This window comes from Eulemur rufifrons, chromosome 6 (assembly GCF_041146395.1).
Source record: "Eulemur rufifrons isolate Redbay chromosome 6, OSU_ERuf_1, whole genome shotgun sequence".
In the NCBI taxonomy this organism is placed as follows: Eukaryota; Metazoa; Chordata; class Mammalia; order Primates; family Lemuridae; genus Eulemur; species Eulemur rufifrons.
In genome coordinates, this window is record NC_090988.1 from 49,497,444 (window position 1) to 49,722,500 (window position 225,057).

Genomic DNA, 225,057 nt, shown 5'->3' on the forward strand with positions numbered 1-225,057 from the left:
TTTAGCAGCCACAGACTGGGAGGAAACCCAATTAGGTCTTTAACTACACCCCAAGCCCACTGCCAGATCTCATCCTCATCCAGATGCTAAGAGTTAACTTGAGTAAGTCAGGGTAATATGATGGAGGGAACCAAGTGGGCTTAAAGCAACCCGGGTTAAAGAGGTACACACCTCAGTGTTCCTGAGATATGAGTGTCCTGAAAGTCACTAGCTGAGTTGGCTCAGCTGGTCACTCTGACCTTGGCAGGCAGCACTCGGCTCTGAAATTAACCTGTCAACTGAAGGGGAGAAAAGGCAGAAGGGCTAGGACACAAACATCCATCCCCACCTCCAGTCCAATCACTGACGTCAGGCCTGGCATGCGTGGTATTAATCACGCCAGCCTGGTGTGCACTTGAGGACAGCTCTCCTTCCAGCCCTTCGACCCGTTTCTGGGAGCATTCCACCAGCCATGCACCTGCCACTGGCCACAAAACCTCAACTCCCAGACAGGCACGGATGCAGGCTGTCACTGACGACAGTCAAAGCCACAGCGTACCCTTTAGAACCCCAGCCTTTGTGGGGAGTGGGGAGATGGGAGCAGGGATAAAAGTGGTACCCATGCTTTTCTCCCAGTATACATCTCTCTAATCTCTGCAATGCTCCCTCCCCATAAGATGGTCATTTCCTGGGACTTTAATGAGAATATAGAATTAATGGTCCAAAGCGCTCTTGGAGCCAGTCATTAATTCCCTCAGGAAATACCAGTGGTCTTTAAACAAAATTGGCTAAATTAAAGGCTAGTGATGCATGTCCTCACAGGGCTGAGGGAGGGGCTGTCACTCCAACTGGTTCCAATAGATGGCGCCTATCTTCGTTTAAATAAATCATTCAAATAATTTGTTTTCCGTTTTTCCCCAGTGAAAACCAGGGAGCATAAAAAAAAAAAAAAAAAGGCCAGCAGGGATTGGAGAGGATTTAGTAAAGGCCCCGACGGGAACGTTTTGTCCCAAGGCTGTTTCCAGACCTGGCACGCCTCTCAGGCTCAGGAGACTGATCCCCTCCCGGGTCCAGAGCAGTCCCATTTCCTATGTGCAGCCTAGCAAGAGAAAGGTAGGGTGGGAGTAGGGCTGAAAAACAGAGAAGAGCCGCCATCTCTAACCTTCGTGGAAGGTTGGTGTGTTGCTACTTCTGAAAGCCGATACTCTGTGACCGTCCTATTGCAAGGCCCCTCCTGCTTGGCCACAAAACATCAAACTTTTCTGTTTCCACGTGGAATTTTAAATAACAACACAGAGTCTTTTGCTAAACAAAATAAGACTCTAAAGAGTTTCTGACAGAATGTGACCTAACCCCCAATTATTGTTGAACAGTCTCCCAGTCTGCGTCTTGAATCATATCAAAAGATACACAAAAGAAAACTACTCTTCTAGGGAAAGATGGGGCACATGTCTGCCTGATTTGCATCACAAACCTCAGCTGCAGCCAAACCGTGCAGATTTCTACGACTCTGCAATCCCTGAGACTTGGCATCATGACTCAGAGGTGAATGAAGTCAGAGGACTGCTTTATTTTGGTTGGGAGTCACCGCCTCCTGATTGATTTGGCATACTTTTAAGTATTTTGATATTTATGTCTCACAGGGATTTAAAGTACTTAAAGCCAGAAGTTAAAATGGCCATAATTTTGGTGGTGGCCCTTTGTATGTGACTTAAAGATCCCTAAATGAGACCGTTCAGGGGGCTCTGGTCCCAGCTGCAGCCTGACAGTCTGGCTTTACTTTCCAACCAGCAACACAATGGATACTGAAGAAAGTCAGTGACACGTTGGGTACAGGGGATTGATCTCTAAACCTCCCAGGATGCCTAGAAGAACTAAGCACTTGGTAGGGGAGTAGCTTTTACAAACCGATTGAAATGGGTGATCTTTCCCAACCCAGCCAAATCTGTTGGACCAAAGGATGTCCAACTGCTTGAAACAATTACCTTAACGGCACTGAGACAGGGAAATGAACAAAATAGCCTTAGTCTAAGATTGTATAGAGCAGTGCAAGATGCTGCTTCTCCAAGTCATGCTGGAGTTGTGTGCTTCCACATACTTTATCTGTTAAACATCCCCACAGTGAGAGGCTATCATTTTATTCCACTTTACATATCAGAGGTCTCATAGCCTATGTCACTGTGTTGGAACTCAGGGGGAATTGTGTCCCCCATTTCTTGTTTTTCTACATCACCTTGCCTTCCAATTCACTATGAAATACACTAATTTTTGCTTCCTCCACTCTGCAAATCATAGGACTTTTCTTCTGAATTCTGATTTCCCAGAGGCAGTGTGGGAGGCAGCCAGCTGGACTTTGTTTTCTGGCAATAAAAGGCCCCCACGTTGATCTGCACACGTTAAAACAATTCCCTCATTTTGAATAGCGGAGGAACAGGGCTCTCCCTCCCCCCACACACACCTGAATTAGAAACTTTGCTCTGTATTGTGCTAGCTCTGGGACCTTAGGTTATCTGTAAAATGGGAATAATACTGCCCACCCAGTTTGTAGATCTGTGAAGACAATCCTGTAAACAAGGAACGCAAAGGGGCACGTAGTAGGTCTGTTTCCTTCTTTCCTACTGCCGCCAAGAGGGTGCGAGAGTTCAAGAAACTTGCTGAGAAGCGGGTCACTTATTTCAGCCGGGACCTGATCCGCTGAAACCTGAAACTCTGGGAACGGATAGGAAGCGCGAGCAGTCCTCGGATCCCTTTCCTGCCCACCCTCGGAGAAAAATCGATCCGCGATCCCGGGCGCGCAGTCCCTTCCCTTCACACACACCCCCTACCACCACCAGGGGCGCGGCTGCCTGCCCCGCCCTCCCGCGCCTGCCGCTCGGGGCTTCGCGGGGAAAAGCGGGACCCCGGGGCGGGGCCGGCTGCCGCTCTCTGCGTGCTCACGGGCCGGGGCCTCTCGGGTTCAAAGCCCCGCGGCCGCGTTCGCGTCCGTGCGGGCGCTCCCGGGGGCGTGGCGAGCGCGCCGGCCTTCCTGCTGGGGCGCCCCCGCCGCGGCCGGACTGGGAGTGCGCGTGTGCGCGCGCGGGCGAGAGCGGGCGCGCGCAGGGCCGCCTCGTCCTCGCCCTGCCGCGGCCGCCCGGCCCCTCCCCTCCCCCGCGAGCTGCGCACCGCGGCCGGCTGACCCAGCGGCCCGCGCCCTTGTCCGCGCGACCGGCGGCGGGCTCCAGTCGGCCGGCAGCATGAGCGGCGGCGGCGACGTGGTGTGCACCGGCTGGCTGAGGAAATCGCCCCCCGAGAAGAAGTTGAGGCGCTACGTGAGTGCAAACGGCGGGCGGGCGCGGCCGCCGAGGGGCGGGCGGGGGACGCCCAGAGGCCTGCCCAGGGGCTGGGGGCTCTGGGAGGGGGCCCCGGTGGGGAGCGCGGGTCCCGGGGCCTCCGGGGGCGAGGCGCGGCCGGCACGCCCCGCTGCTCTGGGGTGTGTGGGGCACCTGCACACCTGTCACAGGTGCGCCGCCGAGGGGCGGGGCGGACGGGCAGCAGGTTGGGGCTGCGGCTGCTACTCCTCGAGGCGGGCGCGCCGGCGGCGCCTCCCCAGCTAGCCTGCCTATAAACTAAATATAGTATGGAAGTTTCTATTGATTGTTTTCGGAGACCGAGAGAGTTGATTCCCTGGGCTGGGGGCCCATAGTAACCCTGAGCGGCTTCAACCTGCAGCGTTGGGGGAGTGGGCGGGAAAGGGGGGCGTAGGCTGTAGGGCCGCGCCGCCCGGCCCCACAAAGGGCGAGGCGCCTCACACCCTCTTCCCTTCCCTTTCTCTGCCCGGCCCTCCCGGGTAGCCGCCTGCCTCCTTCCAGTCCACGGCCGCTGCATCACGGCCAGCGTCAGCGGCATGTGCAGCCCTTGTATTAAGTGACTCATTTGTTTGTCCCCCGTCTTTCCCTTTATTCCGTATGTCTCTCACACACGCCTCCCCCACCCCCCACGATGGTGACACTGCAGTTTGGTCCGCTGTAACTGGCTCGGGTTTTGTATCGTGCAGCTAGCTCCTTGGTGTTTTGGGGTCGGGAGAGATCAAGGTTTTCAGTTACCAGGTGTTGCTAACCGACAGTGTTTACTGAAATTGCTGGTGCAGCCTCTTCCCTCTGGGTGAGAAACTGGCAGTATGGGGGAAGGTGGTACAGTCTGGCGCTGAGCGATGGAGTTCTGGCTTTTTTTTTTTTTTTTTTTTTTTTTTTCCCTTCCCTCTTACCAGAGGATGCCCTGCCTGATGAGGTCAAAGTACAATATGGTGCCAGTTACCGAGATCTGGATGAAATGGCCCTGGGGTAGTCGCAGGAGTTTGGAAATGGAAGTAAAGATTGCAAAAAGATGTGTCGGCCTCCCATCTTCTCCCACTTCACTTCCTAAGAAATGCCCTTGTTAAACTGACTTGTGCCGGACTCCCTGGGAGCACTCCCACAGCCTGGAAAGGAGCGTTGCCCTCCAGCTGCAGTGCATCAAGGGAGCTGGGAATAGACCCTGCCCTCTGTCAGCTGCACCAGTGGCTGTCCATGGGGGGAGAGGCAGAAGCTTACCAGAATTTCCTGTCTTGGCTCCCCAGATCAGAATCAAGGGACTTCTGGCCTCTGGACTGAGGAAGTGACATTCTGTTTTTCAAAGGAAGTGTTGTTGTTGGGGAGTGCAAGTGTGTGTGTCAGTGAAATCAGGCTCTTACTTATATCATTGGCTGGGAAAAATCTAAGGATTTAGCACATGACTTTTGAAAGTGGACATAGATTCATAGTAGGGATGAGGCAGGGAATTGTTCATCTCAGTTTTAAAGGTCATTTTTAGGGGTGTCTATGTAACCAAAGTATAATTACTAAGAAAGAAACTTTTTCCTCTTCAGGGTTGTATCAGTGCATTGGGAAGGTTGAATTTTTTTTTAAAATTAGAGTTAAATACTCTGGTTTCTCTTCAGATCATATAAATCTTTCGCCTTTTAAAAATTAGAGTTACGGAAGAGTAATTTGCTATTAACATTTTCATAAGTATTTAAAAAAACACTTTTTCTCAAAGAACTTCCAAAAACTGTATATAAAAGTAGATACCATACCAGCTAATGGGATAGACTGTCCAGTAAAAAATGTGACCCTTAATTTTCAAATTAGAACACTACCCTAAACAACCTTGAAATTTTGTTTTTGAAACAATTTGCAAACAATTTCATACTGTATCAACATTTGACATATCACTACTTCAATTCTATCACACAGAGTCTCTTTAGGACCCATTTCTTGGGTATTTTTGTTCACAAACAACTTTAGTTCAAAATAACTAAGTTTGGAGGCTTTGGGGGTCAAGCACCTTTTTCACCCATTTGAATGACTGACAACTTAGAGCCACATGATGACCTCAGCCTCTCTTTCCTATCATCCATGCAGCTCCAGCCCACAGGGTGCCTGAACAGACTGGCAATAGCTTTTCTTAGGCTAGGATGTGATGTGTTCTACTGGTATCACTGGAAGCCTCTGTGAATGTGGAAGTTCAGTTCACCTGGTTGAAACTGAGCTGATCTATATAATCCTAAACTTCTGGGAAACAGCCTACCTTTACATCTTTTCTTTTTGAATATTGAGAATTTCCGCACCCTGTTGTAAGTTAGAACTCTTCAAGGTTGCTCAGTTTGTTAGAGGCCCAAGTTCATTACAGCCAAACTTGGAAAGAAGTATTTCCCAGCCTCATTGCTATACATTTACCCCCAAATAGCTGCTGCTTCTGGTATACATCATAGGCATGTGGTATTATAGACTGATAAATCTTATAAAAGAATGCAGCAAACATCTGAGATAAGGGGAAGAAATAGTTTATGAAATAGATTATAGCTATTTAAAACTACTTTTAGAAACCTCTCATTTAATTTTGGGTGAGGGGTAGGTATAGGAGGGAAAAGCAACTTGTAAGAGTCAATGGCAGTATCAGCAATTAGTTTTTAGGGATTTTTTTCATCGGCCTTTTCTAATTAATTATAAGAAGGTGTAAAAGATTTATTTGTTATTTGCTGTGTTTCCTGGAGAAATTACGAAAAAATGACTGTGGCAAATGCTGAGTATTGCCCCTAAGGCATCATGATATGGTCACAGTGGGAGGGAGTCAGGAAGGACAACCCTCCCATCATGCTTAAGTATGTATGTCATGTGTGCGCATGCATGCATATAAAGCTCAAACAGAATTTTCTTGGGGGGAAAAAAAACATTTTATGACATACACCACATTGTAGATTTCTATTAATTTCACTGGGTTAAAATATTTAGGGAAAAAGAAGATTGGCAGCAACACTGCCCCCTGGTGGCTAACTTTAAGAAACTTGGGTATTGATTATAATGAACAACAGCATTAAGGAAACAGTAATTGTTTATTTTCACTTTATTAAATAAATATAATGATTAAATATCTGTGTCCTGGGAAGTGGATTAGGTACGGAGAATAAAAATTAATCCAACCCTTCAGTTTTAGCACATGACCTTGCTTTCTCCTTCATGAAAGTTGAAATAATCAGGGAGTAGCTGTCTGCGTGTACTGTGACCACACTTCCAAATTTACCTGTATCTGCATGGTTCCTTTCCTTTTTCCCTCTTCTTAGAGTAGATGAAGTGCCCCTTCTATATACACTAATCCTGCTACTTGTACTTTGGGTCATACCTTCTCCTGCCTACTCAGAATTCTTACTCTTTCTGTCACAAATCTTCAACTTCTTCCCCTCTATCGATTTCCTTTCTACTATCATTTAAACATATTCCTTTTAACAAAATTCTCCCTCGGTATCACACCCTCTCCTACTCACTGTGCTTTCTCCTTTTCTTCAGGGCTAAACTTGATGGTCATTTATACTGCCTTCATTTCTCTCACCTTCTCCTCAGTCTGCTCTAATCGAAGCCTACTTTGTCATTTTACCAAAGCTATTCTCACAAAGGCACCAGTGACACCCAGGCCACTAAATTCAGAAGATGATTTTTTTTACTCATTTTAATTAATCTCTTCACTGCTTGGTTATAGTTGACCACTCACACCCTTTTGAAACACTTTTCTCTTGTCTTAGCTGACACCATAAATGCCTGTTTTTTCTCCTTTTTGCCACTCTAAATCTGCTTTGCTAAACTGACTTCCTTTACCCAGTCCTTAAAAGGTTGAAGCTCCTTTATAGTCACAGCAGCTGTGTGGTTTCTCCCCATCGGCGATCTTGTCCATTCTCCTGGCTTCAATTATCATTTGCATGCTGGTCATGATCAAGTTAAATTTCCATCCAAGAGTTGTGTTCTGAACTCTAGACTTGTATATCCGACTGTTAATTGGGCATCTTTATTTGAATGTTTCCTAATCAACACAAACTCACCACACCCAAAACTAAACAGTTCTTCATTCCTTTCTTCTCCACCCCACATCTGCTCAGTACATAATGCCACTAACCACCCACTTGCTCAAATGAGAAACGTGGGAATCATTTTTGACCCCATCATCCACTATCCCACATCCAGTCTTTCACTAAAATCTGCTAGTGCTATTATCTAAATATTTAATATCTTTGCTATATACTTCCTCAATCCCACTGCCATGACTCATAAGATTAATTATCATTTTATTGATTTAGATATTTGGAGGGGTCTCATTCTCTCACCCAGGCTAGGGTGCAGTGGCACGATCATTGTCCACTGTAGTCTTGAACTCTTGGGCTCAAGTGATCCTCCTGCCTTAGCCTCCCAAGTAGCTGAGACTACAGGCTCCAACCACCAAGGCCAGCTAATTATCATTTTAATAGCCATCTGCTGAGCACTTACTCTGTGCCAGGCACTATGCTTAGACCATTGATCTCCTAATCCTTTTAGCCCTATGAGAAAGGAAGTGACTTGCCCAAAGTCATTTAGCTTTGTCCCAAAGCCTGAGCTTTTTTTTTAATTAAACATTTTATTTTGAAGTAATTGTAGATGCACATCTAGGTATAAGAAATAGTAAGGGGAGATCTATGTACCCTTTATTCAGTTTTCCTTAATGATAGTATCTTACAAAACTGTAGTACAGTATCACAACCAGGGTATTAACAATGATACAGTCAAGATACAGAACATTTCTATCACTACAGAATCATTTATGTTGCCCTTTTATAGTCATACCCACCAGCATCTCACCCCCACCACGTCCTTAACCCATGACAGCCACTAATCTGTTTTCTACTTTTATAATTTTGTCATTTCTTAAGTGTTATATAAATGGATTCATGCTGTACTTTTTGGAATTTTTTTATTGAGCATAATAAACTGGAGATTCATCCAAGTTGTTGTATGTATCAATAGTTCATACTTTCTTATTACTAGTAGTAGTTCATGGCATGGATGTACCACAGTTTAACCACTCACCCATTAATTGTAATTTACATTTCCCTAATGATGTAATCTTTTATATGATTATTTGCCATCTGTATATCCTGTTTGGTCAAATGTTTCTTCAAGACTTTTGAGCATTTTCTATATAGGGTTTTTTTTTATTGCTGTTGAATTTTGAGAGTTCCTTATATGCTCAATATACTAGTCCCCTGTTGGATATGTGGTTTGCAAATGTTTTCCTCTAGTCTGTAGCTCGTCTTTCCACCTACCTAATAGCCTATTTAGTTCACTTATATTTTTGTTTACAGTGTACTTTCTTCCTTGCTGATGTTTTAAGGTTCCTCTTTTTCTCGTTTCCCTTCTGTTTAAAGAATTTCCTGTAGCCATTCTTTCAGGGTAGGTCTGCTGGTGAAAAGTTCTCTTTTTTCCCCCTTCACCTGAGAATGTCTCAATTTCCCCCTTTATTATGGAGGTAGTTTTCCACTGAATGTAGAATTCTGGGTTGACAGTTCTTTAAGCACCTGGAAAACATTGTTTCTTTTCCTTCTGGCCTCAAGTGTTTCTGATGAAAAATCCACTGTCATTCAAATTATTTTTCCCTAGGAGGTAAGGTGCCATTTTCCTCTAGATGCTTTCATGATTTTTTTCTCTTTGTTTTTAGACATTTGTGATGTATCTTGGTGTGGATTACTTTGGGTTTATCCTGTTTGAGGTTCACTAAAGTTATGGAACCTGTAGGTTTATCTGCCTTGCCACATTTGAGAAGTTTTCAGCTTTTATTTCTTCAAGTACTTTTTCAGTCCTGCCCTCTTTCCTCCTCTCCTTCCAGGAATCCAAGGACATAAATGTTAGGTTTTTTGTTATAGTCCCATAGGTTCCCTGGGTTCTAATCATTTCTTTTCCCATCTGTTTTTTTCTGTGTTGTTCATATTGAGTCATTGCTACTGTTATGTGTTCCGGTTCACTGACCCTTTTCCTCTGTCCTCTTTATTCTGCTGTTGAGCCCACTGCTGAACTTTTAATTTTGTTGTATTTTTCAGTTCTAAAATTTCCATTTGGTTTTTCTTTACATCTTCTGTTTCTTTGCTGAGACTTTTTGTTTCTTTGTGAGGCTTTCCGTATTTCCATTTGTTTCAAGCATCTTCGTAACTGCTCATTGAAGCATTTTTATGATGGCTGTATTAACATCGTTATCAGATAATTCTGACATCTGTTAGAATTGGCATCTGTTGATTATTTGAAATCTTCCTTATTCTTGGTATAATGAGTGTGGTTTTTCTGTTAAAACCTGGACATTTTTGTATTTTGATACCCTGGATCTTACTTAAACCTTATGCTGTATTCATATTACTCTGACACTGCTCCAGCAGGGGAAGGGAGTGCCCAGCCTTAATAGTTCCAGGTAGAGGTAGAAGTCCAGATTCTCCTCTCAACCTCTGTTGACACTCACAATAGGAAGGTACCCCTCATTACTCCCAGGAGGGGACAGGGGTTCCAGCTTCCCATGTGGTTCCACTTACTCTGCAGAAGTAGGATACCTTGTTAATAGTCATTGGGTATGAATGCATCAGCTTTCTACTTGGCTTTCTTTGACACCTCCCTAACAGGTGTCACCTGGCCTTATGACAGCCTATCAAGGGTGGAAGTCTAGATTCCCACTCAGCCTTTGCTGCTTTGAGTCAGCGTTGGACTACAGTTTTTTCTGTGGCGTTTGGCTAGAGTAGAGCAGTTATTGTTTAGGGGTTTCATGTCTTACTGGGCTGTCCCTTTCTTGATCCTTTGGCTAGAGAGAGAGGAGACTTTTGGGGGGAATTTTTTCTGCACATGTTGGTGTTTCTGCCTTGCTAACTTCTTTAGCTCCAAGTCTAAGATACATGAGGCACCTCAGGTGCCAGGGTCCCTAGCAAGTCTGCCTTCTTCCCTTCATCTTTTGGATTATTCTTAGGTTTTTTTGGTGGTGGTTGTTGTTGTTTTGGGTTTTTTTGTTTGTTTTGTTTTGTTTTTTTTTTGAGACAGAGTCTCACTCTGTTGCCCGGGCTAGAGTGCCGTGGTGTCAGCCTAGCTTATAGCAACCTCAAACTCCTGGGCTCAAGCAATCCTATTGCCTCAGCTTCCCAAGTAGCTGGGACTACAGGCATGCGCCACCATGCCTGGCTAATTTTTTCTATATATTTTAAGTTGTCCAGCTAATTTCTTTCTATTTTTTTAATAGAGACAGGATCTCGCTTTTGATCAGGCTGGTCTCGAACTCCTGAGCTCAAATGATCCGCCCGCCTCGGCCTCCCAGAGTGCTAGGATTATAGGCATGAGCCACCGTGCCCAGCCCCTGTGTTTGTTTTATATATAATATCTAAGGTTTTTAGTTGTAATTAGTGGTAGGAATAGGGAAAAGTATGTCTACTTCATTTACCCACTGTGTGTGGTATTGAGTATTGTGTATACAAAAGTACTCAGTACCAATAAACATTCAATGTAGTCATTTCAATTATTAGGTATTTTCTTCCCGTTTTACCAGAGAAGAAACTGAGCACGAGGTTAAATGGGAGACTTAAGCGCCACATTTATAGTAAGTAGCAGATCCAGGACTACAAACCAAGTCTTTTTGTTAAAATCCATATTCTTCCCACCACATGGCAATGATTTTCTGTGGTTTAGGATTCTGCCTTACTTTATTTTTAAAAATTTTTATGGATACATAATAGTTGTACATATTTAGGGGGTGCATGTGAAGTTTTGGTTTTTTTTGTTTGCTTGTTTTTTGAGACATGAGACAAGGTCTCACTCTGTCGCCCTGGCTAAAGTGTAGTGGCATCATCATAGCTCACAGCAACCTCAGACTCCTGGGCTCAAGCAATCCTCTTACCTCAGCCTCCTGAGTAGCTGGGACTATAGGCGTGTACCACCATGCCTAGCTCATTTTTTCTATTTTTAGTAGAGATGGGGTCTCTCTCTTGCTCAGGCTGGTCTCGAACTCCTGACCTCAAACGATCCTCCCACCGTGGCCTCCCAGAGTGCTAGGATTACAGATGTAAGCCACCGGACCTAGCCTGGCATGTGAAATTTTTGTACAGGCATATAATGTGTAATAATCAAATCAAGGTAATTGGGATATCTGTCACCTCAAACATTTATCATTTCTTTGTTTTAGGAACATTCCAATTCCACTCTTCTAGTTATTTTGAGGTATATAATAAACTGTTGTTAACTATAGTTGTCCTATTGTGCTACCAAACATTAGATCTTATTCCTTCCATCTAACTGTATTTTTGTACCATTAACCATCCCCTCTTTATTCCCCCTCCTCACTACCCTTTCCAGCCTCTAGTAGCCATCATTCTAGTCTCTACCTCCATGGAATCGATTTTTTTTTTTTTTTTTAGCTCCCACATATGAGTGAGAAAATGCAATGTTTGTCTTTTCTGTGCCTGGCTTATTTCACTTAACATAATGTCCTCCAGTTCCATCCATGTTGTTACAAATGACAAGATTTCATTCTTTGTATGGCTGAATAATGTTCTATTATGTATATGTACCACATTTTCTTCATTCGTTGATGGACACTTAGGTTGATTCTGTATCTTGGCTATTGTGTATAGTGCTGCAATAAACATGGGAATGCAGATACCTCTTTGATATACTGATTTCCTTTCTTCTGGATATATACCCAGCAGCAGGATTGCTGGATCCTATGGTAGTTCTATTTTTAGCTTTTTGAGAAACCTTCATACTGTTGTCCATAGTGGCTGCACTAATTTACATTCCCACCAACAGTATATGAGTGTTCCCCTTGCCTACAGCCTCGCCAGCATTCCTTATTGCCTGTATTTTTTCCCTGTATATTCTTAATATATTTTACAAAAGAAAATAAAAGAGAACTGTAGATAACCAGCATATATGACTCTCATGTATATAATTTTGAGCAAAAAGCTGCCATTTACAAAAGAATGTACATAGATTAGACTGTGGTTATATATGTACAGTTTAAAACATGCATAACAGTAACATATTGCTTGGAGTTACAAACATAACTGAAGAATGCAGAAATGCAAGGAGTAATGAATACTACATTCAGAATAGGGTTACCTCTGAGGTGAGGAATGGGTTAGAAATCAAGCAAGACAATACAGGGGAGTTTAACAGAGTGACGTCTTGGTATTGTGCGGTGCGTTAGGTGGTGGATACAAAGGTGGTTGATGTGTGTTCTTTTCGTATATCCTAAAAAATGAAGAATATGTATAAAGGAGTCTTATTCTTTCTCCTCTACGAAGGATTAGAAGAATCCTACAGAACTTGCTCACTTCTCCATTCTAAAGATAAATAACTCAAGGCCCAGAGAAGTGAAGTAATTGACCTAAGGGCACACAGTCAGATGGTGAAAGAGCTGAGATTAGAATCCAGATTTTCCAGGTCCTGGGCCAAAGGTTTTTACACTGCTTTTTTTAATTGCATTTGGTCCAGTTCCTTTTTCCTTATGATAGGAAGGAAACTGAATGTAGATGTGAGCAGGAGCAACAGAAGGGTTTAGATGCCTCTCAGGTGAATCATACAGGAGGTGCAGAGAAAGGACTTAGTGAAGCCAGGCAGATAGAACATTCTTTTTTTTAAAAAAAAAAAGTTTTATTTGGGGGGTGGAGGGAGGGGATGGGGGTATATAACTACATGATGAGTGCAATGCGCACTGTCTGGGGAATGGACATGCTTGAAGTTCTGACTCAGGGAGGGCGGGGGATGGGCGGGACATGGGCAGTATATGTGGCCTGAACTTTTGTACCCCCATGATGATAAGCTGAAATAAAAAAAAAAAGTTTTATGTTTTTAAATTGACAAATAATAATTGTACTTATTTGTGGGGTACATAGTGATATTTTGATATATATAATGTATAGTGATCAGATCAGGGTAATTAGCATGTCCATCATCTCAGACATCATTTCTTTGTGTTGGGGACATTCAATATCTTCCTTCTAGCTATTTGAAACTGTTTTTATTAGCTATAGTCATCCTACAGTGGTATAGAACACTAGAACTTACTCCTTCTATCTAGCTGTGATTTTGTATCCTTTAACAAATGTCTCCTGATGCCTCCCTTCTCCCTACCCTTCCCAGCCTCTAGTATCCTCTGTTCTACTTTTTACTTCTATGAGATCAACTGTTTTTTAAGCTTCCACGTATGAGTGAGAACATGTGGTGTTTAACTTTCTGGCTTATTTCACTTAACATAATGCCCTCCAGTTCCATCTATGTTGCCATGAATGACAGGATTTCATTCTTCTTTATGGCTGAATAGTATTCCATTGTGTATATATGCCACATTTTCCTTATCCATTCATCTGTTGTCAGACACCAGCGTTGATTCCATATCTTGGCTATTGTGAATAGTGCTGCAATAAACATGGGAGTGCAGATATCTCTTCGATATACTGATTTCCTTTCTTTTGGATGTGTATCCAGCAGCAAGATTGTTGGATCATATGGTAGTTCTATTTTTAGTTTTTTGAGGAACCTCCATACCATTCTCCATAGTGGCTGTCCTCGTTTATAATACATTCCCACTAACAGTGTATGAACATTCATTCCCCTTTCTCCGCATCCTTGCCAGCCTCCATTATTGTCTATCTTTTTGATAAAAGCCATCTTATCTGTGGTGAGATGATATCTCATTGTAGTTTTGATTTGCATTTTTCTGACGATTAGTGATATTGCATTTTTTCATACACTTGTTGGCCATTTGTGTGTCTTCTTTTAAGAAGTGTGTCTATTCAGATCTTTTGCCTATTTTTTAATTCAGGTTATTTGGGATCTTTTTGGCTATCAAGTTGTTTGAGTTCTTTATATATTCTGGTTATTAATCCTTTGTCAAACAGGTAATTTGCAGATATTTTCTCCCATTCTGTCAATTGTCTATTCCTTGTTAATTGTTTCCTTTGTTGTGCTGAAGCTTTTTAGCTTAATGTCATGCCATTTGTTCATTTTTGCTTTGGTTGCCTGTGCTTTTGAGGTTTTACTCAAGCAATCTTTGTCCAGGCCAATTCTTAGAGCAGTTCCTCAATGTTTTCTTCTAGTAGTGTCATAGTTTCAGGCCTTAGACTTAACTCTTTAATCCATTTGATTTGATTTTTTTTATATGGCAAGCAATAGGGTTCTAGTTTCATTCTTCTGCATATGGGTATCCGGTTTCCCGACACCATTTATTGAGGGAACTATCCTTCCCTCAATGTATATTCTTGGTGTCTTTGTTGAAAGTGGGTTTTGCCTTACTTTAGCATATCTACATCTAATCTTCTATTTACTATAGTCCATTTGCAAAAGGGCAACCATTTACAAATGCTTAAACGAGAGGTGCTGATTTGAACTTACGCAGTATTGTCATAATTGTTCTACAATTCTTTAAAACTCAAGCATTTATTAATTTTATTGTTTTTTTTAAGCTGTCAGGTAACCTAGCAGTTTATAAAATTAGAACTCAGTAGATAAGTGATTTATTATCCTTGATTGGTGTCTTAGTCCATTCAGGCTATTATAACATCCTTAACTGGGTGGTTTATAAATTAAAAACATTTACTTCTGACAGCTCTGGAAGCTGGGAGGTCGAAGCTCAAGGCACCGGCACATTCAGTGTCTGGTGAGGGCCCACTTCCTCATAGGTGAGGCCTTCTCGCCTGCCCTCACATGGTGGGAGAGGGGAACGAACTCTCTGGGGCTTCTAGTATAAGGACACACTAATCCCATTCGTGAGTACTCCTCCCTCATGACCTAGTCACCTCCCAGAGATCCCCACCTCCTAATACTATCAACTTAGGGGTTCGGATTCCAACATGTGAATTGGGGGTAAGGGACATAAACATTCGGTCTATTGGAATCCGATAATTCTTTAAATTTTCTAAAAAATAAATTTTAAGCCTGCTCATCATTAGAAAATTTGGATAATATTAATGTATACGTAAAAATTACCTGTGATCTTTTTGTTGTTGTTGGTGGTGGTGAAGGGTGATTTATTAGGGAAACTTACGAACAGAAATGTGGTCTTGGGCAGCCGCAAAACAGGTAGATCTCCACACCATGACCACACAGACCCAGGGCATATATCTTGGGGAAAAAGTACACGTGCTCTGTAAGGAACGTGTAGGTGGCTAAGAGACTACCACAGGCATCACAGCCTATGATGTATGAGGAAAGGCAAAACTTACAGTAAATAGGCATTTCTACATAGGAGTAATACATCAACTAGACATCTTGGAAGCATTTTTGGACTTGGGGTTAGTCAGGAGTCACGTGGAGAATTATCGTCTAAAATAGAGTCACTCTTGTCCCCACAACATATATATGTGCACATATTATTTATGTACATATTTGCATTAGTACGTGAGAATATATTCTATGTCCTCTCAATAGATGATGATTTTCTTAAAAACAGATTTTATGCATCTTGTTTATCTCTGTACCGCTAGCTCTTGCCTGCCAAATAGTAAATGATCAATAAGTATTTCTTTTTTTTTTTCTTTTTGCAATTTTTTTTTCATCTTATTATTATGGGGGATACAGAATTTCAGGTTACGTACATTGCGAATGTACCGCCTGTCCCCCCAAGTCAAAGCTCCAGGCGTGTCCATTCCCCAGACAGTGCGTGTTGTACCCATCATGTAGGTATATATCCCTCTCCTCCCCACCCCCCCTTCCCGAGTCAGCACCTTCCAGCGAGACCATTCCCCCAAACGGTGCGCAATGCACTCATTATGTAGGCATACACCCATCCCCTCCCCCTACCCCCCACCTCAGTCTGATATCCGATTGGTATCATTCCCAGATGTGTATTTAGATGATGATAAGGGAAACCAATTTTCTGGTGAGTACATGTGATGCTTGTTTTTCCATTCTTGGGATGCTTCACTTAATATAATGGGCTCCAACTCTCTCCAGGAGAACCATAGAGATGTCGTATCTTCATTATTTCTTATAGCTGAGTAATATTCCATGGTATACATATACCACAGCTTACTAATCCAATCATGTATTGATGGGCATTTGGGTTGTTTCCACATCTTTGCTATTGTGAATTGTGCTGCTATAAACATTCGGGTACATGTGTCTTTGTTATAGAATGACCTTTTTTCCTTTGGGTATATGCCCAATAATGGGATTGCTGGATCGAATGGCAGGTCTACTTGAATCTGTTTAAAATACCTCCATAATGCTTTCCACAGGGGTTGCACTAGTTTGCAGTCCCACCAGCAGTGTATGAGTGTTCCTGTCTCTCCACATCCACGCCAATATGTGTTGTTTTGGGATTTTTTGATAAAGGCCATTCTCACTGGGGTTAAGTGATATCTCATTGTGGTTTTGATTTGCATTTCCCTGATGATTAGGGATGTTGAGCATTTTTTCATATGTTTGTTAGCCATTCTTATATCTTCTTTTGAGAAATTTCTATTCATGTCATTTGCTCACTTTTTGATAAGGTTGTTTGATTTTTTTCTTGCTGACTTTCTTGAGTTCTAAATAGATTCTTGTTATCAGTCCTTTATCTGATGTGTAGTATGCAAAAATTTTTTCCCATTCTGTAGGTGGTCTGTTTATTCTCATGACTGTTTCTTTGGCTGTGCAGAAGCTTTTTAATTTAATCATGTCCCATTCATTTGTTGTTGTTGCTGTGATTGCCTTAGGGGTCAATACCCTTCAAAATAGCAACAAAGAAAATAAAATATCTAGGAATATACCTAACTAAAGAGGTAAAGGACCTCTATAAGGAAAACTATGAAACACTGAGAAAAGAAATAGCAGAACTTGCAAATAGATGGAAAACTATACCATGCTCGTGGATCAGAAGAATCAACATTGTTAAAATGTCTATACTACCCAAAGTGATTTACAGATTCAATGCAATCCCTATTGAACTACCAACATCATTCTTCACAGACATAGAGAAAATAATTATACACTTTGTATGGAATCAGAGAAGACCCCGTATAGCAAAAGCAATTTTAAGCAATAAAAACAAATTGGGAGGTATTAATTTGCCAGACTTCAAACTATACTACAAGGCTGTGGTTCTTAAAACAGCCTGGTACTGGCACAAGTGCAGGGACACAGACCAGTGGAACACAACAGAAAATCCAAATATAAAACCATCCTTATATAGACACCTAATTTTTGACAAAGCAGGAAAGAACATATTCTGGGGACATTCTTGTCCCCTATTCAATAAATGGTGCTGGGAGAATTGGTTAGCCACATGTAGAAGACTGAAACAGGACCCACAGCTTTCACCTCTCACAAAAATCAAATCACGGTGGATAACAGACTTAAACCTTAGGCGTGAAATGATTAGAATTCTAGAAGAAAATGTAGGAAAGACTCTTACAGACATTGGCCTAGGCAAAGAATTTATGAAGATACCTGTGATCTTAGTAACCTTGAATTTTTCTTTAAATTTGTCTTCTGAACAGAGAGTGTGAATTTAACACATATAATTTAGTTCAATAATTTACCAAACAATCATTATGTGTCAAGAGCCTAAGTTCTGGGACTACAAAGCATAAAAAGAAAAGGCTTCCTAGAGAGGTGACCCTGACTAGAAGTAAGCCAAGAAAAAAAGGCCTTTTCAAGCAGAGAGACCACCACGAGTGGAAGCAAGGAGGCAAGGACCTACTAAAAACAGATTGATGTTGCTAGACCATCAGCGGATGGTGGGAATGGTCGGCTCTGAAGCTGGAGAGGTAGGCAAATGAGAATACCTGGGCTGGGAGAGAGGAGGAGAGATGTTCAGAAACTAGTGTGAACTCAAGCTTTGTCTCTAGACCATCCTAAGCAGCCCGGGCATTATTCCAACAGATTATTTGAGTATTTAAATAAATGTTCTATCTGGTACCAACTCCTGTTACAGGTAACCAGATGGAAATTCCTTTTAGCAACTTTCTGTTGTGGTTATGATCACTGGATTGATTCTTTGATTGTGTTCACATTAAAGAGACTGCTCTAACCCAGGGCTAGCCTCCTGAGCTTCTTGTCACTTACATGGGATCAAAGCTCCTCATTGGAAGCAACCTAAGTAAATGGGTAAAGAAATGAATGAGTTTAAACAGATATATACAATGGAATATTGTTCAGCCTTAAAAAGGAAGAAAACTTTGATACCTGGACATGCTACAACATAGGTGAACCTTGATGGCATTATGCTAAGTAAAATAAGCCAGTTACAAAAGGACAAATACTATAAGATAACACTTATGTGAGGTACCTAGAGTAGTCAAATTCATAGAGACAGAAGGTAGAATGGTGGATGTAGGGAGCAATGGGGAGCTATTGTTTAATGGGGACAGAGTTTTAGTTTTGCAAGATAAAGGATTCTGGACACTGCTGGTCATGGTGGCACAACCATGTGAATATACTTAATGCCACTGAACTGTTCACTTATAAATGGTTAAATGGCAAATTTTATATTCTGTGTACTTCACCACAATTTTTAAAAATACTTCATTTGGTAAATGTTGGTAAATGGCCTTGCTAATATTTCCCAAGAAAAAAGACAGGATAGAATTTCCACAGCTCTGAATGATTGTGGAATATTTTGTCAGCAGTGTCTAAAGACCAGAGGCAGTGAAGTTGCCCAAAGCAGGAAAACATGCTGCTTCACTTCATGAAACAACTGTTATGTTGCTTTCTATCTCTAGCTAGCCGCTCTCTAGCTAGAAGGGAATTGTGGGGTATGGTAACCTCAACCTTATGAGAAATGCTGAGAAATATAGGTTCCTGAGAAGGCTGTTGCCTGTATCCAAATTAATTTTGACAGGTGTTTATAGAGAATGTCTTGTATCATTTCCCTTCCCAAGGTAATAAATCAGTAGTCGACATTGTCTTCAAGGAGTTCTCAGACTAGGGAGACCAGAAGTATACACGTGAAACAAAATGATGCCCTTATATGGATTTATATGATCCAGGCAGCAAGTTGTATGAAGGCAAGTTTTCTGGGTATGGAAGAAGATTGAGGGACATCCTGGAACAGAAGGTGGGAACGTGAGTTGCACCCAAAGGATTAGGGCATAGGAAGGAGTATGGCATTTAAAGTGGGAAAGAGGTAGTGCACTTGGGGTGTGGGGTCAGTAAAAATCCACCCAGAGTGGAAGAGTTTATAGTGAAAAGCAGAAAGGGGTTTGAAAAGGAAGTGGAAGGCTGAGGCAAGTAGTCCATAAAAGGCCTTAGGTGGTAAGGGGACATTTATTGATGAAGCATCACTCTTAGTTAGTCTATCCTTCTCAGATAGCCATTCCTTCAATGTGAAATGTCAGTGGTGTGTGGACAATGTTTATCTTCAGAAGACCTCTCTCCTAGTGTTTCAAGGGCCTTTGGGTCACTGAGCAAATGACTTCATTTGCCGGGCCTAGTTTGTTATCTACATAATTGGAATAATGCTTCTTACTTCACTGGGTTTGAGAATTTACTAGGATGACGTCAGAAAAAAAAAAATCTTAGCACAGTGTCTAGCCAGAGTAGGCATGGGGTATTGGGGGAAGTGGCAGTAGGGATTATGTTGATTTGTACTTATTAACCCTTTCATAAGAACTCTGAACGTGAGCATGGATGTCTTCACATCTCTTTTCAAATTTGGGCCATACCTTGAGTTTACAATGTCAGAATGTAAGTGAAATTCCCAGGCTGGATAGCACATCAAGTTCTAGGGAGTTAACTTTTCCTGAAAGAAACGTCTCAAGGGTCCCCCAATTTCATGGAAGGGAAATTAAACCACACAGGGATTTGTCCAAAGCTATGACTTCGGCCAGTCCTTGGGAAATATCTGTGTGCTAGGGGGTGTAAAGATCAATGTGTGAGATTTTGGAGCCTACCTTTGAGAAAGGTTTAAAATGCAAACTTCCCGGTGAGTAGTAACCCTTCAAAGCTCAGCTCAGATCTCTTTCCCTCCAGGTTCCTTCAAGGTGAGCCCTCTTTGGACTTGGTTCCATGGCACTTTTTTCTCTAGTTTGGCATATTCACATCACACTCTCAGTCTCTCTTTGCTAGATTATGAGCACTTTATGTGAGAGTGTAAGAATCTCACTTAGAGCTTTGGGCAGGCTTGGTGCTACTTGTCAGGCACCAGCTATAAGCCAAGTACTCTAAGTAATTATCATTTATTCTTTATAAACCGCCCCCCCCCCCCCGAGTTTTACGCTTGTTTCTTTTTATTTATTTACCAGTTGTCAAAATAGTGAGTGGGTTCATTAGTATCCTTCAAAGTGATCAGTTAGGGTACTTTTTAGTATCATGACCTCACTCACTTAAACATATTCAGTGTGTTTGACTCTGTTAGAGTTGTGGTCTGTACTGAAGTTCAGATTGACCTATCTTTAGCCAGTGGGAGCCTGTTCAAGTTGGTTTCTGGCTCCTTTTGACATGACTCTGCTGTCTTTGATAGTTTCTACCTAATATGACAGGATATTCCAAGTTCTTGTACATTTTCTGATCCAGACCTGGAATTATTCATTTCCTCAAAGAGTCCTGGTTTCTTCTAGTAAAAACAATACGTAGAAACCCGTTATGAGCACTAAAGGCCACTTAACTGCTATTGCTATTAGGTTGGTCACACACTTATTTTTCTCATAGTTATAATCAACATGAAGTATCATTTTGTATTCTGCTTTTGTTCATAAACCATCGTGAATATTTTCATTTACTTCTACATAGTATTTTTCATAATTTTTAATTATGAAAAATTTCAAACACAGAAATAAAGAAAATGGTGTAATGAATACTGATTTACACAGTTTTCAAATCTTATCAAGATCTCATCATAGTTGTTTCATCTATCCCTTTTACTGTTTCATTGCTGGAATATTTTAAAGCAAATCTTAGACATGTACGTAAGTCTCTTACAAATACCACATGAGTGAATTTATCATACCTTATATGCACATTCCCCTGGTTAGACATTTATGTTACTTCCGATTATTTACTGCCACATACCGTACAGGCTTTTGTGTCGTACAGGTGGCACATCTTATGAGAGTTTCATCCAAGCTGATGAGCTATCTCATTAGGTGTCATCAGCTGTTACCATAGTTCACTTGGAAGATTTTCCCGGGGAGATGATCAGCGTGTCTTTCCTTAGCCTGCCTTGGAAGAATGTGACAATTTGAGTTCTGGGAAAGTCCTGAGTTTTATATCTAGTGGAGAGGCTAATTTTCTTGTGAGGATTATTGAAATGAGTCTGTTATTTTGATCTTTTGATACAATTTCCTAGAGGAAAAAATTGGGTATAGAGTAGATAGATAGATACACACTTTTTATTTTTATTTTTTTTAGAAACAGGATCTTGCTTTATTGCCCAGGCTGGAGTGCAGTGGCTACTCATAGGCATGATCATAGTCACTACAGCCTCAAATCCTGGGCTCAAGCAATCCTCCCACTTTAGTCTCCTGAGTAGCTGGGGCTATAAGCATGAACCACCATACTTGGCTTCACTTTTTTAGATACCAACAGAGGCTACAGTGTGTTGAGGTTAAGGCTATTAGAAGTCCATCTGAAGACACTGTCATTAGCAAATATTAACAGTCTACAGTATACATAATATTTCCCTCACAGTTTATAGTCTTGTTGGGGAAGCAGCTTGAATTATAATGCCAGGCAGTATATACCCCACAAATAGCCAAGACAGTGCCATAGGAGCCCAGAAGAAATTGGTCTAGTGTGTTCAGTGTCGTAAGACCTAAGTGTGGATTTTACTTGCTGGGTAATCTGCCATTTCACCTTTCTGCACTGGTTCCCTCATATGTTCTTAGGACTCAGTTCACATGTCACCTTGTGGCAGCCTTTTCTGCCCCACTTTTCCCATCAGAATGAGTTATAGAACTCCTACAGCTCTTCTGTGTCACTGTTACGCCTTAGTACCACTCAGTAACCGTTGGTTTACACTCTGCTTCCCCACAGACTAGTAATTTCTAGAGTATACCATGTCCCTTGTTCATGTCCTTGTAGCCTTGATACCTAAAGCACAGTAAATTATTGTTGGCTAGTACTTTATATGCTTTTAAGTTTTGAACAAATACTACTTTAGAATTGGTTACATTTCCTTGGAGAAGAAAGAGCTTGAACTAGAATTGAAATCATTTTTTTTTTAACAACAAGTATTGGGAACTTTCATAGGATGGGTTATTAAAAATTGAATTTTTTTTGTAATACTTAAGTATCACTCATAATAAAGATATTGTAAACACAAATCACAAAAAACAAACACCCGTATTAATAAAGAGCACTTGTAATATTCCTGTCAAGGCATAAACATTAAAATTTTAGGATATTTCCTAGTCTCTCTCTTTTTTTTTTTTTTTTTTTTTTTGAGAGGCAGTGTCTCACTCTGTCACCCAGGCTGGAGTACAGTGATATGATCATAGCTCACTATAACCTCAAACTCTTGGGCTGAAGAGATCCTCCTGCCTCAGCCTCCCAAGTAACTAGGACTAGAGGTGTGACCTGCCATGCCTGACTATTTTCTAAATTTTTTTGTGGAGACAAATTCAAGAACAGGCCTAGGCTGGTCTTAAACTCCTGGCCTCAAGCAATCCTCCTACTTCAGCCTCCCAAAGTGCTGGGAGTACAGGTGTGAGCCACCATACCCAGCCCTAGTCTCTTTTTTCTATGTGTAGATATGCTTTGTATATTACAAAATGTGAGTGAGACTCTATCACCCTTGTATGCTTCAAGTTAATATATTGAAAATACTTCCCTGTGTCACAAAATAGTCTTTCATGATAAGGCTTTTAATGGCCACGTAAGCAGAATGACATAACACAGAGCTTCTCAAGCATATGTAATATAAGGACACGTGAAGCAAACATTTTTATAGGTTCTTGATGTTGAATTAAATTACTGTAATTATTTTACCAAAATGTGTATAAATAAAAACTATGAAGGGTAAACATGATTTATAGCTCTTCCACAATTGTAGACCAAAACAAATTTACAAATTAAATACAAAACTTCAGAACCAATATAATTCACATTAATAACAGTTGATATTTTGCTAACTAAATTGGTGCTTAAAATGTGAATATGGCACTTATTTCTTTGGTGCGTGTCTGTTCTGTGTCACATTCTTTGCATCCACTACATGTCTGTGTTTGAACTACAGTGAAACTTTGCTTTTTGTAGCAAGCCATATGGCTTTTAATTAGTATGACCACATTATTTATACACTGTCATTTCTGTCCTTTCTCATTACTCATTAGCATATGAAAATTAAAGACCTTGTTATTTGATATCAGTAGGTTTTAAGTGCAAATGCTGGCAATCAAGGTATAACATTTGATCCATAAGATGGATCCACCTGACAGATGATCGTTCAGATAATTGAGACTGTGCTTATGCAGTTTAAGAGCCCGCTTGAGATGAAAACTCACAATTGAAAAAAAAATTATACTGGATTTTCAGATCCCTGAAGATATATCTTTGGGTCCTATTTTGAAAAATCCCCATGTACCATAAAAAGCTTAGGCTCTAAAACCACGTGCAGTGGCTCACGTCTATAATCCCAGCACTTTAGGAGGCTGAGGTTGGGAGGATCACTTGAGGCCAGGGATTTGAGGTTTGATCATGTCCACTGCACTCCAACCTGGGTGACAAGAGTGAGAGCCTTTCTCTAAAAAACAAACAAAAAAAGGAGCATAGGCTCTGAGCTGAGGTTAGCCCCCTGGGTTGGAATCCAAACCAAACCTCCCACAGGCTTTGTGGGCTCAGGCAAGTTTCTTAATCTTTCTGAGCTTTAATTTCCTGGTCTGTAAAATGGAGATACTAATAACCATAATGAGTTAATTGAATAGTTTTATTAATAATTCATATACCATAAATGTCACCTTTTAAAGTGTGCATACTCAGTGTTTTCAATATAGTCACAAAGTTGTGCAACCGTCACCACTGTCTCATTCCAGAACATTCTCACCCCAAAAGGAAACCTCATATCCATTAAGCAGTCACTCCCTAGTCCCTCCTCCCCCAGTGCTGGCAACTACTAATCTTTCTGCCTCTATAGATTTGCCTGTTCTGAACATTAAATGGAATCATACAATATATGGCTTTTTATGTCTGACTTCTTTAACTTAGCAAAATGTTGTCAAGGGTCACTCATGTTGTAGCATGTATCAGAACTTCATTCCTTTTTATAACTGAATAATATCCTATTGTATGGGTATATCACATTTTGCTTAACCATTCATCAATTGATAGACATTGGGTTGTTTTCACTTTTTGACTATTATGAATAATGTTGCTGTGAACATTCATATACAAGTTTTTGCATGGATGTATGTTTTTGGTTCTCTTGGGAATGGAATTTCTGGGTCATATGATAACTGTGTTTAACTTTTTGAGGAACTGCCAAACTTTCTTTTTTTAATAAGAATATATTTATGTATTATTTTTGTACTTATGGATCAGTTTTTAAAATGCTTTGAAATTGGCACAGAAAGTATCACATGGGATGCTAACAAGAATGTATACCCAGTTTTGATTGTATTCTCTGGGACTTGACAAGTTCTGTTTGCCTCTTAATTGATGAAGTCAAAGAATCAAAACAATGTTTGAGTTGCTTCTCTTCTGTGAGTCTCTAAAAGAAAAGGTGAAAAAGAAGATGGACTTGCTCTTCATGTCCATCTCAGATGTAAAATGTCATCTTCTCTGTTCTGACTCCAGAGCAGCATGTTAATTGGAACTCTATCCTGGTACTTAGCACATTCTGCCAGGGAGCTAGTAGTGTGCATACCTTTCTCCTGCTATGTTAGGACCTTGAGAGCAAAGACTAGGTCTTGTGCTCATATTTGTACCACCTATAAAGTATATGCTTAATATGTACTCATTAAATACCAGTTTGAATTTTATTGTCATTCTTAGACTTTTCAAGTTCATTTCAAGAAGAAAATATCTTTTCTGACCAAGACACCCCTAGTTCACTTCTCTGTTAGGTAGAGTTTCTCATCCTTCTGTTTCTACCCAAAGAAGTATGCTTTAAAGGTAAGGCAAGAGTTAACTTATTTTTTCTCTTTCTTTAACAGAACAAAAGCAAGCAGTACTAGTGGTGGGAATAGGATCATTGCATTACTTATTTTAAAGTTATGTTCTCTAAGAATATTCATGGCTCTGGGGGCAGAACATTGGTAGAGAGCATTTGGGTAAAGATAAGAGAAATTATGTTCTGAGAATATATTGTGAGCGTCCATCTATAAACAATGTGAAGTCAACAATAGAGCACTTATTACATATGAGGTACTGTTGTGTGCACTTCTGCATTATCTCATTTAATCTTCATAGCAGCCCCAAGAGAGACAGCATGTGGATAAGAAACTAGGCAGCAGGGAATTTAGAAAATTGCAAAGATTTCTCCATTAGAAAGTAAAAGAACCAGTTTTTGACCCCAGGTAGTCTTCCTCCAGTGTCTGGTTGGCCTCTTTATATGTACTGGCCTTGGTCAAGGTTTTAAGATACACACTTTCTGAAATACGAAATTTGTTTGAGTCAGACAGATCTGAATTTGAATCCTGGCTCTACTGTTTAACAGGAGTATGACCTTGGATAAGTTATCTAATCTCTCTGAGCCTCAGTTTCCACATGGAGTAGTTGGCAGATTGTGAATAAAGTTCCTCATTCCATTTTAATTCCCTTCTGCCATTTCTTGGTGGATTTTTCTTTTTTCTTTTTCTTTTTTTTTTTTTTTTTGAGACAGAGTCTCACTCTGTTGCCCAGGCTAGAGTGAGTGCCGTGGCGTCAGCTTAGCTCACAGCAACCTCGCAACCTCAGACTCCTGGGCTTAAGCAATCCTACTGCCTCAGCCTCCCGAGTAGCTGGGACTACAGGCATGCGCCACCATGCCCGGCTAATTTTTTTTTTCTACATATATTTTTAGCTGTCCATATAATTTCTTTCTATTTTTAGTAGAGATGGGGTCTCGCTCTTGCTCAGGCTGGTCTTGAACTCCTGAGCTCAAACGATCCGCCCACCTCGGCCTCCCAGAGTGCTAGGATTACAGGCGTGAGCCACCACGCCCGGCCTCTTGGTGGATTTTTCTTTGCTAACATTGTACAACCTGACAGTGACAGGCCATGAGAGTGATGGCAAATTCCAACTATTTAGTATATTTTGGAGCTTGGTTATGTAATAATTAAGCTATTCAACACATTCTTTTTTTAGCTATGTTGGCAACTTTGCTTTCTCAACCCACTGAGAGACCACTGTTACTGTGGACTTAATTCTGACCCAGTGGGAACAATCTTGGTAATATGAGCTTGATGAGAACTTGGGAATGTCATGGTCAGCTTAGTTTGTAGGCAGTGAAGAGAGAGAATATCACACCCTAGACTGTAGGAATGCATATTTCAGAAAGTCTGTATCTTAAAACCTTGACCAAGGCCAGTACATGTAGAGAAGACAACATCCTGACGGCTCACGTGGGAACCATGCCAAATGAGTTGGAGCCCAAGAGAAAAGAAAAGATTTTTTTCTAGCTATGCTATTTCTCGTGCTTCAGTGTTTGAATTAATGAATTCTTTATCTTATGCCTCCTTTTCATCAAAATGATAGTGTTCCCTACTTGTCAGGCATGACTTACTGCCTTTTCTGGAAGACTATTTCTAAAGTCAGACCAAGGGTATACTAAATGTATTTTCTAGGAAACATTAGTCTAGAGGATCTGAGAGGCCAGAAACTTTCACTATAAGTAAAAGAATCATGGCTCATAACCACTAGTTTTGATCTCATACTGTTGATCCTATGGGAATTCTTTATTATTAGTAACAAATAAAACCAAATCTACAGAGGCTTTTTTAAAATTGAAGGAAAAGTATTTTATAGTACTTTGAGCTTTTAGAAAAATAGACTTTCTTATGGCTAAGTCTAAAGGGGCTCATGATTACAATTGACTTTGAAAAGGAAGGAATGAGTCACTTTCCATGCATAGTGACTTGACTTTGTGTAGGGGACTATGCAGTACACAGAGACTTACATGTTCTTGGAAGGTCCATTAAACATAAAAATGTAAGTACCCCTATTGTTAATTGCACTAGGTAAAAAAGCATAACTCAGATCTTCTCTTTTGAGAATCCAGGAAAACTTACTTTTGGGATACTGTGGCCCCAGCAGAAGAGGGCCAAGGAAGTATAGGCTTTTACTGAGTACCTAAGGATGCCTCTCACTGGGGTTGTAAATGATACAGCACTTGCCCTTCAGGAGCTCAGTATAGAAGGAAATCAGTCAATTAGTAGGTAAGTGAGAGCCACTGAGAAAAGTGCTGCCGTTCTGACGTAAACAAAGTGCCCTGACAGCCCAGAAGAGGGTATAGCCAGTTGACTGGGAATGATCAGAGAAGGCTACAGGAAGGTGTTCTATGAACCAGGTCTAGAAGGACCAGTAGTAACAGTTGGACTAGGAGGAGAGAAGAAAGGTATTTCAGCCAGAGAGAACACCTTGTAAAACTGACCCCTGATACACTTGAATGATCAGAATGGAGCTGACATGTGGGAGGAGTGGTGGGATGAGCAAGATAGATGGGGCCAGGTTATAAAGACTTGTGTGTTATGTTAAGGAGTTAGAGCCCTTATTCTTCAGGAAGCAGGGAACTGTGAAGTTATGTGTGTAGGTTTTAGTGGCCTGCCTGCACACATGTGGTACAACCTCTGGTTCTATGATTAAATAATTTGGGAGACATTCCATACTGTTTCTTTTTCTTGGTGGTTCTATATGTACACAACTACATTGAAGCCCCTGAAATTATAAACTTACTTAAGTTGTTTAACACATGGTCAAATGTGTTCAAACAATGGAACCCTTGTTATCTGTTTTACCTTTTAGTATCATGTTTAGGGCATCTGATGTAGGGAAAATAGGTAAAGAGAGAAAATAAAAGAAGTTTCCAGAAAAATAAAAGAAGAACCTCGTTTACCAGTCTCTCAATATTTGGAGGTAGGAGAGGAGGAGTCATTTCTTAAACCTAAAGATGGCCCAGTACTAGGTATGAGGAAGTCTGGGTTCTTCTGTCTTTGTTGTTAAATAAGCTATGCGGCCTTGGCCAATCCACTGCTTTTTTTTTTTTTTTTTTTTTTTTGAGAGAGGGTCTCACTCTGTCACCTTGGCTAGAGTGCAATGTTGTCATCATAGCTCACTGCAACCTCAAGCTCCTGGGCTCAAGTGATCCTCCTGCCTCAGCCTCCCAAGTAGCTCAGACTACAGGCATGCACCACCATACATGGCTAATTTAAAAAAAAAAAAAAAAATTGTAGAAACAGGGTCTTGCTGTGTTGCTCAGGCTGGTCTTGAACTTCTGGCCTCAGGTGATCTTCTCGCGTCAGCTTCCCAAAGTACTAGGATTACAAGTGTGAGCCACTGCACACACCTGGCTCAATTCACTACTTTTTTGAGATTCATCCTCAAGACACAGATAATACTGCGGGACCACAGTTAGTTGGAGTCTATGTTAAGCACTTTAAATGCATTATAAAGTTAGATTCCCTTAGAGGTAAGACAGCTGAGGAACTGAGAGATTGAAGAAACTATTCAAGGTTACCCTCTGGTAAATGAAGGTGCTTAAATGGATGAGGGACTAGGTGTTTTTGATGGAAGAAACAGTTTAAAAGCACAGAAGTGAAAAGGGGCAGGTAATCTTCAAGGAACCATGTATATAATCTGGTATTGTCAACCTTAAATAATGAGATTCAGAAAATATGATTAAGTATAGAGTTTATGTGACCACAGAACTTGAGGATGACCACCTGGGAGACACCAACTCCAAACAAAGGGGGTCAGCATATTGAAGTGGAGAAGTTAAGGTTTACAGGCAGAGACAGAAATTTTAGCAGGATTACAACATTTTCCATAGGAGACCAGTGCATATGTTACAGCAATTTGATTGTTGACAGATGCCTACATTCCAAGGAAAATTACTTTATTACTCCATGAGGAGGGCCAGTGATCTGAGGGAATCTTTTCTCTGGTACCATTTGGTCTTAATTATTTGCAGGGGAACAAAGGCATAAGTTGTAGCTGCATGCTACGTGACTCAGGCTGCATAGCCACATTCCTCTCAAGGCTCAGAATAATTTAAGGTCCCAAAAGCCTAAATTTGAATTATTTAATTTTGCAGTAAGTGATGTACTTAGAAGGGTGGCAGGAGACAAGAATAAAAAATGCAGGTTTAGACCAGGTTATAGAGGGCCTTTGAATGCTGTGTTTTATTTGCACTTTATTCTGCGGCCATCAGGGAGTCATTATCATCCTAGTTTTCAAATGAGGCCTCAGAAATCTTCTTATTCAATGTCATACATCATTATTTTATGTACAAATAAGCAGGAAAAACATACCTCATTGAAAGAGTGCTTTTAGACTTACCTGGATATGGATATAATTGTCACTCTCTTGCATGCACAAAAAAATTAATTTTAAGAAAAAGAAGAGGAAGGAAAAAAAAACTAATTCTGGACCATAAAACATGCAAGTGATAGAGCCAGGAGCTGGAGCTCAGTTCACTTGTCTCCAAAACTTATTGGGGCCGGGTGCGGTGGCTCACGACTGTAATCCTAACACTCTGGGAGGCTAAGGCAGGTGGATCGCTCGAGGTCAGGAGTTTGAGACCAGCCTGAGCAAGAGCGAGACCCCCGTCTCTACTAAAAATAGAAAGAAATTATATGGACAACTCAAAATATATAGAAAAAATTAGCTGGGCATGGTGGCGCATGCTTGTAGTCCCAGCTACTCGGGAGGCTGAGGCAGTAGGATCACTTGAGCCCAGGAGTTTGAGGTTGCTGTGAGCTAGGCTGATGCCACGGCACTCTAGCTTGGGCAACAGAGTGAGACTCTGTCTCAGGAAAAAAAAACAAACAAACAAAGCTTATTGGGCTTTTCTACTGTACCATGTTCTTCAAAATAAAAAGAGTTAAACTTACCTGGTCAACATGCCAGTTCTGCGTACTCCCTGCTATGGACTAAATGTTTATGGCCCTCAAATTCATATGTTGAAATCCTAATCCCCAATATGATGGTATTTAGAGATGGGGCCTTTGGGAAGTAATTAGGCCATGGTGGTGGAGCACTCATGACAGGATTAGTGTCTTTATAAGAAGAGACACAAGAGAGCCTGCTTCCTCTCACACACACTCTTTGCCATGTGAGGACACAGCGAGAAGGCACTCATCTGTAAACCAGAAAGAGGGCCCTCACCAGACATGGGATCTGCTGGCTCCTTAATCCTGGACTTCCCATTTTCTAGAACTGTGGGAAATAAATATCTGTTGTTAAAGCCACCCAGTCAACAGTAATTTGTTGTATCAGCCCAAGTGGACTAAGATACTTCCCTAGTCACATCCCCTCCCCCATCTCTCCCCAATCATGAGAATGGATTAGAACTTGAAACCTAGGGCTTCCTGACTTATACAGAAGTCATTCTTACCTCATCCCACAGTAAAGAAAGCATGTGTTCCCATCTTTTAAACAGAAGTACTTGTGGTTGATCTAAAACTTAAGAACACATTTCTGAACAAAACCTTTTACTTAAAAGATGAAAATGTAGCAAGAGCTGGATGGTCTGTATTTGAATTCTGCTGCTTACTAACTAGGAAACTTTTTCTGTGTCTCAGTTTATTTATCCTTAAAATGAGGCTAATGATACAGCCTAGCTCATAGGATTTGTTGTGAGGACTGAATGAGTTAATATATAAAGTGCTTAGAACAGTATCTAGTACACAGCAAATACTGTATCAGTATTAGCTCTGTTTATTAGAAGTATTATTGTTACTCATTAATGGACCCTCTGGTTAATGCCAAAAACAGGCAGACTTTTTGCTTAAGGAATCTTCATTTCACCGCTTGGGTCCATGTCTGGGATATATGTACTTGGCTCTCAAAGGAACAAATCCACCTTACTATAATCTAAAGCAGAAATAAACTACTTATGGTCCAGGGAGCACAGCTGTCTCCCTGCCTATCTGGTTCTGTTCGCACACATACGTACGATTAACATTTCCCCCATATTTTCCCTTATACCTGTGAACTTTTAAACACGAGTTTAAATAAACTTCCCTGTCAGACTATGGGAAACAGATGAGTCTAGAGTGCACGGAGTTACTGTCTCCAAGGGACTGAAGAAGATTTGTCAGAGGGGTGATACGAGGAGTAGGAGGGTCTAAGCACATGTGGCAGAAGCCCGTGGAGAGCCTGTGTGTTGCTTCTCACCTTTACACTTCTGTAGAACCATGTGTATCCTTCCATTATAGTACTTACCACATTGCATTTTAGTTGCATATGATCTCTCTCCAACTCTAGTAAAATATCAAAACCTTGAGGATAGAGATATTCTCATTCTTTGTATTTTTAGCCTTCAACATAATGCCCAGCACATAATAGGTATTCAGCAAATATTTGAGTGAATCATCACTTCATACATTAAGAAATGGATGATCAGTGAAGTATAACGACTTGACTAACATATCTAGTCAGTCGCAGAACTGGGAGTCAGACCAGGACTTCAGCTCTCTGTGACCCCCAAGTTTTCCCGTTATAGTGTGTGTTTGTTGATATGGACAGTAAGGTCCTACACAGACATAATTTTATAATGACTTCAAAATGGCACAATAAATGGCACAGTGAAAGTTGTGATAAACACAAGATTATTTGTATTGTAAACCCCGGGCTTTATAATTCGGGGGTTTTTGAGGGTTGATGACAGGGTCATGAGATTGGAAAGACACAGACAGTAAGTAGTCAACCGTATGGAAAATAGTTATTAAGGAAGTGGTATTTTTGGATTACAAAACTAAATTGGGATCAACTTGGCTTTTTGAGTCAACTTGTTGGAATGTATGACTGAAGTTGGTCTGCTTATCATGTTTTATAATATGATATTGGGGCACTCAAATCTTCTGTTTTATCAAATCCTTGCTAAAAATGAGTCTCATTAAAGGTAAACTGGGGCTGCCCTGTTTTTAAAAGTCTCAGGTTTCCAGGATAGACCATCTACACTTAACAAAACTACATTTTCAACAAAATTGTTGAAAAACAATTTTTCAACAAGCATGTGTTGATACAAACTGTGTGTCAAGCACCATGCTAGGCTGGAACAACAAAGAAAGATAAAAGGAACCTTGTCTCAGAGGAGCTATTAAGTTGGCTTCTCTCCCCAAACTGAACAATTACACAAAGAGGTAAATTCTGTTAGAGGGGTTTGTAAATCATCTAACAACAAAGGCGCTGGGGACAAAGAGGGTCTGGACAATAACAATAACAACTACATTGAGTATCATGCCAGCTACTATTCTAAGCAATTTACATGTGTTACTTAAGTATCTGTGTATGTTTTAGGAAGTTTTCTTCATCCTGGGCCCACAATATATTAAAGGATTTTTATCTCTACATTTAGAACCTTTGACCTTTTTTGTTTCCTGGCTGGACCCTTATTTGATTAGAGTCATTATAATCACTTGGCAGCTTTAGAGCTGGCTCTTTATATTATATATGTAACAGAGAAGTTGTTTGCTCCATAAATACATACAATTACTGTTTGTCAATAAATAACAGTTATTCTCATCAGTATTAAAACAGTCTCCCCCTACTTTCTCCCGGCTTCTAAGGTGGGAGGATTCTTGCTTCCTGGGTCTTCTCCCAGAACTCCACTTCTTTCTAATAGGCTAAATGGACTGAGAATGTAAAAATCAGGAAGCACACTGACTCTTCATAATAAAGAGTTAAAAGATACAAGGGAAATGGGAGGATGCAAATCTAAAACTGGGTTTTGAAGGTTGGAGGGTGGGGTAGGTCAGTGAGTGAGAGACCCTTGAGGAACCGTAATATATTAAAGAATTGGTGAAGAGTAGATAAAAAGTGTGAGTTGTGACTTTGATTCCTTTTCATATCCATTGAGAAATGTAAGTAAAGACTGGAATTACTCTTTTTTCATTGTTGATTGTCAGAATGTCTTTCTGCCCAGGAGTGAGCCACTTAGAATTGCTGGGGTTTATTCAGGTTACACATATCTTGTCTCTCCATTTTATCTGGCTTTTATTCCGTTTCCTTGCTTAACAGTTTTTCTCTTTAGGCCAGTAGCTGATACATGAAGAATACTTAAATTCTTTTTAAGGGTTTTTGCTGAAAGAAAAGTGTTTTATTTAGAGGAGTAGAATGGGCCTAGGGAATAACGCAAACCTTAGTTATCTACTGTTGGACCTTAAGGGCTAGTCACATGTATTTGAAACACTTGTTCTTTACTATCATCAACTAAGACTTGGATATCTTTCTCTCACTGCCTTTGTTGTTGCGACTACAGTTCACAGCTATCCCAGGGGTCAGGGAAAGCTCTTCATCTCTCGGCACCTCTAGTATCCCTGGCAGATCTAAAGCAGAGACAGCAGGAGGGCAAGAGCTGAGAGAGGCTAAGGTGATAGCACTTTGTAAACTTACAGGGGACGATATTCTGTACAATGCCTGGCACAGAGCTGACATCCGGTAAAAGAGGAGGAAAAGAGCAGACACTTTTTACTCATATCAGAAATCTCTTGGGGGACGGGGGAGCAAGGGCAATATATGTAACCTAAACTTTTGTACCCCCATAATATGCTGAAAAAATAAATAAATAAAAGTAAATGAATCACAAAAAATGGCAAAGAAAAAAGAAATCTCTTTTCTGCTTCTCCCACCTTGGTCAGCCTTGGTCAGGATAGAGGATAGGACTGGATAAGATCCTTGTGACATAGATTAACACTATGCCAGGCAAAGTTTATATTGTTTAATTTCAGTCCTTAAAATAGCCCTATAAAATACAGTATGATCCCCACTTTATGTTTAAGGGAACTAAAGTTTTAGAGGGTTTATGTCACTTGCCCAAATGTTACCCTTGTAATAAGAGATGGAACTGGGATTGGAATGCAAATCTGTCTAGCTTCAAAACCTTTGATTTTTTTTTTTTTTCTTCCCCTACCTTTCAGGCCAGAACAGCTGTCAGATTATGTTTAGGAAGTCTCCTGGGTCCTTGAAGTGACTTTGCTAATAGTGTTATGAAAAGCTGCCTCCCTTGAGAACTGGTGTTTGAAGTTCGTGGTTTATTCGGCAAACATGTGCTCAGCCCCAGCTACGAGCATAAGCTGTGCTAGACACGAAGGTAGACTCCAAAGAATCAAATAATAATCCCCTCCTCATGGAGCTCCCAGTGTAGTGAGTGACCATAAATACAAATAATGCTAGGCAGAATGATGTCAGTAATCTGAGGTCATCCTAGAGGAGCACAGGGGAGGAAGCAGATGAGGGAAGGAAAAGAATCAACCTCTTTTACATAAGAGGCAGAGCCTACATCTCTTTTGGCCACTTTAGCTCACTAAGCTTCCCAGTAACCATATGGTATCCTGATAATATGTATGAGCAACCTACTCAACATTTCACAACAAGGAACAGGTGGATAGGACTCTCAAACTCAGAACACTATGGCTCCAAGTCCCTGCCCTTTTCATTAGACTATTGAGTATAGACTAAGTACAGGTTTTTTCTAACATTAAAAAAAAAAAATACTGCATCCTTGGTGGTAAAAGTTTTGTTCTATGTACAAGTGAATGTGTTGTATGGTACTCAATATATTTGCTGAGATTCCCTTGGTTCTCCCTGCCCCTAAGACCCTAGTCGCTTGCTCAGTAGTGAGTCTTCAGCTGTTGCTACTTTTGTTGTATTTTCTAACACTGATGACTGTCTCATCCTCCCTCTGGGCAAGGGCTGGATTCTGGTGTGGTCTCTGTTGTGTCCACTCTGGAAAGAACTACAGCAGCTCATATGCCCGAGCCCCATCCGGTCAGACCCTGGCCTCTCCCACCACTTTAAGGTTCAAGTGTAGGGTGTGTTCTGCCCCAGTGATGGTCCAGAGCGGCTGGGTAAACACAGCCTGGAAGTGGGAGGTGAGGGCAGGTAATGCCTCTGACCAATGCAGTTGGAGGCTGGAGAAGGGAAGGAGCCAGCAGATGAATTGCTTCCTGTCTGCCTCTCTCCCCTCTTACCTGTTACACACATACACACAATTCTGAGGTGCAGTATTCTGTATGGCCCATCCTGAAACATCCTGAATGATCTGGCAATTTTCTGCATCTTGATGTTCAGCTGTGGCCAGTTTGTTGATGCATAGCCTTGTGTTTGCCTTCCCTTCCACCCTTCCTCACTAATCTTTTTTCCTTCTCTCTGCTCAGAGATTGCAACACTTGTTAAACAGGTAAGCTTTGCCTCGGGCTCTGTTTTCTAGGTTGCCGAGGCACAGTGGTATTCAATGACAAGTAGTATCTTTCCCACCACAGTCCCTTGCCCTGTTTATCCTGTTTTACACCTTGTTATTTTTCACTTAACAGCATAATAATAGGTAATATTTGAATGCTTATGTGTCAGACACTGTTCTACATCTTTATGATTAATGTGTCCCAAAACCCTGTGAGATAAAATAAACCGTGGATGTAGTTCCGCATTAGCACAATACAGATCAATCGTATGTTTTCTCTTTTAAAGGAATGATTATTGCTTTTGTTAAATGGTATATGTTTATTATAAATCAAGAAATGCTAAAAAATCCAAAGAAAGCAAAAACTCACCACAGATCACGTCCTCTGGGAATAATCATTAAGTGAACAATGTCCTAGGCAGCTCTCATGAATCTCAACTTTCCTTAATATTTCTATGGTGGTGTCTGAGTATACTGGTCTTTAGTTGATAAGCATTTACAATGTTTTCTTTATTTAAAAAATGCTGAAATGACCGTCCTTATAAATGCCTTTGTGTTTTTGTAATTCGCTGGCATATAAGATATGTTTCTCCCCCTGAAAATTTTTATTCAGATATTACCATGTGTCAAATGTACCTGTTTTGCAGATGAAAGGCTCTGAGCCAAAGCAAAACTATCAGCAAGATTATCTGCCCTGGAGTAACTCCTCTAAAGGAGGAGAATGAGAAAGCAAAATACTGTATAACAGAGATGCAAGTTTCTCATCCTAGAGTTTTAGTAACCAAAAGAAGCCATAAGCCACACAGATGATGAGAAGTACATTTGAGCTATTCTATTACGTTTCAGATTTACATTTCGCTATAATAGGTCATGGCTGAAATATAGTAGCGGCACTGATTTATCATTAAGTTCATATACACTGCAGACTAACCCAGTTAAAAGGGAACAACACCAAATTTTGAAGACAGGGTGAATAAGTTTGCAACACAGTGAGTACCAGTGATTAACAGAATCAGCTGGAGATCAGCAGGAATGATGAATTTTCCTGGCATCGAGAATGATTTGCTGGATTATTAAGGTGATTTTCCAGGGTCTGAGGTTGAAGATTTAAACCTATACAATTTACTTTTGTCTTCTTTTCTTTTCTTTTTTTTTCCCCCCAGTTTGTTATCATGCTGTGTAGTTCTGTTATAAAGGTATGTAGTCATATTTACTGAAAGACTAGCTTTTATTAGAGTTTGTTGTTTCTTCTCTCATTTGGTATGTACTAATACTTAGTGAAATGTTTGCTTTTTAGAGTATGCTTTGTTCCTATTTTTAATTTTTTTTTTGTATTGTGGCTGTATAGCAGTTTGTATACATTTATCTAAATAATCATCATCAGTACCATATTTTTGTGACTTCTGGGCAAACATGATTTAGCTGTAGGAAAGTTTTTTGCCCGGAATAATTTGCATAAAGTCCCTGCCTTGAGAATTTGAGGTGACAGAACTTTGCTGTCTTTCCAGATAGCAAGCCTATTATAGAGCCAATGGGAATTAATCATTTTAATGAACAGTATTAATCTGTTGACTAACCAGACAAACCAGCAAGGCAGCTACTTTAGTAGTGTTGCTGTTTATGGACTTTCTGGTTGAACAAAGCGATCTTACCATTCTTAGCAAAGAATTACTTAAGCAAGTAACAACACTCTGATGTAACCAGTAAGTGCTATGAGAAATGAAAAAAAAATAGAGAATTAAGAACTCTATTCTTAGAGGCTCAGGCTAAATGCCCTCACCTCTTTGATACTGCCCAGACACTTTAGCTGGAACTGGTGCCTCTCCAAGTCCAGTAGCACTTAGTTTATAACCTGGAGTGACTGTGTCTCCAAACCAAAAATCTTGATACTTGTTCTTAGATCATAAACTGGTATCTTAGGCCCGAGTTTCATCTACAAAATGTTTTGTTTGGCCTGCGATGTTTTAAACAGTTTTAATTAGTTGTAGATTATTAAAACCTGAGCTATTTTACATAAAATCAATAAAATTTCTGGCTTCCAGATCTGAAACACTGGGCCCAAATTTCTGCTTAGCAGCAACTAGCTGGAACTGGGTGGTAGCTATCCGCTTAGCCAGAGCATAAACTTTCCGGTTTGTTGTATTACACAAACGTGTGCACACACACATGCAAACACAACACACATGCACACACACTAGTCACTTATGAATGAACATATGCCCTTTGAAGGCAGGAGTTTTGTCTATTTTGTTCATTGCTTTTTCCTTATGACCAAAATGTTGTCTGGCACATATCACATTAAAGAATATTGTTTAATGGAAAGAATGAATTTGTGACTCTTGGTCTAAGTTTATGGTGGGGGAAATGGGACAGAATTTTTCAACTTTGATCTCTTCTAGAAATGGGAAATGTGTTCCCTTTGCCCTTGAGGCACTATATTAATATGTCTTAGCATCATAGTTTTCATATATGACTTATCTCCTCTGTTGAATGGTAAAGTCACTGGGTTCAGAGACCTGCCTTGTAGTGTTTTGCATCCTTAAGAATACCTTGTATATATTATAATAGGTGCTTAGGTACTCCTTGGATGATTGGCAGAATTTTAGAATTTCTCATGAAGAAAGAACTTTGTGAATGAAGTCAGGAAAATACTGGTGAATATGTTGTGGTGGGGACATCATGAGGTGGCCCATTTGAGTTGCTTCTTCAGCTGTTTTCTCCACCCCCCACTCCCAAGTATACTCTGTTCACCATCGTGACTGTAGAAGGTTTTTGGCAATCCTTGGCCGGGCGCGGTGGCTCACGCCTGTAATCCTAGCACTCTGGGAGGCCGAGGCGGGTGGATGGCTCAAGGTCAGGAGTTCGAGACCAGCCTGAGCAAGAGCGAGACCCCCATCTCTACTAAAAATAGAAAGAAATTATATGGACAGCTAAAAATATATATAGAAAAAATTAGCCGGGCATGGTGGTGCATGCCTGTAGTCCCAGCTACTCGGGAGGCTGAGGCAGTAGGATCGCTTGAGCCCAGGAGTTTGAGGTTGCTGTGAGCTAGGCTGACGCCACGGCACTCACTCTAGCCCGGGCAACAGAGCGAGACTCTGTCTCAAAAAAAAAAAAAAAAGGTTTTTGGCAATCCTTATCCCTGCTCTTCAGTGGCAGGGTAAATTAACCTCTTTCCTCACTTTGTGCATACTCTATTTTAGTGCTCATCATATTATGTTAAAGATCTTATTTCCTACCCTAGACTGTGATTTCCATATCAGTAAAAACTCTGTATGGTTTGTTTTTGTTTATCTAACAGCTAATACTTATAACATTTGTGTGCCAACTCTGTATGAGCACTGTTTTAGGGACTCAGTGAATGTTTGGATTTAATGAACTTGTGTTAGGAGTTGTATTAAAGCTTATGCCACCTTATAGTTTATAAAACATTTGTATATTCATTGCCTCGTTTGATCTTGAAATCAACTTAGAGCTGCACATGAGAAAATTAAAACCCAGGGAAACTGTAACTGGTCCAGAGTTACATGGCAGTTAATGGCTGAACATCCAGGCTGAACTCTGCCATTTAGTGGCTGAATATTGACTAAATACTGATGCCTACATAGAGAGGGATAGAGTTATGGAGGACTTGTCATTCTTGGCTGAGGAATTTGGTCCTGTGTATTGAAACGAGATGAGAAGGGGAAATGTTTCTTTATGAGTTATTTTTGGATGAGGGCTTTTTGCAATCCAAGGCAATCTCAACAATAGCATTCCTTAGGGGAGTGAGGAAGATGATGAATAGTTATTAGGTTGCTTGCCTCACCCAGATTCCATTCCTACCTCCCAGAATTTTCCCTGTTTCCCCCCAGCTCTGCAGTAACAATCAATCCGGATCAGTGGCCGTACTTCACTTTTTGGATCAAGGAGTACCCCTCCCTTTTCTGTCTTCCGTCTTCAGACTTTGGATAGGAGCCCTTTAATTGCTGTTGACTAAAGAGCTGGAGGCCAGCCCCTGCATACCGGGAATGCCAGTGGCTTTGTTAGTTGAGGAGGGCTCTGCATTAGCACTGCCCTCTAAATCCCAGAGCAGGTGGAGGAAATCTAATTAGCATTTAGTAAGCCAAGGTCCCTTGGGGAATTTCTGATAAAGAAAAGGTCAGTGCAAAAGGAGAAGGAACTGAGGATGGAGACTTCATTTTCCTAGTGGGAACTTTCTGAAATGGACTGGGAATCAGATAAACTGGATTCTAATCCCTGCCCTAGCAGTGGCTTTTTAACCTCAGGCAAGTCGCTCTACTTATCTGAGGTTTCATTTTTCTTGTCTGTGTCTAGTCCTTTGCTAAACCCCCTTTTCTAAACAAATACTTGTTTCATAAAAGTAAAAGGGACCCCAGATCATAAAGTTGCTATCACCTGGGAAGCTTTTCCCGATATTCACATGTCCAAATCTCACTCTGTATCTACTGAAGATTCAGTAGATTCAGTAGATACGTAGTAAATATGTATAGTTTGGGAAAATGTTTCCCAGGGAAATTTGATGAAATCCTTGGGTTATGCTTTCCAAAGAACTTAACCACTTATAGCAAACTCTAGACCTAGCACAGTGTTTGCTCTCCACGCAGTCGTTGCTCAGTAATATGTTTGGACGGGGCTTTACCTGGGCTGAGTGAGAAGCTAGAGGTGGAATAACCATCACCAAACAATAACTAGTTTACAAAATGGAGGTTGAGAGTTCTTAGTGAGTTGGAAGTCAATGGTGATGAGTTGCTATCAGCATTTTAAAAATGAAATAGAATAAAAAGTAGCATGCGTTGTATCCAGTAAGGGTATTTCTTGAAACTTTTGACTTCATTGTTTTTAAAGATACAGTGCTGCAGTTCAGAAAGCATTTCTTGTTGGATTGTGGTCAAAAGCCATTGATCTAGACCGGGATCTGTATTGGAGTAAAGATGGTTCTAGAGTGAAGGAGTTTTGAGAAGCAATGTGGTAAAGACACTAGGGAATGTAGGTTCTAGGCTTTATCTAAGCTGGATTTTTTTCCTTTGGTTTTTTGTTTTTGTTTTGTTCGTTGTTTTGTTTTTTGAGACAAGATCTTGATCTGCTGCCCAGGCTAGAGTGCACAGCAGTGTCATCATAGCTCACTACAACCTCAAACTCCTAGACTCAAAGCAGTCCTCCCATGTAGCTGGGACTACGGGCACGTGCCACCATGCCTGGCTAATTTTTGTTGTTGAGATGGAGTCTCGCTGTGCTGCTCAGGCTGGTCTCAAACTCCTGGCCTCAAGTGATCCTCCTGCCTTGGCCTCCCAAAGTACTGAGATTACAGGAGTGAGCCACCGGGTCTGGCTTACCCAAACTGTTTTATTTTGAGCAAATCACATTTTCTCCCGAATCTCATATTTTTCTTCTTTCTCATTGCCCTGACTAGCCTCTACCTGACTTCACCCTCATATCTGCTTGGCAAGACTTAACTCAGATGTCCCTTTTCTAACACCTGCCTGATCCTGGCATATAGTGGGTGCTTATAAATATATGTTAAATCGTTGAGAACCTTTTCCTTAAATCCACAGGTACTTTCTCTGGGCTTTTATACCTACCATCCCATTCAAACATCTGTTGGTAGCTTTTTTTAAAAAAAAAAAAAAATGCATTTCTATTTCCCTTCTAGGTTGTGGGCCCTAGAATACAGATACTTTTATTCATCTGTGTATTCTCAGAACTTAACACAGTGCCTGGTATATAATAGGTGCTTCATAAATGTTGGAGTGAATAAATATTTTTAATGGACTGTGTAATAGGTGATTCATTAAAACATTTATTGAGCACTTACTATAGACCAGGCATTGTGGTAGGTACAGGGATAGATACAAATATGTGGAAGACAGCAATATCTTCCCCTGAGGAGTTGAGAGATTAAGAAATTGAAGTATAAGCACATAGAGTTGCTGACAAAGCCATTAGTGTTAACGTCTAGCTATGTGGTTGCTTATGCAGCTAATGTGTAACTTCCCATTTCTGTGTTTGAATATTGGTCACCAGAACCGTGCAGGAAGCATGTCTCTCCATCCTGATTAATTTTCTCAGGAATTAAGTAAGAAATCTTATTTCTGATATGGTGATCTAGTTCCAAGGAAGCTTAATTTGAGGAGGCAAAAAGAGCCTCATCTTTTTTATATCAGTTATAAGAGGTAGTTTAAAAATCTCCCATTATAATAATGGACTTGTCAATTTCTACTTGCAATGATAGCAGTTCTTGCTTTATATATTTTGAGCCCATATTATCAAGTGCACATACTTTCAGAATTATGTCTTCCTGGAAATGTTGAACTTATCTTTGTAAGGTGACCCTCTTTACCTTTTTCTCTTAGTATCATTTTTGTTTGTTAGTCGTATAGCTACAATAGCATTCTTTTTTTTTTTTTTTTGAGACAGAGTCTCACTCTGTTGCCCGGGCTAGAGTGAGTGCCGTGGCGTCAGTCTAGCTCACAGCAACCTCAAACTCCTGGGCTTAAGCGATCCTACTGCCTCAGCCTCCCGAGTAGCTGGGACTACAGGCATGCGCCACCATGCCCGGCTAATTTTTTGTATATATATATTTTAGTTGTCCATATAATTTCTTTCTATTTTTAGTAGAGACGGGGTCTCACTCTTGCTCAAGCTGTTCTCAAACTCCTGACCTCGAGCCATCCACCCGCCTCGGCCTCCCAGAGTGCTAGGATTACAGGCGTGAGCCACCTCGCCTGGCCTCATTAAGCATTGTTAAAGTATACTATGAGGAGTCTCCCTTCTATCCCTCTGCCTCAATCTGCTCAGTTCTAATCCCCCTGTATATCTATCTCCATGTTATATGTTAGCCTCTATATCCTAATACAGATTATAAATATAGATACAAATATATATTCTGTTTAACTCTTCCACTTATACAAATGGTAGCAGAAAGCACAACTTTCTATTTTTTTTTCACCTCATAGTATATCTTAATACTCTTTCCATATTAATAGAGAAAGAGTTTTCTTCCCCATGCCTTTTCTAAAAACAGCTGAGTGGTATTATATCAGTTGGTGGAGTTGTAACTGAATGTCTTTATTGATGGATATTTACATTGTTTTTAAGCTCTTTTAAATAGATCGCAGCATGTACATATGTCATTGTGTGCACATGTTAGTTTATCTCTAGGATAAATTTCTATTATAGAAAGGAATTGCCTAAAGGATATATACTCTTAAAATATTGATAAATTATGTGTAATTTTGCCACATGGCCCTCCAGAGAGTTTGTATTAATAACTATTTACACTCTTACCTGCAATATATGAAAGCACCTATTTTCCCAGTCTTGCCAATATAGCTATCAAACTTCTGGATTTTTGCCAATCTGATGAATGAAAAGTATATTTTCAATTGCATTCCTTTTGTAAGTCAACATTAATCATCTTCACATGTTTAATAATCATTTGTAGTTCTTTTTCTGTGAACAATCTGTTCATATCCTTTGCTTATTTTTCTACAGGGTTGATAGTCTTACTGATTCGTAGGATCTCTTTATGTAAGAGATTAGCCCTTTGTAATAGAAATTGAAGATTTTAACAAAATATTTGTGATTTCAAACCCAGGTTATGTGTTTCCTTGCCTTGCTTATAGGGGTGGGTGTGTGGGTGTGGGTGTGGGTGTGTCTCTCAGCATGCAGGATTTGTAGATTTTTGTGAAGTCACTCTAACAATTGTTTTTATGGCTTCTGGTCTTCAGATCATAGACTTTCCCATTCAAAGGTTATAAAAGAAATGTGCTATGTTTTATTCTATTACTTTTATAGTTTTGATTATATTACATTTAAATCTCTGATTCATTTGGAGTTTATCCTGATCTATGCTTAGAGATACAGGTTCAACTTTGTTTCAACTTTATTTGTAATGATGTCATTTAAATTTCAAATCTCAAATACCATCTCAAATCTTTTCCCCATGGATTTGTGATGCTGCTTCTATCATAATCTAAGAGTTTTATGCATTAGTAACCATTTGTGGACTCACCAAACATTAAATTCCATTGGTTGGTCTGTCTATGTATATGGCAATACACTTTGTTTTGATTAATGAGGCTTTATAGTATGTTTTATTATATGGTTACAATAGCGACCCCTTATTGCTATTCTTGTTTATTTTTCTATACGTACCTTATAGTCATCTTCTCTTATTAAAAAAAAAAAAAACCTATGGTATTTTTACTGAGTTCATGTTAAATTAATTCACTTAGGGAGAATTGAGCTCTTTTATTAGCACATAGATTTTAATATGCCCTAAAGTACAGTAATATATTTACTCTCTGCTTTCGTTTCCTGTAGTTGCTGTAACAAAATGACCACAAATTTGTTGGCTTAAGAAAACAGAAATTTACTCTCTCACAGTTCTGGAGGCCAGAAGTCCAAAATCAAGGCTATGGTTCCTTTTGAAGGGTCCAGGGGAGAATCTTTTGCCTCTCCCAGCTTTTGGTGGCTCTAGATGTTCCTTGGTTCATGACTGCATCACTCCAGTCTCTGCCCATGGTCACATTGTGTCCTTCTCCTCTGTCTTCTCTGAGTATCTGTGTCTGTTCTCCCTCTAACTCTCTCATATAAGCATACATGTCATGCATTTTAAAGACTACCTGGATTATCCAAGTGCCTCCTGTCAAGATCCTTAATTTGATCACATATTATGCCATATAATGTAATGTTCACAGGTCCCAGGGATTAGGATGTGGACATATCTTTTGGGGAGCCACCATTCAACTCATTACACCCTCCTTCTGAATCAGATAAGAATCTTCAAATACACGCTGATCACTCCTCCTAATTTATGTTGTTTTGCAGTATTTTACTTCTATCTTGTTTCTTTATAACCATATAAATTAAGTAATATTGTTGTTATACACAGACAGCATTCAGATTTCCTACTTATTTATCAATATCTATGCTCATCTTTGTTTTCTTTTATGTCAGACCTTCTATCAGGTATTATTTTTCTTCTTCCTGAAATACATCCTTTAGAATTGCCTTTAGTGAAGGTCTGTCTGTAGCAGTCTTTCTGTTTTTTTGTATGAAAATATCTTTGTTTTGCTTTTATTATTTAGTTTTATTGGCTATAGACTTCTGCATTGAAAGTTATTTTTTCTTAGCACATTGAAAATATTATTCTGTGATCTTCTGGATTTTACTGTTGCTATTAATGAGTCAGCTGATAGTCTAATTACCGTTCTTTTGTAGGTAATCTCTTGTTTCTTTTTTTTGTCTTTGGTGTTCTTTCTTTACAATATGTGGTTTCATTTCTATTTATCCTGCTTGACATTTGTTGAGATTCATGGATCTGAGGTTTTATACTCTTTCAGTTATTCTGAAAAGTCCTCAGCCAAAGGCATGGAATGATACCTTTCTCCATCTTCTCTTATTTAATTCTTGAACTTTAGTTACAAAATTAGATATATTAGAGCTTTTTACTCTATTATCCATGTCCCTTAAATTCTCATATTATTTATATCTTTATTTCTTGGTCATATTCTTTGGAATTTCTTTGGATCACTCTTCCAGTTGACTGTTTCTTTAGCTGTATCTAATCTGTGTAACCTGACCATTGGCTTTTTCATTTTAATTATAATTTTCATTTCTGGAAGTTCTGTTTGGTTTGTTTTCAAATGCACTTGACCCTTTTTTTTTTTTTTTTTTTGTTGAGACAGAGTCTCACTTTGTTGCCCAGGCTAGAGTGAGTGCCGTGGCGTCAGCTTAGCTCACAGCAACCTCAGACTCCTCGGCTTAAGCGATCCTACTGCCTCAGCCTCCCGAGTAGCTGGGACTACAGGCATGCGCCACTATGCCCGGCTAATTTTTTCTATATAGATTTTTAGTTGTCCATATAATGTCTTTCCATTTTTAGTAGAGACGGGGTCTCGCTCAGGCTGGTCTCGAACTCCTGACCTTGAGCAATCCACCCGCCTCGGCCTCCCAGAGTGCTAGGATTACAGGCGTGAGCCACCGCGCCCGGCCTTGACCCTTTTTTTATACTGTCTTGTTCTTTGCTAATTTTTTCAAGCCCCTCTTTTAAATCTTAAGACATAATAATCATAACATTTTATAATCTGTCTCAAATTCCAATATCTGAAGTCTGTGAGGATCTGATTCTGCTGTTTTTCCTGGCTGTCTCTCTCATTGTGACGTTGTGGCTTCCATGTGTGTCTTTTTTTCCTTTGGTGGTCATTTCAGTGCTGCAGATTTGTTGCCCACACCCCAAATAATCATCACAGTTGTAACTGGTGTTTGTTACATAGCTTCAGGGCAAAAGATGGTTTTGGTGCTCTCTTTCTTTCCAGGATTTCAGCTCTTATTTACATTTTTTATTGTGGTAAAATATATATAACATTTACCATCTTGACCATTTTTTTTTTATTTCAGCTTATCATGGGAGTACAAAAGTTCAGGTTACATACGTTGCCCATGTACCACCTATCCCCCTGAGTCAGAGCTCCAGGCGTGTCCATTCCTCAGACAGTGCGCATTGCACTCATCATGTAGGTATACACCCATCCCCTCCTCGCACCCCCCCCCCCCTCGAGTCAGCACCTTCAAGCGTGACCATTCCCCAGACGGTGTGCAATGCACTCATCATGTAGGCATACACCCATCCCCTCCCCCCACCCCCCACCTCAGTCTGATATCCGATTGGTATCATTCCCAAATGTGCATTTAGGTGATGATCAGGGAAACCAATTTTCTGGTGACTACATGTGATGCTTGTTTTTCCATTCTTGGGATACTTCACTTAATGTAATGGGTTCCAACTCTCTCCAGGAGAACCAAAGAGATGTCGTATCAATGTTATTTCTTATAGCTGAGTAATACTCCATGGTATACATATACCATAATTTACTAATCCAATCATGTATTGATGGGCATTTGGGTTGTTTCCACGTCTTTGCGATTGTGAATTGTGCTGCTATAAACATTCGGGTAAAGGTGTCTTTGTCATAGAATGACTTATGTTCCTTTGGGTATATGCCCAGTAACGGGATTGCTGGATCAAATGGTAGGTCTATTTGAATCTGTTTAAGGTATCTCCATAATGCTTTCCACAGGGGTTGCACTAGTTTGCAGTCCCACCAGCAGTGTATGAGTGTTCCTGTCTCTCCACATCCACGCCAACATGTGTTGTTTTGGGACTTTTGGATAAAGGCCATTCTCACTGGGGTTAAGTGATATCTCATTGTGGTTTTGATTTGCATTTCTCTGATGATTAGGGATGTTGAGCATTTTTTCATATGTTTGTTAGCCATTCTTATATCTTCTTTTGAAAAATTTCTATTCATGTTGTTTGCCCACTTTTTGATAGGGTTGTTTGATTTTTTCTTTCTGATTTTCCTGAGTTCTAAATAGATTCTTGTTATCAGTCCTTTATCTGATGTGTAGTATGCGAAAATTTTTTCCCATTCTGTAGGTGGTCTGTTTATTCTTGTGACTATTTCTTTGGCTGTGCAGAAGTGTAACAGAACAGAAAATCCAAATATAAAAACCATCCTTATATAGACATCTAATCTTTGACAAAGCAGACAAAAACATACTCTGGGGACAAGAATCCCTATTCAATAAATGGTGCTGGGAAAATTGGATAGCCACATGTAGAAGACTGAAACAGGACCCACAGCTTTCACCTCTCACAAAAATCAAATCACGGTTGATAACAGACTTGAACCTTAGGTGTGAAACGATTAGAATTCTAGAAGAAAATGTAGGAAAGACTCTTATAGACATTGGCCTAGGCAAAGATTTTATGAAGAAGACCACTAAGGCAACCACAGCAACAACAAAAATTAATGAATGGGACCTGATTAAATTAAAAGCATCTTGACCATTTTTAAGTGAACAGTTCAGTGGCATTAAGTACATTTACATTGTTGTACAACCATAACCACCATCGATCTCCAGAACTTTTCATCTTACAAAACTGAAACTCTGTATACAGTAAACAATAACTCCTCATTGCCCACCATCCCCCAACCATTGTCTCTGTGAATTTGACCACGCTAGGTACCTTAGATAAATGGAATCATACTATATTTGTCCTTTTGTGACCGGGTTATTTCACTTAACATAAGTCTTCAAAGTTCGTTTATATTGTAAAGTGTTAGAATTCCATTCCTTTTTAAGGGTGAATAATATTGCATTGTGTGACACACAGACACACACACACACACACACACACACACGACGTTTTATTTATCCATTCATTATCAGTGGACATTTGGGTTGTTTCTACCTGCTTTCATTTAATTTTTGTTCTCTGCATATTCCTTTCTTTACAGCTCAGCTTGATGCATTTAAAAATTTTTTAAAAATATTTCTTTAGCTTTTTAAATTGTTTTCTTTGGGAGAGTATCTAGGTATTAGGGTATCTAGGCTGTCTAATTGTTGGAAACCAAAGATGCCTTCAATGTGTGGACCAGAAGACAATTGGGAAGAGCACATTTTGACATTCTTCCTTTTAGGGCACTAGAAAGGGAAGATTCTGAAATATGGAATAATTAAATATGTAGTTTTGTATGTTTTAATGGTTTCCTTGAGGTCTGTTAGGTAATATTTTTTTCCTTATGTATGAGAAAACCTTTAAAATACCATAAAAAAACACATCTCTGTCTTGTAAGATTTGGCATTGTTAGCATGCTGTTTGTGCTAACCTCTCGCCTACCCTCAAATGCCCCAATGTCTAGTAGTGTCATTTGAAACTTGTACAGAAATATCAAAATCATAAACTGCTTGAGCTGCAGAAGTCTGATTTCTAAACACTACCCCCTCCACCACTGTGTCTTAAAGATGAGTTGGCTAAGTGACTGACTCAGAGTCACAAAAGGAGTCTGTAACAGCTAGAACCTTGGTTGCCTCACTTCCATTCCAGTATACCTTGTGTTTCTGTGTGCTTTCTCTCTTTGAGGAGACTATCTATGATCATTTAATGAGTTCTGAGCTTGGCCTTTTGAAGAGTTGCTGTGGATATTGATGATCAGACGCTGATATATGGGTCAGAGTAGCGGCATGAATCCTCACCTAATTAACTGGTGAAGGCCAAGTAGAGTTGACCTTCCATATTGTACTTCAATTCTGTCCCTGCTATTCATGGAGACTTTTTAGATAATAGAATGTCAGAGCTGGGCGGGGGAGCTCTTGTGATCATTGGGCCAGTCCCAGATTGCCCACAGGGGCATTTTTTGATCCTCTACCCAGAAGCTTTGATGTTCTTTATAGATGAGGAAACTGAAACCTAAAAGATGCAAATATGATTTCCCTAAGGTTACATGAAGTGTTCATAGCAAAGGCAGGGCCGAACCCAGGTCTCCTAATTCTTGTTCCAGTGGAGGATTTCTGTTACACTAATGCATTAAGTTCAGTTCTGGTCTTCGACTGAGCTCTGCCTCTGTGGTCTCTGTTTCAAGATTGTGAAATGTCGTAAAGGTGGTTTGCCTTTGAAAAGAAGCCAGAACCTGGAGGGTTAATAGAAATTGAACAATGAAGGGGGAGCCCTTTTATCCTCTCCTCAACTGGGGAGCTGCTGGGCTGTTTCCCTTACACCACATGTGTTCCATTATGGTATATGATGTAATTACCAGTAATGCTGCTGCTGCTGCTGCTGCTGCTGCTTGAGTAGTGGTGGAGAAGCAGCATTAAGGAAAAGACTAGCCCCAGCTCTCTCCTAGGAGCCATTTCAGCCCACTTCAGTCTATTAGATTGAAGATGCTGGAAGGCGAATGGCTTCAGCAGAGGAAAAGGTCAGATTTAAAAGCTTTTCTGGGCTTGGTATTTATTGTTTTGACCTTCAGAAAAATCCCCTGTGTATTTGCCCTTGATTCTTGCCTTTCCCATTACTGCTTGAAAGCTGTGTTGCTGGCCAGACCAGGTCTTTGGCATAGATGGTTTTCTATGTGGTGTTATTTGAGAAGGCATTGCCCTCTGTCCAGAGGACCCGTCCTGTTGCCTTTTTTATTTTTATTTTTTGTGATACAGGGTTCCACTTCGTTGCCTGGGCTAAGTGCAGTGGCCTGATCACAGCTCATTGCAAATTCCAATTCCTGGGCTCCAGTGATCCTCCTGCCTCAGCCTCCCAAGTGGCTGGGACTATAAGTGTGTGCCACCACACCCAGATAATTTTTAAATATTTTTTTGAGATAGGAATTCACTCTGTTGCCCAGGCTGGTCTTGAACTCCTGGCCTGAAATAATCCTCCTGCCTCAGCCTCCCAAAGTGCTGGGATTATAGTCATGAGCCACTGAGCCTGGCCCCCTATTGCCTTTTATACCACCATTGTAGTGTCAGTAGTCTTTTTGACTCTTGAATGTTTTAGTTTTCAGCAATTCAGTACTTTTTATACATGTATATAATGTCATATGTTATATATAATGTTATATAACATTTGTTATATATATATGTTATACATAAAATATATTAGACCTAAACAATTTATGAGTTAAAACTTTAAAATACAGAAAAGTAAGCAATAGGACCAAGTGCCTTGGGCAAATCACTTAACCTTTCTGTGAATCTCTTCTAAAACATACACCTTGCCACCTGATGATTATAAGGAGGTAATCATGGTCTGTGGAATACAGTACACCCTTCCAAAAGTTTTCCTTTATCAGGGGATAGCCATCATTCTAATATTAATATTAGAACATAATATTAAGCACCTGCTGGGCCCAAGGCACAGGTTATAGGAAGGTATGGCAGGTTTTGCTTATTTCAGTGGTTCTCAAAATGCCATTCCTGGACCACAGCAGCATCAACATCACATAACAACCTATTAGAAATGCCAGTTCTCAGGCCCCAAGCCAGACCTACTGAGTCATAACTTCCAGGGATGGGAGCTTTCTGTCTATGTTTTACCAAGCCCTCTAGTGATTCTGATGCACACTGAAGTTTTAGAACCACTGGCTTATTTTATAGTTTAGTGCCAGAAGGTATTTGATAGTATAAAACCCCTTGTGTTTATCTAGCCACTAGCCACTGGCAATTATTTAAATTTTAATAAATTGAAACTAAGTAAAATTAAAAATTCAGTTTCTCATTTGCACTAGCTACATTGTAATTGCTCAGTAGACAAATGCGGCTAGTGGAAACTGTACTGGACAGTACAGATATAAACATTTCTATTATACACAGAAAGTTCTGTTGAATAATGCCAGGCTCACAGCAGTGGTCCTCAAACTTTAGCATGAATCAGATCACCTAGAGCAGTGGTCTCCAACCTTTTTGGCACCAGGGACTGGTTTCATGGAAGACAGTTTTTCCATGGGTGGTGGGTAGGGGGAAACAGAGCTCAGGGATGATTCATGGCCATTTTTCTAACAGGCCACGGACAGGTACCCTGCGGCCTGGGGATTGGGGACCGCAGACCTAGAGGACTTGGTAGAATACAGATTGCTGGGCCCCATCCCCAGAGTTTGATTCAGTTGATCCGGGGCAGGGCCAGAGAATCTACTCTTCTGACAAGCTCCCAGGTGATGCTCATGCTGCTGGTCCAGGGACCACTTTTTGAGAACTACTGGTCTATAATAAGGATTTTTGATCTGAAATCTGTGGGCTTCCAAAAATTATAGGCAAAATGTTATATAAACCCATTTGATAGAGGTTACAGGATATAGGGCTCATAGTTTTAATCTGATTCTCAAGCAGTTCAGGAAAACCTGTAGCTGCGGTTAGAAAATCTGAATGACAAGGACTTAAGTCACAAGGATATTGATGTTCATTTAGCAAAGTGAGAGACAAGAAGTTTCAGGATTCTTTCAGTGGCTCAAGCATGTCACCAGGAAAATCAGGCACTTTCTCTCCCCAGAAAATCCCTTATGTTTGTTGGCCACATCTAGGTCACATGCCCACCTCCAGACCAGTCCCAGCAGTGCGGAATGAGATTTGTATCCTTGCTTTTGATTCAACCCCTGGGGCGGAGGGAGGGGGTCTACCTTCCCTGAGACCATGGGATCTCTACCAGCTATCTGAACAAAATATTAGTTCTGTAGCAGAGATGAAGGGAGAAAGGACTATTGAGTCTCTCAGCAAGTGACCCAAAAATTAGAAGCGTCTAGTCTGTATGTTTTCAGCTCATCACATGCTTTCAACTTGCTAGGCAAGCAGGGCCCAGACATACTGAGCTGTTAAAGCCCTGCTGGGCTCTGTCCTCTCTAAGCCTTATGACAGGTTCTGTGAAGCCATTCTGTATATAACAGGGGTGAAATGGGGTGGAATTTAAGAATCTGATCCTTATCCAAGCATGGTGGCATATACCTGTAGTCCCAGCTACTTGGGATGCTAAGATGGGAGGCTTGAGTCCAGAGGTTCAAGACCAGCCTGGGCATCATAGCAAGACCCCATCTCTTAAACAAACAAACAAACAAAACAACCAGTCCCTGGGAGTCAGCATCAAATCAGGCTAGGCACAGGAGTTTGAGACCAGCGTAGGCAACATAGTGAGATCCTGTCTCTACAAAAAATAAGAAAAGTTAGCCAGGCATGGTGGTATATGTCTGTAGTCCCAGCTACTCCAAAGGCTGAGATGGGAGAATGCCGGGCCTAGACGTTGGAGGTTGTGCAGTGAGCTCTAATTGTGCCACTGCACTGAACTCCAGCCTGGGCAACAGAGTGAGACTCCATCTCTTAAAACCACACAAAAACACCCCACTAGCCTCTCTCTGATTTTGGCCCACAATTCTTAGAATTGACTCAAGGTCGCTGCCAAAGTACTAATCTTTGTACTTTGATTCTTTAGGGACCCCCATTATTCTATTCTTTCACTGATCCTCTTGGAACTCGAGTCCTGGTCCTGGATTTTGGGACCAAACACTTGGATTCTGCTACCAGACTTCCAGGTCCCTGTGTACTTGCTGAGATCCCTGCTTGTCTCCCCCAATCAGTATGCTTTAGATGATCTGCTTTGCTAAATAGAGATATCATGTCTAAAAATGCACAATGTGAGAATTTTCCATGTAGAAAGGGTAAATGAAGTGCTGGGAGTGAATGAGATCATTGAAGGAGAAGATGTGAGAAAAAACATTTAAAGGACCCACTACAACCTACTGAATCAGAATTAAGGCGTAGTCATCTATGTTTTCATCTGTAAGCTTCATGGGTACTGTGAATCCCAGGCTGAGAATCAACAAAGTCAACGGACCTAATAGTGGCCCTGGGAATCCAGAGAGGTGCCATCTGATGAAAGGGATGATGGCAGCTGAGCTGGCAGAGCTTTCTGCCTGTGTCCCCTACCCCCCGAGCAGTTCTGCTTTTACTTCCATATTATCGTTCTACACAAAATTTTGTATACAGAAATAAAGGATTTCACTTCTTTAAAGAAAAAGGAGGAGGGCTACTGGCTAAATGATGCTGAAGTCCCCTTCTGACATTGGCATTCGGCTCAAGGGCTAGAATACAGGTACTAGGCTATGACATGTGAAACAGAAATGTAGTACTTTCCTGTTTTAGGGGAAGGAACTCTGACCCCCTTGTTCTCCACATGGTTTTGAGCTGACAGTTGCCCCCTCAGTCAACAGCTGGATATAGTACCCAATTGTTTGCAGCAAAAGTCCTGTAGGTCTGTTTCCTCTAAAAGCTACTTCCACAACTTCCCTCCCCCCATCCTCCCAGGACAGAAGTGGACACAAGGGAGGAACGTTTCAGTTCCCCTGCCCGGTTGTGTGTCTTCCTCTCATACCCTTGTTCAGAATGTCTAGGGAATTTTTATTTTCTGAACTTGCTTACCAGAAACAGTTTGGCAGAGCATAGTTTGGGGAGGAGGCGTTAGTTAAATGAGCACAAAAGCACATGTCCCTATGGTGAATTCTCAATGCGTATGAAGGGGGAGCAAAGGAGCTTTAGCAACATTGCAGTTTAGGCTAAATCAGGAATGGAAATGAGGAACAACCAAAAACACCACAATTTGTTTCAGATGATTTAGTCCCTGACTCTCCGTAACACATACTCAGGATTACAACAGAATTTCAGTGTATGCTTTGTATATACTTTTTAGAAGTTTTTATTTGGTACTATAATTTATAGTGAGACAATAAAAAGTCGCCTGTTTTTATAATACAGATTTCAGAAAGTGAAGCTTGGCTGCTGAGGAATAAACAGGCAGCAGAGCAATTCTCAAAGAGGGAAGTCATGAGACTCTTAAGGGTTTAGGGAAAAGATCACTGTTGGTTAGAAACGTTGAGCCTTTGTTAAAAGTTGAAAAACACAGTCAAACCAATCTTTGGAGGTTCTGAGAGGGAGAGTGACTTGCCAGTCTCACAGATGGTTAGACAAGTTAATCCCAAGACCCAGTTCCCTCTACTCTCCATCCGCAGTGTTGTGCCCCCTTCTGATTTTCCCCGCCAGAGCGTGGCCCCCAGGGTTTCTCTCTCTGGTCTAGTTTCCGCAGCTCAAGCAGTGTTCTCCTTGATCTGCTGGCCCGGCTTCAGGGGAGATGGACTACAGCTGGTCTGGAGTAGGAAGAGGGTAAATTTACTTAAACTTTCAGCATGACCCATTTGCCTAACTTTTTCCACTGTGATGAATGAAAATATAGACAACAGAATGTTTCACAAGACAGACAACTCAAAGAGAATAAGAACAAGGAAGTGTGCAATTTGTTTTTGCTTTTAAAAAGAAGCATATTATAGAACTTCTTGATTTTTCTTTTCTTTTTTTTTTTTTTTTTTAACCTCTGTCATCTGTGATCCATTCGCCTGTCCTGCCAAGATATTTTGGCTTTTTTACTCTGGGAAACCAGTGGGTGGGTAAATACGAGGAGCCAGGAGTTAACAAAATACCAGCAGATGCTGAAGCCAAATGAGAGGATTCTCCCCAGCCCCACAAGGAGAGGTGTACCCCACCTCCCACCCTCTCAGGCTCCTTTGAAAAAGACACTAACACTCCCCTATGTGAGAGTTTCTCAGTCCTGATGAAAGAAATCGGCCTTTAGGGGCTTTGCCTTTCTGAGCATGCCCTAAGCACTTAAGATACAATAGCACTGTCTTTGAAGCCAAGCTTACCCGGGCTGATTCCAGATCTGTCACTGAATCCAAATCTACCATCTGGGTGACTTTTGATGAGTTCCTTAAACTTTTTGAGCCTATTTCCTCATCTGTAATACAGATAATAGTGCCTACCTCATCAAATTTGATAGAATTAAATAAGATAATGTATATTAACTCCCTAGCACATTGCCAAACACCTAATCAACAATTAATGAAATTTTTTTTTCAATACCACTCATTTTCTCAGCAACTTAAATGCATCTTTCTGTTTTCTCAGTGACCATAGATGGGAGATAGCAGCTTGCTAACTTGATTCCAGGGGCAGAAGGAGTGGCAAAGGGAATTACTTTTTCTCCTTATCAACTTTAAGGGATAATTTACACAAAATACATGACATCTTTTAAATTTAGTGAGTCTGACAGATGTCTATACTCATGAAACAACCACTACGATAAAGATGTAGAACATTGTTACCATCCCCAAAAGATTCTTCTTGCCCCTTTGTGTCTGTCCTGTCCTCTGCTCCAGCCCCAGGCAAGCACTCATCTGTTTGTCACTGTACGTTAGTTTGCATTGTATGTGAATAGAATCATGTAGTGTGCATACTTTTTTGTCTGGCTTCTTTGACTCAGCATAATGATTTTTGGAAGTATCTAACGTTGTTGTATGTATCCTTTTTATTGCTGAACAGTATTCCATTGTGTGGATATGACACCTATTGGTGGACATTTAGGTTGTTTCTTATTTCTGGCTATTTTAAATAAAGCTGGTACGAACATTCACTTGCACATCTTTGTGTGGGCATATGTTTTCATTTCTCCTGGGTATATGCAGAAGTTGAATGGCTAGGTTATATGGTAGGCGTTTGTTAAACTTTTTAAGAAACTGCCAAACTGTTTCCCAAACTGACTGTACTATTTTACTTTCCCATCAGCAATGTATATGATTTTCAGGTGCTCTGCATGCTCACCAATACTTAGTGTGGTCAGCTTTTTAAATTTTACTCATTCTGATGGATTTGCAGGTAATGGTATTCATTGTAGTTTTAATGTGCATTTTCCTGATGTCTAATGATGCAGAGCATCTTTTCATTTGCTAACTGGCCTTTTATATACTATCTTCTTTTGTGTTGTATCTGTTCAAATTTTTTGCCCATTTTAAAAATTATGTTGTTTATCTTCTTGTAATTGAGTTGTAAGAGTTTTTTTTATGGTCTAGATACCAGTTCTATGTAAGATAGAAATAGGTGAAAATTTTCTTTCAGTCTGTAACAACATGTGAATACAGTTGACCCGTGAACAGCATGGGTTTGAACTGCATGGATCCACTTTTATGCAGATTTTTTTCAATGAAAGTGACACCAAATGTGCCTGCCTCTCCTGGCTTCCTTCCACCTCCTCCTCTTCCTCAGCCTACTCAATGTGAGGATGACAAAGATGAAGACCTTGATGATGACCCACTTCCACTTAATGAATAGTAAATATATTTTCTCTTCCTTATGATTTTCTTAATGAACGTTTTCTTTTCTCTAGCTTATTTTATCATAAGAACACAATATGTAATATATAAAATATGTGCTAATTGACTGTTTTGTTATCAGTAAAGGATTCTGGTCAACTATAGATGAGTAGTTAAGTGTAGGGGAGTCCAAAGTTACATGCACATTTTCCACTGTGTCCCTCACCCCCACACTGTTCAAGGATCAACGGTATTTTCTCCCAGTCAATGGCATACCCTTTCATTTTCTCAATGGTACCATTTGAGGAACAAAAACTTTGACTTTTGGTGAAGTTTATTTTTTCAATTTTTCTTTTATGGTTGGTGCTTTTTGTTACTTAAAGGTCACAAAGATTTTTCTCCTATGTTTTCTTTTAGTAGTTTTTAGTTTTAGCTCTTATATTTAGGTCTGTAATCCAGTTCAACTTAATGTTGTATGTAATGTAAGGCAAGGGTTAACATGGAAATTATCTTTTCAATGGCAGTTGTGTATTAGGAATTTTTTTTAATTCTCAAGAAATAAGTGTTCTAAGATAGGTGGTTATCTCTAATGATGAGGAAAATAAGTCTCAGAAAGATTAACTTGCTCAAATCGTACAACTGAGATTCAAGCCTGTGATTGCCCAACTCCAAAGCCCATATTCTTTCTACCCTACTGTGCTGGCACTGTTTCCAACATTCAGTTCAGATCTCTGTGAAAATGCCCAGCTTTAGCCTGTGAGGATGATATAAAACTATGAGATAGCACTAATGTTCTAAAGACGTTCACATCCCCAAACCCAGCCTTATGACATTAGCCACAGCAGGGATGTTGGGAACTAGGTTCCGTGTCAGGCCGTATGCTTAGGTCTGTATCTCAGAAGCTATAAATATAACTGTCTTGGTGCTCTCTCGATAAGGAGCCTTATTCTGAGGATTTTTGTCCATTTTATAATTGGTCCCTCAGAAATATGAAGTTAAGCGTCTGGCCACACAGAGAGTTAATCCTTAGAGGACTCAGTTGGATGGGTAAGTCCAACTGTGTTTGGTTTGAGTTTTTATTTTTGGAAAACAAAAAGTGAGTCAGTTTCCTTCATTCCCTCTCTCTTTCTCACCACTCCTTCTAGATTCTCTTAGATGCTGTGGTCATGCTAGGTAAATAGTATTTTCCCTAAAACTTTCCTGGAGCCGTGACAGAATCATGTAAGAGACATCCCCTGTGTCTGATACTTCATGCCCCTCTTAAAAGAAAGGTCTTTGTAAAGCTAGTCACTTCTGTCACCTGGAAAGAGTCTCTGGGTCTTACTTAGGAATATTTTGTTTCTTTTTAAAGAAAATGTGGAGGAGGGTATGAAGAGTCTGTTTTTGCTTCTCAACAATGCAGATTTGGTAAATTCACTCCTTTCTATGAGGCAGAATATAGTATAGGGGGAAGTATGGAGCTTGGGAGTGAGAAGTATTTAGGTTTGAATCTCAGCTCCAGTGTTTACATTGCTAGCAAATTACTCAACGTCTATGAAGTTCAGCCTCCTCATCTGTAAAATGGGAATAACAAGTGCTGTCTGGGTTTGTTATAGAATGTCTGTGCAGCATCTGGCACATGTGTATGCATATATTATTCTTAGATCTCTTTCTGAGGAGAAAAATCTGAATTGAGGGGGTTTTGAGACTTATAAGGAAGTTTTTTTAGTACAAAGTCCTATTTAAGGCCGGACGCGGTGGCTCACGCCTGTAATCCTAGCACTCTGGGAGGCCGAGGCGGGAGGATCACTCAAGGTCAGGAGTTCGAGACCAGCCTGAGCAAGAGCGAGACCCCGTCTCTACTAAAAATAGAAAGAAATTATCTGGCCAACTAAAAACATATGTAGAAAAAATCAGCCGGACATGGTGGCACATGCCTGTAGTCCCAGCTACTTGGGAGGCTGAGGCAGTAGGATCGCTTAAGCCCAGGAGTTTGAGGTTGCTGTGAGCTAGGCTGATGCCACAGCTCGCACTCTAGCCTGGGCAACAAAGCGAGACTCTGTCTCAAAAAAAAGAAAAACAAAGCCCTATTTAAGATGCCTTAACACATATATTGCTTTCTCTTTGGCTGATCTGGGCAGTTTAATTTCAAAGCCCAGCAGCCATGGAGGGTGAAGCTTTGTAGTCATTCTGCTTGTTATTTTCCTTACAGCTGCCAAGTAGATTGTCCTGGGTCTCTGGAAGCAAACTCTACTATCTGTGATGCAGTTATTTGCTAGTGAAAAGCTTATCTTGTGGGCAAAAGTGTGAGTTGGGAAAGGGGTGGAAGAGAAAAGGCAGTCTATCTGTCGTATACAGAGAGGATCAAATATAGGTTGGTAGGAGAGAGTGGGGAACTCAGATAACACATTTGGGAGAGAGATACCTCCATCTTCTGAAATACATCCCTGAGAAACATCAGTCTGTGTGTCAGCTGGTAGGATGAGAGCAAGTCAGCATCTCTCAGTATCTTCTGGTTACCATGCCATCCAACTGGCCTTGTTTTCTTCTCTCCCACGAGAGGCTCCTTTGCATTTCAATCTGGGAGCAGGCCTCTGTTGCCCTTTTGCCTACTGAAGGTTCTGTTGACTCCCCAGTTACCATTTTCAAACTTGTACAACCTTCGAGATACAGGGCTTAACTCTTCCAAGAGGGCTCTCTTGGCCCAGTTTGATGGTTCCTAGGCCACCCTAAAATATTTAAGTAGCCTTGAGAATCTGAATCTGTGACTATTTAATGAGCTATAAATCATGTGTGTTCAGGAATTGGGGTTTGTTACAGAGACACAGATCAGAGTTAGTACCAGCAATAAGTGCTTATACTTGACTCTTCTTTGTACCACTTTTATCTCCTCAAGTACATTCCTGAACCTCTTCAGGATTGCCTTTCAGAAGCCAGGTGATTATTTTAACTCTAACCTAAATATCTCCATTTGCCCAGTGTTCATATTGCCTCTACAACTTTGGATACAGTTTATTTCAGTTAACATTACGAGCTTACAAATACTTCCCATAAACTTTGAGGGTGGTTTAATGGCTGCAGTGTGACTCACTTATTAAAGCATTTTGTACCACCAGGACATTGGAGGCTTAGTGTTCCTAGGTAAGAAAGTGGGTGTCGTTGAAGCCCTTTGGCAGACTTGTCTTTTGCAGTTTGCCACTTGCATCAAAAAATCTTTTTTTCCCTCTATCTGTATGTAGAATATTTTGACTCTCCAACAGGATGAGATAATCACTTCCTGTGTTAAGTTACGTATTGTGTGGATGAATAACATTTGCATTCAGATCTATAAAATAAATGTCTTAAATTTTACCTGTGATTCATTCTAAGAATTAAAAAAACAAATATTCTTTGGATACTGTAGTCATGTTAATATTCACAGAAAAGCTGGGTTGCATCATTTGTCCCATAGGAAGAAAACAATTTGCTGATACTAAAACTATGATATTTATTAATAAAAGAGGATGTTCCAAACATTAAGATCTCTCAAGTAGATTCTCATTCTACATTTCATCAACTGCCACATTTTATTTCCTTTGTATTTATGCCTTGTCTTTGCTTTTTGTTTACCTTGGAATTTCTAATTGCCTTTTTTTTTTCCCTGATTGAAAAAAGAAGTATCCACCTTTACCTTATGACTTAGATCATTTAGCTTTTTAGTCATTCTGTTTGTTATAGGGAAATGACTTTAATCTTGACACATTTTCCTCTAATTCCTCAGAGCTCCTGTTCTAATTTCAAGGGCTGCTGCCATTCCTAGGTTAAATCTTTCTTGCATCCCATGTCATCCTCTTTCTTAAAGACCTTTTTAATTTTGCTATAAAGCATCCTTGGTAATGTTTTCAGAAAGATTGCATAAAAGTTAAATTTTCTCAGTCCTCACATATCTAAAATGTTTTGCCCAGCTGTTTTTTAGACAGTCCTTCAAGTGCTTACCTTGATTTCTGCTCCTCTTCCTACCCGTGCTCTCCTTGTTCTTAACCTCATGCTATCCAGCATGGTAGCCACTCGCCGTACATGTCTGTTAAGCACTTGAAATCTGGCTCATCCAAATTGTCATGTGCTGTGCCTATAAAACACACACCAGATTTTAAAGACTTAGTACAAAAGAAAAGAAAATACATCTCATTTTTATATTGATTATATGTTGAAATGATATTTTAGATATTAAATATCTTATTAAAATTAATTTCACTTGTTTCCTTTTACTTTTTAAATGTGGCTACTAGAGATTTTAAGAACACATACGTGCCTCACGCTATGTTTCTGTTGGACAGTGCTGCTATTATCCTCAACCTGGCGCCTTCCCAGGCCTCAGCAAGGAGCAGCATTGGCTACTGCACACAGCCTTCCCCACGTTCCGCAATCCTGCTTCCTATAGTTGCGTTATCTGTAGATACACCAATATTTTGGTACATCCACAATATAGTACATCTACCAATATAAGCCCATCTATCTTCCATCTTTTGAAAAGTGTTAAAAATTTCTAGTCTTCTTTTCTTACTCTTCTCTCTCCACCCTAAATACAGTTATTACTTTATTCTTTCTTGTACTACTTTGCGAGTTCTTTGGGATTTGGAAGGAAGGGGAGGTAAACATTATTTTCAGTCTGTCAACTAGAAACAGAAGATTTAGCTCATTTTATCACTGTTTTGAACAACAGTATGATGGTCATCTTCATGCATAAGTCCATCTGCATCTCTGGATATTTTCCTATGATGGCTTTCTAGAGATAGACACACTGGCCCAGATTATATGAATTTCTTAAGGCTCTTGATATACATATTGACAAAGTGATTCCCCCCAGAAGTACTAATTTATGTTTTCAGTGGGTTATTCAATAAAAGATGGGAACAGTTACCCAAGTGGTACCCACATTCACATCCAGACCCATTTATATGGATCTTTTATCTCAGCTTCTGTGGAAAGTGTGGCCTCTTTTCTGAATCACTTAGCTTTTCTGAGCCTTCATTTTTTTTATTTGTAAAATTGTGATCATGCCCTAAAATAATGTGTAGGAAAGCTGTGTTTTCATTAATTCATTTCAGCGTTTGAGAGCCCCCTACTTGTACTAAGTATATGTGCTATATTAGAAATTATGGGGGATGTCTGAATAATATGGACCCTGGACTCAAAACTAATTTCTTTTGAAAGGCACAGAGCGGGAAGATGAGACACATTCATAAGACACTGCCACACAAGTCTTTTTGTGATATGTAACAAAAGGAACAGACAGTGCTGAAGTTCAGATGAGGGATGGTTTGCATTCCATTCAAAAGGTCAAGGATAACAGACTGGAGGAGGTGGCATTTACAGGGGCCTTGAAGAAGGAGTATAATTCCAACATAGTCGGGGAATAAGGTAGGAGGTGATGACGTGTGAGGATGATCTTGAGAAAAGGCACAGGGGGTGATTTCAGGGTAGATCAGTTGATAGAATTCACTAGAGTATAAGCAAAAGGCAAGGAAAACTGAAATTGTAGGTTGAAATTTTTTTTTTCTCTGAGCATCCTTATTTGCATGTGGCACAGGAAGAGGTCCTCCATGTATTTGTTTCTGCTGTGCTTCAGTAGGGAAAGTGGAGAGAAATCATTTCACTCAGTTTTGGCTCTGGCAGCAATTTGTTAGGCAAAATTTGTCCTGTCTGTAGGAATAAGAACACAATATACATTTTCTCTCCCTTCCACAGAGGCTGCAGATTCCAAGGCATTTTTAAACAGTTCTAAGGCTGTTTCACATTGCACTTATGCATTCAGGCAATAACTTGGATCAGAAGTTTTGAGGAGTGGTGGGAGGAAGAAGATCCTTGAAGAGAATAACTGAGGCCAGGGACAGGCTGGCAGTAAGGAGGGAGCAGTGAGACCGTTGGTGTCGTCACACACAGGCGAGTTTTGTGAAGCAAAGACAGGGATTCTGCTTTCCACCCTCTTTCTGTTCTCCCTTCTGGGAGTTCTCTGCCTTCTCAGTAGTTGTTTGGTAACTTCATGTTGTTTTCTGACAGTGTAGAACCATTTTGGGTAGCACCCTCCCCACTACTATGTCCCAAATTTTTTAAATTATATTTTTTTACTTTAATAGGTTAAAGGGATACAAGTTGAATTCCGTTACACGTATATATTATATAGTGGTATACTTTGGTGCACCCATCATGCAAGTAGTGTACATTGTATCCCAAAAGTAATTCTTCATCCCTCACCCCCTTCCAACCTACCCCTTGTCCTGTGTGCCCTTGTGTAGCCATAGTTTAGCTCCCACTTATAAGTGAGAACATGCGGCATTTATTTTTCTATTCCTGAGGTACTTCACTTAGGATAATGACCTCTAGTTCCATATAGGTTGCTGCAAAAGACATCATTTCTTTCTTATTGCTGAGTAGTAGTCTATGGTGTGTATATATATATATATATATATGTATATACTGCCAAGATTTTTTCATCCTCAGCAACATTCAAGGATTCTCTTTCTTGTTGCCTGTAAAGTGAAATCAAATTCCTACGCCTAGCAGTCAAGGTGGCCCCAGCTCAGCTAGAGGGTCCAACTTATATTTATACCATTTTACTTTATGTTGTACCCCATTACTTTAACCTTGAGTCTACGGCTTAACATCTCTCATCCACTTCTTCTAACAGAAGCATCCGCTTCATATATTCATTCAACAAGCATTTACTGAAAGCCTATTATGTGTCATTTCTTCAATAAACTTTTATTGAGTAATTGCTGTGTTTCAGGCCTTATTTTAGAGTCTGTGAATAGAGAAATAAGAAAGAGGATAATGGTGGTAAATGGAGAATGACCATGAGATATATTTGGGGAATCAGTATAGCATACTGAATATAGGTGTGACAGGAGGTACCCATGCATTCCCCTTGAATAATCATTGCCTTTGAATATGCTAAGGAGACACTGGGATCAAGGCATTTAAGTTCAATTTGAATATGTTGTCAAATGGAGATGATGAAAAAAGCAACCATATGGTCCTGCACTAGGATCATCAACTCCAGGACTGCTGATGGTTTCTTAAAAGGTACAGCTTAATTTGCCAGGCACGGTGGCATATGCCCTGGTCCCTGATTTCTACTGTGCTGTTGCTCACCAGTGTGATGGGAAAAGAAATGATTTGGAGCCAGATCTGAGTGTGAAACCTAGATTCACCGTTTATTCACTCTGTAACCTTGGGCAGATTTCTTAAACTGGTCAAAGGCTTTGAGAGATACAGCCTTTCTTAGGGTCATTTGTTGTGGGGTGTGGATGAGAATTTTTGTGGAAGTACTTAGCATAGTAGCTGTCACATGGTGAGTAGTACCCTTTATTTCTCCCTCCTGGAGGAGCTTTCTTTTACGCCTCCTCCCATCTTTTAAAATCTTGCCAATCCTTTTTTTTAGCTCTTTTTGTTTGTTTTGAGACAGGGTCTTGCTCTGTTACCCAGGCTGAAGTGCAGTAGCACAATCATAGCTCACTGCAGCCTTGAACTCCTGGGCTTAAGCAACCCTCCTGCCTCAGTCTCCTGAGTAGCTGAGACTGCAGGTGCACGCCACCACACCTGGCTTTATTAAATTTTTTTTTTTTTTGGTAGAGACAAAGTCTCGCCTAGGCTGGTCTTAAACTCCTGGCCTCAAGTGATCTTCCCACCTTAGCCTCCCAAAGTGCTGGGATCACAGGCGCAAGCCACTGCACTGAGCCTTTTTGGTTCTTTTACCACATCTCCAGTGAAGCTTTTCAGCATTCCATATGTGAGAGATATATAGGCTTTCCCTTTTGTCCATGCTTTGAGTAGTAGGGGGAATGGCACAGGAAAGGGTAGAAATATGAACAAAATAGCACTGTATTTGGAAGCAGGAGAATAAGGGTCAGTGAGAGACAATGTGTAGATGGTGTAAATAAAGGTGTCTTGTCCTTCGATAAAAAGTGATTGATTCTCAGCCCATCTTAGTTTATCCCAGTAGGCCAAAGATAAAAATTGTCTCTAGTTCCTAGTATTAACCACAAAAAAGGGGCCACTCACTGTTCTTTTTCAGTGAAAGTTAGCTGCCAGTCTTCCAGATAGCCCTGAACTTTTAAGATACAATGCTATGTTTTCATTAAAATTGGACCATCATTCTACAAATTTTTTTTTTTTTTTTGGAAGATCTAGCTTGGTCAACAGAATAGAAAAACATCCAGAATGACATCATTCTGGTGAGCTTTGAAGGGAACCAAAGATGGTCAACACAACTGCTTGTTCTTTTATTTATCATTTCACACCTGGTGCAGTCAGGAAGCTACATTTAAAAAACAATTTTCTCTTTAAAAAGAAAAACAACGCGTAGTCAAAAAAGCACTCATTCACTGTATAGCCGGAAGGATTCATTCATTGGAGCTGATTGTTCACATTTGTAGAATTTAGAATTTTGTAGATGGAAGAGGCCTTACAGTTGAATTGGATCTTCAAAAAGAAACAAAAGGCTCTTGCTTCTGTATGAACAGAGTTCATTCACAAGACAGTTTTACTTGATCTATGAGGAGTGATTTCAGACAATTAGCTAATTGGTTGAGGCAGGTGACCTGTCAGCTTTGCAGAGGGGACGTCTGCTCTCTGGGATCCACATAAAGAACACATCTTAAGCTTTCCATGACAGCCAAAAAGCAGCCCCATTAATCCTCCTATGTAATGGGCAGTCATAACCACAGATGAGGAGTGCATTTCACTTGAGAGTAAAACCACGAAAACACTAGCAGCTGCCAACAGCTGATCTCTGCCACCGTCAGCTCAGTGTTGTTCTGGGCTTTGAAATATTTTTAAATGATCTTCCAATTTGCTTTATTGTAGGGGATAAGTGACCCTCCGGAAATAGCCTGTTGTTTATTTTTTAAGTGTTATCAGATGTTTCATCTGTTGAACTGACACTTGTCTGTTGTATAAAAATCAAGGGCAGGGCTTATTTGTGACCATCTTCAAACCCCAAATGGGTGTGAAAAAAGAAAAGGGAAAGATTCTGTAGGAAAGTGCTAAATTTTTCTGGATTTCAAATGTGAAAGAAATTTAGAGTGGAAGGAGGAGGGTCATAGACTTGTCAAGAAGGGAATCTGGAGAAGATAACTGATATGAGTCAATAAGTTGATCTCTTAGCCCCCAGTCTGAGAGCCAATGAAATTGGAGTCATTGTTTTTGGAACATATTATTAAGATGTACCCAGAATGTAGAGTTTTGTGATGAGAATGTCTATAACCACAGTAAGATGGCTGATCCCTCCAACCAAAACAGCCACAAGGCTGGTCATTCAGAGACCTGGTTTTTGTACCACTGTGTATATCCTTGATAGTGTAATAGTTAAGAGTCGGGGCTTTGGATCTGTCACACATGGACTCGAATTCTGTTTCTGTCACCTACCTACTTTATAACCTTGGCTAAGCCCATGGTAAGAATTTATCTCAGGAATATTTTCAGTTTATTTTTCTTTCAGTAAGAGAAAAGCAGATTGATAGTGGCTTAAACAAATAGTTCATTTTTCTCACATTACAAGAAGTCTAGAATAAGCAGTTGCCAGCTTTGGTTTAGAGACTTGGTGTTGCAGTCAAGGATGCTTATTCTGTCTTCCCACCCAGCCGCCCAGTGTGTTGCCTTTCAACCTCATGGTAGCAGGAAAATCAAAAGCTTTCTCAAGAGCCCCACAAGGTTTCTACTTAGGTCTTACTGTCCAGAACTGTGACATGTGCATACCTCCACTTACTAGGAAAGTAAACATTCTGCTCTTTTAGACTCTATAATGAAGGCAAACCAGAAAGATGGGGATTGTGAATAGGTATTATGTTATCCAGCCAACAGTGCAGTGTCTGGCACAACAATTAATGTTAAATGCCATTATGATGATGCTGGTGATGGTGATAGATAACTCACCTCATTGTGCTCCTCTAAAGATTCAGTGATGTGATATTTAACATTTTATACTTTATGAAGTACTTTTATTTACCTGTATAAAGAGTTCATTGGTAGTTATTGTTATTGCATGTTTAGAAGTTCCTTGATGATTGATCCAAAGAAGAAAGGTCAACAAGGAATGAAGACATAATAGGTCTTCACAGTGACCTGGCCCAACCCTAGGTCTGTTGCGTACAGAGCCTTCTCAGACCACCTAGACCCATAGCAATTGCTTACCATTCTGTATTCCTAATACACTGTTTATGTGCTGCTTTATATTTTAAAAATACACATGGATTCTTAGCTAGGTTTGGTACTCCTTAATTACAGGATCTACATAGAATGTGCCTTATGGAGTGTAGGAAGGAACTCAATTGCTATTCATTTATTTAGTTATTATTTTTTGGAGATAGGGTCTTACTCTGTTACACAAGCTGGAGTGCAGTGGCCCATTCATAGCTCACTGCAGCCTTGAACTCCTGGGCTCAAGCGGTCCTCCCATCTCAGCCTCCTGAGTACCTGGGACTACAGGTACCCCCACATCTGGCTATTTTAAAAACTTTTTTGTAGAAATGTGGCCTCGCTATGTTGCCCAGGCTAGTCCTGAATTCCTACCTCAAGGAATCCTCCCGTGTTGGTCTCCCAAAGTGCTGGGATTACAAGTGTGAGCCACCACACCTACCCACTATTCATTTATTGACAGAATGCCTTCTACTTCTCACCGTTAACTGAACATGAGGCAAAGTAGGGCACGGGGAATGATTAGAATGATGCGCTCTTCCTCTATGGGAGAGGAATTTTATTTTCTTTTGCCCAATACTACTTGTTCTTTCTCCAACTTCCACCTTGTTCTTTTCCTCCTAAAAGAGTGGTATGGATTGTCAGAGGATGAAGTATATCATTCCATTTTTTATTACTTTCCAGCCTTCTTAACTAAGTCTTGACTCTGACTTAGCTGTGGGGCATTTTGCCCTACTTTCTCCCATCCAAGTACTAACCAGGCCCGACCCTGCTTAGCTTCCGAGATCAGACGAGATCAGGCGTGTTCAGGGTGGTATGGCCATAGACATTGCCCTACTTTCTAGCAGGACAAAAATTCCTGATCCCTCACTGCCGTCTCTGAGACTGCAACAAAAAGGAAACCTTTACAAAGTTGCTTCTCTAGTGCCTTTTGCACACTCTGCCACTGTCCTTGTTTCTTTTTGGAGACTTAAGAGACAAGCCGTATAGAGTGAGGAAATCAAACCCATTGACTTAAATCTGCACTGAGATGTAAACGATTATTGATCTTTTGCTGAGACCAAATGCTAAGGATGTGTAGAGATCTTGGAATGCGAAGGTAATAGATGGATGTCTAGCATTTGGAGCATTTAGTAGCAAGGCTAGTTGCCCAGTCCAAGGTTCTTTCAACATTTCCCTGCTGTGCTATAGTCGTCAGAAGTCCATAGAGAAAGGTAGACACCAGAGTAATCACAGCCAGATTTCTGAGTGGTTGAATCCAGTGGGTTTCTTCCCTTTACCATGACCCTGAGATTTTAAAAATAGGAATGAGTGGTTGCTAACATGTTTTAGTTCAATTTATATCACCTCTTAAGCTATTAATCCAATTATTCTGTTTATTTATTTCTAATAGTACAAATACCAAGAATTTTCTAATACCATGTTTCTCATACCCTTTGGCCACTTAATTTTCCCATACTTTTTATTCCTGTCTATTTTTCACTGTTTGATGATCATTGTTTAAATAGAGCAAATAAAATGCCAAATGTGGTACCTGTTATTTCTAAGCTCTAAAATAAACTTAATGTGCAGGCATCCATATTTTCTTATTATCTATTTGCACTATAAAGTGCTTTACCAAGGTTTTGGAGATTTAAGGTGCCAGTTAATTATCTTTCCCCTCTTCTGTTGTAAAGAACAGGAGGAAGGAGCCAAATGGAGGTGAAGTTATCAGCTTTGCTCATGACAGCCCAGTAGGTCCTAAATTGTATTCCGGAGATGCAAGTCTAGGGGTACTCCCTGTAGTGAGAGAAATCTAAATCACCAAGCAGTGTGTAGAGTAGGACAAGAGAAAACTGAGGATGAACTTTCGGGGACCATAGACCTTAAATGGATCCCTGTGAAGACTGAAAAGCAACACAGAGAGAATCCTAAATCAGGTGCATGCAGGAAATGATGGTAGCAGATAATCTAAAGGATTTAGAAGAAGCATTTAGGAAAGCAGGAGTGCTCAACTGCCTCTAATGCTGCCAAGAAATCAGCAAAGAGAAGAGCAGCAACAACAAAAGCACCTATGGGATTTTATAAGAAAAGAAGGCTTTAGATCACCCGTGGTGAAAAACTTACTGTTCTCCCTGCCCAGGCCCCCTGGACTCTACTTGCATAGAACCACCTCATTTTGTTTTCCAGTTTCACATCAGGCTCCCATTGGGTATAAAAATATGCCACTCAAAGATTTTCCGCCTCAAATTATGCATTGTAATCCTGGAAGAAGGACTTATCAGTATGTGTCTATGTATTTGGAGGATGGTTATTTAGAAGATTTTCCTTTGTAATTGGAGCCCAAAATTTCCTGGTGAGAGAACCCTAAATCACTAGATCAGGAGTGTATTAATGGGGTAGCACAAGGTATGCCAGGGTCCTGGGCAGGCTCTGAAACAACCCAGCATAACCCAACTCCCTTCTGTCATTTATAGGACATGTCTGTCCTCTTAAACTGAGATTCTTGATCTGTTGTCATTCAGTGCTGCAGGGGGTGCACTGATGTTGGGACTCAACAAATGTTTGGTAAAATTAGTCTTCTGCAGGTGTAAGAAAAGGGAAGGCTCAGAAAACAAATTTCATCTTCAAATTTCTGCTCAGAACCTAGGATATGAGGAAACTCCCTGTGCCTGCTTCTGCCTGTAAGCAACTTCAGAAAGGTTCTTTCTCAAAATCAACAAACAATATTCCCTAATAGCTACTTTTTATTCTCCTCCTGTTGCATTTAGTTTCCCTACTGTTCTAGCCAGGGCTGTGACTTGTCATGACTCACATGTGCCTTCAAGTGCAAATAAATTTCCTGCATTCCATTGCCACCCCCATGCAGGTTTTCCAATCCTTTAAATCTTCCTAGACTCTTAAATTGTGAGGTTTATTCCTTGATAACCAAAGTTCACTTAACCATAGGATGTCATTTGTACTATTGTTGCATTTCTCTCATCATTTGAGTCAAGCAATGTGTGTAGGGCACTCTAAGGCTTTTACCTTTTTCCTGTGCTATAATGACTTGTATGAATAGAGAGTCCAGAACACAGTGAGGACTTGATAAGTGTTGAGTTGAAATTTAAATCACACCAGCTACCCAATGAGCTTTTCCCCGGGGCAAATAAAGCCAGTGTTAAGCTGATCTCACTTGGTTGTTGGGCAGGAAGAGTCCCAAGCCTGGTGGTTTCCTCAGGCACTTCTTGAAAAACCAGGGGCCCTCAGGACTGGCTCCCAATAGCATGTGTATTTTTAGTCCTGCTTTTCATGTAAGTTTCCCGTTAACTGCTTGCAGGAAATCTTTTCTTGGACATAATTTGCCTATTTCCTGAAGTCTTCCTCTCCGTATTGTGTCAGTTTGGGGATGAATCAAGTCAGCAGTTTTGGAGAGGGTTTGTTCTCTTCCCTGCCACAGTCTCCCCCCTTTGTGGAATATCAGAAAGCTGCCTTTCTTGTCTTTTTCTAGGGGTGAAGGGAGGAGGGGCAAGCCCTTGGTGTGTGTCAGCCTTTTAGGCCGCCTGACACAAATGTCCTTTTGTGTGTGGAGGGGGCATGTGTGTGTTTTTCCCCTTCCCAGTGGACACTTTCATTTATTAGGTCCGCATGGTGTCTTCTGAGCTATAAACAATGGTATAGGAGATAAAGAGCTTCCTTAGTGAGTAAGCTGTGGTGGCAGCCACTGGTTTTCCTTCTCTGCCTCTGTCCCCCATCCCCTTTGTCTGTTGTGAATTTGGTCTAGTTTAAGCCAGCCTAGAACCTCTCTGATCCCTCTCTAGGCCTGGGCCAGCATGGGTACTGTTCTCTTACCTGGAGAACTTCAAACTTGGAGAAAGGTTTTCTGTGATAAGGATAACAATTCCTCGTGTTGGTACAATGTTAGTTTTTAAACATGTTATGTCTTTTGAAGAACTGGAATTCTGGCTTTGTTATCCCTTTAAGAATGGAGGATTTGGATCAAAAGATGTGTGTTGGGTGCTGGCCCTGCTATTTAATAACTGTGAGACCTCAGACAAGTCATGGGGCTATTAGCAGTTTCCACTTCAGAGGGCATTCCAAAGTTTAAATAAAAAATACATGTAACATGCCTGCCATATAGGAAGCACCCACGTGTTAACCAAAAAGGAGGGGGATGGTAAATGAGACAATATCAATGAATATGCTAGGCATAAAATCCTGAACATACAGTACTGTTTGGTTAGAGGATTAAAAATAACCCTTTCTCTCCCCCTAAATCTACCCCTTCACCTGGATTCTCATTCTGACCATTCCTTTTCTCAGTCATCCATCGCTATGGGCTCTCCTATCTCAAAGTAAACCACTCTCTCTTGAAGCCAGCCCCTAGCCCAGTGGTTGGCACAAAGTAGGGTTCAACATGTACTTGAATAGTTACTTATGAGAAAATCCAAAGTGCAAACCCTCATATTCTCCTTCTTTCCCATCACTCAAACTTATTTCTTGATTTTTATACCTAGGGATCAGTGTGAGAAATGGATCAGTGTGAGAACCACTTTAAACAGGAAGGAATTTAATACAGGGAATTAGATGCTTACCAAATGGTACGAGGAAGAGATGTACTCAACAAACATTTGAATGAGTGCCTACTGTATATGTCAGTTACTGTGCTAGGCAAAGGGAACACAGAGTCAGAAAAGAAGACGAGGCGTGGGTTTGTTCGTGCTAGTCTAGTAGGCGGATACAGAGATGAAAACAGTTGCAAGATATTATAAATTCTAAAAGGAAGGTAGTCAAAGGAACAGAAATGAGAGGTACATAAATCAGGTTGAGGGATAAAATGAGGATGAACATGAAAGGGCTGTCTGTACTCATGTAAAAAGTTAAGTGTAAGGGATTTGTATTACTATAAAGAGCATACAAGGCTGTCCTTAAAACTGTAATCTCTTCCTCCCAATCACCTAACCCATCTACACACAAGACCCCAAAATGTTCTTTATTTTTCCTAAATGTTTTAATGAAAATCTTCAAATATACAGAAAGACTGAAAGAATTCTACAATAAACGCCTGTATTTTGACCATTTAGAGTCTGCCATGAATACTTTACTATGCTTGCTGTATCATATACCTATCCATCTAACTATTCCTTTGTCCATCCATTATCTATTTTTTTAAAGCTTTTTAAGTAAATTGCAGACATTAGTACATGTCTCCCTAGATACTTCAGCATGCATATCATTCACTAGAGTTCTGTATTTGTTTAGTATTTTTCTTTGATGTAGAATTTACATGGAATGAAATTTTCAGATCTTAAGTGAGTGTTGTTTCAGATTTAACAAAAGTGTAACTCAAGTGCCTATCATACTATAAAACATTACCATCATTCCAGAAAGTTTCCTCTTACCCCCTCCCAAACAGTTCCCAACACCGTGCCACCCTCCAGAAGGAGCCATCATTCTGATTTTTTTCCACCATACATTAGTTTTGCCTATTTTAGAATGTCAAATAAACAGAATCTGGTAGCATTTACTCTTTTATGTAAGGCTTCTTTCATTCGATATAATACTTTTGAGATCCATCCATGCTGTTGAATGTATTTATAGACCATTTTTATTGCTGAGTAGTATTCCATTTCATGGACATACCAAAGTTTGTTTATCCATTCTCCTTTGGATGGATGCCTGTGCTGTTTCCGGCTTTTGGCTATTATGAATAAATCCACTCTGAACCTGTAATATTATTTTTAAGTAGACTTTTATTTTGTTCAAAAAATGTTAGAGCTGTAGAAAAATTAGGAAGATAATGGAGAGTCCCATATGCCCCACACCCAGTTTTCCCCTTTATTAACATCTTACACGTAATGTCCTTTTTAATGCCTCCTTTGGCTTAGTGTTTTTGGCTGGCTGCTTACCGGATTGCTCTTTGGGAAGACTACAAATGCAGTGCTATTAGTAAATACTCTGTAACGAGAAATCATTTTTGTCATCCCATTGAGATTATTGACTCAGGATTTATCTTATCAAATAAGTTGGACTCAAGAAAGCCTAGTGGTTGATGTTTATATCCATTTCTCAGAGTCTTGCTCAGGGAAGGGGGGTCCCAGGTGAGGTCCTGGGTTTCAGGTGAGGGTGATAGGGCTTAGTCCTCGTCAGCACAAGCAAATGATCACCCCACCACCACTTTCTGGCTTTTCCATTTCTAGGCCTTCTCTCACCTCCAGCAAATTCCTAACAGGGTTGTAAGATACTTTCCTAAAGCACAGCTTATGATTATAACAATGATTAATATTTATGCCATACTTGTCAGTTTATAAAGCTCGTTTCTTCATTTCAGTCAGTAAGGTATATATTATACCCATCCTATAAAGGAAAAACTAAGTTCAAAGAAATTAAATTACTTATCCAAAATCATATTGCTAGTTTTTGTTTTAAGAGTTTAGGGTATACACCCAGCTCTTTCTTGCCCTTAAATCCTGATCTATATCTGTCTATCTATCTCTATATATATATGTATCTTTCTATTCAAATTTTGGGACTCACCATTGTTTTTCAAGGCAAAATTCAAACCATTCAGTACATCATTTAAGGACCATTGTGATTGGGGTTCAACCTGCCTTTCCATTCTCATGTTTTCCTGGGCCCCTGTAGGCTCTAGAAACATTCAGTTGTATACAATTTCCCAAACACTTCATGAATATTGCTACCTCCATGCATTTTAATGATGGCTTCCCTTTATGTTGAGAATATTTTTTCTTTCTTCCATCCTTCATATCTTGTCCTCTGACTTTGCTTCTGGGAATATTCTGCATCCTTTAAGACTCATCTCAGATTTTATTACTTTTACATGAAACATCTCTTGATCGCTTCCCCCTCCCCATCCCCCGACCCATTCCCAGCTTGAGGTGCTTGGGGCCCTAGTCTGTTCTGTTCATATATTAGAATTTGAGTCTTCAGCAGACCCATTACATATGAAGATACAAAAATAATTAAGATATGATCCCTTGAAATTACAAATTGTCTATTAGGGAATCAGACACGTACAGAAGTGATGATAATATAGCATAGGGATAAAAGTGACCCAGATATAGTTTATTGAGTTCCACTGTGTACCCAACACAGATGCTCAATACATATTTGTCAAATTGCATTGAATAATAGAAATGATGCATTTGGGCTAAGTAGGAAAGATCTTGAGCATGTACAAAGATGGTGGCTTACCTACTGTGGTTAAAGAGCATAGAAAGTGTTTTTGCTCAAATAAATCTCCATATGATTTCTTCTTAACCTTCATCCCATCACTCCACCACCACTTGCTGGCTTTTCAATTTCTAGGCCTTCCTCTTACCTCCAACAAATCCTCAACAAGGTTATAAGACTTTGTTCCCAAAGCATAGCTCATGGGAAAATCTTACTGGGTCAGAATTGTGTCTTCTTTGGACATGTTTGAGGGTAGCAAACTGCAAAACTGAGTTAGTTCTCAGATGATTTAAACATTCTCTATAATACCATTTCATCTATTCAACAAAAGTTACCTGGCATCCTATTCTGTGTTTGTGTCTATGTCTGAAAATAACAAGATGAACAAACTATTACCCTTGACCTTAAGAAACTCATAACAAAATGCAGACACCTTCACACACACATTCGTATAAGTAACATGAATCGTTTTTGGAAAAAGATAGGACAGTAATAGTTTAACAATTTCTTATTCCTATAGGAAAGGCCTTCAGAGTACTTTCACGGCCATAATATCAATTATTTGTTCTTCATTTAGGAGAAACGAAACAGAGTTGATTCAGTAGAGTTTACTATTATCTTATTACCTGTGACCACTATACATCATTTCCTATTATAAGGAAATCCAAATAAATACAAAATGAAGTCCTCTTAAAAGTTTATTAATGTGAACTTAAATAATTTTCTCTTTTGAATGGTGTTTGTGTTTTATAGCCCTCCTCTGGCATCAAGTTGTGATATGATTTTAAATGAGACATTTATGTAAAAATGAGATTATAGCACTTGCTCTATCTCACAAGGTTGGAAGCATCTTCCATAAAAAATAATGAAGAAGTGCTTTAGATATGGTTATAGAATAAGCTCTAAGATAGAATTTCAGTGGAAAAAAGCAAGGTGCATATAATATATACTGTGGTAGTATGCTACTATTTATATTAAAAGGGGGAAATATTATACCTATTTACTGTTCTGTGCATGAAATATCTCTGAAAATAAAGCACAAGAAACTGGTAACAATGATTGTCTCTACAAAGCAGAGCAGGATGGCCTGGGTTAGGGCAGGAGAGCCTTATTATTTGGCATTTTATACCTCTTGATTCTTTTTTCTTTTGAGGCAGAGTCTTGCTCTGTTGCCCGGGCTAGAGTGCCATTGTGTCAGCCTGGCTCACAGCAACCTCAAACTCCTGGGCTCAAGCAATCCTTCTGCCTCAGCCTCCCAAGTAGCTGGGACTACAGGCGTGCACCACCATGCCCAGCTAATTTTTTTTATATTTATATTTTTAGTTGTCCAGATAATTTCTTTCTATTTTTTAGTAGAGATGGGGTCTCACTCTTGCTCAGGCTGATCTCAAACTCCTTACCTTGAGCGATCCTGCCGCCTCAGCCTCCCAGAGTGCTAGAATTACAGGCGTGAGCGACTGCGCCCGGCCTATACCTCTTGATTCTTGAACCACATTGTTTCTTCAAAAACATGTGTTTAAAAAGAAATGAATAAAAAATGGTTTGGGGATGGTTTACTAGTAAAAGTTCATAGGACTAGATTATTGTGAATTGTCTTTTTTATTAGTGATATTATTAATGTCTTGTTTTCTGGTGAAATCACCTTTGAAGCATAATCTCTATATCTTGTGATTTGACTACTGACGGTGTAGTGGTTGTCAGGGTGTTGCTAAGTTATGTAAGATTCTTAGAAATCTCACACTTTAGGTTGATAGTAGTTTCTGTGGTCAGAGGAAGGCACATCAGAGCACAGATAAGAGTTCTTAGAAACTTAGCATCAAAAACTCTCAGGCCTGAGAGAACCAGAAGTTAATTCATCTACCCCTCATTGTATATTACTATGTCCTCTGAAACATTCTTGCTTAGTAGTCATTGTCACTCTGGTGTTGCTTGATATGAACAGAGCCTCAGCAACATAATTGCTTTGCTGTCCAGAAAGATCACAGGACTAGGAGTCAGATTACTTAGCTGCTAGTCTCAGCTGTGCCGCTGATTAGCTCTGGCTTCAGGGAAATCACTTTCCCTCCCTGGGTCTCTGTTTCTTCACCTCTAAAATCAGAGCATTGGACTGCGTCATGGAAGGCAAGTACATAGCATGGCTGCTGCCAGTTCTCCCTCCCACCTATGGTAGACATCACTTCTTAGTTATGATGGAAAGCCACAGATGAAGCCTCAGAATCCTTCTCAACACAGTCTTCCAGGCACTTGGAACCAATAGGTGGGCCTTGACTAATAAGATAAAAGTCATTCCCTTCCATCTCTAAGGTTCTCAAGCAGCAGTGTGCTGGTAAATATTTAATGACAAGTTCTCAAGGGAGAAAAAAAGGAGAAGATGCCCTGGTTTGCAGCATTTGCCAATTTCCATGGTGTAAATATTCCCTCCATGACTGATTTCAGACGACCAGTGTGAAGTCAACTGGGTTGCAAAATTCCCGAAAAGTTAACAATCCTCTTTCATGAGTTGATAGAAGCTGACTCTGCCTCATCATTATAAAATTAATGGCTTTGGAGTAATTGGCCATAGTCATAGTGAAAATGACAATGACCATACTCCCTAGGGAATTTTATTCAGAGGCATAATTCTTACCTTGCACAAGCTTTTGGACTTTGGAAATATTTGGTTGTCAGGAGACATTGGTGAAATTATTCTATATCCGTGAGCCTCAGTTACGCTATCTGGAAAATGGAAATACGGATTCCTATCCCATCAGATGATAGTGAATAATGAGAGACTGCTCATAAAGCACTTAGCATGGTGCCTAGCATATCATTTGACCTCTAGAATGTTCCCCTTCCCTCACCAGTGTAGGAGGCCATTATGTTAGATTGTATCTTTATCCTTCCCACCCGTCTGAAGGGCCAGTGCTTTCTCTCCAGCCCCTTTCCTTTTCTACTATACTCCCTTGACATTCCCTTTTCCTCTGTCTCTCCTCTGCTCTAATGTACTTAATCTGTCTAGGTGGAATATAAATATTTAATCTTCCCTATTCCTAATGTTTTATCATCTATCCAGTCCTCTTTTAATAGTCTGTTCTGTCTGAGATGATAGACACACTTATGGGCAGAGATCAGCCCTATGTAAGTCTCTTACATTGTCCACCACCACCACACCATGAACAAATAAGCGCTAATAGGTTCCTCATTCTTGTGATCAAACTTACATCAAGGTTGATGTCAAAAGGAGCTTCTCTTATGTGAGTACCAGAGGAGGCAGCTAAAGATCAGTCCAGAGTATGGTTTGATACTTGTATAATCATAACTACCAGTATATACTCATGACCAAAGACCCAACAGCAGGTAGAAATAATTTCATATTTTAAGATGCGTCATGTTTTATACAAGTGGTGTGCTTCTCAAAAGATGTCCACAAACTAAATTTAGGTTAAAACACACTGTCTTCTCCCTCCTCCAGTATAATGTTTATAACATTGCAAGTGTGAGAGGAAACGTGTTGTAATCTGGGCTGCATCTCCTAAATACAGGCATCAATTCTCCACTTACTAAGCACATATACTGTGCTTCAGACACAGCAGTGGGCTAGGAGTAAAAAGACATGAGACAGTTCCTGCCTGCAAGGAACTTACGATCTCTAGACAAGAGATAAGTCAGCCAATAGTTATAGCACAGAATGATAAGTGCAAGGAGTAATAGAGGTAAGCGAGAGCTGTTGCAGAACATAGAGGGGGTGTTTCCATCAGCCGGGGACAGGTGGAGAGCATCCTGGAAGGAGTGTGTGAGAAAATTCTGTTCTTCTTTGCTCTCTCTCAGCACCTGGTACTGTGCTAAGGTTAGTAAGTCCTTGATACAGGGGTGATCATGTCCACTCTCTTTGCTTCAGTTACCATTTGCTAATGGTATTTGCTGATGACTTCCAAATTTATATCTCCAGATGAACTTAGTGTCATCTACACTGTACTAAATCTCCTTGTGCTCCAGGAGATGTCATAGCTTGCTCAAGCTAGAAACCTACAAGTCATTCTTTCACTCTGTCTCACCCCCCACATGCCAGCAATCACTCAGAAGTTGATTCTCCCTACTAAGTATCGCTTTTGCATTACCTCCTCTCTCTCTCCATTGTGCCACCATCCTTTCTCACTGGAACTATGACAGTCTCCCAGTAGACATACCTCACCCTAGTCTTGCTCTTCTCCAGTTTTCCACATAGCAACCAGAGAGATCTTTCCAGAACACAAATCCAGCCGTAGATCTCCCCCTTCCTATTGTCCTTAGGATAAAGTCCAAATTCCTTAACTTCTTCCCACTAGCTTTTTCTAACGATTGAACCAAGGACAAGACCCTCTTGCTTGCCATTCAGTCTTGTAGCACACCACATTTCCGTTTATTGTAACATTGGTCATGCTTTATCATAATTATCTCTTTGTTGTTGGCATCTCTGCTAGATGCTAGATTGTGGACCATGTCTGTTTTGTTTACTGCTATATCCTCAGCCTCTAGCACAGTGCCTGGTATACAGTAGAATACTGAATGTGTAAATGAGTTCCTTAGGTAAAATGCATTTTTAAATAACAATTTTCTATCCTATAAAATGAATAAAAGGCCTCTAATGTAGCTTTTTGGTAAATGTGGTTAGTCATTTGGTAAATTATTTTTATAGCAGATCTTGTTTAGATTGTATACAAGGGCTGGTGAGAGATTCCAATTTCTGTCATTATATCTGGTTCTCACAAGAGCCATAGAGAGCAACATTACAAAGCCCAGGGGTAAGTTACAGGGGGAAACCTGGGAGAAGAAAACACCTAAAGAATAGAAACTTAACCACTTTTTTCCCTACTAGTGCTGCAATATGTATTTTCATGCATATATCTTTTTCTTTCCTTTGAATTAGTATCTTAAAGTGAGTTGCCAAAAGTGAGAATTATTATGTAAAAGGCAGTGAATATGGCTCTTGAAATGTTGCCAAATTGTTTTCCACATGCATTGTACCAACAAATAGCCCACAAATACCCCTGAGCAATGTATAAGGTATCTGTTTTATCACATTCTTACCACCACTGAGAAGTGTCATTAAAATGTTTTTGCTGGTTTAATGAGAAAAAAAAAATGGTTCTTCCCCATTCCTTTTTGATAATGTTTGGTCTTTTTAATCTGATTCTTCATGCAGCTCCTCCTCAAGGAGCATCCCGGCCCTCAAAGACTTGTCCAGAGGCTGGGGGCTCACAACTGCAGCAGCCTCCAGAGCACAGCATCTCTGTTGTGCAGCGGTAGGGAGGGGCAGTGGTGAGGGAAAACATAACACAAACCACACCATTGTTAGAGGATGAGGTCGCTGGGATAATGCTGTGAGAAGGGATGAAAAGAACGATTCTCCATTCTTGATTGTTGTGATTTCCAAGGATGAGCCAACAGCCCCAGCACGGGAAGGGATGGGTCTTTACTGCCTCCAGATGCTCCCTTTTCCAGCGCTGCCTCCCACTATTTCTGCTGAGAAAGGGTGGGGGATAGCATAGCAGCTGAAACAGATTAACTTTTATGCCAGTTTCCTCCCTTTAGGGGATTGGCCTGGACCCGGAGATATTCAGAATTAGTCAGAAACTGTTTAGGAATAAGAACATGGTTCGGGTCCATAGTGTGTAAGGGCCAGCCTTCTGGAGTCCGTACACTATTCCTACCTTTATCTACAGGAGTTGCTTGAGGCAAAAAGAGCTTTCTTTCTCCTTCTCTACTGCCACTGCCTTCGTTCAGGCCATCATCCTGTTATGTCTGGGCTATGGCAGTGGCTTCCTATTTCCCTTAATCTGTCCTCATCTGCACTGTTGCCAAGTGATATTTCTACTGTGCACATTGGATCTTATCACTCCCCAGTTTAAACTGTCAGTGATCCTCCACTGCCTTCAGGATGAAATCCAAGAGCCTTTTCCCAGCTTTTGGGGGCACTTAGCAATCAGATCCCAAACTGCCTTTGCAGTGTGGCTCACACCTCTCTTCTGAACTGTTCAGGACCCTAATTAGTGAGCGCATTCTCCGTAAGGTGCTTGTGCTGGTCCCACTGCCCCGATCGCCCGAATCCCTCACATCCCTCCTCAGAGGGCAGGCCCCTTCAGTTATTGCCCCTTTGGTGAATTGTTCCTGAATCTCCCCTGGTAGTTAATCACTCGTGTTCCTATAACCCTATAGTACCACCTGCACACAAAATTGTGATTTCTATGGTTGTTTCTCCCCAAACCAAGAATTATCACCTTTCTTTGTATATTTCTGTTTGTGAATCCCCAGCCCTTAGTACAATATTTTGCACATAATAAATGCTCTAAAACTGCGGTCCCCCACCCCTCGGGGGTCTGTAGCCTGTTAGGACCCAGGCAGCACAGCAGGTGGTGAGCAGCCAATGAGCAAGTGAAACTTCATCTGCATTTACAGCTGCTCCCCATGTTCACATCACCGCATAAGTTCTGCCTCCTGTCAGATCAGCAGCAGCATTAGATTCTCATAGGAGTTCAAACCCTACTGTAAACTGTGTGTGCGAGGGATCTAGGTTGCTCTCCTTATGAGAATCCAATGCCTGATGATCTGAGGTGGAGCTGAGGCAGTGATGCTAGTGCTGGGGAGCAGCTGCAAATACAGATTATCATTAGCAGAGAGGTTTGACTGCACAATAAATGGAATGTGCTTGAATCATCCCAAAACCATCTCCTCCATCCCCCAGTCCATGGAAAAATTGTTTTCCATGAAAACCGGTCCCTGGTGCCAAAAAGATTGGGAACCGCTGCTCTAAAATGTCTGCTTTTCTGCCTTTCTGCTAGCCTTTCTGCTATTCTTAAGCTCTTTACCCTTGAATGCATTCATATTTTTAGAACTAACAGGGAATGTAGTGAAGTTTAATCCTGTTATTTTTTGTAGAGACACAGGGTCTTGCTCTGTTACCCACGCTGGTCTCAAACTCCTGGCCTCCAGTGATCCTCCAGCCTTGGCCTTCCAAAATGCTGGGATTACAGACATGAGCCACTGTGCCCAGCTGCTGCTGCTTTTTTAACAGTTGACAAAACCAAAGCTGAGTGAGGAAAGGAATTCACCCTGGGATGTGTAGCCTGGCTTAGGCAGCTTGAAAAAAAACCTTGAAATAAAGGATTGCATCAGAAGGAAAGAAAGGAACAAAGATTTATTGCCAGGTTGTTTGCTGAAAGCTTTATATTAATATGTTACCTTTTAAAAAAAAAATTTTTTTTTTTTTTTTAGATTGTGGTAAAATACACATAACAAAATTTACCATCTTAACCATTTTTAAGGGTCTATAGTTCACTGGCATTAAGTACATTCACGTTGTTATGCAACCGTCAGCACCATCCATCTCCAAAACTCTTTTCATCTTCCCAAACTGAAATTCTATACCCGTTAGACTATAACTCCCTATTCCCCCCAGCCCCCGGCAACCACTGTTCTATTTTGTCTCTGTGAATTTGACTCCTCTAAGTACGTCATATGAGTGGACTCATACAGTATTTGTCTTTTGTGACTGCTTATTTCACTTAGCATAATGCCCTCAAGGTTCATGTTGTAAATGTGCCAGAATTTCTTTCCTTTTTAAGGGTGAATAATATCCCATTGTATGTATGTACTGTGTTTATTTCTCCATTCATCCATCAGTGGACACTTGGGTTGTTTCTGCGTTTTGGCTATTGTGAATAATGCTGTGATGCACACAGGTGTACAAATATCTGTTCAAGTCCCTGCTTTCAATTCTTTTGAGTCTATACACAGAAGTAGAATTTCTGAGTCATATGGTAATTCTATTTTAATTTTTTGAGGAATTGCCATACTGTTTTCCGCAGCCGCTATACTATTTTACATCCTCACCAGCAGTGTACAAGGGTTCCGGTTTCTCCACGTTCTCACCAACACCTATTTTTTTTTAAATATATAGTAGCCATCTTAATGGGTGTGAGGTAGTATCTCGTTGATTTGATTTGCATTTCCTAATGATTAATGATGTGAGCATCTTTTCGTGTACTTGTTGGCCATTTTTTTCCCTTTTGAAACAAAGTCTCTCTCTGTTGCCCAGGCTAGAGTGCAGTGGCATGATCATAGCTCACTGCAATCCCAAACTACTGGGCTTAAGCAATCCTCCTGCCCGAACCTCCCAAGTAGCTAAGACTGTGGGTGCACGCCAACACGTCTAGTTTTTGTGGGTTTTGTTTGTTTGTTTTTGCTTTTGTTGGGTTTTCTTTTGTTTGTCTTGTTTTTTTTGTATAACTAGGGTCTCACCGTGTTGCTCAGGCAGGTCTCAAACTGCTGGCCTCAAGTGATACTCCGCCTGGGTCTCCCAAAGTGCTGGGATTATGGACATGAGCTACCACGCCTGGCCTCTTTTGGTCATTTTTTATATCTTCTTTGGAGAAATGTCTGTTCAAGTCCTTTGTCCAGTTTTTAGTCAGTTTGTTTTTGTTATTAAGTTGTAGTTCTTTTATATATTCTGGATATTAACCCCTTATAAGAGATATGATTTGTAAATATTTTTCCCATTCTGTGGATTGTCTTTTTACTCTGTAGATCGTGTCCTTTGATTCACAAAAGTTTTTAATTTTGATGTACTCCAGTTTATTTTTTCTATTGTTGCCTGTACCTTTGGTGTCATATCGAAGAAATCATTGTCAAATCCAATGTCAAGAAGACTTTCTTCTATGTTTTCTTCTAAGAAGTTTACAGTTTTTGCTTTTACATTTTGGTCTTTGGTCTATTTTGAGTTTTGTTTTTTTTGTTTTTCTTTTTTTTTTTGAGACCGGGTCTCACTCTGTTGCCCGGGCTAGAGTGAGTGCCGTGGCATCAGCCTAGCTCACAGCAACCTCAAACTCCTGAGCTCAAGCAATCCTCCTGTCTCAGTCTCCCGAGTAGCTGGGACTACAGGCATGCACCACCATGCCCGGCTAATTTTTTCTATATATATTTTTAGCTGTCCATATAATTTCTTTCTATTTTTAGTAGAGATGGGGTCTTGCTCTTGCTCAGGTTTTTATGTGGTATAAGATAAGAGTCCAGCTTATCTTTTTTGCATGTGGACATCCAGTTTTCTGAGCACCGTTTGTTGAAAAGTTATGTTACTTTATTTTATATGGATGAAAATCCTGAGATGTTTTATAACTATCTGATAGATGAGAAAACAGAAGTTAAAATATCCCTGAGGATATCCTAAAAGCAGGCCCCTTGGTAACCTTGGCAGGCCAAAGACATAAAAAAAGAGAGAAAAAGGCCATTTATGATATAAGGCAAGGAGAAGAAGAGAATGGACAGAGAGGAAAAGCAGAGCAAAACAATACAAGACTTGATAGGTGTCAGTCTGAGCAGAACTTTGCAGAGCATTTAGTGTTCCCTGCAGAGGCCTTTTTTTTTTTCTTTTTTTTTATTTCAGCTTATTATGGGGGTACAAAAGTTCAGCTTATATATATTGCCCATGTCCCCCGTCCTTCTTCTACTCTTTACTCTCCCTCTTCCTTCTCAGACTCTCTCAAGTAGCTCCTTCAGTTTGCTGTCCCTTTTGAAACTCTTTGAAAGCTTTTCCACAGTCTGTCCCCAGCCTGTTTGCTCAGCCTTGTCTGCTGTCTCCCGTCCTGCCACTGTGAACCCGTGGTGGAGCTGTGTTAGTTCTCACTGCTCCTGTAGCAAACCCTGCCTTTACACACATGGTCATTCGACTGACTTTACCTTTAGTGCTTGACTGTCTTTCTCCAAGGCCTGTGGAGAGCGGGGCACATAATCACCTCTGTTTCCCAGTAGCATTGTAACACGGTGCGTGCTCAGTAAATGTGTCAAAAATATGACTAAACAGACTGTTTTTGTTCGTCTGCATAATCATTCAGCATATGCATTATAGGTTTACTTTCAGGGATTTAAAAAAATCATGTGACATAGTCTCTGCCTACCAGTGATTGTGGTCTAGTTGGGAGAAGACCAGATACTTTCATGTACACTTATAGTTTAATATTCTATATAACATGTAATCTTTATAATATTCAGTGAATGACAAGGAGGACTGATTTTCATCTCCATTTTTCATTAAGATACTTTTTTTTTTTTTTTTTTTTTTTTGAGGCAGAGTCCTGCTCTGTCACCCTAGAGTGCCGTGGCATCAGCCTAGCTCACAGCAACCTCAAACTCCTGGGCTCAAGCGATCCTTCTGCCTCAGCCTCCCAAGTAGCTGGGACTACAGGCACGTGCCACTATGCCCAGCTAATTCTTTCTATATATTTTTAGTTGTCCAGCTAATTTCTTTCTTATTTTTTTTTTTAGTAGAGACAGGGTCTCGCTCTTGCTCAGGCTGGTCTCGAATCCTGACCTTGAGCGATCCACCCGCCTCGGCCTCCCAGAGCTCTAGGATTACAGGCGTGAGCCACCACGCCTGGCCCATTAAGATACTTTAGCACAGAAAAGTTAAAGGATTAGGCTGAGGTCACATAGCTCCAGGTCGAGATGGGACTTAAACCTAGGTGACTGACTTCAGGCAAGATGTTTAACCACTTTAAGCAACTCGGTTTGTTCACCCTTAAGATGAGATGGTTGTATTAAAAACCAGCCAGTGTATGTGGGTGAAGAGTTTAGCACAGTACTGGCACATCATATAGATGTTCAAATGCAAGCTACTATTATTTATCTTTGTATCTGATGTTTTTGACACTAACACACTTTCTGTGTATTACTTTGGAAAAGAGGCTTGCAAGTACCATCACAAATGTTTTTGCCCCAGACTGTTAGGAACATTAATAATCACTCTTGCTTTACATGTTAGTCCTATGTAAAGCACCTCACGTGATGCCTGCCTGACTCAAGGCTGAATGAATGGTTCCTCTGTTTCCCCTCCTGGCTTTGTGCTTTTATAGGTAAATTACTTGGAGCCTGATACTCCTAAATTCAGAGGCCAAGGAATAAACCAGCTAGGAATAGAGCTTAGGTTTCTACCATATTTTTTAGGCCATGGGTTCTTTTCAGTTACTCTTTCTGCATTCTCTTTCCTGTGTTCTCTTCACATTTTTTTTGGTAGTTGGATTTAAGTTGGTAGGATCACTGAGGCATAGTAGAAACTGATCTGTACTAATGTCTTATTTTCAATTTGTAGAGGCCCCAGGGCACTTGTGTGATAAATGGTGCTGTGTAAATTGAAATGCAACTAAGGGTCTCTTCAGTGTTTCTTAAATTAAGTTTATTATGTGTGGTAATTTGTACCTAGAGGCTTTTGTTGTTATTTGTTGTAGTGACTGTGGCACTAATGAGCCTGCTCCCAGAACAGCTTGGCACATGCCCCGTAGACAGTTTATTTGCATTTGGCAGGACTCCATGGTGTACCCTGAACAAAGGAATCAGCCTACTTGGGGGATGGGGAAACTGAATCATAGGGAGGCTGTGGATCTTACTCATGATCCCCCGTGATCCTGAGATGCGGGAATATCAGAGAGTTCTGCGTCCTGTTCCTAGCTGGATTATTCCTTAGCCTCTGGATCTAGGAATATCAAGTCCCATGTAATTCACCCATAAAAGCACAAAGCCAGGAGGGGAAGTAAAGGGACCATTCATTGAGCCCCGAGTCAGGCAGGCATCACATGAGGTGCTTGACATAGGACTTGCATGTAAAGCAGGAATGGCTATTACTGTTCCCAACAATCCAAGATTCTAATTCAGTCTAAGGTCTGTTTGCTTTATTATAGTAGGTAACAGTGTTTATTTGGGAGCTGTATCCACCCAAAACATGCGAGGAACTCAAAAAAAAAAAGTGCTAAAAAAAATCTTTAGAGTGATCCCAGAGAACATACACTAAAGCTTGTACACATCTGATTCTTATGACAACTTATAAACAGAGCAGGTGACACTTTCCTCGTGAGTCTTAGAGAGGCCAAGGAGCTTGCCTGGGGAGAGGTTGGGCAGGTCATGCAGACCAAGGACTGAACTCAGGATTTCTGATAGATCACCACTCAGAGAGTCTCTAAGTCTAAGGTTTAATATGAAACAGTATATCATGTAATAATTTTTCATTTTTAGTTCCTGCTTCTACCACCCTCATCAGGAGTTGGGAACTTCAGACTTGGAAAGTTGCAGTAATTTCTATCTGAGAGATGTGAGACTGGTCTGAGGCAGGTCTTAGCGAAAGACCACAGAAGACAGTCAGGAGTCCTTGCTTTGCTGCTTTATAACTTTATATTCCTGTGGTTAAGTGACTTAGCCACTTCATGCCCCTAATTTCTTCATCTCTAAAATGGGATAATAATACTACTCATGGGATAGTTATAAGGTTGAAATGAACTAAAATATGTAAATTGCTTAGTATATAGTGCCTGACACAGAGTAAATACATGTTTTTGTTGTTGACCTTGGAGAAACCCCAAAATCTCCCTGTTGTTTCCCTCATGCTTTCTTATTGAAGAACTATTGGGAAATAACCTACCCTTCTTTCTCTCCCTCTCTCCCTCCCTCTCTCCCTCCCTCTCAACTCCACAGGTCAGCCTGGCTCAGAGTTTACAGTAAACAACAGGGGACATTCAGTTAGTTGTGGCCTCAGTTCAGGGCATCTTATGTAATGTTCTGCCCTGTGACATAGATCCAAAAAAAGAATTGTTTCTAAGCCTAGACTTGGAAGGGAGATTGGTATTAGTCATTTGCAGCAGGGCACGAAGCTGATTTCTGTCGGTAGAGCCAACACTGTTCATTAGGTAACATTGTCTTTGCTTGTGCCTTCTACCCCGTTTCAAGGCCTCAGGGGTCTGGCCTCCATGTGACGTGGCCTGACTGAGCTTCAGCAGGTACCTCTTCTTGGGGCCCACGACTTCCTCTCTGACTGCCACCTCCCTCCAAGTCCAGCTGCCACAGGCTTTCTGGGTGTCTGGGTACTCTCGTAAACTAATTGCACCTTAGGTATTTGTGGACAGAATTAACATATAGATAAATGTATTCAGACAGTGTAAAAGCAATATAATAAGCAGTACCAACACCACTGCCCTGGCCCAAGGCCTGGCAGAAAGCAGTGCCTCAGTGAAAACTTGTTGAGGAATTTATTACTTTCAGTGTAACACATTTACTGTCCTAAACATGTGTATGAAGCCCAGTTCAAATGCTGCCTCTTTTGTTGAACTGTTGTCATGTCAAATATAAACTCTCCCTCTTCTATAATAGAACTTTAGAGGAAAGTTTATATAGGTAAAGTTTACATGATAATATTTATTTAGGATAAGGAAAAAAACCTTTTACTTTTATTGCCTCATTTGGTTCTCATAACAACGCTGTCAGGATTATCCAGGATTATCATCTTCGTTTTGTAACTGAAGAATCTGAGGCTTAGGTATATGGAAGAGCCCAAGTTTATGCCATTCTTAAGTAGCAGAGCTGATCCCAAAACTTACCTTCAAGTATATAAAAAGTGCCTAATAAATGTTCAATAAATATGAAGGAAAGAAAAAGAACTTACTTCTATATATTAAATTACTTCTGTTTCAATATGTCACTACAGGCAGATATATGCTTTAGTTGTGTCTGTGTTTTAATGTCCCCGCTAGAACAGAAGCCCTTTTCATTTACGGACTGTCTCATACTGCTGCTTTTGCTTCACAGAACTTCGTTTACAGAAATGTCTGAAAGTGAATTGCCAGTTTTATACCAGGGTTCTTCAATGCCAGAATCAAAGGGGTGACCAATGGCAGAATTTTATACAAAAATCACTGCAGAGAGAGAAAAAGTTTTCAGTGGGGAGACAAATCAGACTATTTTCCTTGTATAGAGAGCTTCCTAATGAGCCTTCTTAATTTTGTTAAGGTGGGAGGACATACCCCCGAGGGTCCTCTTCCTAAAGGTTTATACCAGGCTCATGGTTTGTAGCACTGGGCTTTACCCTTTCCCGTACCTGAAGCTGCAGCTCTAACACAAAGCACAGTCAAGGACAGTGATGCTGGAACACCCCAAGTCCTGGGCCACGGTCCTCCTTGGCTAAATGAGATTCATCTCTATTAATATCTGGGTTTCTATTAATACTCCCTTTTCACTGTGAGCTAATTTAAATCTTCTGTTCTCTAAGCTATTCTCAACCGCACATTCTTGGGCCTGGGCCTGGTTCCCATTTTTAGATCATAACTTCCATTTTGTTTTTTGTACTTGCAGAAATAATAGGAACTCTGCCTTCATTGTTTCTCAGAGGAGGGGTGGGGCTCTATTGGAATTGTAGGTGAGGCAATTGTTTGTTAGGTAAGACTGTCCCTTGCAGGGTTTAAGGTTGTACACCTGTCCCCTGACCTCTAATGCCTGTAAGGCTCCCTAGTCATTGTGACAACTCACCCCCCACCACCACCACTGCACACTCTCACTCACACACACACACGCATTTCCAACCCCCCGCCCCAGGTGGTTGAAAGCCACTGTAACCACATGCCTATCGCTGCCACCCTTGATCTCTGTTGACGTAAGTCCCTAAACTATCCAAGGTGGAACTAGGAATGGGAATGTTCCCCTCTACGTTTTGAGAAAAGAAGCTTTTCAGCTCCCCAGAGCTCCCACCTCTTTAAAGTAGAGGCAAACTAGGGCTCTGAAATAAGAGCTCCTTAGGGATTGGGCTGCTGAGACCAGTTGAATGTCATTGTTGCTCTGTCAAGACCACATTTAACCACAAGATTTTATTCTCTTAAAATTACATGAGAGCTGAGGTTGGGAAGGCTGGGACTGGGGAATGACTGTTGATGAGTGTGGGGTCTCTTTTTGGGTGATGAAAATATTCTGGAATTACATGGTAGTGATGGTTGTACCACCTTGTGAATATACTAAAAGCCACTGAATTGTACACTTTAAAGGGTAGATCTTGTGAAACATATCTCAATTTTTTTAAATCACATGGGTCTGCTACTCTTAGTATTTTTCCACCTATCACCTAGTTTCCCAAGCTTAAAAGTTAAAAAATCTTGCAGTTACTTTCACCTCTTCTCTTTCCCTCAGTTTCCATTTCTAATGGGTCACTAAGACCTAACTCATAAGTAATCCCCAGATTCCCCCCTTTTTTCTGTCCCTACTGACAGTGACCTCACTGAAGCTCTCCTCCCTTGCCTGTACTATTGTGATCAGCTCTTAATTTCTCTTCCTGTCTTTAGACTTCTCCCACATTCATCATCTTTCCAGGATGCCTCCAATTATGTCTTCAACTTTTTCTTGTGAGATACAGTACACATACAAAAATTCTATAAAACATACAATACTATAAAGGAAACACCCATATAACTAGCATGCAGGATATGGTGACTCACACCCGTAATCCCAGCACTTTGAGAGGCCGAGGCCAGAGGATCACTTGAGGCCAGGAATTTAAGACCAGCCAGCGCAACAGTGTGAGACCCTGTCTCTACAAAAAAATTAATTACCCAGGCATAGTGGTGCATACCTGTAGTTTTAACTACTCGGGAGCCTGAGGCAGGAGGACCATTTGAGCCCAGGAGTTCGAGGTTGCAGTGAGCTGTGATCATGCCACTGCACTCCAGCCTGGGCCACAGAGTGAGACCCTGTCTCCTCCCCCTAAAATTGCTAGCATCCCAGAAACCCCTGAATGTCTTTTTCCAATCATAGTCATCTTACTCCACCCTATCCCCCTCTTCCAAATATCATGACTTTTGTGGTAATCATGTCCTTGCTTTTGTTTATAGTTTTACCATAAGTATGTGTATTCTCAAGAAATATTGTTAGTTTTGTCTATTTTTAAACTTGGTATAAATGAAATCACATTTTAACTCATGCTGCTTCTTTCAACTTTATGTTTGTAAGATTTCCTCATGTTGTTGTGTATAGCTCAGTTATATTTTCTTTAAACCTAAGATCTGATCCTGTTTCTTCCAGTCACATAGATGCCAAGTTCAAACTCATTGATGTGGCAGCATTCAAGGTCCCCCATGATCTTATCTTAACCTGCCTCTCCAGCCTCATTTGCTGTGACCTTTCCCTCAACATCCTTTCCTGTGATCACATTGAAGAACTCGCTGTCTCCAGAAGATGCCGTGTCTTTCTCTGCCTCCAGTGCTTAAAATCTAGACTATCTTTCTACTCTTTCATCCTGGCATATTCTTTGACTCCCTTCTCAAAGTAGAATAGTCTCTTTTCTGCATTACATAATTCTTCATACTCTCTTTCCCCTTGTTAACACTTATAATATGTCTCATATTAGGATAACAGTTAATTGAGCATGTACAGTGAGCAGGTGCTGAGATTAGACTGGTACAAAGTAGATGCTCAAAAAATGTTACTTTTTTCCCCGCTTTGCATAGATGTTCAGTTGAATTCTTTGGGCCAGCATTCCACCTTTAAATCAGCAGCATAAGGGATTGTAAATTACTTTAGCTACTTAGGAGCATCTTTCTGAAACCCTTCCTCCTGGCTACATTTCTGGCTAATGTTAACAATCTCTCAGGTATTTGGAATCTCTAAGGGGCTTTTGTGCCTCACAAGGAACGCCATCATCTATTTATACTTTGTTTAATGTTTAATTTCAAAACTTTGAAAATAATTTTTATTGTACCTTTAAACATTATTTACAAATTTGGTTAAATTTGCTTAATATAATTGCAATTACAAGTTTAGTTTGGCCGATTCTCTTGAATACTTCAAAAATCTTAGTAGATAAAACATATACAAATACAATGATTACAAATCTTACTTGTTTACTTAGGCTTAATCTTGTTCTAAAACATCAACACCTTCTTTGTCTTCTTGCTTGTTTATGTGCTCTCCTAGAATTCTGTTATGCTTATTTTGATATCTTCCCAAGATTTAAGTTATATAATTTGACTTTCCCAGGGAAATAACCCAACCAGAATGAAAAGTGAAAAAACAACTTCCCAAATTGGCGAAGTCATGAGAACCGGATTATAAACTAATTGATCCTTGGATTGGGGCACATGGCTAGGTTGCTTTCTCAGGGCGATTCAGACCCTGCCACTGGTTAGGAGGCTAAGCTTCCTTTTTCTAAAAGAATTTTAGTTGTTTTATCAATATGACTTTACTTCATGCCTTTCACAAAGGTTTTCCTTTTTTATAATTTAGTTTCTTACCTTCAAATGAAGAGTTTTTTTTAGTCTGTCACAGCCAGAGTTATAAAACAATGTCCAGTTATTATGATATAGTGACCTGAACGTTAGTATTGTCCAGAACTTACTTATACCTCGGTAGTATCACGTTACAACTAGTGATGCATGTGGGGCAGTGGTTCCCAAAGTATGGTTCCAAAACCAGCAGCATCAGCATCTTCTGAAAACTTGTTAGAAAATGCAAATTCTCAGACTCTTCTGACCTTCTAAATCAGAAACTCTGGGGATGGGACCCAAAAATCTGCATTTTAACAAGCACGCATGCATGCTAATGGTTGAGAACTACTTCTAGAAGATGAAGGAATAGTTCATGGAATTATTTGTCCTCTACAAGCTGAAATGTTACCTTGGAACATACTGTTGTACCCTTATTCTGCTTGGTCAGTGTACGTGACCCCCAGTGCTTTTTCAACTGTTTGAGTACCTTTTTGGTTGGCTACTGTATATGATCACTAGTGCTAATCAGTCCTTCCTGTTCTTTGTACAATTTCTTTTTTTTTTTTCCTGTACTTCTTACTTACTCATAGTTCCATGTGTAGATTCTGTCTTTGCTCATACAGACAGAAACAGATACACATCTATGCTTTGTATCAGCTATATTGCTTAATAGAAAAAAGGAAATGCCCAGTGTCTTGACCCTCCTGCTTATCAAAAATCAATAAAAATGCCAAATGCTAAACAAATCCCATTTGTATTAGGCAGCGTTCTATAGATTAGCAGAACCAATAGAATACACATACAGATGTATGAGGGGATTTATCGTGGGAATTGGCTCACGTGATTATGGAGGCTGAAAAGTCCCGCAATATGCCATCCGCAAGCTGGAGAACCAGGGAAGCTGGGGGTGTAGTTTAGCTCAAGTTCTAAGGCCTGAGAACCAGGCAAGCCACTGGGACAAGTCCTGGAGTTTGAAGGCCTAAGAACCTGGAGTTCCAACGTCCAGGGGCAGAAAAAGATGGGTGTCCCAGCTCCAGAAGAGAAGGCAAATTAGACTTTCCTCTGCCTTTTTGCTCTTTCGCGGCCCTCAACAGGTTGGATGGTGCCCACGCACATTGGGTGAGGGCGGATCTTCCTTACTCAGTCCACTCATTCAAGTGCCAGTCTCTCTTGGAAACACCTTCACAGACGCACCCAAAAATAATGCTTTACCAGCTATCTCAGTGTTCCTTAACCCAGTTGACACCTAAAATTAACCATCACACTAATACAGTCACCTTTTTTTTGTATTAAAAAAAGACTGTCGTATACTTTATTTCTTTGAATATCATGAACTCATATTTTCACAGGTTCAAATTACTTATAAACTTAAAATGTTACAGCTTGGCAATGGGAGCCACTTTAAATTGAGTCCTTTTGACTTTCAACAGTCTTTAACATTTTTTTCTGTGATATATTTTAAAGCACCCCTGCTTTTATTATTGACTAAGAAGACTGTTCGGGCCTACCTTAATTATTATTTTTTAATCCATAGCATAGAATCAACCCCTCCTCCAAGGAGTTCTGATTCCTTTGGTAGAAAATAATACAAAGGATCCACATTCAGGACTGTGGGTACACATGAGAGCTTGCAGTGTTCACAAGAACTGTTGTTGTCATGAGCCACTCTTAGTGACTAAGTTGGAAAGTTAATTTTTTTCAAGTTTATGAGTTCATGTAAGAGTGCTTAAACTCATACTTTTCTTAGAATGTGTGGTTTTATTGACCTAAATTAAGACCCCTCCATATTGGAGATATTGGAAAGGAGGTATTTTTAATTACCTGCTGTGGTCTCTTCCACTGAATTATGCCCAAATACAGGGGTGGTAAGGGCACACATTCAAAAGAATTAGAAGGTAGACATTTATATTTATATAGAATACTTTTTAAAAACATAAATACCTTTTTTTTTTTTCCCTTTTTATAACTACATGAGGTGGGTGGAATTTGGTCCATATTACAGATGAGGAAACTAAGGTTCACGGAGGTTAAGTGACTCCTTAGGGTCACACAGCCAGTAAGTAAAGGCTGGAATTTGAACCTATATCTTCAGATTCCAAATCCTGTTTATTTTCCACTGTACTGTGCATCCTTTCCGTCTCTGCCTTCAGGAAGCTTACAGAAACCCTATGCGCCTGAAATAACATAAATAACATTCATGATGAAACTTGCAGCTGTAAACTATGTGAAATCTCATAATACAGCCAAAGAAGGGTGCCTAGAAGTAAAAACACCAGGTAACTTTTACTTCTTAAGATGAAAAGGTCCTGGTGCTCTATTTTCTGAAGAGTTCAGTACCTACCTCCACACAAAAAGACAACTCTGAATCTGCTAAGTGGCCAACCCTAGATTATAAAGTTATAAAGAAGGCTTCGGGGCATCCAGAGCCCTCCTGTGCCACCTCCTCTCTTTTGTGGAGCTCTCTCTTGCCCTGCCGCAACATTCGAGATTCACTCCTGTCTAAAATCCTGATCTCTAATCTGGCATCAGTCTTACGCCTTAAAGTAAATCTAAGTTGTGTAAACCATTAGTGGGAAATTTTTGCAATTTTAGAGACAGAGCTTATTTTAGAATAAAAGGCTTTGAGTCCCATCTTTAAAAAAAAGGCTAGATACTGACCCATGGTGAAAAGGAGACTTGGCTTCTTGTCCCAGCTCTGCCCACAGATTTCGATGTATCTTTTTAGTAAGTTATTGCCATTTTCTGGACCATTGTTTCTCAATCTGTAAGATGATGATGATTACCCCTTTCTTGCCCTATTCATAAGGCAATCTTAAAAATATAAAAAGGGATTTGTAGTCTGAGATCCCACTGGTCTGGTCCTCAGTTGACATTCAGCCGGACTCTTGTTTAATGAAGCGAAAGAGAAGCATGGTCTCTCCCTTCCAGGGAGAGTAAGAAGGGCTTCTGTGCACTGAGTAGAATCTTGAAGGATTAATAGGATTTTCACAGGAAACATCACAAAGGCACAAATTGTGGGCTTTTTATATTAATGCAGTTTTCTCTGTCTTGAGTCTGGGATGTTTTGGGGCTGAGAATAAGAATGGAAGGGGAGGGAAGGTTGAAAACGATTTCAGGGAGCAGTTTTGAGCCAAATAAAACAAGGCGCTTGGATGCTATCGTAAGTAGTTTAGACTTAGCACTGTAGGACAGTGCTTTACAAAACCCTTTCATATTACACCAGCAGTCCCCAACCTTTTTGGTGCCAGGGACTGGTTTCACGGAAGATAATTTTTCCATGGACAGGTCAGGGGGATGGTTTTGGGATGATTCAAGCACATCTATTGTGCAGGCAAACCTCTCTGCTAATGATAATCTGTATTTGCAGCCACTCCCCAGTGCTAGCATCACCACCTCAGCTCCACCTCAGATCATCAGGCATTAGATTCTCATAAAGAGTGAGCAACCTAGATCCCTCGCATGCGCAGTTTACAGTAGGGTTTGCACTTCTGTGAGAATCTAATGCCGCCACTGGTCTGACAGGAGGCAGAACTCATGTGGTGATATGAGCAATGGGGAACAGCTGTAAATACAGATGAAGCTTCACTCACTCACCTCCTGCTGTGTGGCCCAGTTCCTAACAGGCCATGGGCCAGTACCGGTCCTTGGCCCAGGGGTTAGGGACCACAGTATTATACCACACAAAGAAAATAATATATTAATGTCAGGCTACAGGTAGCTGGTAGCCAGAGCTGACTAGCCCCAGGACTACAGCTTCTCTGAGGCCTGAAGGAATAAAAAACTTTTAATAATTTGGCACATTCTCACTGGTTGAAAAGCACTGCTAGGCAACAAGAACTCTGGTTAACAAACTTTAGGAATAATATGTCTTTTCCCATCTTTCCAGAGTCCCAGATTGTGATGTGACTTCAACTCTTTAGATTCTTGCCTTGGGAGCTGGGTCTTTGCTTACAATAGAGTACACCAAAAATGAGTCAAGCCCATAGATCCTAAAGACATTAAAAGGATAATAGATTATAGTATAATTGCCAGGCTAGAAGAAGAGGAAAATAGGGATTGACTACTAATAAGTATAGGATTGCTATTTGAGGTGATGAAAATGTTCTGGAATTAGATAATAATGATGTTTGCATAACCTTATGGATATACTAAAAACCACTAAGTCATAAACTTTAAAGGAGTGAATTTAATGTAAATGAAATATATCTCATTTTTTTAAATAAAAGCATAATGGAATATTATGAACAACTTTACCTGAATAAATTTGATAACTTATATGAAATTCTATAAAAGACACACATCAAAACTAACATAAAAAGAAAGTAAAAATCTAGAGTCCTGTATCTATTAAAAGAATTTAATTTAATTCTAATTTTAAATCTTCTCCAATGAAAACTCCAGGCTTGAATGGCTTCACTGATGAATTCTATCAAACATTTAAGGAAAAAAATAATCCCCAAATTGGTATCTAGATTCAATCCAATCAAAATCCCAGCACCTTTTTTTTTTTTTTTGGTAAAAATTGACAAGCCAAATCTAAAATTTGTGTGGAGATGCAAAGCACCTAGAATAACCAAAACAACCTTGAAAAAGAAGAACAAAGTTGGAGGACTCATACTACCTCATTTTAAGACTTATCATAAAACTGCAATAATTGAGACAGTTTGGTATTGACGTAAGTATATATAGAGAAAGAAATCAACTGAACATAACAGAAAGTTCAGAAATAGACCTACATATATTTGGTCAATTGGTTTTCAACAAAAATGCAAAGGTACTTTGATAAGGAAAGGATATTTCTTTTCAACAAATGTTGCTAGAATAGCTGGATATCCATATGGGAAAAAAATGAACCCTGATCCCTACCTCACACTCTACACAAACATGGATCATAGACAAACATCAAAACTAAAACTATGAATATCTAGAAGAAAGCAGGAAATCTTTTCAACCTTCAAGTAGGCTAAGATTTCCTAGATAAGGTAGATATGACACAAAAAAAGCCTCAACTTTTTAAAAAATTCATAAATTGGACTTTATCAAAATGAAAAACATTTGTTCTTTAAAAGATACCATTAAGAAAATGAATATATATAATTATTGTTAATTAAAAATAAACATTTAGATTTTTTTTTAAAAAGGCAGGCCACAATCCGGGAAAAAATATCCTTCCCCTCCTTCTTCTCCCATTATATATATTTGAATTACAATGGACTATATACAGAATACATAAATGACCCTTATAACTCAATAATAAAACAAATTTTAATTTAAAAATGGGTAAAAGATTGGAACAGACACATCACAAAAGAAGATAAGTGACTACTAAGCACATGGAAAGTTGCTCACCATCATTAGTCATCAGAGAAATACAAATTTAAACCACAATGAAATACCACTACTCACCCCCTAGAATGGCTATAGTCTTGTGAAGGAATTAGAATTCTCATACATTGTTGGTGGGAATGCAGAAATAGTACAACCACTTTGGACAACAATGTGGCGGTTCCTTATAAAATTCTGGAAAACAACGGGGCAGTTTCTTATAAAATTAAACATATACTCACTATGTGACCTAGGCATTCCACTCTTGGGTATATAGCCAAGAGAAATGAAAACATATGCTCACAAAAAAAGACTGGTATGATAATGTTCGTAGCTACTTTATTGATAGCTACTTTATTCACAGTAGCTCCAAGCTGGAAACAGCCTTATTGTCCCTCAATAAGTGAATGAATAAACAAGTAATGGTACCCCCATAAATTTGTAACTACTCAGCAATTTAAAAAATTACTGATACATGCAACAATGTGGATAAATCATAAAAACTTCATGTTGTGCATAAAAAGCCAGGTACAAAAGAAGACATACTGTATGATTCCATTTTTGAGACTCTAGAAAAGACAGATTTAATCTATAATGATAGAAAGCAGGTCAGTGGTTGCCTGGGGTCAGGGTGGAAAGTGAGGACTAACTGGAAAGGGGTGATGAAAATGTTCTGTCTTAATTGTGGTGGTGGTCATATGGAATATACATTTGTCAGAATTCATCCCTCCGAACTCTTAAGATGGATGGATTTTCTTGTGTATAAATTATAGCTTTATAATACTGATTTTTTAATTAAATAAGGAGAACAAAAAAGGAGGGATCTGCTCAGGGGTCCTTCTTTTAATGCTTATATTGACTTCTCCTTATAAATAAAACAAAATCTTTTTCAGTAGCTCATAGAGAGGGCATGGAGTCTCTGTATGGGAATGTTTTTCCCCTATACATATAATACTCCAAGAAGCTGGACTGATACAGACTGGGGCTCCCAGGAGCAAAACAGGGCATTTACTTGATCACCTGAGTTAATCCTTGGAATTAGGTTCAGTCTCCTGGCATCTTTGAGTGACTTCCTGCCTTTTTTCTTTTCTTTTTCTTTTTTTTTTTTTTTTTTTTTTTTTTTTGAGTTATGTGACCAGAGAAAAGAAGCCAGGTTCCTTAAGGCCCCCATACCCAGTTTATACTGTACCTTGGAAGCAGCTTTTCATGATACTGTATTAGTTTGTGACCAGCAAATTCCACTATGTACTGCACTCCAGGTGGGTAGTGAAACGCTCTCCAGGAAGCACTGGATGTTGTGCTCATGTTGGTGTATATTCATAGGCTGGGTACCTCTGGGAGGGTCAGTCTAGCATAGTCCAGAAGCCCTACCTGACATTTCCAACCCTCTGTCTTTTCCTCTGGTCTTAAAATGTCACACATTGAAGTGAAGGTAGAGAACAACAAAGTTAACACTTTTGTACATAGATGAGGAAACATGGCCTAGAACAGGAAAGTTTTTCTCCCCCTAGGTTCACATTTCGAAGACAGAGCTGGAAGTTCAAACCAGGTCTCCAAACTCCTGATCCACTTATTCCTCTAGTGCAGCTCACAAGGTCAAGACCACATCATATCAACCATTAATGATTTAATGCAATGTTTCTCAAAATGGGGTCCTTGGACATTTGTAGTGGAGTCATTCGAGATTTGTATCCTTAGGCCTACTAAGTCTGAATCTCTGTTGAGACTGGGACCTAGGAATCTGCATTTGAACAGGTATCTCAGTCTGATGCACACTGAAGTTTGAATACCACTGTTGAAGACAGTGGTGAGCTAATGAAAGATTTAAAGCAAAGAAGTAAAATAATCAAATCTGTTTAAGAAAATATGGAACCAGGTCTTGGGGGTGGGGAGAACTGAAGAGAGAAAGCTTTATCCTAGAGGAAAGGAAACAGTTTAACGATATTCATGGGCATTATTTATCTATCCTTCCCCCGACTTTGCCCCTGTTTTCCCTGGTAACCTTTGCTTAATTCAGTGGTTTAAATGTGACTTAGATCAGACCATTTCAAGGACATGAAAGTGAGGTCCCTCAATGGAATGACCTTTTTGTCTCCAAAATGCAAAGGGTTGGCAACAGCATATTTGTTGCTTTGTCAATGGAGAGAGGTAATTCTGCTAATGGATTCCAAGTCTTCTGCAAAAAGGTTGCCCCCGGTCTTTGGGGAATCAATCTCATAGAATTCAGTCAATGTAATTACTGATACAGGGCTCTTTGGTTTCCCAGATGTGACCCTGTCCCCCTCACATATGTCAAGTTCATCTTGCGCCTTTGTGTTTCACGTGGTAGAGGCCAAGAAGGGATAGAATGCACCATAAGAGGCTTGTCAGAGAGATGTGGCTGCGAGTCCCTTCCCTACTACAGTAAGTCATAACACAGCTCACCCACTTGCTCAAACTGGAAATCCTGGAGTCTTTCTTTATTCCTCCTCCTCCTCCTGTATCCTGCATATTCAGTTTGTCACGAAAGTTAATCATTTCAGCCTCTGAAATATATCTGAAATGTATATGGCCTTTGCCACTGTCCTGGTCCAAATCACCATGTTTTCCTGGGCAGTGACCTTTCTGGGCTCCCTACTCATGCTTTTCCCCTACATCACGATAGACCAGAATGATCATTTAGAATGTCAACTATGAAAAAATGTAAAACCTCATGTTCTATTTATTTAAATGAAAATACAGAATTATATGGATTAAAATATGAAAATTCCTTATATCCCTTCTCTTACCCATTCCCCTTGACAGGTAATTGGTAACAGTTTGGAATGCTTTTCTAAGCATTGGTAAAACACATATGTGTATACTACATGTACACATATATATGTGGTTGTGGGCATATTTGTGTTCATAAACATGTAAGATATTTAATACAGTGTCATATCAATTATATAAATAGTATCATACTACATTAGTCTCAAGCTTATTTCTTCATTTGCCACTGTATCAATTTATTAATTACTCCCCTATTGAGGGAACTTGTTCTGTTTAAAATAAATCTAAACTTCATAAAATGGCCCATAAGGCCCCACACAATCTGCCCCTGCCTTTCCCCCATACTACTTTCCCCTTTGCTCGCTATGGTACAGCCATGACCTCCCATCAAGTCCTCCCTTGAGCCAAGCTCACTTCCGCCTCAAGGCCTTTGCACGCCTGAGTCGCTCCCCGGGGTGCATGACAACAGTTCTCACGTGGCACACCACGATGTCCTGGCTCCTTCAAGATACACACCCACCCTCACATCGAGTGTTGCTTATGGACTGAATAAGTGTGCTCCATGAATTTGTAGTTTTTTAAACAAAAGTATGTGGATATAGTGATTAACAGAATTATTGAGTTAATGAATTCATAGTAGCTTTTCTTTATTGGTTAACAAATACTAAAAATATGTTACTGTTCTGTGGAGGAATTCTCATATTTTTTGTTTTATAGTAATATTTGATATTGAGAATGACTGACCTGTGGAAAAAAAAAGTAAAATCGAGCATGTCAGGCCCTACTTTAAATAGCCCCAAACTACCTTTCCAACCTTACCTTCAGTAATCTCCTTCCCACACTGTTTTTCACCCTCCCCCCGTCAGCTTTACCAAACTTAGCTTTATTATCTGAGCTTACCAAACTTTTTCATATACAGTCAATCCTCATATTCACACAATCCAGATTCTGTATTTGTGAATTTGCCTACTCGCTAAAATTTATTTGTAACCCCAAATCAATACTCACTGTATGCTATGGTCTGAATGTTTGTGACCCTCCAAAATTTGTACGTTGAAATCTAATCCCCTTATCAGACTGAGGTGGGGGGTGGGGGAGGGGATGGGGGTATGCCTACGCAATGAGTGCATTGCGCACCGTTTGGGGAATGGTAACACTTGAAGTTGCTGACTCGGGAAGGGGGGGTGGGGAAGGGAGGGATATATACCTCATGATGGGTGCAATGCACACGACCTGGGGAACAGACATGCCTGGAGCTCTGACTTGGGGGGAAAGGCGGTACAGGAACAACGTATGTAACCTGCAATTCTGTATTCCCCATAACAAGATGAAATAAAAAAAAAAAAAAAGAAATCTAATCCCCAATGTGATGATATTGAGAGGTGGGGCCTTTAGGAGGTCATCAGGTAGGTCATGAGAGCAGCGCCCTTGTGAGTGGGATTCATGCCGTTATACAAGAGGCTTAAGGGAGACTGTTGGCCCCCTTCTACCATTTGAGGATACAGAGAAGGCACCATCTGTATTATAAACAGGGCCTTCACCGGACATCACATCTGCTGGTGCCTTGATGGTAAACTTCCCAGCCTCCAGAACTGTGAGCTATAAATTTCTGTTGTTTGTAGATGAGCCAGTCTGAGGTGTTTTGTTTTAGCAGCCTGAATGAACCAAGATAGCATGCTTTCGTGGTTAATCACAGACATGTACATGTACAGAACAGTGAAAAATTCAAGTCACCTGACATACACATTCCCAGCTGAGGTGGAACAAGGCAATACTCTTCCTTCTTACTTCAGTTTTCATGCTATAGACAAGTGTCTTTTTCATGGTATGTCAGGTCCCATGGATTTCCCAGTTTTGTCCTTTTTATTAGTGATTTCACTATTTGAAATGATCCCCAAGCATAGTGCTGAAGTTCTACCTAGTGTTTCTAAGTACAAGAAGGCTGCGGTATGCCTTTCTGAGAAAATACATGTGTTAGATAAGCTTTGTTCAGGCACGAGTTATAGTGCTGTTAGCCATGAGTTCAATGTTAATGAATCAACAATATATATTAAATAAGGTGTCTTTAAGCAGAAGCACACATAAAACATGGTTATGTATTGACTGGTTGACAAAAATGTGACCAGAGGCTCACAGGACCCTAACCCTATATTTCCCCTAGAGGAATGATTCAGTATTTACTAATTAACTGTGCTGATTTTACTGATCATAACTACCAGGAAAAACAAGAGTCAGCTATATTGATATTATTCTCTTAAGCTTAAAAAGTTTTCCTTCCAGCATTTTTCCTCCACAAGCAAAACTCTTCCCAACCTTCAAGATCCATCCAGGTGTCACCTGTACTATAAAACTTTTACTGACTCTTCCTGAGCAGAGCAGTTCTCTCCTCTGAGCACCTGCAAACCTCTGTTCATACAGTTACTAGAGCACTGACCTCAGTGTACTGAGTTACCTGTGGACTGTGCTTGTCCATCCTTTCCATAAATTATGAGTTCCTGAAGGATCTTGCATTAACAGGCTTGACAAATATTGATTAAATGAGTGGAAATATAAAAAGAGGAAGGAGAAGAGGGTTTGTGTAGGTGGGAATAAATACTAATGGAAAATCAACTGAAAGTGAAGGAAATAGTAAATTGGTTAATGAATACGACCAGGGCTCTTGGAACAGACCCCTGAGTTACTTTTGTGGTAGCAAACTGGCTCTGGGTCTCAGTATAGGACACGTGCTTAAAGGCTGAATTGATTAGACATTGACTTGAGTTGCCTTAAGTGAGAGAAAGAGTTTATTGAGTCACCTACCCCAAAAAGTCTAATGGAAAAACTTGGCTTCAGGATCAGCTGGATTTAGGACTCACATTTCAGTAGGATCCACCTTTTAATTCTGTTCTCTCTGGGTTGGGTGTTCTTAGGCTCCAAATAGTGGTTCCTGTAATTTCAAGTTCATATCATCACAACCCTCTGTCCAGTGACAAAGTGAGCCCACTTTGAGTAACGCAAACAAAGGTCCTGGAGTTGAATTTTAATGACTCTTTTTGAGCTGGCTTGGATCATGTGCCCGTTGCTGAACCAATCACTGTGGCCTGTAGGATGAAATGGCATTGATTGGCTTAACCTAGGCTCCCATGATCTACCCCCTGAAGCTATAGTTGGAGTCAGCTTCCCATAAAGGATGTGAACTTTCAGGTGATCTTTTGTGTTATGATGTCTGTGTACCATCCTACCCAGGATAGAGAGGGGGTTACATTAACAGGTCATCTAACAGAAGTTTTGTTTGCTTTTACCAAAAGAGGAGCAAATAGACATTATTTCCTTTTGTTCCTTTGGTATAACATTCGTTGAAGAGTTTTGTAATGCATAGCAAGCATCTAGCACTGTGCTAAATGCTGCAGATACAAAAACCCCTGACCTCAGAATATAACAGGCTTGTGGTAAGATAAAGTTCATTCTGTGCCCTAGGAACAAATAAAGTTCATTTGGAATCAGAGACAATACTACTTACACGACCAAATACAGTAAATATGTTGCCCTCTCCTAGGAGATTTGCATTTGAGAAGTGGCAATAACTCTGGACTAGGAACTGAGACCTAGATTCTTATCCCATATTGCCATCTGCCATCACCAATTAACTATGAACTTGAATTCAGAAATTATGTGGCCAGTGTTTCTCAAGTCAGCAGTTCATCTGCATTAGTGTCACCTCAAGTTCTTTCTGGGTCCTAGCCCTGACCCACTGAACAAGATCATCTGGAGCTGTGACCTCTGTAAGTTGTTTAATCTCTATGAACCTCATTTTCCTCATCTGTAAAAAGAGGATCATATTTACCTTATAGCATTGGTTTAAGGATTAAATGTGATGATGGATAGAAAGCACATGGCATATAGCAAGAGCTCAGCAATTTCCCTTTTTAAAATTCCCTCAGAATGTAATAAAGCCCGTGTAGTCCAGAGTAGTTGAAGGATTCCTAGAGGAGGGATAGCAAAAAGCCCTTCCTCCTCCAGAAATGTGTGATTGTTACATGACCCCACTGGACACTTGTAGTGTTAGCTGTTAACTATTACGGGACATAACACTAGGCTAGTGTACTTCATGCTGGAATATATTCGGTGTACTTGTGCATCATGTACTCAGAAGTCAGATCACATTCTCCTGTGTCTTTGTGATTGTTTGAGCTTATTTTTACTGAATACTGTGGAAGGAACTTGTTGATTTGTCATGAGAAGCACCCTAGATCCCAAACCACATCACCACCTGGAACTTTCACCAAGAGAAGTGTGAGCATATGTGTGTGTTTGTGTGTCTGTGTATGTTATTGGTGAATTTTTTTTAATAAAGCAGAGTTTTTTGAAGATGCAAGTCGTATGCTCTTAATATACCTAATAGGTTCAATTTATTGATATCATCCAGTAACCTCAGTTAGACTTAGATCAACTATAATCCTCACTTGACAGGATTCTCCTGGTTTATTGGCAGTTTTGGGCTTTACCCTCATCAGAAAGAGGGAAGTTAAGAGGACACACCCATTTCTAGGAGTTATGCAAAACCCTCTTCCAAGAAATGTCTTGCCCCTTCTACAACTTTAGTCACAAGGCATGTGAGATTTGTTATCAGGAAAGATGATTTGAGACTCTGAGAAATCCTTAATCATTCAAAGAAGAGTTTTGTTATCTATGGTATATTACCTAAGGCAGGGCAGAAGATTCTGGAGTTTTAGAATTATTTTCAACTGTCAAAGGGGTTCTGGTTAATACTTGATTATTCAGAAGAACACATCCCTCTGTTCCAAGAATCTGAATTATCTGATTAAATGAGATGTTACCATATCATATTTTCTTGCTTAAAAATACGTAAGTCTCTCAAGGTTGAAAAAGACCTTAGTCTCTTGTCTATCTGTCGGTCCACTCTTTGAGCCCCTATATAGCCTGCCTTTCCCTAGCATGCCCCTGCTGGCACTCACTTAACTTTAGTATGTTGAGCCACCCAAAATAAATCAAATTGGTCTTCGCTGTGTCAGAACATTATTACCATCATGACTCCAGGCGAATCTCACTGAATCCTAGCATGATGGAACTTCTAGTCCCTCATCACTATGAGGATGGAACATGACATTCCTAGTGTGATCTGGCCATTGCGAAGCTAAATTGGGGCCCACTTAAGTTTTCTGGGTGCCAAGAGCAATAAGAGGAAGTCATGGCCTTGCTCTACATGCCTGAAGACCTTTGGATCTGACCCAAAGGACAGAGAAGATAGGTTCATGTGACATGTACTCTCTGCTCAACAGCTAGGAGTGATGCAACTTCCAGGTCATGTGTACCCACTTTTTGTCTGTGGTCTGGATGGTTGTGAAATGGTTTGTTTTCTGACTGGATTTGGGTACAAAAGGAAAACAGTCACTTCTATTTCATCAGAGAAGGTGGTGGCATACCCTTGCTCCTAGACACAAATTCTAACTTTGTTTCACCTTTCTTGACAGTTGGCCCTGTGCCATATACTTGTTTAAGCCCCATTGTTAAGTAAAGCGACTTATTAATACATTGTCTTTCCTCTCTGTCTCCATTTATTATCCTGATTTAGATTGCCATCTCCTCTCACTATTACAGGCTATTGCAACAGCTTCCTAAATACTTTTCTTTCTCTGGTTCATCTTCCTCACTCTGCCAGATAAGAGCACAGTACCAGTTAACATTTCTCTCCTGATCTGTACTCTTCAGTAGCTCCCTGTTACCAATAAAGGAAAGATGAAACTTCTTAGAGTGGCATTCAAGGTTTTCCAAGACCTCCAAACTCTTCCCTTCTTCCTTCTTTTCTACATTCAAAAGAAACTATTCTGCATTCTCTGAACCTGTCTTATCTTTTCCTGTGCCCAAGTGTTGGTTATACTGTATGTGCTATAAAAAAATGCCCTTTTCTCCTTCCTTTCCAAAACCATGTATCAAACCCTACCTTCCTCTCTATTCATGTTTATTCCTCTCACCACCACCAAAAGTTTGATTCCCTGCTTCAGTGGTCTAATAGTATATTCTGTCTCTCTTTATGGTACTTATAAAAATCTGCTTTATTTTAGGCATATGGGGCCGGGCGCGGTGGCTCACGCCTGTAATCCTAGCACTCTGGGAGGCCGAGGTGGGCGGATCGTTTGAGCTCAGGAGTTCGAGTCCAGCCTGAGCAAGAGCGAGACCCCATCTCTACTAAAAATAGAAAGAAATTATATGGACAGCTAAAAATATATATAGAAAAAATTAGCCGGGCATGGTGGCGCATGCCTGTAGTCCCAGCTACTCAGGAGGCTGAGACAGGAGGATCGCTTGAGCTCAGGAGTTTGAGGTTGCTGTGAGCTAGGCTGACGCCACGGCACTCACTCTAGCCTGGGCAACAGTGAGACTCTGTCTCAAAAAAAAAAATAATAATAATAAAAAATAATAAAAATAATATTTTAGGCATATGTATTAATGTCTTCTTTCAACTTTGTAAATATTGTAAGTTACTTCAAAGGAATATTTGGTTCTTGCCTCTTTTCTTTATCCCCCAAAGCATTCAGCAGAATTTGTGCTTATTTTTACTGAATACTATAGAAGGAGCTTGTTGATTTGTCATGAGGAGCACCCTAGATCCCAAAGATTTCCAACTTTTTACTAAATGCCTTATAGTTCTACATTTTACACTTAAGTCCATGACTCATGTTGAGTTAGTTTTTGTATTTTTAGTAGAGATGGTGTTTTGCTCTTGCTCTTGCTCAAGCTGATCTCGAACTCCTGACCTCAAGTGATCCTCCTGCCTCAGCCTCCAGATTACAGGCATGAGCCACCACACCCAGCCTTGAGTTAGTTTTTGTATATAGTGTGAGACTTAGGTTGAAGTCTTCTACCTCTCACCCCGAATGGATGCCCAATTGCTTCAGCACCATTTGTTGAAAAGGGTATCTTTTTTACATTGAATTGCTTTTACACCTTTGTCAGAAATCAGTTGGACATACTGTGTGGGTCTATTTCTTGGTTTTCTGCTCTTCCATTTTTCTACACTTGATTGTAGCCAAAGAGCGGAGAAACCATCGATTCCATCGTTCTATACATCTATCTCTCCACCAGTGCCCTGTAGTCTTGATTACTGTAGCTATGCAATAAGTATTAAAATCTGGTAGTCTGATTTCTCTCATTTTATTCTTTCTCAAATTCAGTTTGCTATTGTGCCTCCTTTGCCTTTCCATATACATTTTAGAGCAATCTTATCTACATCTACAAAAACTTTTTGCTGAGATGATAGGAAATATGTTAAACCTGTATGTCAATTTGGGGAGATGTGCTGTGTTGAGTTTTGTTTGTTTTTTGGGTGGTTTTTTTTTGTTGTTGTTGTTTTTGGGGACAGAGTCTCAACTCTGTTGCCAGGGCTAGAGTGCCATGGCATCAACCTAGCTCACAGCAGCCTCAAACTCCTGGACTCAAGCAATTCTTCTGCCTCAGCCTCCCGAGTAGCTGGGACTATAGGCATGCGGCACCATGCCCGGCTAATTTTTTCTATGTATATTTTTAGTTGTCCAGCCGATTTCTTTCTATTTTTAGTAGAGACGGGGGTCTCGCTCTTGCTCAGGCTGGTCTCGAACTCCTGAGCTCAAATGATCCGCCGCTTCAGCCTCCCAGAGTGCTAGGATTACAGGCATGAGCCACCGCGCCCAGCCTATGTTGGGTTTTTAATCCATGAAATGTAGGTCTGTCCATTTATTTAGGTCGTCTTTGATTTCTTTCATCAGCATTGTGTAGTTTTCAGTATATATATGCCCTGCATATTTTTTTTAGATATATACCTTTTCAGTTTTTAACAGTGACTATAAATGCCATCGTATTTTTATATTCTATGTCCACATGTTCATTACTAGTATATAGAAGAAAACTGATTTTTGTATGTTTATCTTGTGTCCTGTGACCTTGCTAGACTCACTTGTTAGTCACAGGAGTTTTTTTCTGTAGCTTCCTTGGGATTTTATATGTAGACAATCATGTCATCTGCAAATAGGGACAGATTTTTTTCTCCCTTTCTAATCTTGTATGCCTTTTATATATGTTTCTTGCTTTATTGCCCTGACTAGAACTTCCAGCAATATGTTGAATAATAATAAGAAGAGCAGCTATCCTTGCCTTATTCCTGATCTTATGGGGAGAGCATGCAGTGTTTCAAAACTAAGAACAACATTGGATACTGGTCTTTTGTTGATGTTCTTAATCAAGTTGAAGAAATTCTCCTCTATTTCCATTTTTCTGGGAGTTTTTATCATAAATGAGTGTTGAATTTTGTCAAATATTTTTTTCTGCAATGAATGCTATAAACCATGTGATTTTTCTTCTTTCGCCTTTTAACACGGTAGATTACATTGATTGATTTCAAATATTGAATCAGCCTTACCTCCTTGGAATAAACCCCATTAGATCATGTGTTTGTATAGGTTGCTGCCTTCTATTTGTATTTTACATTTTAGTCTGTGATCCCAGGCCAGGTTTGGTGGCTCACGCCTGTAATCCCAGCACTTTGGAAGACTGAGGTGGGAGGGTTGCTTGAGGCCAAGAGTCAAAGACCAGCCTGGGCAACATCTCATGTCTACAAAACAAGATCCCATTTCTACAAAAACAAATTTAAAAACATAACTGTGCATGCTGGTGTGTGCTTACACTTCTAGCCACTTGAGTTTGAGGTTTTTGTAAGCTATGATCATGCCACTGCAATAAAAGTCTGTTATTCTATTTTTTTTTTTTTTGAGACAGGGTCTCACTCTGTTGTCCCCGCTAGAGTGCCGTGGCATCAGTCTAGCTCACAGCAACCTGAAACTCGTGAGCTCAAGCAATCCTCCTGCCTCAGCCTCCCAAATAGCTGGGACTACAGGTGCACGCCACCATGCCTGGTTAATTTTTTCTGTTTTTAGTAGAGATGGGGTCTTGCTCTTGCTCTTGCTCTTGCTCTTGCTCAGGCTGGTCTCAAAACACCTGACCTCTAGCAGTCCTCCCCCCTCAGCCTCCCAGAGTGCTAGGATTACAGGCGTGAGCCACAGCACCAAGCCTATATAATTCCATTTTGAGTTAATTTTTATATGAGATTGTGTACAGATACAAGAACAGTCCTGAAAAAGCCTTCTCTTTATTAGCATATTCAGGACTCACATTCCCATGTTCTCCTTGTATTATGTATCAGTAATCCAACAGTAATTTTTCATTTCTGTATCATGGGACATCTTTCAGCTGAAGCTCTCAGACCCCCTTATAAATATTTATTATATGGTCATTGCATTTATTAGAATGAAGGGAACAAGATGCTAAAGAAGTCACATCATAGAAAATCCACTGCATACCTTTATCTTATTCTTTTTTTTTTTCCTGTAATCCTCGTGCTGTCCTCCTTTTCTACTTCCTACTGTGAAAGCTCACTTACATTTTAAAATTGCATCTATTAGTTTAAATAAATTAACATATTCATTGAATGAAAAAAAATCAACAGATCTTTACTGAATTCCCATATATGTTAAGCACCTACCAAGCAGTTGTTGGCCACACAGGACCCTACCTCAAGATGGTTGGAACTTAAAGGAGTGAAAGATACACAAGCAGTTGAAATGCCAAAGTGGGAAAAACTCCGGGGAAATCTGAAAGGAAGACAGGCACGTGCAGCCTGCAGGTCCAACAGTCCCCTTCCTTAATCTATGATATCTGAAGACCTATTAAAAGCTTTGAAATAACTAATCACTTTTTCTCCCTCTTCTTACTCCTTGTTGGTGCAATTTAGGCCTGGAAGAAACGCTGGTTTATCCTACGGAGTGGCCGGATGAGCGGTGACCCAGATGTTCTGGAATACTACAAGAATGATCACTCCAAGAAGCCCCTGCGGATCATCAACCTTAACTTCTGTGAGCAGGTGGATGCAGGGCTGACCTTTAACAAGAAGGAGCTGCAGGATAGCTTTGTGTTTGACATCAAGACCAGTGAGCGCACCTTTTACCTGGTGGCTGAGACAGAGGAGGACATGAACAAGTGGGTCCAGAGCATCTGCCAGATCTGTGGCTTCAACCAGGCGGAGGAGAGCACAGGTAGGAGAACAAAAAGGCCTTTGTCAGAAGGGGCTAAAACGAGGCCCTGAGATCCTTGATAAGGAGAGCAGCCCCAGCTAAGCCTTCTCTTTGGCAGAGGAGGCATAGGCAAAGGATAAGAGTGTGAAGGGGTCAGCTAGATACTAGAGGGACCCCTGACCCTAATATGTTCAAACATGAAACCAAAGAATGTTGGGGTCATGACGAAGATAAACGTATGTTGTGGTATTTCTTTAGGCACTTCGACAGCATGGCCATTCCTTAGTCCCTCACCTGTCCCCCTTCCCTTAGCTCTCTGGCACCCTGGCCCTGTTACCTGTCAACCATTCCACAGGCAAGATCTCACCTTGATCCCGCCTCTGGTGCGTCTCTGTCAGAACTAGCTGTTCTCTTTCAGACCACCTGGCACAGTTACACTTGATTCTGTTTGTTTGTGGTGCTTTGCAATTATTACTGATATATAATCCAGTGCTCATTTATATCCACTTGGGAGGGGACAGGTGAAAGGAAGAAATACTGATTTATGTTTGGGTTTTGATAACCTTCACAAAAGAGTAGCTCAACTTTTTGGAATGAGTTTTAAGGTGCAGAAATGCTCCTCAATATTCATCTGGGCTCATTCCTAACTCTCCGGTATGGTTGAGGAGCGAGTTTTTTTCTGAGGTAGGCAGATAGTCTAAATCAGTAATTCTCAAGCCTAGCTACACACCAGAATTAAGGAGAATTTTTTAAATATTGATGCTGAGAACTCATGCCAGATCAATTAAGGATCTCTGAGTGGTAGACCTAGCCATTAGTGTCTTTTAAAAGCTTCTTTGTGAGTAGCAAGGGTACAGGGCTCAGCAACCATTTTCTGTAAATATTTTACCCTTTGAAGACCACATATAGTCTGTGTTTCATATTCTTTTAAATTTTTTTTACAACCCTTGAAAAATGTAAAAACCATTCTTGGCTCATCAGCATCACCTGGGAAGTTGTCGGAAATGCAAATTCTTGAGCCCCACCCTAGACTTACTGAATCAGAAACTCTGGGAGAAAGACCGAACAATCTGTTTTTAAAAATCCTCCAGGGTTTTTAAAAGGTTGCAAGGTTAAGTTTGAGAACCACGGGTCTAAACTCTTGCTACTTGGAGTGGTGTTTGTGGGCCAGCAGCATCAGCCTCTGCTGGGAACTTATTAGGCAGAATCTGGGGCTTTCACCAGACTTACAGGATCAGAATAGTTTAAAAACTTTTTGTTTTGAAATAATTTCAGAGTTACAGAAGGATTGCAAAAATAGTACAGCAAGTTCCTATATATCATTCACTGAGCTTTCACTAAAGTTACTTCTTACATAACCATGGTGCAATTATCAAAACTAAGCATTTAACACTGGTACAATGCTATTATATTAACTTAAACTACAGACTTTGGATTTCACCTGTTTTTCACTAATGTCCTCAATTTGTTCAGGATTCAATACAGGATACCACGTTAGATTGAGTGTTATGTCTCGAGTCTCCTCCAATCTGTGACAGTTTCTCAGTGTCTTTGTCTTTTATAACCGTGATACTTTTAAAGAGTACTGGTTAGGTATTTTGTAAAATGTCCCTCAATTTGGGTTTGTCTGATGTTTTCTCATGGTTAAACTGAGGTTATCAGTCTTGGGGAAGACTACCACGAAGGTGATATGTTTTTCTCAGCATGATATGTCAGAAGGCACATGGTGTTAATATGTCTTATTACTGGTTATGTTAACCTTGATCACTTGATTAAGGTGGTATCTGCCAAGTTTCTCAACAGTAAAATTACCATCTTTGTTTTTGTAAGTAATATTTGGGAAGTACTTTGATGATATGCAAATACCCTTTTTCTCCTTAAAATTTGCCCACTACGGGTGGAGCAAGGACAATGTACATAACCTAAACACTTGTACTCCCATAATATGCTGATATTTAAAAAAAAAAACCACACACACTTTTGCCCACTAATTTTGGCATTCATCAGTTCATCATATTTGCATCAGTTATTACTGTGGTGTTCTAATGATGGTTTTCTATTTTTCTCAGAATCTGCATTATCAAGATCCCCAGGTGATTTGTAGGCACATTAAAGTTTGAAAAACACAGGGCTAGATCATTGATTCCCAAATCTGGTGGGTCATCAGAATCACCTGAAAATTTTTTTTTTCCATATAAGTGCTGATTCAGTAGATCTTATTTAGGTTTGAGGAATCAATGGTTTTTTAAAGTACCTCCCACAGAACAGGAGAAAATATTTTCAAATCTTATATCCTATAAAGGTCTAGAATCCAGAATGTATAAAGAGCTCAACAACAACAAAGAGACAATCCATTTTAAAAGTGGGCAAAAGGGCTGGGTGCAGTGGCTCACATCTGTAATCCTAGCACTCTGGGAGGCCAAGGCGGGAGGATCGCCTGAGGTCAGGAGTTCGAGACCAGCCTGAGCAAGAGCGAGACCCATCTCTACTAAAAATTGAAAGAAATTATATGGACAGCTAAAAATATATATATAGAAAAATTAGCTGGGCATGGTGCCACATGCCTGTAGTCCCAGCTACTCGGGAGGCTGAGGCAGAAGGATTCCTTAAGCCCAGGAGTTTGAGGTTGCTGTGAGCTAAGCTGACGCCATGGCACTCTAGCCCGAGCAACAGAGTGAGACTCTGTCTCAAAAAAAATAAAAATAAAAAAAATGCAAATAAAAAAGTGAGCAAAGGATCTGAATAGACATTTCTCCAAAGAAGACATACGAATGACCAGTAAGCACATGAAAAGATGCTCAATTCCATTAACCATTAGGAAAATGCAAACCAAAACCAAACTGATATACCACTTCATATCCATTAGAGTGGCTACAATCAAAAAGATGGACAATAACAGGCGTTGGCAAGGATGTGGAAAAACACATTGCTCATAGGTCCCACCTTATACTTTGCTTATGGGAACAGAAAATGATACAGCCACTTCAGAAAACAGTGTGGCAGTTTTTCAAAAAGTTAAACCTAAGAGTTACCATGTGACCTAGCAATTCTACTCCAAGGCATATTCCAGAAAGAAATGAAGACATATGTTCACACAAAAACTTGTACAAGACTGTTCATAGCAGCATTATTCATAATAACCAAAAAGTGGAAACAACCCAAATGTCCATCAAGAAATAAAATATGATATATACGTATAATGGAATATTATTCAGCCATAAAATTGTATGAAGTACTGATACATGCTGCAACACAGATATAAACCTTCAAAACATGTTAAGTGAAAGAAAACATAGACAACCACATACTTTATGATTCCATTTATATGAAAGTTCAGAATAGGCAAGTCCACAGAGAAAGTAGGTTGGTAGTTGAGAGTAGGGGAATAGAGAGTGTCTGCTAATGAGTACAGGGTTTCTTTCTGGAGTGGTAAAAATGTTCTGGAATTAGATAGTGATGATAGTTGTATAACTTTGTGAATATACTAAAAGCCACTGAATTTTGAACTTTAAAATTGTGAAATCTCTGGTACTATTGCATCTCAATTTTTAAGAAAGGTCCTCAGGTGATTCTGGCAACCAGCTGGCTTTGGGAACTCCTAGACTTAGGACCAGCTTCATGGACATGGGACTGTACAGTCACACTGAGCTCTACACCCAGAAGGGCCCGGACTTGGTTAACACTCTGCTTGGTGGGGAGTGGTGGCTTACGCCTGTAATTCTAGTACTTTGGGAGGCTGAGGCAGGATTGCTTGAGGCCAGGAGTTTGAGAACACTCCACTATTACCATCTTGAAGTTCTTAATAATTTTTGAACAGGGAGTTCTGTGTTTTCATTTTACACTGGGCTCTGCAAGTTATATAGCCGGTTGTGCCTGGACTAGAAGTCCTGCCCCAGGAATTCTGTTATTTATATCTTCTTTGGAGAAGGTTAATGAGCCTCCATTTACTGCGAAGTTCTTTGGTATAATCTTTGCTTCCTGTGTGGAATTTCCTGTTTTCCCCAAGTCTTTGTCATTTAAAAGCTTCAGGGATTTTGTTTTAGTTTTTCCCCTTAATTTTATCCCTAATGAAGAGTAATGAATGTCCAATGAAAAAAAAATGGTCGAGAAAAGTGAAATAAGAAATGAATAAAAAGGCAGAGGGAAAAAAGCTCTACAAACCCACCAGTCTCAAAGCTTTCATAAATGTGAGAATTGGGTCCAAGAAGTACCTCAGCATTTTAAGAAATAGGTATGGGAGCAGGGGCAGGGGGGACATAACCAGAAAGCAGTTTGCTTTTAACTGAATTATTTACTTGTAGGATTAGAGATGTTCCCACCAAGAAAACATATTCTTGAGATGTAGCAAAAATGACTCTTGTTGCAAATATCTTTTTTGAAAATCACATGTTTAAAAGATACTGACTGAATCCATCCTCTTACTATATAGGATTTAAGTACAACGAAAATGTAGAAACCACATTCTCTGAGCTTGCTTTCTTTGGTAGCAAGGTTCATTTGTTCATTCACACGTTAGTCATTCACTTATTCATTCAACAAACCTTACTGAGCACTTACATTGTACATAACCCGACAGCATACCCTTTCATAACCAATTGGGGCTACAAAGATGAACGGTAGAGTCCCAGTGCTCACACATCGTAGCCTGGTGGAGGGGACAGGCATGCGACCAGATAGGCACAGAGGGGTGAGACAAGGATGGAGACACTAGCCCATGTATCACAAGCTCAGGAAGGAAAGGAGGAGATTGGGAGTGGGGGAATCTTAAAGGGGTAACGAATAATCAAGTGAGTATTTTGTCAATGACTTTGTCTATTACAGGATATATTCCCTTCAGCCTTTATTTTTTTTAAGAGGATTATTTTATTAGGTGTCTAGTGGTTTAATTATCAGAGCAAGGATATTAGTTGTCTGTGATAGAGCCTTAGGGTTCTTTGTGAGATCTCTCTGATGAAGACAGTAGGCTTTTCTTCCTTATCGGACAAGAATCTGGTATGTTAAAAGATTCAGTCACATAATGGGTTATTTTTTAATTTAGTGTCGTTCTTAAAACTGGATTATATCTATAAAACTCTCGGGTAAGTTATTACAGCCTAATCACCCAGTGAGTGTTTTTTTAGCCAAGAGTTGGAATCTGAGGAGAAGCAGGAAATTAACATTTGACTACCTTCTTCCATTTAAGAGTTTATTTCATTTAATCACTTTATCAACTTTATTTCCATTTTTCAAATGAAGAAACTGAGTACTTTTTTCCTTGCCTAGCACTTAAACTCTTTAGGACTGAAGATCTTCTCTGTCCACCTGGTCTACCCTCACCCCCAGGCTGGGTTCAGAAGGGCTACCCAACTCTTAGCCCCCAAAACTCTTCCTCAATGAAAGCAACATTGCTCTCCTTTTGCTGGGGCCTGTTGAGAAAAATCCAATCACCTGGGTCTTGGTATCAGCACCTGCCTTAGGTGAAGAGCACCCTGTACTGATGCCTAACCCTCAGTGTCCACAGAAAGAAATAATAGCTATGTATTGAGCCATCTACTCTGTGAAAGTAGAGACTTTTTCCCCACTAAAAGTTCACAGTAATCCTTTGAGGTAGCAATGGTTTTAACCCAAGGTTACACAGCTAGAAAATGAGAAAGGCAGGCTGATAGTCTAACCCAAGTCTGACTTTGCATTATAACACGCTGTCTCTTTGTCCCTGACCTCCTGAAATACATCTGCCAGACCAAGCCTGGACATTCTTGCCCCTTTGAACATTATGCGTTGGACTAGAAGCACCCCCTGAGTCTTTCCTGAGGGGTCTTACAGCTGGCTCAGGTTTTTCCTCCTCACCAACCCATATTGCTCAAGTCCTTGTGCTGGAATATTCCTAAATTAGTAATTTCTAGGGCTTTAATCCAGTCATCAGGCTCTATTGCTATTTTGGAGGCTGGGAGTAAGGATGCCTTAGTTCAAGTGACCACTCTGTGATTACGTGAGCAAGTCACTATATCAGAGTCTCAGTTTCCTTTTGTAGGATGGGGATAAAATACTTTCTGTTTTCACCCCACACTTCTGCTTCTCCATGGGTGCATCCAGACAGACCGTAGGCCCACCGGCAGCACCTCAAGTTGCGTATCTCCCATAGGACTGTTCACATTGTATTCTCTGTAGGAGTACCCGCTGGAGTAGTTCAGTCCAATATCCTGCTCGCTGCTCGGTCCTGTATAGCTGCGGTCCCCAACCCCCGGGCCACGGCCTGGTACTGGTCTGTGGCCTGTTAGGAAATGGGCTTCGCATCACCGCCTTAGCTCCGCACCACCCCCTCATCCCTGGGCCGTGGAAAAATTGTCTTCCATGAAACCGGTCCCTGGTGTCAAAAAGGTTGGGGACCGCTGCTATAGAGGTTTCATCACATGGGGAGCCTCCTTCAAGCAGATACTCCCTTGTTCTTTGTTTTCTTTCTTTTTTTTTTTTTAAGGGTTGTGATGAGACCCATATAAAAACTTCTGTTTTCTACTCTCAGCTGGAAGAGGTTTTGTGGCAGATGGAGTCTATCTTTTTTTATTCCTTCTTGCCACCCCCAGATTCTTATTTCTACTGCCACCCTCCAGTCCTCACATATTCCAGCCAAAAATGTCTGCAGGAATAAAGCCTGCAGCATCAAGACCAGACCAGGAGTGAAACTGAGTCTGGATATCGACATAAGGTTGGAGGAAGCAACGATCTCCTGATGGAGAATTCTTTCCAGAAGGAAGCAGGGGTGTGATGCTCAAGAAGAAAAGCAATTCCAAGGACATATATCAAAAAGACTTCACGTCACATATGTGGGGTTTATTTTTGTTTGTTTTGTGTATGTGTACGTGTGCACAAACAAAAGAGAGAACCCCACCTTCGCCTGGGAGTCAAAATAGCCTTCGGCCCTCAGAGTGAGGAAGCAGAGAGCTGCCTGATCTGTGTTTACGAGCAGGCGGGTCCGGGTCTTCGCATTTGTGGCCCAGTCATGGGCAGCTGTCCCTGACCAGCTGTACCACACACAAAAAGAAACAGCTCTCAGCAGACAGCTTCGATGAATTATTCATGCGCTCAGGAGTCATCTGCTGTGAGGAAAGCCCTCACCCCTTTTGAATCTTCGAAGCTGAGGATGTCTCTTTCCCTTTTATCCTCCCCCTTCTTCGTCTATTTAGTAGCTGTTCCAGGGCCTGCACAGCCACTGTCGTGCGGACTCAAAAGGCAGCTAGCTGTGCTTGCACCTCAGCCTTGCTGTTTATCTTCTGTATGATGTCGAATAAGTAACTTAACCTCCCCGAGGTTTTCTCCTCTGTAAAATGGAGTTGACGCTCCCTCCCAGAGTGGTTGGGAGGGTCCATCAGGTTACGCAGGTAAAGCCAGGAGAACGTACAGTGCACAGTGTGATCGGCGGCTGCTCGCTTCCCTGTTTTCTTTGTAGTGGTTGTGATGATAGCAATGATTTTTATATCTGTAAGACCAAGATGAACAGAATATGATTTAAATATCTGGAGTTTTTAGAGAACCGTACTGTCCACAAACATTTATGTGGTCTCCTTATACTTGAGTATAAGCAAACAAAATGAGAGAGGCAGGAGCTTGCGAGTATTATTCCTCTTGTACAAGAAAGAAAACTAAGGTTGAAAAGACACCAAGTGACAATGCCAGAAAGCAGAGTGGCTGGGTCTAGAATCCAGGGCCTTTGACTCTGTTCTGGGGCTGTGTGCTCTAACTCCACTGTGTCCTGACCACTCGACCCAGACCCGTTTACCGTGGCTGCTTCTAAGTCACAAAACAGCCAGCAAGAAGGGAGAGACGCAAGAAGTTGATAAATCGCAGAGAACTATGTTGAAAGTAGAGTGCTGTCTACACATTAATATTAACCTCTGATGGCTAAATTAGCAAGATTAACGTGAGGCATCTTAGAGTAGCCAACAAACTACTGTGAGTTAGAGTCAGGGAATGTAGCTCACCAGAGCCTCACTTTGTAACTCTTGAAGATTTTGAAGGGCAAAGCCTCCTCCATATCCTACAATTTTAGCTTTTTCCCTTCTTCTTGAACTCTTTGGCAGGAATTTCACAGTAGTCACATGTCTAATTCTATGGAATGAAGAATTCTCAGCATTCCAACTAATGGTTCTTTATCTCTTCCCCACCTTTTCTCTACTAAAATTTTGGCGAGGCTGTCCCCTTTAAATATTTTGTAAATATTTAAACTTCTAGTAATCCTTGAGTCTCCCAAGTAAGTCAACAGCAGAATTATTTTAAGTCCTGGGTCCCAGCTGGGGTCAGGCAATACCCATAGGAATGCTTTGGGGGAAATCTTCAGCATGCAGTGGAGGAATGGTTTTGGGGGGTCTTCAAACAGCTCCTTCCTCTCCAGAGAGAATGATTGGTGCCTGAAAGGTCAAGACTCCTTACTCCAGCTAGATTTCTGACAGCAGTCAGGGCTGTGGTGGGGCCAGGCGGTCCGCTCAGCTGCATTCCGATGACCTTGGGCCTCCCCCATGATGAGAAAAAGTGAGTGGGAGAACTGGGCAGGAGCCTTTCTCAGAGACCTCACCCTCTCTCTTCTCATCCCTGGGAGGGCCTTTTCCTCCCTTATTCCCTCCCCCACCTTTTGTACTTTGGTTTTTCTGCTTGAGGTCATATCTCTCAACTCCTCTGGGGGGCCCTTGTTGGAAGCCAAGAGCAAACGTGGGAGGTAAGACGCAGCTTCTCCCCAGGCTGAGACTCATCTCTTGAGGAGGAAAGAACAGAATGGAGACTGACCCAGGCCCCAGCCCAGAGGCGGAGGCCGCTGTCTGAATCACCCACCCTTTTTTTCCACTGAGACAAAGAGGAAAATAAACATCCAGATCAGTTTCCAGCCAGATCTGAAATCCTCATGCCTTAAAAATAAAAAAAATAAAAAAATAAAAACGTTATTCTAAATAACAGTGAAATATCAGGCCTTCCTCAAGCTTTTGCTTGTTTGTTGTTTTTGTTTACAGTCACCCCTCAGAGTAGCCCTTGAGTTGAGACATGAACTCTATAAAATCCTCCCAGATCCTCCGCATTGTCCTGGAACAGGCTCCAGCCCTGACCTTCAGGGAAGTCCAGACCCTCTGGAGGAGGAAAAGGAGACAGGGAGAAACCTGACCCTATTCTCCTCGTTCTAATCCTTGATCCTTCTTCCTGCTTTCCCTTTTGTACCAGACACTCCCCCTCACCACCCCAGCCAGCCAGCATAGATAAAGTCTAGTGTTACCTGCCAAAACCCACAGACTGCGAGAGTTGGGAGCATCTTATCCCAACTCCTCAACACCAGAAGCTTTGGATGGCTCCCAAACATCTCTTGAGAGTCCCCATTTGTTGTTGTTGTTTTTGTTGTTTGAGTACTTCTGATTATCCCTCATGATGGATGGTAATAAATGATTGCTGAGTTCGTCCCAGACCAGATTCCAAAGCCTAGTCTAACTCTAATTTTGGACTTAGAGGTAAAATAAAAACTGTGTATTTAGTGGTAAAGTCATCTTGGACATCTGAAGACCTTGATTATGATTAAACATCCAGTTATGTATAGTCATACATAGGATTCTGAACTCTAAAAAATCAGTAGCTATGGGGTCATCTATCTGTAGGATCTGAATTGAGAATCAAAATCCTGATTCTGAATTTCAGGTTTGTTACTGATTCACTGTGTGGATCTCAGTTTCTTCAACAGGAGTGATTTTTAAACCTTTTCTTAAGCATTGCTTTTTAACCAAATCTCACATGGAACCAATATATGAAATAAATGAGAGAGAGCAACTTTTTTTTCTCCCAAATTTTTAGAGATAGACTCTTGCTCTGTTGCCCAGGCTGGAGCACAGTGATGTGATCATAGCTCACTGTAGCCCTGAACTCCCCGGTTTCAAGCAAGTCTCTTGCCTCAGCCTCCTGGGTAGCTGGGACTACAGGTGTGCACCTCTATGCCCAGCTATTTTTTATTTAAAATTTTTTAATTTAAAAAAAAATGAATAAAAATACATTTCTTTCTTTCTTTTTTTTTTTTTTTTTTTGAGACAGCGTCTCCCTTTGTTGCCCGGGCTAGAGTGCCGTGGCGTCAGCCTAGCTCACAGCACCCTCAAACGCCTGGGCTCAAGCGATCCTTCTGCCTCAGCCTCCCGAGTAGCTGGGACTACAGGCATGTGCCACCATGCCCAGCTAATTTTTCTATATATGTTTTTAGCTGTCCATATAATTTCTTTCTATTTTTAGTAGAGACGGGGTCTCGTTCTTGCTCAGGCTGGTCTCGAACTCCTGAGCTCAAACAATCCGCCCGCCTCGGCCTCCCAGAGTGCTAGGATTACAGGTGTGAGCCACTGCACCCAGTCTCAGTATTTTTTAATATATATATATATATTTTTTTTTTTTTTGTAGAGACAATGGTCTTACTATGTTGCCCAATCTGGTCTCAAACTCATGGCCTCAAGTGATCCTCCCACCTCAACTTCCCAGAGTGTTAGTATTACATGAGCCACTGCACCAGGCTGAGGGAGCCACTTTGAATATTGCACGGGAGGGGGTCAAGTGCTGCAAGCTGTTGCTAGACTGGGCTACCTCCTCTTCCTCTGCCGTGGTTTCGTGGGAAGGCTGGAACACATCGTGAAAATACTGGCCTGCAGCAGATGTTTCTAAACAGAGCCCTGCAGACCAGTGCTGAGCTATGAAAATTTTCATCAATCCACATAAAATAAAAAACATGAGGAAGGTGGAGTCAGTTTTCATAAAACTAAATATAATCAGATTTTTAAACTTCCCTTTATTCAGAGATTCTCTTTGTGTCTGTGCATGTATGTTAAACTGTTCTTTTGTGTGTGTGAGATGACAGTCATAGCACATAGTTTTTTCATATTTGACATCATTAAAAATTGGCAGCCCTGTATGTCTGTTTCTAAAAGTGCATAAACAAATGCATAAGCAAAGAGGCAATGTTTCAACCTTCCACGAAATAGAACGATCTGGGAAACAGTGACCTAGAGGTGATGCTGATGTCAGGACCACCTGGTCCCCAGCCTCTGCTTCTGTACTTATGGCCAGAGGTCTCTGAACTCTACCATTAAGTCCAGGCCCACACTGTACACCAGCATAAAGTCAGTGCTCTGGGATCCTTTGTGAGCTAGCTGGGGTCAGCCCTGGGCTCTTGCCTAATTTTCGTGACCTTCCATCTTTGGCCTGTGAACCTGCCTGTAGTTTCACATCCCACCCAGGACTGGACCCTATCCCGCTTTTATTTAGCCCCTCTCATAAACCCGAGTGTCAACAGACCTCAAGCCGGTGGCTGGAGCCCCACTGCCCACTGGAAAACTACTGGGTTCCTGTGGCCTCTCTGCTTGCATTTCTGAAGAAAATCTGCTTCTGCTTCCACAGAACATGCTTCCTCCTCGTCTTGGACTCTTCTGCCCACATTTCTAGGTGAGGCCCTAGTTTCTGTTTCTGTGTTCACTCCGTCAGCACCCTTATCACTGACAACCTGCTTTTCCCAGGTCCTGTTCTAGGGACGAGGGCTAGAGAAGAGCGTAAGACACGGACCTGCTTTCAGTGAACTCCTGCGCCTTGTTATGTTCTCCAGTTTATGTTCTCTCAGCCCAGCACCCTTGGAACCCTTCCTAGTGATGCTCTGCCTCCCCTGTTTCTAGTTCTAGGTCCTGGCCCCTCAATTTTCAGCAAGATTTACCTGCTTTTAACAGAACTATGTCTGGCTCTGTGCCAAGATATATCTACCAGATAAACACTTTGAGGTTAACCTCAAGTGTGAAAATAAAACTAAAACTTTTTTTTTTTTAAATTTCTGAATTTAGCTTCAACATCAAGCCCCCATCTGGCCAGTGATAGAAATGGAAGTTTTAATCAACTCAGGGTACACTTGGTCCATACAGGATTTTCTCAACTAATTCAGGTCTCTCTTGCTTTCTCTCTGGGCTGCTGTTTCAGTTCCCAGAGGCTTAGAGAACTGAGAACAGTTTACTAAGGTCAGCACACAGAGTTTGGGGTTGAAGGAGGAACGCATGAGAGACTGGGGTGAGAACATGGCTCATTCATCTATTGCCACATTAGCAGAGACATGTGGTAGCTGCCCCAGTAAATATCCAGATGAATGTTTTAATTACAACATTGGGTTATAACTTTGTAAACAGTTATATAAAACTTGTTTTTAAAATTTTGACTTATTTCCAGATATTGTCATTTTGAGAAATTCACTGTTGAGGAAGGGGCGGGAAGCTTCAAAAACTTATCTAACTTTATTCATAGGTGATAGGGTCTGAGATACCTAAAATTTTATATATTGAAACAGTGGTATAATGTACAAAGAACAAAAATTGAAGAAAAACTCAAAATAGATGGTGTACTAACTAGGGCTGAAGGACTGGGGTTATGCCAGAGACCTAAAGTGTATTTTACGTATCTATCACTTGTTCATTGTTTCCCTTTATTCACTACCTCCTCACCCCTTTTCTGGATGAGGTCAGTGAACACAACTCCTCATGGCTAGTGAATCAGCTTAGCCAAAACACTCAGCCAAGACAGAAGGGAATAGATTTCATAGGATGAGAAACTTCTAGAATATGAGATCTTGAACAGTCCTTAGAGAGTATTTAGTTCCAAATTCCTCAAATGACAGTATCTAGAGGTCAGTCAAGGGGAGCTAATTCATTCAAGATCATACAGTCGACTGGCCAGGATAGAATTAAAACCCAGGTTTCTTGACTTTCAGTTAGTGTTTCAAATGATGTTGATGATGATGATCACATAAAAGTCACCGTGTATGATTTATAAAGTGCTTTTGTATATGCAATGTACAGAAGGCCAATTTAGTATATAGGGTCTTGGGATCATATGAACATGAACCCACAATGTTGATGAATCCATTGTAACGTAGTCTTGGGTAAATTAATTTACTTTTCTGAGCCTCAACCTCTGCATTGGTAAAACAGAAGCAAGACATTCTTCACAAGATTATTATGAAGATTAAGTAAGAATCCACATAAAGCATATAGCATAATGTTTGGTACACGATAAGCATATATTAAATATCTGTTTGGCTGGGTGTGGTGGCTCATGCCTGTAATTCCAGCACTTTGGGAGGCCAAGGCAGGAGGATTGCTTGAGGCCAGGAATTTGAGACCAGCCTGAACAAGAGCAAGACCTCGTCTCTACAAAAAAAAATAAATAAATAGAAAATGTAGCCAGGCATAGTAGCACACACACCTGTAGTCCCAGCTTCTTGGAAGGTTGAGGCAAGAGGATCACTTGAGCCCAGGAGTTTTAGGTTGCAGTGAGCTATGATGATGCCACTACACGCTAGCCAGTGTGACTTAGAGCGAGACCCTGTCTCAAAATATATGTATATATCTGTTGAATCTGCAGCTAATAAATCGCTGCTGCCTTCTCTATGATCTTCACAACAGCCCTTTGACTACGTCTATCACGCCACTCCTCTTCCCCAAAACTAAAATATTCTAAATAACTCCTTTCTGTCTTTTGCTCAAACTCAAAAACATGTTCAATATGTGTGGGTAACATGTTTACCAAATAAACCTTGCTGAGTTTCCTGACTTGAGGTGCATTTTACTTAAGTTATTGTGGTACTCAAAAACAAAGGTGTCTCTTTAAAAGTACTGACTACTGCTAATAAAAGCTAGTATTTACAAAGAACTTACTGTGTACCAGGCAGTGTTCTAAGCACTTCACAGGTCTTAACTCTCATAATCCTATGAGGTAGATACCTATTATTATTCCCATTTTACAGATAAGGAAACTGAGGCACAGAGCTATTAAATAACTTCCCCTGGTTCACACAGCTAGTAAGTAAAGGAGCTGTAATTCAGACCTAGACAGTTTGTCTCCAGATTAACTATTAGGCCATACCCTGAACTTCTAGATATAGTTTGTTACCTCAAACTGTCACAGTGGCTGTACAAAGGCTTTAGTGTGTACACAAGGATCTGGCAAAGACTCACTGCCATCTCTTTTGTGGTGACCTTCTCTGGCTTTACCAGCATAGCTGCTGTGCCTGCAGTCCTTTAAGAGAACATCACATAGAGTTCATGCTGCCTTTAATTTCAACCTAAGACAGCTTTTCTCCATTGCCCTAACCATAGCTTCAGTTTTCTCTGAATCTAGGACAGATGTTTTCACGCCCACTAGAATCCACATAATTATAAACAGAGCTGAAAGGCCAGCTGGGGGACTTGGCCATTGATGGCTACATTTGTTTTTTTTCCAGGCAGGGGTGGTGGTGCAATCATTTGTTCATCAGGCATTGTTTTGGACATTTGCATGTGTTAGTTCAGGTTCTCTTAGAAGCAGACATCAAAAAGAGTTTATTTATTATAGATATGCCAAGAGATGTATTGAGTGAAACACCCATGAGGGGTAGAGGAGGGGAGCCTGAGAAGGCAGGGAGCATCTTCAGAGTGGCATGCAGGTCTGGCACCGATGGAGGAGAGAAGGCTGAAAGTAGAATTAGACTGCAGCCCAGTGCAGAAACAGCCCCAGCCAGGTCAGTGCGAGTTCTCGAGCATAGTCTTTAGTTACAGAAGTCCCGTGTCTCACAGGAACAGGCCTGTGTTAGCACTCCTGCCACTGACCAAGAACTGTGGGACAGACAAGTACAGCCTCCGTGTGAAGCTGGGGGCGTGCAGAGCAGCTGGAGCTGTCCGTCAGTAGGGTACCCACATCAGGAGAGCTGAGCCACGTTTTTGTGGCCACCACACTGAGGCATCAAGGGTGAACAGGACATGTGGGGTTCAGACTCTTAAAGGAGAATGGGAAGAGACGGATCATAAACAATGTGTAAATGGTAGCAATAAGTGCTCGGTGAAAATAAGACATAGTAATATGGTAAGGAATGGCTACAAAGCCATTTAGGTCAGGACCAGGTCGTCAGGAAAGGCTTCTCTGGGCTTTGGTTTCCTTATTAGTCATATGATAATCGTTTTGTCTTTAATTCCACTGGATGTCTGTATAGTACCTTCTAATTTCTCATCTACTTTCTATGCCTCACATCGAGCTTCCTAATGGAATGAACCGTCGGCTTGGTGTGAAAAAGACTTGGGTTTGAGTCCTGGCTTGGGCACTCCCTAAGAACTCTGTAACATCAAGTAAGTCATTTTATTTCTCTGAGTGTCAGTCTCTTCAGATGTTAAATGAAATTGGAAAGATCACTGCTTTGCCAGCTTTTCAGGGTTGTTGGAAATGTCAGAGTTTTTGAGAGCAACCTAAAATTGGAAAATAATTTTTTTAAAACTTCCTTTTATAATCGCGTGAAAAGTTAAAATACTTAGGAATCAGTTTAACAAAAAGCATGCTCTATCTCTATACAGAAAATGTTATTGGGAGAAATTAAAGACCCAGTAATTGTAGAGGGATACTGTGTTGGTGGAGAAGACTCAATATTGTTAGTATGTCAGTTCTCCCCAAATTGATCTATAGATTCAGTCCAATCTCCATCATAATCTTGGCAAGCTTTGTTTGTATTAACTGACATCAAGGAAAATTAGTAAATACTATATACACATACGAAAACATTACTGTTTAGCAAAAGAACATGTCAATAATAATTCAGTCATAATGTACTTTTTAGAGAACTTTATGGAACTATGTAGATTATTAAGTAAAAGTTCTTTTCATTTTCCTTAGAAGTAGAAAAGCATACTCAGAACTTAGGTTTATTGTTCCTGCAATTAGATATATTACTAGGAAAAACACTGACGAGAATGCCATCCTTGTCCAGGCCTGCTGGGCACTCAGTCACTGGCAAGTCTCTGGACCTTAGGTTTTCTATCAGTGAAGTATTAAACTAAACGATCCCCTGGATTATTTCCAGACCTGTCCTTCTGTGATATGGAAGAAGAATAGAATCTTAAGGATCAGAAAGAACAGTCTGGTGATTTGCTTCAATCCTATTGGTATAAGTTTACCATGTTAGTCTCTTAAATCTTCTAATTCTGTATGCTGACTAGCAACTAGCATGTTGTTTGTGCCCAAGTGTGCTATTAATACTAATGAATTCTCCAAACTTGCTTATCTTATTTTTTCTCTTATTTCAAAGCATTAATTTGGGATTTGTTGGTTTTGGTGTTAGTTTATATCTATCTCCTTAGTGGTAAACTTAAATTAGATGCTAATATTTTATAAGAGGACATGATTATGCAAACCAGAGGGAGAACTTTTAGTCTAGGGGTTGGCAAACTTTTTCTACAGGCCAAACAGTAAATATTTTAGGCTTTCCCATCCATATGTTCTCTGTTGCAAGTACTCAGCTTTGCTGTTGTAGTATATAAGCAGCCATAAATAATATGTAAATGCATATAAGTATAGCTGTGTTCCAATAAAACTTTATAAAAACAGACCAGATTTGAGTTATTGACTATAGTTCGCCAGTCCCTGTTCTAGTCTAATAATATGCCTTGGCAGCCCTACTCAGATACTGTACTGGGTAGGCAGTACTCAGTACGGATGGTCTTAGTGTGTTGGCCCTCCTAGTGGTGTTAAAAAGACAACTCTCCCTTTTGGACCCCAATAAAAACACCTAGAGATGCTGAGGCATCAAAATGTAAAACTGGAAGATGAGTATGAAAGGTACAGATGTGAAGCCAGGAGATTACTGGGACGCCAGGACTGGAGGCAGAGTCTGAGAAAGAGCTGCCAGCTGCACAGTGGGTCCTGCCAGCCTTTCTGTCCCTGCAGTCCTCTGTTCACCAAAGGCCAGTGGACCCCATTTGCACCCTCTGGGCCAAATCCTAGCTCCAGTCAAACCCTAAAGGTCTGTGAATACAGAGTTGAAAATCTCCGTCTACACCAGGTTACCTCCCCCCCCCCCCCCCCAGGAACAGCTACCATATATGGAACACCTATGTGCAGGGGCTTTGGCATTTCTTATTCCCTAGACCAACTCTACAGGTAGCTATTTTACAAGTTAGGACCCTTGGATTCAAATACCATCCCTAAGTTTCACAGCTAGTAAGCTGCAATTGTTCCCTTCCCAGTACCACACTGCCTCTCCGAAGCCAAAGTTACACTTCAGATAATTCAGCAGGTTTATTCTGTAGGCAAAGCTGGAGCTCTCTGAATCCCAGCCTCACAATCCAGACTAGATCAGTTTAAGGTACAATATTCTTCTTTTGATTATTGCCACTGATGATGATTCTTGATAAGCTCCTGTAACTATAATGTCTGACGCTTGCGTTTTACACCAATTGCTAGTTGTCTCTTAGTGACAGTCACTGTGAAAGGAGGGGAAAGCTCACCTCTTATGAAGTTCGTTAGCTAAAAAAGTCAGGGATATATTTTTTATATTTTTGTGGAAAGGTTTTAAGGGTCAAACACATCATTAACATATGGACCTATGGTACCCACTAGATGGATTAGGATACTAATGAGTTCCAAAAGTGCCTTGGAGGAAGGCTTAAGTGCTGTCCTGAACATAAATTTCTTCTTTCCAACTGCAGTGTAAGCTCATAGAGCAAGGACAAGATCCACCCTTTCAGGCTGGCCTGTAGCTCAGTGGCGCCTGCAGTAAGTGCTCCTGACCATAAGGAAGTGACAAGAATGCATCATTTCAAGTAGGTATGAACCCTTGAGGGAGACCAACGCAAGCCCCTCACAAAGGAGCAGGGGAAGGGTCTGCCACAACTGAGGTGTATGGTAGGTGTAAACAAAGCTTGTAACCTGGTCTCTCTCAAATGAACAGGACAGTGCATGGCTAAATATAAACTTGCTGTCCAAAACCAGACACACACCCCAGAAAACCTCACTAAGTGATAAAAACTTCTATCCTAAAGAACAGTTTACATTTGGATCCTGGAGTTAGTTGTTCATTCTTCTGACCCAGGGAGGAAAGATTCCAACAAAACTCACTTCCCTAGTGTGTTTATTGAACACCTTCTTATTCTACTCCAAGCGTTTACTAGGCATAGAATACTGTGCTAAACAGCATCAGAGAAAAAGAGAGATAGTCTACATCCTGACTTCTAACAGCTCACAGTCTCATTTCTTGACAGATTTGTGAATTCCCAACTATTAATAAAATAAATGGCAAAGTTAAGTACTATAAAAGGTTTAGAGGAAGGCATGATTAATTCTAACTGGAGGCCTTATGGAAGGCAAGGCATTTGCACCTCGAAAATGAGATGCCCCAGGGCAAAAGAGGGTCTATTAATATAAGGAATGTGACGAGGGACTGTGCCCTGCCACTATGCTATAGCCACTCTCTCTTTCCTCTGTGCCCTTCACAGAATCAATTTCTGCTGATGTATACAGCGAGATCATATGCAGCAAGGTCGGGGTGTTCTGACATTGGCTCTCCCAAGCTCTGAGTTGATGTTCTTAGAGTCTTCCTTGAAAGGAGGAGGGGGAATCAGAGAGCCAGAGAGGCCTCATGGGATCTCATGTTACTGCCTGTCTCTACCTCCCCTTTTTTCTTCCTCTGCTTTAGAGTTTTTATAAACACTAGTAAACTTACATTTTTGAACTTGAGGAATTATTTATGCTGGTCTTTAGTACTTTGATCTAGCAGATGTTTACTTACCATGCAAATATGAATAACATTATAAACTCACAACAAAGTAACGGGTCTGCTCAGCCAGTGTCCTTGTGATCAGATCTCATGATTTGATTGCCTTCCCCACACACACATTGTAGAGAATGTATCTTACTTTGGGTTCAGGGGAAGGACCCTTGGTCTAGGAGATCAGAATTCTGATTCCAGGGTTCACTTCTGACCCACTTTGTGGCCTTCAACAAATAGCCTCACTTCTCTGGGCCAGTTTCTCAATGTCGGTGAGAAATTCGGGAAGTGGGAGGAGGGTGATGCTGACAAGAGATTGGCCTCTGGGGACCCTTCTAGTCACCATATTATGTGTGTAAAGGGGACCCTTCCCGTTGCTATATTATGTGCATTTGGCCTTATATTTATGAATTTCCTCTGATTATAATGTATGACAGAATTTTGAGAATTATTCGTTTTTACATAACTTTAGGCTTGTGACTATGAGTTAAAATGACCTGCAGCTGCAGGTCCAGTCTTGCCCTCAGTGCTTGTCAGTGTGCTTTTGTTTGTAGAATTTCCCACCCGTCTGATCCTTGTTTTTCAATTAGCTTTCTACAGGGACCACTCACCGCTTAGGATCCTATACCATTCTGTTGTCAAAATTCTTTCAATCATCCTCTCCCCATTAGAACCCTTAGAATTTTACCCCACCATTCCACTTCTAATAATAAATGATGGGACAAGTGTCACGCCAACAGCCATTTATTGAATATTTAATAATTATTATTTACCTATATTTCCTATCATCAGATCCTCAAAAGAACTCTGTAGAGTGGGTGTTCTCTTTGGCATTTGACAATGTGGGAAATGAGGTGCAAAGAGATTAAAAGTTTTGCCCAAGGCCCTGCAATAAAATAGTTTCAGAACCTGTTTCTGGGAAGCCCATACCAGGGTTATTTTTGTTGTACGTTGTTCCTTTGGAGTTGGCCATCAGTGATGTGAGGGGCCAGTGAGAACTCAGTGGTTCTCAATTTGTGATTTTGATGACACAAAGAAAGACTTTTGGAAGTATTTGTTCTTTAATTTGCCTTTGAGAGCCTGTTTTGCCCTTTTTCCAGTAGATCCCAGCCCTCTACCTCTGCCTCAGAATTAAGCACTGGAGATTCTTAAAACCAAACTGGAGGATCATAATCTAAACCTCTGTGTAAATATGACTCAGTAGGTCTGAGGTGAGACCAGCTCTCTGTATTTACGTTTCCCACAGATAACTTTGATGTGTATCCCTCACCTAATCCAAGTTCTTCCTCTGATAAATTTTATGAATAGAGACGAGGCTTGGAAAGATGAAATGGCATGCCCAGATGCACTCAGCCAGTAGGCAGCAGAGCCAGGACTAGCCCGTCATTCTGATATTTAACTCTGCCTCCCATAAGGCTAATACCATTTGCCTCATAGGGATCTTGTGGGAACTCTTCCCTCTACACAAGTGAAAAGAATTGGCCTTGAAGGCAGTGAGATCTATTTCAGATCTAAGCTCTGCCATTGTCTGGCTGTGTGACTGCAGAGTTCATTATTAACTTCTCTGAGCTTCTGTTTCTTCATCCAAAAAAAAATGGAGGTACTACTAATACCTACCTCATAGGGTAGACTAGAGACACATAGTAGGTGCTTAGTAAATGACAGCTGTGATTATTATAGTCAGTATTGTCCTTTTGGTTCTCATTAATTCTCCATATAACATCTATATAGCGTGTAGTTGTGACTAAAACAGTGACAGTTACCTTCCAAGCATCCATTATGACTTGGAAAGCAAGTCATACCTCTTGACCAATGTCAAGGTCTCAACCAACTCTGTGTGTACTCCAGGAATAAGAGCAATAAGAATGACTAAGTACTACGCTAAATGCTTTGTATGAAATGACCTCTAATCCTCATGGCAGCCAGCCCTACAAAGTATTTATTATCCCTGTTGAACAAGTGAGAAAGAGATTTATTAACATGTCCAAGGCCATAGAGTGAGGAGTTAGCAGAGCCAGGCTTTGACTCCAGCCTGGGCTCCAACATGGTCTTTGGTCTACCACTTTACAGGTTCTGCAACCCACTGAGGCTTGAGGGTGGGGATTTGGGGAGAAAGGGATAAAGATAAAAAGGGCATTGAGATAAGGGAACTAGTCATTATTTGGCCAGTCATCTTTTCCAGAAACTCCCGCCAGCCTCCCCTTTCCTGCTCCTGTTATCACTAGCCAGTTGATGGCTGGGCTGGCCTGGGCTGGGCTCCTCTGCTGAAATCCTTCAGGGCTTTCCTGTTCTAGAGTTTTGCAAGAAGGTGGGAGGAGTGCTTGTATGCTGGGCAGGCTTCCCGGGGGTGATTGTGGAAAGGAAGGGGAGTGATTTTGTAGGGACCTAAAAAGAAGCCAGGAGGAAAAGGAAAAAATAAAACCCTATTTAAAAGAAAACATATTGACTCAGGCATTTGTGGGCATTATCTTTAGTCTAGACTTAGAGATAGAAGCCCAGGCCAGGAGTCTAGAAACCTCCATTTTCTCCTTGCTGTATAACTGACCTTCCTAATGACCCAAGACACATCATTACAACACCCTTACTGCCAAGTACCAGGAATGACCCAGCAACACATTGTTTAATGTTTTCATTTATTTTTACAATTCTTTTCTTCCCTCAAGGGGTACCCAAGCAATAAAAACAAATTGTATTAATGTTTTATGCATGTGCATAGATTTGCTTTCACGGCCCTTATCTTATCCAACTGTTAAAACCACCCAGTGAGATAAATAGGCAGGCCAGGGATTATCCTCCCAAACTTGATAGGTACGAATTGAAGCTCAGAGAGACCTAGCAGGATCTCACAGCCAGTTAATGGCAGAACTGGAACTGGCTTCTTGGTCCTCTGACTCCTGTCATGTGCATAAGGTTCACTCACTGAAAGTAGAATTTCAACCCAAGTGGGTCTTTTGACTCCAAACCATGTATGTGTTCTTGCTATTTTGTTTTACTGAGATTCACGCTGCCTTGCTGTGATTATGGGGTGAAGTCCTGAACAGGAGGGCTGGGGGAGGGTAAGGAGGCGGTACAGGGAACTGAAGGTAGGAAAGGGAGAATGTCTATTACTCTCTAGCATACTTTAGTAAGGATATTGTATTAACTGAATGCTCCATTTTCTCTTCAGAGGGGAAATAAAGAAAAAATAAAAGTCAGATGTGTTTTGTTAAACTACCCCTAATCTCTCATATATACTTAACACTTCATACTTTGCAAAGGACTTGGGGGGAGGGGATTGGGGTTTTAAACCCATTTAAAGTGTACAAGTCAGTGTCTTTTAGTGTATCCAGAGGGTTGTGTAACCATTGCCACAATCAAATTTTAAAACATTTTTATTACCCCAAAAAGAAACCCTGGACTCATTAGCAGTCACTTCCCATTCCCGCACCCTTATCCCAGCCCTAGGCAACCACTAATCTACTCTCTATCTTTGTATTTACCAATTCTAGACATTTCCTCTAAATGGAATCTGGCTTCTTTTTTTTTTTTTTTACTTAACGTAACATTGTCAATATTCATGTTACATAACTTGTATCAGTACTTTATTCTTTTTACTGCTGAATAATATTCCATTGTATAGGGTATGACATATTTATTGATTAGTTGATTGGAATTTGGGTTGTTTCTACTTTTTGCCTATTATGAATAATGCTGCTGTGAACATGCGTGTTCTTTTTTGTGGAAATATGCTAACATTTCTCTAGGGTATATACCTACGAGTGAAATTGCTGGGTTATATTACAACTCTGTTAACTTTTTGAGGAACTGTCAAACTGCATGTGTATATTTATAGCTTTACTGAGATATATTTCCCATACCATAAAATTCACCCATTTAAAGTATACAGGTCAGTGGTTTTGAGTATATTCAGAGGGTTGTGCAACCATCACCAAAATCTAAGTTTAGAAATTTTCCATCACCCCAAAAAACAAACTCCATACTCATTAGCAGTCACTCTCCATTCCTACTCCCCATGCCTACCCCCTAGGCAGCCACTACTCTATTTTCTGTCTCTGTTGATTTTCCTATTCTGGATATTTCACATGAATGAAATCATATGATCTGTGGTCTTTCGTGACTGGCTTCTTTCACTTAGCATAGTATTATGAGGATTCAGCAAAATAACACATTTTAGTACTTCATTTCTATGGCTGAATAATATACCATTGTATGAATATATCACACTTTGTTTATCCCTTCATCAATTGATGGACATTTGGGTTGTTTCCACTTTTTGACTCATGAATAATGCTGCTGTGGGTATTCATGTACAAGTTTTTTAGGGGTATGTATTTTAATTTGATCCTCATCAACCTATGATAAATAATGAAGCAAGTGGCAATAGTCCCTTTTTACAGATGAGGCAACTGAGGCTAAGTAATTTGCTCAAGGTCAAATAGCAAGCTACAGGCAGATCAGGAATTGAGCCAAGTCTCTCAACTGCTGGCCTAATATATTTTTTTCTGTTACATTTACCATACCATGTAGCTTTTGTTCCATGAAATGTTTGGAAATATTTTTGAGAACTCTAATTACAGAGTGTGACACTGAGTGACAATGGAGCAGTACGAGGCCTAGGAATCAGCCCTGTCCAGAATGTGGATGTAAAATGCATCCCACTTACCAACGTGGGGTGTCCTCTGGAGGAGCAGCCTTCAGGGAGCAAATAAAACAGCACCGAACCCGGGCTGGCTGAAGCTCCTGCCTCCAGCTATGAGGGAAGTGAGGCAGCGCCTCCCTGGAGTCTCATCCATGGGGCACAGGCAGCTCATCAGAATGTGGGGCTGGAACCCTGGGGAAGGGATAGGAGAGTACTCTGCCTTCACAGTCCAAAATGGGAAGAGCTTATTCCAGAAAACTTTTCCCGAATTCAACTTTGTGATTATTTTTCCTGAGATAAGCAAGAAAACCTTGTTTGAAGTTTTAAATTTTATGGCACTATATTGGTTTCCTGGGGCTGCCATAACAAATTACCACAAACTGGTAAACAACAAAAATTTACTCTCTTACAGTTCTGGAGGCTAGATATCCAAAATTAATGTTTTGATGGCATTGGTTCCTTCTGTGTGCTCTAAGGGAGAATCTGTTTCTGCCGCTTCTGGTTTCTGGTGGCTGCCAGCAATCCTTGGCATTCCTTGGCTTGTAGATACACCGCTCCCCCCCTCCCCATCTCCACCTCCGTGGCATTCCTCCTGTATGTCTCTGTGTCTCTTTATCTCTTTTATAAGGATACCAGTTCATTGGATTAAGGCTCACCCTAATCCAGTATGACCTCCTCTTAACTTCTTTCTATCTACAAAGACCCTATTTTCTTTTTTTTTTTTTTTTTTTTGAGACAGAGTCTCACTCTGTTGCCCAGGCTAGAGTGAGTGCCGTGGCGTCAGCCTAGCTCACAGCAACCTCAAACTCCTGAGCTTAAGCGATCCTCCTGTCTCAGCCTCCCGAGTAGCTGGGACTACAGGCATGCACCACCATGCCCGGCTAATTTTTTTTCTATATATATTTTTAGCTGTCCAAATAATTTCTTTCTATTTTTGGTAGAGATGGGGTCTCGCTCTTGCTCAGGCCGGTCTCGAACTCCTGAGCTCAAACGATCCGCCCACCTCGGCCTCCCAGAGTGCTAGGATTACAGGCGTGAGCCACCGCGCCCGGCCCCTATTTTCAAATAAGGTCACATTCTGAGGTTCCAGGTGGACATGCGTTTCGGGGAGACAATATCCAACCCAGTACAGACACCAAAGAATAAGCGCATAAATTCAGGCAGAGAGCTTTTAACATTGGAACTAGACGTGAGATTTTGGCAATGTTTAGTGCCAAAACAGCTTTGAAAGAACTTTTCTGGAGCTATAGACCATTAGATAGAGCTGGCTGGTTTCATAGACATGGCTTTGTGCTGGTAGAATAGGAATCCAAGTTTCTGTTGCATGAAGGCCAAACTCATTCTAACTCTTACTTCATCTTAATAACAGATCTTTAAATCCTCTCTGATTTTGACCACAAGAAACAGGCATATTTGGATTTGTATGCCAGGGAAAATTCTTTTATTCATTCTGTACATATATTTAACAAATATATACTGAATACCTACTATGTGCTGGGACTACTCTGGGCACCAGGGATACAGAAGTATTAGAACATGTTCTGTGTACCTATGACATGCGGGGTTTTCTAGATCAAGTGTGTATTTCATCCTTATAACAGCTCTATGTTGATTGGTAAATAAGGAAACTGAGACTGAGGTGACTTCCCCCAGGTCTGCAATTAAATACGCTGAGTCACAGATACAATTCCACAGCCTGAGCCCAAGGCAGAGGGCTGTAGAGACGAGGATGGGTCTCTCCTCTTTTATTCATACTCATAGCCCAAAGCATTCAACATAGGGGGCATGAAGGATGCATTGGATGACAAGGTAGAATAAGTAGATTGTGTCAAAATAACCTTTCTTGTCAGACTGAGGAACCTGGGCTTTATTCTGAAGGCAGTGAGGAATCAGTGAACATACTGAGGGAGCAGTGACTTCTTATGCCATGTACTTTCTTTGTTTGATCAACACATATTTATTGAGTTGTGTCACACACTGGGCTTGATGCTGAGGATAAAGCCATTACAAAAGAGACAGAATCCCTACCCTCACTGGGCTTACAGCCTAATGTATGAAGTGATGAAAGAGAGGTTGGTATTTCCTTAGAATCCATTTGAAACACAAGAAAGTATGGGTAAGAAACAAAGTTGAAGAAATAAACAGGAAAATGAATTTAAAAGAGAGAGAGAGCTTTGTAAGTCATCTTAAGGATAACGGAGTCATTGCAGAGTTTTAAGTGGGGCAGTGACAGTGATGTGACATGGTTGTTGAGAAACAGGGAAGGGTCACAGCTAATGCATAGGCTTGTGGCCTGGAGGAGATGGCGATGAGGATGTACTTCACTGAGACAGGGAGCACAGGAGTGATGAGTTCATTTAGATTGCTGAGCTTGACCTGCTGGTGCGACATCTGAATAGAGGTGCCCAGCAGGTGAAGGGATATACGACAGGGAGGCACGGAGAGAGAACTGAGCCCGAGATTAAGATTTGAGAGTTTTCATCACGTAAGTGGTAGCTGAGGCTGTGGGAATGGGCAGGATTTCCCCTGGAGAGTCTCCAGAGTGAGAGTGAAGCCATAGGAGGGTCTGCAGCAGAACCCTGAAGAATGCCTCCATCGAAGGGGTGGGCAAAGGAAAAGGAGTCCAGAAAGACAACAGAGAATACAGAATCTCACCAGAGGCTTTCTTTTGGCACATTCCCTGTGTCTTCTCAGGCAGCAGTTTATGTTCATTCCCTGGTACTGTAGCTACTACATATCTTAGTGTAAACCCTCTCTTCTCTGCTATTAGAGAGTTCATCTTGCAAATCTAATGGAGTAATGAAGCCATTGATTCTGTTAACAAACATCCAGTTCACTGCGAGACCTGTAATGGGAATTCATCTTGGAGGTCAATACAACTGTCAATGGAACAGTTTTTCCCCAGAGGCCCATCGGCTTTTTCTGTTGTCCTGCCCAGCATCAGAAATGACTGGAGAGTAATTAATGCTGTGGAGCATTAATGAGCTGGTGACCCTGCCTAGGGCCACGAGAAGGGTACAGCCTGAAATAGGTCAGATGACGGGGAATAGAAGAACCAAGTCCCCTCTGATATGATTTGAATAACCCTAGAAAGCCACCATTACTGCCTCCAAAACCTTATCGCACCAGCTATACCACTGCCTAAAATTACATCTTTAAACTTTTATTTATTTTGAACAGGAAGTTTCACTGTTGGAAATTTTGAATGCTGAATGAATGTTTTTGCTTATTCTGCAAACACGGACTAAGAACCTTCTATGTACCTGGCCTTTATTAGGTACATGCTGGGGCTGTAGGGGTAACAACATCCCAGTCACTGTTCTCAGAAAGCCATGGACCGGGCAAGGATGCAGAGTGACTGTGGATCTAAGGGAAGTACGGGCCAAGTGCTTTTGGCACAGAAGAACCAAGTCCAGGACAGTTTCAGAGAGAATATGATATCCTTGCAGGCTCTGAAAGTCTGCATATGAGTTTGCCAGCAGAGTAGAAGTGAAACCTAGGCGGAAGGAACACTATAAGCCAAAATAAAGAATCATAAAAGAGGCTGGTGTGTTCAGGGACTGATGATGCTTCCATATGCCTTGTTTATGAGTAGAGAAAAGCAGGAAATAAGTCAGACTGTGAAAAGCCTTGTATATTATGCTAAGGAATTTGGACTAAGCTTCCAGAGCCAGCCAAATGAATAATGCCCTTGGCTTGGGTATAGCACTCTAAGCTATTATCTGTCCTTAATACCTCACTTCCTTTCTAACACAACAGAGGAGAGTTTGTGATAAGAGTTAAGAGAGAAAAAGAGCAATAGACAGAGAGTGGTGGGGAGTGGGGAACACAGATGTCCTTGAAGGACTTGGACGGGCAGGCGGGAGAAGCTGAGGTCCAGTCTTAAGGGACAGCTCCAAATGCATTTGTGCTTTTATCATTAATGCAGTAAGGCACAGGCTAGGGCCTCAGTGAGTGAGTCTTCAGTAAGCAAAGCCTCATTTAACAAAGCCAGCCTTAGCTTTGTGGGAGGTAATGATAGCAGGAGCCACCAAAGAGGAGGAAGACGGGAGTACTCACTGCTCCGGAGGCTGACCTTGCCTGAGGATCAAGCTCCCACTCTTGGACCATGAGTAGCCACACCTCCTGGAAGTGGAGCAGATAAGCCCAGGTTGTGATAGGAAGTGGCCGCCGGGCTACTCAAAAAGCAGTACCGAGGTACAGAGCATCTCCTCTTCAACCTAGATGGCCAGGAGGCCCCAGCCCTCTGTGAGGGCAGAGAAGGGGCAAGTATGGGAGAAGGAGAGAATGCTACTGCAATATTTTTCCTTCCACTGACAACCCACTTTAGGATGAGGACTCCTTTCCTACCTTTTTCATTCACAGAGCTCTTTCTCCTTTTCACAGATTCCCTGAGAAATATTTCCGCAGCCAGTCACCACGGGCCCCGCTCTTCTCCAGCTGAGCTCAGCGGCTCCAATCAGCACCTTCTCCAAGAACGAAAATCCTCAGCCCCATCGCACTCCAGCCAGCCGACCTTGTTCACGTTTGAACCCCCTGTGTCAAACCACATGCAGCCCACCTTGTCCACCAGTGCACCTCAGGAGTATCTCTACTTGCACCAGTGCATAAGCCGGAGAGCAGAAAACGCAAGGTACGAGACTGCCCTGGCCATTAGATTGGGCGAGTGGCCACTCACAGGGCCTAGCACTTTTTCAGTCCCCGTATTTTCATTTTAAAGACAAAGGAGCAAAATATTATATCTTTTTAGGTAAACAAACACATGTATAACAACATAATTTTTTGCTTGTGTAACCTTCACATTTTATTGGTATCATCTGTGTTGCTGCAAAGTGATAATTGGGTTCCAGAGAAACCTCCCATTATCAAAAATCATGCTATAAAAAATTTTTATTTGGGCTGGGCGTGGTGGCTCACGCCTGTAATCTTAGCACTCTGGGAGGCCGAGGCGGGTGGATCATTTGAGCTCAGGAGTTCGAGACCAGCCTGAGCAAGAGTGAGACCCTGTCTCTACTAAAAAATAGAAAGAGATTATCTGGACAACTAAAACTATATATATAAAAAATTAGCCAGGCATGGTGGTACATGCCTGTAGTCCCAGCTACTCAGGAGGCTGAGGCAGGAGGATTGCTTGAGCCCGGGAGCTTGAGGTTGTTGTGAGTTAGGCTGACGCCCCGGCACTCTAGCCCAGGCAACAGAGTGAGACTCTGTCTCAAAAAAAAAATTTTTTTTTATTTGAATGGCATAGGGGCTAGAGTTTCAGAAAAAACAAAGTCAATTTACTTGTTGGCCTTAAAAGTATAGCTATAAAACCTTCACATTATTGAACAAATCCATATCTCACTTTTGCTCTAGAGCTGTACCATTCCATATGAAGCTACTATCCACATGTGGTTATTTAAATTTAAATTACTTAAAATTAAATAAAATTTAAAATTCAGTCCCTCAGTTGTACTAGCCACATTTCAAGTGCTTAGTAGCCACATGTGGCTAGTGGCCACCGTACTAGACAGCACAGATATGGAACATTTCCAACTTCACAAGGACTCCCTGCTTTAGGGTAATAGCCTTTATTTTTCTAGTGCCACTAGCTCTCTCCGGTACAGAACCAGTACTTATTTTTGTTACTTTTTATTCCCATCATTAGGGTAAGCAAAAGCACAGAGCCGATAGCTTTGCCAGAGCTAGTTCCCAATTGCTACAGTAGCCAGCAGATTACAAATCACGTTTCTTAATTAATTAATTTAGAAATATCTAATTCAAGTTATGAAAGTTAAGGTAGAGAAATGGCTGTGCTATATATCACTTCATGATATCTGTGAAAACATTTTCTTACATAATCTCACTTAAACCAATCAAACCCACTGAGAGATAGGCAGTGTAGATAATATATCTCAGTTTTACAGATGAAGGAACTGAGGCTCACAGTTAGTAAATAGCAGAGATAGGACTAGAAGAACCCAGATCTTCTTGTTTCTGGTCCTGTACTCTTTACGCTATGCTACTCTGCTTCTGTCTTTCTGAGTCATTTACATCACATAAACTCACAACATTCAATGCTAAGGTTGCCTCAAATACCCATTTTCCTGAAGGAGCATAATTTGTTCATTTGTGAACTTTCACTAGGTCAACCTCCATCCACTTTTATGTGAAGAGCTGAGTTCTAAAAAAGATAAAATGTACTAGCCCAGGTCCCTGAACTAGTTAGTGGCAGAACTGTAAATACTGCCTGATTCTCCTGCATCACAGACCAGAGATGGGGAGTGTGGTATAATGAAAAGTGTGTTCAGGCTTTGGAGTCAGTCAGATACGGGTGCAAATTCAGGTTCTGCCACTCTCTTGGTGATTCTGAGCCACTTATTTAACTTCATTTACCTTCAATTTCCTTATCTTCAGAATGGGAATAACTAATTCAAAGGCTCACTAATATGTGTAAAATGACAAAACATACTGAAAATACCCAGTGTAGATACGCAATACATACTGCCTGTTCTCCTTGTACCCCGTCCCCTTCTTACACATGAAATGGGCTGGGATTAGACAACATCGAGTTTTAAAAACATAGTTCTGTTGCATAAGGCGGGTAATATAAGTTCCTTGCAAACTTTAATGTGCATATGAAGTACCTGAGGATCTTGCTGAAATGCTCATTCTCATACAGTAAGCCCGGGGTCATGGGATCCTGCCTTTCTGATAAACTCTAGATACCACCAGTGCAGCCTGTCTGCAGATCACACTTGAAGTAGGAGGCTTTATATTAATATAATATTAACAACTACCACCCACCTCCACTCCCACAATACTGCTAATGTATCAAAGGAAAAAAATATGTATAAATGTCTCTGTTTGAATTAGCAGTTAGGGCCCACTCTCTGCACCCCTACCTCTTCTGTAAAACCTCTATTAATTTCCCTAGCTAGAATTCATGGTCTTCCCTGAATTACCATAGCAATTTTTTATTATCTCTCTCACAGCATTTGGAACTTCCTGCCTTGTATTATAGATTTTTATATTTATATGTTACTGCTCTTTGAAGACAGGACCCAGGGCACATAGTAAGTGCATAATAAATATTTGAACAAATCTGTGTTGTAGAGAGAGAACATAGAAGAGGAGATAGAACTTACCTACAGATGGGGAAGCAGCATTGTTGTGGGTCTTTGACCAAGCTGTGCTTTTCCTTGTGTCTTTGTTTTCACTTATGTGGATGAGGGAGTGAGAAGGTGATGAGAAGGAGCTCAGGGAGATATTTGGAGATAGCAAGTTCAGTGTTTGCAGAATTCCAAGGGGGGAGGTAGAGGGTTGGAAGGAAGCTTTCTTAAGTCCAGAAAGACTATATACTATAGTTTCTGGTATTAATGGAGTAGCTTACATCATACTAAACCTACTGTAACAATTACAAACTCTGGATAAAATATTAAAAAAACAATTATTTGAAGGCACCAACGAGCAGTCAAAAATCAAACAGAAACTGGAAGAGATTTGACTCTTGAAATAAGATTCAATTTATAATCCATGGCTTTTCCTATGAGTTCCTATAACATATAATCTCAAATGTTCAGTATACAATGAGAAATTGCTAAACATGTGAAGAAGCTATAAACATTGACCCATAGTTGAGAGAACTCAGTACATGGAAACAGACCAAAATAAACCCAGATTTTGTAGCCAGCCTACAAAGACTTTAACATAATTATGTTAACTTTTTTAATCTGGGGGGGAAATGGGTATAACGCATGAAGAGATGGTGAATTTTAGAAGAAATAGAGACACTTTGAAAAAGATTTTAAGAGTTCTAGTTCCACTATGGTGGCAGAAGCCACTGTTACATATCCAGGGGATGTGAAATCCACATACACAGCAGGCCGACTATGTATCCCCCACTGATTACAACTAAAAACTCTGGACAAAATCCAAAGTACGGTTACCCAAAGATGCTGAAAAGTAAATAAAAGGAGGCAGATTTTAGAGAGGAGAAAAACTTGGAGAAGTGTCTACACAGAGATGAATTTTTTGTCTCATGGATTTGCCTCCAGGGTGAGCCCCATCACAAAGCAGCATGGTGGCTTCAGCCCTCATAGAAAGCCCATCTTTCTGGGTAGTGGAACCAGAAAATGAGCCCCTTGGGGGCTGGAAGGAGTAAGTATCCCAGAGCGAAGAGAGCTGAAGAAGGATCTCCTATTCTGGGCGTGAAACTACATTATGTCGTAGGCTCATCTTGAGCTACATGTGTGGGACAGGCCCAAACTAGCATAAAAAGGCTACATGAACTCAACTAAGATTTGAACTACCACACACAGGGGAGACAGAACTTGCAGTCTGAACCTAACCAGGTTGATTTCCTGCAGAAACAAAACTATCAGTTCTCCAGAGAATTATAATGGAACCCAGGGTCTATACAATATAACAGTCACAACATTCAGGATATATAATCCAAGATTTCTCAGCATACTGAGCAACAGCAAAATATAACCTGTTCTCTATGGAAGACACAGGTACTGATCTCAAGAAAACCCTGATGTTGTAATTATCACAGATTTTTAAAGCCCCTGTTAAAACAACATTCCATGTGATAACTGAAAACATTTTAAATTAATGGAAAGAAAAAAAAAAAAAAAAAAAAAACCTCTGCTGACCTAGAAGTCTTTATTCTGCAAAAGTATCCTTCAGGAATGAAAACAAAATAACATTCTCAAATGAGGGAAAAATAAGAGAGTGTCCAGGAGATCTGTTTTAAAGAAATGAAAAAGTTCTTCAGGCTGAAGCAAGATGGTATGTACCAGAAGGAAACTTGGATCTTTGGGAATGAAGGAAAAGCAACAGAAATAGTAAATATCTGTATAACTATAAAAGACTATTTTTCCCTTTTAAGTTCTTTAAAATATGTATAAATGTTGAAAGCAAAAATTAAACATTATCTAGTGAGGTTTTTACCTGGTTTTCTCTTCACTATGAAGAGTTCCCTTTACCATTTCTTGTCATGTGAGTGGCCAGGTGACATATTTTTCCAGCTTTCATTTATCTAGAAATATCTTAATTTCACTTTCATATTTGAGAGCGATTTTTTTCTGGGTATAGAATTCCAAAATGACAGTTCTATTTCTTTCAGTTTTTAAAGGATATCATTCTAGTCTTCTGACCTTTATTGTTTCTGATGAGAGATCAGCTGTTATTTTTATCCTATTGTTCTATATGTGATGTATCTTCCTTCCTCTAAATAATTTTTTTCTCCTTTTTAAAAAAAATTGTAAAATACATAACATAAAATGTACTATCTTAATCATTTTTAAGTGTACAGTTCAGTTGTGTAATGTGTATTCACATTGTTGTACAACCAATCTCCAGAAATCTTTTCATTTTGTAAAACTGAAACTCTGTACATTAAACAACTCCCCATTTCCTCTTCCCCCAGCCCTTGAAAACTGCCATTCTGCTTTCTGTCCCTATGAATTTGACTTCTCTAGATACCTCTTTTTGTTTTTTTTTTTTTTTTTTTTTTTTTTTTGTTGAGACAGAGTCTCACTTTGTTGCCCAGGCTAGAGTGAGTGCCGTGGCGTCAGCTTAGCTCACAGCAACCTCAGACTCCTCGGCTTAAGCGATCCTACTGCCTCAGCCTCCTGAGTAGCTGGGACTACAGGCATGCGCCACTATGCCCGGCTAATTTTTTCTATATAGATTTTTAGTTGTCCATATAATGTCTTTCTATTTTTAGTAGAGACGGGGTCTCGCTCAGGCTGGTCTCGAACTCCTGACCTTGAGCAATCCACCCGCCTCGGCCTCCCAGAGTGCTAGGATTACAGGCTTGAGCCACCGCGCCCGGCCGATACCTCTTTTTGTGATCGCCTTATTTCACTTAACATAATGTCCTCAAGGTTCTTCCATGTTATAGCATGTGTCAGAAGGTCCTTCATTTTTAAGGCTGAATAATATTACATGTACCCTTGAACAACACAGGTTTGAACTATGTGGGTCCACATATAGGTGGATTTTTTTCAACCAAATATGGATCGAAAATACAGTATTTGCAGGATGTGAATCCTGCGTATGTGGGGGGCTGACTTTTCATATACTCAGGTTCCGTGTTCCACAAGTGTTCCAATTTCTTTTCTCCAATAGTTGTTATTTTGTGGGGTTTTCTTTTGCCATTATTAGTATTTTTAATTAACACATAATTGTACATATTTATGGGTACAATTGATATTTCAATACATGTGTACAAAGTATCATGATCAAATTATGGCAATTAGCCTATCCGTCATTTCAAAATATATCATTCTTTTGTGTTGGGAACATTCAGAATCCACTCTTCTAGTTATTTGAAATATACAATAACTTCTTGTTAATTATAGCCATTCTATAGTGCTATAGAACACTAGAAATTATTTTTCCCATCTAGCTTTTCTTCTGTATCTGTTAACCAACCTTTGGCTATCCCCCTCTACCTCCTTCCCTTCTTCTTGGCTTCTAGTAACCACTGTTCTATTTTCTACTTCTATGAGATCAACTTTTTTAGCTTCCACATGTGAGTAAGACAATGCAGTATTTATCTTTCTGTGCCTAGCTAATTTCACTTCATACAATGTCTTTCAAGCTCATCCAAGTTGCTACTAATGACAGAATTTTATAATTTTTATGGCTAAATAGTATTCCACTGTGTATATATAGTACATTTTCTTTGCCCATTCATCTATGGATGGACACTTAGGTTGATTCCATATCTTGGCTCTTGTGAATAGTGCTGCAGTAAACATGGGAGTGCTGCAAATCTCTCGTCAACGTACTGATTTTCTTTCCTTTGGGTATATACCCAATAGTGGGAATATTATATCATAGATCATTCTGTATTTAGTTTTTTGAGGAAGCACCATACTATTTCCATAATGACTATACTAATTGACATTCTCACTAATAGTGTATAAGAGTTCCTCTTTCTCTGTGCCTTTGCCAACATTTGTTATTTTTTGTCTTTTTGGTAATAGCCATTCTAACCTGGGGTGAGATGATAACCTCACTGTGGTTTTGATTTGCATTTTCCTGATGATTAGTGATGTTTAGCATTTTTTCAAATACTTGTTGGTCTTTTGTATGTCTTCTTTTGAGAAATATCTATTCACTCGTTTGCCCAGTTTTGATCAGATTATTTGGGTTTTCGCTGTTGAATTGAGTTCTTTGTATACTTCAGGTATTAATCCCTTGTGAAATGAGTAGTTTGCAAATATTTTCTCCCATTCAACAGGTTGTCTCTTCACTTAGTTAATTGTTTCCTTTGCTGTGCAGAAACTTGTCAGTTTAGTACACTTCCATTTCTCTATTTTTGTTTTTGTTGCCTGTGCTTTTGAGGTCTTAGCTGGGCTTTTTGCTTTTTTTTTTTTTTTTTTTTTTTGATGGGAGACTTTTTATTATAGATTCAAACTCATTACTCATAATTAGTCTGTTCAAGTTCTCTATTTCTTCTTGGTTCAATCTTGATAGGTTAAGAATTTATCCATTTCAGCTAGGTTTTCTAATTTGTTGGTGTATAGTTCATAATAGTCTTCAATGATTCTTTCTAGTTTTGTGGTATCAGTTTTAATGTTTACTTTCTCCTTTTTTATTTATTTGGGTCTTTTTTCTTTGTTAGTCTAGCTAACAGTTTGTCTATTTTGTTTATCTTTTCAAAAAACTAACTTTCATTTTGTTGATCTTTTATATTTTTTTAGTTCAAATTTTATCTATTTCTTCTCCAATCTTTATTTCTTTCCTTCTAATTTTGGGTTTGGTTTGTTCTTGTTTTTCTAGTTCCTTGAGATTGCATCATTAGGTTGTTTCTTACTATTTTGATATAGGCATGTATTATAAACTTCCCTCTTAATACTGCTTTTGCTATATCACATAGGTTTTGGTATGTTGTGTTTCTCTTTTCATTTGTTTCAAGACATTTTTTAATTTCATTCTTAATTTCTTTACTTACCCATTGGCTATTCAGGAGCATGTTGTTTAGTTTCCATGTATTTGCACAATTTTGAAAGTTCTTCTTGTTATTGATTTCTAGTTTTATTCCATTGTGGTCAGAAAAGATACGTGATACAATTTCAGTGCTTTTAAATTTGTATGTGTCTACCATGTGGTCTATCCTGGAGAATATTCCATGTGCTGATGAGAGGAATGCATATTTTGTAGCTGTTGGATGAAATGTTCTGTAAGTGTCTGTTAGGTCCATTTGGTCTAAAATGCAGGTAAAATACAATGTTTCTTTGTTGATTTTCTATGTAGATGATCTGTCCAGTGTTGAGAGTGGGGTGTTGAAGTCCCCAACTATTGTTGTATTGGAGTCTGTTTCTCCCTTTAGATCTTAATGATGTCCCATTTGTCTTATAGGCTTTCTTCGCTCTTTTTCTTTTTATTTTTTTCCTCTGGGTAATTTCAAACAACCTATATTCAAATTCAGAGATTCTTTCTTCTGTTTGATCAGGTCTGCTGTTGAAGTTCTCTATTGTATTTTTTATTTCATTCATTGAATTCTTCAGCTGCGGGACTTTTTTGGTTCTTTTTTATGATTTCTTTCTCCTTGGCAAATTTCTCATCCATATTGTGAAATTTTTCCCCTAGTTTCATTTAATTGTCTGTCTGTATTTTCTTGTATCTCATTGAGTTTCCTTAAGGTCATTATTTTGAATTCCTTTTCTGGCAATTCATTGATTTCATTGGGGTCTAATACTAGACAGTTATGTTCCTTTAGTAGTGTCACATTTGCTTGCTTTTTTGTGTTTCTTATGTCTCTACGTTGATGTCTGCACTTCTGGTGGAACAGTTGCCTCTTCCAGACTTTCTAGAGTGGCTTTCTTGGAGAAAGACTTTCATCTCTAGTTGGGTTTTACTGTGCCAGTTGAGAATTTTTGTGGTGACTTTGTTTGCAGATAGGTGGAATGATATAGTCTCTGTGCAGCTTCTTCAGCTGTGTTAAACAATAACTATGAGTGCCTCAGTGCCTAAACTTTAGAAGTTTGTGGCAGCAGCAGTGGTGGTATAGGTTGCTAACGTCCCTGGTGTCAAGGGCTTTTGGGGTCTTTCTGTCCTCATTTTCCCCGCAATAGGGAGACTTAGCTATAGGGATCCCTCTTTGTGTCAAGTCAGATATGGCCTAAAAGTAGCTGCAGTGGCACTGCATTCCAGGCACATGTGCTTAGAGCAGCTGTGGGACCAGGGTCCTAGGCTCAGAGTCTTGCAAACCTATTGTGGCACCTGGGTCTTGGGGTTTAGGTTTGCTCTTTGTGACGGTGTTAGATGTAGATTGCCTACAGAGCCAGGATCTGTGACTCTGAGGAACTCTTTAGTAGCCTGGAGGACTGGGTTGTAGCTGTGCTTCTATCTCTGAGGGGCAGGGCACAGCACAGGCCCAACTCCAGAGCAAAAGGGATACCCTGGAAGTTTGATCCTGGAGAGCAGGGTACAGCTGCAATTCGGAATCCTGAGCCAACACGACTCAATGGCAACTCTAGCCCCAGGATGCAGCACTTTGAAGTAGTGACTCCCCTGGGATGGTGGAGCGAGGCAGTATCCTAGACTGTGAGGCAGATGCAGCAGCAGTACCTTACTTGGAATCCATCCATGTTTTTTCCTGTATCACTAGTTTGTTGCTTTTTATTCTTGAGTAGTAATTCAGTATATCTTTATATCACAGTTCACTTATCCATTCACATGTTGCTAGGCATTTGGATTATTTCCAGTTTGGGGTATTACAAATTAATACTCATTTGTATATAAATAGTCATGAACAAATCTTTGTGTGGACATTTGGGTTTTTTTCTCTTCCATAAATAGAAAACTATGCAAATAGTTTTACTGGTAATTTCTCTCAAGCATTCAAAGATAAAATAACACAAATCTTACCCATATTCTTTCAGAAAACATAGGAGTAGGGAATCCTTTTGCAACTCATTTCATGAGACCGACATAACCCTACAAAATCTGTCAAAGATTACAGGAAAAAACTTAACAGAGCAATATCCCCCATGAACATAGATATAGAAATCCTTTTTTTAAAAAAAGTATTAGCAATTGAATTCAATTACATATGTGTGTATGTATATGTATATATATGTGTATGTATGTGTGTGTTTCAGGGACAATAAATATTAATAGGGAATATATATGTGTATACATTAGGGGTAAGCCATCATGACAAAGCAGTGTTTATCCCAGGAATAAAAAGTTGGTTTTACATTCAAAAACCAACCAATATAATTCATCACATTAAGAGGAAAAGGAGAAGAATCGTATCACCTTGATAGATGCAGAGAAAGCATATGAAAAAAATCAGTACTTCATAAAAAAGTACTTCTTACCAAGCTATGCATTAAGGGGAATTTCTTCCAACTAATAAAGGACTTTGAAGGATAACCTACAGCTAATATCCTACCTAATGGAGAAATATTGAACATAATCCTCTAAAATTGGAGACAAATAGAGAATACCTGCTCTTACCACTTCTTTTCAGCATTGTACTTGAGATCATAGCCACTTCCGTTAAGAGAAGAAAAAGAAATAAAAGGCACAAAGATCAGAATGGAAGATGTTAACATTGTCTTTTTTTGTAGGTAAATTGACTGTAAAAACAAACTACTAAAATTAATAAACTACTGTTAATAATATTACCCTGCAAAGTCACAGGATAAAAGGTTTTTATACAAAAAAGTTAAATTTTACATACTAGCAGCAAACAATTAGAAAATGAAAAAAAAATGTAAATTCTTTATACAGTGGTGTCAGAAAACATGAAATACTTAGGAATAAATTTAACAACATGTAAGACCTCTTCACTGAAAGCTATTAAACATTGCTGAGAGAAATTAAAGACCTAACTATGGAGAGTGATGTACTAAAGTTATGAACTGGAAAACACAATATTATTAAAATGGCAGTTCTTCCCAAATTGATCTATAGAGTCAACACAATCAAAAAAAAAAAAAATCCCAACAAGCTTTTTTCGTAGATACTGAGAAGGTGATTCTAAAATATATGTGAAAATGCAAACAACCTAGAATCGCCAAAGTAATTTTAAAAAGAAAACAATAAAGTTAGAGGACTTACACTACCTGATTTCAAGACTTCCTGTCAAACTTTGGTAAAAAGACAATGTTGTGTTGGCGAAAGGATAAGCACATAGATCACTGGAACAGAATAGTGAATCCAGAACAAAACGTATGCATGTCTTTAGACAAAGGTGCCAATGGAGGAAGGAAAGCCTTTTCGGCAAATGGTGCTGGAACAATTAGATATCCATATAGGAATAGTAAAAAAAGAACAGCAACCCTTACTTACATCACACCATTCAAAAAGTAACTCAAGTGCAACAGAGACCTAAACATAAAATCTAATACTATGAAACTTAAAGAAGAAAACAAGTCTGTGATCTTGGGATTAGCAGAGATTTTTATATAAAACACAAAAAGCAGGACTCATAAAAGAGAAAAAATAGACAAAGTAGTCTTTATCAAAATTAAAACTTTTGCTTTTCAAAAGACTCCATTAAGAAAACAAAATGGCAAGTCATAAAATGTGAGAAAATATTCAAAACATGTATATCTGACAAGAGTTTGTTTCTAGAGTATATAAAGAACTTTTACAATTCAATAAGAAGACAAGCAACCCAATTTTTTTTCAATGGACAAAAGATTTGAACATCACCAAGAAAAGATATAGGAATGGCCAATAAGCACATGAAAGATGCTCCTCTGGGAAGTGCAGATTGAAACCTCAGTGAGATTCTGCTTCATCTCCACTGGAATGGCTAAAATAAAAAAGACTAACAATGCCAAGTATGTGAATGGGCTTGAATCCTGCACTGCCTCTGACATCGACATTACATACTAGGTACCCTGGAAAAAAAGGAATGATGCTTTACCATTTACAAAGCAGTTTTATATTAGTTACCTCATATGATTGCCAAAATAATCCTATAAGGTTACTTTTGAGTAGGGACTGTAAAGAGAGAATAAGCTCATTCATCTCCGCGTAGCATACATAAATATGGCTGATTGGATTGCTGAGGGCAATAGTAACAGCCTTCTGTCTTTTTTTTTTTTTTTTTTTTTTTTTTTTTTGAGACAGGGTCTTGCTTTCTCATTCATCCAGGCTAGAGTGCACTGGCATCATCATAGCTCACTGTACTCCCAAGTAGCTGGGACCATAGGCACACACCACCACACCCAGCTAATTATTCTATTTTTTTGTAGAGATGGGGATCTTGATCTTGCTCAAGCTGGTCCTGAACTCCTGGCCTCAAGTGATCCTCCCACCTTGGCCTCCCAAAGTACTAGGATTACAGGTGTGAGCCACCATGCCTGACTTCCTTTTTTCATTTAAAGGGAAACCTGACATAAAGCTACAATAAATTAAGTACCTTAGATATAAAACTGTGAATTACATATTTATTATTACTCTTCAGTAATAACCGCTCTTCTTCCTTCAAGTACAGATAATATGTATTCCTGCTAAAATAACTTCAGTTCTCAAAATCCAGGTCTTCCACTGCACTAAAATAAGTAACTATTCAGAAAAGTGTCCATTGCCAATGGAAAGGGTTTTGAACTGGCAGTGTCAAGACAAGCAGATTGCTTTTTGTCTTTGAAGACAAATTACTTTCACTGGATTTATTTTCACCCTCCAGCCTTTGGGGTCTCATTCCAGATTCTAGCCAGTGCCTGTTGTCTTATTTCAAGAAGGCTGTTAAACCTGTAACAGATGATGCATTGATGTGAATCAAATGCCCTGAAAAGCTGTAATTCTGGTGAGGGTTGCAGGGAGTGAAATTTCATTAATGAGATTCCGTAATGAAACCATCATTGACCCTGCAGCAGTATTCTATAGAAAGGTGGCAGGTAAAAGGTAAAATTAGAAATGTCAGTGGAGAACTTAACCATGATTAATCTTTTCCAAGGCTTCCCTGACTCATTTACCCCATGGCTTTGATTGACCAAAGGCGGAATATACAACTTTTAGTTTCACATATACAGCTTTGCTCTGTAACCACAGAATTCTCTCAATATTGGCTGAAAATTGCAGAAAGAAGGGTTTGAGATACAAAGATGAGTCTCTTAAAGATTATGACAGTTTCCTTCCCTCCCAGGAAAGATCCCTTGGGCATGTGTCACATACAGGATAGACTAAGTGACCTCTTAAGATTGCCAGTGACAGTCACAGAACTCTATTCTGGCACTTAATCTACTTACAAGTATTTACATGTTAGGTTTCCCTTAAATGGGAACATACCCATTAAGAAGATGGGCTTCTTTCCTGCTGCTGGAGGCTGCCTCAGGGTGGGGGGGTCGCCCTTGGTAAAAGGAAAAAAAAATTTTTTTTTAAGTCAGACTAAGCCCTTCATCATTAAGGTACTTAGAAAAACTAAGAAACCGTTTCTGAAAGCCAAGGGAGAGAGGGTATGATGCCAACAGCTTCTGGAGTAGCTGGCAGCCAGGAATGGGAAGGAGAGGCACACTGAGCTCTGGCTTGGGGAGTATTTTCTTCGTAGCTGCTTTCTGCCTCCAGGGAGCTCCCTGCACACTGTGTTTGAGTATCTTCCTGTACCAACTCTGCCGTTTACTGTTTCCCTCCTCTGATATGTGGGGGTAAGAGGCATCTCACAGACGTGTGAGGGAGGGTTTAAAGAGATACCACATGTGACGTGCCTGGCACGGTCTCTTGCCTGTTTTTGTGAGGTTTCTGTAAGCCTATAGGAGACCATGTGCTCCTGCTACGTGCAGGCCGCGGCCTCTGCCTTCTAGGAGCACACGGTCTGGTACAAGTGGAAAGACACAGACCTGAATAACCTGAGGCAGAGTACGGTGAGTGTTAGGATGAAAGCGCAGAGTACGGTGGGAGCACAGAGGCAGGAATGATTAAAGGGCAAAGGAGAATTGGGGGCCTATAATGCCTTGGTAGAAAGGAAGGCTTCTTTTGGACTTTGTGTAAGACTGTGACGTATCAAGGAAGCATTCCTGAGACAGGTGAGTAGTGCGAGCCCAGGGCTGGAGCTTAGACCATGTGGGACATGTTTCGGGATGAGCGAGTGGTTCTGGGAGCCAGAGAGGAAGATGCTGAGGTGGAGAGAAGCTGGGGCATAAGCCAGTGGATTCTAAAGAGGAAAGACTTCGATCAGCTGATCCAAATGGTTAGGACAAACCTCAGGAAAAGGGATGGCAACACCACACTTTTCTTTATTCATGTGTTTACTTACTCTAAATGTGGAAAAACTCAAAGTGCCTTTTCCTGTTCTCTCATTCAACCACAACAATCATCAATATAGAAGACTTCTGAGACCAGATATATGGGGTTTCTCCCCACACACCAAGCAAAAAATCAGTTCTGCAGAGGACACCAGCTGTATATCCTCCCATTCTGATGCTGTCTGCCTGGAGATAGCCTCAGAAACCTCACGTGAAGGGCTCAGCCCCACAAGGTAGCCCCCTCCTTCCCACCAGCAGCAAGTCCTGGCCTCTGGAACCTTTCTCCCACCTATGACCCCCTCTTTGGGTTAGATTAATTTGCTAGAGTAAGTCATAGAACTCGGGGAAACACTTGCTTTCATTTACCAGCTTATTACAAAGGATGCAAATAAATAGCCAGATGAAGAGATACATAGGACAAGATCTGGAAGTGTCCTAAGAATAGGAGCTTCTGTCCCTGTGGAGTTGGAGTGTGTGGTCCTCCGAGCAGGTGGATGAGTTCCTGTTCACCTTCCATGTGTTCGGCTATCCAGTAGCTCCCAAACCCAGTTTTTTGGTGTTTTTATGGAGGCTTCATGACATAGGCATGAATGATTAAGCCATTGGCCATCACTCAACCTTCAGCCCCTCTCCTCTCCCAGAACCCACGGGGTGGGGCTGAAAGTCCCAACCCTGTAATCCAGTGACCAGTGCCCATCCTGAAGCTATAGATCAGTCAGTCGGCCATCAGTCAATCAGTAGCGTACCAAAAGACATCACTCTGGAGATTCTGGGAGTTATATGTCAGGAAATGGGGTCAAAGACTAAATATATATTTTATAATATCACACACATTCATTTGTTCATTACACAAACATAGCATTCATTATTTACTATGTGACAAGCCCTGATCTGAGTGCTGAGGAGAGAAGAATTAGTAAGACACAGTTTCTTTCCTCAAGGAAATCAGTCTGTTGGAGGAGACAAGTAACAATGGTACATAGTACCGATAACAAGTGCTGCCTCTCCAGGAACAAGGTTAAGTAAGTGACTGATAATGCTCGGAGGTAGAGGATATAAGAAACATTTTAAAAGATGTGCCGTCTGCGCTGAGTTTGAAGGATAAACGGAGCAGGAGCTTGGCAGATTGAAGTAAGAGGCCTTCCAGACACAGCAAAGCCCAGGGGAGTGACTAAGTGGGCAGCTGGAACCCTGCAGAGTCGGGTTTGAGGGGATCCTGGAGTGGAGAGGGGAACTAGGGAGAAGGTACTGGAGAGATCAGTTGGGAAGGACCCTGGGGTTTGGGCTTAGTCCAAACAGGCATTGAGGCAGTATTGAAAATGTGTAAGCTGGGGAAGTTAGGAAAGTAAATATCAGTAGGATGCAGAGGATCAGAGAGGCCCTGGGCAGATGCTGGGGAGATTAGTTACCAGCCCTTTCAATGATCCAGAAGAAAAATCAGGAGGAACTGAACTGGGGTGGGCTCAGTAGGACCTGATGGGGTTAGTGCGTGAGAAATTATAATGTGGGTAACTCCCAGGTTTCTGGCTTGAGTAACTGGTGCCATTCCCAAAACAGGAGAGTCAGGAGAAGAAGTAGACAAGAGGAAGATGATGAGTTCATCCTGAATATGTTTAAGGTTACTGCAGGATACCTGTGATGCTCTCCCCAACCCTATTCCCACCTTAAAATCTCTCAGAGGCTCCCTGTTCCCTTCAGCCCTGGCCTGGCCCCTGCCTTGTCATCTCTCAGCCCTGCCTTCTAACGTGCTTGCTCCAGCCTGAGCAGCTTGCTGTTCCTCGAACTTGCCAAGTTATGTTCTACATCTTTGTGCCTCCAAAGGCACAGCTTTTCCCTTCTCTTGCCTTTTGCCTGGCCAATAGCTGCTCATCCTTCTAGACTTCCTCAGGTGTAACATCTCTGAAGGAGCCTTCCCTGACATCCTCCACTATCACCACCAGGGAGGGTTAGTATAAATCTGCCAGCAGCCATGCACTCGCCCCTACTTGATTGTAGTGATTTTCACACGTTACCTCCTCCACTGCTGTGACATGCCCCCTCTACTCCCCACCCTCCCAACCCCTGAAGGGCAGGTGGCATCTCTTTATCTATTGTGCCTGACCCTGATGGAAAGCAGGAAATCAGCAACTGTTTGTTAAATAAACAAATCCAGATGGGGACATCCAACAGAGAGTGGAAATTTCAAAAGACAACATAAGAGACACCACAGACAAATGGGAACAGCGTGAACACCTTATGTCTGCCATTGGCTCCCCTGCCCTCCCTAATCACCATAGTCATTATCTAAAGACTGGGTGTTCCGTCATCTAGGCCCATGGCTGTTGGCTTGGTTATGTGTGCGGAACGGAATAGAAAGGGAGAAGGGGAACACACTGGAGGAGCACCAGAGAAGGTTTGGGGCGGGAACCAGAACTCCCAGCCATCAAGGGTGCAGTTTACAGAAGAGGGAGCCTGCCCTACACACCTGTTTCCTCTCCTCCTGTCTAAGTTTCCGGGCCCTATTTTCTAGCACCATCTGGTGGCCACATCTATAACTAACGCTCCCCATGAGCTAGAACTATTATATAAGGCAGAGTTCCAGGAATTGTCCCCAAGGGTTCTGTATGACTGGCCCCCACGAAGTAGCGTGCAAATGTATATGTGTACGAGATTTGCCTTTTCTGGGAGATGCTCCAAGAGCTTTTTATTAGATTCTTAAAGATGCCTGTGGCCTCCAAAAGGCTGAGAATCACTGCTATAAAGGATTGAATCTTCCCTTTTTTCCCCAAATAAAATCCTATGAAGAATCATAATATAAAAACTGGAAAACTGGACCTGGATCCCTACTTGTACCGAATATCACCCTCCAATTTCCCAAAGCACCACACAGCACATAGAATCCAGTTTGAAAACCACTCTTGTAAAGCCAAAGGCTTATAGAGCTTCAGAGCCAGGCAGACCCTTAGAAATCGTTGGGAGCCACCAGCTCACACCTGAGGGGAGCCTGGGGAGCTCACAGAACACAGCAGCAGCAGGACCGGAACCGCACACAGGCTTCCCTCGTTTGCGGCTCCTCTCCTTGCTGCTTGCCTTGTTTCCCAAAACCTAAATTAAAAAAAAATAAGTAAAACCTTTTCTATCCTGAATATAGTTCCCAAACAGGAATCCATTTTTCCTATAGATTTCTAGATTTCTGGTAAGAGATATTTCCCCCTCTAAAGGCCTCTCAACCAACCATAATTTACGGTGGAAAATAAATCTGTAGCTTACATTTGAATAATTATTTATAACTTACAACATCAACACCTATGAGCTAGTTTATTTTACACTGGCAAAGAGACTCAGAGATAAAATGACTTGCTTGCTGTTTTCTGACACCAACTTAAGGGTTCTTTTCACTGTCTCTCAGCATTTGTATTCAAATGTGTATATTCTGTTGTACCTAAAACAGTGCACAAGTAGGCAGCGTAACTGGCTTATTGATATCTGTTTTGGGTTGGGGGGGGTAAGATCAACCCCTGCTCATCACAGCCATTTGCAGGTGGGAGGAGAAACAAAGGCTAACGTTGATTAAACATCTCTGTGTTAGATATACTAGAGTCTAATTTCTAAACAAGCCAGGTGTGGTAGCACACATTTGTAGTCCCAGCTGCTCAGGAGGCTGAGGCAGGAGGACCATTTGAGCCCAGGAGTTCAAGGCTACAGTGAGCTGTGAGTGTGCCACTGCACTCTATCTAGCCTGGGTGGCAGAGTGAGACTCAATCTCAGAAAAAAAAAAAAATATATATATATATATATATATATATGTATATATATATATATATAAACATCTCCTGGTCAATAGGGTGACAGGCAAAAAAAAAAAAAAAAGCAGCCTTCAAAGTATATTTTTAATCACCATTTTGCAGATACAGAAACTGAAGTTCAGAAAGAGAAGTGCTTGCTCAAGGTCACACAGCTAGTATGTGGTGAATCCTAAATAACCCTCAGGTCTGCCTGACTCCTCGCACTGTGTTTTGTTCCAGCCCAGCTACCTGCTTGGGCCTTTGAACATCCCAGCCGACCTCCCTGGGGCCATCCTTGGCTTTTCTCATGCCCCTGCCCCTTCCCTTCTTTCTCTCTTTTAGGAGTGCCAGCTTCTCTCAGGGCACCAGGGCCTCGTTTCTCATGAGGAGTGACACAGCCGTACAGAAACTTGCCCAGGGCAACGGACACTGTGTCAACGGGGTCAGTGGTCAAGTCCATGGTTTCTATAGCCTTCCCAAGCCGAGCCGGCATAATACAGAATTCAGAGACAGTGCCTACGACCTCCCCCGGAGCCTGGCCTCCCATGGCCACACCAAGGGCAGCCTCACAGGCTCTGAGACAGATAATGAGGACGTGTACACCTTCAAGACGCCCAGCAACACCCTGTGCCGGGAGTTTGGGGACCTCCTGGTAGACAATATGGACGTTCCGGCCACCCCACTTTCAGCCTACCAGATCCCTAGGACATTCACTCTGGATAAGAACCACAATGCCATGGCAGTGGCCACCCCTGGGGATTCAGCCATAGCTCCCCCACCCCGACCCCCCAAGCCAAGCCAGGCAGAAACACCTCGATGGGGCAGCCCTCAGCAGAAGCCTCCGACCAGTGAGAATAACAGATCTGTCGCTGCCACCATCCCCAGGCGCAATACTCTCCCGGCAATGGACAACAGCCGACTTCACCGAGGTCAGTATAAGCCATAGCTGAGACGCGGTAGCACGGGGCTTCTCAGTGGTTTGCTAGTCCTTCGTCATCCATGGCCAAGAGAGATGTAAGAACCACCCAGGTCACTGATACTCATGAGTTTAGGCATCTTCTACCCAGATCCTTTACCAGTTGGTCCTCTGGCACCGGAGGCTATTAGGAGACAGCCACAATGGCAAGAGTGTAGCAGAGCCTGCCTGAGGGAGGTTAATATTCTATTAAGGGAGATAGAACATTCTTGGTTAACCACAGTACAACATATTATGGGTTTGGAAGTCCAAATCATAGTATTTTATTCATTTATAAATCAACCCAAAAGTTTAAAAAATAAATTTAGAGGCTCAGTCTAAACTGGAGCCAAACCTATGTGGACTAACAGACTATTAAAATGAGATCTGCAGAATATTTTCTAAGCTACACTTCAGTCTCTTTGGTTGAAGTCCGAACTTCTATTTGAAGTACCTAAATTCTGTTATGATTTGTTTTCCACTGAAAATATTCCAACTCTGCATATAACCTCCTCTGTTTGATGAAAAAATAGAACAATATTAATTCCTTTAATTTTGCATCTTGCTTTAAAGCTTGCAGAGTCTTTTCTAATGCATCCTCTTGTTTAAGCCAGGCAGAGAGTTTGGTGGGACAAAGCCTCATTGTCTCCATTTCTCATGAGGCCCCTGGTAGTTAAGAGACTTATTCAGGGCTGCAGAGTCATCAGTGACAGAGATGAGACTCAGGACCCTGGGGTCCTGGTTCCTGGTGTAGAACTCTTTGCAGTCTTTCAGTGTGTCAACACTCTGAGCAGTCACCTGTGCTTTGGAACTGAGATCATGGAGACATACATAAAACACATTCCTGCCCTTCAGAGTTCACATCTAGTTGGAAAAATAACACCAACATGTGTAAATTAGGATGAGTACGTTACTGTAGTGTTCACAGAGGTGATGGCTGGGGTGGGGGGACAGGTGGTAAGTGCTATAGCTGTCAAAGGAGAGGTGCATAAATGAGGGCAGCAGTTGTCAAGGAGGGATTGTCTGCAGATGCTAACATTGGAGCTAGATCTAGAAGCCCAGCAGGAATTTTTGAACTGAGGAGTGATGTGTTGGAAGTAATACCTTATCATCTGGGGTTGAGAATAGTATCTTCCAGAGTATCAGTAAGACCCTGAGCAACACTGGTAAGGGTGTGGGCAGTGTCAGCACATGGACCAACTGTGAGTGTGTGACTCTTCCTTTCCGTGTCATAGCTTCTTCCTGTGAGACCTACGAATCCCCCCCGCGTGGTGGAGAGGGTGCAGGCCGGTCTGCTGCGTCCATGAGTGATGGAGTCGGTTCTTTCTCGGTGAGTGCAGTTTAACCATGGGTCCTCAGGCCAGCTCAGGTGGGTAAAAGATCACACCCATGAAAAAGCACGGCACCAAAAGAATGATGGCATCTCCCTCTTAGGACTCTGCCTAGATTCTTGTCTCAGTTCAGAACCCTGGGATGAGTTTTTGGACAATTAAGATACACATATGCTAGTCTGGAAGAAATGTAAGTACTTAGGTAGACTGGATTATGAGGTTCACCAACCCTGCAGGTAGGCACAGGGGGTCTAAGATGCAGTAGACTCAGGATCTGGGGTGGCAGACCTTCTAAGGCGGCAACCTTACCCACGAGGTCTCACCTGGAGGAGAGGTGCTGCAGCGTGAGACTCCAGGCAGGGGTGGTACTCAGAGTCAGCCTCGGTGGCACAATGATGGCTTGAGTGTGGGATCTGCGGCCACTCTCTAAAAGGGGCTGACCACAGTTCTCCAAAGAAAAAAGCAGCCCAGGGCCTGGCTTCAGGCCCATTGGAGAGACAGTGAAAATTAGGTAACCAAAGCAGAAGCAGCTTAGTTGTAAGTCTGGGCAGAGAGGGCAGGGGTTGGAGGAAGGCTCTAGCCAGGATTGCTGCATTACACAATCTCTGTGGCAGCTCTGCCTGCAGCTTGGTGGTCACCTAGGGGCTCCGGGTGAGCCTCAGGCCCTTCCACGGCCAAGACTCCTAATAACGCTCCTTGCCCTGATCAGGGCCTGAGATGCTGACCTGCCAGTGGTGGGTCTGAACTTGAGGCAGAAGGCAGGTCCCGAACCAAACCTACACAGTCCTTGGCATGTGCTGCCCTCAGCCTTGGCCTGGCATCCAGAAACCCAAGTGGATCTAGCCACCAAGGATATTTTATATTCTAGGTATCGTAAATTATAAATGGACCTCCAAGAGGTCATGAAAGCTGGAAGGGACCCACAGACCTCATTTCTTCCTGTCTTCCACTCTGCTTTCTTATTTGGTCTTCTCAAGTCTCCCTTACAGCCTCAAAGTGTAGCTAACTCAGGCATGACTTTTCTTGCCTTGTATATAGTTTCTCATCCCCTTCTGGTTTCTTCTTGCAAGTGACAGCTGTGTTTCTTTCACGCTCCCTCTCCCCAGCCAGGGAAAACGCTTGTGGGCCGATCAGATAGCAGCAATTCTGAAGACAACTACGTGCCCATGAACCCAGGTTCCTCCACCCTCCTGGCCATGGAGCGAGCAGGTGATACTTCCCAGAGTGTCTACATCCCCATGAGCCCAGGGCCCCATCACTTTGACCCACTTGGCTACCCATCCACAACTCTTCCTATGCACCGAGGCCCCAGCCGAGGAAGTGAGATCCAGCCACCCCCTGTCAACCGCAACCTCAAACCTGACCGGAAAGGTAAGTCCACTCTTTCCCCTGTCCCATGTCAGCACACTATCCAGGGACCACTTGCATTTGCTTAGGAATCAGGTCGATGCTAGACTTGGGGTTATATGACTTTGGGCAAATCATGTAAACTCGCCAAGCCTTAGTTTTCTTATCTGTGAAATGGGGATAGTAATCCCTGCCTACCAGGTTTGTTTTGAAGGACAGCATCTAGGATAGTACTCTGGTACACAGCAGGTGTTCAGTAAAGTTAGATCTATGCCCTCTGCATGTAGAACAGGAAGAAGTGCCAGAGTTCAAGTTCCAGTCTGCCAGCACCGCTACCTGCTGGCTTTGGATCAGCGGCAGGAATTCAAAGGGAAGAATAGGATAACTGGGCAGAGAGAGCCCCTTGTGGGTCTGGTCAGCAGGGAATTCAGATTGTAGGGTGTGGAACTGAAGTCTTAGGGCCTCCGGGCATTTACCTTCCTCCACTGTGGCTTGCACAGCCCTGTCCAGGAGCAGCAGGGGGTGGCCATGGTGACCATCTCCACTTCAAACCCAGTCTCTTGTTTTTATGTAAAGTCATAAATCTAGGGAGAAAAATCTGTTATCAGACCAGTAGTCCCCATTTTGGATTCTGAAAATATGATTATCATAGATATAGTAGAAAGAATATAATTTGGAATCTGAAGACATGACTTCAAGACCTGTCAGCATGGGCAAGGATTATAAAGCCTTGCTGAGCCTTTGTTTCCCTGTGTAAAACCGAAATGACCGTGAAGGCCTTTACGAACATGTGTGTGCGTTATACCTGAGTATAATGTACGTATGTGAGGCATTGTTATTACTGGCTAATTACTGGACTTTCTCTTCCTGCTCCAGCAAAGCCAACACCACTTGACCTGAGAAGCACCGTCATCGATGAGCTCCCCTTCAAATCGCCTATCACCAAGTCTTGGTCCAGGGCCAAGTGAGTGTGTGTGTGTGGAAGGGGAAGGTTGGAGTCGGGGGTTAGGGGAGATGAAGGGAATGGTCGCTGGCCTGGGGCCCTGGACAGCTGGGTTCTGATGCTTTGGATGCTCATACTCTCATTAGCTGATCATGTCTCCTGATCTCTTGGGGTGTGGTTTCCTCAGCTGTAACAGGGAATGATTATACCTGCCCTGTATTAGATCTTAATCTGATGGAGTGGGAAGCTCTGAAGGCTGAGGTCTGAGTGTTTGAGGGTCAGGGCCCAGCTGGAGGCTAAGAAACAGCAGCCATGAGGCTTCCCCAGGGTTTATTGTTTGTTTCCCTCCCCAACAGCCACAGCTTCAACCCCAGCTCCTCCCAGTACTGCCGCCCTATCTCCACTCAGAGCATCACCAGCACGGACTCGGGAGACAGCGAAGAGAACTATGTCCCTATGGTAAGTCCTTGGGGGTTTGCCAGAATGACTCCTATCAGAGTCCCCTGGTACCTCCCGCTCAGTTCTCTACTTGCTAGCTTAGCTAGCTCACCTCAGCCCAGGGACTCCTTGCATTGTGATTTACTCTCCTGCTACAGATCCTTCTTGAGCACAGAAATCAAGGAATGGGAGTTGTCATTAGATGTAAGGAACATATGGGCCCTGCCCTAAGAAAGTCTCAAAGAGCTGGGGCGGCCTGCCTCTCTCATGGCTGTGACACAGGTGGCATGATCCGTGCCCTTGGAGAGGCAGTGCTGGAGGTACCTACGCAGTGATGAGAGACACACATGCATAACTCACCGTGGTGAAGGCCATAACAGAGGTGTTTATAGAGGCAGAGTATAAGTTTCTTCCCTGAGATTTTCATTGAAAAGGGTTTAGCTGCCCAGCACCTGCTAGTCGCTGCATAGATACTGAAAGAACAAATCAACTAAATCAGCCAACAAACAACACGGGACTATCACCTTTCTCATTAGAATAAGACTTCAGGAAAGTCCTAGACAAGGTGTGCTCTTCTAGAGCAGGAGCCTGGGTGGCGGCAGGACGCTGGAGTGTGTTATCTGAGGAACTGCTGAGGAAACAGGGCTCTGTGCAGCCTGGGGATGAGGCGAGTGTTCAGATCGCGGAGGAGCCGGGTGGAGGGAGCACGCTGCTTCCGTGTGACTGCCCGCTCTAGGCCACGGGTGGGAGTTTCAGAGGAGCTGATCTGGTGCAACAGAAGAAAATTTTCCAACATCCAGGGCACAAAGAAAATATGTTCTTTTTTTTTTTTTTCTTTTTTGGAGACAGAGGCTCACTCTGTTGCCTGGGCTAATGTGCTGTGGCATCAGCCTAACTCACAGCAACCTCACACTCCTGGGCTCAAGCAATCCTCCTGCCTCAGCCTCCCGATTAGCTGGGACTACAGGCATGCGCCACCACGTCCGGCTAATTTTTTTTTTTAATTTTTTCTATATATATTTTAGTTGTCCAGCTAATTTCTTTCTGTTTTTAGTAGAGACGGGGTCTCGCTCTTGCTCAGGCTGGTCTTGAACTCCTGACCTTGAGCGATCCACCCGCCTCAGCCTCCCAGAGTGCTAGGATTACAGGCGTGAGCCACCACGCCTGGCCTTTTACATTTTTTTTAATTTTTAGTTTTTATGCGTGCCTAATATTTACATATCTTTATAGGGTACATGTGATGTTTTGATACAGGCATACAATGTGAATTAATCAAATCAGGGTAATTGGAGTATCCATCACCTCAGGCATTTATCATTTCTTTGTATTAGGAACATTCCAATTCCACTCTTTCGGTTAAAGTATACCCTAACTTATTGCTGATTATAATTACTTTGTGGTGCTATTAAATATTGTTCATTCTACCTGTATATATTTTTGCACCCATTAATCATCCCCACCTTATCCCCCACCTCCCTGCTACCTTCCCAGCCTCTGATAACCATCATTCTACTCTGTCTCCATGAGATCAATTGTTTTTAATATTTAGCTCCCACATATGAGTGAGAACATGCAAATTTGTCTTTATGTACTTGGCTTATTTTACTTAACACGTCTCCAGTTCCATCCGTGTTGTTCCGTCCATGGCAGGATTTCATTCTTTTTATGACTGTATAATATTCCATTGTGTATATGTACCACAATTTCTTTATCCATTCATCTGTTGATGGACACTTTGGTCAATTCCAAATCTTGGCTATTGTGAATAGTGCTGCAATGTACATGGGAGTGCAAATATTTTTTCAATATACTGATTTCCCCTCCTTTGGATATATACCCAGCAGTGGGATTGCTGGGTCATACGGTAGTTCTATTTTTAGTTTTTTGAGGAACCTCCGTAGTGCTTTCCATGGTAGTTGCACTAATTTACATTCCCACCAATAGTGTGTGAGGGTTCCCTTTTCTCACATCCTTTATTGCCTCTCTCTTTGATGAAAGCCATTTTAACTGGGGTGAGATGATAGCTCGTTGTAGTTTTGATTTTCGTTTCTCTGATGACTAATAATGTTGTGTGGTCCGTTAAGGGCCAGCAAGCAAAGGCTGGGTGTCTCGGGAGAGAGACTGTGGATGAGATTTGGCCGGTGCCCTATAAAGGAGGCAGCGTGGTACATGGCATTAGCACAGGTCTGGGAGTCGGGAAACAGACCCGATTGCCATCACACACCAGCTGTGCCATGGGCATAGTCACTTCACTTCTCTGAAAGTCAAGTGAACTACGGTTTTATCTTTGTTTTAAACAGTGGAGCAGTAATGATACCTCCATCACACGATTGTTGTGAGGATTAAAATGAGAACACGAAAAGTCCCTAGGTTGGTGCGTGGCTCAGAGTAGGGCTCAGTGAACCAACAGGTCTTATACCCAGGGGTGTGTTTTTCTGGATGGTGGGTTAGTCTGTTTCCTAAACTCACTAACAGTTTTTTTCTCCTTGTGGTAGCAAAACCCAGTGTCTGCATCTCCCGTTCCCAGTGGCACCAACAGTCCAGCCCCCAAGAAGAGCACCGGCAGCGTCGATTATCTGGCTCTGGATTTCCAGCCAAGCTCCCCAAGTCCCCACCGCAAGGTGCCTGGGGTGGGAGTTGGGGGCTCATAGCTCTTGGGGACCCCAGGGGAGAGATAATGGGGGCCAGGGTGCCTTCAGCACTGAACAGCAGCACCCAGCCTCCCTCCCCCTCCAGGACCAGCTTCTGAGTCGCCTGGGTCTTAGAGACAGGTGTTCCTCTCTCTCAGAGCACAGGTACCCACAGTCCGTAGACCCTCCTCAGTCACCCCATCCCCTTGTTGTAGAGATGGGCACAAGTGCACAGAGACCTGATCTGCTCAAGGTTACAGAGTGAAGCAGTGGCATATCCAAGACTCGGGGATGCTGCCTCCTGGTCTCAGGGTCTCATTTAAGGAGGATGTGCTATCTGGGTGGGTCCCAGAGCCCTGCCATTGATACAGTGGCCTTCAGAAGGGATTTGCAGGCCTAGCATAGCCTCCCCAGCAAGCACACTGAGCTACCTGTCTAGAGAGCAGGGTGGGGAGCTCTGCCCAGCACGGTTCCCCCCGCAGGGCAGTTGTGAGGGCTCATCAAGGTGGCACACATAAAGCCCTACGGCTGATGGTTGTTGACACCCAGCAAATTCTTTCCTCTGGACAAGTGACCAGAGGGAGATGGGTGGAGGCAGAAATAAGGGCCTGGGCCCATCCACCAGGGCCAAGGATGGGCCTGGATCCTCCTAGGAGCAGGGAAATAAGAAGCCTGGCAGGGTCATGGCGTCCAGCAGCAGGGACAATTAGTTTGGAGTTCAGGCTTTAGAGCCCGCATTGGGAAGAAGACAGGCTTCGGAGGCCTGTCAGAGTGGCAAGCAGAGGCCCCCTCTTCTCCCCTTGAGATCACTGGGGAAGTTCCCACTCTCCTCCTCCTCTTCCTCCTCTCCTTCCTGGGAACTCACAGCCACTCCCTTTCCCACTCTGTCCCCTCAGCCATCCACTTCATCTGTCACTTCGGACGAGAAGGTGGACTACGTCCAGGTGGACAAGGAGAAGACCCAGGCGCTGCAGAACACCATGCAGGAGTGGACCGACGTGCGGCAGTCCTCAGAGCCGTCCAAGGGTGCCAAGCTGTGACCGGAGGAGGGGCCGCCGAGCCCAGGGAGGGGCCGGGAGGCAGCGTCTCCAGAGCTGGCCCCTCCCCGCCTGCCCTCCCCTCCCCCACCTTTCTTCTCTGCCACTCTCGGCCTTCAAAGCACTTGACATCAGGGACCCTGAACCGTTCCCCGGGGAGGTTAGGGCCTGATCAAGGCACTTCCTCTGCCCGCTCGGGGCCCACTTCTGATTTTTATCAGTAATGGCCATGCCTCCACTCACCTTAGTTAGGAGCTATTGCCAAAAAGCATCCTTCAACCTCTTCCTGGCCTTTAGACCTGACTATCTACCAGACGTTTGGAGAGAGGGGTTGGGGCCCTGAGCCAGATTCCACACCTCACAGTCGGTCGCAGCCCTTAGCCCTCTTCCCTCCAGCCACTGGGCTACCTCTCCTTCAGTCCCAGAAGAAGACAAGTCGTCTCACCGCCCCAGGGAGCCAAGGACCAGCAGACCAAAGTAGATACGGACTTTTTCATCCCTGTTTTTCTTGGTGGGGGAGGCAAGGCCAGGCCACCAGAATCAAGGCACTTGACTGAGAAGAAAAGCCAGAGGTGGTCCTGAGGGGGGCAAAGGAATTAGATCCCCAGATGCAGAGGGGCAGCTGGTACCTACAGAGGTGCTCACTTTCAGGCTGAGGCCATGGCAGGGCAGCAGTGTGGGTGGACAGGCAGAAGGATGATGGACAAAAGGAAGGGAAAAGTGATGGTGGGCACCCGAGAAGGAGCAGGGCTTGCAGCTCAGGACATGGAAGTGACAAGGAAAATGTGGGGTCAGGGTCCCCTGAATTCAGGAGCCACAGCCCCCCCATCACTCTCTGACAATGCCACTCTGGGCCAGAGGGCAATCTTCTTCCCCAGTCCCCCCTGGCGGGCCCCCCACTGCACCCAGGAGCTCCACACAGGAGGCAGCTTGGACCAGGCTGAGCGACACAGCCACAGTGTGTAGTGGGAAAGCCAGCAGTAGGGGGTTGGGGGGAGGCAGGAGGGAGCGTGGTACAGGTGCAGGTGATGCAGGGACTGAGGGGGAGCCTTGGGACAGGAAGGGCTGGGCAGGGGCACAGGGCAGTCCAGTGCCCTGCAGTGGGGTGGTGCAGCTGCAGCCGCAGCCAGTGAGGGTTCTGGGAGGTGGACAGTGTGGCGGGGGAGGGTGCCGAGGTGGCTTGGTAGGGTGCCCCAGGCAGTGCATAGGGGTGCAGGGCAGAGCAGAAAGTGAGGAGCGATGTGTGTGGCAGTGTGATACGAGGGCCACTCCCAGGACGGAGGGACGGCAGGTCAGGCAGGATAAGGGTGAGCAGGGCAGAACTGCGTCTAGAGGACCACATGTAGTACAGCTGATGGCTTGTGCTGATGGGCTGGGGTATGTGCCAGGTCGCGGGGCAGGGACACATCTGGCCTGGTGCCAGGCCCAGAGGGTTTCCTCAGCCCGCCTCCCCTCTGTTGCTCCCCAGCATTCCAGGTGCCACGTTGGACTCAAACTTGGCTACAGGGATGGGAGAAGCCAACTTTCTCCCTCCAAGGCTTGAAAGGTCATCAGATCAGCAGGGACTGGAGGTAGGGTATCACCCGAGGCTCTTTCTCTTATGCCTAAGGAGGGGGGATCTGAAATTTTATGCTGAAAGTTCTTGACCAAATTTTCAAGAGTTTCAGAAGCAACAGGGCAAACCAGACATTTCGTCTTACCCTAGGGTGAACAGACCTTCTTCCTCTAAAAAAAATTACTTCCCACCATGTCTGATGGGGGTAGCTACCCACTCCCCTTTCAGCTCCTGTGAGTTCACACACTTCGCCAGACCCATGGCCTGGCCTTTCCCTAAGGAGCCATCCTGGGAGCATCACGTCCCCTATGGTAGCTCCTCTCCTCTTAGCTTCAGTTCACATCAACTCAAGAAGCATTTAGTAATGGCTGCTGTGGCCAGATGCTGGCTTAGGCACCGAGGACACAGGAATTAATCAGATGTTGTCCCTAAACTTGAGATGGTCACAATCAGTGAGAAAAGGACACGAGACAGTGTTGATGGCCATGAGAGAGAGAGACTTAGGATGCTGATGGAGTGTGGAGGAAGTAAAGACTATGTCTCAGGGAGGTTGGTGCAAGAGGTAGGAGTGGGGAAGAGATCAGGGAAGTGGATTCTAGGAAGACAGGGTGCCTGAGACAGCCTTACAGTTGGATAGGTTGGGTTTTTATGGGGAAGGCAGGCAAGGCCTGGGTCCAATGATGGGGGAAGGAAGCAGAAACATGGAAAGCCTCATGTTTGGGGAACAAAAAGACCTTTGGGAGTATAGGTCCAGCCCCTCAGATGAAATGGTAGTGATGACTATAGCTACACTGGGCAGGTATGCAGCGTACTGGTTTACTCTGCCCAGCACTGACAGTGTCCCTTTAAGGCCTTCTACAAGGGGTCCCAGATGGCAGAGCTTTTAACTGGTATCTCCCCTGTGCCCCAAGCAGGCTCCCATAAAAATGTGAGCATGCTCTGAGCGTGCCATGATGTGAATGAAACTGGCTGGAGTCTTCAGAGACTGAGGTGCTCAAATCTAATCTCCAAGGGGCCTTCCTTCCAGCTCTTGGTTCCTGTAACTATCAAAACCCTTACGGTGGAAGTGTAGGGGTGGAGATGGAAGGAAGGACAAGATAAGAAATTGGGCTTTTGAAAGCAGAGCTCTGGCTTAAGCCTCAAACTACCAGCCATGTCTAGCATGTACCCACCCCCCAAAAAGGAAAACTCAACTCAGTTTAAAAAACTGGTCCTTTGGCTAATCCATGGGTCAAAGTCCACCTTTCCTGGTGGCCTAGCAAGGACTAAGACCCCAGAACGGCAATGCCTTCCTAACCCAGCAGAGCTCTCACAGGGACCTGTCCTGCCTGGGGCTTCTCCATAGGAGCCTTCTTCACCCACTCCCAGCTCCACCTCTGCAAGGTTAAAGTTGAACCATGAGAGGGAGCTGGTGTCTCCCTGGCTCCTTGCTTTGCCATCTGTGAAATGAGTGGTTGGATTAGATGGTCTGTGGTCCCTTCCACAGCTGATGCCCAGCTGCGTTGAGTGGGAACTCCCTGCGTCACCAGAGGTGGGCAGCACCCATCACCCCCAGTCTCCTCCCTACCTTGATTTTGGTAACTTCTTCATTTGAAGCCATTAAAATATGCCCCTTTCCTAGGACAAAAGCACAACCATTCTGAGGCTGTTGGAGCACGAGCTCAGTTGGTCTGCCCTTTGGCCCCCTTTACCTGCTACAGAGCTAGTCTCGGCCCCATGCCTTTGCCAGAGCCCTGGAAGAGTGTCCGATAGAGGGAAATTAGTACTCCCTTCCTGTCCGGGCCTTCATCTGTAAAAGGTGAGGGAAGCAAGGCTACACTCCGAAGGCCTTTCGGGGGGTTGGGGAGTGGGGGTGGGGCTGGGGCTATCATTCTGGGACTCACCAAGCTCTTTGGGGCCTGGGACCATGATTCAGGCTAGTGTGTGATATCTGGTGATGTGTGTTCTCGTGTATTTGTAGGCTACTTGTGTCTTGAAATTTAGAATCATTTCGCACAGAATTGTTGCTATTTGTTGGGAAGAGAAAAATGGGCTCGAGAAAGCCTAGTCTTAAGTTCTTGTCTTGTTACTATTCAAAATTGACATTTAATTTTTCAAATCACTGTTGGTGCCTAATCACTTAAGTTATTAATTTATTCTGTTTTCTTTTTTAAAAAACATTGTAACATATTTATCCTGGTGGTAGGTCTGGGGGTGGGGTGGGAATGTGTTAAGTGGGTCATATTTTTGCTGTGGTGACACATGGTACAGGCCTGGAGCTTGCAGGTCCCTTTTTACTGTGGTGTTGGAGCAGGACAATAATAAAGTCCATTAGAAATGCAACCCCGATCCCGTCTCATCTGAGGGGCTGGGCACTGGTCCCCGCGCAGGGGCCAGAAAGATCCCAGGAAGGCGGGTAGGATTTCTTGGGCCCTGCACGGGTGGCCAGGCTGCTCCAGAAGTGGGAGGATGCCGGGAGAAAGGAGCTGGGTGCAGGCTCTGGAGCCATGGACGCTGCCACCCAGCGTCCTCCCCGTCCTCGCCCTTCAGTACTGAGGGCTCTCACAGGTTGCTGGGGTATGTCCTCACCTGACCACCAAGAAGCCTGGGTCATTGTCAGAAAACCAAGGGTACGGCAGACATCACAGCCACTGAAACAGGGGAAGAACGACATCTTTAAAAGGCTTCATTGAATCTAGTTTTATTTCTGTTAGAGACAGGGGTCTCTGCTTCACTTAGAGAGGGCTTATAGCAGTGTCGGGGCACAATGAGGTCAACATCTGCGCTTCACCACCCCCCCTCAGGCAGCCACCCTCACAGCCGTAATGGCCCACTGAGCACAAAGGAGCCAACCCGCTTCCTCAGGAGACGCCGGCTGCAGTCTGTGAAGTGAAGGCTCTACCTTAGCCGGGGGGGGGGGGGGGGATGCTAACGGTGGCATCTCAGGCACTGAGGCAGGCGGGGGAAGAGAGGGGATGGAGGTAAAGCTGCCTCCCCTGGATGTGTCCTTGCTTGCTACAGGGGAGGGAGACAGGTCAAGGGGGGGTCGGACCAGACGAAACTTTGGGTCTCTGCTCTGTGCCACGCTGCTTCCCGTCTACTACTCTTAAAGTAGTGCCAACAGTGCAGGAACCCCCTTGGAGAAACAAGAGGATGGCCAGAGGTGACACACAGCCCCCTTTTTTGTGCAAGAACGCAGATCCTGCTGTGCTTTTCGTACTATGGAGCAGGACTCGTCTGAACAGAGCTGGAAGGGAAGTGCTTACTTGATAGCAAAACATCAGAGCTGAGGTTCAGCCCTGTTTCCTGAACATAATCAGATGCTCCACGGCAGGGAGCCTGCAGGGGAGGGAGGGGGTGGAGGCAAAGCCCAGAGTGTGCCCACCTAAGTTGCGTCAAGTTAATCAGGACACTTGGGTGTAAAATCTTAATGGGACCAATCCCAGCATCAGGGGCTTGGGTCTTACCTCCACGTCTGAGAGTCTCTGTGTACCCTCCAGGCTGAGGTCTGGGGTCCCAGAAGCTCGCCCTCCTCCTTGCCCTTGGAAGAGCCTACTTCAGGACTGGGCCTGCCTCCACAGCCGCCTCCAGACCCCACCTGGCTTCCAGAAGGAAGGGGTCACTGCTTCCCGAGGTTGGCTATGGGGCCCCCAGAGGTGGGAGCAGGCCGGGAGTGGGTTCACATTAGAAGACCAGTCTGTGGAAGTCGCCACCATTGCCACCTGCAGGGTTGCAACCTCCTGGAGAGCCTTCATCTTCATCCTTGTCTTCATCAAAGCCTCTCCCCCAGTGGGGAGATGCAGGGAGTGCCGAGATGTAGGCCGCCCTGCTCCGTGCCTCCTTCTCCTGCTCCTGGGAACAGAGATGGGGAGGAAGCTTAGGAGTCAGACCCTGAAGCCAGAGTCTTCCTTTCATTCTCTCCCCCAACACCACCTAGCACAGCACTTCTGAGTGTCTCCTCTGAGTCACCAGGACACAGAGGTGTTCCGGCACAGTGGCAGGATAGGGGGGCTGGACCCATCCTTCCACCCTATGTCGAGTCTTCAAAAATCTCTCCTCTTCCTCTCAACAGAAAATACAGTCCCTTGGAGGAAAAGCACTCATTCATACTAGACAGACTAGCTGACAAGGGCCTGATGTTGCAGCAGGAAGCAGGAGGTCTGGGGACATGCAGAGTCACATCACACCACACAGGAACCCGTCTGCAGGCTCCCTAACCACGCTGTGCAGCTCCCACCAGCCTCTGCCCACGAGAAAGCTCTGCCTCCGGGAGAGAGGTCAGGCTCCCAGACACCTCTGCCTGGACAGCCCGGCAGGAATGTAGAAACAGGCCTGGTGTCCCACCCCAGCTGCCACCTTCCCCACACAAGACCCCTGCTCGACGTGGGATCCTCAGGTCCCGAGTCTATGGCTAGTACCCATTGCACTGGTCACAGCTCTGGGGTGCCCGTAGCTAACTATTTTGATACCACCCTTGACTGTAAGGAGTGGAGTCAGGCAGTCACGGAGGAGGCTGACAGGGGCAGGGTGGGTCCCCCAGGAGCCTCCTCCACTGACTTGGACTCAACTATTCACTCTCACAGACGCCCGTGCTGCTCTTCAGCACTTTTAACTAATTATGCAGTTATTGCCTGGTCCTCTGAAGTAAGTATAGGCCCAGCACTAGGCACTGGGTGAATGCATAAGAAAAGGAAGAGACCCAAAGAGAACAGAAATAACACACACAAGCTAGTGGCTGCACTGGGACCGGGCCCCCTCCCCCCGGGAGCTAGACCAAAGCCCTCGACGCGTCTGCTCACCTGCAGGTAAAGGATGTTGTCTTTGGAAATGGCTTCCATCAAGTCCTTGTGGAGGGTGGGCTCTGCCCGGACTCTGGGAGAGCCCAACTCGGCCTCTTCCCCAGGCCGCTGCCGGTAAAAGAGCACATAGGCTGTGTCCTTGGGGAAGAAGGAGGTGACGTTGCTGACAGACTCAAAGGAGGAGAAGGACACGCGAGTGTCGTTGAACAGGTACCACTGGTTCTCAGGCTCTGGCCTGTCGGCAGTTCCCAGAGAAGGCGGCGGGCGGGCAGCGCCCTCGCGGGCATAGCAGTAGTAGTGACCGCTCTCTGAGGACACTCCGGAGTGCACCACGACACTGCAGAGGTCATAGGCCTGGCCCCGGCCGCCGGCCAGCGGCAGGCGGAGCAGCAGGGGGATGGCGACGTCGTCCAGGATCTTGCGGCGCCGCATGGTGCGCAGGTCGAAGGAGAAGCGCAGCAGCGTCAGGATGAGGTAGCGCGGCCCCTGGCTCAGCTCCACCACCTTCTCCGCGTCCTGCAGGGAGGCACAGGACTCGCAGTAGTAGCGGTTCTCTGCTGTCAGCCGCTCGGGTGACAGGAAGTAGTTGACCAGGTCCAGGACAGAGCGGGAGCCCTCAGGGCCACACGTCTGTTCCCCACAGAGGATGACAGCATCCCGGGAGGTCCCCGAGGCCGGGCTGTCCTCTTCCTCCGCCTTCTCGGCCGCCTCCTCCTCCTGGGCCGCCGCCTCCTTTTCCTTCTCTACCTTCTCCTCCTCTACTTTTTCGTTCTCCTCTTCCTCCACTCGGGTCCTTTCTTCCTCCTCCTCTTCCTTTTCCACCACTTCTTCCTTCTCTGCTCTCTCCTCCTTCCTTGCGTCCTCCCTCTCCACCTTCCCCTCCTCGCCGCCCTGCTCCCCAGCTGCCTGGGAGTCCAGGCCTCCGATGTCCAGGACGGTGGGGGGGGCGTCCCCTGTGATACAGTGTTTCCTTTGCCTCCGGGGACCCACCCTTGGGCTTGCGACCTGGGCTCTGATGTCCTCTGCAGGGACCATCACAGAGCCCAGGCGGCGGCGGCGGCAGCGCTCAGGAGGAGGAAAGGCAAGAGAGAGGTCCGTGAAGGCCTCCTCCCGGGAGGAGACGTTGAGGCAGCAGAGGCAGCAGATCCGAGTCACAATCTTGCCCCCGAACATTTTCTCCACAGAGGTTGAACTTGGACTAGGGGGCTCCTCAGGCGGGGAGGGTGAGCTGGATTGTTTGAGCTTCTGGCAGATCCTTGTCCCAGTTTTCTCCTCTTCGTGCAGCCTAGGACAGAGAGCACAGGGTCTGCGTCCATCCATGCGGGCCCTCTTCCCGTGCACGCGCCTCGCTCACGCCTGTCTACCGTACTCAGCGGGCCACACGCCTAGACAGAAGTCTGCACGGGGAACATACACACATGGACGAGACGGCATGCCAACGCATCCATGCACGTGCCCTCGCCCACACGCAGGCCCACACACGAGGTACATGAAGACAGGCCGTGTCCCCAGGGCAGTGATGAAGATGCATTCCAGAGTGACCTTCTCCCGGGGGCACCGTTCAGCATCTCTAAACTTCCCTCACACTCAGCCCTCACACTTACAGCACACCCCTTCTCTGAGCCCCCCACAAGGCCAAGGCCGCGCTCCTATTTCCAGGAAGACGCAACACAGCTCAGAGGCATGGGGCTTCCTCCCCGGCACCCTCTCCAGACCTGGCTCCCCACAGAGAGCCAGAGGCCTGGCCTCCCTTACCTGTCCAGCAGGTACTTCAGGTACTCTGAGCAGTCCTGCTGGGTGCCAGGGCTGAACCAGGGTGTCCAGGACGCAGAGAGGAAGTTCTCTGGGGAAATGGCAGGCCGCTAGGACAAGGCGGGCAAGAGACGGGGTCAAGAGTGAGCCGACCAGTTCTGCACCTGAGGGTCTGCCTCGTACCCCCCCCCCGCCTCACACTCCCTGGCCTCCTCACCAACATCCTCCCCCTGACCCATGCCATCCCACGCAGCCTCTGAGCAGGGCGTTGGGTTCACAGAGATGAACAATCCTCTAGGAATCTGCCCTTCCCTGACACACCTCATACTTTCTCTCTCCGCCTAAAACATCCGTCTCGCCTGTCCAGATGAGTTCCAGATGCAGTATCGCCTCCATGGTGTCTTCCCACTGTCCCTTTCCCTCCCCTGCATGTTCACAACATGCTGCACTTCCCTCTGTTAAAGCACAATGGATGTCACCTGTAGGTCTGTCTTCCTCAGAGTATGAGCTCCATGAGCCAGGGGACCGTGGCTTACTCATCTCTGGGCCCCCCGCAGGGCCTTGCATAACCCCTGGCCAAAGGCTTTAGGTTCCTTGAGGGCACAGACCATCTTTGTTTTGTTCATCACAGCCCCTGAGGGTGCCTGGTGATATGGGTGCTCAAAAGTGACAGTAAAGCCAGGTGCAGTGGCTCATGCTTATAATCCCAGCACTTTGGAAGGCTGAAGAGGGAAGATCACTTGAGCCCAGGCATTTGACACGACCCTGGGCAACACAGAAAGACCCTGTTTCTACAAAAAATTTTTAAACTAGCCAGGTGTGGTGGTGTGTGCCTATAGTCCCAGCTACCTGGAGAGCTGGGACAGGAGGATCTCTTAAACCCAGGAGTTCAAGGTTACAGTGAGCTATGATCATACCACTGCACTCCAGCCTGGGTGACAGAGTAAGACCCTGTCACTAAAAAAATAATAAATTTTTAAAAGTTACAGATGAAGCAACATGCTATGGTTAGACAGTGCCCCCAAAAAAGAAAAAGCAAGGGTTGGAAACTTCATCCCCAATACAACAGTGTTGAGAGGTGAGACCTTTAAGAGGTGACTAGGTCATGAGGGCTCTGCCCTCAAGTATGCATTAATGCCATGTTGCAAGAGTAGGTTTGTTATTGTGGGAGTGGGTTCCTGATAAAGGGATGAGTTTGGTCCCCTTTCCTCTCTCACCATGGGATGCCTTCTGCCATGTACGTCGTCATTAAAGAGGGCCCCCACCAGATGCAACCCCTCAATCTTCAGCTTCCCAGCCCCCCCAGAACTGTGAGAGATCAATTTTTCTTTAAAAATTACCCAGACTCCGGTATTCTGTTATAGCAGCACCAAAAACACCAAGACACAACACCTTAATTCCACAGAATGAATGAGTCATAGCACAGAACGGGGCTTAAGGGGCCCTCCCTCCCTCCCTCGCCCAGTAGGGTCACTGAATCGGCCCCATGGGCTTTGGCCATGAACCTGTGCCAGCCCAGACTGGGGCTCAGCAGGCTACTCCATGCAGCGGGAGAGTATAGCCAGGTGCCCGCAGGTCCTGGGAGGGGAAGGGTGTCAGTGCAGGGGCCTGACCTCTCTGTCATGTCCCCTGCTCCCCCTGCACTCACCTGGCTGTGCTCCAGGAAGGCAAAGAGCCACTGCAGCTTGGTCATCAAGGGCTGTGAGTTGTTCTCAGTCAAACGGAGGACGCAGTGTCTGAAGCTTCAAGACAAAGCAGGAGCACCCAGGGTAAGCCACGCGCACCCAGGGAACCTCTGTTCACCCATATTGCAGGCAACTCAGAGCCACCTGGCCAGAGGCAGAACAGACACATATGTCTAGCTCAAGCTGAGCCCAGAGGCTGGGAAGGAAGAGCTGGTAAACAACTCAGCCTGGAGTGTCTGAAGGCGGGAACACAGCAATGCCATGTTTTAGACAATAAAGGGTACAAGGTAACCCCTGTAATCCCTTCCAGCTCTGATGCTCTGTAACTCCAGGACTGAAAGATTCAAATGTCCTAGGGTCCTGTGGTCCCAGGGTTGTAAAGCTGGGACTGTCTTACATGCTGCAGAGTCTGTGCCATCATCATCGCAGCCACACCAGCCACTCACACCCCCTTCCCCCTGCCTCCCTGGGAAAGGGTGTTCACACCCATCCCACAGCAGCCAGCTTTGCCCCTACCTGGGCCCTCCAGTGTACTCCTACAGTCCCTGCCCCTAGGGCACCTTGAGTTATTCCCTTGCCTTCAAATGGGGCATCAGCTCCTAGTGACAGGGGTCTGCTCCTGTGGGAGACAGGCCCCCCCAACATACACATTGTCTGGAACAAGCTAATTCCCAGACCCTGCTTAGCTTCTGCTCTCACAAGCAGCTCTGGACAGATCAGGCGTGCATTTCTCCCAACAGCCCACCGCACAGAATAGCACTACTCAAAGTGTGATCCATTTAGCTGGCCTAAGACAAGGTAACTTCAGAAACTAGGTGGGCATTTAGAAACTTGCATAGCATTTCAACATTACTACAGCCACACAAGGACACGATCATTTTTCTAGTAAGTCATTTTCTTGTTATTTTATAAAAGTAATAGGCTGCAGCAGACTGAAAGTTAGAAAACAAAACCATTCCTTCACCAGGCATTTTGAGAAGAACAAGTAGCGGCACCTTAGGAAGTCCTGGAGATCAGCTCCAGCCTCCTCCTACTGAACCTGAGGCTCAGAGAGAAGAAACCCCCCTGTAAGCCATGACCAGTCAGACTATAAGCCAGAATCAAAGCTTATTTTCACTGAATCAAAGCTGAAACTTTGACTTTTAAGCAACCACGCCATTAGGCAGATCTGTAGCAATAGACAATGAAGAGTGTGCTTGTTCCATTTTAAAGAAGATGTCTACTCCCAGGTTGGGTGGGGATTCTACTGTGGAAGACACAGTCCACTCCACGGACTCTCGGAGAAGAGTCAGTGATGACAACTAACCCAGAAGAAGCCCTCTCCCACTGCAGCCCAGCCCTGATCTTACGTTCCCACCCCGTCCTGGCCTGGTTCCCTGAGGTCTGTGGGTACAGAGGGCCTCAGGCCTTTGCCACGGGAGCAAACCTCAGGGAACCAGGCCAGCTACGCAAAGCACAGCCCACTCTCTCCGACCCCCATCCCAACACCTCTCCACCTTTCACCAGGGAGCCCACGGGAGAGACGCAAGGACAGACAGGGAATTCGAAAGCAGCACCTACTCAGAAGCCATAAACAAGGCCTGAAGGATGCTGTTCACGTAGCACGTGTTTCCCAGATTGATTAAACCGATCTTGCCCGTGTCTGACTTGGCCATGAGCCGGGGGTAGAAGCCAGCCAGCTCGCTCTTCTGTGAGGTCCAGGCATCCTGCCCCAGCAGCTGCTTGATGCGGTCCTCGTTGGGAACATGGAGGTCCTGAGGGGGGAACACAGAGGCAGGACGATGGGCACCAGGGTCAGCTCGAAAAACAGCACCTCCCCTGGGAGGCCTCTTGGGCTGCAGTCACCCCGCAGCCTCCCGGCACACTGCCCCACACGTGCTCGGGAGATGCTTACAAGCTCACTCCAGCTTCTCATCGTGACATGCGGGACTTCTCCATGACCTTTTGGGTCACAACTGCCTTAAGATGATATAATCCTCATTTCACAGATGAAAAAACTAAGATTCAAAAAGAGAAAGGAATTGTCTGGCGTCCTAGAGGCAGTGAGCGAAGAATCTGTATGTTCCTAGAAGAGCCCAGGCTATGACAGACTCTGAGCAGTGACAGCCCTGGCCCACTGGCCAAATCCAGTGGTGTCAAGATGTCAACACTAGCCCTGACCCTGGTCCACCCGAGTAGTCTGGCCATGACAGTGAGCCTCTCTGACTCAGTGAGTGAACCTCAGTTTCCTTATGTGTCAGGTGAGGACACTCCTACCCTATATCGGTTTAGCATTCTGTATGTTCCTGTTTTCACCTTCTACTTCTAGATTTGCAGAATCAGCTTTCAGGGGAATTAGTCACCCCCCTGGAACTTGATCCTACAGGCAGGATGGCAGGAGGATGCCGGGGGTCTGAGGTACAGGTCCTTGGATACTAGCTTGCTTCCCCACTCATTACCCTCTGTCACGTTAGACAGCTGCACCTAGCAGAGTATTACACCAAGCAATAGTTCTAGTAATGATACATTTTAAAGAGAAACATCTAGACTCAATGCAGTGTTACTTAACAGATTTAAGTAACACATTCATAACAGTTCTCTGGCCCTCTTATTTCCAGATCCTGAGCACAATGCCCTAGGTTTGTCCAAGGCTCCACAAGGCTTCACACCAGCTTGGCACCCAAAGCCCGACTCCCAGCGTGTGCCCTGCGGCTACTGTGGCAGGTCCCCCACGAGCAGTGGTTTAACACTTTGCTTACTCATTTTCCAGGATCATTTATCAGATTCGTCAGTCACCTCTCACAGGTGAAAAAACAAAACCAAGGAGGTGCCCAGGGGAGATATGATGATACAGGCTCAGTATCTTAGTCCCTTCTCTTTCCTTCCTGTTATGCCCCGTCCAATCCACCCCCCACACACACCATGAAAGGCAAACAGACAGAGCCCCCCACACCCAGCACGCACGCACAGACAGAAAAGATGCAAAAATATCCACCCTAGAAAAAACCATCAAATGCTGCTTTTCCCAAAGAAGGTAATTTTGTATTCTCAGGAAAATAGAATCTGCCAAATAACTCTCAAGCTCCCAATGTTGAAAATTTACATACGATGGCCCCCTTAGCATGTTCCACAGCTCCCAGAGAAACGGCCATAACCTGATACATCTTGCCCAAGTCGGAGAACTTTCCAGAACTTATTTACAAAGGCACATGTATACAAAAGGATGTACTCATAGAACACATATGAAAGAGTTTTATAAATAAAACCCTGGTTGCTGCCTTGCCTCTCCAACTGCCTTGCACCAAGGAGTCGTCAAAGCCACAGGGCAAATGTGGTACACCTTCCTGGAGCTACATTCTTTAAAAACATTCAGTGAAGAACAAACTGTACACAGATGTTTACAGTTATGAAGTATATACTTGAGTCTTCAAAATAAAATGCGATTGTCGAGAAACTCTGAGCTCACGTCAGGCTGCTCTGGGTAAGGCCCTGCCTCTGACGTCAAGCACTGCGCGGGGAACGTTTGAGAGCCCAGCTCTGCCGGGTAAGCAGTGACTCGGCCTGGTTTTCAGGCACTGCGCTCTGATCGTGCCGATCCCCCTTCCACCGACACGTTACCACCGAACTGACGTCTCATCTGTGCCTTTCCCCCGACTCAACGGGAGTATCCTCCCCCTGCCAGTTTCTACCTGTCAAGGTCTAACTTCTACATGCCCCCTCTGTGAAGCTTTCCAGGACCTTCTCAAGTGGGGTCCCCTGTGCTATGTGTACCTGTCCTATAAAGCCCAACTCCCTGCACCTGCTGGTACAGGTATCGCAGACTCGCCGTGTCCCCCTGGATCAGCCCATCCATCAGCACCTAGCGTGCAAAGCCTGTGTCTCCCTCATCACCCATGGCAGGGCCACACTCCCTCCTCTTCGTCCATACCCGTAACTACGGCATTCTCCACGCTGCAGTCACACTGTGATGACAGTCCATTCATTTACGCACAGACATCTACTGGGCACGGAGGACATGGTCCCTGCCCACCAGAAGCTCACAATCTAGCCGGAGACAGAGAGTAAGCCATGGGGTCTCAGAGCTCCTGATCTGCCTCCCTCCTGAGGCTGATAGCCTTGGGCAACACGCACAACACGTGGAAATCATGTTTCCCCTGCTCATCCACCTCCAGCACAGCTCCTTCCACTCTAGATAAGCTCTAACAACAACTCTTGCTCGTGAGAAGTTTGAAAAGCTGAGAAGACCCAAGTAAATGCCTGAGGTTCTGTTTACTGTATCTGCCAACTCCCATTCACGGCGGGTTGTCCCTTTGTGTGCTTTGTAATTTGGGCATATCATAAACTCAATCAGTAGAACTTCATGGTTTTATGTATTTGTTTCTACCAGGCTACCTTAGGCATCACAAGTTTCTGACTCCTTTTAATGTTAGTTCTGAGCTTGGGGGTCTCACAACCCCAGAGACGATATGAATTTGAACCCCTCAACCCACATGCGAGCAGGCCTCTGATTACATCTTCCCCCAATCCGGGGCCCAGACCAAGCCAGAAAAGTTCCCTTGATGTCTATTTGAGACCATGTATATAATTTTTCAAGATCTTTTGCTAACAGTGAAGCCTTTCTTGGGTCCTGGCTTTCAGTGAGCTTCTTGGTGCCAACTCCCTACTGGGGACAGGCCCTAAGCCTCACCTCCTGTCCCCAACTAGCTCAAGCGCCTTGGTGACTGAAGTTGGCCATGTCACCCACCCTCCTGCCAAACCTCAGGGAAGAGACCATCCTTTCTCACTTACTGTTCTGGAAATCAGGTCTCTCTTTGGCCCCTGGGGATTCCCCCGTACTTTCTTGCAGGCTCAGCTGTGAACTTAAGTTGATGTTACATTTTAACAAGCATCTCTAGATGTTTTGCAGTGAGACGCTATTCAGGTTATCTAGTCTGCTGAGCTGCAGAAGTGACAGTCTAGACATCTTCACCCCGCTCGGACCTGCCTTCTGCATCAAGCACTGGGGCAGGGCTTGGCATCCAAGGCCCGGGCTGTCTCACTACCTCCGTGACTTGGCACACATGTCCCCAAACCGTTACAAATCTCTTTCCTCACGTTTGAGATTGAAATAACAATACCTGCTTCATAGGTTTCTTGTGAGCATCAGAAGACAAAATGTATGAGAAAACAGTGACAAGCGCAGCGCTATCTACAGATGGCACCGTCAGACCCTAGCAGCCTGTCAAGCCCAGCTGAGAAACCCTTTCTTCTTTGAAGCCTCCTTCTCTGACTGGGGCTCTTTCCCTGCTCCGGCTCCTCGGTGCTCTCGGGCCAACCCTCGCAGACGTTTTCACAGCAGCTCAGCCCAGAGCTTCCCGTACACAGGCCTGTCACTCCCACTCGGCTTCCTGCTCCTCGGTGCAGGAGACTCCGTCTGCTTCCTGCCCGTGCGCCCAGTTCCCAGCCCGGCCCTGGCACAGAGCAGGGCACCAGTAAGGTCACATAAACAAGCGTAGATGACCCCTGCTCTGGAGTGCTCACAGTCTGGCCGGGGAGACAGACACGGACAGTGACGACATGTGACACAGGGCTGCACCAGGGCTGTGGGCACCCAGAGAGTCATCACCCTGCCTGGAGTGGGGCTGGGGGAGATGGAGAGTTATCAGGGAAGGCTTCCTGAAGGAGGCAACACTTGAGCAGAGCCTTACAGGACAAGTAGGAACAATCGAGGCAGAACAAGAGTTTACAGTTAGAGAGAACAGCATATGCAAAGGCTCAGAGCAGTCACGAGCGAGGATGACCCATCCGGGGAACGGTGGGCAGCTCAGTGTGCGTGAAGCACACGATGGACTGGGGAGGTGGCGGGAGCCAGCCAGGGACCAAATGATGGGGGTGCTGCCACCAAGCCACAGTATGGCCTTGAGGAAGGCCCAAACTGGCATCTCTGTCACAGTGGGGTGAGGGACAAGTAGGGGACTGCCACTCACCTTGATGGCCTCCATGACAGGCTCATACAGATCCGGGAAGCCCGGGAACCGGAACACCATGCAATGGACCAGCTCTGCCAGCTGCTCCAGGCAGCTGGTCCCCGAGTTCGAGTCCTCCTTGAGCAGAGAGGCCACCATGGGGGGGATGTGAGGGAGGAGCTGTGGGAACAGAGCTGGGTTAGGCTCGGCACCAGCTGACCCACCTGACACACAGGACTGGGGTCGCTGCTGGAAGCACCCAGAGCTCTGTGGGGCAGGGAGCATTGCCCACCTGACCACTGTCCCCTTACTCAGATGCGGCTCTGAGCTCTGCAGGCAGGTGACTCCTTTCACCAGACATGTGAACTAAGCCACCCTGCCACGCTGGCTCAGTTTTGTCATCTGAAAAACAGGATAAATAATGCCCTCCTCACAGCTCAGGCAAGGCCTGAGCCCAAGCCCCCGCTGTTTCGTCTCAGTCAGTGGACCTGCCCTGGGGGCCCGAAGACCTGAGCGCCCAGCCAGGGGTGACGGCCAGCTGGGTAGGCCCCGACAGAGCAGGCGCAGCAGCCTCTAGGGGCAAACATCATCATTCTTCCAGCAAGATCGCCATGTCAAGCACTTCATCCTTCCAACCACCTTGTGCAGCAGCAATTATTTCCCCCTTTTTATAGGTGAAGAAGCTGAAGTCAGAGTGGTTACACAGCCTGCCCAGGGTTTCACGCTGGGTCATGAGGAAAGCTGGTGTCCGAAGCAAGTCTGTCTGACCTACGCCTGGTTCCTTCCCCTGTGCTATGGAGTTTTAACCATCCAGCCCTGAGATGCTACACCATGACGTGGTAATAGAGTCAGGCCACGGGAAGCGGGAGCAGGACAGAAGGAAACAAGTATGAGTCAAGCCCCTGGTACGTGGCAGGCTCCTGACAAACACCACCTCATCTAATCCCCTCTAACCACCCTAGGACTTTACCCCCGTGTTCCAGGCTCTGCGGCTAAGTGCCTAAGTGCCCAGCCCAGGTCACCACATCTGGCAAACAGCAGAGCTGGGACTCACCCCAGGTACCCCAATTCCTGGCTGCAAGCTCCTCCCACTGCAACAAGTTGGCAAGCGTGATGTTTCACTGCCCTGACCAGGGACCACCAGAATCAGGGGCCCCATCTGCACGTCCCAGGGTCAGGCAGGGTGAGGAGGGCAGCCCCCAGGGCCTCAGGCTGTCCTTCCCAAGGGAGGGCCCCAAGGACAGCAAAATGGGCCCTGAGCTAGAGGCCCGGCCACCTGGTACTACAGCAGGGTGTAGGAAGGACACTCGGTTAGGAGTCAGGCCAACTCGGCGTGAATTTTCACTGTATCACTCGCCAGCTGTGTGTCCAGAATAAGTGACTTAACTCCCTAAACTGCAGTTTCTTCATCTGAAAAATGGAGAACATGACAGAACCTCTGTCCCAAGCTGTTGCAGCGGAGTGAACAAACATACGTATTGTCCTTAGCACTGTGCCTAGCACACAGCTGGCCCCAAGGAACATTAGGCGTTTCTATCACCATACTATATGCCCTGAAGGAGGCCACACAAATTCTCTGGCCCCAGTTTCTTATCTGTGCAGAGAGGTCTCAGGCCTCTTCCAGTCCTAACAACAGGGCTTCAAGGTCATGGGCCTCAAGCCCCAACCCCTTTTCCCCCCAACGGAGACAGCACATCTGGCCTGCCAGGCCTCCTGTCCTTGGGGCGGCAGGCAGGGGCCCTTACCAGGTGGAAGGCCTCATGGGAGTGCTGGAAAGTCAGGAGCATGTACTTGAGGACAGACAAGGCAGCTCCCCGGACGATAGGGTACAGCAGCTTGGAGAAGACCTGAAAGAGAGTCCCTGGTCAGGAGTCCCGCAGGCCTGGCTGCCTGAGGCCGGGTGCAGTCTCAGGCCTGAGAGGGGGTCAGGGACACGCTAGAGCCGAAGCAGCAAACCCACCGAGGAGCAAGAACACGGAGGAGCTCACAGACATGGGTGGAAGACAGGTATCTGATGGATGGATGGACAGACAGAAAGTGACAAAGATGCACATGCTTGAATGAGCAGTCAGAGGAATGAATGGGGGCATCTGAGGCCCAGAAAGGGGCTGAATTAGCCCAGTTTGCACAGTGAGCTTGGGCAGGAGGCCCGGTGCTCTGCCTCCCAGGCCTGCACCACCCCGGCAAGAGACGGCTAGGAAAGGCCATAAGCCCAGGCTAGGCCAGGGGCACCCACCTTCTCAATTTTGGCAAGTGAAACCTCAATCAAGATGCTGAACTTCTTAACGGCAGCCAGGCCCTTTAGCAGTGCAATGATCCACTTGTCAATGTTCTTCCCGAGGGGCCAGGAAACCCAATCGATCATCCTGGTGAGGGAAATGACAGTGACACAGGGACAAGGGAGCCCCAAATGCCTGGCTGAGGGCAGCCAGAGTGTCCTGAGTTCCCACATTGACTCACACCTGCACAGGACAGCCCCAAATCTTGTGGGATGAACAAGACACCTCTAGGAAATGCAAATGAGCCCAGCACAGACCCCTGCCAGAGACTGAGGCTCACAGCCCGCCAGGAAGGGAGCCAGGCCCTCAGCAACCCAAACCTCACCCCTCCACACTGGGCTGCAGTGGCAGAGCAAGGCTTTCAGCTGCCTCTGCCTGGAAGAGCGCTGCCCCTGGGCCAGAAGCTCTGGCGCTAGCAAGCCCTTGCTGTGTGACCCGGAGCAAGCCACTTGCCCTGAGCCTCAGTTTCCTCCTCTGTAAAATGGGGACAATCGCTCCCTCATAGGGTACTTATACAGATTAAAAAAAGGTAATAGCTGACACTTAGGGAGTATCCCCCCTGCACCAAGCACTGTTCTATCAGCCTCACACGTACTGACCCCTCTGATCCCCACCGCACACTGCCTGAGCCGACTGAGCATGCAGCTGCCACATAGCAGGTACTCAGGAAAACATAACTATGAATTTTATGCTCACACTATGCTATAAAGAGGGAGGACAGTGAAAGAACAAATAACAACAGTAACTTCCATGGCACCATTCTAGGCACTTTATATGTATCATCTCATTTAATCCTCACAACCCTATATGATGAGTTCAATTATATCCCACTTTATAGTTGAGGAAATTGAAGCATTGAGAGGTTGAGTAACCTGTCCAAAGTCACACAGGCAAGAAGTGGTAGAGGCAGGATTTGACCTCAGGCAACTTACCTCTAGAGCCCACACTCTTACCCACTAAAGGCAAGGAATCCAGGAAGGCCCTACGCAGACGGTGGAGCTGCACACGGGTTGGAAAGAGTGGCAGAGGGAGGCATGCCAGGTGGACGGGGTCTGCATAGGCAAAGGCCTGCAGGGAGGAGGGGAGGCGGCATGATCTGGGATCACCAGACGGGCAGGTGCGGCTAGAGCACAGGTGTGACGACGTTCAGATGAGGTGGGACGTGCAAGGGCTCTGGGAGCTGAAAAGCGCCCAAACTCTGCTCACTGAAGTTGCCAGACTCACAGAGCACATCATGAAGCCCTCTTGCCTTCTCATCCGACCCCATGGAAGCCCAACAACTTCTCATACCACCACCCACCTCCGCTTTTAGAGGGGGAAGTTGAGGCTGAGAGTTCACGGGCATGTCCAGGGACACAAAGCTGGTACCTAGCCTGATAGCATCACCAGGGCAGGCCTCTCTGTGGCCCCCACATCGAGCCCAGGCCCGGAGCAGAGCTCAGGAAAGGATGGACGACTGCCTGGGCCCTCTGACACTAAATCTAGTGCCCACACCGTGGAAGGGGCTTCTGGGAGAAGAGAGGAAGGGGCCCTTAGCACCCCACCTGCTGATGGCAGTCAGCATCTGGGAGTCCGTCACACTGTCATCATTGCTGAGGTTCCGGACGACACCGTCCATCAGTTCCAGTGGGAGGTGCTGGACCACACTGGCCAGGGCGCTGGACGGCGGCTCCTCCTCTGGAACAGGGGGCTGGGCTGAGCTTGGCAGGGCACGCGGGCCCCTCCCCTCCCTCACCACCCCATGCCCTTGTGCTGCCAAGGAACTAGGCTGGGCCTCTGGGAAGGGCACAGCAGGGCCACCTCCTCTCCTGTAGCACCACAGCCTCTGATTCCATGTTAACTCGTTCACTCAATAAACCTTCAGTAGCACCGCTGTGGGCTCAGTCCTGCGCTCGGCACAAAGATGCAGCACTGACCTCCACCTGCGGGCGTTCGGGCCAGAACTTTAGAAGGGGCAACACTGGAGCTACCCAGAAAACGCAGTAGGGTCTGTGCACTGCAGGGGAGGAGACACTCCAGGTGGATCCACATAGACAGGGGTCTAGCTGGGAAAGCACATTTAGTTATCAAAATTTGTTGTCCGCTCATAATAAGGACCCAAGTCCTTATACACATGGCCTGGGTTCTCCACCCTGACAAGTGCATTCCCTTTCTATCCCCTACGGTCAGGGAAGGCACAGATCCTATGTCAGCCATTTACTCTATAGCCCCAGTTCCACCGTTTTCAATGGACGGTCAAGATTTTACGTTTCAGGGTTAACACCTGCAGGCTCCATAGGCCTCCAGACCTTCACCTGTGACCGTCCAGAGACCGTCGGGCAGGTGCCCGGTGCCTGCTGCCAGGTGCCAGCAATCTCTCAAGACCTGGCTCAGAAATGACTTCTATCAAACCCACTGGCCCGGGCCCGCCCAATCTTGCTGGCTGCTCAACCCCCCCCCCCACCCCCGTTTCTCCCTCTGGCCAGATTGCTACGTGTCCTTCTCCCACCCAAGGCAATGTGATCCTCCCCGCGTTTCCAGCGCCACCAGGGAGAGGACCCGCCGTAGGCTCCGAGGATAGGTCTGCTAACTCAAAGAAGGAACACTGCAGTCCCCCCTGTGCATTCGCCTCTTGCCCACACCTGCCACCCCACTAGGCGGGCACTCTCAGGCAGAGAATCCTCACGTACAGCCACCTGCCCAGGAGACCCTCCAGGCCCTTGGCGTTCCAGTGCTCCCGCCCCAGCGCCACCCGCCCACGCACCTGTGCATGAGATGACTGCAAACAGCTCTTTGAGGCAGGGCAGGATGGCGGCGGGCTGCGTGCGCCACAGCTGCGCCAGGAGCCCGCTCACCTGCTGGGCCTGCTCCAGGAACTCCACGGCGCCCTCCTCGCCCTCGGCCGGGCAGCGGAAGCGACCAAGGCAGCGCACCAGCTGCTGGCAGAAGAGCAGGCGGTGCGGGCCGTCGGGCACACAGCGCGGGTGCCGCGCCAGCAGCCGAGCCACCTGCGCGCAGGCCGCGGGCCCCGGGCGTTCGCACACGGTGCGCAGCACCTCGCGCCGCAGCAGCGCGAACACCTCGTCGGCCGCGGTCCCCTCGGGCAGCAGCTGCAGGCCCAGCTGCACGCAGGCGAGCGCGCGGGCGCCCGGGGGGCCGGCTCCGCCCTGCAGCAGGCGCAGCACGCGGCGCGCGCTGAAGAACTCGGCGAAGACGTCGGGGTGGTGGCGGCCCGCCACGTGCAGCAGCTGGCAGCCCACGCGGCGCGGCAGCTCGTCGGCGCCGCCCACGTAGAGCCGCGCGCCCAGCGCCAGCAGCGCCAGGCACTGCTCCCGCTCCAGCGGCTGCCGCGCCGCCTCCAGCACGCGCCGCACCAGCCCTTGCTTCACGCTGGCCGGGTACGACGACGTCACCACCGCCTCCAAGATCTTGTCCATGGCGCCCGCTGCGGGGACAGAGAGTGCGGTCATACTCTGCCCGGCAGCTGTGTGGCTCGAGCTGCCCGGGTATTTCCCCGAGTGCTGACACTTCGGGCGAGCAACTCAACCGTTCTGGGCCTCAGTTCTGTTATCTGCGAAATGGAGCAAGGACGCCCACCCCACTGGGAGGCAGCCTGATGAAGTAAAGCACGACAGCTGGCACATAGTTGTAGCTATTGCAACTAAATGGCACAAAGGCTACGTGAGCCTCCCCACCCTCACCCCTATGCTTCTCTCCCCCAGGCCTCCCTGGTGACCTCACCCATTCTTGGGGCAGGTAGGAGCTGGGTCTAGAAACTGCCGTCCAGAGACTTAGCCAAGTCACATCCATGGGAGAGATGAGATGAGGCACACACACAAAACACTCACACATCCAGGGAGGACGGGCGCGAGGCCCCCAGGGGCAGCCAACAGGGCTTCCCGTGATCCCTAGCACACTTCACTCTGCTCCCACTCCTGGCCTTTCCCAAATGACCCACACCTTTGCAGGACGCTACTTCATTGGGTGCACGGTGCCTTCTGCCTGACGCATCCATCTCGCGAGAGCCCCGACCACCACACTCTCAGCCACCAGGCAAACTCCTATTTTCCCTCAAAGCCCTAAAGCACCTGTTTTCACTGAGAACATGCCTCGTGCTCCAGGCCTCAATCCATCTACCCTCAATTGCAACAACCACCTGTGGCTCTTCCTCTGTTACAGCTAGGATGACTGAGTGCTGGGTTAGTATGGGTCCCGGTCCCCTCTCTGTGCCCAGCCCTGCCACAGGCCTGGCTCCACAGCCCTGCACACCTAGGGCCCCGCCTTCGACTCCAGCTTCAGCCCACAGCGCCCCTCGCTCTCGGCTAAGTGCCCTCTGCCCTGGGCCTTTGTGTATGTACTTCCCTCCCCTTCAGACCAGGAAGCCTGGCCTGACCTCCCCACCTGGGTCCAATTCCCTAATTAAAAAATTAGAACATCCTGTCCATCTCCTTTGTAGCACTTATCATGATTACTTGATTGGGGTCAGCCTCCTCCATGATACTTTTTATCAGGGGTCCCCAACCTATGGTGAGCTGTATAATTATTTCATTATATATTACAATGTAATAATAATAGAAATAAAGTGCACAATAAATGTAATGCGCTTGAATCATCTTGAAACCATCCTTCTCCCTCACCATCCTTGGAAAAATTGTCTTCCAAGAAAACGGTCTCTGGTGCCAAAAAGGTTGAGGACCGCTGCTCTATATGGTTCCTGAGGGCAGGAACCACGTGCATGAGGTTTTGTTCCCCACAGTATCCTCAGCGCCTAGTACACAGTGGGCATGTGTTGGATGAGCAAGTGCAGAGAAGTGTGAGCCACCTTATAACCTTCCTTCTGCCCTTCCCCTCCACCCAGGCTGTCTCCTGGAAGCCTCTGTCCCACTCCGGCCCACTTTGACCCACTTCGCCTACCGATTCTCATCGTGGCTCACATGGTACAGCTCGCTCTCTTATACCTAACTCTCCCCTCCTAGAAGGCAGGGCCATTTCTTTGCTTCTTTGCATAATCCCACTCCAGGCAGGGCCTGATATAGGGCTCAGGATATAGTAGGTGTTTAATTAAACTTACTGGTCTCAATAAAAACTATTCTTGAGACCTGGGGCTGATGTGAAGACAAACCAGAAATTTCCTGGATAATAGGGCTAGAAAATTTTATTCAGAACCACAGATATTTTGGAACCCCAACTACGTGCCAGACCCCAAGTCTCAGATGCCTCTCTGTCCTAGTTCTCAGCTGTGACCAAACATCCATTACTGCATGTGTTAGATGCCACCATGCGCCCATTTGTTTAAGTGTCTCTCTCTCTCTCCAGGCTGTGAGCTCCTCTAGGCAGGCACCAGAGCTTATTTGCCTATGGCTGGCATCTCCCGTGCCAAGAGCATGTGCCTCTTAAGAGTTAATTAAAACAAAGCATCATGAAACAAACAAACAAACAAACAAAAAACAAGAATGGAAACTTAAAGTTTACTGTGGTTAGAGGTGTAGCCACGGCAGAGTTCCGTGCTTCCCAAATGCCAGCCTGGCTGCCTCAGCATCGCCTGGGCATGTGTTAAAAATTCAGATGCTCAGGGCCTGCCCCAGCCTCCTGAGCTAGGAAGTGGGGGCATGGTATGTTAGACTCTGCTTTTTTACTCTTTGAGTGAAGCTCATCTGGGATGCATTCTGGTTACCATAAAGGTTATTTGTGTTCTCTAAGCCTCTGGTTTTCCACCTTGCAGGGTTGTGAAGGCAAATGTTCATATAAAGTCCTTAGCATCGTGCTTCACACAAGAAAGTTCTCAGAAAATATCAATTTCTGTTGCTTTACAAGCAAAGTCTTCGCCCTTAAGGAACTTACAGTCTGCTGGTGGAGACAGATAAGTCTGTAAAAAGAGCCAGTGCAAGGCACAACCCTTTTTTTTTTTTTTGAGACAGAATCTCACTCCGTTGCCCTGAGTAGGGTGCTGTGGTGTCAGCCTAGCTCACAGCAACCCCAAACTCCTGGGCTCAAGCTATCCTCCTGCCTCAGCCTCCCGAGTAACTGAGTCTACAGGCATACACTACCACGACTAGCTAATTTTTATATTTTTAGTAGAGACCTTGTCTCACTCTTGCTCAGGCTGGTCTCAAACTCCTGAGCTCAAGCAATCCTCCCACCTCGGCCTCCCAGAGTGCCGGGATTACAGGCATGAGCCATTGCACCTGGCCGTAAAATATAATCTCAAAAGGCCTTTACAAGTGTCTTTAAGAACCAGTTCGAGACCCGTCTCTACTAAAAATAGAAAAAATTAGCAGGGTATGGTGGTGTGTGCCTATAGTCCCAGCTACTTGGGAGGCTGAGAGGAAGCAGGATCGCTTGAGCCCAGGAGTTCGAGGTTGCAGTGAGCTGTGATGAGGCCACTGCACTCTACCCAGGGCAACAGAGAGAGACTGTCTCAAAGAAAAAAAAAAGCCTGGTCTCCCTTCAGCCCCGGTCCTCTCTTTCCTAAGCAGTGCCTGTGACAAGGCAGTTGCTATGGCTGGCCTCCCTTGCAGGAACAGTCCATCCTCCCAGACCCCTGGGACGGCTTACCCCATAGGCTAGTGGATTTAATATGCTTTCCACCCAGGCTGCCAAGACAGCCTGGCACTCAGGCACCTAAAGAGAAACCCTAATCAATGAGGTGCTGGCATCATGCATGAAGGAAGAGGGCATGAGGGCGGGCAGAAGTGGAGTTCTCGGGCCAGGGAAGGCTTTGGAAATAGAAAGAAAATCAGACTAGGAATGAGGAGTCCCACATTCTAGGCCCAGCTCCTTGTGTGACCTTGAGTAAATCATATCCGTGAGCCTCTTTTCTCTTCTGTAAAATGGGGATAAACGATATTAGATTGAACTACATGAAACTAAGTAATCAAATATTGACAATTTCATATCGTTCTACCTAATACTCAGCACATAAGAGGGGCTGTGCCTGGCTGCTGGGAGCTCAGTCAGTGGGGGCTCTGATCTCCAGGGCCGGCCCTGCAGCCTCTGCTCCGTCTGGCCTGGCCATGCCAGGCAAGCCCTGCCCACTTGCCCTGCTCCCACGCAGGCAGTCTGAGGGCAGCTGTCACCATGGTCACCAGCAAACCCACTCAATAATATCTTGGATGCATTCATGCAGAAGGGTTTTAGAGGCTTCCACCTCACCTGACCCCATCAGGCAGGCAGGATAAGGGCTGCTGGCCCTACAGCAGGAACGGAGAAGCCGAGGCTCAGAGAGGGAGGGACGTGGCCTTGGCAGGGCAGGGTTAGAACCTGCACTGTGCCTCCCTCAGGCTGGCTGGATTACCCTGCTAGGCCCCGGATCAGGAGATGGCCTGTCGATGCTGGCTCTGACCCAAGGGACAGCTGCCCCACACCAAACGCAGCAGCAAACAGTAGCTGCATCCCTCCTCAGAACAGCCTGCTTTAAAACCCTAAGACACAGGTTCTCTGCTTCAGAGTTACCAGGCGACCTTGCGTGAGTCCTTGCCTGGCTCCTCAGCCTTCCCACCTGGAAAATGGGGACTGATCTGGGCCTGCCACTCACAGAGTTTAGACCAGGTATAAAAAAGACGCGGGCTGTTCTTGGACCGTCTGGGAGAAACAGACACTGGGAGACACTGATGGGAGAAATAGACACTGTCAGGAGAAGAAGACAAGGAGCCACGCACTGCTGATCCAGCTGATTCTACAAGGCTTTTCCCCCATCAGCCCTCACTGCCCGCTTAGCATTTCCACCATCTCTCCCCCGAGCTCCAGCCCCACCCGGGATCAGCTCCCCTTGACTTCTTGCCTGGACTAGCGCAGTGGCCTCCTGAGCCCCCTCCTCATTCCCTCCCTCAATTCATCCCCCAATAGCAGCATGTGTCCTGGAGGAGCACAGAGTCCAGGCTTTGAATCTAGCCTGGCCACTACCCCTCATGATGGCCAAGCCATGGGGGCAGGTTCAGAGGCAGGTTCGAGCCTCTGAACCCTCAGGTGGAAGATGACTTCCTGCCCATCCCTTGGCTTTTCCCAGCCAGCGCTTGGGTTATACCCCTCAGCCTGCTGGCATGACAGCCTGGGAGTCCCAGCAACACCCAGCAGGCCCCAGGGCACATGGGAAGAACTCGGGAAAATCACAACCCCTTCCCCAGATGGCCCAGATCCCTTTACCTGTCCGTCAGCATTTCTGCTATGCATTGACAGACCTCTGTTCCTACACATCACCTCAAAGCACCCAGAGTGTGTGTGTGTGTGTGTGTGTGTGTGCAAGCGGGCACACACAACTCCAATGCTCAGCTCCACCACCACACCCTGGGCCCCAACTCAGGCTTCATCATCCCCCCATATCTGTCCATCCCATCCTACAACATCATCAGGTTAACCTTATTTCAAATTATGCTTCATCCTGCTGTGCCCCTGCTCAGAACTGTCAAGGCTCCGCAGCCTCCTGGCCCAGGATAAGATCCAAACTCCTGAACCTGACATCCAAGTCTGTTCTGTGACACTCAGCTAACATGCGGCAGGGGTGGAGATGAACTCAACCAACACTGTTTGGTGGGGACCCTACCGGAACTTGGGCAGTGAGCTTTTTCCGGATTGCCACTTGGTGTAAGGACCTCTCTGCTGGGAAAGGGCTTCTCCCTCTTCTCTCCTGGCAAATTCTGACTCATCATTCAATGCCCAGCTCATATGCCCCCTCCTCTGGGTAAGCCTTTCCTTATCCCTCCACAATTCGAGTCTGAGCTCTGGCCCCCGAGGCCCTCTTAGCTACTCTCATCCCTCTGCAGTGTAACTGGACTCCATGTCTCTGTCTCCCACCAGGCTAGCACCTCCCTTGGTAGGAAGTAGGTCCAATCCCTCTTTGTGCCCAGTGCCCAGTATAGGACCAACCACAGAGGTATCCATGAAGGTGTGCCAAGTGACTGAGGAGAGACGTGTGACAGCCAGATGAGATAAAAACCAAGGATGTGACCAGAAAAGCACCTTCCTAACCTTTGGTCCAGTCACTGCCCCCTCCTCTGCCCAGGCCTAGTGTTGCATATCCATAACCCAGAGAATCTTAAACATCAGCCAAGAAAGTCCCTGCAGAGGTCGCTGGACTGGACAGCATGAGGCCTTGGCCATTCTAAAAATGATTTCAACAACCACAGCAGAAGAAAAAGCAAAAACAAAAAAATCTATTCCTGGTTAGCCCTCACATCAAAAGCTCACAGAATCTTCTAGGAGTTGGAGAGAGGCCTTCAAGAAGGTCTCCCTCTACCTCTCCCTACCCCAGGGCAGGGCGGCCCCTCCCATCCCCTGCTCATCACCTAAGAGTTGCGGAGCTGATTCCCTCTCCTCTGGGACCTCCCCTCAACCTCCCTCCTTTGACTCCTCTGGGTGCCTGAACTGCTGGGGGGTACCAGGCTGCCCCCGCCCCGCATCAGTGAGTGACCCCATCTCTGGCCCCTTAGGTCCCTGGGTAGCAGCATTTCTCTCTGTATTTTTTTAACTGAACTTCTGCACAAGGCACCCCTGGGAAGGGGCCCTTCACCCTACACTGGGAGGCCCTTGTCTGGGCCACCAATCTGTCTCCTGGAAAGGAAAAAAAAAACGATTTTACTGGTAAAAAGCAACTGCTCTTCTACTGAAGGAGAATGAAGAGATAGAAGGGAAGAAGGCAGAGCAGCTATTCCCTCTTCAAGAACCCACAACACTCACCCATCCCTACAGGGGCCACCCCTCACAAAGCTCTGATGGCCGCGTCCCCACCCCCACACCTGGCTTTCTGGAAGGGAGGGCACCAAGCTGACACATTGGGGTCTCCAGTTTGCAGGGGCCGTTATAGGTGGAGTATTGCAGGGCCAAGGATGCTGAGAATAGCAGAAGCCCATTCCAAGCAGTGGTGGCCTCTGGGTCCCCCAGTTTGTGCCTCACCTCGGCCCCCTTCCTGCCTCCAGTTACACTGGAGTACACCCGCGTCCAGTGCACCCTGGGTCTGGGGTCCCCCACGAAACGCCAGCAAGCTTCATGGTACTGGGCGCAGGCACCCGCAGCCCTGAGGAGGGCGGGAACAGAATCACCTCAACACACAATTGATGAAGAAGAAGGCTGAGGCCCAGAGAGGGGTAGCTACTCGCCCAAGGTCACACAGCGAGGCCCAGGATGCACCCAGACCTCCCGATTCCCAGCCCTGGGCTCACGAGTCTGGGGTTCTCGAAACGCCAGAGTGCAAGGCTCCCCTACCCCCGCCCCAGCACACACGCTCCCAGCCCTCTTACCTCCTGGACCCCAGTGGGCCCTGACTCAGAGCTGGCTCCTGGGCGGGGCGCTCAGGCCCGGCAGGACTAGGCTGGGCCGGGCTAGGTCAGGGCGGGTCCTCTGCTCCCCTCAGGTTGGGGACGCCCTCCGCCTGGTCCCAGATGGGAGGGATGCTGCTTCCACTGCAAAGTCCAATCTTCTCACCCTGCTCTGCATAAACCTGTATGTACCCAGGGAGCCAAACTGTGCGACGCGGCCGCGGGGCTGCGGGACGAAGCGGGGGAGGGGCGAGGTGCGGGAAACGGGGCGGAGCCGGAGCGGGGGCCACCCCGGGAGCCGCCACTCGGACCGCGTCCCCTTTAAGGCCAGCCGGCCTGAGCGCCGGCAAGGGCGGGACGGGGCGCCGGGCGGCTTGCCGCAGTGCCTCCTGGGAGATGGAGTTCGAGCTCCGGGACGCCGAGCGGCAAAGGGCCCAGGAAGAACTACAAGTCCCGCGACGCAGCGCGCGGGCCGCGGGCCGCCACACCCCTGGGCCGGGCTCCGGCCCTCCGCCCGCCTCGCACAGCTGCGCTGGCCGCCCGCGGAGGGGAGGCTGCAGAGCGAGGGCAGGAGGTGGGTGCGGCGCGGCCGGGGGCGCGGGGATCGGGGACTACCGGTGATGGGATGCGGGCCCATCTGGGCACCTGTCCTAGCATGAGAGGTCATCTACCCAGCCTTGCCGTTCTCATCTGTGAAATGGGGTTGGCAACGCTTGCGGGGGAGGGGACCCGTTTCGGGGAGAAGAGAGCCAGAGGGGGCAGACCTGTAAGAGGGGGACGGAGCTGGTGGGAGGAGCCAGGGGGAATGGTGATGGAAAAGCCCGGATAACGAGGGTCGGGGGCTGTGGGAGGAGTCTTTGGTGGGTGGGGCAAGGAGGGGTGGAGTCTCTAGGTGAGAAGCGGGGCACGGGTCAGGTCCCAGAGGGGGCTCAAGGGCTGGGGAGTGGGTGCCGAAAAGCCAAGGAGGCAAGCCTGGGTTGGATTGGATGAAGGGGCCGAAAAGCATTGGGGAAGGAAGGGCGGAGGCACAAAGATGAAAGGGACCCCTCCCAGCTCTGGAGAGCCTTGGGTGGGCGGCGCTGTGGCGGTGTGGGCAAGGGGTGCCCGAGTGGGCGAGGGCCTGTGGATGCACAGAACACTTTTCCGTTCTTTGTGACTAGAAATAAAGAGCCCATCCCTTGAGCTCAGTGCGTCACATATATGATCTCATTCAACTTTCACGCCCTGTAAAGTCGTCACCATATGTGTTTACAGGTGAGGAACATGAGACTCAGAAAAGTGAAGTGACTTGCCCAAAACGACTCAGGACCCCTTACTTCAAAGACTTTCCTTTTTCCCCCCACACTGCACTCAAGGGAGCCAGAGGTTTAGTGTGGAGTGGGTGGCAGGGAAGAAACCAAAGTTTTGATGCCCTGCCCTTTGCGGGATGTCTGACAGGACTAGTTCCCCCAACCCTTCCAAATGCCAACCTATATGGCAACCTTCCTGTAGTATTGTGAGGATGAAGTGAGGACATGGATTTAAAAGCCCATGTTTATAAATTATCATTCTTGGGAGGGATAATTGGAAGAAAGTCCGAAGACAGTCGGAAGAAAGTAGGTGAAGTGGGGTGCTTGTGCCTGAAGAAAACCACAAGATGAAGCATGAGAGTGAGCTAAGAGGGTGAAAGAAAACTCTGGAAGAGGATGGGGGATGGTGGTGGTTGTTGGGGGTTGCACCAGGTGAAAGAATACATTGCTGTGCAAGGAGGAAGGTCATGCCAGGTCTAGTGTTGTCCTTCCTCCAGCCCACCTTTCCTCTTTTGCCCCAGTGGGCAGCTCTTTCCAGGGTCCCTGTGTGTCAGCTGAATGTAGGAAGCAACTTTTCTCTCTTCCCGTGTGGATGTGGTGGTAATGGAGCCGCCTGTGGGCTTCTTGGAGATATGGACTGGGCAAGACAGGGTTAAAGATACAGCAGTTGGGTATGGGAAGGTCAGGAAGGGGGGGGGAAGGACAGTACCTCTACACAGTCCCCTGGACTGTGAGCCAAAGATCCCTTATCCTGGTGGTTTGATGTAGGTGGAGAAGTCTCCAGTTTACTGAAAGACGCCTTATGCATGCTGAGCATCATCTTCTTGAAGTTTACCCAGCCATGCTCTGTCCATTCCCCTGCACCGTGGGAACTCTCCTTGCATTTGCTTCCAGGTGATCACATGGGTCTTGCCCCAAGCCTTAGATTCCAAACTGAAAATTCAAGAGAGCATTTCAAAATAAAAAGTTTTTAAAATCCAGAAGAGGGTGATAAATTTTCCTATTTGTAGATGACAGTCAGTCTGGGGTGGGGAAAATGTATCTGTCTAAACAGGGGAAGAGATTTTTTCCTCTTCCCCTATTCTGCCTGCTTCTGTGGATATAGAGAGAGGCAATCCCAGCCCCAACAGAGGGACCAGGCACCCATCTACATAAGTAAAGTTGGCTGGGGTAAGCAGTGAGCATAAAATGCTCTGGAAATACACAGAAGGAAGGAAGGAATTCCAGCTGAGGAGCCTGGGAAATGAATGGGATTTTCCTTTGCAATCTAGGCAGAGGGGATGGCAGATGCCAAATTGCAGAGGTAGGAGAAGGACTGGCATGGTTGGTCTATTAAGTAGGGATATAATAGTATCTACTTCATCTATGAGATTAAAAGAGATTAACATGCCTAAAGTGCCTGGCACAGTAGTAACTGCTCAATAAATGTTAGCCATTGTTATTACTGTTGTGGTGGTTATTGTTAGGGTCATGATCATCTGCCCAGGAGTTGGCCTAGGGCAGTACAGCTGGTAAGTGGCAGAGCATGATTCGATACAGGCTCAGGTAACACCAAACACCATGCACTGTCCTCTACCCCACACAGCCTCTCTCATTCCTGGTGCCCATCCGCAACATTTCTGAGGCCCAGAAGTGGCCCCTATTTGTGAACTTTCTCAGTGAGCCACGATGAGAGTTTCTTTCCTGCTGTGGTAGCAGAGACTCTGGGTTTGGGATGAGGCAGGAAAAACAAGGCCTGAACAACCATCTTCTCCCAGCATGGATCTCAGCACAGAACACAAGCAGGCCCAGTGGTGTGGTTTCTCTGGGTGATGGGTGGGTCTGTCTATAGAGACCACCCAGGTTTAAATTCTAACTCCTCTACCAATTCTTTGAGCCATTTTTGCTTGGCCCTGGTTGGCATCCTAACCCTCCAAAACTCAGTTGGAGAAGAAAATTATGAGCTTTCACTGGCTTCTTAATAGCAGTAATAAATCTGTAATTTATTGAGTCTGGCTATTTATTGGGGTCTGGCATTTGACTGGAACTTTACATCTATGGCCCTATGTGAGGGAAGTGTTCTTTTCTTCTCCCTTCTTTCAAAATATAAATTTTTACAAATTTTCAAGCCTACAGAAAAGTTTAAAGTAGCCCTTCACCTAGATGCATCAACTCACACTTTGTCAATTTTGCTTTACACACACACACACACACACACACACACACTTTTTTTTTTTTTTTGGCCAAAGTATTTAAAAGTAAGTTACAGATGTCTTGACACTTGACCCCTAAATTCTTCAGCATGCATCTCCTAATAATGACATTCTCCTACATAATTCCATTGTCATACCTAAGAAAATTAGTAATAAGTCAGTATTACCTAATATAATCATTGTTATTCACATTTTTCCAATGGCTCAAAAGTATTTCCTCTAGTTTTTGGTTTTTAAAATCAGATCCAGTCAAGATTCACATATTGCATTTGATTATATCTCTTTAAGCAACTCATTTAATCTAAATATTATAGAGCCCCACCACCTGTTTAAATATGTTCAATTAGTTCATGAGTGATTAGATTCAGGTTGGTTTTGACTTTTTGGCAATATGTGTACTTCTTATTGCATCACATCAGGAGGCGTATGATGTCAGGGTCTTACTATCCATGAATACTAAATTTGATTATTGGTTCTGATCCCTCCATTGTAAGGGTAAATTTCCCCCCCTTGTAATTAATAAGTAACCGATGGAGTGATTCTTTGAGGCTGTTGTAATTGTGTATTCCTGATAACCTTTCACTCCGCATCCACTGATAATCCGTGCCTGAATTGCAACACTGAGGGTCACAAATTGGTAATTTTCTAATTCTGCCATTCCTTCTATATTTATTACCTGGTATTCTTTTTATAGAATAAATTTTTTCTCTCTTTCTTACTCCCTCTCTCCTTCTCTCCCTGTTTTTTCTTTTTGGAGTAACGTTATGGACTCAGGATTTTTTTTTTTTAATTCAATGTGCTGTAATCATTCTTTTTGGTACTCAAATTATTACAGATTTGGCCAGTGGGAGTCCCTTGAGGCCAGCTCCTGCGTTCTTCTGACAGGACCTCATTAGTCTTTGATTGCTTCTTTGCTATCTGGCAAAGAAGTTGCAGGCTTACCTTGAACTTTTCCTGTAAAAGTCCTGGAATCATCAATTTCTCGAGGAAGCCCTGGTTTCTTTTAGAGGAGATAACATTTAGAAACCAAGATCCGGGGCCTGGTGTGCTCATTGCTGCTGGGTGTCATTTCTGGGCCCTTTGAGTGAGCAAAGCTAGGAAATGATAGATGATAGATAATTATCATTACGTGGGTTTATTGTTACACTTGGTCCCCATTGATAGTGCAAAAAGGGTAGACTGCTTGGGAAGTCGTTTCATGATAGAAGTAATGTAATTCATTATGGAAGTGGCAGTAATGTAGGAAAACAGGAAATTGCACAGAAAAGAGCCCATGCCTACTCCAGGGCTCCATAAATGTACAGACTGTTAGCTAGGACCTCTGTGGCTAAGTACAGCTTCCTGCTGAAGACTTCAGGGACTGGTTCTCCGAAAGGTGTCCAAACTGGAACTCCTAGGGGCCATGATTCTGAGGTCAAGAATGCACATGAAGCCCTGGGTAAGGGATTCATGTTCTCTGACTCTGGTTTAGGTTGTCTGTGAAATAAAGATCATGTGATCTGTCCTGCCTGGGTCACAAGAGTTGTTGTAAGGATCAGTATATATTTTTTAAATTGGTAATCAGTCTCTTCAACACATTTATTACAAAATTCCTTCTCTTTTTCATTTTAATACCACAGTTTGAAATGTCATTGCTTTATGATCTGATTTAATACATTACACAGATATCTCCTCTTTTTCAAATATTCTTTCAGGTTATCACTTATCAATTCTTCCAAATTAAGATTTTGATTTTTTTAATACTATATGAAAAATACTACTGGGATTTGGATTAGGACAGCATAACAACTGTAATTAAATTTAGATTAGAAGAACAAATTTAAGATCTTTTGTCTTCCTCTCAGAAGCATCACAGGTCTCTATTCAAATTCTATTTATGCTTCATAAAATGTCATAGCTTGTGTTACTGGAGGGGGCACAGGCTTTGGAGAGAAACTTCACTTGGAATTCTGCCTTTGCCACCTCTAGCTGCGTGATCTTAAGCAGCTGTCTTCTCCACTTTGCATTTCAGTTTTATAATCCTAAAAATTGAGATGATAATCAAACCTACCTCAAACCAGCATCAGTATGGCATTTTAGTTAAATAATCTACAGGAAGATGCCTCATAGCTTAGGGCATGTCGTAGGTGCTCAGGAAATGTTGATTCTCTCTGGCACCTGGTCTTTATGTAGGTCAGAATCAAATGGAGATGGCAGGTGTGAGAGCACCTGGTAAAAGGTAGGAGGGGGACAAACGACAGAACTCCATGGGCCTTGGCTGCTGAATGCCCAAAGAGCAGTGTCCTCAGAACACAAACTTTGCAGTCACACAGGCCTAGGCTTGAATCCTGGCTCTGCCACTGCTTTGGGCACGTTAGCTAACGTCACTGAGTCTCAGTTTCTCCTCTAAAGTAAAGTGGAGGGAATGCCTTGGAGTAGTATTGTGGAGCTTAAATGAGCTAGTATGCTGTATGTAACGCACCTAGCACGGTACATAGGAAGTTCTCATCAAGCATCAGCTGTTTCCCTCGTGAGGCCTGCAGGGGCGGTGGGTGCCCACACATAGTTTTCAAGTAGGACTTTCGGAGCAGTGTCTTGGCTGCCTTTCCTTGCAGGACTTCCCCTCTCAAAGATTTCTGATTTCTGTGTCACAATTAACAGGTTGCGACTGGCATTGTCCTCTCGCTGGTGCCAGGCTGGGCACCCTCTCATTTCAGCTGCAACGCCAGGTGCCCAGGTGCCATGGCCTCCCTGCCTGGTCAGGTGGTCTGAGGGACAGCCTGGCATAGTCTCCTGGTTTGACACCAGTGGTTTTCTCAGGGAGGCAGGTGGGGCTGATTTTTTTCTCTGGTTCTTTTCAAGTTGAGAGGCAGACCGGAACTTTAGATTTACAGCTTGGAAAGTCTCTAAGAAAAATTATTCATTCAGACACAGCAGTGGGCATTTCTTTTATCTTCTACTTCTTGGTTCAGTTTGCAAGCCCATTCGCCTTTTCGAATCTGGCTTTTAAAAACCTTGCTTTTTGTGTTTTGCTGCTTTATCTTTAGACATCAGGAGTTGCTATTGAAGTGGAAAGGTTCACACCTCTCAGTGGACTTGCCCTGTGCCAGCTCTGGAGGGCCTCTGGGCCATCCTGGGGTCTGTCCCCCATCCTCAGATGTGAGTGGGAAGAGCCCCAGGCCAGCTGTGGACAACCCCTATCTGGTCAGGACAGAGAATAAGGGGGTGTATGCTCTCTTGCTCATACTGGGGCCCCATGGTGGGAAGGGGAATGAGCAGAGGTGTTGGGCTCAGACCTGGGCTAAGATCCCAGCCCCTCCAGTGACTGGCTGTGCAACCTTGGGCAGTCTCTTATCCTTTCTGGGCCTCAGTGTCCTCATCTATAGAATGGAGATGATAATAGTATTATAGGGGGCTTTTTTGGCTGGGCTACAAATTAAATTGACATAAGACCAATTAACAGGATAAAAACCATTTTAATTACATGGAGTCACACAAAGACATGAGACTCAAAGAAGGGCCAGATAATTGAAGTTTCTGTAGCATCCTGAGCTACAGAAAGGAACAGGGGCTCAGGGCTTCTGGAGGGAGGTGGAGACGAATTATGGGAGGGTGAGGGGAGAAACTGTGGTGAATGAAGGTTGCCTTGTTATGCAGATAAGTCTCTCAGGTGGTAACATTTGTTTCAGAGCAGCGCTCTTCCTGGTACAGATACCTTTACTAATGAAAAGTTTTTTGGGTTTTTTTGTTTTGGTTTTGTGGTTTTGTTTTTTTGAGACAGGGTCTCGCTCTGTCACCCTGGATAGAGTGCAGTGGCGTCATCACAGTTCACTGCAGCCTCAAACTCCTGGGCTCAAGCGATCCTCCTGCCTCCGCCTCCCGAGTAGCTGGGACTACAGGTGTGCTCCATGACGCCCCGATAAATTTTCTATTTTTAGTAGAGACGGGGTCACACTCTTGCTCAGGCTGGTCTCAAACTCCTGAGCCCAAGTGATCCTCCTGCCTTGGCCTCCCAGAGTGCTGGGATCACAGGTGTGAGCCACTGAGCCAGGCTGAAAAGTTCTTGTATACATATAAATTTCCTTTACAAAGAGCAGCTTTTCAGAGCTACTTCTGTGTCTGCAGTTTCTCAAAATAACTCGGAATAATCAATATGCCAAAGAGGTATATTTTAAGGTAGTATATTCTGATCTCCTGCAGTCGTATTTTGGGGTGGTGTGTCCTGAGCCCCAACAGTAGCTATCTCACAGTGTGGTTGTGAATACTTTGAGGTAATGAATAGACAGCATTTAGCACAATAGTATATTATTCTCTGTACTTTTCTGTATATTTTTATTAAACATAAATAAAATGCCACAGACTTTATGAAGCATGGTGAAAGCAGGAGGCGTGAGCTCAGTATTGGTAGCTGTGGTCTTGCCGAGCAAGCTGCACATCAGTGTTTAAAAAGGCTGCTTCAGGGCCCCTCAAACTTTTTGAAGCTCTAAAGCCTTTTGTGGCTGTTACAAGCCTCAGCAGCTGTGGGAACAGAATGAGCTCTCCGCTCACTGGCTGTGCGTCCTGGGCAAGTCACCAGTCTTTCCGAGTCTCAGTTTCCTCATCTGCCAAAGGAGGGAGAATGATGCCTACTTTGTAGGACTGCTGTGAGAACTAAAAGGGCCGATGAGTGTAAAGGCCTTGGATGTAGTAAAAGGCTCAGTAAATATGTGTTCCCTCCCTCTCTCAGTCTAAAAGAAAAAAAAAAACTGTTTCATTTATTCTCACATCAATACTCTGACACCAAATGTGTGGGGCCCCTCACTTCAATTCTGACACTATCTACCTGGAGTTAGCACAGAGCCCCACAGGTTAAAGGCTCAGTCCCACAAGACTGCCCCCCACTTCAGATGCCAACTGCAAGTCTTGGTTGTCACCTGTGCTTCTGACCGACTGGCTATAAATTGGAGGTTCCAACCACCCTCTCCTCAAGTTTAATAAGCTAGAACGGCTCACAGAACTCAGGAAAACAGTTTGCTTACTGGATTACCTACCAGTTTATTACGAAAGGAACACCCAGATGGAAGAAATGCATAGAGTAGGATGTGGGGAAAGGGGCCCCCAGCTTCCATGCTCTCTTGAGGCCTGCCACCCTCCTGGCACCTCCATGTGTTCACCAACTTGGAGGCTCTCAGAACTTTGTCATTTGGGGGTTTTGTGGAGGCCTCATTATGTAGACATGATTGATTAAATCACTGGCCATTGGTGATCAAGTTAATTTCTTATCCCTCTCCCTCCCTGGAGGTCAGGGAGTAGAGGAGGGGGTGAAAGTTCCAACCCTCTGATGACATGGTTGGTTCCTCTGGCAACCAGCTCCCATCCTTAGGGACTCTCCAAAAGTCATGTCATTAACATAAACTCAGATGTGGTTGAAAGGTGCTTGTTATGAATAACAAGATGTTCCTTTCAACTTTATTTCTGGAACTGGGGACAAAACCAATTATTATAACAAAAGACGCTCCCATAGCTCTTATCACTTACAAGGGTTTTAGGTGCCCTGGCCAAGAGCTGGGAACAAAGATCAAATGAATATTTTGTATTATATCACAGTATATCACTCCCTGCTGTCCCACCCCCCATAGCACTAGCACCTACTGTGTGCTAGGCAGTGAATATGCAGGCATGAGACGTGTGGTTGCTCTCAGAGAGTTCACAAACTAGGCAGTGGTTTTTAAAAAAATTTCATCACAACTCTTAGTATGAAGATACATTTTATATCATGATCCAGTTCACACACACATAACCTAAAACAAAGTTTCAGAATAATATATATGACTGATCACAATCCACTCACTGTATTGACTTCATGACTTACTAATAGGACACAACCTTCATTTTTTTCTAGTTTATGGAGGCATCATTTACATACAGTAAAATTTACGCTTCCTAGGTATACTGTTATATGAATTTTGACAACCTTTATACAGACATTTGACCACCACTGCATCAAGATAGAGAATATTTCCATCACTCCACAATATTGACTTGTGCTTATTTGTAGCCAGTCTCTTCTCCCCAACCCAGGCCCCGGAAAACCACTGATCTAATTTCTGTCTCTACAGTTTTACCTTTTCCAGAATGTTATACACATAGAATCATGCAGCACATAACCTTCTGTGGCTTCTTTCACTTAGCATCGTGCTTTTGAAAGTCATCTGTGTGCTGCTGTGTGTTAATATTAGTTCCTTTATATTGCTGAGTCATATTCCATTGTATGGATGTGCCACAATTTATCTATTTACATTTTAGTTGTTTCCAGGTTTGGGCAATTATGAATAAAGCTGCTGTAAATATTCACATACAAGTTTTTGCATGGACATATGTGTCCATTTCTCTGGGATAAACATCTAGGAGTGGGATCACTGTGGGTCAGGTGGTAACTGTATGCCAAACTATTTTCCACGGTGATTATACAATTTTTATTCTCACCAGCAACATCTGAGAGTTTCAGTTGCTCCGTGTGTACTCACCAGCATTTAGTATTGTCAGATTTTTTTATGAGTCACTTTAATGTAGTAGTATCTAATTGTGGTTTTAATTTTCATACTCTAATGATGTGGGGCATCTTTTCATGTGATTGTTAGTCATCTGTATATCTTCTTTGGTAGAGTATCTGTTAGATCTTTTCCCATTTTTCACTTGGGTTGTTTTCTTACTGAGTTTCAAGAGTTGTTTATATAGTCTCATTAACAATGCGATAGGTGTTCTGCAAATATTTTCTCTCAGTCTGTATCTTATTCTTTCATTTTCTTAAGTGTCTTTTAAAGAGCAGAAGTTTTTCATTTGGATGGAGTCTAGCTTATCAATTATTTTATGGTTTGTTACTAGATAGGTAGAGTCCTATCCAGGAAATCTTTGCCTAACCCAAAGTCACAAAGATTTTCTCCTAGGTGTTATATAGTTTTAGATTTTACATTTAGTCTGTGACCCATTTTGAATTAGTTTTCCATATATGATGCAAGAGACGAATCCAGGCTCCCTTATTCCCCCGTATGGGTGTCCAGTGATCTGCACCATGATAAAGCCAGGGAGGAGGGCCATGTGCACAGCAGCTCCCTGCACAATGGAACGGTGAGTGCTGCATGGTACCAGGGAGCCTAAGAGGAGATCTGTTGACCTAGTGGAGATCTGGGGACAGCCTTACAGAGGCAGTGACTCACAGGCTGGGCCTGAAAAGTGGACAGGAGAGAAGGTGGAGGAGGTAGAAAGGGTGGTGGTATAGGGAGAGCAAAGGCAGTGCAGGTGACAGCGTGAGGGAGACTCGGTGATGTCTGGAGTACCAGAGCCTGGAGTGCGTGGAGTGCAGGGTTAGAGAGGAGAGGGGAAGAGCAAGGTGGTCTGGGCAGGGAGTGGTGCTTCAGGAAGGTCAGTCCACAGATGGAAATGGAAGGTGGGCAGAAGGGAACTGAGCGAGGATGTCGGGTGTAGAGGGAGTGGGGATGGGCCTGAGCCCTGGGAGCAGCTATAGGATGGGTTCCAGCAGACAGAGTCAAGACAAAGCGTGGGGCTGAGAAGTCAGGGCTGCCTCCCCAGTCTTGGGCCCAGGCAGTTGGGTGGCTGCAAAGAACTCACAGCAGGTTTAGGGCAGAGGAGTTCTGCGTTAGGCTTCTGTACCTGTGGATATCCAGAAGGAGGTGGCCGGGAGGCAGCTGGGTACACATGGGGGCTGTAGCTCAGAGGTGTTCATTCATCACCACCTGACTGCAAACCCTCCATCACACTCATAAGCTCCTCAGCCCCCAGGGGTGCCAGTTCCCGCCCCTGGTGTCATGTCATTTCACAACAGGGCCTGTGGATTTACAATGATGGACACCGTGGCCCTGCAACTAGAAAAGAGGGGCTTGGAGGACTGAGCTCTGTGACTCAGTAGGAATGGAGAGAACACCGCAGAGCCCCCTGGCCAGCCTCTGCCCCAGCTGCCTGTGTGACCCTGTGCTGCTCTCCCCAGACAAATGACCGGGAGCCACAACGTCATGGAAGGAGCAAGAAAGCAGGTGCTCTGCTGCTTTTGCCGGCAGAGAAATAGGAGTTTGGGCACCCACCCAGGGGTCTGCGGGAATGCCCTGTAGCTACTGACCTGCAATGGAGCAGCAATGCTCCAAGCACATCCCCACTAATGCACAGAGGAGGTGTGGGTCTGCCCAGCTGTCAGGAAAGGCAGCCCAGCCTCTCTGATGCCTGATCCTGCCCTTTCTGTGAAGCTGAGCCACTTCACAGAGCCTGGGCCTGGAACCCAGTGTTGGGGGGGCAGAGGTTTAAGGAGAAAGAGAGACTGAAAACTAGAACACGCACATGACTATTTAGAAAGAAAAGGGGTTGGAGGAGACTAGAGTACTGGGAAGAGGGAAGCAGGGAGGAAAAAGAAAATTCTGGAATGAGTAAGGGGGTGACCCACTCCTGAGTCCGGCTTCAGCCTGGGCCCTCTGGAGAGAGAACTGGCCAGATCTGCCCTGCACCCCAGCACCCTACCCAGCTGCGGCTCCCTCCCTGCAGTTGGCCGCCCTCCCTGCTGGGCCTCCCCACTGTCTCGCAGCCCATCTGCTCCAGGCTTCTGCTGACAAGCCTTTGTAACTTCATCATGGGCGTGGTTCTCTTCAAACACTCCAGATGGTTAATGCCTGTCTGCAGTATCGAAGTGCCCCTTTCGCCTGGGAAGGAATTGCGAGGGTCCCCACCCCAGAGTTGAGCAGGGCAGCCGAGCATCTCCCACACCTGGCATGGCCCCCATCCTCTGAGAAAAAGGGGGCCTCAGTGCAATCAGCCTCTTCAGAAGGCAGACATGTTGAGAAGTGCTTGCCACCTCTGCTGGGTGATTTTGGGGAAGTGCCCCTCTCGGGCCTCTGTTTCCCCATCTGGACAGTAAGCTTACTTGGCAGGATGATTCTTGATGAGCCAGGATTCATTCCTGACCTGGTCCCACAGCTCTTCCTATATCTGTCTTGTCACTGAGCCTTCAGTGTCTCTTGTCTCCCCCACCAGCCTCAAGGGCAGCCATTCCTCTTGGTGTCCCCACCTGCTGCTCTAGGGAAAGACTGCTGAATCCTTTCTGCAGGGTGACTCTTGGGAAAGTATCATGTTGGAATCTGAGAGGGTATATCCCCTCCTTTCTAGAACCTTCGTTGAAGGAGACTCACCAGCCGTAGACACTGGCAGCTGGGATCAGCGGGGGCTGTGGTAAGGAGTGGGTAGCGTGCCCTTAGGAGGGTGCTCTGGGCAGAGTCCCGCATTTGCCCTGACCTTGCTGCCAGTCTCAGAGAAGGGTGGAGTGCCATCGTGACAGGCAAGGACAGTCCACCAGGAGCCAAGGAGCCAAGAACATATTCATGGCAAGGAAAGTTGGCCCGGGAGTATTGAGAGTCTTGAAAGGACTGCTATTTGGAATCCAGAGAGCCGAGTGACCCATCATGGGCCTGCTAAATAGATGGAAATGGCACTAACACAGCCATTCATTGAGAAAAATAATTAAATTCAGAGGCAGCATTGGTACAATAGAAGGAGCCCTGGGCTTGGAGCACCTGCTTTCCTGCCCCAACCTTGAGATTTTCAGAATATTTATTAAGTAGGTAGAGTGTACCAATCTTTGGCTAGTAAGAATTTACACATCTTTCTTTTGTATAAAGGGACCTGAGTTTGAATCCTGACAAGGCACTTCGCCTCTCTCAGCAAGGGGCATGAATCCTGGCAAGTTTTCCTCCTCTGCACAGCAGGGATGGATGACGGTATTGTCCATGTCAAAGACGATACAACTACTATGTAAGCAAATACCTGTGAAAACACGTAGTATAGCTTTCAGTCCAGGCACACTCCTTTCTTCCTGTAGACCAGGGGTTCTCTATTCTAACTGAACATTCAGAATTACCAAGGAGCTCTTTATTTATTTTTTTTTTTTATATTTTATATTTTATTATCAAGGGCAATGTGTGTTAGAAATCAATGAATTTATTTAAAAAGAGACTCCAAGGAGCTCTTTAAAAATACCACTGCTAGGGCCATGATCCAGACCAATTAAAAGAGAATCCCTTGGGGGGTGGGACTCAGGCTTTGGGATTTTTTGTTTTCTTTCTTCTTTTTCTTTTTTAACTCCCCAGTGAATCTAATGTGCTGTATACAGTGTGGCAATTATCACCCATTGATCAGATATTAATTCATTTCAACCCCAAGGAGTATAGGCTTGATCTACAATAAAGCATTAAGAACCATGACTACCCAGATATAGTTGAGTAATCGTCATTTCTCATTTGTCTCCCTCTCTAGGACTACTTCCTAGCACCCCAGCCTCCTGCCATGTCTGACCCCATCACGCTGAACGTCGGGGGGAAGCTCTACACCACCTCACTGGCAACCCTGACCAGCTTCCCTGACTCCATGCTGGGTGCCATGTTCAGCGGGAAGATGCCCACCAAGCGAGACAGCCAGGGCAACTGCTTCATTGACCGTGATGGCAAAGTGTTCCGCTATATCCTCAACTTCCTGCGAACCTCCCACCTGGACCTGCCCGAGGACTTCCAGGAGATGGGCCTGCTCCGCAGGGAGGCCGACTTCTACCAGGTGCAGCCCCTGATTGAGGCCCTGCAGGAGAAGGAGGTGGAGCTCTCCAAGGCCGAGAAGAATGCCATGCTCAACATCACTCTGAACCAGCGTGTGCAGACGGTCCACTTCACTGTGCGGGAGGCACCCCAGATCTACAGCCTCTCATCCTCCAGCATGGAGGTCTTCAACGCCAACATCTTTAGCACCTCTTGCCTCTTCCTCAAGCTCCTTGGCTCCAAGCTCTTCTACTGCTCTAATGGCAACCTCTCCTCCATCACCAGCCACTTGCAGGATCCTAACCACCTGACTCTGGACTGGGTGGCCAATGTAGAGGGCCTGCCGGAGGAGGAGTACACCAAGCAGAACCTCAAGAGGCTCTGGGTGGTGCCCGCCAACAAGCAGATCAACAGCTTCCAGGTCTTCGTGGAGGAGGTACTGAAAATCGCTCTGAGTGATGGCTTCTGCATCGATTCTTCTCACCCACATGCTCTAGATTTTATGAACAATAAGATTATTCGATTAATACGGTACAGGTAAAAGGACCCCCAGCAACACTGGAGAGGGGAAGTCCCAAGAAGCTTACGTCAGCCAAGGTCTTGGCGAGAGTCTCGCCAGTAGCGTGAGGCAGGGTACCATACTAATCTGTACTAATTGCATAGCAGGACTTGATTCCCCCGTGATGAAGTCCACCTTTTGGAATCCACATGTCCTCCGAGCAGAACTACCTTTTTTCTTGCCATTTTGAGCTGGAGATGGGCAGTTTATTATGACAAGTGAAGAGTCAGCTGGTGGGTACTAAAAGAGGCTACAGGAGGACTTTCTGGCCAGGACAAAGGAGCAGCAGTTTTCTTATGGGCTCCATCTCTCTTTGCACCACTAGCCAGTGCTGCATTTACCCATCTGTGAAAAGGGCATGGGACGAGAACTAGAGGCTCCCTTTGGTCTCCCAGAACATGAAGTGCACAGTGGTCCCCATCACACCTGCTCTTCCCTCCCTCGGTTGCATCCAGAACCTTGGACTTGTTTGCACAGGGGCGACCGTGTTTGGCTGGCTTGGAACGCAGTGTGTTCTCAGAGCTCTGTCAGTGTCCCCACCGCGGGAGAGAGCTGAGCTGTGTCGTGGTCCAGAGAAGGGGGCATCTGGGCAGGGTTCAGAAGGTGGGGCTGTCCCCCTCAACAGGGGCGAATCTAAGCATTTCTGGCTTCAGAAGTGGGCTGCTGTCCCTGCGAAGATATGAAAGTATCTGGAACCAGTGTGACACACTTCAGAATCCAGCCTGTTGCCTGACTTTCATAATCCTTTTCCCAAAAATTTGACGTATCATTGAAACAGGTCATTTTAAACAAATATATTATGGATTCTCAGGGTTGGAAAGTAATTCAACAATTGCTTGGTCCTCCCCTGCCCCAAGCACACGCCAGCACACGTGGGGGTCAGCACCTCTCCCTGAGCACCTCCAAGCAGTCACCTGTGCCTGCTTGTATACATCTGGTGACAGGAAGCTCGCCTTCCCCAGGGTGGTTCCTGCCATGGTTGGATGGTGCTGACTGTTAGAAAGTTCTTCCTTATATTGAGCCAAAATCTGTCCTGCCACTTCCATGTGCTGGATCTTGGTTGCAGACCTTCTTTCTCACCCAAATGTGTATCTTCACTTTCAGAATAGTCACCCTAAGAGGCCAGATGCTTGATCTGAAAATCGTTACTCAGAATTCGGATTCCCCTTTGGGATCAGTCTTCACAATCAAAGTTGGCTCGTTTCCATCCCCTGTCAGTCAGTCCCCTTTTGTTACAGCTTCACCTGGTTTGTGACCCCACTTCACCCACCTTCCCCACCAGCCATGGCTCCACATGCTTTCTGACCACTGTCTGCTGGAAGCCCCTGAAGACGTCCAGAGGAAAGAGACAGGATCTCCGCGGGCAGTGTGCAGCGAGGAGCCCAGGAGTGGTCCGAACCATAACACTGCCCTTGGAGTGAGTGTCCAGCCCCTAAGACGCTGTTCTCAGGGAGGGAGCCTTCCCCCGTAGTACTGTGTCCAGTTGTAACTAGCCCGCAGGTCTCCTTGGGGTGCCATCCAGGACAAGCAACCCTAAGCCACTGCTTCCTATCGGGTGATGAGCCATGCAGCCCTCCAAACTGCACATTATGATTCACCCCTGGAGTGTGGCCTTGGGAGTCCTATAGTCTTCCCCACTGGGCAGGGCCCTCAGACATAGCCAGGAAAGTCAGGTGACACAGGCACCCACGGAAGGTAGATCAAGGAAGGGGCTTCCCACAGTTATACCCTGTGAGTAGGAAGCTTGTGTGCTGGGCCGTGGGCAGGGCCAGATCTGTCAGGCAATAAAGGCCTTCCCCCCACCCCTACATTGAGACCCAGGAGTCTTTGTGACAGCTGTCCCAGGCCACCAGGCCAACATAACCTGGAAAAGCCCCTCAAGGAAAACCCAGTTAGACCAGGCAGCAAAAGCTATGACTACAACAAAACAATTCAAGGAAGAAATCTCATAAATCATCACTGCCCTTTTTTCTCTCCATAAAACTACTTTCACCATCTTGTGGTGCTTCCTAATTCAAGCAGCTTGACTTTAGAGAAATTACAGAACCTGTGAAGCCACTAACATGCTGTGTGACTTTGTGCAAGTCACTCACCTCACTGAGCCACCTCTGTTTCTTCATCTGTGAAATTGGCATAACAGTAATATGTAACCCTACCTACCTCACAGGACTGTTGTGAGGATCAAATGAAATAATGTATGTGAGAATACAGTATAAATGTTAAATGACTGTTACCATTTTGTGTCTGCTTAAAAGAGGGAAAAAACACCAGTCTTAAATCAGACTGGCTTGGGTTTGCATCCTGGCTGCATTTCTTGCTCTGTGACCTTGGACAAGTCACTGAGCCTCTCTGATTTGTTTCTTCATTGGGTAACATCCCCCCTCCTCCCACGTCATACCTTAAATGTGTTGGTATGTGTGAAAATTCCTAGCTAGGCCTGGCACATAGGAGCTCAGTAAGTGCTCGCTCTTACAGGAGGTAGTAACGGTGGACTCTTGTGCCAGGAACGGACAGTCCCAGGAAAGTACAGTTTAACCAGCCCTTTCAGAGCACTAGGTGTGCAGGCTCTGAACGTGGGAACAGCCACAAATAAGTTCAGCTACATTTGCCTGGGAAAAGGTCGGGGCTTCACACAGTGTGCCGTGGGAACCTAGGGAAAGAGGGCCTCAGATGGGGCTTTGTGGGGGGTCGAGCTGTGCCTTTGGGTAGGTTGGATTTTTTGAAAGAATAAGCAAGGAGGTCACCAGGGGTGCAGGGAACAGCCAGAGCAGGGAGCTGGCAGCCAGCCAGGGAGGGTGATCAAGGAAGGGTGTGCATTCACGCATCCCCACAGCACAAGGGGAGTGACAGGTTGTACGTTCAATGCAATCTCATTGCGCCCACGTCTAACTTAGGTGAGTTCAGCCATCTGCTCAGCAAAAATGTGAGAAAGGGAACAAACACTAAGCAGTGCCAGCAGCGCCATCCCAGCGCTCAAGTGAGTTAGAGTGGGCGTGAACTGGGCAGCAGAGATGTGCTTCCTGTCAGCCCCTCACCGCCCTGAGTGAGACCCAATGGCGATCTCACCCTTTATTATACAGCCCACGGCTTCTTCCCAGCTGAAGGGGCAATGTCAGGGACACAGCACTTGCTAGCTGTCTGTTCCTGCCCTAGGTGTGGTCCACGCATGCAGAGGGATGCTCAGAATGGGTGCTCAAGGGAACCGTAAGGCACCTTGCTACGACCACTTCATGAGGCCGTTGACACAAAACAGGGTCCCGAGTGCTTGGAAGCCAGCAGCAGCCACCACCTCAGACAGCATTCTGTGATCTCACACCCTGGGGACCTCCAAACGCCCTTTCCCCTTTTATGAAGGGCCAAGCCTCGTGACCCTGTTCTGCCTTTGGGCCAGAGCTCCCAGTGCAAGAGTGGCCAAGATCCCCCTTGTCCACACCTCAGACTTTGGAGCCCAAGATGCAGCCATTCTGTTTTATAAATTGCTGTGCAGCCTAAATTATATAGCATTTGTGTAACTGGCCACTTATTTGCCCCAAACTACAGCTTCCTTTTATAGATTACTCCTAGAATAGTCTGTTGTGAATAGGGGCTTAGCCACAGTCAGCCTCGGGCCAATTTCTTGGCTCTGTGGCCAGAGCACCAGCCCATCCCTGTCCTGAATTGCTGTCTCTTCACACTGACCGCCTGTGTCTGCCTGTGTCCCAGGGGGCTCAGGCTGATGGGGGCAGTTGGCAGGGAAATGAGGCCTGTGATCATCTCTCAGAGCAAAACAACCTTGATAACAGGGCCATCAAAGGGAGGGGCCGGGGCTCATTTCCAGGCCCTGCAGGGTCCCGGCTGTGGCAGCTCCATCTGCCCAGACAGCCCAGTGACTTCAGTCTCCTTCAGAACCTTTGGGACAGTGTGGCACCAGCAGAGCTGTGGAAACAGTGTGGTGACACACTTATCCCAGTCTGGATCACAAGGACCAAAGGGGACCCTGAGGAACAACATCGGAAACCAGAGGAATCACCGAGTGACCCAAGACCTCCCAATACAAAGAATTGCAAAACAAGCTTTGAGGTGGTACTGTCTGGCTCTGACTCCCAGGGGCAAGAAGTGCATACCCAGCCTGGTGTATCTGACCCTTGCCACCCCCTTTCCTGGTCCCATTTCCTGCCAACTTCCCTGCACCCCCCAATATACACAGCATTCCAAAGCCTTTGTCAGCATTTCCCAGTTAGCTGGCAGCCCTAGAGTGTTCTAGCCTGTTCTCTTCCTTATGCCAGGCCCCTCCAACCAAAGCCAAGGTTCCCTTTTACTAAAGAGTTGGGTAAAGGCCCAGCTGAGATACACTTGAAATCCTCTAGGGCTGCAGTCCCCAACCCCAGGGCCACGGACAAGTACCAGTCCATGGTCTGTTAGGAACTGGGCCGCACAGCAGGAGGTGAGTGGCAGGCAAGTGAGTGAAGCTTCATCTGCATTTACAGCAGCTGCTTCCCATCGCTGTATCACCACATAAGCTCCGCCTCCTGCCAGATCCTCAGGCATTAGATTCTCACAGGAGCTCGGACCCTACTGTAAACTGCTCATGCGAGGGATCTAGGTTACGCTCCTTGTGAGAATCTAATGCCTGATGATCTGAGGTGGAGCTGAGGGCGTGATGCTAGCGCTGGGGAGCGGCTGCAAACACAGATTATCATTAGCAGAGGGGTCTGACTGCACAATAAATGTAATGTGCTTGAATCATCCTGAAACCATCTGCCCCACTCCTGGTCCGTGGAAAAATTGTCTTCCATGAAACAAGTCCCTGGTGCCAAAGAGGTTGGGGACCACTGCTCTAGGGATCTTGCCAGGCAAAGAACAAAAGTTCATGTGTTACGATATGGATACTGTCTCCCCCAGTTGGTTCATTTTATAAATCCCATATTGGATTTTCTTGATCAACACCCTTTTGTTTGGCACCTTGTAAGCTGCCAAGCTCCTTCACATCCACAGTTTTCTTTCCCAGAACCGAAGAGTATGTCTTGCCATTCCACACTCCTGTCTGGGCTGCCCTTTACTAGTTTGTCTTCGTAACAAACATCTGCTCACCTTTCAACACTGTGTCCGCCTGGCCTCCTCAGCTCCAACCAGAGCCTGTCCCAACCCCCTCTGTGCCACCCTATACCTGGTGAAGACTTTCATCAGTATACTGCGGTTGTTCACAGGCAGAGTTGTACTGGTAAATAAAGCCCTGGTTTGTATTGTTGGCCACTTTCCATGGTGTAAATACTGTCACCATGGTTGATCTCAAGCCACCAATGAGATGTCACTGACAAGCTGGCAGAGAGGCACACATGAGGCTCTGGACAGCTGGAGTGAGCCAGCTCCAGCGCCCACCATCCTTCTCACCGAACTACGAGCAGGTAAGGCTCAGTGAATACAAGGCTCTGTCTTTCCCTTTGTGCCACCAGTGCCTAGCACACAGAAGGTGCTCCATATATGTTGGTGGGACTTCTGCCACCTCTGGAGTAAGACATTTTTATCCCGATAATGTCCTCTCTCACTCATTCAAACTCCTTCCTTTTTTTTTTTAGACAGTCTCACTCTGTTGCCCAGGCTAGAGTGCCGTGGCATCAGCCTAGCTCATAACAACCTCAAACTCCTGGACTCAAGCGATCCTCCTGCCTCAGCCTTCTGAGTAGCTGCGACTACAGGCGTACACCACCATGCCTGGCTAATTTTTCTATTTTTAGTAGAGACATGGTCTCACTTTTGCTCAGGCTGGTTTCAAACTCCTGAGCTCAAGCAATCCTCCCACCTCTGCCTCTTAGAGTGCTAGGATTACAGGCATGAGCCACCACGCCCAGCTTCAAACTCCTTCTTGAACAAAATCTTGCTCAAACTAAAGCAGGCTAAAGAGAGCACAATTCAGGAGTCAGACTGCCTGGTATCAAAGCCTGGCCTTGTCACTTAATAGCTATGTGACCTTGGGCAAGTTACTTAACCTCTCTGTTTCCTTGTCTGTATAGTGGAGATTATAGTATCCACCTCACAGGGTTGTTGTAAGGGTTTGATGAGGTAATATATCTATAGCTTTTTGAACAGTGCCTGGAGTAAGCACTGTTGGAAAATATTATTACAACTATTATGATGATGATTTTCTGTCCTCATCTTTCACTGCTGTCCTACTTGCCCACTCCCTCAGTGTCTCCTGCATAGTCCATGTGGATTTCCATCTCCTGACCTTTGCTGAAGCCACTCCCCCTGCTCAGGGTGTCCCACACCCTCTCTTCTCCAGTGACTCACATCCTGTCCATCCATAGTGGGTGCCCTTCTCACCTTCCACCCACCCTCTCACTCAGCCCTTCCTTCTCTGGTCTTCCAGTGCCCTTAGGTCTAGGAAACAGATCTCATCACATGTTCTGTTCATAGATTGAATGCTTGTGTCTCCCTAAAATTCCTGTGTTGAAACCTAATCCCCAAGGTGATAATGCCTGGAGGGATGCCTTTGGGAAGTGGTTAGGTCATGAGGGTGGAACCCTCAAATATGGGATTAGTTCCCTTGCAAAAAGGGCCCCAGAGGGCTCCCTTGCCCTTTCCACCTTGTGAGGACACAGTGAAAAGACAACCGTGTATGAGCCGGAAACCAAGCCCTCACCAGATGCCAACCAAATCTGCCTGTGCCTTGATCTTGGATTTCCCAGCCTCTAGAACTGTAAGAAATATATTTCTGCTGCCCAGTTTACAGTATATTGTTATAGCTTCCTGAATGGACTCTGTTCACAAACTCTGTTAAGCACCTCCTATATGCCAGGCCCAGGGCTGGGCTGTGGGAAATCAAAGGTAACCCTGCACATTCTTCCCTTGGGGAGTCTGGTGGGGAGAGAGATAGGCAAACAAATTCCAATATGGTAGCCAGTGCTAAGGTGGAAGTGTGCTCCAGGTAGAGCGGACCACAGAGAGAGGATGGCCAGCTTTAGCAATAGCCCCTTGTAGACAGCACTTTACAGTTTATAAAGCACTTTACTTCCTTTTCTTCCTTTAATCCTCACAGCAGAGCTCTGAGAGAAGCTGTACAAGAGGTGCTTGTTTTTCATGGATGGGAAACTAAGGTTCAGGGAGATGAAATGACTCACCTACGGTCACACTGTATGTAAGTGTAGTTCCTAGCACATAGTAGTCCCTAGCCTAGGCTAATATTAAATTGATTAAATATCATTTAATTCAAGTTAAGTGGCCAAGTTGAAGTGAGAACCCGTTCTGAATCCTCCTTCAGGATTATTTCCTCTCAACTGTGAGGCCAAGGACAGAACCAGGCTCCCGAGTGGCAGGACTCTCATGCAGGCTTTTCCACTGACATTCCAGATGACCTTGAGTAAATCACTTCACTGTCCTTGACCTGAAACCTTCCTCAGCAAAACGCAGCAAGGTAGAGTTGGTCTCTACCAGCTTGAAATGTCTTCTCACCAGAGCAGGATGGAAGCGTGATCTTCCTACCCACAGAGACACGCAAGCAGAGACCCCAAAATCCCTTGATGGGGCTGTCATGGGGACTTCCAGCTAGGAACTGGCCCCTAGTGCCTTCTCCCACCCTTTCACCCTGTGAACGTGAACCTGTGAACATAACACTCAGGGATGGAGCAGCCTGTGATTTCTGTATTTTCCAGTGTGAAATGCTGGACTGTATTAACTGCTGCTGGGCATAAAACGACCGGGCAAAGTGGAATACTCCAATGGCATGTCACACCACAGATGCTCCCATGAGTGCAAATGGACAGCTGTTGTGAGGGGGAGGCTCACTGCACGGAAACGTGGTGCTCCTCACCTCCTTAGAAGAGAAGCCAGATGAGACAAACTGAGCCCCCCACCCACCTCCTGCCCCACCATTCCTGAGCAGAGAGAGCTTCTCCCTTATTTGGCTGCTAACAGAGAGGGAACCTGTAGGGGACTGTCAGAACGTGACATCGGTTGGCTATTTTTTGGCATAGAATCTGGAAATGTGCTAGAAGAAGACTTAAGACTGATCATCAAAGGTGAAGAGGAAAGAGAACTGGCTTTGAGTAGAGCAGAGCAGACCCAAACTCTGCCACTCTCAATGACTTCATCCATGAAACGGGGATAAAATACCTGCCTTGCCTACCTCAAAAGGTGATTACAAGGATTGAGGGAGAGAATGCAGGGACAGCGCCTGGCTGCCTGCATGTGGGACAGAGCTCTCCTGAAGCAGGTGCCACACCTCATGCTCTATATCCCCAGCCCTCAGCACACTTCCTCCAAAGGGGAGGTGCTCGGTTCACATTTGTTGAATAAGTGACTGAACTCCACTGCTTTACCCACAAGGAGACAGGTCCAGAGAGGCGGAGGGACTTGGCCTACTCCACAGCCAGGGCAGGAAGAGCCAAGGCTGGACCCCAGGACCCCCGACTCCCAGGCCTCTCTCTCCCATGCATTGCCATGTGCATGCAACATTTGGCAACGCCCTCTTTGCACTTTGGAACCTTTCTTCTTCCAACCTCTTGGTTGGTGAGTAGCAGCTTTGGAACAAGAACCTAGGTCTGCCAGACTCCAAAGCTACAGGCTCATTTCATGAGACCCACCAAAACTCATGTGGGGCCCGAGCAGCATTTTGGATCCATTTCCCAGTCAGGGGTTTAGCTAGTTCTCCAAGTGATGAGCCTCAGTTAGGACGATGCTTCCCCACCCTACTTCCCTGCAAAAGTCTGGTACTGGACAGCAGCCAGACTCTGAGGACCAGACCCGGTGGCCTGCCTGCCTCCCGGTGGTCCTCACTGCCAAAAGCTAAGAAACAGGATATACTGCCTCCATCCAGTCTAAGATATGTATTTTTTCAAATTTCAGCATCTCTGAAATCAGAATGAGGCTTAACAATTGATGGTATCTTACAATTATAATTGACAGCATTTATTCTTATGTGTTGGAACATAAAATAAACTTGTGTCTTGGAACTGTCTGAGATGAAATGAAATCCAGCATTGGCCAGCCAGGGCAATGTCACTGCAGGGCTGTGCATGGTTTTTCCTGGGATAGTTATTTATTTATTTTGAAATGGATCCTAACTTTATTTATTTTTTTAATAGTTTACCAGAAGTTTAACTTTTTATACTGCAAAATATTAAGGAGGTACAAATAGTTTAGGTTACATGGACTGCTTTTGTAATGCTTGAGTCCTGGTTACAGGTGTGCCTGTCACCCAAATACTGTACATTATACCCATTAAGTAGGCTTTTGCCCCTCCCCTACACCGCCCACCCCCCGCCGCCATTGATTTCCACTGAGTTTTACTTCCCTCCGCACATGTGTGCTCATCGGTTAGTTCCAATTTCCCTGGGCTATTTAGACCCTGGAGGCTCACTTCCTTCTGAGTTCACTGTGCCTTGTTTCACCAATAGGAAAAACAGCCAAAGTCAGAAAGCCAGACACCTGCAAGCCAAGGAGAAAGGCCCTCACTAGAAACTGACCTGCTGACACCTTGATCTCAGACTCTCAGCCTCCAGAACTGTGAGAAAATAAATATCTGGGGTGGGGAAAGGGATGGGTGTATACATGCATAATGAGTACAATGCACACTGTCTAGGGGATGGACACGTTTGAAGCTCTGACTGGGGGGCGGTGGGGGCGGGGCAAGGGCAATATACATAACCTAAACTTTTGTACCCCCACAATATGCTGAAATAATAATAATAAAAAAAGAAAATAAATATCTGTTGTTTGAGCCACCCAGTGTGTGGTACTTTGTTACAGCAGCCCTGACAAACTAATACAGTGAGCATGCGGACACACAGAGAAGCACAACAGCTAGGAAGAGGCTGAAGCGGGACTTCGTACCCAGGCTGTCGGCTCCACAGCCCAACCACAGCCTCCATGCAGAGGAGGCCTCACGGCTCCCCCCAGAGCAGTGCCACTGCCCAAGGCCTCTCCTGCTTCCCAGCGCCCAGGCAGCCTTGGGAAGTCCTGGGAGCTCCTCTGCCTCAAATTCCTCCTGCTGAGTTTGGAGTGTAAATCCAGGATGGGCCTGGGGTGAGACACAGAGGAAAAGATGGACCATGATGGTGGGTCTGAGAACAGAACAGACACATACACACACACACACACACCCTTGTATCCCGGGTTCTTGTTTCCTAGAGCAGTGGTCCTCAACCTTTTTGGCACCAGGGACCTGTTTCATGGAAGACAATTTTTCCACAGACCAGGGGTGGAGGGATGGTTTCAGGATGATTCAAGCGCATTACATTTATTGTGTAGTCAAACGTCTCTGCTAATGATAATCTGTATTTGCAGCTGCTCCCCAGCACTAGCATCACGGCTTCAGCTCCACCTCAGATCACCAGGCATTAGATTCTCGTAAGGAGCTTAACCTAGATCCCTCAGGTGTGCAGTTTACAGGAGGGTTCACACTCCTGTGAGAATCTAATGCCGGATGATCTGACAGGAGGCAGTGCTCAGGCAGTGATACGAGCGATGGGGACTGGCTGTAAATACAGATGAAGCTTCACTTGCTTGCCTGCCACTCACCTCCTGCAGTGCAACCTGGTTCCTAACAGGCCATGGACTGGTACCAGGACCACACTGAAGGGGAAACAGAGATGCCTCACCAAGGAGGACGCCCTTATGCTGGGTATTGAAGCATGAGTAAAAGTTTCCTAGGCAGACAAGACAAGGAAGCTCATTCCAGCCATAAAGGACATCATGTACAAATAACAATAGCTAATATCAATGAAGCACTCCTCGTGATCAGGCATGATGCTGGGTACTTTACTTGCAGCATCTCATTTAGTTCTCACAACAACTCTGTGTGATAGGTATATAGATGGCAAAACTGAGGCTCAGAGAGGGTGAGTAACTTGCTCAAAGTCACACAGCTATTAAGTGATAGGACCAGGATTCCAACCCTGATCTGCTGTCTCAGGAGCCTGTGCTCTCACCACTACCACGTTACTGTCTTTGTGGAGAGGCCTAGAATTAAGAGTTAATGAAAGAACGGTAATGTTTCCTTAGTAATTTCTCTGATTTTTCTAATTGTGATTAAGTATAGTCAGCTTTTTCTCCCACCTTCTCTGACGGAGGATGAGAGAAGTGTCGGGTCCTGGGACACAATGGATTCATTTGGCAGTGAGATTGGACAAGGGAAGATGTGCCTGGAGCTTGTTTATATTTGGAGGGCTTTAGGGCCTTGTAACATTTTTGATGTTTTTTTGCTTTGTCTTAAAGAAAATCTACACAAACCAGAAAACACTTCCTCTCCAAAGGCCTCACCATTTTAAGAAAAAGGGAGGAGGATTCATTTCGTGAAGTCTGTCCAAGTTGACTTAGTGCCCTGCTGGCCAGAAGCCCCAGCTTGAGTTTGGAGTGTTTTGTTCTGCTGTTTTTGAGGACTGGGTCAGCAAAATACATCCCAGGATCATTTGTCTGTTTTTCCCTGTTGCCTCATGACTTCCAGACAAGACTAGCCAAAACTCACTCTCCCACCAGCACTCTCAAAGAAGTCCTCTTTGGCACAAATGTAAGACAGAATTAAGAAAGGCTCAAAGATACACAAAGCCTTTTCCAACTGTTCCATGCCCAGTCGGGGTGGTGTGAGAGAGAGCAGGGCTGGCCGCCAGGGGTCCTGGGGTCTGGCCTTGGCTTTCTCTCACCTGCTGTGTGCTGTGGACAGGTCCCTCTGTCGCTCTGACTTGTTTCCTTGTGCGTGAAGCAGGGGAGTCAGTTACTCATTCAACTTGCTGTGTTTGTTGAAAACATGAACGAATGACCTTCCACAGACAGCACTGTGCTGAGGGCTGGGGATACTGAGCGTGAGATGTGGTCCCTGTTTTAAGAGAGCTCTCAGCTCAGGACTGGGAGCAAACAGAAAAGGGAACAAAGTAGAGAAAGTCACCTCCTTTCTCTAGCTGGAAAGGCAGGTGGGGTCAGGGATGGAGCATCTGGGCTGGTTATTTATTTATTTATTTACAGTACTCTGAGTTGCTGTTTCATGCACTGGACTTGAAAGGGCAAGTAGAGTTTGCTAAAGCCAGACTGGGGAAGGGCATTCCAGCAGAGCAAAGGCTCGGCAACTTGAAAGAGCAAGGTCAACTGTGCAACAGAGGCACTGGACAGGAGTGGCTGGGAATGGCTAAGGGTCTGGGCAGACTGCCTGGCTTCAAGTTCTGGCTCTACCACTTGCTGGCTATGTGACCTTCAGCAAGTTATTCCACCTCTCTGAGGCTAATTTCCTCATCAGACAAATGGAGATAGTAATTCCACTTACCTGAGAGGGTTCTGTAAAGATCAGATGAATTAATGCATATAAAGTGCTTAGAACAATGACTGGTACCTGTTACTCAATGAATAATAATTATCAATATTACTATTATTCTATGTAGTTAGTCTAGGCTAGAGGTTAGCTACAGCCTAGGCTAAGAAAATTGGCTAAAAACATCTAGTGAAGCGAGATTATGAAGAGTTTTGTATGTCATGTGGATTCCATCCAGTCACTGTTTATCTGGCCCTGAGGATACAGTGCTAAATTGAAGCCATACCCTGCCTCTAAGTAATTGCCCCAGATTAGGGATGCCAGGCACTGTGGAGGGAGGGAAGCAGCAGAGGTAGAATGTGCTGGAAACAACCCATGCAGTCATGTGTCCTTCATCAGGATGCAGCGATTACATAACAGAAAAGAGGCATGCCCTGATGGACCCTGCATTCAAATGTGGACAGATAATCCCTTTGCTCATAATTCCACATGGCATAGCTGTGACCAGACTCAGACATTTAACAAGACTTTCCCTGGGGCTCAGGAGATGGTCAAATGGAAATAAACATTAAGTACAACATGAGCCAGAACATTTTCACAAAGTAAGGCGAACATTTTCGGAAGGTAGGCATGGAGAACCCTTTGGCAGGCCTTTCTGCCCAGCCCATGCTGTATGTATTTCAGAGGCCATTTTCCACCCCCACCCCAAAGTCCTATTCAGCTCACATAGACCATTCTAGAGTCCCAACCCCAGAAAGAAAGAGACCCAGAGGGACAGGTGGTCTTTCACTTGCCTGTCTCAGGCAGATCTTTCACATTGATTTTCTCTCTTGTACTCAACTGTTCTCTCTCAGTTGTCACAGAGAATCATCACCCCTTTAAAAGAGAGACTTGTCTTTCCCCAGTGACATGACCTTACTCTCTGGCCTAAAAATATGCAGTCTCTTAGGAAAATAGATGATAAACTGATTAAAGCAGAGACTTCTGGTTATCCCTTGATATCCATTTTTCCCTACTTCTTCTGGTAACAGAAACAAGAATTTTAACTAGGCACTTGGCCACCCAAAAGAAAGACCAAATTTCCCAGCCTCCCTTGCAGCTAGCAATGGTCATATGACCAAAATCTGACAAAGAGGGTGTGGGGAGAAGTGGTGTGGGTGTGAGGGAATGTGCCCCTCTTCATCCCTTCCTTCTTTCTTCTGGCTGGAATGGCAGACATGTGGCAGGAGTAGCCATCATGGACCATGATGTGACGAACACATGCTGAGGATGGTGGAGCCACAATAGAGAAGGAACCTGGATCACTGACATCATGGAGTACTGTACTTGGGCTGACTACCTCTGTACTTTCTTCTATGAGAGAGAAAATAAATGTTTCCTTAGTCAGTTTGGGCCTCTATAGCAAAAATACCATAGATCGGTGGCTTAAACAACAAACACTTATTTCTCAAAGTTTTGAAAGCTGGGATGTCTAAGAGCAGAATGCTGGCAGATAGGGTATCTGGTGAAGGCACTCTTACTGGCTTGCAGATAACATTAATCTAGTAATCCCATCATGTGGGCTCCACTCTCATGACCTAATGACCTCCCAAAGACCTCATCTCCAAATACCATCACTTTTTGGATCAGGCTATTAACATATGAATTTGGGGAGGACATAAACATTCAGCCCATAGCATCATGGTAATGAAAGGCTAGGGGCTGGACATTGGGAAAAGATTGTGTCATCTTGCAGTAGAAGATGGGAGATGGGATATTTGAGACAGAGACAGTTTGAAAAAAATATACCCAACTGAGCTGAGTAGATGTTCAGAGCTTGCTCCGTGATGTCAGTAAGTATCATGAGCCCAGCACAATATATGGTGCTTCCTCACATTATCCTAAATGCCCCAAGGGGTCAAGTCTCAAAAGATCTTAGCGAGGGAAAACATTTCTACTGCAGAGACTCCTGCTTCTGTACCCAGCATATGCTCCAATTTAGACCCCAGATGCAAATGCCATTGTAGATACCATTCAAGCTAGGACTACTAGACGTGTTCCACAGTGGGATTGTCCCCTGCCTGTACCCCTCCACATTGGTCTACTGCTGTGGCGCCAGCATGTGTCCTGAGATACCAAGAGAACCTTTGTACATGAACTTCATTCATTCCCTTTATTCATTCTGATGTGCCAAATCTTCCCAATTCTTCAAGCCCTAGCTCAAATGGCCCCTCCTCCAGGCCCTGCTAACCTTAGTTCCCCCTCCTGAACTCCTATTATTATTATTAACAATATTAATAATAATTCATTCAGCCCTCACAGAAAGCTAGGCACTAGGCTAAGTTATTATTATTATTATTATTTTTTGTCACCCAGTGTAGAGCGCAGTGGCATGATCATAGCTCACTGAGACCGTATACTCCAAGGTTCAAGTGATCCCCCTGCTCAGCCTCCTGAGTAGCTGGGAGTACAGGCATGTATCACCATGCCCAGCTAATTTTTTTTTTTTTTGGTAGAAACAGGGTCTTGCTATGTTGCTTAGGCTGGTCTCAAACTCCCGGCTTCAAATGATCCTCCCACCTCAGCCTCCTAAAGTGCTAAGATTACAGGCATGAGCCAATGGGCCTGGCCCTAGGTTTTTTTGTTTTTGTTTTTAAGAGACGGGGTCTCACTCTGTCACCCAGGCTAGAGTGCAGTGGCATCATAGCTCACTGTAACCTCATCTTGGTTCAAGTGATCCTCCCACCTCAGCCTCCCAAGTAAGTAGGACTACAGGCACACACCACCACACCCAGCTGATTTTTTTTAATTTTTTATAGAGATGGAGTTACCATGCCCAACTGAGTCACCATGACTGACTGATATTTTTATCTTTTGTAGAGATAGTGTCTCATTATGTTGTCCAGGCTGGTTTCAAACTCCTGGGCTCAAGCGATCCTCCCATCTTGGCCTCTCAAAGGCTGGTATTACAGGTGTGAGCCACCATGCCCAGCCCAGGCTAAGTTATTTACAAACATAATTATTCAATTGAATCCTCACAATGACTTTCTGAGCCAGGTGTTATTATCTTCATTCTGTAGATGAGAAAACTGACACTGAGAGAGGTGAACAAGATGCCCAAGGTCAGAGAGCTGCTAAGTGACTGAGTCAGGATTTCAAGCCAGGTGTAACCTGCACTATCCCATTGGAAGAGAGCACTTGCTTCTTGGAACTCCCCTGACTCTTTCCCTGGACTCTCTTAGACTGGGATGATTTCCCAGATCCACTCCTAGGCAGCCTAGGGTTCTGGGATCATCAGAGGGAGCGTCGAAGGGGCCACAGGACCTTCTCGGTGGCTCTCTAAGAAGTACCTCCAAGGCCCTCTGGTGCTGGGCTCTTTTCTAAAAGCCTGTCCTCCCTCCCACTCTGCCCTTTTGCAGGATGCATCTTTAGAATTCCTGGACTCAGCTTCTGAATATTGATTGTTTGTAGGAGCAAGTCAGCAATTTGTGGTTTCCCGACAATGGCTCTGTATTCTATTATAGGACTTGGCTTGTTTGCATTTCCATCATCAGGCTGGACAAAGGCCCAGGGCTGGCCTACCCTTTTGCCTGGTGACCCGGAGCTATTCTGGTTAAGTCCTACGGCCAGGTCACCTGCCCCAACTGCTCAGAGTGGGGACCACAGGACAGGGCAGAAGCCCAGCTCTGCTATCAGAAAAATAAAACCCAAACAAAACTGTAGCTCTTGCTCAAAGAAAGGATCATTGTGATGCCTCTTTTTCTAAATGTCCATTTTCATACTTTAAAGGAAAACAAATAGTTTTAAATCCAGGGTGGCAGTGTTGATAAGGGGGTGGGAAAATGAGCACCTCATATACTAGTGGTTGGGTATAAACTAATGCAATCTTTTTGAAGGATAAATTGGTACTATGTATTGACATTTCAAATGTGCAATCACTTTAATGCAGTACTTCCAGTTCCAGAAATTTATCTGACAAATATTCTTGCATGTTATCCAAAGATATATGTATGGATGGATGTTTATTCGTGTATTACTTATAACAGCAAAAAATGTTAGTAATCTAAATATCCGTCAGTTAGGGACTTAATAAATAATTTAGTGTTTAGCCATACAATGGAACACTTTGCAGCCATTTTTTAAAAGAAGTAAATTTGCGTATACTAAAATGGAACATTCTCGGCCGGGCGCGGTGGCTCACGCCTGTAATCCTAGCACTCTGGGAGGCCGAGGTGGGAGGATTGTTTGAGCTCAGGAGTTCAAGACCAGCCTGAGCAAGAGCGAGACCCCATCTCTACTAAAAATAGAAATTATATGGACAGCTCAAAATATATATAGAAAAAATTAGCCGGGCATGGTGGTGCATGCCTGTAGTCCCAGCTACTCGGGAGGCTGAGACAGGAGGATCGCTTGAGCTCAGGAGTTTGAGGTTGCTGTGAGCTAGGCTAACGCCACGGCACTCACTCTAGCCTGGGCAACAGAGTGAGACTCTGTCTCAAAAAAAATAAATAAATAAAATAAAATAAAATAAAATAAAATGGAACATTCTCCATGACATACTATGAAATTAAAAAAGCAAGGTGCAGGGGTGGGGTAGGCAAAAAACTGGGTGTGAAAGGAGGTGAAGGGGCTCTGTTTGTGTGTGTATGTGTGTACATACAGAATATAATTCTGAAAAGACAGCAGGAAACCATCAACAATTATCACTTCTGAGGAAAAGGCCTGGGATAACAGGGAGACTAACTTTTGAGTAACATTGACTACAAGTTTGAACTGGTTTGATTTTTTTCCCCATGTACTTATATTACTTTTATTTTTAAAATATCCTGGTTGGAGGCTGGGTGTGGTGGCTCATGCCTGGAATCCTAGTACTTTAGTAGGCCAAGGCAGGAAGATGGCTTGAGGCCAGGAGTTCTAGACCAACCTGAGCAACATAGCAAGACCCCATCTCTATAAAAAATAAAACAAGCAAACAAACAAAAAAACACCATTAGCTGGGCATGGTGGTGTGTGCGTGTAGTCCCAGCTACTCAGGAGGCTGAGGCAGGAGGATTGCTTGAGCCCAGGAATTTGAGATTGCAGTGAGGCTCTGATGACACCATTGTACCCTAGCCTGGGCAACAGAATAAGTCATTATCTAAAAAAAAAAAAAAGTATCCATGTTGGAAAAAAATATTCTTATCTAAAACAAACCTTGCTCTTCTAAACTGTTGCAAAGGCCTCCCCAGTGATTCCTGTAAACTGAACTGCTACAACATGTTAAGCGCTATGCTTTGTTTTTTGTAAGGCTGAGGTAAGGCTCCGTATCTCAATTTTATAGCTGAGGAAACAAACTTGAAGAAATTGTGACAGTTAGTTTTATATGCCAATGTGGCTAGGCTATAGTACCCATTTATTTAACCAAACATTAATCTAGGTCCTGCTGTGAAGGTGTTTTGTAGATGTAGTTAACATCTACCATGAGTTGTCTTTTAAATAAAGGAGATTGTCCTCAATAATCTGGGTCGGCTTCATCCAATCAGTTTAAAGGCCCAGAGAGCAAAACTGAGTTTTTCCCTGGGGAGGAAATTCACCTGTGGACTGCTGGGTCAGCTCCTGCCCAAGAGTGTCCAGAATTTGAACTTGCTTAGCCAGCCCCCACAAGTGCAAAAGCCATTTCCTTGGAATAAATAAATAACTATATACATATATAGTACAAGTTCTGTTTCTCAGGTAGAATCCAGACTGATACACTTCCTGAGATCACAGGGTGAATAAATTACACAAGTAGGGTTTGAATTTGAGTCCATCTGGCTTCAGAGGATTGGTCTCCCCACCAGATGCCAGAGTGAGCCTGACGAAATACAAATGGGCTCGTGTCACTCATGTACCCCCCAGTGAATCCCTTCATTGAATCCATCACCTACAGGATAAAATAAAAATTCCCAGCATGATTGTTTTTCGAATCTCTTGGTTGCAAATGACAGAAAATGCAACTTAAATTTCCTTAAGAAAAAATAAGAAGGAGGGTTTATTGTCTCATGTACTGGAGAAGATCAGAGGAAGTGCTAGTTTCATCAGGACCCATAGTTTTTCTCTGTCCATCTCTCAGCTTTGCTTTCCTTTTTTTTAAAAAAAATCCCTTTCTTAGTCATGATGTCCCCTTATGGTGGCAAGGTGCCTGCTATAGCTCCCGCCTACACACTTCTAGTTCCAAGCCCTAGGGAAAAAGGGAGCCAATTTCTCCCATATCGCAAGCAAAAGTTGTAGAAAAAACTGAGTGTTAGTGGCTCTGATTGGTCTCACGTGGTCATGTGTCACTGTCATCAATGACATGCCAAGCATCCATTTTTTTTTTTTTTTTTTTTTTTTTTTTTTTTTTTTTGAGACTGGGTCTCACTCTATTGCCTGGGCTAGAGTGCCGTGGCAACACTATAGCTACAATCTCAAACTCCTGGACTCAAGCAATCTTCCTGCCTCACCTCCTGAGTAGCCGGGACTACAGGTGCCTGCCAGCTAATTTTTCTATTTTTTGTGGAGACAGGGTCTGGTCTCACTCTTCCTTCGGCTGGTCTCAAACTCCCGGCCTCTAGTGATCCTCCCACTTGGGCCTCTGAAAGTGCTGGGATTATAAGCATGAGCCACCACACCAGGCCTCTAAGCACTGATTGATCTGGATGCAGATCTGGGGAGGAGGGGGGCTGCCCTTCCCAACCAACATGGACTGAGAATAAGGTGAAGTAGATTTCTGCATGACAATTAAGGGTTATTACTGGAAGCAGGTAAATGAATGCGAGACAGTCCAATATGTCTACTTCAGTGATCTCCAAGGTCTGACATCATCTGGCCCTTACCCTACTCCTTCTCCTACCCCACACAACCTATGCTTCAGTTTTACCCAGACATTTGCCAGTCCTTGAATGTGCCCCAAACTCTTCTTCCTCTGTGCCTTTCTCCTGCTATTCTCTCTTTTTAGAATGCTATTTCTCTCCATTCTCCATCCTAAAAATGTTACTTTTCCTTTAAGACCATCTCAAATGTAACTTCTCTGAAAAATCCTAGTGGATGCCTAGTGGATGTTTTTATAGAGCTATTTTTGACTCTATATTGGGAGCATATAACATAATATCCTTCTGATATTATGGTGATTTCATCACTTGACAGCTTCTCCTTGTCTGCAAGTTCCTTGAAGGCAGGTACAATAAATCAATCACCTTTTTAACCCACACAGTGCCCACAATAGTGTCTTGAATATATTTACTTTTTGAGCAAATGTTTATCTGTTCTGCGGCAGGTTCTATGTTGGGTATTGGAGAAAACATTGTTTAAAAACACTACTGCCCACATTTGCTTCTTTCTCCAAAGGAAAAGCCAAATATCTTCATGAGCCGCTTAGATAGGCATGACAGTAGCAAGTCACAGTCACGAGTTCAGCATTTGAACACAGTCTGACAATCTTCACTGCTACGCAATGCCATCTTCCAATGGTTAGAATAGGCTAGGAAATTTCTCAAACCTGAGTTCAAATCCTGACTCTACCAATTCCTACAATGTGACCTGAAGCAAGTTGTTATATCTCTCCAAAACTACAATTTCCCCCATCTATAAAGTGGACATAATATTTATATCTACTTTATAAGATTGTTGTGAAAATTAAATGAGTTAATCCATGGAAAGCATTTAGCACAGTGCATAAAATAAGCACTAGGTAAACATTTCCATTATAATGTTTTCCACAAAAGTTAAGCCCCGTTGGTATGATTTGGAAGGAGAAAGCTCAACAGAGATATCATAAAACAAGAATTATATTTTGGGTGTGGAGGAGAGAAAAAAGAGAGAAGGAAGGTAAGTAACAGAGCAACAGATGGAGAGTCT

The 225,057-nt window shown here is 43.7% G+C and overlaps 3 protein-coding genes across 4 annotated transcripts; 2 read left to right on the top strand and 1 right to left on the bottom strand.

The window, feature by feature from the left end:
• Positions 1 to 3,189: 3,189 nt before the first annotated feature.
• Positions 3,190 to 162,230, top strand: GAB2 (GRB2 associated binding protein 2). Its single transcript, XM_069469171.1, has 10 exons — positions 3,190 to 3,287; positions 108,144 to 108,444; positions 135,966 to 136,212; positions 153,889 to 154,475; positions 155,737 to 155,831; positions 156,939 to 157,203; positions 158,056 to 158,143; positions 158,479 to 158,581; positions 161,056 to 161,181; positions 162,087 to 162,230. Exons 1-10 carry the CDS (start codon positions 3,213 to 3,215, stop codon positions 162,228 to 162,230), a joined length of 2,031 nt encoding a protein of 676 aa, XP_069325272.1. The 5' UTR covers positions 3,190 to 3,212.
• A 4,779-nt stretch (positions 162,231 to 167,009) lies between these two features.
• On the bottom strand, positions 167,010 to 183,616 carry USP35 (ubiquitin specific peptidase 35). Its single transcript, XM_069469172.1, has 10 exons — positions 182,944 to 183,616; positions 181,745 to 181,877; positions 180,158 to 180,287; positions 179,667 to 179,768; positions 177,943 to 178,101; positions 173,558 to 173,751; positions 171,961 to 172,054; positions 170,316 to 170,422; positions 168,561 to 169,845; positions 167,010 to 167,613 (listed from the first exon to the last, which is right to left on the bottom strand). Exons 1-10 carry the CDS (start codon positions 183,614 to 183,616, stop codon positions 167,446 to 167,448), a joined length of 3,045 nt encoding a protein of 1,014 aa, XP_069325273.1. The 3' UTR covers positions 167,010 to 167,445.
• A 7,362-nt stretch (positions 183,617 to 190,978) lies between these two features.
• Positions 190,979 to 207,191, top strand: KCTD21 (potassium channel tetramerization domain containing 21). 2 transcript variants are annotated; one of them, XM_069469173.1, is made up of 2 exons: positions 190,979 to 191,003; positions 204,180 to 207,191. In XM_069469173.1, exon 2 carries the CDS (start codon positions 204,210 to 204,212, stop codon positions 204,990 to 204,992), a length of 783 nt encoding a protein of 260 aa, XP_069325274.1. In that variant the 5' UTR covers positions 190,979 to 191,003; positions 204,180 to 204,209; the 3' UTR covers positions 204,993 to 207,191. The 2 variants fall into 2 exon arrangements, with proteins under 2 accessions (XP_069325274.1, XP_069325275.1); XM_069469174.1 differs by lacking the exon at positions 190,979 to 191,003 and adding an exon at positions 203,651 to 203,678.
• Positions 207,192 to 225,057: the final 17,866 nt, after the last annotated feature.

Coding starts and splice junctions, on each gene's coding strand:
- GAB2 (XM_069469171.1), top strand. CDS start 3,213: ATGAGCGGCGGCGGCGACGTGGTGTGCACCGGCTGGCTGAGGAAATCG. Junction 157,204..158,055: donor CCTCAAACCTGACCGGAAAG/GTAAGTCCACTC, acceptor TTCCTGCTCCAG/CAAAGCCAACACCACTTGAC. Junction 158,144..158,478: donor AAGTCTTGGTCCAGGGCCAA/GTGAGTGTGTGT, acceptor CCTCCCCAACAG/CCACAGCTTCAACCCCAGCT.
- USP35 (XM_069469172.1), bottom strand. CDS start 183,616: ATGGACAAGATCTTGGAGGCGGTGGTGACGTCGTCGTACCCGGCCAGC. Junction 180,288..181,744: donor ATGCTGACTGCCATCAGCAG/GTGGGGTGCTAA, acceptor TTCCCTCACCAG/GATGATCGATTGGGTTTCCT. Junction 178,102..179,666: donor CCCATGAGGCCTTCCACCTG/GTAAGGGCCCCT, acceptor CTGTTCCCACAG/CTCCTCCCTCACATCCCCCC.
- KCTD21 (XM_069469173.1), top strand. CDS start 204,210: ATGTCTGACCCCATCACGCTGAACGTCGGGGGGAAGCTCTACACCACC.